Source organism: Emys orbicularis, chromosome 8 (genome assembly GCF_028017835.1).
Source record: "Emys orbicularis isolate rEmyOrb1 chromosome 8, rEmyOrb1.hap1, whole genome shotgun sequence".
NCBI lineage: Eukaryota > Metazoa > Chordata > Testudines > Emydidae > Emys > Emys orbicularis.
In genome coordinates this window covers 110484600-110772957 of record NC_088690.1, presented here as the reverse complement: position 1 = coordinate 110772957, position 288358 = coordinate 110484600, and the positions used below count along the sequence as shown (strand labels likewise).

Sequence of the window (288358 nt, the reverse complement as noted above, 5' to 3'; positions counted from 1 at the left end):
AACCTACTCGTAAATATCTCCAGAGATGGAGATTCCACAACCTCCCTAGGCAATTTATTCCAGTGTTTAACCACCCTGACAGTTGGGAACTTTTTCCTAATGTCCAACCTAGACCTCCCTTGCTGCAGTTTAAGCCCATTGCTTCTTGTTCTATCCTTAGAGGCTAAGGTGAACAAGTTTTCTCCCTCCTCCTTATGACACCCTTTTAGATACCTGAAAACTGCTATCATGTCCCCTCTCGGTCTTCTCTTTTCCAAACTAAACAAACCCAATTCTTTCAGACTTCCTTCATAGGTCATGTTCTCAAGACCTTTAATCATTCTTGTTGCTCTTCTCTGGACCCTTTCCAATTTCTCCACATCTTTCTTGAAATGCGGTGCCCAGAACTGGACACAATACTCCAGCTGAGGCCTAACCAGAGCAGTGTAGAGCGGAAGAATGACTTCTCGTGTCTTGCTCACAACACACCTGTTAATACATCCCAGAATCATGTTTGCTTTTTTTTGCAACAGCATCACACTGTTGACTCATATTTAGCTTGTGGTCCACTATAACCCCTAGATCCCTTTCTGCCATACTCCTTCCTAGACAGTCTCTTCCCATTCTGTATGTGTGAAACTGATTTTTTTCTTCCTAAGTGGAGCACTTTGCATTTGTCTTTGTTAAACTTCATCCTGTTTAACTCAGACCATTTCTCCAATTTGTCCAGATCATTTTGAATTATGACCCTGTCCTCCAAAGCAGTTGCAATCCCTCCCAGTTTGGTATCATCCGCAAACTTAATAAGCGTACTTTCTATGCCAATATCTAAGTCGTTAATGAAGATATTGAACAGAGCCGGTCCCAAAACAGACCCCTGCGGAACCCCACTCGTTATGCCTTTCCAGCAGGATTGGGAACCATTAATAACAACTCTCTGAGTACGGTTATCCAGCCAGTTATGCACCCACCTTATAGTAGCCCCATCTAAATTGTATTTGCCTTGTTTATCGATAAGAAAATCATGCGAGACCGTATCAAATGCCTTACTAAAGTCTAGGTATACCACATCCACAGCTTCTCCCTTATCCACAAGACTCGTTATCCTATCAAAGAAAGCTATCAGATTGGTTTGACGTGATTTGTTCTTTACAAATCCATGCTGGCTGTTCCCTATCACCTTACCACCTTCCAAGTGTTTGCAGATGATTTCCTTAATTACTTGCTCCATTATCTTCCCTGGCACAGAAGTTAAACTAACTGGTCTGTAGTTTCCTGGGTTGTTTTTATTTCCCTTTTTATAGATGGGCACTATATTTGCCCTTTTCCAGTCTTCTGGAATCTCTCCCGTCTCCCATGATTTTCCAAAGATAATAGCTAGAGGCTCAGATACCTCCTCTATTAGCTCCTTGAGTATTCTAGGATGCATTTCATCAGGCCCTGGTGACTTGCAGGCATCTAACTTTTCTAAGTGATTTTTAACTTGTTCTTTCTTTATTTTATCTGCTAAACCTACCCCCTTCCCATTAGCATTCACTATGTTAGGCATTCCTTCAGACTTCTCGGTGAAGACTGAAACAAAGAAGTCATTAAGCATCTCTGCCATTTCCAAGTTTCCTGTTACTGTTTCTCCCTCTTCACTAAGCAGTAACATGCTCGGCTGTTCCACCAAAGAGCTGCTGTAGCTTCTCAGATTACATCCACATCGTAATCACACAATTGAGAATTATGATTTACATGCAAGTGGCAGTAGCATTAAATTCTTCTGCAGCATTTACAAGATTTGTAGCAAATTCACATCTCTGTTCCAGGGAATTAACTAGATTAGCACTAATTAAAGAATATATTTTAGGTTTTAAGAAACACATTTGCAGGGGAAGGTGGGTCCTAGCTTTGTCAATGCTTATTAAGGTTTTGTTAGTTGCTGGAGTCAGCAAATGGAAAATCTCATCTTTCTGCATCGTACCTTGCTGAGAAGAAAATTGTAAACATAAGTAGTGAGAGAGCCTTGAGGGAAAGACATTATACATTCCTTTTTAATATCTATGTCTAAAGGACACTGCGCCCTGTGGTGACCCTCTCCCCTGCTGACTGAGTACATTTGCTGGAGGTCACTTATTTATTCCTGAATTTGTTTACTTTGAAGCCCACCTATCTTCTTGAATCATGCACAAGCACTTTTGGGCCCAGGAACCCGCTTCAATTAGTTCAGAACGCAGCCAGAGTTCAATGCTTTAATCCATTTCAAACTGCTGAAGTGTGGCACTTGGAGCCTGGTGCAGAGAGTCAGGGGTCCAGCACGTGTGAGAACATTATTGTTCTTGCAGCAATTTACACTCGGTAAGAAGCGAACAAGGGATAAACTAACCACAGACTCCAGTGGGAAGCTGTCGGACCCCATCCCAATGTTTCTCTCTTCTTAATACCTTCAAGATAATTAAACCTGACGGAGCTGAGGCATATAGATCTAATTTCTGCTGGGAGGGCTTTTCTGTTCCTCTCAACTTTTTCAGAACTGAGGCTGGATTCTGTCATTCTTACTCTGGTGTAACTTACTCTGTGTGCAGTACGGTGCTATTCAATGTGTGTAAGAGTGGCAGACTGCTGTATTGTTGGGCTCACACCAATCTCTCTCTCATATATATCTGTTTTATCCTATAATTTCTTTCCAGTAGTCAGCCATGTGCTTGGCATTCATAAACATGCTTATTTGTTGAGGAAAAACTGAATTCTCCTGCCCTTTACTTTTGCTTTATGTCGATATTATTGGTTACATGAGAAGGGAGATTATGTTTACACATGGTTCCTAGTGCGCCCTTAATTCTGCGGGGAGGTTCAAGGAAAGACCATATGAAAATATCCATGAATTTATGAATCACAACAGTTCTAGCCTCTCTGCTGTTCTAGTATCGAGCCCCTTCTATCAAAGATTAGTCAGTGATACTATTTAACCACATAGACTCTCAGAAGAGAAACCACAGCTCCACATTCTTTTGTTAAGACACCCACACATCCATCTCTGAATTTCTGAAGCTTTGAAATTCAACGCCGCAAAGATACTATTACTTTTTATGGATTTTCCACACGATCAGGACATTCGTGTTAATTTTTTTGGCAGGAATCTAGGTGGGTGTTTTCCATCCTTCTCTGCAAGTTCCATATTTAAAGTGAAGTACTGCAGCTGTTTTGTAAAGGAGAATCCCCTCTTTTTTTTTTTTAAGTGGTCGCCTTTGTTTTGTGGATTGCTTTTGGGTGTCTATAAGAAAGTGGACATACCTCAAAGATTGGGGTAGAGGTGTGCATGAATAATGACCTGAAGGGTCATCTCAGGACCCATGTATGCAACCACCGAGACTTTCAGTTGGTGTAAATTCCATGATTGGCCCATCCAAGTCAATAGATCTATGATAACTTATATTAGCTGAGGTTCGAGCTCTAAACCTTCAACTGAATTTGTAACAAGTTACTGGTGTGGTTGATCATGAATGTGCTGTGTGTGTCCACAAAGCACATTTAGAAGAATCATACATGGTGGTCTTTGCTACCACTCTGGCTGTTAACAGGGCTTTCTCCCTGCAGATAGCATAGGTGGCTAGAGCTGTGCGGGAATCAGAATTTGTTTAGTGGGGAATTCAAAAATTTCAGAATATTGGAATGAAACCAAATAATTTTAGCATTTAACGTGAAATTTCAACTTTAAACAAATGTTTTGGATCAATTGCAATGTTTCATTTCAATTTTGACTTTTTACACGTTTTTATTTTTTAGAATGTAAAATAAAATTTTGAAACCAAGCTGTTTCAAACTAAAAAAAAATAATGGAATGTTCCATTCCAAAACTATTGATGCTTTCAAATGCTTTGTGTTGTGTCTTTTGGGTGTGTGTGTGTGTGTGTGTGTGTGTGTGTGTGTGTTTTTAAATTGTCAAAATGGACACATTCCAGTGGGGAAGTGTCAATTCGTATGAAACATTTTCTGATGGGAAAAATGTTCCATCTCAAACTTTTCCCCTAGCTCTAATGGTTTCTTACATTAGATCAGCATGCCGTTTCTGTGCAGTAGATGGTATCCTCCTAACCAAGCCTGTGAGACTTGGTCCGTGTTCCTTCTTCCCAGCTCTCTGTCCACTGTGGTCTCCCAAAGGGCATTGTCCCACATGCTTCTAGTGTTGCTATATGCACATCCTCCATACGCTCTGTGCTTTGCTGAGGCACCATGGAGTCGCTGTCCAAATTTCCCAAAGACGCACTGATTCAGAAATAGCTATGTTGCAAAGGACCCAGTTATAACAACTGTGCATTTGTATCTATAGCGTAAACAGGGCCTACATGAACATAAATGTTAATAGAGGCCTGGCCGAGAACAGGTTCCAAGTTCAGATGTTAGGACCAGGAGGGGAATTCCAGGAGTCATTTTCTTATGGAATATGCATGGAGTGGTATAGACGGGTTCTGTGACACTACCCAGATCTAGCTGAAGAGTGCCCACAGACAGGGCCGGCTCCAGGGTTTTGGCCGCCCCAAGTAGCCCCAAAAAAAAAAAAAGCCGCGATCGCGATCTGCGGCAGCACTTCGGCGGGAGGTCCTTCGCTCCGAGCCGGAGTGAGGGACCATCCGCCGAATTGCCGCTGAATAGCTGGACGTGCCGCCCCTCTCCGGAGTGGCCGCCCCAAGCACCTGCTTGCCAGGCTGGTGCCTGGAGCCGGCCCTGCCCACAGAAGCATTGCTCCAAAACATGGAGATAGTTGGAGCACATGGTACAGTAGAACATCAGAGTTACAAACACCTCGGGAATGGAAGTTGTTCGTAACTCTGAAATGTTCATAACTCTGAACAAAACATTATGGTTGTTCTTTCAAAAGTTTACAACTGAACATTGACTTAATACAGCTTTCACACTTTGCTATGCAGAAGAAAAATGCTGCTTTTAACCATCTTAATTTAAATGAAACAAGCACAGAAACAGTTTCCTTACCTTGTCAAATCTTTTTAAAGCTTTCCCTTTATTCTTTAGCAGTTTACGTTTAACACAGTACTGTACTGTATTTGCTTTTCTTTGTCTCTGCTGCTGCCTGATCGCATACTTCCGGTTCCAAATGAAGTGTGTGTTTGACCAGTCAGTTCATAACTGTGAGGTTCTACTGTAGTTTAGAAATGCTCTGCACCATTGAAAAACTGGAACAAAGACATCTGGATAGTATTTGTATGTTTATGTAGCACATGGCCATCTTAGGCCTCATCCAAAGCCCATTGAAGTCAACGGGAGTCTTTCCATTGACTGCAATGGGCTTTGTATCAGGCCCATTATGTATTGTGCGGTTATCCATTGCTTTAGATTTATTAAGGCTGTTATTGTACATTAAATGCCAGTTGATAGTTAATCCTGAGCTATGTTTTAACAATGTAATTTATATACTATTGTATAGCTGTTAAATTGCAATGAATAATGGCTACATTAGTAAATTGGTATTTAACATACAGCAGTAAATGCCTTTATGAAATCTAAATTTAACCCTTGATTGTTCCTCTGAGCTTATGCTACAGAGACTGTGCCATGCGTTTGAGGCAAGAGAAGATGTGGCTGTAGTGGCAGGATCAGAGTTGGGTGTTTTGAGCTTAGTCTCTCTCCAGATGGACAGGGAAGAGCATGGAGCTCAGAGACCTTGTGGGAGGAGGAATGGAGCATCTCATGCTGCTGTCTAGCTGAACCCCCAGCCCAAACCAGGTTCATTTCCCGCCCCAGGCTGAAATCAATTAAATCTGGTGAACCTTCAGGGCAGGCTGCAAACCCCATCTCTTCTCTCTGGCGATTGGGGAGGGGAGAGGGCGGAGGGGGTGTAACCCTTCATGCCGTTGTTTATTGCTGAGCTGTGGTGAGTCGGGGAGTGATCCAGGAGGCTGTTGACTCGTATAACTGTACGTCTGAAACAGGATATCCAAGGTACCCGGCCGGAGCTGTGGCTGGGGGCTCTTATTGGCTGCAATATCTCAAAATAAATAACCACCAAATCAGCGCTGGCAGGATTCAGATGGAACTTGTGTCCTGCCTGTTTTGGGCAGTGAATACAAGGCAAGGGGGCTTTATATAGAAACAAGGAAGCAGGAGCTTGGATCCGATACGGTTCTTTGTGCTCTTGACTCCTTGAGCTCGCAGGCAAGAGGGAGCCCAGGACTTGGCAGGCCCAGGCCCTAAAAGGGGCTCGAGTGAACCCTGGAAGCTAGCATGTCGTCACTGCCATCTTATCGCTTGTGCGTGTTTAGCTCACACAAAGCCACTGAATATCCTAGTGGGTGCTGTAGAAAATGAACCAATATATTTCAAAGGACAGGAATTTTCCTATGACTTGGGTGACAGTAGATATGGTGCTTATGTGCAGCCAGGTTGTGGGCAGAAGAACAGCATGTGTATCAGCTGAGTTGAAATAGCTGACTACCCAGGTGACACAGGGTAGCAGGCCCCTGAAGGGATCAGGCAACAAGCTTACCTATGACAGGCTCCGAGGATGAACCAGCCTGTTAATGGCCTAAGTAGCTGGGCAGCAGTTAATTAAGTAAGGAGCACCTGGGCCTAATACAGGTTTATGAGGGCTCAGTCAGGAAGCAGTAGAGCAGAGGAAACTCTGGAGGAGAGAGACTCCACAGGGGAGCTGGTTAGGAAGCCGCTCCCAGGGGTGTCTCCTGGAGAGCAGGGGCTCACAGAGAAGGGTCCAGAGAAAGAATCCTCCCAGGCAAGGGACCAGAGCGGCCCAGGAGACCAAACTGGGTCAAACTTCCTGGGGGTTACTAGGGACTGGCTCAGCAGAGAACGATGCGCAGTCATGGGAAGAGTGGCATCTGGCTAAATGCCCAGCAGCGGTCTGAGTTCCAGGCAGGGAATTCAGCCTGAGGTTGCTTCATAATGTCCTTTTCTGTTAAATAAATGAGACCCTCTGAAGAGGGCACACTTAAGTCCAAGAAGACCTTTATAGGATTAATTTATACCCTGGGTGAGGGGAAACTGAAGCAGGGGCTTCTCTGCAGGGGACCGTCTCTTCTCATGCAAGCTGTGCCCGAATGCATGCCAGGTCTAGACATCCACACAAGGTACAACATGCAGATATAAAGGCAGATGAAGGGGGTAATGTGCGTTATTGTTTTTGGTCTGGAGATGGCACTGCAGTTCCTTTTCTCTAAACCACACCAAGACTGATCTCACGAGTGGTTTGTCGTGGTCCAAAGGGCAGCAGAAAAGTCTGACCAAATTTAACTAAACAGAAGGGCACAAAAGGGTTTTTGAACAAGCGGTGAGTGGCTTACTGGCAAGTAATGGATGTGGGGTAGATGTGGAGGGGAATCAAAGTCTCAGAGGCCGAGATTGTGAGCCTCGTCTGGAAAAGAACGTGAATCCCGGATTATCTGTACAAATATGCTGTGGGTGCATTTGACATGTGACACTGCTCTAGCATCTGTGACACTGCTCATTGGCACATACTTCCGTATCTGGGGCCAGATCTTGGCGGGTACCTGAGTTGTACAGACCCAAGACAGAGGTGTTTGCAAAGGTGGTTTGAAGCTCCTCCTTATAGTCCACTGATCCTGCTCTCTGCAAGGTCATGCGCCCCTCCCCCCCACCCCCCAATACATTTGAGAAGCCTGAGATTTGCGCCAACTCATGCTGGGCAAGACTGATGAAAAGGCAGCTGATGATGAGCATGGCAGAAGGTCATCCCAGCGCTGCTGCCTTTTCTCCAGCTATGCCCCTGCTCCTCTGCTGTGCTGGCAGCTGGAAGGTGCCTGGCATAAGAGCCCCTGTGCCTGCCAGGAGATCACTTGTACACTGGATGAGCTCCTTGCGATGGCTAAGGCCAGATTGCCCCAGTCTAACGTTAGGCACCCAAGTTGGACGACGTTCACACAAATTGTTAAAAATGTAACTGTATCTAGTTGAAGTTTTTCCTTTATTTAAGCAAAGGTCCCGGAAAAACCCAATTGGTAGCCGAAGGAATGAATGCTATCTTTGGATGGCTAAGCAGGGGAAAATGTGTGTTCTGTGGTGCAGTAGGAGAGGAGAGATCACCGCTCCTGGCCTGCTATTGCACTGCTGAATAACCTACTCTGGGAGTTGGTGCAGCTCTGAGACCGTGAGTGGCCTATTGCAGAAGGCAGGATCTTCCAGAATTCTTTAACCTTCTCATAGTCCTGCCCTGGCTCTCTGACTTTCTTCGTGCAGCCTTGTGCCCAGTTTGCCCTGCACCTTGAGGCCACTACCTAACCCAGTGTGAGCTTCTATGGGTATGGGCTGTCTCTTTCTGGCATGCCTGTACAGCGCCTTGCACAAGGGGGTCCTGATTGCAGCCCGTAGGCACTACTGCAATATAGACAATAAAAGATGTATAGCGAAGGATCTAGAGTAGCCTATATATCCAGGAGCTGGCTTCCTGTTTTTTATTTGGAGAATATCACTGGAGGCAAATAAGACTCTCCTCAGTAGTATCTGTATAACTAGCTGATATAACAGATGGCTGTCAATACAATGGACATGCCTCCTACTCAGTGCACAGAGCACTGTATTCCTGTAACCCGTGTGCAAGGCCAGTTTTCCATTAACAATCCCCCTGCCGCTTACTGTGGTTGCATACAGTACATGGACTGAGCTGATGGATGTTTTAGTTTAGATTGAAGCGCAAGTGATGGAAAGCAGATGGATTGTTCTTACCATCATAAGATGGTAAATCTTCCAATTTTTGTTAATTTTTTGACTATAAAAGAGCTGGATATGAAACAACTATTAATGTATATAAAACGCTTATTTGTCATACCCACACATGAATTGCAAGTATATAAATACTCAGAACAAACAGCTGGGCAGGACATCACATTAGAAAGCATAACATCAAAGTCATGTGCATCACTTACCATAAAACCTAGGAACAAAACCACGGTAACTCAATTATCCAGTAGCAGGATACAAGAAGCTCCCATTGGCTTTGATAGGAGCTACCCATATCATTGGGCTGCAGGTATAAGTAATAAAAATAATAGTGCCTGTATCTTGTATAGCATTTTTCACGAGTAGCTCTCAAAGCACTTTAAAAAAGATCAGATATTATCCTTGTTTCATGATGGGGAAACTGAGGCATAGAGAGAAGTGACTTGCCTAAGGTCACATAGCAGGTCAGTGGCAAAGATCCCAGATCTCCTGAGTGCTAATCTAGTGCTCCATCTACTAGACAACACAGCCTTGGGTGGTGGAAACCTACCCATATTGTATAGAAGGAGAGAAGTAAGCTGTAAAGCTGCCATGACCAACAGTATCCATGGAAACAGTAAGTATCCAGCATCACTGTAGGTAAAAAATAAATGCTTTTTAAACACAGGGCATTGGATTACTTCATCCTGAATGACTTAATGTCACCACCCCCTGTGCTCCATACACGGACTTCTCAGTGACCGCTGTCAGATTTGCTTAAAAAATATACAAGTTAAAAATCTTTGCCCTTTCCTGTTGCTCTACAAAGGGACTGTAAAAATGTTTTAACCAGTTCCCCAGGTATTCCTCTAGTGCCAGGGGGATCACCGGTGGTGAGGAGCTGGTGTAATGGCTCTACACAACACTCCCCTCGAACCCGGATATCAGGTGCAAGGGCTGAAAAAAGGCAGTGTGGCCAGGATGCTAGTGTGAGCTGACAATTCCCCATTGCTGGAATGGCCTGTTGGGGCAGCCTCAGGGCTGCTCTAAGTTGCACCAACCAGTTTCAGTGTGGCCTCAGAGGCACAGGAATGTAAAGGTGGTATGAAGGCATCTGTGCCATCCTCTGCGGTCCTGTGCTGGCGCCACACACACCCCACCACCACCAGCCCAGAGAATGGGGTGGCTGCATTTCCCAAGTGGAGATGCTGAGCTCATTTCTCTTTTTGCCAATACAGCCCCGAAAAACCCATTTCTCTTTATGGTTATGTATAAACAAAACAAAACAAAAACCCCTCCTTTTGGCTGATAACATCAAGTATTGCTGACTTCAAGTTCTATTCGAAATCTCACTGCAGGGCTAGGTTGGTCTGAATTATACCTTCCCTTCAGAAAGGAATGACCTGCACTTCCCTAGCACATGAATAAAGCTGCCTTTGCTAGCACGATGTTTTCAGCGTACTCTTTAGGCAATAAGATCTTCGTGGGGGTCAATACACTCTGTGCAGTAAATTCCGATCTGCCAAAACCTGTTTTCTAGGCCTCTTTCCCCTGGATTTTAGAATTGCTTGCGACAGAGCTTCAAGCTGCTGCTGGAGCAGGTAAAGAATTGCAACAACAGGGGTCATCAGAGTTTGTGAGCAGGGGTTGGGATGCAGTTAAGAGAGATGTACCTGAGCCATGGATTTTGGAGTTGCTTGGATTTGCTGGTCTGGTTTGGCTCATGATGCCTGAGTCATCCGGCCTGGAGATGGGTGAGATATGAATCCGAAGTTCCTTCAGAAGGTGGAGGGTTTGGTATTGGTGTTCCATCTCGATGGTGGTGTCCTGTCTGTGCACACAGTTCGCTGGCAGAGACACAGTTTGTGAGTGCCGTTTAGAAGGCTCCTTTAGAAATGATGGTCCTATCCTCAGGCAGGCCCCCCTTCTTTCTCTAGGGAGTTCCCAGCTTCCCACTCCATCATTTCAGCATCCAAATGGCTCTTCGCCTCCAGGGCTAGTAAGTGGGGCCCAGATCAACCAGAAGGATGGTTCCCCCAAAGAAGGACCCCTTCTGAACACCCAGGAGAGGCTTTTCTTCCCAGTCCTCCATGGAATAGACTATCCATTCTAGCTACTCTTGTCTTCCTCCCTCATGGGGTCCTCAATTAGCTTCCCAGGTGAGGCAGCTGTGAACTTGCTCCCTGACACTGCCCTGTCTGGGTATCCTCTCAGCAAAGGGCCCCTGCGCTGTCTGAATCTCCACCAGGGCAGCCTGTCCTTCCTCTCTCATACTCTTCACAACGTGCCTTCTTCGGTGACCACTATGATTCCCCTGGTGCACCACCTCCACCAGAACACCCTGCCCCTGAGTTTCCCCTAACTTTTGGGGCTCCTCACAGACTTCCACAATCCTGGCAATGTGAGCTCTGTGGCCTCCCTGGCTAGGAGCATTTCTCAGTTTATTGTGCATCTCTGACCAGGGCACCTCAGTGCAGCAGCAGTTGGAGAACTTGCTGGACCCGGCAAATATCTTCATCCAGAGCAGGGCAGCCCGGAGGAAGCCTGGGAATCCTACTGGGGAAATGTGAGGGGAAGAGGCGTGGGGGGAGGTGGGAGTGAGAGGACGGGTTGGGTGAGGCAATGAGATGGAAGGAAGGATAGGCGAACCCTCTCCATGTTCAGAAAAGCCACTGAACTGAATCTCTGCACCTCCTGGAACTTGCCAGCACTGTTGTTTCATTGCTAGTTTTGTCAGTTGTGCAGCAACCCAGAGTAAATCTCCGTGTGCTCAGGCTGCACTCCGCTCTGGAGACTAATGCTCATCCAGGCTTCCTAAGGACTCTTGTCTGCTGGTGTTATTTATTAGAATTGGTTTAGCTGCATAATACAATGAAACCTCATTAAGAATGGGACCAACTCTCCCATCAAGGATAAATTCTGATGAGTGGGTCTTTGCTCTTCTCCCTGAGCAACCATAAGGGGGTCTTGAATGAATTTCATGTAAGCACCAACAAATACTGCTTAAGCAGCTATATGTTCTCCTTTTCCGAATGGCAATTGATCAGGACTTTGCTTTACTTCCTTATGTTTTACAGCAGAAAATTAACAAATGTTTTGCAGATACCATCTATCCAAGGTCTGCTGCTGTTGCAATTCACTCAGACTAGATGGCTATTTTCTTCCATGCCTTTCTGACTCCAGGGAATTTTATCAGTGCCTGCGCATTTTTACAGTCACTGATTGTCATAATATGGTAAGGATGCCAACATACTCCTCTATGATTGCTTCCAAATTGGAGGTGTCATACCAAGAGACAACAAAGGACATGCCGTACGTAGGGGGAAATCTAACCAGGGCAAATGTACATGTGTTGGACACTTATGACTCTTATGTCTTCTTTCCTTGAGCACATCCCCCCCACTAGCACCATGTAAAAACAGTTTACCTGCTCACAAATGTTGAGGTACCAGACAGCTTGGCGGGATTGACAATGGGCTACAGCGACTCTCAGCAGCTGGTTCAAGTGGAGCCTGAGTTGGTAATGAGTAAATGCTTCCACCCTCTTGAGGTTGCTCAACAAACTGGTTTGCTGGTCTCACTCCACTTTGTAAGGAACAGGTGTTTCCATCAAATACTGTATTAGGGTGAAAGATCCTGGCCTTCTTGAAGTCAATGGCAAAACTCCCACTGACTTTAATGGGGCCTGAATATGCCCTTTGCCATCACCACAGGCCCACTCCGCAAGGTGCTGAGTGCCTTCAAAACGGGAGTTGCGAGTGCTCCGCATATTACAGGACAGGGCCCCTATATTTTGGACCCAATCCTGTGTTCCAGAAACTCTCCCATCAAAGCCAGTGGGTAGCTGTGTCATGCAAAGAATGAAATATTGGGTCTTTTATTGCGTTCCTGGCGTGCTATGCAACCCACCGAAGCTGTTTGAGTCTACTGCTGCTTCCAGCTGATGGGCTTGGTCGGTTAGCCCAGTGGTTCTCAACCTTTCTGGGCTCAGGAGCAATTTGTTTATGGCCTGGCACGACCCAGGAAATAGTCTGAGGTGGAGACCCTAGGGTGGTTTCAGTCAGATCCTGTCCCCTGGGGAAGGAGTCCTGCCCGTCAACCACCCCACAGTAGTGGCTCCTGCAGCTCTTGTGGTGTGGGGCTGGCTGTATTTGGCTCTCCGCTCCAGGCATTGCAACCTCCAGGGTTGCAGTGCTGCTCAGGTTTGGCCCCGCCCCACTGACTGGACCAAATTTGTGTGACTTGGCTCATGGAGTTACAGTGCCACTCGCTCAAATGTGGCCTCCCCGGGCTCCCGCTGTCATGACGGCTGGGCCACACCTGAGTGGTGCTGGGACCCCCAGAGGTTGCAGTGTCTGGAGCAGGGAGGCGACCCCAGCCGCCATATGGGACAGGAGCTGCCACGCGACCCTTTGAAATATTCTAGTGACTCAATTTTGGGTCCTAGGAAACCCTGATTTAGCCCAAGCCATACAAGCTCATGCCTTTAGCTCAGTAGGTTCCATGCTTCAAATCCCACCATTGGCCTTGGCCTGAGAGGGGTTTACATTCAGACAGTTGTATTTTGTAACGTTTAGCAGCTTTTCAATAAGCAACATAACTTTATTTTGTGACGTACAAACTGGTGACACCCTGAGCCTCACTGTATATTTCTAGAAGTTATTATGGACCTCAACTGTGGATCTGCATTTGGATCAAATGGATTAAAACCAGACTCTTCCCCCTGCTTTTACTTTAAAAATCTCCATGAAGAAGGCAGGCCCAGAACACTTTAAATGTAATTCTGGTAATACTTTCCACATGCTGTACATTTACTCTTACGTCACTGGTGCTTTTATTCAAGGATCTCTAAGCAATGTACACTCGTAACAGTGGCATTCAAAAGAAATGCCTTTTTCGATGAGCACTGACCAACATAATGATGATGGGGAATTTTAACTGTATTAGTGAAGGTGCAAGTGTATCTAGCACCATGAGGTAGCAAATATGATTCAGATTAGCTGCCAGAAGGCTGGGATTTCATTTAAAATATCTGGTTCGGGAGAACGTAACTCTGCGTAGCAGATGTGGATTATCCAGCTCAGAAGACAGGAGAAACACAAGAGCCGTTATGCTGAATGTGAGCTCCAAATGTGACGCTGTGACCAAAACAGCTGCCTTATGTGATCCTGGGATGCATAAACAGGGGGATCTCGAGTAGGATTAGAGGTTATTTTGCCTCTTTAGTTGGCCCTGGTGCAGCCGCTGCTGGAATCCTGTATTCAGTTCTGGTTCCCACAATTCAGGAAGCATGTTGATAAATTGGGGAGGGTTCAGAGAAGAGCCATGAGAAGGATTAGAAAACATGCCTTAGAGTGAGAGACTCAAGATAAATAGATTAAGCTCCTTAACGAAGAAAAGATTAAGGGGTGACTTGGTTACTGTCTGAAAATATCCAAAATGAAGAACAAATACTTAATAATGGGATGACCTGCTTCCACAGCATCCTGAGACACAGAGCGCCCCTCCAAGGGTGACATTCTCTTATATGTGTTCTCTGTTGCTAGGCAGATTCTACTGCCACAAGATACCACCTTTCCCGCCTTTTCCTGGCTTTTGGCGCCAAACTTGAAAAAGAGTGCCAAAGAGCTGAAGGAGGAGGAGTGCCAAGATGGAGGACAGGTTGTCCTTTTACCAATCCAAAATGGCGACTAGGTAACATAAGAATGGCCGTACTGGGTCAGACCAATTTATCCAGTTCTCTTTTAAACCCTGTTCTAGTCCTAGCCTTCACAACCTCCTCAGGCAAGGAGTTCCACTTGATAAATTGAACCTTTCCTACTCAATAGAGGAGGCAAACAAATGGGGCGGGAAGCGGGGGAGAAGGTAACAAAAATAAAGGTTGTGTGCACTGTTTAACCAACCAGGGAGCCCTGATCACAACTCACACTACCTGTCTAGCCATTATGGCAATTTTCTGTAAGCATTACACCAGAGGTGTGTTTTGAGGAGGCACGTGAAGGAGGAAAAGGTGGCAGCTTTATTGAGATCAAACAGTGCCCAGTCCATGAACCTTCCCCCTAATTTAGAAACATCCTAAGCAGAACACTCTGGTTGCATGCTTTCAGTCACTATTCCCAAATTACCCGTGGTGTGAGGGAGAAATTGGATTTTCCCCAAGGATTCTGCATTCAGAAAAACCTGTCATGGAGTATCCGATACAAACAGAAGTAGTAAAACAGCAACCACAGCATGTTTTAACAATAAATTGAGTACATTTATTCAACAATTGCCATCTTATTAATTCTAAATGAAATGCTTGTTTCAAACACTTCATTTCAAGTGTTATCACGACACTTTCTGGATAACTTGAGTGTGTTATTTTTTCCCCACTGTAAACTTGTAAGTGAACAGCTGGGCTGTGTCTGGAGATTTAGAACATGGGCATTTGCCTAATTATTAAAAAAAAAAAGAGAGAGAGAGAGAGAACGTTGTGGGTTTTTTTTCCAGTAGAGTAACACTTTAAGGAGTTTCACAATTAGAATTGCTAATGTTCACATATCGGAACAGCCAGGATACCATGGCATAGCCATTTGCCTTGGTACAACATGCTGAGGAATTATTAGGAATAAAAACAAATTCACTTTATTAAATTAGAACTGATGCCAGAGGCACTGGGAGTGTTAATAACCATGTAATTATGCAAAATATTTGGATTTTTATCAACATAAAGCACTGCAAATATGCCAAGCATGAAAGCTAAAGGAAAACAGCCATAACCCAACCAAGGTACAGGGGTTAGCAGCATGTTCGCTCCCTTGTTTCCCTCCTGACAATGATGTTTAACACTTCTGTTGATCAGTAAATGTGATTGGTGTTTAGGGATGCCTTATGTCGCACAGTGTGCCCCGTAGAAGAGAATGCAAAATTCAGGAATTAAGTCCCTTAGTTCAGTGGTTCTCAACCAGGGGGATGGGTGCCCCTGGGGGTAAGCAAAGGTCTTCCAGGGCATACATCAAAATATCTAGATGAGTTGTTTAGTTTTAGAACAGTCTACATAAAAAAAAAAAAGTACTAGCAAAGTCAGAACAAACTAAAATTTCATACAATGACTTGTTTATACTGTTCTATATTATATGCTGAAATGCAAGTACAATTTTTATATTCCAACTGATTTATTTTATAATTACATGCTAGAAATGAGACCATAAGCCATTTTTCAGTACTAGTGAGGCTGTGACACTTTTGTATTTGTCTGATTTTGTAAGCAAGTCGTTGTTAAGTGAGGTGAAACTTGGGGGTGCGTGAGACAATCCAGACTACCTTGCCCCTTTCAGGAGTCTGATAAGGTGGAGAGCCACTGCTCCAGTTGCTAAGGAGCATGGCTGAGCTGTTAGAGTGTAAGCCTTGCTGTAGTCAGCGCTATTATCAACTGACTAAGGCTCAGGGCTGCTGTCAATCAGCCACAATCAGTGCCCGCTGTCCCTCCTGGAGGAGTAAGGCACTAGACTAGCTGGGAAGCCCTGGCTAAGTGCACAGAGAAAATCAGATGTGACCTGGACGTCAGTGAGACACTGTGGTGCTAAACACGTTTTCCCCTTTGTCTGACAGTGTCCTACTTCAGAGCTCTCATTGGCGACACTCAACGTTTTTCAGGCTGAAATGTCTGATTTTTGTCATCTCCCAGGTAATGATCAAACCTGAGTAGAGGTGAAGCACGTACAACGTTAAGGCCAGGGGTCAACAGTGATTAACCTTCACCACTCTCCAGCTTGACCCTTTTTTATCTGTGGTACTACCATATAGGATGAGACCGGGGGAAAGGCTAATAAAGAGTAAGAAGTTTGGGACATTTCAGCCCAGCCAAATCGGACAAGGTTGAGCCCAGTGAAGGGGAAGGAACGGTTTGTAATAGAAGTGTGTCTAGTTCTCTTTCCTGTTTCGTGTTGTGTATGTCAGTGGTGACATGAAAAGCTTTGCAAGTAATAGACATTACTGCTCAATTTGTGTATTCTCTATGTGACTTTAGGCAAGGGAATGTTATGGATCCATCTCAGGGGACAATCTAACTTGAGACACCCTCTGAGTCTTTCAAGAATGGGCAGGGATGGGGAGTTGGTAATTTACCACTAGCTTATACCAGCTGCAAATTATTATGGCTCTCAGCCTTGTGCTGCATCATCTACCCTGGCCAGTGAGTGGGGAGCCAAGTCTCCTTGCTATTACCGCCCTTCCCGCTGTCCACCTGCTCGGAGGAAGTAAACCGACAAGTAGCCCTGCCTACCCCTGTGCACCTGCACCTATGGTCTGGGTAGTCTGTAAGGGAGGATTCTCACTCCATTGCACGGAGACACAGCCTGAGTCTCAATCTACCCTGCAGCTAGCCAGCACCTGAAGCAGTAAGAGCAAAAACGGTGACAAAACACCAGGCTTATGTAACATCGACAGACCTTGGGACAGACCCTGGAAACTGGGACATTCCTGGTTCTTGTGGGAGATGTGGTGAGCCTGTCCATTTGCTAAATATCCAGGGTAGCAAACCCCGTTGCTAGTCCTGTTCCCTAGTTTAGCCCAACTGCCAAGGTCTTGTGCTTCTTAGAAGCACATGGCCAGGGATGGACTCTAATACTGACCTCTTCATTCTTTTGCTGATTTCATTCAAGGTGTCCTCCCCTTTAGATGCTGTTGCTTTGTTCACCCGTTAGGGTGAGGTGGCCAAGCTGACTTTCACCAATCAGCAATTCTCTTTCTGTGGTACAGAAGGAAGAGGTGTGTTATGCCAGGCCTGCGGGCCAAGGTTTCCGAAAGCGTGACTAGTGAACCTGAGTGCAAAAACTGGACACCGATGCTTTTTTAATAACATGGCTGGCTTGTCCATTAATTCTGATTGTCATTTCTGTTGCACTGGTTTATGCTGATCTAATTCCATTGACTTAAATGGAGTCACTCCTGATTCTTTATTTCTGTTTTAAGGATTCTCAGTGGAAATCAGACGTTTAGTCTCATTTTATCATGTACATTATTCTTTTGAGAAATTATGGAGATCCTTCATGTCATGTGGTCATTTTAAAAAGGCTTCCTCTGGCACATACGTCTTCTATATGTAAAAATTATTCGGGTAGCAACTCCTTTTAAAGGGACAAACTATCTGCCATCAATAAACTGAGCATTTGTCTTGACGTGTGTGTGTGTGTGTGTGTGTGTGTGTGTGTGTGTGTGTGTGTGTGTGTAAAATGACCAAAGCCCATTGTCCCAGAAAATATGCAATTTCCTTAACAGGCTTGAGAGGTTAATGACATTTCATCAAAACTAACGTGGTTCTGGAAGTCCAAAACTCTCTTCCCTTGCCCCTCCCCCCGATACTTTATATGCAATACAATATGGGCAATAGAGTTTAATGAGACATCTCACTGCTATATAGAAAATATATTATTCTTCCATGTGATCAGTATTCTGAATACTTTTGACAGACTGTTTAGCTTGCCTTTTCTCTATGAATGGCACCCAGAGAAAACTACGACCTTTATGTGAAATCTAACTTTTAAATATCCTAGGGGTCTTGTATGTTATGGGATTGTAAATCCCCTCCTCTTACTGTTCTCAGCAAAGGGTTAGGATTCCCCCATAAACAAAGAGTGGGGTGATATTGACTGATGAGTAAAATAGCACCATCACGGCATCTCACTGATCTGTTCCTTGCGCATCAAATCCTGGTCTGATTGAAATCAATGGGAGCTTTACTACGGACTTCAGCCCTGCTGCATTCCAAATAGTGTCTGCTTAGTCTGTTGAAAAACATTTGTATTATTGTTGGTCCCAAAGAGGCAGGCTAGTTGCTGACGTGTAAAAGCTGTATTCTAGCCTGTCTCCTACTTCACACCAACCAATTACCAGCTAATCCTGATTGCTGCTGGTGGTGATGTTGCACAAAGCTGAAAGGATACAGCTTAATTTCCAGCTACTGCATTAAACTGCGCTGGCTGTGCTGTGGGCAGCAAGACACAGTTTTTCTGTGAAACTGTAAACCAGGCGAACTCAGCAAGGAAGGAGGTAGATGGAGAATAAATACGGAGCACTGAGATGTCATTTTGACAATCACTCAGATTGTTTATAAATTTCTTTCTCAAACCAAACATTCCCACTTTGTAGCACTTCAGTCAAACCATTACAGCTCCAAAGCCCTGCGTGAAGCGTTCGCCATGTGACTGCCATTACAGCTAATAAGCTGAGTTCCAGCCATGTGATGCCTAACTCTGAAAATGTAAAAGTAAAGTAGCACCGGCCTTCACTGCTGCAGATGGAAAATGATTGTGGCCTTCTGCTGTGTTGTCTTCAGCTCACGGCCGTTCCTCTACTGGTTGGTTTCCCCCTTGGATTTGTGAAGTGTTTGGATACATTCATTGAAACAGAAGGCAATTATAGCTGAATCTAAAGAATACCAGTGCTGATGTCTGCCCCTCTGATTGGGATGAAGGCTGAGATTTTCAGAACTACCTGAGGGCGCTGGGTGTCCAATTCCCAAGGCAGCTTTGAAAATCTGACCCTAAACGGCTTAAATGAGGGAGAATTTACAATCAATGTTGATGGTGTGGGCCTCACCCGAGAAGCCTTTGTTTTTGGGAACAGAGCTGGCAAAATACCATTAATCAGATTCACTAGTCAATTGATTTTGCCGTTTTTCATGAAATTTATTGAATTGAAGAATGTGTCTTTCCAGTGCTGGACGTGAGTAGTCCTTTCCCATGTGACTCGCCCTCACTGTGCTGTTGGATTCAGAGTGGTAGCCGTGTTAGTCTGTACCAGCAAAAGCAACGAGGAGTCCTTGTGGCACCTTAGAGACTAACACATTTACTTGGGCATAAGCTTTCGTGGGCTATTCATGCGAGTAGGGATTTGCACAATATGGGCCCTTTGTTAGTTCACTTTTTTGAACCAATTTAAAAATCCATGGTCCTTAATCCAAGGGTTCTCAAACTGGGGGTTGGGACCCCTCAGGGGGTCACGAGGTTATTACATGGGGGGTCGCGAGCTGTCAGCCTCTACCCCAAACCCTGCTTTGCCTCTAGCATTTATAATAGTGTTCAATATATTTTGAAGTGTTTTTAATTTATCAGGGGGGTTGCACTCAGGGACTTGCTATGTGAAAGGGGTCACCAGTACAAAAGTTTGAGAGCCACTGCCTTAATCTCTTTTCAGGAAATCCAAGGGCTTTCCATTGAGCTGCCCTTTGTGCCTTTTGGAGACGCAGCTTCTTCACTATAATCTTGCTTGTAACTCCGCATCCTGTTGATTTTTTTTTTTTTTTTTACACTGACACTGGTGGATAAGGGTCACCTCTCGGAGCAGAGTAAAAGGTTATTTGGATTTACAGTGTGCTCCTCAGAGCCATGTGCAGCTGGGGAGCGCCGGTCAGCAGCAGAGTTTGCCACAGGCAGCGTCTGTGTTCAAGGATCCGAATCTCTCATTTTAAAAAGTGGGTCTGGAGCAGGATTTGAACAGAGCAAGGGTGCAGGTTGAGTAATCGAGACCACCGACCAGGGAAATAACCCACTTCCTTCCCTGATGAACCGAGGGACGCACCCCATCCATGGACTTATTCGCTACACCGATACTGACTTGGACTCTTAATACATTCCATGGGTGTCGTACCTGAGCCCACTTATCCACTGACGCTTTAAAAACTCCCGCACCCCAATCTGGGTCCATGCTGGTTGTGATCCTTGTAACTGATACCTGTAATACCTCGTAACTCAAGCCTGACCCCAGAGGTACAATACCTTCCCTCTTCACTTGTGTATATTTAATTTTAAACATTAACTTTTGGTTGTTTTAAACCTGCTGCCTAATTTCATTTGGCGACCCTAGTTCTTGTGTTATGAGAAGGAGTAAATAACACTGCTTTATTTTTTTCTCCACACCAGTCATGATTTTGTTCTATCATATCCCCTCTTAGTCATCTTTTTTTCCAAGCTGAAAAGTCCCAGTCTTACTAATCTCTCCTCATATGGCAGCCATTCCATACAACGAATCATTTTTCTTACCCTTTTCTGAACCTTTTCCAATTCCAATAGATCTCTTTTGAGATGGAGCAACCACATCTGCACACAGTATTCAAGATATGGGCGTACCATGGATTTATTTAGAGGCAATATGGTATTTTCGATCTTATTATCTATCCCTTTCTTAATGATTCCTAACATTCTGTTCACTCTTTTGACTGCCGCTGCACATTGAGCGGATGTTTTCAGAGAACTATCCACAATGACTACAAGATCTCTTTCTTGAGTGGTAACAGCTAATTTAGACCCCATATATATATATATATATATATATATATATATATATATATATATATATATATTTAGTGTGTGTGTGTGTGTGTATATAATATATAGTTGATATTGTTTTCCAATGTGTATTATTTTGCATTTATCAACACTGACTTTCATCTGCCATTTTGTTGCTCAGTCACCCAGTTTTGAGAGATCCTTTTGTAGCTCTTCGCAGTCTGCCTGAGACTTAACTATCTTGCACAGTTTTGTATCATCTGCAAATTTTGCCACCTCACTGTTTACCCTTTTTTTCCAGATTATTTATGAATATGTTGAATAGGACTGGGCCAAGTACAGACCCCTGGGGGGACACCACTATTTACCTCCCTCCATTCCTAAAACTGACCATTTATTCCTAACCCCCTTTGTTTCCTATCTTTTGTTTTCCTATCCTCCATGAGAGGACCTTCCCTCTTATCCCATGACAGCTTACTTTGCTTAAGAGCTTTCGGTGAGGGACCTTGTCAAAGGCTTTCTGAAAATCTAAATACACTATATCCACTGGATACCCCCTGTCCACATGCTTGTTGACCCCTCAAAGAATTCTAGTAGATTGGTGAGGCATGATTTCCCTTTACAAAAACCATGTTGCCTCTTCCCCCACAAATTATGTTCATCTACGTGTCTGACAATTTTGTTCTTTACTATAGTTTCAACCAGTTTGCCCAGTACTGAAGTCAGGCTTACCGGCCTGTAATTGCCGGGATCACCTCTGGATCCCTTTTTAAAAATTGGTGTCACATTAGCTATCCTCCAGTCATCTCATACAGAAGCTGATTTAAATGATAGGTTACAGACTACAGTTAGTAGTCCTGCAATTTCACATTTGAATTGCTTCAGAACTCTTGGGTGATACCATCTGGTCCTGGTGACTTATTGCTGTTTAGTTTATCAATTTGTTCCAAAACTTCCTCTGACACCTCAATCTGGGACAGTTCCTCAGATTTGTTGCCTAAAAAGAATGGCTCAGGTTTGGGAATCTTCCTCACATCCTCAACCATGAAGACAGATGCAAAGAATTCATTTAGTTTCTCCGCAATGGCCTTATTGTCCTTGACTGCTCCTTCAGCATCTTGATTGTCCAGTGGCCTCACCGGTTGTTTAGCAGGCTTCCTGCTTCTGATGTACTTAAATTTTTTTGTGCTATTACTTTTTGAGTCTTGAGTCTAGCTGTTCTTCAAATTCTTTTTTGGTCTTCCTAATTGTATTTTTACACTTCATTTGCCAGAGTTTATGCTCCTTTCTATTTTCCTCACTAGGATTTAACTTCCACTTTTTGAAGGATGCCTTTTTGCCTCTCACTGCTTCTCTTACTTTGTTGTTTAGCCACAGTGGCTCTTTTTCGGTTCTCTTACTATGTTTTTTAATTTGGGGGACACATTTAAGTGGAGCCTCTGTTATGGTGTCTTTAAAAAGTTTCCACGCACCTTGCAGGGATTTTACTTTTGGTGCTGTACCTTTTAATTTCTGTTTCACTAACCTCATTTTTGTGTAGTTCCCCTTTCTGAAATTAAATGCTCCTGTGTTGGGCCGCTGTGGTATTTTTTCCCGCCACAGGGATGTTAAATTTAATTATATTAGGGTCTCTATTACCAAGTGGTCCAGCTATATTCACCTCTTGGACCTGATTCTGTGCTCCAGTTAGGACTAAATCAGGAATTGCCTCTCCTCTTGTGGGTTCCAGGACCAGCTGCTCCAAGAAGCAGGCATGTAAGGTGTCAATTAATTTTATCTTTGCATCCCGTCTTGAGGTGACATGTACCCAGTCAATATGGGGATAGTTGAGGTCCCCCATTATTACTGAGTTTTTAATTTTAATAGCCTCTCTAATCTCCCTGAGCATTTCACAGTCACTATCACCATCCTGGTCAGGTGGTTGGTAATATAGCCATACAGTTATATTCTTATTATTCAAGCATAGAATTACTATCCATACAGATTCTATGGTACAGTTTGGTTCATTTAAGATTTTTACTTCATTTGATTCTATGCGTTCTTTCACATATGGTGAATAATTATCAATAATTATATGGACGATGATAAATTTATATGTAAAGGGTTGCTTGAGATGACACGTCCCTCATTTTAGTCCCAAATTTGGCTTTATGTAACACATGTATTGGGCAGCTCAATTTCATTATTGAAACTGTCGACTTCAGACATGCTGAAGCAGAATAACAAGGTAGGTAGCGTGGCATAGTGGAAAGGGCACTGGATGGGGAGTTGGCACACCGGGGTTCTATTTTTGGTTCTGCAGTGTGACTGTAGACCTCCCTTTTCTTGTCTATTTCTATTGTAAGCTCTTTCAGACTGAGACTGCCTATTGCTATCCATTTGTACAGCATTGAGCACAATGGGGACACAACCTTGGTGTTTCTAGGCACTACTTTCATATAATATTTTAAAAAAATTAATAATCATAAGTTCATTTGGGATCTGAGTCCATACTGTGTTCTTCATGTGCGTGCCATCAGGTCAAGGGGTTTGTGAGATAACTTTGTCTGAGAAACTTTTTTGGTGGGAAATGGATCCTTGCCTCAACAAATCAAGGTACTGAATGTATGTTGAACTATTACTAGAAATCGGTAAACCATAGATGAGATTTCAAACCTGTTCCCTCAAGTGTCTATGGTTCTGCTCCTGCAATATTCAACTAACGAGTAATGGTAACATTTTTAGAAAAACTTATTCCCTTAGATTTTCTCTGGTATCAAACCAGCTCTCTTTTTGATGCTTTGTAGAGACCACACTGAGGGAGATGAAAAGAGACTCCTTGACTTCAATGGTCACTGAATTGGGCCATAACTCCTTAAACATTTTTCTGCCTGCTTTGAGGACCATGTACTCCATTCCCATGAGGCTGGAAATATCCCAATGACTCTTGTGTTTTGACAGATCTAGAGTACTGATTTGTACATGGCTAAAAATGCCAGAAGAGTCTAGCATTAATGCCTCTTTGTAATTGCATCACATGACAACAGGAGATACAAAATTCCATGCCTTGTGTTCTAGATTTTGAAAAATGACTAGGATTTTGTGTCCTTCAGTTTTGGAGTGCTTAAGTTAAGGGCCATTCAAGGGGTCTGGTTTTTTTTTTTAAGAAGGTGCTGAGCTCTTTGAAAATCGGGACGTTTTAAGGCATCTCAAGTTACGCATCCCAAAATTTGAGGCATCCAAAATCACTAGTTTCTTCTGAAAAATCTTGGCTTATGTTTGAGCAAGTTAAGAAAGGGAGTGGTGTTTACCTCTATCCATAACATTCATTTATCTCCTCAGATTAATTTGTAGAGTAGTAGTTGTTTAAGGTATTGCTAGAGACATTAGTCCCCTCCCCTGCCCCATCTTTCTCATTTTTTGGTTTATGGGTCTGCAAGGTAGAAGTAAAAGTACTGAGTATTGTTTGGAAGAAGGTTCTTAAACCTAACCAATAATTATAATGACGCTAATGGAATAGGAGGGACCAAATGGAAAAAGGATTGAACTGTTGAGTGTGGCATTCTTAATCAGGAACGTCCGATTTTTGTTGATTGTCAAAATAAAGGGACTTTCTAAGGATGGGAATTATCTTCAAAGTTGCCTCAATCTTTCTGATCCTCAGCCATCTTGTCAGCCGTAAAGAAATCTAGTTGTGTTTGTTTATACTGCATGCACCAAGTGGGGAAAAAAATCTGTTTGCAGCTCACGACAACATAGCAACTTGTTAACTCACAATGGCCTCTATGCTCGCAGAACATGCCACAAGAAGTTTGAGCTGATGGATACTCTGTTTAAAACAGCCATGCATAGGAAAATTACAGCCTGTGCCCCTCCCTCACTTTGGGTCAGCACAACAGATGCACAGAAATTCAATTTTGTGATGGATAATGCACATAAGCAGTGCTTGATTTTTACTGAGTATCATAAATGGCTTAAGTGCCAATGCATGATGCAGATGAAAGGCTGCCAAGTCATGATGTCAATATTCTAGTGGGGAGAATAAAAGAAGAGGATAGAGTGACAACTGCGGACAGCAAATTCCTGAAAATAATCCCTCGCAGTGTGGTTTTATACATTGTTAGACAAGAGAGAGTGAACAACTAATTGGAGCATTATTTTCTAGCACAGTGGCTTGCGGTCTGCTCTCGGTTACATGTCTGCAACCCTATCAAACTAATTGGAATTGCACCTTTATGGCAGAAGGAGCTCGGATACCATGGTGATGAGTTACAATATAGGAACCTGGATAGATACACAAAGGACAGGGATTGGCTCAAATAAGTGCATTTTAAACCTTCTAAGGAGATTATCACCTGTAGCTCTTTTCCAGATTAGTCACTCAAACAAATAATCTTTATCTAGCTGTTTTTATTGTTTGACGAATTTCAGTTTTGCTGAAAAATCCTGTTTTCTCTGAAGTCAATGGGAGCTTTGCAATTATCAATTGTGGTCTCATTTATTCTATCTCACTTATTACAAAAACCCTAGACTGTATCCAGTCCATCATTTGAAAACACCATAGCCGCTATATCAACCTGAAGAATATTTTTTTTAATGTAATGCCTTTAAGATGTGTAAGGTAGAAAATGAATTTGAAAATTCAATTAATGGCACCTGGTTGCCAGGATTTGAAGCATGGATAAAAACGCTGTAGGTAAAGCTAACTAGCATGTGTGTATGTGGCTCACTGCTGGGAATGTTTGCTGAAGATCTGTTCCCCAGACACTGTCACTATAAAAAACATACTCGGTCTTCTCCTTCAAAATTACCTTTTATATTTTTCTCCAGCTAACAGCTGAAACTCAAATAGGATTAACAAAACTCTGCTTGTGTTGTGGTGTTCCCCCCCCCCCCCCTTCTTTGTGTATAACAGAGTGCCATTTGGAAGCAGCTATCTGGGAGTTTAAAATGACTGATTAAATTCACTGTTCTCTAATGGGCCACAGTTGCTACAGATTTTTTTTCTGTTAATTCAAATGAACTGCACACACAATCTCCAGCAGGTGAGTTCCTGTGCCTCAGATATAGGTAGTCTGGCATTCTCAAACAAAAACTGAACTGATTTATGCCTCATAAAAAGCGTCCGCAGGTTCGGCCGATCGCAGCTCCCACTGGCTGTGGTTCGCCGCTCCAGGCCAATGGGGGCTGCGGGAAGAGCGGCCAGCACATCCCTCACCCCGCGCCGCTTCCCGCAGTCCCCATTGGCCTGGAGACCGTACCCCCACTGGCCAGTGGGAACTGTAATTGGCCGAACCTCCGGATGCGGCAGGTAAAGAAACCGGCCCGGCCTGCCAGGGGGCTTACCCTGGCGAGCCGCGTGCCAAAGGTTGCCGATCCCTGCCCTACAGCATCTGCCAAAATCTAGGGGAATAGAGTACTGATAGCCTGATCCAACTCCCATTTAAACCAATGGGAACTGGATTGGGCCTTCCTTAAGCAAAAGAAAAGGAATAATTAAGAAGCTCAATGCTTCCTAAAGAAGGATGACACTCTTGGTGCATCTCCCAAGAAATTCATCGGGCTACAGAGAGAAAGGTATTTTCTTAATACATCACATAATTTGGATGTTCAACAGCTGCAGTTGTACCTGCAGTCATGGTAGTTTGTACATCCGGACTGACTGCAGGTACGACAGCAGCAGCTGCAAACCCAAGTTATGTACATGTATTTTTACATATGCAACTGCACAGTGCATATTTGAATATCTGGACCATTGTTGTTAACGTATGGAGTCCCACAAGGATGGATGGTGTTATACAGACATCCAAAAGACACAATCCTGAGGATCTTACAATCTCTTGTCTTGCCGATTAAATATCATATACGTTATGTACTGGCATATACTTACCCACTTGCAAGGATTTGCAGATTTAACTCCCATAGATTAATTTAAAAGCAGTGCCTAGAAAACTGATGCCTGAGAGCATGAATTTGTTTACACTTGCCTGTAGTCTCAGCTGTAGTATTAACATATCATTTGCATTGAAGCAGGAAAGTGCGTTGAATTATAATGATCTTAAGCCACTACTTTAATCTGGAAACCTCCAGAGGACCCAGCACTGAGATGCTTTGATTTCATTTAGCCATATATTCTATCAAAGCTCCTTTCAGTGCAAAGATACGGTGATGTTCGGCAACAAAATGAGACTATTGATACAATAGCGGCATGCATGAATATTTTTTTGAAGTAGAATTGTAGACTTATAAAAGGATTATTAACCCCACAATCCATTTTAAAGGAGCCTGTCAAGCGATGACCGTATATCTCTGGCAGCTAAAAGGTGTTCTGCTAGCACTCCCATAGTTAGAGAAGCTGACATTTTAATGTCGTTAGATCATTCCTCCCATGCACACCTGGTTCCTCTACAGGCTATAAATCACCTATGTCCTCAAGTTGCAGTTACCAGATTGAACAAGGGAGGCTAAGGTTCCAATCAGAAATTGTATTCAGGATCTCAATTCAAAGGGGGCAGTAAATGGTGGGCAGTGCCTTTATCCTTGGAAGGGACTTCAGGATTGATTCGGGGTATATCGATTTTCAGCAAGAACTTACAATTGATGGCATTTCCTTTTGAAAGAAGCCAGAACTAATTGTCTCTGCCCTATCGGGCTCTGTTACTTCCTCTTCTTCCTTGCTTCTTTTTTTGACTCTTTGGAAATTTGAAATGATCAACGTCTGTTGTGGAAGTAAAGAGATTATACTGCATAGGCATGTGGTGAGTAGCAGGGCTGTATCAGGCACCTGCATGAGTCTTGTGAAAGTACAGTTCCTGAAGTGGTGGAGTTGCTTTACTAAACTTTAGAGGGTTGTTTACATTCTTTTTAGCTAGTCCCTTCCCCCTAAGAAAGGATTGTATCTAGAGGCTTGTCCATACGGGGACATCCAGGAAAAATAATCCAAATGAACTAAAGGTGTGAATTTGAAGTGGACTAGGTAAACCGCATTAAATCCCTGCATTGATGATGCTGTTCAGAATTAAAGTGGTGTTCACTTCACTTTGGAAGTAAATTAAACTAAACTGAATTCCAGGGGACTGGACTAGATGATCTCTCGGGGTCCCTTCCAGTCCTATGATTCTATGGCAAGGCCATTTTAATTCTGAATGAGGGTGTTCATACCGGGGTTTGACTAATCCACTTCAAATTCACCCCTTTAGTTAATTTTGGATTAATTTTCCTGGGTGTCCCTGGGTAGATGAGTCCTAAACGAGAGCTGGGTGGAGAAAAATTGGCCCAAACCAATCTTTCCTACAAAATACTTTGGTTTTGAGAAATTTTTTTAACTTAAAACTTTTTTGAAGAGTTTCTAAATTGTCTAAATGTTTCATTTTGACACTTTTCAACAGAAGTTTCCAGTTTTTTCCAGTTTGAAACTTCACATTTCAAAATTTAATCTGTAATAGTTAAAAAGAACATTTCAAAATGAAATATTGCAACTGATCCAAACAAAACAGTTTTTGGCTCATGAAACATTGTGATTTTTGATTTCGTGTCCTGATTTGGGATGGGAAAACTTTTTGCACTCTCAAACTTTCACAGATTGGGAAACCTGTTTCCACCCAGTTATAATCTAGACTCCGTTAGAAGTTTAGGCGCTGATTTAGGGGGCATAGTGGACGAGCAATTCAACATGAGCTCCCTGTGAGATGCTCTAGCCAAAAAGGCTAATATTATCAGTGGAAGTATAAACAAGGGGAGGGATAGCTCAGTGGTTTGAGCATTGGTCTGTTAAACCCAGGGTTGTGAGTTCAATCCTTGAGGGGGTCTGGGACAAAAATCTGTCAGGGACAGTACTTGGTCCTGCTGTGAAGGCAGGGGACTGGACTCAACTCAATGACCTTCCAGTTCTATGAGATAGATATATCTCCATATTTAAAAAAAAATAGGAGCAGGGAGGTGATTTTTGCCTCTTTGCACAGCTTTGAGACAGATACTGGAATACTGTGTGCAGTTCCAGTGTCTGCATTTTTAAAAAGATGTTGTAACATTGGAGAAGGATGCAGAAAGGACCCACAAAATGGTTGGAGGACTGGAGAAAAAGCCTTACAGTGAGACCTTAAAGAGGTGAATCTGTTTAGATTATCAAAAAGCAGATTCAAAGGTGACTTGCCTATGGTGTATACGGTATCTTTTTGGGGGAGAAAATTTATGTGAGTGTTAAAGGACTCTTTACTCCAGTGGACGAACGCAGAACAAAGAATCAATCAATTAGGAGGCTGAAGCCAAACTAATTCGTATTAGAAGGAACACATTTTTAACAGGGAAGGTGATTACCAATTAGCACAAACTGCTGAGGCGGGTAGTACATTTTCCATTCTTCAAGCCAGGACTGAATGCCTTCCTGGAAGGTATGCATGGCCCAAAACAGAGGTTATTGGCCTCAGTACAGAGGCAACTGGGTGAAATTGAATGGCTTGCGGCATACAAGACATCAGACTAGATGATCCAATGATCCCTTCTGGCCTTAAGCTCTCTGAATCTGTGGTCTAGCAACACACTTATGTACCTGCTCATTTGAAAGCATGCGACTAGCCCCATCAGAGGGGACTACTCATTTGCTTGCAGCTAAGTATTTGCCTCAGTGCTTTGCTGGATCGGGGACTTACTACGATCCGTGTCTGCGTACTGCTGAACAAAGAACTATTTGAAACAATATTTTCAAGTCTACAATTTAGAGGAGTCTAAAAGCTTTTTTTACTGAGTGTGGAATATTTGAACTTCTCTGGCAGGCACAGAGAAGAAAATGAGAGAGTCATTAGCAAGGACATAATAATTTTCTGTACATTATAAACTGATAATTAATGGAAACTGAGTGCACGGTCAAGGAAACTGAATAAGCAGACAATTAACCATTCCTTGAGTTTAGCAGGGGCTTTGCCGATCCACGCAGGGAAGGGTAGCCTGGCTGAGTCCGGGAGTCCCCTCGCTGCTGCACTGTAGGCGCTGTGTTCTGTACAGACAGAAAAGAAAGCACTAGTGAGTTGTCACCAGAATGAAATCCATGACGCTCTTTGCCTCTACCATGCAATAGGCTGCTGCAGTGGTACGCCCACATACACTAGGAATCTGCCCGGATGTCCGCTGTATTCACCATGGAGGTATAGCTGGGGAAGCCACGCTGACATGTCTCGCCTGCTGCCAGTTGGAGGAGAGGGGAAGAGTGGTGAACAACTTGGAGCCTGGTATCCCGTCACGTTTCTTTGCCAGCTGAAATGAAGCCTGTTCCCAGATACCTGTTCAAATGCCTCCGGGCATCGGGTGATTTGCCTCTGGAAATTTCCACTACATGCATCCGAAGAAGTGGGCATTCACCCACGAAAGCTCATGCTCCTATACGTCTGTTAGTCTATAAGGTGCCACGGGACTCTTTGCTGCTTTTACAGATCCAGACTAACACGGCTCCCCCTCTGATACTTGCTAAGCAAACACGTGCAGGTGACAGAGGATTGAAAGCACCATGACTCGGGCTGTTCAGCATGTTTGGTATCCTATTAATAAGCTTGTAGCTCACCTCACTTCAATTGTGGCCTCAAAACTAAGGAGAGGTAAACCCGCTTCGAGAAAACCAGAACAATTCTGAGCCACCCCCAAATCTCAGGCCAAATTGACTCTCCTTATTTTTCTTTTAGAGAAGTTTGGGGGAGCTCCTTAATACCTATTTTGGGGCTAAATTCAGTTAAATTGTCGCTGTCCTCAATGGGTTAGAATGGGTGCTACCGAGGGCAGAAATTGGCATTTATTTGCCTCAACTAGATCATTTTGATTGCATCTTTTAATTAATTATTATTAGGGATGATTAATCTTTCTCAGGGCTCCTTGCGAGTTTATCCGTTGTGTCGCAGGGGAGGGGCAATCTGGCTCAAAGGAAAGGGGAATCAATGCTGTAGTGAAATGCCCAAGCAGTGGAAGTGAATGGTGCAGTAGGAAGAGAGCCTGAGCTAAAGAAGTGGGCAAGCTTTGCTGATATAAAGCAAAGTTAGCAAAAGTCGGGCTGTGAGCAAACGTCAGGCTCTGCCCCATTGCAAGTTCACAAGAACAGGGCCAATATTGCAGAAGCACACATTCCTAAGAAGTGCTAGGCACAGAGTGTACACACACACACACACTCTCACTCCTGAAGAATGGTACCAGAACATCCCGATATCAAGGATGGTACAAAAACGTTCCCCAAGGATAACAGGAACACACTGACCCCTCCTGAAAGATAAGGTCAGGATGAGAGTGTAATGAATAGACATATTTTGATCGAACCAACATGTATAAGAAAATGGGTAATAACTAGCCACGTCAGGGGGCAGTGACTAACTCTATCAGAGGAGCAGTACGTAACTTGTTTGTATCAGGGTATAAAGAGGTATCTCTGAGAGCGCATCTTGGTCCAGCCAAGGGGGGAATGGAAAGTCCCGCCATTCACTGAGCTGCATCCATTGTCACGGGCATACATGCCTTAGTATCCTCGCAGAGTCTGCCAGGGGCTATTACCATGCTTTGTCGACAATAAACCTGGCCTGGTGCCTTCGTACTTTAACGGATCCTGTGAGCATTGGGCGGTTCGCTTGAGGTCTGCTGTGCCGGCTGTCTGCACAGAGCTGGGGCAGCACACAGGGAGAACACACACACTAAGCCAAACATCTAACCACAAATGGCAATAGTAAACCTGCATGCTACCAGTGCACCGTGTAGCTTTGTTCTACAGCTGTTTCATTCTGTTGAATTTATTGTTTATGATTCTCAAAGCTGCCTTTTCTGGGTGTTTTGCAGAATTATTCCTGATCAGCCTGCATTTCTGCCCCACGAACGGTGTATTGGTCCAGACTGCGAGGGCAGTTTTACTTTACATAGTGATTTGCACGCCATGCAAGTTCGTTGGCATGGGCTTTTACACCCTCAATTCTGCCAAGTCCTTAGGAGAAGCCCACTATGAATAGTTCCATTGCCTGCATTGCGTGGGTTCCTCGGAGCCTTCAAGGACTTGAAGTTAGGCATGTGCGTAAGTACATTCGCAGGCACCGTATTTAACCTTGAGCGGGCTCTCCCTGCTCTGGCGGGACGCGAGTGTGCTCTCTGGAACAGGAACGGTAAGGACAGTGTCAGCGGCAGCAAGTTTGTGGAATCCACGCTGCGCTTGGCTGCTCATCGGTTCATTACACAATTTTTATGGTTTCCCAGCAGTGAGGCTTCCTAAATGAGCAAATAACACACTCGGCCGGAACGTCTCCAAACCTCTTCGCAAAGTGTGTGTGTGGTGGGGGAGGGGGGAACAGGCGACCTGCTGTTCCACTCTGCTTCATGCAGGCTTGGCTGCACTGATGTGATTTGCCACTATCCGCACTTAGCGCCCGCAGCGCAGTGGAACATTGCGGACTCTTAATACAGCTGGTTAGTAATCTGTGTGAGGTTTGGGCAGTGGGGGTTGTAGTGGCAGCTGCAAAGCTCATGTCCGTGTCCAGAAAAGAGCCAGCAACCTCTCCCCAGGATGTGGTGCTATTTATCTAATGTACAAGTGCCAAATCCCATTATCACAGTAGTGCTGGCCCTCTGTCTGACTCCAGGTTCTCTCCTCTGCAGAGTGGTAGCAGATGGCCGAGGCCATCAGGTCAGTTTCCTGGTGCAGGAGAAATCACCATATGATGTGGAGTCTAGGTAAATTATAATTGTAACTTGCTTTATTTACACCTGTGCACCAGTCCTGAAATGAGATGGTCGACCCGCCTGCAGGGCAATTCCTTCTCCCAGGAATCTAAGCCCGACATCAACGCCTGCTTTGCTGGGAACAGCTCTGCCTCCAAGGCAGAGATCAAACTCTCCTGCTGCTCCCCGAGCTCAATACTCTCCACAAATACTTTGCATACCCTAAACTAACGAACACATCATGTCTCTCTAAAAGTCAAAACTTGCATGCTGAGACAAAGAACTTGAAAGACCATGTTTAACAGCGCCATCTGATGACGCCATAATATTATTTAGCTCTTCTGTAGCACCTTCCTTCTGGGGAACTCATAGACTCCTAGGTTTAAGGCCCGAAAGGACCATCATGATCATCTTCTGCACGTAGCGGGCCACAGAACCTCACCCACCCACTCCGGTGATAGGCCCATAACCACTGGCTGCATTAAGGAAGTCCTCATATCTTGATGTAAAGACTTCGCAAAGCACTTTCAAATAGCTAAGAATACCTGCAGGAGATAGGTAAGGTTTACCAGCTCCATTTTAAAGATAACTAAGGCAGAGAGATGTTAAGTGACTTGCCCAAAGTCCCATACAAAGTTTTTGCCAGAGGTAGGGCTGCTTTACACAGGTTTCTTGATTCACTGGCCTACGCCTTAACCACAAGACCATGCTTCCTATCAGGACTTAAAACTGTTCCTGTAAAACTGAGACTCGCTGGCTGTCCATAATTTCCTGGACTCTTGGTCACTTCCAGAGGGGACAATATTTGCCCTTGATCTTCTATCCTCTCCAGGTTTGACTGCTGGCCTGGCTGCTACCCATCCAGCCCACACTACACTCATCCAGGTTGAAACAGCACCTGTGTGAAAGCTGCTTCCAGCTGCTCTAGCCTCACTCTTTTCCCTATCAGCCCTTTCGCTGTGAGGGAAATCCCGGCGGGGAGGTGTCAAGATCCCAAGCCCCCCTTCCTATTGAGACCGTCCCAGCTTCCTCTCAGAGAGACTGGGACACAATCCAGCCTATTTTCCAAAAGGACTGTCATCCTAGCACTGTTTGTTCAAGCATGGCCACGCTGCAATTAGAGCCAATCACTTTAAACAGCCACATGAAGTCACTGGCAGCGCTGCCGCTGCTGCAGCGAGCGAAGTGCCGGCACCTCCTCCTCGATTTGCAAGCCCTGTTCCAACCAAATCATCAAAGTGCCAACGAGTGGCTTTGAACCCGCTGATCTCTGATGGGAGAAGGGGCTTACCCCAGGCTAGCTCTGGCTTTTATGGATCTTCCTAGGCTAGTCAAGGAGCCAATTTGTTTTCCAGAGTCCAGTATGCCTGGGCGTATTTAAATTGATACGTCTTTTAATGGACCTCATACCAGGGGGAAAAAAGCCTTTAAATTCTCATTCCAGCCAAAACGATGCCAGACCTATTATTGAGAGAGCACGTGGGCTCAGGCACCACTTAATGCGGGATTTTAATTCCTCTGGAGGCTCTGGGTGCAACAAAAATATATGTTCCCAAATCTGCCTGTTGCTGGTTAACTAGAAAACGTGTGCAAGGAAGGCACAGCTGTATCCGTTTCTCAATATGATCCACCCCCCAGCCCATCCGGCATGCTAGTTGCTGGCTCTCAAACCTGTGCTTAGCTGGAAGTATGGCAGCAGCCCACTGAAGTCAGCACGATCACTGGCATTCGGTTTTCAATTCAGTGAACTGCTCGCCTGCTCAGACACAGGCTTAAGGCACTTGCTGAATCAGGGCCGCAGCAGAGTCAATCTTTCATACTTTTTTTTTTTTTCTTGCTTCCCCCTGCTTTTAATTTCTCCACTGACGGAAGAGGGTTAATGGTTAGAACAGAAGATTCTGGACTGTAATCCTGGCTGATACAATTGACCCACTGTGCATCATGAGGGTGACCAGACGTCCTGAAATTAGGGGCTTTGTCTTATATACACAACTATAATCCCTGAGAAAAGTGTCCTGATCTTTCCCACTTGATATCTGCTCGCCCTCTTGTCACTCTGGGGCATCCATTTCACAAATATGGTGTGCTGTTGTCAGCCATCCTGGCAGAAGGGAGTGATTGTAGCAGGAACTTCCTCTGTTAAAAGGTTCTGCAGCTAAACTGTGGTTTCCCAGAGGACTAAGGTGGAACAATCTCCCCTCGACAGCGAGGCCTGGCTCTTGTGGTTACGTGGCACAAATGCCAGCGTGCTGTATGTGCTAAACCACAAACCTGCAGCCCTTGTTATGTGCCATCCCCCTTGGCACAGGATGTTACCCCTTGAGCTAATGGAAGATCCTTCTAGGTGGCTGTGATATGAGGCGAGGGTAAACAGAGTTCTCATTTGGGGAATATGGAGTTTCATTTAGGTTAGTTTACCCGCTTCCAGCCAAGAGAGGGCAAGAAAATCGTAACATCTGCATCCCTCCAGTGGGAGATGACACCAAGTGATCAGTACAGCGCACAGCTTTTTGGTTGGAAAACCCAGGCTGTTCTTGTCAAACGGGTGGCCCCTACAATCACACATACTTCCCTGCATTCTTATATAGTGGCAGCCTCTGTCCTATTGAGGTCAATGGTCATTTTCCCAGTGTCTTCCGTGGCAGCAGATCAGAGCCATGATCATTACTGGCTATAGTGAATTCAAGTTGGATGTTGCCAACCCGACCAAGAACTCCAGGCTTTGGCAGACAAATTCCAAGTGGCTTTGCAATTTCTCAGCCCATCACTCACCTGTCTGCTTCACAGCTCCAATTGTATTTCAAGGCCGCTGCCTGAGAGCAGGTACAACATGCTTCTGATCCTCTCAATAAATCAGTTTTTCTGTAATTCTGAGGTGTCACGGTACATTACATGCCACTGTGTAACCCACGGTAAGACCTCTCACGTGACATTGGGAGAGATGTGCAAAGACAGCAGGATAAAAGTGAACCAAAACTAGGGGGAGAGGAGCACTGAGAGTGGCCTTCTGAAATCCAACCTCCCAAATGGGGAGATTTACATCCCCTTTCTGATTGATACGCATGAGTTATTCCATACCCTCAACTGTCTAGCGCATGTAGTCACTGAGATGTAAGGGCCGAATCACCAGCTGGTATCAATTGGTGTAACTCCACTGAAGTCAATAGTCAGGATCTTCAATGGAGCCATGGTCATTTACACCATCTGAGGATCTGACCCTAACTATTTAGAAAGAAGTTCTTCCTTAGAGAGAAACTGATCCGGTTTCATGCTGTGGTGCCTACCATAATACACCAACTAGCAAGATGGCTCATGTCTATTTGAGGCTAAACATTGTTAAGGCATGTGCTTTGCTTTCTAAACTGTATCCCATGCAGCTTCTCAGAGTGCCTATCGCATTTAATCGTGGGCCAGGTGTGACTTGGCATGGCTCTATCGACATCAATGGACCATTGCCAGTTTACGCTAGGTGAAAATTTTGCCCACTCCATATTTTGGTACAGACTGATTGCATGTTCAGTGCCATAGTCTGACCGTAATGCCAATGTAAGTTTGGATTCCTTCCGTATGCACGAAAATTAGTTTGCCTGAATTCTGTGCTTAGCTTTACAGGAGAGGGGTTTTGATTTTATTGATTTATTTAAAAGTGAAAATTGACAGGTATTAAGTGTTTCCTTCTTTAAGCAAAATCCCCTTGGGAGATTGCAAATGATCTCCTCTTGCAAGGAAAGCTTTGCATTAAGCAGGACTTACTGGCAACAGGCAGCTTCCAGGCAGCCTGGACAATAATGGGACTAAATCTCTGCGATTGCTCAGCGGCCACGCAGAGGGGGAAGTCTGCCTCCCTGCAAAGCAGAACTAACATCAGACCCCGCTCCCCAGAGCTAGCTGAGCTGCAGGGAGGGCGTCTCGCTGGACAGGCTACCAGCGCTGTGAGAAACATTGCCAAAATACCCTGACACGGCATGCAGGGGAAGCTGGGATCCCCAGACTTCAGTCTCTACTGTAGGGGTTCACATTCAAAACCTGGTGATCAGACATAGTTTCCAACCAATGGGCATTTGGCTTATGTGCAATTGGTAGCCGGCTGTGGTCCATTTCCTAGTGTGTGGGTATGGACTGACCTTTCACCCCTATATGTGGTCCCCTCTAGGTCAGGAGTGAGGGGCGATATGTGAAGACGCTGGCACTCCCGTCTCCTTGCGACGTATCTTTCCCTGTGGGTAAAGAGAGGGCTTTGTTTTCCCTTGTCATTTGGTCACTTTTCACCAGTGCTGCTTTCTCGGTAGAAAGCGAAGGAGCAATGTCATTGAATGCAAACTGCACTGCTGAATTATCCACATAATTACATTTAGATCAGATAGAATTGTCTTCTAGAGTCCATTTAACTTCACAGCTGCCTGTCAGCAAAAGCAAATGTCTGCAATACATATGGCTGATATGCCATTTTAGAGTTTAGGCAGATCGAAAAGCGGGGTGGAGGAAATCTGACCCATGGAAATGTTATATGAAGAGGCGCCTAGCAAATTGCATTTTTATTCTGTCTGGATACATGTTCAGCAACATTGGCTAGCACAACTGTTGACATCAAAAGCCCCACAGTGTGTATATAATTTTCAGCTCACTGTCTGTTGCCCAAATGATGGTCCAGTCTGAGTGACTCACTCTTCAGCTAATTAGTTTTTATGCACTGGAAAAAAAAAAGCACTTCTTTAATATGCAATTAGGGTCACTTCATACAGCTCTGTAACATTAACTGCATTTAACAGATCATAAATGTTATTTAATTGCATATAATTCATTATAACCTATTGAATGCCTTTTTTTAAATCTTAAATAGCCTGCCTGTCTTCTTATAATCCTACCAATGCTTATCTTAAAGTCCTCCTTGCAGTCCCTATTCAAAGCAGGGAGGTAAATACTTTTATGAGAGTGGCAGCACAGTGAGTGACTCAGAGCTTATTCCTCTAGTTAACCATGCTCACAACAAGACTTTCCCCTCTGCCCCCAGCTGGGCTGTTTCCCCAGGGATTCGGATTCTCCGAAACAGTGTGAGTGGCAGAGGGCTACTGCCCTCTGCAAAAGCAGCTCATCTTAGAGAGAGCCACACAGAGTGGGAAAGTCAGTTGCACTGAGCTAGATCCCTGCATGCCAACACCTAGGCTAGGTCTACACTACAGCGGGGGTCCGACCTAAGATACGCAACTTCAGCTACGTGAATACCGTAGCTGAAGTTGCGTATTTTAGGTCGGCTTACCTGGCTGTGAGGACGGGGGAAAGTCGACCGCTGCCGCGCTGCCGCCGACTCCGCTGCCGCCTCTTGCCGTGGTGGATTTCCGGAGTCGACGGCAGAGCGATCAGGGATCGATTTTATCGCGTCTTCACTAGACGCGGTAAGTCGATCCCCGATAGACCGATTGCTACCCGCCGGATCGGCGGGTAGTGAAGACAAGCCCTAGAGTAAAAGGCTGTTTCTGATCTTTCAGGAGTGTCGTTTATTTTTAGCCTACTCCTGCCCTTAAGCCCAGATGGTCCTTATTTTTGTTCTGGTCCTAGGCCTGAACTGCAAAGACACAGAGACAGACCCAAACCCAACCTCCAGATCCAAACACACCTGAAAGAATTTGGATCCCAGCTTTGCAGCTCAGGTCGACGTTGGGTCTTTTACAGTAAGTTGGCTTCTCACTGCTGTAAACATTGGAGGGGAAATTCAGAGGTGGGCCTAGCCCAGCTCCTATGGACCTCAATGAGAGCGGCACATTCTGAAACTGGGGCTGAACTGGGGTTAAACTCTCTCTACCTCTGCTCATCTGCATCTTCCCCCAGTGGCCCAGCCAGACATTCAGGTACCCTGCTAGGCCCCGCCCTCTGCTTCACACAAGGGAGGGGCAAGGGCAGCAAACTTGACGCCAGCTCAAGTGACATATGGGTGAGGGGTTCATTCTGTACGTTTGCTTCTGGATTCCATATTGGACTTTTCCTTGGAAGCCACTTTACAGAGACCCCAAAATCTCAATAAGGGAAGTAGTGCACTCAGGTAGGGGGAGCAGGGGGAATGGAAGTCTGGAAAACAGATTTAGTTGTACTTCTCCGTACCCAAGGACTCGAGGGTTAGTAAAGGAGCATTTCTCCAATGAAAGGGGTACTATGACATGAAGGATTTGTAGCAAAATCATTCCAGCTTTGCAAGGTCATGGACGTGGCCAACGTCAGTGGCCATAGCTCACGGCTTTAGCAACAGGAAATGGTGCCAAACCAAATTAAGACACTTATTAGATGTCATAGAGGCCTTTATTTGTACGCGGAAATAGCCAGCCAGTGAGAAGGGCCGTTAATCATTGCTGAAAGCAGGTGGCCATGTCCCAAATATATGCTGCCTTTCTCGCTCCTGAGACTAATGTGCCTCACCCTGTCTTAATGTTATTTTACATTCTCCCATGATACAAGATGCACATGCACATAAATCTGCAGTGTCCTTGGCCTGCACCTGCCAAAAAACATAAAGCTCTCTTGATAGGAGACAGGGAAGCTTTGCCTAACCCGGGAATGTTACTGGCTGAGCCGCACGACTCAGACGGAGAGTGCTGTGGGGTTTGGAGGTTGCCGGAGAAAGCAGGGGGAGCAAAAAGCAACATTTTTCTAAATTGGTTATCCTCACTTTCTCATTCGCTGCCTGCTGTATCCTTCAGCAGCTCTGATCCGCTGTGAAGCATGTTAAATGAGGGGGTGAATTTCCTGTGGGAGATTTCATATAGGGAGCTATCTGGCATCTCAAATAGGGGGAACCTGATCTAGAAGCACTGAAGTCGAAGGGAATTTTTCCACTGACCCTACTGGGCGTAGGCGTAGGGTGGTAGTCAGGAGTAGCCCTGTTCAAAATGTTCATTTCCTTACTGCTTTTGGACACTTCTCAGTGTTCATCTCAATGAAAAGGATCACTTTGTTTTAACAACTGAAGTTTAACAGCAAATAAGCTCAACAGGAGTTGGTTTAAAAAAAAAATGGAAAAACAATTGTGCATAAAATTTTAAAATGTTGAAGCTGTTTCTATTCTCGCAGGGGTTGGAATGGTCCCACTTTTGGGTTTTCAGTTTTTTGTGACCTTTTCAAAAAGAACGGTATGTGGCTGTTTTTAATTGCCCCACTTTCCATTTTTCCCCATTGTTATTTTTTAAAAAAACCTCAATATTTCATAATTTATCTAGGGGCAAAGAAGGAGAAAACTCAGAAATTATTTAAAAAATATATAAAAAATTAAATGTGAAAACTGACCATTTTCTGTGGCAAAATTTTGATTTTGGGAAAAGTCAGGATTTTTTTGAGCAAACAGCCCCCTTTGCATTGAAGAAATGTTGCCGTGCCATAGTCTCTACTAAGTAGTAATTATCGTAAGATATTGGATCATGTTGAGGTTTCAGGCTGAGGTAGCCTGTAGCATCCCATCCCAGCCCATAAAAAACCTATCAGAGAGAGAGATGGGCAGGGGACTCTCTGCAAAAATCCCCTTTCATATTCTCCCCCCCCCCAACCTCTTGTGGTGGGGCAGGGTTTCCCTTCCTCTGGAAAAAGCCTCACCTCCAGAACTGGCCACTTACTTTCCCAGCAGTCGTGGGGAGGGAAGTCTGTGGAAAAGATCATATAGCCCCAGGCTGGAATTTGAAGGAGTTAAAATAGACTTTTCCTTTTACTGGGCTGACAGTTCAGGGGGAAATAATTTAATGGGGGGGGAAACAACTGAGCAAATGAGAGCGCCACTATCCAGGCAAGAGTGTTCGACAGGCCAATCACGGGATTTCGTATGGCAGAATATGTTTATTTGTGGGGGGTGGGGACAAAAATCTGCAAATACACTTGTCTAAAATTTTGGCTGGACTACTTCCTGACTCCTTGGAAGGGGAAGATTATGGGTAAGAGTTTCAGCATTGGTCTACTTCTGCTGCTATGCAAATCAATACTAAAGCTCCCACTGACTTTCATGGCAGCAGAGTTAGGCCACCGCTGAGCCTACCCTGAACTGACGAAGTTGCTGACAAATTTTCCTTGGTTCTCGAGCTGCTGCAGGGCCTGATCGTGTGGCCTTTTTCACCCAGTCTCCTCGGCTACATCTACACTACAGGGGGGGGTCGATTTAAGATACGCAAATTCAGCTACGCGAATAGCGTAGCTGAATTCGACGTATCGCAGCCGACTTACCCCGCTGTGAGGACGGCGGCAAAATCGACCTCCACGGCTTCCCGTCGACGGCTCTTACTCCCACCTTCGCTGGTGGAGTAAGAGCGTCGATTCGGGGATCGATTGTCGCGTCCTGACAGGACGCGATAAATCGATCCCCGAGAGGTCGATTTCTACCCGCCGATTCAGGCGGGTAGTGTAGACCAGGCCCTCTTTACGCCAGTGGAGGTTGGCCTGGTTAAAAGCTGCAGGACTGGGACTTGAATTTCTTTTGCTGGCATGCGCTTTACTGTTGTATGAATCCTATTGTCTGGTGGACAATCAGATATTGATATTCCCTGGTATCATGCTGCCCTCTTTTGTTTAGTATCCAGAATATACTGCAGGAGTTACTCAAAATGTTTGGTTTATTATTAAAAAAAAAAAATGGTTTATTTTCCAAGAGGCATTTTGCTGTCACTGAAGCTGTGATAGACTCTTTCAGCTAGTATGGTATTGTAACAACTGCAGCGAACTATGCTACTGTTAGGGGTGAAATTCACCCCTGTGCCGAGGACCGCTACATGTCCTATTTGCCCCTGGATTAATTTGCTGTGTTGATTTTTTTAGTGGGAGCAGGAGCGGGTCCACTGACTTCAGTTGAAGTTGTGGGTACGCCACATCTAGCAGGATTGGGCCCGAGGCACTCAGCCTATCACATATGGCATTCCTATGAAGTCACTGGGAGCAGAGTCTTGAGTCAAAATGAACCTAGAAATTACTCCTTTGCCAACTTGCTGAAAATTCTAAGCTGAGGGCAAGACTTGTAGCTGCAGCTGCTGAAGTGGAAAAATCAACTCAACCACTGTTAACTAAAGACAGAGCATGAATGGGAGTAGGGAGCGCCACTGATAGACGCCTGCAGAAGCCAATACAATTTGGTTAATAAACTGCGATAGTTTGTGAATTTTGGACATCCGGGGGCTGTGATCATTAGAGCTTGCATTTACTTTTAGTCTGGTAGGAATGCACAATTCTTCAGATGGGTTGATTTCTAGCTATTGGTTTGGATAACGAACACCAATCAATCCTTTCATTTAATGGTGAAATTTAATGAAAACAAATTCACATTTAAAATGCAATCCCAAGCAGGATGATTTCTCTCACAAGTGTTTGCCTGAAATGGAGTCACCCATGAACAATTGATTAATTAGCCATTTAACACGACTGGCTGGATCGTTAAAACTGTTGGATGAGTTCATCATTTCTCTATGATCAGGCTGAGAAGTGACTGGAGAAAGCTCAGGCAATTTCTCACAACATGTAAGATTCCTAGAGCAGGCGAAGTTATTTCTCATAGTCCAAAAAAAAGGGGATGTTCAGTGGGGGGGAGGGAAAGCACATTCGTAAGGATTTCCCCCCCCCCAAATAACGCCTAGTTGGCATGTGGAATATGTTGCCACACGATACAATTAGCAAGACTCAGAAAAGGTTTGGACATTTGTATTGATAACAAGAAGATCCAGACTTTTATAATAGTAAGGATTTAAAGACACCAAGAGTTTTAGAAGGAAGATAAACTCTCCTGCTTCAGGTCATAAACCAAGCCCAGATAAAGGGGGTCAGGAGGAAACGTTTTCTGAAGACAGGTTTTCCTATAACTACCTATTGCAGTTTTTAACTTCCACTGATGCATTTGGTGTTGGCCACTATCAGAGACAAGATATTGGACGTGATGGTCTCATCCTGCTTGGCAAACCCTTGGTACCTATAAAAGTTTAGGCTCACTGGTGACATGTCCCCCAACCACTTTTCCCCCAGCAAAAAAAAGGAACATTTCTTCCCTTCTTAACAATCATTATTTTATTAATATATTTTACAAGTTTGCAGTTGAAATCATTTAAATACAAATCTTTTTTTATACAGAAAGTGTAATAAAGTTAAAATAGTTCCTTGTGTAATTCATAGCATTATTGCAATGCTTACAAAATTTTGCATAGAGTGTGCAAGGATTGATGTTATTTGATAAAAAAAAAGCTTTATATTTTCTCACACAACCACACACATAAATTAAAAAAAGCGCCAAACAAATATGAATTTCTTAATGATAACCGTGGTAAGAGTTTACACTCATTTTGTCATGTTTACACTATCAAGGTCATTGGTGGGTATTGGGATAGAGGTCAGAGAAAGCATTTTACTATCACAGATGAAAAACTGCTATCAACATGCTTTCTGATGACGTAGATGAATGGGGTTTTGACAGTATAAATATCATTGTTTACACTAGCAGAGGCTATGTCCTGCAGTCAATTCTCCCTATGAAAAGCATTTTACTGGGTTAACATAAACAATTTTATGGGCTGTCAAACACTAGAATTTGCATGAGGCAAATTATTAAAATAAAGGGTGGGCAAGGTCAGAAAAAATGACTAAAAATAAAAATTATGCATCTGAACTAGAACACTGGATCCAAGCCCCCACGCCTCAAACTTCTGCAAACTCCAGATATGGATCCATATCTGGATCTGAATGTTGGAGACTGGTTGCTGTTCTTTTTGTGCCTTCTGCGTCCTAGATTTATTCCGTTGTTAGTAAATGAATTAATCCTCCTTTATGTTGAGTAGCATATGACCTCTTGAGTAGCCCCAGAGACGTGAATGGAGTAGATAGTTACCTGGACAACGACCAAAATCAGTGCAACTGCTCATGTGAGTAAGAGCTCGTCACAGTAAATGCTGCAGAACTGGCCCTAAATCGAGTTCTTACCATCGTCAGCACAGCAGAGCCTAAATAGATGCAGAAGATCAAGCTGTATTCTCCCCTGCCTCAGACATTATCTACCCAATCGCCAGCTAAACTCCGATAGTTGGTGATAAGGTGGAAAGCAGAATGAACATGCCTTGATTTTCAGATAGGGGGTTGAAGCAGCAGTTGAGAGGAGAGCTCTTTCATTGGCCCAACACGATAGTGGGGACTCACTGATGGAGAAGGAATATAAGCTACCATTCTGCCACTTTGGTTTAATCTGATTTTTTTTTTTCATTTCCACACGTCGATTAGCAGGCTGTAGTTTAGAGTAGGTGGCAAAAATCTCCTTTTCAACGTCATCAAAGGTGACAGGCTTTCTGGGCCAGATCCTCAGCTGGTATAAATCAGCACAGCTCTGAAGTAATGGTGGAAGATGGCATTAGCTCCAGCTGAGAATCTGACCCTCTGCGTGGGGCAGGACTTAGTAAACTGCTACCAAGCTACAACCTAGTCACCCGACATCATCCTCATTCTTATTTCCATCTCAGACTGCTGGTCCAGCTAGTTCATGATGAGGCAAGTAAAAAAAAAAAAAAAAAAATCCCAAAACTTCACAGGGTTCATGTTCTTAGGTGAGTATTTGAAACATTTCCTTTTTCCTGAGCTTTCTGCACTTTTCTGTTTGTCCGAATAGAAGTTTAATTAGAGCAGAAAGCAGAGTTAGTTTTAAGAACGGGCCCTGTTGGACCTTCTGGCATTAATACAGATGCTTGAGGGGTGTAGGGTGACCAGATGTCCCGATTTTAGAAGGACAGTCCCGATTTTTGGGTCTTTTTCTTATATAGGCTTCTATTACCCCCCACCCTGTCCCGATTTTTCCCACTTGCTATCTGGTCACCATAGAGGGGTGCAAGATGGCTAGCAAGACTAGGGCCTGGTCCACACTACCCCCCCCACTTCGGACTAAGGTACGCAAATTCAGCTACGTTAATAACGTAGCTGAATTCGAAGTACCTTAGTCCGAACTTACCGCGGGTCCAGACGCTGCAGGCAGGCTCCCCCATCGATGCCGCGTACTCCTCTCGCCGAGCTGGAGTACCGGCGTCGACGGCGAGCACTTCCGGGATCGATCTGGGATCGATTTATCGTGTCTAGACAAGACGCGATAAATCGATCCCAGAACAAGCTGGAGTATTGTGTCCAGTTCTGGGCACCGCATTTCAAGAAAGATGTGGAGAAATTGGAAAGGGTCCAGAGAAGAGCAACAAGAATGATTAAAGGTCTTGAGAACATGACCTATGAAGGAAGGCTGAAAGAATTGGGTTTGTTTAGTTTGGAAAAGAGAAGACTGAGAGGGGACATGATAGCAGTTTTCAGGTATCTAAAAGGGTGTCATAAGGAGGAGGGAGAAAACTTGTTCACCTTAGCCTCTGAGGATAGAACAAGAAGCAATGGGCTTAAACTGCAGCAAGGGAGGTCTAGGTTGGACATTAGGAAAAAGTTCCTAACTGTCAGGGTGGTTAAACACTGGAATAAATTGCCTAGGGAGGTTGTGGAATCTCCATCTCTGGAGATATTTAAGAGTAGGTTAGATAAATGTCTATCAGGGATGGTCTAGACAGTATTTGGTCCTGCCGTGCGGGCAGGGGACTGGACTCGATGACCTCTCGAGGTCCCTTCCAGTCCTAGAATCTATGAATCTATGAAACATCAATTGCCTGCCGTCAGACCCGGAGGTAAGTGTAGACGTACCCTAAGGTATAGTATTTCTTGTTGCTATTTATACCATTGAGGCTGTGTATACATAGAATCTGTAACATAGAATCATAGCGTTAAAAGGGACTGCAAGGGTCATCTAGTCTAACCCCCGTTACCAACATCATGAATACTGCCAAAAAGTCAAATTAGAATAATAATAGTGTCCATATCTAGAACTGAAGAGGACCCAGATAAGGATGATTAGCAGGCGTGCCCACTCTCTTTCAAAATAAGATGCTAATTTCCCTACTCTGTAGGCACTACTGTATAAGAAATCTAGTTAAAAAGTTTAGGAGAAAAAATATCTGTAGCTAACAAGATGTGGGCGGCACCAGAATGGCAACATTTGATTTTTCAGCTCCTGTAATCCAATCATACATAAAAATGGGACCACCCATAAATTATTGGTTTTCTTGCTCTCCAATTCAAGCCTGCTTCAAGAGCCTTCAAGGGTTCCATTATGAGAGTTCTTTTAAAGGAATATAGAAATCACATTGCTTTAGAAAGTGATAATGCGTTTAGCAAGCCTCAGCAGGCTTCAAAATGCTTTCTTTCTTATCAGTGGTTAAGCCTTTTGGAGCGGGGGGCAGGGAAATGCAAGAGCACAATGCAATTTTAAATTCCCGTTACAAGCAAAGATGCACGTGAGACATGATTTGCAGTGGGCTTATTCCTATGATGGCTAATGTGTTGGAAAGTTTCACCATTTCTGTTCCAGGAGAACCCGATGAAAGGTCCCAAAGTGCCTTTTAAAAAATCTTTCTGATAAAGGACCTGTTTTCTAAGGCAGAATATCTCTAGCCTAAGTATTTGGGAGCAGAGCACAATGCAAATTTAATATTTTTTTTCACAAATCTCTCCTTCCTATGCCCACGCTCAATGGTGGAAAGACAAAGTGGAACTAACTGTAAGACAAAAACTTATATATAGCTCCTTAGGGGCCCTTTCCTTTTATTTATTTTTATCCTGATTAAAAACTAACAATCTCACCTTTTCAAAAAGAGATGAGATGCTTCAGAGGAAATCCCAATCGCCTCTGAATAGGTAGCATGATGCTATTAACTTACCAGAAGGCCTGTGACAGAAAATCATAGGCATTGGATGACTCTGAGTGGCAACAATAAGATGAGACATTTCCTGAAAGTGACAATGATGCTGACTTTCACACAGGAATTACACCTGTAGCAAAATTAATTGTTCAGGGGCTCACACTTCTAGTTTAAAGTGAGGTGCCTGGGAAGTCTCAGTGGAATTATGATTGAGGATTTTCCCCCTTTCTCTGTAGATATATAGTCCTGGAGCTTTAAATATCCACCTTTCCTGCAAAAAAAGAGTGGCTTTTTTTTTTTTTTTTTAAACAAGACTCAGTAGAATGCAATTTGCAGATTAGGAAATTCTTAGCTTTAGAAAGCTTCAGGGCTGTATATATATTGCCACATGCTTTTCAAACATGACAATGTTTGTTTAAACACCAGCTAGTCCTATTTTTCTAACCCAATCCCAAACCATTGTGTTTAATGTGGATGGAAATTTGTCGTCCTCATTAAACAAGCTCCCCAACATTCTGACACGAATGGGTCCGACAACAGCCTTTAAATGGGATCAGTGGCATTATCTCAGGTTGGTTCAAACAAGGATTGAATATAATCACAATCAGATCCATCCAAAATGTGTTGTTAATTTAAAGGTAATAGTGTAAACAGACAAAAGAGAATCACTTTATCAGTATCACTAAGGAGCTATCTATTAACATGCTTTCCCCCTGCTTACTTCATCGCTGTCTGGGTAGGCCAATCTATGGTATCAATGCCATGCCAATTTCTAACCCTCCCCGTGTCTCAACCATAAGCTCTGTTAGGTCACCTGTGAAAACAATGAGTCCTATGTAGTTGGGTTTCTATAGAAGCATAGAGTGCTGAGAGGAAGGAAGGACTGAGTTGAATCACACATCAATAGCGCTTTTTGCCTGCTTAAATATTCAGTTGTAATTGTTTAGAGATGGGCGGGGGGGAAGGAGGGAGGGAAATTAAGATTTAAGAATGTTCTGTTTTGCAAAATTTTAAAATATTTTGAAATTTCCAGATTTGAAAATTTCCAACCGGCTGGTTGAAAATGCTTCACAAATCTATTACCAGCTTTTTTCCCCATTTGTTTTTCGAATTATAAAATTTCAAACTTTAAAAAAAAGTCAACAAAATTACCAAAAAGTAGTCCAACAGTAATTCTGTGTCACTGTATGTGTGTTAAAGATTGAGCAGTCACGGCGTAGTTACTCTTCTGCATTGCAGGTGCAATTAGGTGTTCATAAGTCCAACTTTCAGATGGCCTTTTGGCAGCAAGTCAATCACTTGAAACAGGGCCATCACTGAAGCGTAAGCTTAGGGTTCTCCTTGATCTACACAGGTAAGTCTCACTAGCGCTGTCAGAGTTCCACACACATCAATGCGAAAATGCACATGAGCAGCTAACAACCTTTAGCTTATTTATCCCTCTCCACCAGAAATGTTGTGATATTAACAACCTTCTTCAATACTGCATTTTTTCTTCTTTCAGTTTTAGACCACTCTTTGCCTTTTGTACACAGCACAGAATATGACACTTACTTTCTTTCGCCTATTAACTGAGTTTGTTTTCCTCTGTTCTAGTCTAGTGCACTGAAGCTATGCAATGAACTCTGGGTTTCCTGCCCAGTTCCAATAAGCACCATTAAGTTAACACAGTGGGTGCGGGGCAGCACTTCTAACAGTCTTTGGTCTGTGACTCACTCCCCTTTATGATATGAAACTTAAAGCCATAACAACAAATATTTAAAAAAAACACACCCCAACCCCCCAATTCAAACAAAAGCCAATTCCACTTAAGAGCCCTGCACATTCAAGGGGTGCAACAATTACAGACCTGTTCATTCAGCTTTTGCATGGCTACGGGGCTCAAACGAACCTGACCTCTTCCCAAGCGCCATAGGAATCTTCCTCTTTAACAATGGAGCAGTCTCGAAGACGGAATGGAGGGTTAGCCTGGTTTAGACATCATTTTGTTATGCTGAATGTTGCAGGTGGTCATTTAAGTTCATAATTTTTATTTTCTGTATCAAGTTTGTATTGAAGTTTAAAAAAAAAAAAAATTGGATTGAAAACACCTGATTGAAGGAAACAAATATAGACCACAGTTGCGCTACTTTAACCTTTCTAAAAATTTCTAGGAGAGTTCTAATATATAGCTTAGTGTAGTCCCTGGCTTTCCCTTTGAATGACAGTTCCTTTAGTGCTAACATCTCATTTGAACTCTCAGTGTAGTAATTATGCTGACTGCTGGATAATACATACTTTAAACAAATGAAATTTGGAGAGTAGATGCAGATATATAATCAGTTTTAGGAACTCTGTTGTTGCTAATGGCAAAGTCTTTTTGTTTTTAAAGACCGTCCTGACATACCTGTTATGGCAGGGAGTTCATACAGTAAATATGGATAAGGTATTGTGTAAAGACAAGCACTAATAATCATTTTCTCTACTACTTAGTAACTGTGGCATTTAAAGCAAATGTAACATGTTACTGAAGCTCTATTAAAGTCAAGAGTTACAATACATAAAAGCATTTATCTTTAGCTTTAGTATTCATGGTTGCCTAAGGTATATTGACAATAACACAGTCCCTTGATTAGCAAGTATTTTGAATGCACATAGCTTCAGTGCAGAATTGTGTACAATTCTGAGTCCGGCCTCAATCCTGCAACAACTGACATAGACGGCAGTGTTCCCATTGACTTCAGTGGCCTAAATCTGAACCCAGAAAGACCCTGGGCTGGATCCCACAGGCACTGAAGTCAATGGTATATATCCCAATAACTTCAATAGAAGCCGGCTCCCTATCCCTCCCAGCCTGTCCTAAGTTGCGAGAGATAAAAGGAACCCTTATTTGAGATAAATACCAGCCCTTCATGGGCAAATGATGACGACTGAACCAAATTGTGGGTCCGATTCATAAAGAAATATATCAGTTTGTTGGCTGGCAATTTTCTTGTAACTTCTGTGGACAGTTTGTGTGTATGAAATTGAAACTAAGCAAGTCTTGAGTAGTGATCTCCTAGGAGATGAGCGGGCTATGGGCAGAAACAATCTTATACAGTGAAAATAATTATTCAAAGAAATATGCAAACTAAACCTATCAAATGACACACAGTGTTGTATGGTCAACAACTGCAGCACTGACTAGATCTCCATTTACTAAAGTACTACCGGTCACAGAGTACTGTTGTCTCCTAACAATAACCAATGGGCACCCTTGGAGTTTAGTGTCATGTAACATTCCTTCCCTTTTTAAGCAAAGGTTTTCATTGTTCTCAAGCAAACAATAATCCCCCAGGGGAGTGGGAAGGGGATCCTTTTCTAGGAGATGAATAGAGGGAAGAAATGAAATAGGTGATTTTGTGTGACCTGTCTTCCCATCAGCACTGAAATGGTAAAATTTAAGTCACTGCACAAGGGTTCTTTTAATCACGTGACTCTCATTAATACAAGAGCTGCTTGGCAACATCGCTATGCTAAAAATGACCCCCCAAAATGTACTGTACCTTGCACGAAGGTGCTTTATATTCCAGACATTCTATCCTCATTGGGCAGGGATGCTTTAGTTCAGTACATCACTTTTGTTGAACTTAAGTGTGTTAACCCTACCTCAATCTTTGCCAAGCAAAGCGATTGCTCCTCAGAAGCTGCAGGAACTTACACACTCTGTTTAGTGAAGACCTTTTCTCTAACTGGGTGAAACTGACTACTGTGCAGGGGGACAGCACAAGGTCTAGGAGACCACGTGAGCCCCAAAGTGAGGATTTAAGTGGAAGTTAAGAGGTGCGTAAGTCTGCACGGGGTGAATTTCACCCGTTAGAGCAAAGAGATTTTTTTTTTTCAACAGCATGTAATTTAACATTTTAAAAGCTAGAAACGCACTCTTTTCTACGTACTCATACAAAGTTGGGCTCTCCTCATTTATCCAAAACGAAGGTACTGTCATGGTGATAGGGACAGGTACTTCGGTCATCAGTTCAAATCCAGCTCAGGCTGGTAAATGATGGAATGGCCTCAAGGCTCTCTCATGGCCTTTGTGAAATGAGGATGATGATCTCAGTTTAGTTTCCGGTAGATAAGCATCTACATCACTAGAACTATCACTGCACATGGCACTGAACCATTCCGCAGGGAGGGCAAAGACTGAATGAAGGTAAAGACTGAGCTCCCCTCCAACACACGGGTGGAAGCTGCTAGGCCAGGTTGAGGAATATTGGCAGTGCAGTACAGGAAACTACACGCTACCCCAGCCCTTCCCATGCCAGTTCTGGTGCTCTACCCAGCACCTTTCACTAGCACTAGAATCAATCATTGGGGGAGAAAAGTGAAATAAGAGCAGATCTTTGCACGATACACTCTTTCTGCAGCACAAACTTCGCGATAACCTTGCTCACCCTGGACAAATAATTTTTTTATGAATCGGCCCTTGCATATCATGAGAATTACTGTCTAATACAAAATGAAATGAGAAAAAAATACTACAGTAAATGTATTCCACTTGGGGCTATGAGTGGGACTTCAGCTATGGTCCGGAGGTAACATACATTGTCTTTTGTTATATTTAATATGGTAAAAGTCTATACTCACTCCAGCAGCCCTCACAGCCTTTATGGATTTCACTTAAGTCTGCTTCATGTTGCACCATCGGCTCCCATGACATCTGTTGACAGCCGCCTCCCTCCCTTCCAACTGTCCCCCCACAAAATAAAGTAGTTTTAATAACAAGATAAATATGATGTGCTTCTCCTTGCTGAGTGCATTGACTTAAGGCATAGGCACAATTTCCCCTCTTTGAACAGAGATGGTATAGTCCTATGTCCCAATACAATTGTTATCCTGGGTGACCCTTTGCATTAATTAACAAATAGTTTGAATTTGACAATTAACCTAACTGCAACACTAAGAAAATTGTAGAACTAATCATTTTCAACCTCCGTCAAGTGTAAAGTTTTATGGGTGTCCTCAAGTGTGCTTTGTTAGCGAGCAAAACAACCAGAAGGACCGACGTGGGATAGGTTTTTTTTCTAACAGCCTGATCCAAGTTCCATACAAGTCAATGGGAGTCTTTCCATTGACTTCAGCTGGCTTTGGATTATGCCCTATATGCGCATTTAAAAAACCCAGAAACCTGGCACTCTCGAGCCCCCAAGAAAATACAAGTGACTCATGTAGAAATTGGCCAAACTGTCTCTAAACATTTTGTTTTTGTGATATTTAATCTTGAAAATTGTTTGGGTGAAATCAATGTATTTTCAATATCACCAGAGGTATGCACAGGTTTGAGTATTTGTATAGGGGTAAAGTTTTCAAAAGCACTTAAATGCCTTAGCAACCCAGGTCTCATTGAAAGTTAATAGGACTTAGGCACTTTTGAAAAATTTACCATATATGTTTTTCACAGGCTTCTTAAATACCTGGGGGAGCCATTGATGGAGTTGAAACCCAGTAACTATGAGATCTCCACACTGCTCATGGTATTCCCATTTTTGGATAATGGAAACAGTGTGACAAGATCAGATCTCACATTTTTCCTTTCCCATAAATGCCTCATGGAGGTAAAAACCCCCACTCATGAAAACCAGATTCAAATACTGAGTTATTTGGGTTCAAGTTCAACATGACCCAGAGCCCAAAGCCTTACTTTTCCATGACCTTATTTGGTCATGATCTTTATAAAACATTTTTTAAAAGTCCTGTTTCATAATCAGCATCTCTGATATTTGCAATTTCCATAAAAAGTGAGTGACCTCAGACTGTCCTCCCTGTTTAAAAAAAAAAAAAAAAAATCCCTGCAGAGAATTTGGATACTTCTCTTTTGTGTGAGTTTCACTGTCTCTCAGACTGTGGGTGGGTGGCTGGGTGGGTGGGAGGGAGGGAGGGGGTTTATTTTAAAAGCAGAATTACCCCAAACTCCTAGAGTGTAGGACTGAATGCTCTAAGGTGAACTAGAACACTTGATGGCTATGTAGACCTGGTATTTTTGTAATTGCAAAATTTTTTCTCTCGCTTTTTTTTTTTTTTTTTTTTTTTTAATTAAAGCTTTTTTTTTTTTTTTCTTAACGGGGGATGTGGCATTCGCACAGTTAGTTTTCCTGTTGATGCAAAGTAACGTAATAAAATGTGAGTTACACAAACAGGGATCACTATTGTAAACCCCAGGAAAACAGAATTAGCCTGAATTTGATTTTTCTCCCAGAGGCAGTGACCCCCACATACGTGTCAAATTCCCTGATCTTTTATACCTCTATCTGCCAAGGAGGACTGAAAGGGGCTCCCTTCAGAGCCCATTAAACATCGCCCCTTCACTGGCAGGGTGCTTCACAGCTGAATGATGCATGCTATTCTCTACCTTCTCTGGGCCTGATCCAGCACCACTTAAGTCAACGGGAGTTTTGCCATTTACTCCACCGAGAACAGGATTGGGGCCTATATTCCCTGCTTCCCAAGGCTAAGTGGTGGGAGACCAGCACTGGGAATCAAACCCAGTTTTCCTGGTGGGCAGTGTAGCGTCTCCCAATTAGGCTGCTCTACTTTAGATTTAAAATAGAGTGTAATTTAGTGACAGGCGTCTTGGAGTTCTCGAGGCCATTTGCTCTGCCTTGCTGGCCATTCTGTTGCCACTGATTTTTAATGGTGCAAAAATGATCAGAGTTGTTGTTCTCCTCTTGCATGATGCCAGGAGTACGTCAGTTCATGTACTGAATCAGACATTGTTCCCATTGCCATGAGGAGACGGTGAGTAATAGAGGGAGGACCATTAGACTATATTAATACAAAAGGGTTCAGGGAGTAGTGAGTCCAATTTAACAGAATGTAATAGGGTCACCCTGGGATTCATTGTACTGAAACATCATTTTACACAGAGGATATATATATATCTTTTTATATATATATATTCATATATATATATATTCACACACGCACACACACAAAAAAGTCTTTGATAGGCTTTCTGGGTTCTAGCAAAAATAGTTGGCAGCTGCTATCTGTGAGACCAGAACAGGGCCTTTGTGCTGCCTGCAATGCGTGCTGCGAACCGTCTCTTAAGAACAGATGCTTGTGTTTATTTGGCAGGTGGAACTAGCTCCTGCCTGAGACAGGAATAACCTCCCATTGGAACACACACACAGCTCGTAGATTTTTTGCCTGGATCCAGTAGAGGAGTGGGATGCTAGAGGCAATCTAGGTAGTCTGATATTTGCAGCATTCAGCGTAATCTGAAGTGAGGTGTGGGGAGAGAGAGACAGAGAGAGAATTAGTAATGGGTTGTAATCTTTAATTGCTAAATTAATAACTTTCATTGCAAAATTGAGATGCGAGCAATAGAATTTTTCATGCAAATGGGTCCAGGGGGGAAGCAGTGGCAGCTGTAATTACACATTTTTAAAAATAAATCTAGCTAACTTTAAAATGAAACATCATTTCAAAATGAGAAGTTGAAATGTTTCATTTAGAAAATGTTGAAACAAAATGTTTCAGCTCTTTCAAAAATATTTTCCTTTTTTGGGGGGCAAAAACTATTTGCCAAGTTCAACCTGATTTTGCAGTTTCAATTTACCCAAAAGTGCATTTTTGGGGGAAAATAAACTATAAATCTGAAAATTTCCACCCAATTCTAGGTTTTTCCCATTTTTTAACCCTCTTTTTTCCTTCTGGTAGTTAACTGATGTAGCTGTCTAACTTTTCCTGACACTATTCCCTCAAAAATCAAAACAGCCGGTTCCAAAAGCTTTGCAGACCTATCCAGGTGAATTAAGCGCCTCTCATTGCAAAATTCATGATCTAAGATTGAATTATGTTAGCCAAGTAAATCTCATTTTAAACTGACAGCCAAACAGAGAATTTAGGAGTATACTGCAATTTTACAGCTGCATAAATCTCCTTGTACAACAGATGCTATTATCCAAGCACTTTAAAAATAATGAATCAGCTGAGCATTCTCCATGGAGGGAAGCGAGTTTGCACACAATGTGTTCAGTCACTGCTATCGTGTCTGGGCCAGCTTCACCATTGTTTTTAAACCATTGTGTGAAAGGGGGTTGCTAAGTGGATGAGGCAGTTATAAATCTGCAGGTTGGTTTTGGTTTAGGGTTCCTTTTCCATTTCCTACCTCTCCATCTTTTGATTCCAGCCTCAGCTCTGTCCTGCATGTGGCTTCCATGTTGCCAGCCTCTGCGTTAATTTCGATTCCCTTTGGAGCCTCCATCACCAAAGAGCGTGTGGGTGACTCGAGTCTGTAATGCAGTCAAGATGGGATTATATCACCAGCTGCACTTTGATGTTCAATCTGAGCGTTTCTTCTCACCCCGCTCGGTTCCCCAATGCCTTGCACCTTAGGTACTCATTGAGGGCCCGATCCAAAGCCCATTGAGGTTAGTGGCAAGACTCCATGTACAAAGTGGGTATAAAACTTTACCATTCTAATCTGGTAGCATTTCCCACCTACTTTGCCCAGATGTAGATGAAGGAACAAGGTGCAAGGCACCGGAAACTCAGCTTCGCAGGCTGATCAGTTTGCTCGCTGTTCTCACAAGTTCAGACATCTGTTAAATAATCAATACCACAACCTGGGCATAATAGCAAAACGTTATAATTCTAATACTTATCACTTACATAACACTTTGCATCCTCAAATCACCATACCAACATGAACAAGCCAATCCTCATGACATCTCTGTGAGGCAGGGAAGTGTTAGGCTTATTTAAGTCATGGGAATACTGCAGTAGGAAGGTCTAAATGACTTGCCCAAGGCTGTGAACAAGGATTAGAAATCAGGGGGGCCTTGAAATGAAAACCCTTGGGGAATGTTCAGCTGTTCGGAGCTAGGAAGAGATTAAGGGCTGTTTGTCCCCACTTGTCAAAACCCCACAGGGATGGGCGGGCCTAGTGCTTTAACCGCTTAATCGATGACCGCTCCTGCAGGTTCTGATCTCCAAAGGGGGTCAGCTGCCTTGCACAGTGGGTACAGGGCATACACTTCAGTCTTGCATGGTGCTCCAGGCTCTCTGGAGAACTGTGGTGGGGGGGCCCCTCTCCTGCTCCTTAGGCTGCATGGCTCACTAAGGCTCTGTCTCCATTGATGCAAAGGTGTATTTTTTACAGCAAGCTAACAAACCGGTGCTAGTTATCTCACTGTAAAATCCCAGTGTTCAGTCAGAGAGCTAGGCGAGGTCGGCACTACCCCTGCCCACCCTAAGCCTGTGGCGGACCTTGCCTAGCTTCTCCCAGTAAAACTAAAGAGCGTTGTCTGAACTGTGTTTATACTGTGATAGCTACCATGGGTTAGTTATCTACAGTACAAATACACCTCTTTTGTCAGTGAAGCCATAGGCTCAGCAGTCTTCTTGCTATTAGTTTCACCTGCCTCCCCAAGCGGGCGTGAAGGCACAGACATTAACGCTGCTGCAGTGCCAGCGAGAAAGCAACCCAAAATGGCTGTCCCCTGGCTCTGATTCACCCCAAAGCCCTGTGGAGCCCCACCCGACAAGCACTGCTGTTAACAAGGAGACGCTGCCATGGGCAGGTCTGCAGAAAGACAGCTGCTCCTTCTTCCCAACAGGCTGGTCTGCTTTTCCACAGGTTCTTTCTACTCTCGTGCTCCCTGCTATGCTGCCCTAAGGCAGTTACTATGGGTCTGTCTATACAGGAACTCCTCACTTAACGGTGTAGTTCTGTTCCTGAAAAATGCGACTTTAAGCAAAACAATGTTAAGTGAATCCAATTTCCCCATAAGAATTAATGTAAATGAGGGGGTTAGGTTCCAGGGAAATTTTTTTCACCAGACAAAAGACCCCCCCCCCCACACACACAGAGTTTTAAACAAACAACTTAATACTGGTACACAGTGATGATGATTGTGAAGCTTGGTTGCGGTGGACAAGTCAGAAGGTGGGATATTTCCCTTACTGCTAAATGATGAACTAGCAATTGGCTGAGCCCTCAAGGGTTAACGCTCTCACTCTACAAGGCAGCAGGAATGGAGGGAGAGATGCGCATTTCCCCTTTAAGTACACTGCCTTGTTAATTAGATCAGCTTGCTGAGACTGCAGCTGCTGCTAGCTCCCTCCATCCTGAGCTCTGGTGTGTCCCCCCTGCTCTATGGAAGATGGGGTGAGCGGGGTGCAGGAGCAGGGGGGAGGGGGACACCCTGACATTAGCCCCCCTCTTCCTTCCCTCCCTCCTGCACAGCAAGCAGGAGTCTTGGGGAGCAGCTCCAAGGCAGCGGGCAGGAGCAGCACATGGCAGTGGGGGGAGGGACACAGCTGAACTGCAGGCAGCTGCTGCACAGGGAACTTAGGGGAGCGGGGAGCTGATGGGGGGCTGCCGGTCCACCCTGGTTCCAAGCCCCCACCAGCTAGCTGCAACGGGCTGCTCTTCCTGCAAGCAGGGGACAAAGCAGGCGGCTGCCAAATGACGTTAGAAGGGAGCATTGCACAACTTTAAATGAGCATGTTCCCTAACTGATCAGCAACGAAACAACGGGGCAACTTTAAGTGAGGAGTTACTGTACTGCAATTCAACACCCGCAACTGGCCCAGGTCAACTGACCCGGGCTCGCAGTGCTGGGGCTCTGGGGCTGTTTAAGTGCAGTGGAGATTTTCAGGCTCAGGCTGGTGCCCGGGCTCTGGGACCCTGGGACGAGGGAGAGTCCCAGAGCACAGGCTCCAACCTGAGTCTGAATGTCTACAGTGCAATTAAAGGGCCCTGCAAGCCTGAGTCAGCTGACGTGGGCCAGCCGTGGGTATTTCATTACAGTATTTCCCTATGTCCTCCTACTCATTAGCAGAGACTGCGACCATCTTATTCCAGCTGCTCCGCGAACTGAGAGACATCCATTTAACTTTTTTTTAAAAATCAGACTTAAGCCAAAGATATCGGAGACCCTTAAATCTGTGTAAACGAATGTGAGTGATGTCATTACAAACTGTGACTCTTTCAGTGAAAAGAAGACTGTGCTTTACGAATACACGTTTGTATTTAGATTCTGGTCTCTGGGTCCAATTCTCCTCTCGCACCCATTTGATATTATTGGGACCATCCTGATATTAGGGGCTTTGTTTTATATATGCAGCTATACCCCCTCCCCTGGAAAAAAAAGCGTTTCGATTTTTCACACTTGCTCTCTGGTCACCCTGCCCTCAGAGGACTTTATGCTGGTGGAAGTGAGAAAAGAATCACCCTACTAATTTTTGGCACTCAGGATTGCAGGAGGTTTATTGAATGATTTATTTTAGATCTCCTGAATGAATCCCTCAGACACCTGTCTTGAAACCAGCAGCAGAAAATCTATGCAAAGCCAAGCAGGGCAGCTGGGGATTTATACACAAGAAGGGGTCTGAGTAATGTTTACAGAATACTTTCATCTGAAGCACCCGTTTAAGACACACACTGCTTTCCTCTGATTTAAAACCTTATGCAGTCTCCCAGAGCAGAACCAATTCGGAGGCTAATAATGATAGGAAATGATTTAGCGATGAGCGGATCATTCAGAATCAACATTTGTTTTCCAGGGCTGCTCTGTGGAGCTTTCTGTAGGATTCCAACCTGCCAGGCTGTGGGTAAGCCTGTACTTACAGCAGTAGAGACACTAGAGTTCTTCGTTGTTTGCTCTTCCTCTTACGTTTTCCATCCTAGTGACTGGCAGTTACGCCCTTTATTTTTTTTTCTTTTGCTTTTGTGCTGAGGGCTCTTGAGGGCCTGATTCTGATCCTACTTACACCAGTGTGAAGTGAGAATGCCGTTACCCTGGTGTAAAAGCAAGATCAGAAGCAGGCCTGGAGATTCTACTGCTTGCCCCAGACACCACTTCACTGGAGCTGCTTCTGCCCTAACGCAGGGGTTCTCAAACTGGGGGTCGCGAACTGTCAGCTCTGTGGGGCTGACATCCCTGAGCCCCCATTAAATTAAATGAATCCCCCCCCCATTTTTAATTTATAAGGGGGGGGGCACAGTCAGAGGCTTGCTGTGTGAAAGGGGTCACAATACAAAAAGTATGAAAACCCCTGCCCTAAAGCATATGAGTTTACAGGGCAAAGACCTCTCCTCAAGGGCTTTCAGTGGGAGTTAGGTGCCTATGGGGCCTTTGAAAATCCCACGAAGCACCTTCTGCATCTTTAGGTGCCTAAATACTTTAAACATTCCGGCCCTTGGTTCCCCACCTGGGATAACAGCGCTTCCCGGCTGCTCAGGGATGTTGTGAGGATAAACACAGTAACAAGTGAGATGCACTCAGATACTGCAGTAATGGGGCCCAGGTAAGTGTCATGGATAGAAGATGGGCGTGGGGATACACCAATCTTTCTGCAAACAGCTGTTACCCTGATCAGCAGTACTGTCGAGGTCTTGTTATGCAGAAACGGAACATACTCTGCCTGCATAGAAATGCACGTCAGCGTGTATATCGGTGAACTCCATCCTTCTCTGTCTCACTCATGCTTAATGGGCAGTGCTAAATGTGCTACTGAAACCCCTTCATTCAAATGTCTCTCTAAGATGTCTCAGCATTAAAAATGAACAGGTGGCGGCAGTTGTGCGTCTCCCAGCAGAGCCTTCTTATGCTGGCGCTGGAAACTCCGTGCAGCCGTCAATCAACGAGAGAGCAAAACTTTAAACGCTATCCCAGGGCTTGCTTTAAAACTCCAGCAGTAACTGGCGGGAGGTCACAGACTTCCCTTAGGGGAGAGTCTGATGATAGAGAATCTCCAGGTTATAGTCAGGAGCAGAGGACTGAAAAGTATAATGTAAGGGCCGGATCAGATGATAAACAGCCACATAAAAAAGAATCTGGCACATCAGAAAAAGACAGGCTAATAAACAGGGACAAGTTTTTAAAGTGCTTGTACACAAATGCCAGAAGTCTAAATAATAAGATGGGTGAACTAGAGTGCCTTGTGATAAAGGAGGATATAGATATAATAGGCATCACAGAAACCTGGTGGACTGAGAGCAATCAATGGGACACAATCATTCCGGGGTACAAAATATATCGGAAGGACAGAACAGGCCGTGCAGGGGGAGGAGTGGCACTATATGTTAAAGAAAGTGTAGATTCAAATGAAGTAAAAATCTTAAGCGAATCCACAGGTTCCATAGAGTCTCTATGGATAGAAATTTCATGCTCTAGTAAAAATATAACATTAGGGATCTATTATCGACCACCTGACCAGGACAGTAATAGTGATGATGAAATGCTAAGGGAAATTAGAGAGGCTATCAAAATTAAGAACCCAATAATAGTGGGGGATTTCAATTATCCCCATATTGACTGGGAACATTTCACTTCAGGACGAAATGCAGAGATAAAATTTCTCGATACTTTAAATGACTGCTTCATGGAGCAGCTGGTACGGGAACCCACAAGGGGAGAGGTGACTCTAGATTTAATCCTGAGTGGAGCGCAGGAGCTGGTCCAAGAGGTAACTATAGCGGGACCGCTTGGAAATAGTGACCATAATACAATAGCATTCAACATGCCTGTGGTGGGAAGAACACCTCAACTGCCCAACACTGTGGCCTTTAATTTCAAAAGGGGGAACTATACAAAAATGAGGGGGTTAGTTAGACAAAAGTTAAAAGGTTCAGTGACTAAAGTGAAATCCCTGCAAGTTGCGTGGGCCCTTTTTAAAGACACCATAATAGAGGCTCAACTTCAATGTATACCCCAAATTAAGAAAAACAGTAAAAGAACTAAAAAAGAGCCACCGTGGCTTAACAACCATGTAAAAGAAGCAGTGAGAGATAAAAAGACTTCCTTTAAAAAGTGGAAGTCAAATCCTAGTGAGGCAAATAGAAAGGAGCACAAACACTGCCAACTTAAGTGCAAGAGTGTAATAAGAAAAGCCAAAGAGGAGTTTGAAGAACGGCTAGCCAAAAACTCCAAAGGTAATAACAAAATGTTTTTTAAGTACATCAGAAGCAGGAAGCCTGCTAAACAACCAGTGGGGCCCCTTGACGATGAAAATACAAAAGGAGCGCTTAAAGATGATAAAGTCATTGCGGAGAAACTAAATGGATTCTTTGCTTCAGTCTTCACGGCTGAGGATGTTAGGGAGATTCCCAAACCTGAGCTGGCTTTTGTAGGTGACAAATCTGAGGAACTGTCACAGATTGAAGTATCACTAGAGGAGGTTTTGGAATTAATTGATAAACTCAACATTAACAAGTCACCGGGACCAGATGGCATTCACCCAAGAGTTCTGAAAGAACTCAAATGTGAAGTTGCGGAACTATTAACTAAGGTTTGTAACCTGTCCTTTAAATCGGCTTCGGTACCCAATGACTGGAAGTTAGCTAATGTAACGCCAATATTTAAAAAGGGCTCTAGGGGTGATCCCGGCAATTACAGACCGGTAAGTCTAACGTCGGTACCGGGCAAATTAGTTGAAACAATAGTAAAGAACAAAATTGTCAGACACATAGAAAAACATAAACTCTTGAGCAATAGTCAACATGGTTTCTGTAAAGGGAAATCGTGTCTTACTAATCTATTAGAGTTCTTTGAAGGGGTCAACAAACATGTGGACAAGGGGGATCCGGTGGACATAGTGTACTTAGATTTCCAGAAAGCCTTTGACAAGGTCCCTCACCAAAGGCTCTTACGTAAATTAAGCTGTCATGGGATAAAAGGGAAGGTCCTTTCATGGATTGAGAACTGGTTAAAGGACAGGGAACAAAGGGTAGGAATTAATGGTAAATTCTCAGAATGGAGAGGGGTAACTAGTGGTGTTCCCCAAGGGTCAGTCCTAGGACCTATCCTATTCAATTTATTCATAAATGATCTGGAGAAAGGGGTAAACAGTGAGGTGGCAAAGTTTGCAGATGATACTAAACTACTCAAGATAGTTAAGACCAAAGCAGATTGCGAAGAACTTCAAAAAGATCTCACAAAACTAAGTGATTGGGCAACAAAATGGCAAATGAAATTTAATGTGGATAAATGTAAAGTAATGCACATTGGAAAAAATAACCCCAACTATACATACAACATGATGGGGGCTAATTTAGCTACAACGAGTCAGGAAAAAGATCTTGGCGTCATCGTGGATAGTTCTCTAAAGATGTCCACGCAGTGTGCAGAGGCGGTCAAAAAAGCAAACAGGATGTTAGGAATCATTAAAAAGGGGATAGAGAATAAGACTGAGAATATATTATTGCCCTTATATAAATCCATGGTTCGCCCACATCTCGAATACTGTGTACAGATGTGGTCTCCTCACCTCAAAAAAGATATTCTAGCACTAGAAAAGGTTCAGAAAAGAGCAACTAAAATGATTAAGGGTTTAGAGAGGGTCCCATATGAGGAAAGATTAAAGAGGCTAGGACTCTTCAGTTTGGAAAAGAGAAGACTAAGGGGGGACATGATAGAGGTGTATAAAATCATGAGTGATGTTGAGAAAGTGGATAAGGAAAAGTTATTTACTTATTCCCATAATACAAGAACTAGGGGTCACCAAAAGAAATTAATAGGCAGCAGGTTTAAAACAAATAAAAGGAAGTTCTTCTTCACGCAGCGCACAGTCAACTTGTGGAACTCCTTACCTGAGGAGGTTGTGAAGGCTAGGACTATAACAATGTTTAAAAGGGGACTGGATAAATTCATGGTGGCTAAGTCCATAAATGGCTATTAGCCAGGATGGGTAAGAATGGTGTCCCTAGCCTCTGTTCGTCAGAGGATGGAGATGGATGGCAGGAGAGAGATCACTTGATCATTGCCTGTTAGGTTCACTCCCTCTGGGGCACCTGGCATTGGCCACTGTCGGTAGACAGATACTGGGCTAGATGGACCTTTGGTCTGACCCAGTACGGCCTTTCTTATGTTCTTATGTTCTTATGAGGTCGGCATATCCGTTTGTTCTGTAGTTCCAATGAAATTCGTTCTTCTGGAGTGGTCATTGCTTACCCAGATTTCTACACTTCATTTCCTTCATCATAAGCAGCCACATTAATCACTTCAGCAGCTTGGATCTTATTTTCGTCCCATATCCCCCGCATCCCCTACTGAATGAAGTGCTGCTTTACTGACTATTATGAGCGATCTTCTGTATTCAGTGAGCAAGAAGAATTTGTTGCTGATGCTAAGGCTGCTTCTGCAGCAGTTGGAGGCTACGCTGCCACGGACCAGCAGTGCTTTTAATGCAGTGGATGCTGTTCCCTAAAAGAATGCTTGATGTAACTACTGCATGGGGAAAATGTACTGGCATGCAGGCAGGTGTTGGATAAATACAGTACCTGTGATTCGCTGACAGTGCAAGGGAAGGGTGATGCTCATCACTCTGAGCCACAGACTCCCCGTTACTGCTGAAATGAGGGAACTCGGATCTGGCATGTTCCAGACAGACACGAAGTTCAATGGTGCAACCCTGCAGCACCTTTCCCCTTCTTATCACACAGAAGCCCCCACCCAGTTGCGCAGAGGGATCTGAGCAGGAAATCACCCAGAAAGATAATGGTGACAGCGAGAGCTTCATTTTACTAGCACTCTCCCTTCCCCATCGGAGGGAGCTTCTGGGGAAAGCCCAGCTCCTGTAGAAACAGGGCTGTCACTGTGAATAGAGGATCCAGGAAGTGTTTGGAGGCAGGGCCGGCTCCAGGCACCAGGCAACCAAGCTGGTGCTTGGGGCGGCACCTGGAGGGGGGCGGCGCGGCGCTCGGGCCGCCGGGCAGAGCGGGGCCACAGCCGGGCTCCCCCCCGCGCCCTCCCCCCCGGCTGCCGGGGCTCGCCGCCCTGCGCTCTGGCCGCCGGGGGGAGAGCCGAGCCCCAGCCAGGGGGAGAGCCGAGCCCCAGCCGGGGCTCGCCGCCCTCTCGCCGCCCTGCCCCCGGCGCTCTGGCCGCCGGGGGGAGAGCCGAGCCCCCGCCGGGGCTCGCCGCCCTGCCCCCGGCGCTCTGGCCGCCGGGGGGGGGGGAGGGGAGAGCCGAGCCCCCGCCAGGGCTCGCCGCCCTCCCCCCCGGCGCCCTGCCCCCGGCCGCCGGGGGGAGAGCGGAGCCCCCGCCGGGGCTCGCCGCCCCCCCGGGCCCCCCCCCCCGCGGGGGGGGGGCGGCCGGAGGCTTTTTTGCCTGGGGCGGCAAAAAAGCCAGAGCCGGCCCTGTTTGGAGGACCTAGCATGCGACTTGAATGAATTTTAGGGAATACATGTGGTTAAGGGGCACCCCTGACCCATTCTTTGAGCCCTCTCCCCAAAAGAAATGAACCAGCAGAAACTCCATGGGTGGGAACGCAGTTTCCTGTTCCCCACATGTGACTTTTCTGCACAAGGAACAATCCCAGCTCTCTGTATGGAAGAAGGATTAATTTACTTTTAATAGGTCATCGGCATATGACACAGTGCTGTAGCAACATGAGTTAATTTAATTTAACTGAGAAAACTGCGGATTGAGACTTGCCCGTGTATTACTGAAGCTGTGGGTCGTTATTTCCAATGGTTCTAATTACTTTTTTACAGTATACTTCTGACCAGCAATAAGACTTCATGCTGGGCATAAAATTAGCCACTGTTAATATTATACTTGCTTATGTCTCATACAATTGATAAATTACGCTAGCAAATAAATGAAGAGCCACATCCATTTGCCAGCAATGAACTAGTATTTTAGGATAAGAGTTTATCTCTTTTGATTTCTTTGTTTCACTAAAATCAATGGGATCACCCATTCATAATGACGTGTACCTGTGATACCGTTACTTATGAGCTGTCTTCCAAAGGACCTATTTTTTCCTCTAAAAGAAAACACAAGATTTTTTCCATTGATTAGATTAAAGATTAGATTAATTAGATTAGATTAGAAGTTAATTAGTTTTTCTTCAATCACCAAGAAACCGCTGGTTAATTTCAGTCTTTTTTTTCTTTTCTAAATTGTATTGTTTTAGTTCTGCTGGGTAATGGCACAGAACAGGAAAAAGCATCCCAACTAAGGAATGGGGGTTAAGAGGTCCTTCTAGGGGGCAAACTATGACTGACTGTGAGGAAGACTTCACAGACTCTTCCTTATGGAGTTTCCACCTAATTCTTGCAGCAAAAATGAGGCTAGATGCAGGGTTTACGCCCCACACTTCTCGCCAGTATGGAAAATGCAGCTGGTTCAGTCGAAAACCTCACAACTTCCCAGAAGCTCAGGGCTGGGCCACTTCATTGGCTTCCGCCTCTGGCTGTCTAGCAGTGCATCTGCACTGGTGATTTGTAAAAACGAAACTAACTAAAACGTAACACCCATTTGGGACGGGGAGAGAGAAGGGAGGAGAGAGAAAAGATTCCAAGCTTAAATGGGGACAGAGACGGGGACGAGTAAGTGATATTGGGACTGGAGAAGGTGGTTTTAAAGCTGACAGAGGGTGTGTATAAGGGAAGAAATGCTAGCAGTTTCTTATCCCTAATCATGATACAGTATTGTGACTTCCAGTGCGTATGATGTACAGTACTCAGCACAACACAAACACAGCAAGCACTTTACAAGCTCACAGCTGACATCATGGCTAATAATAAAAATATTGATCCATGTTACTTTTTGCATGGCGATATAAATCTTGTTTTCAATTACGTTCTAATGAAATGCATCAATGACTGTATGAATAGCGACGTACGATTGTAATCTCATCCAGTAGAGATAAATCTTATATATGCAAGGTTTCTTCAACTACATTAATTGCTGATGTAAACAAAGTTAGATTATTATCTTTGCATTCAACAATATTATTGTAACATATTCTTCGGTTTGGCAGAATTAATCACCATTCAATTTCCAACAGTTATGCTGCAAATCCATTATGCAAGTGACAACACAGATGCAGCTGGATTCTGAAGCAGGTTATTCTGTACTGTTGACTGAAGCTACATGTAATTCTGAGGGTAATCTGTAGAGGAGACTGCAAATGAAAATTCTTTCAGTTGTAATCTGCAAATCCTTGGCTAATTTCTAGGAAAAACCCAGTGAATGTTGCTAGTTTACCTCTCAATACATGCTAAAGGCTACACGGCCTAATTAAACCAGGAATAAGTCTAACTCAGACTGGGAAGGCTGCAAAAACTCGGCTACTTCTGTCCTGGGACAGTGCAGAACCTAAAGGATTTTGTACCAAACTGAGCCAACAGAAAGAGACCAGGAATTGATAAAGTAATATGTATCTGCTTATGTGCTGAAAGTCTCACACGTGTGTAGGTGCTTTGCTGGATTGGGGGGTCTGCTGCACTTCTTAGGTGGTAAAAGGAATGAAACCTCATGTCTCAGACCACACCTGAGTTATGTACCAATACCTACTAATACATGGCCTGTCATGGCTTATTGCTCTGTTCAACATTTTCACTGTAGTCTCTTCACCCCGCCTGTCTAGCCCTCTTTCCTACGCCAGCGTCCTCTAATTTTAGCCTTCCTTCCGTTCCCAACCACTGAACTCTCCGCAGAGTGCGTGTGGAGCAGGGTGCCAGTCTGTGCGTAAGTGCTGTCGCATCTGTCATAAATGTCAACCACTTCCCCCCTGCTTCTGTGCCACTAAGTCTATCTCACTCCATTGTCTTCAATCTCACTCTGAAACCTTCCTTTTCTCTTTCCCTCACCATTGTCTTTCGCCACAGAGATGTCACACACTGCAGATGCAAAGCAAAAGCAAAATGTATTTCATCCCAAGAAAGCATTATACATTTGCTGCTGTTTTTGCTAACTTTAGCTTAATGTTGATGGAGTCAATTTTATGTTGTTTTTTTCTTACCTTGAATTTCAGCCACTGTTTCTAGTGTACTTTCCCCAAGCATAGCTCATATTAAAATAATACTCTCCTGTCCATACCCGGGAAACAACTACTGCAGAGAGTAAATATGTGAGAGAAGTGGTAATTGCCTGGCAGTTAACAGTTATAAACTATTGTAACACAGGTTATAAATCATGATTAGAATAATGCTTAGTTGAAATTGATCTAAGGCCTGGGCGGTTCTAAACTAATCAGAGCCTGGATTCGCATCCTGCTAGCAAGAACACGCCCCATGTGCACTAGTGAGCTAGAGGAGCCCGTTGTTGGCTGTGCTAGGCAGGAGAGTCTCTGCTCTCATTTGAAAAAGAGGAAACCTTTTATTAAACCTAGTTTGGCGACCCACGAGGACCTGCCCTATTTTGAGCGACGCCTCATCCACCCCTCACCATAGGGATGAAGTTCTTTATATATAGTTCATGTTATGACCCCAAACCTAAATACATGTCATGATTTTTATCCTCTAGGCACAGTTTACACATTCGTAATGTTGCAGTAACTTACTCAGAGCCACCATAAAGTGCTACAAGCAGCAGAGTATACAGGAACAGAAGTGTACAGAATTTACTTCCACAGCCCTCCTTGTGATAAACTAATACACTGTGTTAGGGGAATTGCTGAAAAAGATGTAATCATGCAAAGTTGTCCAAAATGCTTTAGGGTTTTTTGAAAATTTAAATAACCTCTAGGGTGGTTTACATGAAGGCATATACTGTACCTAAAAAGACACTAATCAAGATCAGACAGAAGATACCAAATGTAGCTAGGGAGGATATACTTTGAAAAACTACTGAGATCTAGGTTTATTGTAAACTGGAGGACTGGCAGAAGGGTAGAGATTGTCCAAGAAAGAAAGTATGAAATTAATGTTTAACCAAGAGGAGATACGGATGTGAAAATTAAAATCATCCGGATAATTAAAAATCTTGATTGTAAATCAAGGAAGAAAGGAAATTACCATAGAAACTGGGAGATAAGTCTAAAGTGACGTGTGATACATACTGATGTGGGTTGAAAAGATGGTCTGTTCAAATGGATGGGAAGGGATTTCAGAGCCACAGAGTGACTGATTTTTTTTTTAAATGTAAGGATGATGGCAATTCCACTTCCTCTGTGCCCAGTGGAATGTCTGCACATTGGTCTTGTTTAGAAGCCCTACTGCGCCTCATGGACCTGAGCAGAGAGTTTAAAAGATAGATTAGTTCCATCCTGTGGTGTTAATTCTTTCTGTCTTAAAGCTCTAACAGCCACATGTTGCACTGCAGTTTCAACAGAAATATTGGGGAGCCTTTATTTCACAGGACCCAGCTGGAGCAGTGAGAGGAGGCCGACTCTCACGGCCCAAAACCTCAGCTGGTGTAACTCAGTTGACTTTAACTGAGCTATGTCACTTTACACCAGCTAAGGACCAGTTTTGAGAGCATAGGAAGATGATGAAAAATACCATAGCAATTCCCCACGGGACGGAGAGGGAGGGCTTGGAGAGAAAAACGTGCCAGGTTATAAATCGCAGAAGGTACTGCGTGACAGTACATGAACACACAGTAAGAGGAATCCCTGCTCTGGAGAGCCTACGAGCTGGGAATGGAAGTGTGGCCTGCTGGCACGTGCAGATTTGACACATGCTAACTGACATTGACACATGGCAAGTACAATAATAGCTGCCAACTAAACCACAGCCATGTCGTTGATACCGCTGTACAGAAGTTAAGAGCCTGTAAGTGTTCTGATTATAATTCCTTATCGTCAAATGTCTCTAACTTGGACTAAAATTGTAGTCCAGGCCAAAATTTGTCATGGAAGGTCTCAGCCTGCCGGTTATTTTGTGTGTGTGCTAATCAAAAGACTTGATGCTATGACCTGCTCTGCCCCCTCAACTCCCACTGACTTCAGTTTCTGGGTGTTCTTAAAGTAGCAAAACAGTGGCGTCTATATTTTCCCGCATGCTTTCAGAATCACACACTGTACCTGCTGTCTTAGCTTACCGATGACTTATTTTGGTTAAGGGTCACTGAATATTTCCTGTCCAGCTTATCTACTGTACCTTGTTACATTCATTTGTTAATACAAATTAAAATTTTTTTTCACCCTTTCTGGTATGTGAGTGCATTGATTTCACACATTAAGAAAATCAATTTATTAAATGCTACGTTACCACACCAAACCCCAAGCGCAATCTTAGAAAGAAAGGTCGGGCTTGTGTAAGTTGCTAATCAAACTTGGAAAGCTTTTCACTGAAAAGCGTAAATGGGAAGAGACCATGTCAGCCTGAATTCAGGAAGAAGCTGCTGTGGCTGGGTATTATTTTTGTGGGATGTTGTCAAGCTAGGAAGGAAACAAAGGAGGGTACAACACATTCTAGTTCTTAAATGCCCCCTCCCCGCGACACCTCATTCACAACAAGCTGTATCATGGTACAGCAGAAGTGAAAAGAATAGGAGTACTTGTGGCACATTAGAGACTAACAAATTTATTTGAGCATAAGCTTTCGTGGGCTACAGCCCACTTGCATCTGATGAAATGGGCTGTAGCCCACGAAAGCTTATGCTCAAATAAATTTGTTAGTCTCTAAGGTGCCACAAGTACTCCTGTTCTTTTTACAGATACAGACTAACACGGCTGCTACTCTGAAACCAGCAGAAGTGAGTACATCACAATGGGTACTGCAGACCCAATGGGGAGGCAACACATTTCATCCCAGCTATGAGAACTTGTGAGGAGGATAGCACTAAATAGCAGCCTCCAAGTGGGCTTGTCCTTCTAGAACTGGGAGAAATTCACTCCGTGCGAAGGCACCACACACATAGGGTTACCATATTTAAAAAATAAAAAAAGAGGACACTCCACGGGGCCCTGGCCCCGCCCCTTTCCCGGCCCCGCCCCAACTCCGCCCCTTCCCCAAAGTCCCCGCCCTAACTCCCCCTCCTCCCTCCCAGCCACGCGAAAAGGGCTGCCCGAGTGCTACCGGCTTCACGGTTTGCCGGGCAGCCCCCAGACCCTGCGCCCCCGGCCGGCGCTTCCCCAGCGCAGCTGGAGCCCGGGAGGGGAAGCGCCCAGCCGGGGGCGCAGGGTCTGGAGGCTGCCCGGCAAACCGTGAAGCCGGTAGTGCTCGGGCTTCGGGCAGCCCCCATGCCTCCGGATCCTGCGCCCCCGGCCGGGCACTTCCCCGCCCGGGGTCCAGCTGCTGTGCTCCTCCCCTGACTCTTCGGCTCTGTTTAAGAGCCAAGCTGCCCGAGCGCTACCGGCTTCGGGCAGCCCCCTTGCCTCCGGACCCTGCGCCACCGGAGCAGAGCAGCTGGAGCCCGGGAGGGGAAGTGCCCGGCCGGCAGCTCGGGGTCCGGAGGCAAGGGGGCTGCCCGAAGCCGGTAGCGCTCGGGCAGCTCGGCTCTTAAACAGAGCCGAAGAGTCAGGGGAGGAGCAGAGCAGCCGCGGGAGGGGAAGTGCCTGGCCGGTATTTTCCCGGACATGTTCGGCTTTTTGGCAATTCCCCCCGGACGGGGGTTTGATTACCAAAAAGCCAGACATGTCCGGGAAAAACCGGACGTATGGTAACCCTACACACACAGATTACGTGCTACTTAAGTTCCACTTAAGCCCTATTTTGAGGCTGGCTTGGTTGAGCATTTTGTGTAGGGGTGAATTGCACTCGCTATCCCTCGTTACAGGTGAATTGTGGTGACCGAGCCATCCATGGCAAGATAGTCCTGGGTATATCATGCAGAATACCCTGGTTTCAACTTGGAAGCACCTCTACATGATCGCCAAGGATTGGCCTATTACGCTAACTCGGGCCAACCTACTATTGCTTTACTACTTTCTAGTCCCTTTCCATGGTGGAATACATGATGCATCTTCCATGTTTGTCATACAGTTCCTTGTTTGAGCGCGTCAAGTAATCTTGCTGAACAGACTAGAATTTGGTTGTTTATAGAGTTATTTATACGCAAGGTAGAGCTGGTGGGTGACATTTTTCTGGGAAAACCTTCCCCCCCCCCCCAAAGTGTAGAGTTGGGTCAACTGAAACAATCAGCAAATTCGGGTCGATTTGTGGACATGGTTTTGGCTGGGGGGGGGGGGGGGGAATCAAAACGAAATGTTTCGACTTTTTATTTTGGAATTTCCATCAATTTCATTTATAAAACATTTTAAAAATGCTTAAAATCAAAATAAAATCTTTTTGACATTTCGTTTTGCCAAAAAAATTGAAACATTTTTTGTTTCAGATCACTCACAAATGATTCCCCCCCCCCCCCCAATTTTACGGTTTGGTTACCATACAGAAAAATCAGTTATTCACAAAACTCTAACCCAAATAATCCAGTACTTTCGAAGTACTGAATTAAATGCTAGAAGTGTAGTGCTTTGCAAATACAGCAGCCATTATCCACAACCGTCTGCATGCAGACTTCAGCATCAGAACTGTTGCATCAGGAGAGGGAATGTTGACCCAAATAACCAGGTTCTCTTTTTGAAAATAATCATGGATTTTTAGCTGCCATTTGGACAGACACAATGGAGGAGGTATAGGGTGTAGCTAGAGCTGTGTTGGTCCCAGATATTAGAGACATGAGATGGGTGAGGTAATACCTTTTATATTACCTCACCCACCCTGCCTCACAGAGGAGGGTCATTTACATTAATATCTCATGTGGATGATACAGAACAGTGATTTTTTTCAACCTTTTTTCATTTGGGGACCCTGAAAACATTTCAAATGGAAGTGTGGACCCCTTTGGAAATCTAGTCTGCAGACCCAGGGTTGAAAACCAGTTCTATGGTAACAGCAGCCTTTGGCGGGCCCCTTAGATATAGTCTGCGGACCCCCCAGGGTCTGTGGACCATAGGTTGAAAACCACTGATCTAGAATTTCAAAGTACGGTATAATATTTCTGGGACAGTGTTTGTACTTTTCATTTTCTTCTGTTTTGTTACTTTTAAAGAGATGGCAATTAATAAGAAATCACTAACAAGAAGCAAAGAGATACCCAAACCAGAAAGGAGAAAATACTCTTCTGAAAGCTTAGAAATTTTAGGCTGCAAAACCATTCCAGAAAAGGGCTGTGTGCGCCTGTGCATGTACCACATGTTTGGGGGTGATATCCATATTGCAAATTGGAAAACTTGATTTGAAGAGCTTATTTAGCAGGACAAAACGCCTACAGCCTGACGGCTATTTCTGCAAATGCACTTACAGACCTTACAGCACGGGGATACTCCGGTGGTATATATATTGATTGCATAGTCCGTTTATAACGATAGCACTGAATTAAATCTGTATGAACAATCTTACTCATTTTGACCTTAGATTTTTTTGTCCCCCTCTTAATTAACTTCAGTAATGAGCCAAGTACCATCTAATACCATGAGCGACCAGATCTTTTGTTAGAGACCTGTTGTTTATTTCATGCAACTTTACGAAAATGAAGGTTGAATTGTTATTTGCTAAATGTCAATTTTTACACTTCACTGGACCTTTTCTGAAGCTTGTCAAGAATGAATCTGTAGGAGTGAAGTCACTTTTTTACCTCTGATCAGAAGTGTATAGAGGCTATAACAGCTTTTCAGTTACTTTTCATTGTTATGCAGAAGAAAATGCCATTTGCTATCCATACTGCACTTAGGCTTGCCACAATTTTATTTCTATTTTTTCATTATTTTGACAGATAATCTAGATGTCTATTTTAAAGCATTTTTTCAATTTTTCTCTATTTAAATTTTCACAACTGCAGGAAATTATCGGTGGAGGGCAGACAATTATTTAATGACAGCAGATGTTGAGATTCAAAAAGTTCAAGTTTTATAACTCTTAAAACACAAATTGTCACCATCATGTCAAAATAAACAAATTAAATATCTTTAAATCAAATTCTAATAAGTTCTCAAGCAGCATTTTTCTTACTTACTTACTTACTTTCTTACTTCTTATGTACGTTTTGATTATTTATAGATGAGAAATATTTTTTGTCAGTTTGTGTGTGTACAGTGAAATAATCTTTTATCAACATTTACCGATAAAAATCTAATCCTTAAGCCTCACTATACTGCACAAAGGGTCTGTAACTGCATCAGTTCTGTAACTTAAAGGACACATTTTTTCATGGAAGAACATGCCATTTGCTATCCATACTATACTTCACAAAAGGGTTACCTGGGTGTAATTGTGGTTAGAATTTAGCTCAAAATTCATTTTATAAAACAAAAACATGTTAAAGAAAAAGATCTCAATATTCTTATATAATTTTTAAAAATCTATTTTACAGGCCAAGTGAATTAGACCATTAAATTGCCTATCAGTGTCATAGTTGGGTATCTTCCAATTACACATGCAGGTTCTATGACTGCGTATTGAAACAGAGACCCTGATAAAATGTAAAACAATTCAGTGTTGAAAACAGTAGCTATGAGCTAGGGAAATCAAACTTGTTTTTTCTGATCATCAGCCCAGTTAAATATCATGGGTTTGTCAATTCTTCTCAGATTTTAACTTTATTGTATTTCACTCAGGAGTTACTGTGGAAATAAGGAAAGACACAGATTAAAATCGGATGGCAAAATAAGGTAGATAATGCAGCAGAGAAGGAAACAGAGGGATTTTGAGGATCAATGGAGCCAACAGAGCCAACAGAGGGATACAAAAAAACATGTATATAAGGCACCCCGATAGGACTAGCCTGGCTTTATTTTTACATGCGCTCACTCTTGAATAAACTTTGTGTTTTTTTAAAGTATAAGAAAATCTATTCTCCAGCTCCAATCACTTCTGATAATATAGAAAACATTGTGTAATGTTCACCAGTTCCTCTAGCTCCATGTTGTTCCCCCAGGCCTCCCTATTCAAACAAAGCCATTTTTTGCTTTCTAAAGAACTCCATTCAGTGATTTCTCAGCGGGCAGTGAAATGATGCCATTAAAGCAGCTAATGGGCAGGGTGGGGGCACACTGAGGTGACCATGGGCAGTGGGTAGCATAGGCAGGAGGCTGTGCCTCCCCCAACAGCCTGGCGTGACCTGAGCCCGCAGGCCTCCTCCAGCCTGCTTTCCGTGCTTCTGTGGCCCAGAGGCTGGGGCCAGTGCACACAAGGCCTGAGGCTGGGGGTGCTAGGGCTGAGGCCACCGCGCTGCCCACTCAGCACTCCGGGGCTGGGGGCCGGGCTGTGGAGTGCTCTGGCCATGCGGCCTGCCTGGGGCTGAGGGCGCTCCGGCCACACCGCCCACCCGCCAGTGCTGGAGGCACTCTGGCTGCACTGTCCGCCCACCACCTGCCCAGTGTACTCAGGCTGGGGGCACATGGGGGGGCTGGCGGCCATGGGGGAGCGAGGGTGTGGGGGTAGGGGGGGCTGGAAGGGGAGGGGTGGGGTCTCAGGCAGAGGGGGAGGGAAGTCTCCCCCAACGGCTCGTTTACCCGCCGCCCATGGAGGTGACGTAAAAAAAAATGGAACTGGTGTCACTAAGTTCCAACAACTCTCAGTGAGAGAAGCACAAGTGCCAGCATGGGGATTTAGCTGGGTTTCCATTTTATTTGTATTTTAAAAAACAACCAATCACATAAGAAGGATGGTCATGTAGTTAAGGGACTGGCAATCTGAGTTTAATTCCCTGTGTGACTGTGGGCACACTGATTAATCTCTCCCTCTGTAAAATGGGTTGATAATGATAAGGCTTCCTTTCTCCTACGCTTTGTCTTCTTGTCTTGAATGTTGTGGTGTGTCTTTTATATATTTATTCACATCACAGAGCAACTGAATGATTTGGCACCAGTCTCTGTTTGCTGGAGGATTGGGAAGATTGGCCAGGGAAATGGCAGATTACTTTTGTGAAGCTTCCAGCCCGGCTGCCTGCCTCAAGCCCCATCAGTGACTTATTTCCATGAGCAGAGAGATGTGACCAAAAAGAAAAATAATTAAATAGTTCAAAGCCTGCTAGGTGCCAGCTGGACAGGGGAGGGGGTGCTGTTTTAGTCATACTTTCTACAACGCTCATGACCTTACAGTGGGCAATGCTCAACACTTATATCCTTCAGCGACATGGATGCATATTGGGGCAGGAGAATTCAATCTGTAACAACTGTTAGTAATAGCCAGTTTGAGATTTACACCCTGTGTTGAGGGAAGCAGGAAATGCCGTAGCGCTCGGACTCCCAAGAGGCATTCTCACCCACTCAGCCAGAATTCTACATGGGGCTCTGGAGTGGCACACAGTGGGAGCGGGAGCTCTTCCACCTTTTCTATCCCAATGCCCTCATCCTTTTTCTCCTGGTGCTCTTTGGGGTGGCTGCTGCTCACAGCCACAAGAGCCGGGCAAGGACTGCTTTTGTGATGTGCTCCTGTTCTGCCCTCTCCGGGCCAGCCAAAACTGGACCCTAAATACCTGACTAGAGAACACACAACAGACCCACAATGGACCAGATATCATCAAGACAAAATGGCCACGTGCCTCCCTTTCAGGGACGGTGCCGTTCCACACTGCCACCGTTGCAGGGCTGTACTGAGGTGATGCTTTGGAGCCCCGAGTCAGTAACCCACAATGGAACTGACCTGGAGGGAGGCTGCAGGGTGTGTGAGGGAATACCCTCACGTGCAGATGCAAGCCGTACTGACTTCGGGGGGAGAGCAGGACTATGAGCGGCCACACTGCCCATTGTAACTGGGATTGGAATCTAGTCTTTAGAGTCAACCTGAATCCTTCCTTTGGCTGGTGCCCTCCATCCCTCCAAAAAATCAGTGGAGAAATACTGCAAGAGACAACTTAACGAGGGGTATGTTTAGAACCGGTCAGAAAACACACGTTTCCATCCTGTGAAAAATGTTGAGATTTTTGGGGAAAGGAAAATTGTCCCGAATGAGGAAGAACAGGCAATTTTTTTTTTCCATATAGCAAAATTCCAAAATTTATTTTGGGTCAACTGAAATATTTACACCATGTCAGGATCTGGCAGGGGGCCTGGACATTAGGAAAAACCAGAGAGGTTGGCTTACCTCAGTGTTAGTGTAAGTTCGGGTAGCTATTGCCCTAGCTGATAGGCTATGCAGGAACCCAGCATAACCGAATTGGTGTAAGAGCTAGCTAAGGCTTTTTGCAGGTGGTTTCTCTAGGAACAGTGCAGTGCTAGAAGCCAATTAATTCCAGTGCTGCCTTTATTCTCTGAATCACTCTAAAATAGATAATGAACTTCCCCAACATGGATCAATCACAAATATTCCCAGTGTTTCCTTTCATGTTTGGGATTAAGCCTCAATGTTTCCCAAATGCCTAAACAAAACTTTTCAAGTGCTACCAGCATCGCATTATGCATCTAGCTTTGGCTACTGTTTATAAAGTTAAAAAAATACATCTTATGTCAGGGAAGTGTTGGAATCTCTAATCCCAAAGCTGCTGTTTGAAGAGTGATGGCTTCTTTCCAGTCTGCCTATTGGTTATTTGTTTGGGAGGGGGTTTAGTTCTTGACTTTGACATTGAGCCATGCAGACGGGCTTTAGCAAAAGGGAGACAGTGACGTTCTAGCAGCCACTGCACTGTATGGTCTGAGTATTGAATTATGGACCATGAAGGAAACAGTTAAGAGCCTTGATTTCCTGTAAGCAGTGTACCATAGTCTCAAAGTACATTTTTCTCTACTTAGCAGCCTGTCTTGACCAAGCAGTATAGAGGCACTCACACTGATTTCTTCATGTAAAAGTCAGTGGTTCAGGACCCTTGTACGTAGAGTGCTAACTTCACTCATTGCTTTGCTTGCTAAATGCAAGCACCTAGACTGGTGTTTTTCATGATTACAATGTAACAGTAAGTCTGAAAATCTTTCATCTGTGCTAACAGTTCTTTTCCATGACTGGTCATAGAAGGACCCTTGTGTTATTGTATTACATGGATGAGATTGTCTTAGACAATCACAAATTTTACTAAAAAAACCTAAAATTTAAGCTGCAGTCAGAATGTAATGCCGGTCATGAAGACAGCAGAACAGTTTTATGTTGGACTAAAGGCCAGCTTTTCAAAGGTATTTAAGCATCTAAAGCAGGGGTCGGCAACCTTTCAGAAGTGGTGTGCCGAGTCTTCATTTATTCACTCTAATTTAAGGTTTCGCGTGCCAGTAATACCTTTTAACGTTTTTAGAAGGTCTCTTTCTATAAGTCTATAATATATAACTCAACTATTGTTGTATGTAAAGTAAATAAGGTCTTTAAAATGTTTAAGAAGCAGTGTGAGTGCCACTGAAAATCAGCTTGTGTGCCGCCTTTGGCACGCGTGCCATAGGTTGCCTACCCCTGATCTAAAGACACAAATAGGTGCCTAATGGATTTTCAAAAGCACCTAAGTGAGTTACGAGCCTAACTCTCACTGATTCCAATGGGTGTCTAATTTGCTAGGTGCCTAAATATATTTGAAAATCTGGCCCTTACTGGTAATGTGATAGGTAACAGAGCCTTCTCACACCATCAGCTGTTCAGGGTTATCCATACCAGTTTTCATCCACTACCAAATGAACATTTTGGACGGTCTCTCTGGGAGAAATTCACCACTGTACAGAGGCCAGTACAAAGCCTCAAAGCAGGGATTAGGTGGCTCCCAGGAGGTGCCTATTCCTTGTGCTCTGTAAAGGGTTAAATTTCACCATTTATGCAATGTCCCATCCTAATCCATACATTCAGGGATGGATTCTGGATGATTCTACTTTATCTAGGGCAGTAGTTTGCATGGCTCCCCCTTTTAATTAAAGGGAAAGCAGCACTGAACTGTACAATGCCACTGCGAGATGAGAGGACAGTTTGGCAGGCAGCTTTGCAAACAGGCTGATCCTGTTGGGATCCGGGAAGTGGGCAGGCGGAAGCCCGCCCACTGTTAAAGGACCTATCCCAGACTAAGGGGAGGATCCACAAGGTCTGGGATCTCAGTTGATTACGGGGGACAACTAAAGACATAACAGGGACAGGAGTGAGATCACAGGGCTAAACGAAGGGAACCTGATGGGGACACTGAGCAGACAACCCTGGACAGCGCCCACTGCTCCTCAAAGGTGTCAAGGGAGCCAGCGGACACCACCCAAAAGAACTCCGCCCGCATGTGGGAGCAGACGGAGGATCGGAAATAGGCCCCTAAGTCACAGGAAACCCCGTCAGCCAACCTCCTCTCCTGGTCCTGAGCAGCTGTAATTCACTGAGGTCTCTCATAATCCGACCCGTACCGACATAACCAGAAGACAGCATTCCAGCAACCGCTGCACAGAAGTTTGGAGCAATAGCAGAGGCTCTTGTAAGAGGCGTTGTGGCAGCCTGGCATTCTTTGCTCCTGCAAACTGTGAGGGCTTCAAAAATGAAACTTTTTTTTGTTGTGAAAATTTGGCTGCCGTTCTCAGTCAACGCAATGGCCACAGGCCATATTTTATGATGGCAGTCAGGGAACCGGGTTTAGAACCACATTCAGAAACAGCTGAGAGGCCGTGTAGGCCAATCAATAGGACACTGGACTGGGGTTTAGGAAACCTGCATTCTATTTTTGTGTGACTTCAGACACGTCAATTCACCTCTTTCTGTCTAAGTTTCCCCTCCTACCCTTCATCTGTCTTGTCCGTTTAGATTGCAAGGTCTGTGGGGCAAGGGTTGTCTCTCACAATGTGTGTGTAAAGCACCTAGCACAATGGGACCCTGATCTCAACTGGGATCTCTAACGGAACGTAATATAATTCATAACAGCACAATCTGGCCAACTTCACTCTCGTCGGAGAACGGGGGTTAGATGCTGATTTAGATGGGACCATAGTTGAAGTCATTCACTCAACCTAGTTTGAACCATTAGTAAGAAATGAGTCTCTCCGTGCCCATTCCAAATGGAGATAATCCCAATGTCTTGTTTTAACACAGCCTGTTGTCCTAATGAATTTAGTTCTTGTGTAAGATACAAGATTAACGGCACAAGAGAAGGAAGCTCTTTTATCTGCAGACTCGGTAAAGCACAGACATTGGCAATATGAATTTTGAAGTACTGCTCTGTCAATATAATTGGATGCTGGCCCAGAAGGCTCACCTCCTCTGAGAATGGGCAGTCCCTAGTTGGAATTATTATTCTAACCCATTGGATATTGGTGTGTACCCTTTGTTTCTACCCTCCTGTGACCCAGAGATCCCTCGGTGCCAACTGGGGTGCATAGGGATTTTCAGGGATCCTCTGGGGCTGATATCTACATAATAGTTAGCCAAAGCGTGGCACATAAGATCTCTATGGAGAACATGTAGCCCACTGGTGGACATGGTAACTATAAAACGCATGTAAGCATGTTTTTTAAAATGTATGAATCTATACTGAAAACTGTATTATTACGGCATGTAAGTTAAGATAGGTCAGCAGAAGGTGACAAGCAGGTTGCGGTCAGGCATGGGATCGTAGACACTTATCTTGCTGACGATCTTTTGTGTACTGTGTGTCTTACAACATAAGTCTATTTGCATTCGGAGTCACCAGCTAATCAAGATTGCAAAGTCAACTGGAGAACACAATATCTGTGGGAAGGAACACCCACCAGGAGGGTGTGCTGTTTATGGCTAAGATCAAAGAGTTGGTTTAGTATATGAGGAAAATGCAAGGGTACCCTTCACCTACGGGACACACTGCCAGCGTGCTTGTCTTATGAGCAGAGGGTCAGAGCCAGCCTGTCTGTTAAACGGCAGGAGAAAGACTTTAGGTGAGCTAACCTGTATACAACAGGAGCGTGTCCTGCTAGGTAAGACTAGGCTCTGGAAGGCACGTTATGATCTTATTTTACATGTAACCAAATGTTTCCAATATGTCTGCTGACCTGCCATTACTGTTCTTTGTTAAATAAGTGTATACTTTTCGCGAACACATCTAAGGGCTGTGAGGTGAGGGCAGTTGCGACACCTGAGATGAAACCTGTAAGCCGACGTGCACTGTTCCTGTGGGAGCAGCGGATCTCTGAATTCTGTGAGCGTCCAGTGGACTAGGGATTAGACACACCAGGGGAATGCTCGGAGACTGGAGTGTACTTATTGCTTGCATGCAGAAGGACAGCTGAGCCTGTGAGAGGAGTGCTGAGAGAGGAGTGCTTGTTTTGCCTGTGGCTTGTGGAGTCAGGGAGCTGACCCCCTGGCAGGTACAGACAAGGCCTCCTCATGCTACCGGCAGGTGGTAGCGAGGTGCCTCACGATCTTGGGTACCCCTGGGAGATGTCACACCTCTTACCCAGAGACAAAGTCTCCGCTTCTTCCCAAGACAACAGCCTGTCTTCTCCAGTTCCTAGCCACAATACAGTGGTTGCCATGTAAAAGTTAGTATTTGTCAATGGCTACCCATAGCAAGCAGTTTTTCATTATACTTAGTGTAGGAAATAACTGTGGTCATCTTGGCCCATGTCTTAGACTGGTACAATAGATCGGTGTTGACCTGGCCAAACTGTTTCAGTTCAGGGTGTGATCCCTCCCCCCTGCCCAAAATAATTATACCAATACTACCCATAGGCTATTCCTGTAGGGGGAAAGCTACACTGGTCGAAAGCAACGTTACCTTGACATAACTGCACCCACAATAGGAAAGTTGCACTGCTTGAACTATACTGATGTAGTTCAAGTGCTACAACTTTTGTGTGTAGACAGGCCTATTTTAGTGGTGCCCACTGTGCCTGTGTCCCCACATCCTACCCACCTACAATCCCAAAAGGCTTTGCTGTTCCCACTGTGATTGACAGGAGCAAAGCAGGCAAGCAACTGGAAAACAATTGAGTTCACAAGCTCTAAGGACATTAATGGCACTGCAGGCCAGGTGGCATGGAGAATAAACATAGGTGAGCACTCAGAAAAATATATTTACATTTGCTTTCCGCTCCAAGGGGCAGGGTATAGGGGAGGGACTCAAATCTGGAGGGGCAATGGACATGGCAAATAATGCCATGCACTCTTAGGGCTGAGTGGGTATTTTACCAGTCCCAACCTTGACTTCTCCGCTGAGAATGCCAACAAATCACCAGCATAACTGGCGCCCTTCTGTGATAAAACACCCATCTGCTGGAAGTTGGACTACCACCTTCGTTCTACATTGAAAACGTACAATCATGTCTTCCTCATGCTAAATGACAGAAAGTACACAGTCTCTGTGCCCTGCTCATTTTAATGGCTAATGTGACAGATCTGGAACCGCTCTGTAATAATTTATAAATATGGTATACTGTCCTGGCTAATGAAATGTTTTCTGTATGACTACACTGGCTTAACACAACAGGAGACTGGGTGGGAAAATGGGCAGGAAGGGAAAGAATGGTTCAAGATAAGCCATCTCTATGCAAACATTTGAGGGCGGTGATGGGACAATGCCAGGACTATTAACTTTACAGATTTTGTATCCTCGCCAGCCAACATACAAGACTGGTTTGAACCAGGGCAGGAAGAGACCTCTGAACACAGGATGTCAAAAGCATTGGCAGGTTTAAATAGGAACACTTTCTGAAGGAGGCGGGGGGGAGCTGCTGGCAGAGAACCAGAGTGAGGCACATGACACCTCACTGGAGGCATCTGAAGAATTTAGGCCTGCCTAGGTTACCATCAGGGGGTGGTAAGACGGACATGCATATAAACTGTTCGTTGTTTTAAAATACTTTTTCCTCTAAAGGCTTTGTACTTACTGTTAAAATTAAACATTACTTTGGCTTTAAGATGGCTGTCTGATCATCGTACACCTCCGGGCACAAACTCCTGAAGGGAAGAACCACAGGTGACTGGACTTAGTGGGACCTGCCGGTTGATATACAGTGGACGTAGCCCAGGGCCAGGCCTGAGAGTGGGAATCACAGGATTCCACCCCGAGAAAGGGAGAGATACAAGGCCTGACACCCGAGGGCAGGCGCAGAGAGACCCCAAAAGGGGGGGGGAATGGAGGTGCAGCTAGCCCTGTGACTGTGATGGCCCATTCGTGGTGTTCTTATCATGTACTGCGTCGTGGTTATGGGAATAAGGGTCAGTGGCTCTAAAATAACTAATCCCAGTGCAAAAAAAAGCGATGGAGGTTCAGTAAAATTTCCATGCTGATGGGCTGAGTGCATGTTAGAGCAGCTCAGACTATTTATCTCTGAGAAATAGGAATGGCTCAACAGTGCTAATAGCAAAGCTGCCAGCATGTCTCTGAGCGATTTCCCTTGTAGCAGAGGGTGGTGTGCTAGGGGGCCGTCTGTGGACATGATGCTTAGTTGCATTCTATAGCTTCACTGACTATATGGCCATTGATACCCGTAGACCATGGAATGTAACTTTTCCATTGTCCAATCCTATCAATTCCTATAGATCACTCAAAGCTACTATCACCTTGCTATATACTACGCTGTCACCGTCTCCCTGGGGGTATTAAAGTCTGAAATTGAAAAGACGGTATGTCACAGGGGTTGCTCTAATTTCCTCCTCCAGAATGAAACGGTGACCGCGCAGACGATCAGTAATGCTGGAACAGTCACCAGCCTTAAATGCATTGAGTATTTCACTTGACTGTCCCGCTGCTCCAAGTCTCGAATTCACAGACATTAAACGCATCAGACATTGGTATTTCTAACGAAGTTAATGAAGTCCAAGAGAAAAATGCCTGCTGATGGGACACCCACCACCCCAGCACCACAACCCTAATCCTGACTTGGTGCAGAGGGGAGGCCCTAGAGGGAGGGAGAGCGAGCTCACCCTACACTCATCCTGCAGCAGCAGCTTCTGTCCTGTGGGGCTGGGCCCAGCTTCCCACCCTGGGCATTAAGGGGTTGCAGCACCACTCAGGTTTGGCCTGGCTGCCCCTCGTCACGACAGAAGGGCAGCTGGGTCAAACTTGAGATGGGGGCCCTTGAGAAAGTGCACCCACTGCACATTGGTTAACCCAGGCCTGATTTCTGTGACTACAATTGCACTCATGGACCATGGCTAAAACCATCCCTGATCCTAATGCACTAGCAGCTCACCTCCTTTCTCTTTCTTGATCAAAACCATCTCCATCCCTTCACTCAGAAAAACGTCATCATTTCTCTCCTTACTGAGTGACAGTTGCAAGGGCTGGACTTGCTTAAAACACCCTTAAGCAAAGGTACTTGAGTGAAGATTATTCCTTATGGTAACAAATATACCATAGTTTTGCAAACTTCTAGACTGCCCGAAGACTAAAGCCAAGTCCCGTCCAGAGCCTCTTCTAGACTCCCTGGGCTCACTTCAGCATTTGTAAGTATAAAATGCCTGAGCTGGCTGCGATTTTGAAAAGCGACAAGTGATTTTGAGGGCCCACCGTGAGACCCCAAATATTTAGAAAGTGCTGAGCCACCCAGCCTCTTAAAGAGGCCTGATTTTCAGATGTCTTGAATTAGACACCCAAAAACCACTAGCCAAATGAAAATCCTCACTAATAATAAGTAATACTAGATCCAGAGGTGACTAATTTACTGATGTGACTCTAGGTTACACTGCTTTTTGCCTGCTCTGCTTTGCTTGTAATCTGTCTTCATACTTTATCACAGGGCACTTCTTTAAATCTATTATTCCAGTTTATGTCGTTTTCAGGGGAGTTTTGCCTTTTCTGATGGCAAGGAAACATAGCTAGAGTGGAGGACTGTTATAGCAGGTGGCTCTGATGGATAGCCTGCCTGCTAGGAGCTTCAGGACATTTATCTCTGAAAAACAGAACACACAGTAGCAGTGGTTTGGATACATTAATAAATCACTGTCCCAGTTGTTAATTCATGACAGCTACTTGCAATCAAGGGAGGAAAGGGTCAGTTTTAAGGACTGGCCCTGCACACACCTCATAATCAAACTTTCTCAAGTGGGATAAACTTCAGCTATAGCAATTTCTCTCCTGCAAGACTTGATACGTTCTAGCTGGGTGCCATAACTATTCAAAGGGATTGTTCAAAGGGTTATAAACACCCCTCCCGCCCGCATACACACAGTCTATATTAACGGGTTGTATATTTTTAAAGTTAATTTTATGCTCATGAAAGGTTCTAGCCTGACAGTGCTGAAAGCTTAAAAACATCACCTTCTCTATCAAACAGGTAAATGGGCAGAAGAACATGCACACTGGTGTGCATAAGCTCTGCTTAAGAAGGGTGATCTCCGGGTGTGAACTCTCCAGCTCTCTTTAGCTCTTGGTCTAGTTGCTGGGACTGCCAGGTAGGGGCAGGAATCAGTAGTAACTGCAATGGTGATTTTCTGTGCAATGTGGATACCTGCCCACTATGAACTGGCCTGAAACCATCCAGCCATTTCACCGAGACCACTGAACAGCTGTCGGGTGGTAATTACTTTTGGTCACTACCCACTTGGTTTAGATTCAAAGTGGGGAGCTGGAGATGAAAGGTTCTGTATCCCATTACCAACCCCCTGAGCCATCCACTCTATATATGGCACACACATCTAACAGCGTGGGTGGGAGGACTGGTTATGGCTCAGGGAATTGCTAATGTGATACAGAAGCCTTTCGTTTCTAGGTCACGAGTTTTGAATCCAGATCAGGTGGGTAGTGAGCGAAAGTCATTACAGCTGACAGCTGTTCTGTGGCCTCTGTGAAATTAGTTGATGTTTCAGTCCAGTTCTTAGGGCCTCGATTTTGCTATTTATTATCCTAAGTAAAAGATGTGACAAAAAAGGAATTTTTTTAAAATTGAGTTTCCTTTGAAAATGTCAAACACAGAGTTACATTTGCTGTATGCTTGTATACATGCCTGCAAATCAGTAAAAGCTGAAAATTGTAATAGCGTCTACAAGGTTTCTTAGAGAAAGGCCAAACGCTCACAAAATGATATTGTGTTTACTTGACTCTTGGCTCATAGCTGGAGATCAGCCATCCATCCAAGGGAAAGGTTCCTTGACGAGATGACTGAGCGAAAGAATGACATTCTCCGGTATCACATAAATGCTGTAACATATGGCATGAGTTGCAGGGGAAGTTATGTGTACTGTGGTCTTCACTCCTACGTGCAAAACCCCCTTCGCATTGACACCACGGGTCCTCTCATATCACATCAGTTGACAGGGTATATGATGTACTATTGTTGCATGTATCTATTAGAGGCTACTGCATAAAATATGGGAGTGTCTTGGAAATATATTTCAGGCGGGTGGCAGGCAGAGTGACTGAATGTGTGCCAGAGGTTTCTGATGAAATCCAAAGTGTCTTCATTTCAAAGGTGGCATCCCTTCTAATAGGCGTCCTTTATTTCTTGATTTAGTCTTTCTAGTTGTAACTAATCTTTTGACTCTTGTAGATTTAGATTAGTTTTGGACGTCACTTGAATAGGCATCCTATGGTTTTGCAGAAGGTGCTAATGAAGTCATGGTTTGATTCAATTCCCTTATTTAAATCCATCCATCCAGGTTTTTATGCTGGTGCTCATCACTGTAGTATCTGAGCACATATAAAGTCAACACATCTGTGGGCATTTTACAAAAGTTGGCAGGTGCACTGTAGTGTGAAAGACCTGGTACGGGGAGTAGAAAGCCAACAGAGTATCCATTTAGCTGCCATTAGCAGCTCCTTGTTTGGTATTTTCACAAGGAACACTGCTTGCTATGGATTAGGCATGAACAGTCTCTTTTTCTGTTTTGTGAGGAAGCGAGGAGATGGAGACATTTGAGAATCAGTGTTAACGCTGTTGCCCAGAATCCATCTGGTTCCTGTGACAATGGAGGCTGAGCGTTTGTGGAAATGTGCATTGCACACATGGGTCCAAATCATGCCCTGGTATAAGTATGGGAACTGCAGGCCTGAATTCCAGGACCAAATTTGTACCCATGTCTTGTTCTGGATGAATAGTTCCTGCACAAATGTGCAGAGTGTGTTTAACCTGGTTTCTTGCAGTGAAGTCTATACGGATCAACAATAACCCACAAACCTCAGTTTTCCCTTCTGTAAAATGGGGTAACAATAACATACACTGGTCTATTCCACAGGGATCCTGTGAGGATTAATCATGTAGTGTCTGCAACTGCTTTGGGCCTATTAAGTGCTTATAAGTGTAACCCCTCTGGAGGGGGTGCTCTTGAAATACCACATTGGGCTTCTAGGGGACTCACCCCTGGACTACACCAGTAATGGCGGCAGAGGTTCAGGACTCTGCTTCCCAGATTGCCCGTGGTCCATGGCAGAGAGAGAATGGGCTAGCAACACTATTGGGACCAATGATAAGCCAGGACTCAGAGAAAAGGGCCTGACTTTACTTTCTGTTGGCTGTGTTTGGAGTATAGCAGGGAAAGTTTGGAGTATAGCCAGGGAGGAACCTTCTACTCCACATTCCTACCTGAGGGAAGACGTTGAGTCCTTTTGGGATTTCTGGGACATTAAACAATGTCAGCTCAGCAAAGACAAGAAACAAGGAGCCTGAGATGAGGGTCAAGGTCAGGCTCCCGAAAGCGAGCCTAACTTCACATCTGAATCCAGACCAGAGAGCCACAAGGACAATCCGACCATCCTTTACTTTGCAAGAACACCCTTGTTTGTTTATTTTGATATTGTGTTCTACACTGGCCCCCCATTTTAGTGCTGCATCGCCCATCAAAGACTGAACCTAAAGTCGCTACTTGCCTAGGCAGGTGCTGGAAGGGAGTAGGCTGGTACGCATTGGCTGGGAGGGGGAAGAGTTTATGCATTGTTAATTTTCTCTTTCATGACCCTAATCCCTTTTTCCATTGTCCCCTATCCTGAGCTACCCATACCTAACATAGCCCCAGTTACTGTTCTGTTATTCTGGGAACTGTGATAACTATTTTATTTTTGTATGCGTTGATACTCCTCTGTATGAGACTGGGTGTTGAATATTTCTGTGTTCTCTGCACCAGCAGGGGTTTCTTTGGGTGGAGGCACCAGGCGTCTTTATAGGTGAGCCCAGTACCCACACCCCTGAGGAGAAAAAGGAGAAGGCTGCAGACACGCCTCAGAGCTGGGTTTCATAAGTGCTAAGGATTATGATGTTATGACTTCAAATGGGATCTTTCCTTGAGTAAGGATTAAAGACTACAGGATTTGGGCCAATAATAATACTAAGAATGTGCAGATGATTCCACATTACCAATGAAAACGGGGCATGAGAAAGTGCCAATTAATTAATTTGTACTCCTGAGCGCATTCTGAGCCAAAAAATAAAAAATTCTGCGCACAATATTTTAAAATTCTGCAAGTTTTATTTGTCAATAACTAAAATGCAGAGGCTCCAGCATGTGGCAGTGGGGAGCACAGGCCATTGGCCCCACAAAGGTGGGAGATCACCTTGCAACCCCCGACCCCTAGGACACTGACTCAGCGGTGAGGCTGCACCCGACCCTCACACAGCACAAAGCCTGGACCTGCCACAGAAACATCCTGAGACCCTGCCCCTCTGTGCCAGGTACACCAGGTGTGGGGCAGGCAGGCTCCAAGTGTGGAGGGGCTCAGTGTGGGGGGATCCAGGTGTGGGGTGAGAGGATTCTGTGTGGGTCAATCTGGGTGCAGGCAGCTCAGTGGGGGGGAGGAGGGATCTGGATGCACAGAGGTTTGTTGTGGGGGTTCCAGGTGCAGGGGCAATGGGACTCTGCAGGGGCTTCCAGGTGAAGGTGGTTGGATCTCGGTGGGGGAGTCTGGGTGCAGCTAGTTGGGGGTCAGTGGCGTGGGGACTCAGGGGGGGTGCAGGGGGTGGGCTCGTCAGGGTGGGGGTTTGAGTGGGGGGAGCTCAGTGGGGGGTGGTCTGGGTGCAAGGGGGCTCCAGATGCAGGGGTTGAGATTTGGTGGGGTGGGGTACGGGTATGGAGGGCTAGGGGGTTCTAGGTGTATGGGGTGAGGCTTGGTGAGGGTGTCTCGGTATGGGAGGTCCAGATGCATGGGGCTTGGGGGGATGGTGGAGCAGCTCCCCACACAGTGATCCCTCCCTGCAGCTGAGGAGTGATGGGGGCAGGAAGCAGGGGAGGATGCTGAGCTTCCTGCAACTGGGGGAGGTTTCTGAGGGTGGGTCTGACACAGCCCCAGCCACTCCTTGCAGGGGAAGAGGAAGTCCCGTTCTCTCCTGTCTCCAGCCCAGCCAGGAATGGCAGCTGATCCCGGCTCAGGTTAGGAGCCACTGGCTAGGGTGTCCCCAACCCCGTGGTGATTTACCTCTCTGCCGGCTCCCTGAAACAATGTAGGGGGCTGCTAGGGAGTGGTGTGTGACTGCTCTTGCAGCTTCCTTTTGCTTCCCCATCAGAAAGTCATTTTTCTGCGGGGAAACAAAGAAATCTGCAGGGGACATGAATTCTGTGCACATGCAGTGGCGCAGAATTCCCTCCGGAGTAAATTTATTACCTGCTGTATTATACACTTCTGATGCTTCGGGTTTCGTTATGAATAAATACAGACTACATGAAGTAGCCTAGAACACCACTTCCGGGATTAACTTCTACCATGGTGTTCCCAGCACAATTCTTGGTGCCTTATAGGAGCAAGAGTTGGATAACTTGGTACAGGGTGGAGGCTTTAGCAGATAGAAATGCACAGCAACTATGAGGGAACTCAAATTTTTAGCCCCAAAGGGGCAGTCAGAAATGTCATTTTTAATTTGTTAGAAGGGTATAAACCACACAGGATCTTGGTGCCTGTTCATGCAAGTAGATTTTACCCAGGGAAATCTACAATTGGCTTCTGGATCAGGACCTTAGTGTTTCAGAACTTTGTCAGGTGTTCCCAGAGCTGGCGCTAGGCATAAGCAGACTAAGCAACTGCTTAGGGCCTCAATCGACTCAAGGGGGTCCCTATTTGCTTTTTATGGTGTTATGTGTGGGGGGGTCCCACCAAATTATTCCTGCTTAGGGCTCCCCATGGGCTAGCACCACCTCTGGGTGTTCCTTCTAGCAGACATCTAAGGATTCCTCATGTAAAATCTTCAGGTTCTTGAAAAAACTGCCGTCTTTAGGAGTTATCTATACTCTAGATGATATAAACAGATTCTAGTAAGAGATTCTGTGTTCAGAAAGAGACTTTTACAGCAATTTGAATATATTACAAACTATTCCACATCCACTCTCTCTCTCTAATGTCTTGTGAGTTATAACACAAAGAATTTCACTTCAGAAGCCTTATAATCTTTAACCTCTGACATCTTTTGAGAAGATACTCCACTTCATCTATCAAAATGAACAGTTCTAATAACATACCATTAACATCCATTTATATTTATTACTCCTTCATTAAAGCTAGGACACCAAATCCTTAATAATAAAAAAATGACATTTTATGTTATTTCTTTCTCTGTCTCTTAAAATGTTCATGCTTAAGGAACCACGTAGGACATGCCACATTTTTATCCTTGCCAAGCAAAGTCCAGAGCTACAGGCATAAAAATGTCACCTCTTACTTTTTGGCCTTATTATATCAAATGTAAGCAGCTGTTCATTAAGTTCACTGGCAGAGAACATTTCATCTTAACAGCAGTATCCCTTCATTACCCGAGCCCCTTCGCCGTATGGCCGGGGACATGCCTTCCCTGCTTTATGACCCAATTCATTACTCGGCTTGATGACCGAAGACTTTTTTGTTTACTTTCTTAACTTACTCCCTACTTTTGTGACCTGTCAGACTGAACCTTCCCCCCCCCCCACTTCCATTAATTATAAGTGAACTTTTTGGTGGAGGAGAGACTATTCACAAGTTAAAGTCGACTCAGTGGGACAGTAATAGAGGCAGACTCTGAGCCTGAGGTTGGAAACTTTTACTAGACTCCAGCTACCATCTGATATGAATTAAGGGGCAGCAGATAGCTGCTCCCACCTAGCAGAGGATGAACATTCGTTAATCCTCTCAACACCCCTGCAGGTGAGGGAGTGGTAAACTGAGGCACAAATGAGCGCATGTATGTCGACACGGCCATCAGCAATGTGACTGCAGCACCTGCAGACATAGCCGAGCTAGGTTTGATCTAACTAGCTCCAATAGCACCAGCAGTGAAGCTGTGACACCATGGGCAGCACGACCCCATCCAGAGCCCTGCGAGCCCATGCTGCCACGGCTTCATTGCTAGTGGTGTTTGAGCTAGCGAGATCAGAGCTAGTAGGGTTAGATGTGCTGCTGTCACACCTCTGACTGCAGTGCAAAGTCACAATTCTTCCCCTGCTCCCCTCCTGCACTGAGGGAGGAATGGCTTACCTTACCGCTTTCCATGGAGCAGGGTACCCCCCGCCCAGCATCCGCGGGAGGGGCACGTGTGGTGGGCAGGGGCACGCTCAGGGCTCCTCTATTTGCAGACAGCGCAGAGTACCGGGTGAGTAGCCTCTGCGTGCCCCATTGGGGCTAGAGCCGGTCCCCTGCATGGTCAAGTAAGAGCGGTAATGACCAAGCCCCGCGTGACTGCACAACGCCCAGCACACTTGGGCACCAGTCGGATATGGCAATATAAATAAATGCATGCAAAACTCTACAGTCAAAGAACATAATTAAGGTTGCAAAGTCAAACAGAAACATTAGGAAATGCCAGACTTAGGCATTCATTCAGCCCCTTATGCGTACGCACTATGATACTGTCTTTTATTACATGATCACATAGCTGCTTTGCCACAGGGTCCCCTGCCTCACTCAGTGCATGGGATGGATGGTGCCCAGTAGATGAGCAATTATTCAATATGAATAAGACTGGGACTTTTCAGCTTGGAAAAAAGTTGACTAAGGGGGGAATATGATAGAAGTCTATAAAATCATGCCTGGTGTGAAGGAAGAGTTACTTACTACTCCTCATAACACAAGAACTAGGGGGTCACCAAATGAAATTAATAGGCAGCTGGTTTAAAATAAACAAAAGGAAGTATTTCTTCACCCAATGCACAATCAACCTGTGGAACTCCTTGCCAGAGGATATTGTGAAGGCCAAGACTATAACAGGGTTCAAAAAGGAACTAGATAAGTTCATGGAGGATAGGTCCATCAATGGCTATTAGCCAGGAGGGGCAGCGATGCAAAACCATGCTCTGAAGTGTCCCTAGCCTCTGGTTTCCAGAAGCTGGAATGGGCGACAGGGGATGGATCACTTGAGGATTACCTGTTCTATTCATTCCCCCTGGGGCACCTGGCATTGGTCACTGTTGAAAGACAGGATACTGGGCTAGATGGATCATTGGTCTGACTCAGTATGGTTCTTAATTTTGTTTTTGCCTCATTGGTCAATGGATGGCTGTGGGCCCTATTCACTGTAAAACACTGCTCCAAAGACAGAATAATTAATTTCCTCATGGGCTTTTCTATGGAGCTCATCACTATAGTAGCTGAGTGCTTCAGACATTTATTAATCCTCTCTACACCCTTGCAGGTGAGGGAGTGGTAAACTGAGGCACAGATGATCGCACAGGAGCTGATGGTCTCCCTGCTCTCAGTTCTGGTGCAGCGGCTCAGAGTTGCAGTTGCAGGGGAAGCCCTCCTCAACCTCGGGCTGAAACGTGTGCAGTGAAGCTGGAATCTTTGCAGCTTTTAGCTACAAAGATCTACCTAGTCTCTGCTGAGCATGAGTGAACTGTGATTGTTTTCAATGGCTCATAACTTGGCCGAATTTGTGCCGATTTTCACTTGGCTGTCAAAAGGCCACCCCTCTGCCAAAGGTCAAGTCCCTGCTCCAAAGCACAGGTGCGAGAGCTTCTCGAAGGAACCGTCACCAGAATTTTTTAACATGGGCAAAACAATATATTTTACTCTAATCTTGTTGTTAGAAAAATGCCAAATCAGTTTGGTTGAAATTTTCAAAATTAAATACAATTTTTTTTAAAAATCAGACTTTTGGAATGGAAAATTACAATCCAAATGGCGATAGAAAATTATGAGCAATTAAAAACGGGGGCTTAATATGGGATATGCCGGGCAATAATAATCATAATAACCACACGGCGGGAAGTAAAAATTAGTGGAGACAAATGCAAGGTGAAGCATTTTGGAAAGAATACTGTCAGTTGCGCATTCACTTTAATAGGTTCTGAGTTAGTTGTAACACATGAAAAAAGATCTGTGTCACTGCAGATGGTTCCATGTACAGTCATCAGAAAGGCAATTGCAGCTTTCCAACATGCTGAGACTAGTTCTGAGGGCCTATCTTCATAAAATATCCTAAGTGTGGCACAGGCAGTACCCACATAATTCATGTTTATGGTAAAACAGGAGTTCCAATTATCTGCCATGCTGTATTTCCCTTTTTTGCTTGGACTACAGTCTGTTATTTACCTCGACATAAACTATAATTTGTGTTTTATGTAGGTTTTTTCCCTTCTGCTTTCAACTGAGCACGGCTGGCTGAAAAAATAATGACACATTACATTTCAGCGCTCGCTGCCATTTGGCTTCTATGGTGGGAGTGCGGGAAGGGGGGAACACTAGGGTATAGCTCACTTCTGGGCTTGATCCTCCTGGGTGCTGATGTAGAAAGGTTGAGGGGGTGGGGCAAAGCAGAGGCACTTAGCGTTCGCTCAGAGGCGTCAGCATTGCACAGAGAAATGCTCAGTTATGCGGCTAAAAGCTGTACACCTACCATGTATAATGGGCATGGGTGAGGAGGGAGGGAAATGGGCATGGCAGGGCGTGGACAGGGCACAGTTGCTTAAATGCAATGCTACGCATCAAGGTGATGCCCACGGCAGCCCTTTTCATTAACCCAGCAAGACCCTGTTTGGGGGTGGAAGAGCTGCCCTTAAAAGGAAGCGAGATGGACGTGGGAACCAGCCCCAGAACTGCTGCCAATGGCTCCCAGGTAGCAGCATCCTCAGCGCTTCATGACCTACACTGGGTGCAGCATCCTGGACACCCCACTGATGCATAGCCTGCTCCCCTCATTGGATGCTATGCTGCTCAGCCCCCAGTCGATGGCTCAGCACTGCTCTTCCACTACCTACACCTGTACCCGCAGGACAGAGCTCGCCCTCTGGAAGCAAAGCAGCCAAGCCTTGTTCCCTTTAATATTTTTTCAAATATTCCCTGTTTGTGGCTAACTCTGCACCCTCACTGGACCTTAGAAACATTGTGATAATCGAAGAAGTCTGCCCAGGCAAACCAACTCGATGGCCCAGAGTCACAGAGCCTGCCATGCAGAGGTGTAAATTACAACGCTCTGAACTAGCCTGGTGCCCCTGCATCCCGGGCACTCAGTTACTACAACTATATATGAACCTGAATATATTACAGAATAGCCAGGGCACTTCCACCCCCTTCCTCCCTCGGCGTTTCTGCCTAGCGCAGGCAGCTTTGGTTTAGGGCCAGGGTGCCACAAAAGTCCAGCAAGTGGAGCCTGGTGTGTGCATGCACTGAACTGGCAATATCCCTGGTTGCACAGCTGTGCTTCTCCCATCCCAACTAGCACAAAGTAGTGTCTGTGAGCTGCTGGCCCCACCAGCCCAGCCACCTGCTCTTTTAGGGAAAAAAACGTCCAGTCTAGATTTAAGAAGTGCCAGTTATGGAGAAATCCACCATGATCCTTCTGCCACGGGGCTCACACTAGCAGACGCTGGGAGAGACCCAGGAGTGAACCCGGCCCAACCTTTTGTATTTGATGGTCTCTGCCGTTGTCTGACTAGCTTTGACAAGTGGGTCACACATTCAGTAAACTAGTAAATAAGGCACCATATGAGAGAATTTTAGCAAGTAAACTAGCAGTCCGTTCCCATAGACCTGACCCTTTTCATGGGGTAGCTCATACTCTGAATTACTCTAAGCAAGCGAGAGAGACCCCTTTTGCCTTCTGAAGCTGCAGTCCACCCCCGCGAAATTTGCTCCTGTCTCCAGTGAATCTAGCTGCATTTCAGGGCATGTTTTTCAGACTTTCTTGGAGCCACTCATCCACTTTCTGCCTATTACTGGGTTATAATCGAATTTCAGCTTTCATATCTTCTGCATGGCCCTGAAGCCACATGACACTATAAGAAATACGTGGCTATAATAGTCACTTGGCTTCTTCCATCCAAGGAGACATTGTCCTTGTGTCGCTAAAATGAAATGCATTGCCAACGAGGCAGTGTGTGTGTACTTAGATATGTATTTATAACGGCCACTTTGGCTAATGGGAGAAGCAGCTGCTGCCACTTTACATTTGAAGCTAATGAAGTTCAGAGTTTAACTATTGCTTACATTTGTCTGACCAGAGAGAACTTGGTCACTCTTCTCAAGTAGTTGCCACTAAACGGGCCCCTCCGGATACTGATTGCAGGGGCTTCTCAGTTTAGTAACCGGAATGTTAGCAGACTGTTGACTTTCAAGAGGTGGGGTCATGCTGTCACATACTACGTGGCATAGGCCAGCAGCAAAATGCTACATGCGCCCCGAGAGCAGGGGAGGAATTGTGACTTAGAGGCACAATGCCTCCCCAGGTCACTGCTGAGGCAATGCAACCGATGCACCTTGCTCAGGTCTGTACCTAAAGGCACAATCCAGCCCTTAAACAAACCTCTCTAAATGCCAGGAATCCCAAGCACATTCACGTTGGAAACAATAAGATTCAGCTCTGAGGTTTCACTATTTTTTAAGGCTGAAATTTTGCTTTGCTTCCCTGTGATGTGAAAACAAATCCCCACTTCGGGATGGGCCAATGCTACCACATTTGGCTTTGGGTCTGACGGTCCCAAGGAGGAAATGTGTTTGGGTCCAGGGTTTCTGGTTTAGTTCCAGCTCTCAAATATACCTGTGGAGAGTGAAAGGATCCATCTTCCCTACCCATATCTGCTTATACATTTATAATCCGTGCCTATGGGATTTGCTCTGATGTGTGTAAAGAAACCACTCCATATACATTTTGAAATGACAGCTTCCTGGTTAATGTGCTTCGCTTGAGCGTATTGAAACACCATGGTGATAAGGCAGTCACTTCTGACACTGAGCTCATGTGGCGCAGGGCGGAAAAATAAACAAGCCGCTGTTAGTTCAAAGCACTGTCCCAGAGCCTGATGGACATAGTCTGAGCCAGATTTAGAAATGGGTCCTCATTAGCTGTGCTGTCTCTGTGCTGCTAGGTAGACCCACCAAAAGTGCTTTGAAAATTACAGAATGCGACTGCTCTTATATGACCATACGTGTCCCTATCTTAATACAGATGCTGGAAAATTAACATGATGAAAAAGGCCAGGGCTTCCACAGTATCCTGTGGGTTAAATCTGCACTGCAATATATCTGTGAAGAACAGTTCAGGGGCAGCAACCTGTTCTTAAAAGACAAAATCAATTCAAACCATGTGAAAAATGTGTAGTTATTCCTGCTTGATCTGTGAGGAAAACAACAATAATTCATGCTACGTACAATTTAACTGAGGATAAAGACTTTGAACACATATTTATGATCCTTTGGCATGAATATACAAAATATGCCAGTTGAAAATAAAATAAAATAAAATCCCATTATACTTTAACATATACATTTTTCTTCTAGATATCACATAGTTATGAAATGGCTATTGTTTCCTGGCTGCAGTCTACAATGCAAATAAAATCTCTATAAAATAGTTCTCTTTAACGTAATAAGAATGGACTGGGTACAATGCAAAGAAACATGCTCAATTATTAAATATTTTTGCTTTGATAGAGTCTAAAACTAATTATGAATGGGAAAAAAATTAAGAGATGACATTGTGAGCACTGCTGGCTTGATCAGCAACACATCTTTGAGTTGCCGTTTGCAGTTTTGTGCCAGGTTAATTAGAAGTCAGTTTTAAAGTGTTGGTTTTAAGGATCATGGCTGCTGCCCTTAGTCCGGTGAATGTGGAAGTGCTTGCACTGAACTGTGTGTTGAAGTCAATGAGAGTTTTGCCTGATTAAAGATTGCAAGACTGGGCCCTACATTTGCAGACCTTTCCAAACATGTTTTTTTAAACCCCAGAAGCCATGTCAGGTAAGCCCAAGACATTTATTGTACCTGTTTTCCTCCACATTCTGAAACCGGCCATTACAGGATCCTTCCAGATGAGATAAGACACATACTTCTGAGCACCTCTGATGGTTGGGGGAAGAGTGTACCCAATTCATTCCCCACAGAAGTTAGAGAAGCCCCAGGGCTGCTCTATCTTGGGCTGAATGGAACAATCCCTCCCCTCCAATCCAAGATCACTGGACAGCCAGGTAGTCTGGCCAGGCCCATCTTTATCCCACCCCCTACACGGGGGTGTGATCAGGAGCAGTTGTTGTAGAGCCATTTATGCCACTCAACAATTCCTCCATGCAAGTCAAATCCCCAGTGCAAAAGGAAGTGAGCAGGTCTGAGCCTCTGACCCATGGAGTTTCCTCTCAAATATATTAGCGTGAGTGTATATGACACGCTCCTCCAGGGAGTGAAGATTCAGTTCATAAAAACAGGACTGCCATTCTCGCCAGTTCTCATCAACTAAATAGTGACACAAAATGCTTGGTGCTTTCCATTCCTCGGGTTTAATTTCTAGCTGAAAGGTGCACTCAAAGCAAAATTTCCTCTTCCTTACAGGTGCCCTGACATGCAGGGCCGGCTCTGGCTTTTTGGCCGTCCCAAGCAAAAAAAAAAAAAAAAAACCTGCGGCGCAGCCGGAGCGCGGGTGCAGGGGGACCGGCTGCGGGGGAGGGGGAGGGAGCGGGCGGGAGAGAGAGAGAAGGGGGCGGCCAGGGCTACAGCAGGGGCGCTACCACGCGGCCCCTCCCGCTGCACCGCCTCCTGCCGCCTGCCGCGAGGGCTCCACTCCGGTCGGCGGGGAGGGAAGGAAGAGGACTGCCCTGGTTCTCCGCGCCGCCGCCCCCTACAGGGCGGCCGGAGCGGAACAAGAACAAAAAACAAACAAACAAAAAGCGGCCGTGCCACCCTAGGATTGGGCAGAATGCCGCCTCCAACTATCTGCCGCCCCAAGCACCAGCTTGCTCAGCTGGTGTCTGGAGCCGGCCCTGCTGACATGTCTCTCGGAATATTTCAGTCCCAAACAGAATACAAAGAAATCAAAGGATGTGTTGCGATTGTCATCATGGAGCTGAGATGTATGCATGCTATTTTCCACCCCACCCTTCACTTACTGTTTTATTCGAGGAACAGTACTAGCCTTTGTGCAGGCAGCTATAATTTAAACATAAATGCCGCAATGCTAATGATAGTGATTGGGAATCTCACAGTTTATTAAAAATGTCACATCTCATACCGGTACAGGGACTGATTTACACTACATTACCTCTGGGCTAACCTACATAAATACTTCACTACAAATGCTCCATTGCAAAGGGGAACGAGGCGCACATCACAGAACTTGTACTGAAACAAACAAGCTGGCTTGCCTGCCCTCCACTCTAGTCTAATGATTGCTTTGTCACAACAGGGACATGGGCTCTCTTGCCTAGCAGACATGACCAGGAGTGAGGCTTAGTGGTCAGAACAGGTGTTGGAGACGGGAGTCAAGCCATAAATCAGAAACCAGGAGTCAGGCCTGAGGTCAGAGCCTAAGTCAGGAAGCAGGAGTCCAGCCTGGGTCAGGGGTCAAGCCAGGAATCAGAGCCAAAGAACAGAGCTGGAATCCAAAGCTGGGAACGAGAGAGGGGTCTTGTGGTAACAGGCAAGGTACTGCCAAGCTTCCCGGAACTCCCTCCATGTTAAAATAGTGCATCAGGACAAATCAGAGAACACAGGGCTTCTGTGAGGCGTAGTCCCCTAGGGTTTCTCGTGTATGGATCACAGTTCTGCCATGCCTACTGATTAGTAGTGTGGAAGAATCAGTCACCCAGTGTCCTGTTCACCTGGGTTCTAGTCCTCTGGATCCCCTTACGTGCTCTTAGGAGGTTTATGGTTGTGATTAGTCAATCATCTACAGATCCCATTATAGCCTGATGCCACAAAAATGGTCCTAAGACACCACAGATCAGATATTGCCCCTGGAGCGTGAGTCATAAACTGTTCCGCTGCCACGCTTTAATGATCAACCAAATGTAAATGAAAAGAAATGCTTTCTATAAACATTTGCATTGCAGAAGCTGGAGGGCATTTTTATCATTTTCCATAGAACCTTCCAAAAAACACCACCTCAGGGAGTAGACTAAACGAATAGACATATCCAGCATGTTAGAATGGGTGTCACCACATCCTTTTAATCAGTGCATCGTCAATATTCTGGATTATATGAATAACTAATTAGTTTCTCGATTTACTTCCCCAGTTGTTATTGCAAAATCTATCTGAGGAATGTCATCTGCACTTGAGGGAAGGACAAGCATTGTAATTAAGTATTAAACCATTTCACCAGTATGAGTCTGCCATGAAGTGTGAAATGGCTGTAATTCACATTTTCAAGGCCTGCATTTATTAGCATCTATTTTCTACTCAAGGTTAGTGGTGTGCAGCCCCAATAGTTAAAAAAAAAAAAATCAAGCCTACTTCTATAGAGAAGGGGTGTGTGCACACACCCCTTCCCATCTGTACAAATGTGGGGACTGAGAGAAGGAAGAACTGCATTAGATTCTATTGATGCATATGAATAAGTTTTTCTTATATCCCAAAGGATCCACTGCTCAATCTTGTGAATCTAAACAAATGCTCAATCTGAGAGAGAGAGCAGGAATGAAGATTAATATCTCCACAGAAACAGGCTTTTTTGGCTTATTGGCAACGTGTCTTCACTGTAGAATGACTGCACAGACAGAGTTATGAAGTATTTTTTTATGTTGCAGCATCTCTGGGGCAACGTCATAGGTTAAGTATAACTTTACTGTGATTATGCTGCATGACTGGACACGTGAGGACAGTGGCTGGTGCATTACATGACCAATTACCAAACCAGAGACTGATTTCCTTTGCTCACTGCATCATATCTGCCATGTTATTTGACACCAGTTCGATATGGAAAACCCCTAGTTAAACAGAATTGCCTGCCTCTTTAATTTCCTTATTCTCACTCCACACTATATTCAATAGGACGGTTCCATAGCTAAGGCGAAGCAGGCCTGTCCCCTCCCCCTCCCCCCCCACAAGAACATACACACACTATTGTGCTGAGGAAACAAGTGGATCTAAAGGCAACTCAGTTGATGCCAGTCTGACAGGAGCTTCTGAAATGCAAACCCCCATTACACTCACATGGTTGCAGATGTTCGCTGTCCTTTATTCAATATGCTTAACTAGGTTCAAGCTAGTACCAGCACTTCATCATCTAGTTATAACAGCCTGAGGTTTAGACTTTCTCCTTGACAGACGTGTTACTAGTAATTTAAATCAACACAGGGATGGTGATGACAGACAGCAACTCTGCACACCCTACATAGCACATTCAATGGGTTAATACACCTTATGGAACCACCCTTTCTCCCAGTTTGCAGTGTGGAATTTTAGGGCTCAAAGCTTCTCAAATCTCCAGATAAAAACATCATCATGTAGCTCCAAAAGCCGTCTACTTATACATTGTACATACTGCATTGATTAGAGAATCAATCGGCTTTAGCATGTGTTTGTCTCTGATCTAGGAAGGATTACCATTAAAAATTCAGGGCTCCACTTGTGTGACTACAGCTGAAGGGGTGAGCAGTGAAGTAAAATTACAGCAGCAAAAAGCAACAAATCTTTTAAACTTGCGCCCTAATAGAGGAATTAACACAATTCTTGTCGATGAATTGCCAGGTCATTAACCTCTAACCTAAGTTGGTCTCATATAAATTACACCGGTAAGGAATCATGTCATGTCTACTAAGGTTCGGGGTAAACAAAACAAAACAAAGTAATAGAGCAAAGTAGAAAAGTACTGAAACACGAGGGAAGTCCTCTGCAATGGGTCAAAATCTTCGACTATTGATTAAATATCTTTAACTTTAAGATTACAGGGCCCTTAATTTGGTGTGGCTAAAACACAGCCCAGGGGTATCCTGACCCTGTCTGCTTTCCCCCTGCTACTTAGCTTCAAGAAGGGAATGTGGTGTAAGAACCACCAAGTTGGCTCTATGATCCTGGAAGATCACCCTTCCATTGGACTGATAAGGGGTTCCTAGATTTTAAGGGCAGAAGGGCCCATTGGATCATCTCACCTGACTTCCTGTATAACCCAGGCTTTAGCATTTCACCCACTTACCCTTGCTTTGAGCCTGGTTACTTGTGTTTAACTAAAGCATATCTTCCAGAAAATGCAATGCCGGCTTACTCTAGTGATATATCACAAAAGCGGCATAAAACTGTGAGTCACAGGAGAGCTGGCAAGAACCACTTCTGCATTATTTCCAGACTCCAGTCATGTGATCTGAGTCAGCATTACAAAGCGCTAATACCCTAGTTATGTGATGGAAGCCAGTCCCCCAGATACCTGCTGCGATTATGCGTTGCATTTCTGAACCCATGTCTAGAGGCCTATCATCTGAGCAATTTCATCTGCACAGTCCCAATGAGTTTTTATGCTTAGAGGTGCCGGGGCTATCCTACGAGCAATCCATCTAGAATGACTCACTCAAGCTCTTGTAAGGTCGGGTCACTTTATTTTTCTCGTTAGAGCTTATCACATTTTATCTCAGAAACGTACTTGAGACACATTTGCTCCAAACACCTCTTCCCGCAGTGCCTGCTTTCACTATTGATAGATGCTCTTGAAAGTTCTTACAGGAGGATCTGACCTTTTATGTGTAGACTTTGCGAACGAGGCCAGTGCTCTGATTTAAACACGGTGGGGCCAGTTTCTTAGATAAGCTCCATTGACTTCAGTGGCACATCACTGGTTTACACCATGGGAGAATTTGACCCAGTTATGTTTTTCCACTGCTAAAAATAGAGAAGAAAACTCATTCATGGGCTTAATCCTGCCCTGGTCAGTCCTTAGAGGGAGAGTGGCGATGTAGGTGATTGACAGCCAGGACAGGATTCCCTACAGCTACCTGCTGAAAGGAACACAATGCTTTCCCATGCAATGGGAGTAGGTTAAGAGAGAGACAAATACCTCAGCAACTAGATCACTTTCATATTCGAAAGCCTGACTGAAGATGTGCACCTTATACAGTGGACCTGATACAGAGACCATTGACATCTCTGGGCTTTGGACCAGATCCCACGGCACATTGATAGTTGGCTTTGGAGAGCCACCAGGAGTGAGTTTGAGGCAAGGCGCTTCCACTGAGAAACCTCACTGCATGCTGGTCCTGGAAAGCGCAGTCCAACTGCAAGACAGTCAAACTGCAAGAGCATCTCAGGTAATCTAAGCTATCATGAGGTGACTACTAAGAGAGATGTGGTCTCCTAGATAATTGGGCCTAAGAATAGGTTAGCATCCCTTTAAATAGTTTGAAGATCCTGTAGTGGTGCTCCCTGTGTTCTATGGTCTAGAAGCTTCCAGACACCAGAGTGTGTCTAGCATGGCCCGACATGATTGTGTCTATTTAGAAAACATGAGTATCTGGAACCCGGCTGTGCCCATGTGGCTTCTTCCTGTTGTGATTGTTGTGCGAGCGGCAAAAGCCATAACAGCTTTGAAGATTATAACCAACAATACCAAAGAAAATGGCTAGCCAATGCAGAGGTTTGAGGCAAGGTACAACGTGCTCACAAAAGTCTGCCCCACTCTAGCTGGAGCTGGCAGAGAAATATACAGTGATCCTCTGATGGTATAGTTTTAAACATAAGAGTAATGGCACATCTTTCCTCACATCAACTAATATAATGTAACGTCCTAGATTGTTTTTAAACTCAAGGGCCTAAAAGGTAAAATCAATGCCTTTGATGGATCTGGAGGTGATACCTTTCTCACACTAGCCTTATATTAGGCGAATGTGTTGAAAGGCTGGAGGAGTCCCAGTTGTTAACAATGACTTACTGCAATACTGTATATAACTGAGAAAACAGCTCACATTACATGCAGTTTAGACAGCCTTGTTCCCCCTGGGATGATAACTTGTCCCTTGAGCCTGGAGAGTGCTCTGGAATGGGTAAGAAACTTAAGAACTATACACTAAACTATGGTATTGATATAAATGACCAGATAACAGGGAGGATTCCAAAGGAATTCATCATTTGATTGGTCTTGCACTTAACAAACCAGGGGCTTGATTCTCCTCTGCCTTTACGCCAGTTTGGCACCAGTGGCTCTTCAATGACTTCAGTGGCGTAAACGGCTGATTTATAGCAATGTAAGTGACAGGCGACTAAGGCGCTAACATAGGTTATGATGACAGAAGTAAAATTCTCTCATAGGTCCAAATTCTGCTCTCAGTTAAATTGCTGCAATTTCACTATCATGGTCAGGGTTGCCTAGTGTAACTGAGAACTGAATCTGGCCCTTTGTGTTAAATGTATTAACACCTGCAAGGGCCGGACTCATACTTGGTGTCAATCACCCTACCTCCATTGACATCAGCTGAAGATTTAGCCTCATGTGTTTACTGCACACTTCTAAAATATGGCTTGGCATTACACCCTAATGAAGTGCTTCCATTTCCCACCAATTATTTCACCTTTTAGTATCATTTCTTAATCACATTTCCTCTTGGTTTTGACCTGTTAATCTTTATGAATGTGATGGATTTTAGACTGAGATATTATTTGTGTTCCCATTTATTGAAAATACCTATGCTGCCTAGTGGAACACAGATGAAAAGAACCCTTAATTCATTGAGAATGATTATTTTACAAAATGAATATTGCCACATTAGCTGAACAATGTATTTAAATTGTTCTTTGGCACAATAGGTCTCACTTGGACTATTTAGATAGCTTAGTACTTTACGTGGTACAGGAGAATTGTACTAATAATATCATACTGTAAGCGCATTTCATCTGCCATTTGGTATTTTTAGGGGTTCATAATTAACTTTGATTAAAATTACCTCTTCAGACACCAAGGGATTAATTTTCCCTTAACTGTGTTTGCATATTAAAGAAAGAGTAGTCGCCTAGGTTTGGTTGGCTTGTGCTGGATGTTTTTATACTATAGCAATTGTGGATGAAATTCAGCCCTGTGCAGGGGACCACCAGAAGGCTTATGCAACTGTTAAGTCCCATTTAAGTCCTTGTACTGGCCACTGCATGGAGAGGATTTCAAGCTGTATGATTTTTTCAGACTTTGCTCTTAGCACTGAAGTACCTTAAACTCACGTGTCTTTGCCTAGCAGAAAGTTTTCGTGTTACGCAACAAAAATGTGTGTGGCATCAACATGGCTAATTAAACTATGGTATTTTGGTGTGGTTTTGTTCTAAGACAAGACCCACTTTGCTCTTAGTATCATCAATGGCTGATAATTAAATTCCACCCAGTACATGAGGAATTCATACTGCAATGCAAGGATGTGGTGAACAGCACTTTTGAGGGGTGAGGCATAGATAGAGGTTGTAGGTTGCCACAAGACATGTTTTTTGGAGATGATCATGTATGAAGGGTCCCAAAACAAATTTTGTTTCTATTGGGAAGGGTGGTACGTGTATGCTAAGAAATGGCAACAGCAGTACTTAATTCACGACATCATGATTGTGAGACAAACAGTGCCCTACCGAGTCTCTTCCCATTCGGGTTTATCCATTTTCTGTTGTCTCTTTCCCCACTCATTTCTTCTTCCTCATTCCTACGCTCCTAAGGCTTGGTCTACACTACCAATTTATGTCAGTATAACTATGTCACTCAGGGGTGTGGATTATAACATAGTTATACTGACTTCACCCCCGGCATAGACAGCACTGTAGACAGGCATCTCCTGTCGAAATAGCTACGGCCTCTCAGAGAGATGAAGTACCTACGCCAATGGGACAAGCTCTCCTGTCAGCATAGATGGTGTCTTCATGAAGCGGTATAGTGGCGCAGCTCCACCAGTAAGTGTAAGTGTAGACAAGCCCTAAGAGTAAATGAATGGCATGTGCCTCCACTGAGACTTCTGAACTTATGATTTCCAGACAACTTTGAATGACCATTTCAGGATATACACATTTTCAGGCAAAGAGACAAAAACTAAAGGAAAGGGAGGTGATAGCTGTAGCTCTCAAGAAAAGGATCATTAATGGAGCAAATGTCAATCATTTGGGAATAGTTTAAAGAAAACAGCTCCACAGAGAAAGGTGTTTCCTGTAATCACCTGTGACGGGGTGTACCAACCCCGCACTGGGCCAAAGGGGGCAGACCAATCAGGGTGGGCCCAGGAGGCCACGCCCCGATTCCCCTGCTGCTCATGCTCCAGCTGGAAGAGCCGGATAAAAGGAGGCAGCCCAGCTCAGACGGGGCTGGCTGGGGAGGACGTGTACTACTGGCTCCTCCAGAGGGGCCGGTGACGCTCCAAGCGGTAGAGCCTATGGACCTGGACTACGCTGTGGGTGACTCGCCGACTGCGCAGACTGACGGGGACGCCAAGCCACCGCCAGCCGAGGAGATCCCTGGGACGCAATTTGTGGTAGGGGACGTAGTAGAAGCTGATGCCTAAACCCTTAGCGAGGAAGTCCCCAGCTTCATAGGGGTCAGAACCCGATAGAGCGGGAGGGGCCGGGTTCCCCTACCACACCCTGCTAGGTGTGACTGCTGTTTGCTCTGAGTCCCAGCCCAGGGGCTCAGGGACCATAGACTGTTTGTTTGTTCTACTCCGCCCAGGGGCTACAGACTGATTGTTGTTCTGGCCCACCCAGATGGCCAGAACCCCAATTGCTACTGCCAGGAGGAGTGGTGGCCATAGATTATATTTTTGCCCAACCCTGCCCGGGGGCTACAAGCTGACCATTGTTCCGTCCTACCCAGAAAGCCAGAACTCCAACTGTCGTTGTCGGCCCCAGCTCGGAAAGTCAGGGGCTACTGACTGTTTGTTTACTTGGCCCCATTTAGCAGAATATGTAGCATTAACAACAATCATCCCTGCATTAGACAAAGCATTCATGATCTTTGGCATTCTCAACAAAATCAAAACTGATAATGGACCCATCAGGATTTTTGTTGGCTGATGGAGCATAAGCCTTTTTGCAGCATAGGAGAGATTAATCGCAACCCATGCAAATAGATAAAAAAATAGCAATGTATCTCAGAGGTATCTATGTGTACAGTACTACACCAATTCTTATGACCTTATGGATCTCCCGCACATGAAATGACAAATGCCACACCCATGTCTCTGATGTTTCAGGGGGATGCTATGAAACAATTTCTCTCCATCTAAGCCATCCCAGGCCAAAGACATCGGAAGATGAGACTAAAAGATGACCAAGCAGAAGCTAATGTTGATCAACAAAGAACAGCTATATTGTCTGATCTCTGGAAAGGTGACCAACCACTTGTAAAGCAGCCAGTGACTAATAAGTGAAAAACCCTGTATGAACCAAGACTTTTCAGCAACAAGAAGGCGGCAGAAAGTCTGCTGAAAATGATGCTTATGTAATCATCTGGAACATATATCATTCTGAGAGACAGACAGACACTAATAAAGGTAGCTTGGGGGATGGGTAGGGAAAAAGAAGGAAAGAGGGAGTGAGGGAGACTGACATTATGGGGTGTTGTCTATTTTAAGGAGAGAAATCGTTTTGTATTTGAAGCAGAGGAGAAAGAAACACAGATGGTCTGACTCCCCAGTGGTGGCAAGAGCAGGTGGTCTCCTCTCTTTTTGGTAATGACAGTAGCTGTCACATTATTTTGAAGTCTCCTACAGGAAAAGTAGTGAAATGGATATAAAATCAAAAATAGCAAATTGATGTACTAGACAGTGAGTTTTAGTCATTTGGTCTGTGAAGAGTAAACAAAGCACAGGGCACCTGGATGCAAGAAGATAGGCCAACAACAGAATCATAGATTCCAAGGCCAGAAGGAACCATTGTGATCATCTAGTCTGACCTCCTGTAGAACACGGGCCAGAGAACTGCCCCAAAATAATTCCTAGAGCCGAGCTTTTAGAAAAACATCCAGTCTTGATTTGAAAATGGTCAGTGATGGAGAATCCACCAGAACCCTTGGAAAGTTGTTCCAATGGCTAATTACTCTCACCGTTAAATATTTATGCCATATTTCCAGCCATATTTCTAGTTTCATCTTCCTGCCATTGGCTCGTGTTATGCCTTTCTCTGCTAGATTGAAGAGCCTGTTATTAAATATTTGTTCCTCATATAGGTACCTACACACTAATAAAGTCACCCCTCAATCTTCTCTTTGTTAAGCTAAATAGACTGAGCTCCTTGAGCCTATCTCTAGAAGAAAGAGAGCCTGAGACATAAGGCCTTGTATCAGAGGCCTGGTGTGAGGCTTGAGGCCTGAACTAAAGTAGTGGGCAAAGCTTTGCTGATATAAAGCAAAGTCAGGTTGTGAGCAAGAGGCAGGCCCTGCTCACAGAATCTGACAAGAACAGGGCTGATATTGCAGAAACACACATTCTTAAGTTGCGTTAGTCACAAGAATACACATGCAAACGCATTCCAGAAGGGTGGTACCAGAACACCTGGATAGCAACCCATCCCAGAAAGAGACTAGGAACATGCTGACCCATCCTAAAGATAGGGTCAGGATGACAGCATGATGGATAGCGATATTTTGATTGAACCAACAGGTACAAGGCAAAGGGTGACACCCAGATACGTCAGAGGGTGGTACCCAGATATGCCAGGGGCAATACATAACTTGTTTGTATTGGTGTATAAAACGATATCTCAGAGGGAGTGTTTTTGTCTGGCCGTGGGGGGGGGAGGGAACGGAAAGTCCCGCCGTTCACTGATCTGGTCCATTGTAATGGGCATACATGTGCTAGTGGTCCCATAGAGTCTGTGGGATTCTAGGACCGTGCCTTGTTGACAATAAACCTGGCTGGGTGCCTTAGCTAAAAACCGAGTCTGTGGATTTATTGGGCAGTTCAAATGAAGTCTGCTGTCTCCGCTATCTGCGCAGAGCTGGGACAGCAAGCTGAAAGAACACACACACGCAGTCAAACATCTGTCAACAGCAAGCTTTCTAAACTCTTCGTCATTCTTGTGGCTCTCCTCGGAACCCTCTCCAGTTTATCAACATCTGTTTGGAACTGTGGACACCAGACTAGCTAATTGAAAACTGGGTTGTTGTTTTTCTTGAAACTTAAAGGAGAAAAAAAAGTCTGGTCTTTTATCACTGTATAACGTGACAGGGTTTTTTCACAGTCATTTTGCAGTAACAATTAGCATCCCTTTATCCAGTGATCTAGCCAGCTACCTAGCATAGGTGTTTATAACATGTTGATCTCCCAGATGTGCAGAGCAAATCAGGATTAACAACTCATTCAGTCCCTCTTCACAGCAGCCAAGAATCTTTGGATTACTCTAAAGGGGCAGGTTATATAATTTTGAGGAGGTACAGCATTGCTACCAACAATAGGAAGACACTAGAAAGTGCCCCCCAGGCTAAGGTTACTTTCTCGTGGAACCGTATTTTGCCCCCAGAAGAAAACATTTCACATAAGAAGCTTGTGCTGCCTATGCGTCAAGAGAGTCATGTACCTGTGGAGACCGAGTCACCTTTGCTGATAAGGGAGGTGTACATGTTGCTGCCCTGAGCCTGTCTGGAACATTGTGCACAAGTGGTGCCATAGTGTCTCGTCCCTTGGAGGTTACAATAGTGTAGAACAGCTTTAATTTCTGCAAACAGATATGATTTTCAAAAGCCCCTAAGTGATTTAGGAGCCTAAGTGACATTTACAGAGAGCCTAATGAAAGTTAGGCTCTTAAGTACCTACGCCGCTTTTGAAAAATATACCCAAGGTCATGATCCTTTCTATGAAGGCTGTGGCGGGGATGTGCTGTACCAGTGCATCTTCTGTCCAGCTGACCCTTTTCCTGCTAATGCCACCTACATCTTGTCCATGCAGGCTGCCTGCAGAGTCCACTAGAAGGAAGGCAGCATCTGCTTTGCACTCCCACATCATCACTCCCTTTCTGCCCCTGGAGACCCTGCACCTGGATTTACACTGGCTGAAGCTGCCACTCTCTGGGTTGACCCAAAGCTTTTAAGAAAAATAGTAAAATATTGAGAGGGAGGAAGCAGGTTTTACATCAGAGCAGGTGGCAACATGGTGAACGTTCATAATGAACTGAACCAAAACCCAGTTGTATTTTTTATCTAACAAGCGGGCGGCTGGTGTGTTAAACGGAAGAACTAGAGGCATTCCTGAGAGAAAGTAAAAGGTAGTAAGATACCAAAGGGAAGGAAACAAAGACATTCTTTAGCATCCATGGTGATCGAGCTGGGCATAACTACTACTTCCAACATCAGGATGGAGAGAATTAACAATAGACACCAATCCCACATTGGTGCTATGCCACCAAATGAAACCAGGCTGCAGCTGTTCTAACACTGCTTCCTCAGTAACCTTTCCTGAGAAAGGAAGGTTAGAGACCAAAGATTAAGTGACAAGGTTGTCTCTATCTCTAGAGACTTTCTTCCTGAGCAGGGGTTCATTATCAGTTGGCTGACTTTGTACCCTCTTGGTGGAGACATTAACAATACCTAGTCAATAACAGACCTAGAGGTTTTCTCCAGTTATGACAAATGGCGGGGATCTAGCTGACAAGTGGTGGGGCAAAGCTCTCCCAGTGCACCTAAAACCTCAGACTGAAACAGAATGAAATCCAGACTGTGAAGTGGTGTTTGTTGCCTTCTGCATTCTCAGTGTTGGCCAAGTACCCCTTTCCAGCGGCACCCCCATATTCATCAAAAGAACCAAATACTGTTGGAAGAGTTTGTTTGTTCCAAGAACCAGCCCACACACCCAACTCTCTCCCTTCCAGAGGCTGCTCATCCAGACTGAACCTGCACATCAAACTTTGAGGTTTGCCCATTGGTAGAGTATGTAGGAAGGATGGTCCAGTGGGTAGGACACTAGCCTAGAACTTGGGAGACCTTGGTTCATGTCCCTTCTCTGCCACTGACTACCTGTGTGACCTGGGGCAAGTCACTTGGCCTCTTGGTGCCTTAGTTCCTTATCTGTGAAGTGGGGATAATTGCCTTGCTTTTCAGGGGTGTGGTGAGAATAAATACATTTAAGATTGTGAGGTGCTCTGAGATGTACTGAAGAAAAGTGATACATAAGAGCTAGGATTTATCACGATGAAATACATGAAGTCCTGCATTCAAGTGAGGGCAAAGCTGATTCTCTAGAGCAGGGGTTCTCAAACTGCAGGGTCGGGAGCTGTCAACCTCCACCCCAAACCCCGCTTTGCCTCCAGCATTTATAATGGTGTTAAATATATTTAAAAAGTGTTTTTAATTTGAAAGGGGGGTCAGACTCAGAGACTTGCTATGTGAAAGGGGTCACCAGTAAAAAGAGTTTGACAGCCACTGCCTAGAGCAGTGCCATTTATTCCCCATAAATGTTGCTTTCTGTGGGTGGTATTTCTGTGACTGTCAGTGATAGTGGCATGTGTGTACAGCTAGTCGCAGTTACCGGATCAGAGAAGGGGTTCACATCTCTATAAGGGAGAAAATTCGACTAGTGCATCATCCTTTTGCCTGCAGTCACTCTCCCTGATTGAATGTGGCCTCCAGTACCTTTAGTTGCTACAGCCAAGGAAATATTTCTATTTTCCTTTTTAAAGAGTGGCTAAGCAGAGGGTGTTACAGAGGAGAAAGGAAGCTCTCGTGTTTGCTTTTGACTCAGTCATAGAGATTTGCTTTGAAGTGTTATTGCCTTTCTTCTATTCCATGGCATTCGCTCTGTGATGTTAGCGCCTGTAACCTCTGCTCAGTGCATTCCAAAGGGAATTCCTCAACTGCTTGTGCAGGGCTAGAAATGCCGCCACTCAGTATGCAGAATTCCAACAAGGCGCCACTGAGTTATGTTTAAACCATATTCCAAAGTTTACCTTAGTTCCTTGAAGGGGTCTGCCCTGACACTGGGAGTTTCTATAGATTTAGGGAACACTGTGCCTTCTGCTCCTGAAATAACAAAACAGAACACAAGTTGTAGATGTTACAAACTGTAAGCAGGGGAGTGACTCTCAAATCACACTTGGCACAATTTACAGGTTATCTGACCCCCCTGCATGCCCCCGCTCCATCCTCACAAGCAACTGGGTTCAGAATGCTGAGCTGAATTTTCAAAACTGGCTGCCTCGTTTGCACCCAGAACCTGGATGCACTCTGCACAATGCAATCGTTTCTGTTCTGAGGATGGAAAAGATTCAGACAGCCATTTTAGAAAATTTGATCCCTCATTATGCATAAATGTCTCTAGTACAGATGCACACTTCATTAGCTAATACAGATGCATAACATGAAATTATTTATGTTTTCTTGCTGCGATGGACTTAAAGGAGAGAACAAAATCCCAGGTTAATACAGCCACCTCAAAAGGTTCGCAGTGACTTGCATGCTGAATAGGGAGGTGGTGCTGTCCAGTGAATAAACTACAGGACAAGAAGGCAGGAGACCTGGGGTCTAGTTCTGCCACTGATTTTGTTGTGTGACCTTACACAAGTCACTTGATCTCTCTCTGTTTCATATTTCCCATCTGTACAAAGGGGATGATAATGGTTTACTTACCTTTTTCCGATCTCCAGATGCCAAGTACCAACTATGATTCATAGATTTATAAATATTAAGGCCAGAAGGGACCCTTACGATAAATTAACATGACCTCCTGTATAATATAGACCATATAATTCCATCCAGTAATCTCTGCATCAAGTCGATATTTTGTGGTTGAACTATAGTATATCTTTTAGGAAGACAGAGTCTTGATTTAAGTACTTAATGTTGGAGAAATACCTTCACTGTTAAAAATTTGCACTTTATTTCAAGTCTGCATTTATCTAGCTTCAATTTCCATGTTATGTCTTTGTTTGCTAGATTAAAGAGCCCTCTACTATCAGAAATCTTCTCCCTTTGTAGGTACTTATAGAGTGGGATCAAGTCACCTCTTAATCTTCTCTTTGGTAAGCTAAATAGATTGAGTTTACTAAATCTTTCACTGAGGTCAGTTTATCAGACCTCAAATCATTCATGCTCTTTTCTGAGCCCTCTCGTTTCCAACATCCTTCTGAAGTGAAAACACCAGAACTAGACACAGATTTCAGTAATGGTGTCACCAATGCTTTATAGAGATAATACCATCTCCCTTCTTCTACTCAATATTCCCCTGCTTATACATCCAAGAATCACATTGTCCCGTTTACCCCTAGCATCATATTATGTGCAGCTGGTTATCAATCATGATCTTTAAGGCCCTGATTTTTAAAGGTATTTAGGCATTGTGGAATTTTAAAAAGCGATGTACACACTTACGAGCCAAAATCCACAGGTGCCTAAATCCCTTAGGAAAATGAGATTTAGGCTCTTAAATCAGTTAGGTGTTGGAAGGCCGAGCAATGCAATGCCTAAATACCTTTAAAAAATCTGGGCCTAAGTCCTTTTCAGAGTCTCTGTTTTCCAATATACAATCCCCTATCCCGTAAGTGTGACCTACATTCTTTGTTTCTAGATCTATGACCTTGTATTTGACTGTATTAACACACATGTTTAAACGAATTCAGCTTAGCAAGAAATCCAGAGAACTTTGCGTAACTATCCTGTATACCTTATCACTATTCATCACCAGTTTTAATGGCATCTTGCAAACTTTACCAGCAGTGATTTCATATTTTCTTCCAGATGAATGATAAAAGATATTGAATAGCATTGTGCCGTGAACAGATCCCTAGGGGCCATGACTAGAAACCAACCCCTTTCCAATTACTTTGTGAGATCTATCAGTTAGCTGGTTTTTAATTCATTCAATATGTGCTGCATACTTACTTACTATTCCTATGTGCACTTCATAAGCGAGTAGTAGGAAATTCTTTGAACCACAATATGTATATATTTTTTGAGATGAAATAGAAAAGTAAGGTTACTTACCTCATAGTAACTGGAGCTGTTCAAAATATGTGGGCCCTATGGGTATTCACTGTGGGTGTGCACATGCTCTGCATGCCCGGGACTGGAAATTCTTCAATAGCAGTATCCATTGGTCCATGCCTACATGTCCTTGTGCTGTGAACTGAAGGCATAAGGAACCCTGACAGTTTGTGAAGGAGGGGCTCCCATTATCTTATAGCAGAGGAGGATGCAGTTGGAAATCCATTTGAGAGTCTTTTGGAAGATATTGTCTCTCCTTTCACTCTCTTGGTTATAGAGACGAAGAGCCGTGGAGAATTCGTAAAGGGCCTGGACCTATCTAGGTAGAAAGGCAGAGCTCTGTGTACATCTACGGAGTGAAGTTTCCTGCCCTCTCTATTCCTGTTAGATTTGGGGTAAAATACGGGTAGGTGACCCATCTGGTTCAAGTGAAAGTCAGAGGGAATCTTGGGGATAAATTTAGGATGCATTCCCAGGGATACGTTGTGAAAGATATAAGGCAGATCCGTTATAAGTGCCCTTACCCTCCTGTCTGAGCTGATATCTGTGAGCAAGGCTACCTTCACTGATAAGTACAACAGGGAGCAGGAGGCTAAGGGTTCAAATGGCGGGTTCATGAGTTCAGAAAGTACCAGGTTCAGGTCCCAAGTTGGCGTAGGTCTTGATACTGGTGGGAATGTTCTGACAATGCCTTTTAAGAATTTGACTGCCGCAGGATGGTTGAAAATTGAACAGCTCTCTCCCGGAGGATGAAAAGCATTGATAGCTGCTAAATGAACCCGTCGTGAACTGATGGACAGGCCCACTGACTTCAAGAGGAGGAGATAGTCCAGGATAACAATTTCAGACTCCTCCCAGAGGCAAATGATGCTTATGGCGTCACACTTTTTTGAAGTGGGTTTCCTGCTATTGAGAAAGAAAGACTGGCCCTCCTCTGAGCAAGCTCTGTCTGTTGCCCATCCAAAAACCAAGCTGTCAGATGGAGAGATGCCGGGCTGGGATGGTTGGTTCTGCCTCTGATCTGTGACAGAAAGTCTGGAAACATCTGTAGGTGAATTAATGGTCAGGACACCATATGGCAGCTTGCTTTTCTTCCCCTTGTGTTAAGGAGATCTGGTTCTATTGCTCCTCGTTGGCTTATGGAGTTCACCTCCTGTTCGAAAAGTGTCTTGTGAGAGGGATGGGGAGGGGGGGTTTGTAGAAGAGATGGACAGGAATTCGATTGTACAGCCAATTGAGATGTTGACTAGGGCCAATTTGTCTGCAGCTAAGTGCTGCCACATCAGAAGAAAATGGGCCGGGAGGCCACCAAAGGAAGTGGGGGAGACTGGTTGTGTAAGGACAGGTTGACATTTCTCTTTCATCCTGTCAAAATGACTTCGTGATAGATGGCTGGGTCAGGAGAGGGGACGGCGGTGGAATGATGTGTCTGCCACGCTGTAGCCTCTGGTGCTTCCTCGGCGGCTCATACGGCTTCTGGTGGTAGGACACCTGTGGGGCTGGCTGGGATCTTTGCTGTGGCAACTTAGAATATTTTCTGCAAGGTGCCGAGATGGTGCAAGAGTCTTTGAGTGAGTGAAGTGATTCACTGGCTCATTCACTGAAAAGGTTGTTATCCTTGAAGGATCATGTACTGTGGCCTGAACCTCCTGGGGAACCCCGATGTCTGCAGCTAAGAAGCCCACCTCATAACCAAAACAAACTCCAAGTTAATAAAGTCAGATTTTGATGAGTGCCTGGTCGTTCACAATACTGAACAGCTGGTTGGCTGAAGAAAAGCTCTTTCTGTCAAAGAGATCAAGTCTCCTTGTCCAAAGGAGTGGACTGTGGTGGGTGTAATCTGTTCTGCTCCGTGTCTGCTTGGACAACCGGAGAGTTCAGGTTTGCGTATGAGAACAAATATTCCATGCCCTTAGAGGGAACAAAATACTTATTTTCAGCCCTCTTTGGGAAAGTAGCACAGGTGGATGGTGCCAAATGTCCTTAGCAGGATCCGAAATGGCCTCATTGAGAGGGAGACATCAACTGGAGAATGTGCAGGAGTTTGTGTGTAGAATCCTAAACCCCTTCCAGTGGAATCTGGAGGGTTTCAGCAACCTTCCGCATAAGCTCTTGGTACTGTCTGTAATCATCCGGAGTGGGAAAGGGTTGGTGCCTCCCCTTCCTCTGAAGATGAAGACACCATTGGCAGATCTGGAAGTACTGGCTGCTCTGTTTGTGTGACGAACTGGGACTGTTCTTACTGTGGTCTGTGAGTGCTGACAGGGGAGTGTGGCTGGGATAGTCTGCATTGGGGGATGGGAGAATGACTGAAAATACCTGAGCCTGTAACATGAGAACCCAGGAGGGGGCTGGGGCGAGGTGACACCTTTGCCCGGGAAACTGAACAAAGGCTGTGGGAGGGGTCGCTGAAGGCAGAGTCTGGGAAGCTGGCTGGTGAGGTGGCTGGAGGCAGGGAGGGCTCTGACCTCAGGAGGGGGCCTGGGGTGCCCGAGGACCCCAAGATGGACCTAACTGAGGGGTATCCTGTTGTCTGTGCCTGCAAGACCTGTCCCGGACTGTATTCCCGTCGTCTAAATAAACCTTCTGCTTTACTGGCTGGCTGAGAGTCATGGTGAATCGCAGGGAGCCGGGGGTGCAGGGCCCTGAGTCCCCCCACACTCCGTGACAGTTTGCTCTGGTTCCTTCACCTGCCCTGGGGGCAGCTGGAAGTGTTCCACTGGACGTAATCTCTGATGAGATCGGTGCCCCATGGGGTCAAAGTCTGGGGCTTGATAGTTAGAGCCCTGCGAGGATACAAATTTTGTATCCACATCCGATCCACAATCTGCAAGCATAGTCCGCGGATATAAAGTGGATATCCACAGATTTGCCAGGCTCTATTGATAGTAAGAGTCCTAAGAAGTCTAGTATGGCTAGTGAGTGGGACCACAGGGATGGGGGATGGACCTAGGAGGGTACCATTGATTCCTGGATGTCAGGAATGGGTCGCAGTGATGTAGGGGACTCTGGGAGGCTCTGGAAGTCCTATTCAGGATGATGCCTTGTGTATCGAATGTTGGGACCAGACCAGCGGTAGAAGCTCCTGTTCTTCCTCGGAGTAAGAGTCGCCCAACTCAAAGGACAGAGCTGTTGGTACCATTCTTGTCTCATGGCAGCTCGGACTGAGGCGTACTCTGGCAAGAAGCACCCCAATAGTATGAAAGAGTCAACAGCTCTGCTAGTGGTCAGGACTGGTGAGTGACGGGAGGGTGGGTGGGTGGTGATATCTCTCACTAGCTCTGGGTCCGATAGGAGGAGAGACTCCAGATCTGTGTAAATTGCCAAGTTCTTCAGAAGGGCGTACTGAGATCTGGCAGCAGGAGAACTGATAAGAGTCTTTGCTAAGGGAATCGTTGGTGTGGTTTTTGGTACAGTGAGGTACTGTACCACGAGTGCAAAGGGGAAGTGCTCTTTACTGTCCTTACACACCTTTGTGGGTGGTTTCAGAGCACTAGATGCTCCTGGTACCATCGGTGCCAGCCTGTGTCCCCCATGAGCTCCAGGTGCACCAACTTTGGGGCAGGAGGGAAGGGGGGAAGGCACTCTGTTCTTCAAGAACTTGTGAGATTATTTGTCTTCTTATGAGGGTGTTTCTCTCTACTCTCTTCTTACTTCCTCTTAGTTGAGTCCTTGGGCCAGCTGGAGGATTCTGTAAGTGTTGTAGGAGCACTGGCCAGAGGCTCCGGTTGACCTGTTAGTGAGTGGGAGGGCCATGCATAGCTCCACCAGATGTCTGCAGAGTCTGAACTCTGGGGCGTGAGTATTCTGAATGCTGGAGCAATAAAAGGCAGGTGGGAACATTCTCTGCTAACTAGATATAAATCTACTAATTATCTAAAAAGAGTAGTATGATAATAACTATTTGCAATAGTCTCAAGTTAAAGACCGAGCCACCTAGAAGGCTACAGACCCAGGAGTGGTCTGTCCCAGTGGTAGAAAGGATCTGAAGAGGCGGCCAGTCACAGCACCAGGAGACAAGAGGGCATAGGTGGGGACCAACGGACGCTGCTGCTGAAAAAGTGCAGGTGCACTCTCAGTGAATACTATAGGGACCAGCACGCAAAGAAAAACCTCAAGGTTATCATCCCCTGCTTTCTCCCCAGAAAAAAACAACAGGATGCTCCTTGCAGTGAAACCCGCTTATAGTGGAAAAATTCCACTGGCTTCAATAGAGTTACATTTGGTTTACACCAGTGTATTCCACTCACTATATTTAGGAAAAGTGAGAATTAAAACAAGTTTTCTAATATTAACACTACAAAACCAGACTCCTGCTTTTTAAAACACTGTAAACTCAGAGGTGATAAAGAGTCGTCTAAAGTTTGAAGCACTGAGAATTAAAATTGATCTTTATTGCTACAAGCTGTCAAAAGTATCTGTAACTTACGAACCTTGAAGGTTAATATTATCTGATTTGTCCTCGCCAAACTGTTTCCAAATAATGTAAGTTTCAGTTTATCCTACACAATGGTACAAGTTATTAACCTTGCAATGAAACTTAGCAAAAACAGAAGCCTGCACATAACTGAATAATACAATGAAGATTTTTGGGGTGGGGAGAGTGAGTGGGTATATTTGGGGGCTTGACAGTGGTACACATAAATATTCTTAGTTATTTTCCACTTGTATTATTGTGTTTATGCTCACTCTGTGACTGTTGTTTACAGTTATAATTTTCATTAGTTTGGGGTTTTTTTAATAATAAGTAAACTACACTAGTCAAAGTCATGAAGACCTGTCAATGGCCAGTGATGACTTGGGCCTGGCGGCTAAATTGTGGACTTTTATAATGGCCTGGAGTTTACCAGGAATTTGTTATTTAATTTGGGAGGGGGAAGCAGTTTTTGAAAAACAACCAGTGAAGTTTCTAATCCAAGGAGATTTTGGAAAGGCTCAAACTAAGAACATCTATTATACTTGAGCCAGACGTCCTTTCAGAAAATCAGCCATCTCCTTGTCTTCCTTCTCTGATATTCACTGCTGTGATACCTTAAGCCCCACTTTTCCTCAATAGTGATACAGACACTTATACAGTGGGAACTGGAATGAGCAAATCAACCCACGTCACACAGGCCACTGGCCAGGTCTCACACCGTTACAAATTGGGGTTAATTCCTGACCCGAGCGAGTTGGGAATAGATGACTTACAGTAAAGGTGGAAAATCCTGTATCTCATAACCAGTCCTATGAGACATGCACTCTCCCTAGAACTCTGGCAGTGCCTGCTACTCTAGACTGGGCCATAGACAGGCTATGCTGGAAAGTGAGTATCTTGTGAATAGAGATGGCCCAGAACAGTTGGGCAAAATGTGGGTAGTATTCAGAAGTTTATGCCCAGTCACAACCAGTTTGTTTCCCTTTGCTTCTGTTCCTTAACAATCTCAGTTATGGTTACAAATTGAAAAGAAAACAACAACAACAAAAAACCAAAACACTTATTGCACAGACATTTTGTGTCTTCTGTGGCAGAGCTCTGACCTTGTCCTCGTGGGTCCTGCGCTTCTGGGTGGTTTATGCTAGCCTCAGTGGCTCACTGCGACCTTCCACATAGCCCTTCTCTCTCTAGGGCCAGGGTTACAGCGTACTGAGCCCTTTTCATCATAAGCCAGCAAGGAGGTTGGTGAGGGAACTCCCACAGTCTCTGTTGTCCCTAGGGGCTTATTTCAGAACAGTTTAGCCTCCTGTCCTGACAGGGGCCTGTCTTCCCCTCCCAGGAGGGGTTTCTGTAGTGGCAGGTTGGGGGGAACCCGGGCCCGCCCTCTACCCCGGGTTCCGGCCCAGGGACCCTAATGATAGCAACGGTTGGCAGCCGACTTTTCACTGCCAGAGTTGCTACATTTCCCTGGGCCACTTCCCCACAGCTCTCCTGCTTCTCCCTTCTTCACCGTTACCTTAGGGCTCCCTTACCGATGGCTTGAAGGTGTCTTCATTACCCAGCCCTTCAGCCGCACTTCCTCTCCTCTGGCTCCCTGGCTCTCCTCAGCCTGACTTGAGTGATCCCTTTTATAGTATCAAAAGGGCCTTAATTAGAGTCAGGTGTTCACATTACCTTAATGACCTCACCTGACTCTTTGCAGGTTAATTGGAGTCAGGTGTTCTCATTAGCCTGGAGCAGCCCCTACTCTGGTCAGTCAGGGAACAGAAATCTGCTAATCCAGTGGCCAGTATATCTGCCTTCTACTACACCTCTACCCCGATATAACGCTGTCCTCGGGAGCCAAAAAATCTTACCACGTTATAGGTGAAACCGTGTTATATCGAACTTGCTTTGATCCGCCAGAGTGCGCAGCCCCGCCCCCCGGAGCGCTGCTTTACCGCGTTATATCCGGCCGTGTTATATCGGGGGGTGTACTTTGTTATACCCAACTGGCCTGGGTCTATCACACTTCCTATTGTGAGAGTATCATTCTCCATTACTCCCTCCTGCAACGTATCCTAATAACACTGCAACTTTCGATACATTAAACCACAAGGACTCCTCCTTGTTTTTGCTGATACATTTAATCAGACTAGGATTCCTGTAAAACTCTGGCCTGTTAGCGACTTTGGAATTCTGTTGCTAGAATTCAATAACATCAGCTTTGCAAACCTCTCAGTTCTTGTTTTCATTTTGCGTAAATTGAGGAAAGCAGATTTTTGGCAAATGTGACAAATGTACAATCTGAAAAATTTCACATGCATCCATCACCTCTCTCCCCAGTTAGAGGTGTCTGTCTCCCTCCACTTTTACTGAACATAAAGCAAAAGCAAAGTTAAGTGAAATTTACTACTAAATTGTTTTTGTCTCCTGGCTGATGTTATTAAAACAGTTTATATCCACTGTGAAAGATTTATAATATCAAATGCTGTTTCATTTTAAAGTACTGGAAGTATTTTTTTACTTTATAAGACTATTTAACATAGCACATCCTCATTTGTCTACAAACAGCCAGATACAGTTAAGAAGACAAAAATCATATAATTTGTATCCGCACGTACTGTACGTCCCTAGATAATAAATTATTGTATTATTATTATTTCAGAAAGACTTCTATTAAAATGCATGCCTACCAATTCTCTCTTTCGACACTGTGTAATTTACCAGCGATAAATGTTCATAAACAGTTTGAGTGAAAAATCTATAAACCCATTTCAGCTTTATTTTAAATTCCATTTAATATCCCTCAAAAATGATTTCATCAATGTGTTTCCATTAGCTGGTTCTCTGTCCAATAACTTAATTCCACACAATCAATCAGGTGCTTATACAGCATGTGACAGGATCTATCTAAAGTGTTTTGAATGACCGTGAAGATCCACTCGAGAGTTGTTTTTTTCTCTGAACTGGCATAAGTTGGTGGGGTAAAACCTGGCAAAATATTTTGCATGTGTTGAGCTACTGCATTAGCAAGAAGCAAGACTTTTATGTTAAGGGAATGATTGCTGTTCAACTTCAGCTATTTTTTCTTTCATTTGAGACTGTATTCTATGGGGTGATTGACCTTATTCCCACTCTGTATCAAGGGCCGACTTCCTGATACCAGCTCTGTTGGCTACCTTGTGACATCTGCTGCTGCACTCGTTTTCTCTCTACCCTTCACTCCACCACAGGCAAAAAAAGCTGGGCCGAGAGTAATCTCAACAGCACACTTTCAAGAGGCAGCTGCTTGAGTTTAAATCGGGCTTCCAGATTCCATCAATCCCATTCGAGAATTGAGTGCCACTGTCAGTTTCTATTGTTTCTGAATAGCTTCATCTGTTGCAGGTGGAATCAAAGAGCGGGCCCTTTATCCCACCGCTGGAGGTAGGCTGCGGACCCAGAAGTTGCTCTTACACTTCAGAAGCAGAAGTAGCAAACGACCCAACATGCTGAGGCTCTGGCAGTTGACCTGCCCCCATGACATGAATCCTGGCTCCTGCACACAATGGGGCTGCTTCTTTGTTGCTCAGCACCATGCTGTGTGACATCTTATATTGTATCCTCGTAGACTATAAAAGAAGGCTCTATCCCGGATCCTTCATTTCAGAGTTGGCCGTTGGCACCTTTATCAGGTGAGCGTCAATGCTCATGCATTTCTTCCTCCATACAAAAACGGTGAAACCAGATTTTCACCTTTAGTAATTCGCATGTGCAGAGATGGACAATCGAAGATGTTGCACTGGTAGGCAACCGGTGGGTTATTCTGCTGACACTGCTTACTGGCAATCAGCTCATCAGCAGACAGGACAAGATTTTCAAAACGGAATGACTAAAGTTGGACCCCTACATCTACACTTGGGCCTATACACACTAGCACTTACATCGGTGAAACTTATGTTGCTCAGTGGTTTGAAAAAGGCACCCCCCCAAAGTGACATAAGTTACACCGACCTAAGTGCCAGTGTGGACAGCGCTATGTCAGTGGGAGAGCATCTGCTGCTGACATAACTACTGCCTCTCACAGGTGGATTCATCATGCCGATGGGAGAACTCTCTCCCGTCAGCATAGAGCATCTGTAGTAGCAGTGCTGCAGCTGCGCCGCTTCGTTGATTCTAGTGTAGACTAGCCCTTAGACATCTTAAAAAGTAGCCTAGTTTTGAAAAGCCAGTGGGAGCAGCTGGGTGCTCAGCACTTTTGAAGATGAGACCAATTATTTGCAGTGAGGCTAAATACAGAGTTAAGAGCCTAGCTTTAGGCCAGTTTTCATAGAATCCTAGAATATCAGGGTTGGAAGGGACCTCAGGAGGTCATCTAGTCCAACCCCCTGCTCAAAGCAGGACCTAATCCCAACTAAATCATCCCAGCCAGGGCTTTGTCAAGCCTGACCTTAAAAACCTCTAAGGAAGGAGATTCCACCACCTCCCTAGGTAACCCATTCCAGTGCTTCACCACCCTCCTAGTGAAAAAGTTTTTCCTAATATCCAACCTAAACCTCCCCCACTGCAACTTGAGACCATTGCTCCTTGTTCTGTCATCAGGTATCACTCAGAACAGTCTAGATCCATCCTCTTTGGAACCCACTTTCAGATAGTTGAAAGCAGCTATCAAATCCCCCCTCATTCTTTTCTTCTGCAGACTAAACAATCCCAGTTCCCTCAGCCTCTCCTCATAAGTCATGTGCTCCAGCCCCCCTCATCATTTTTGTTGCCCTCCACTGGACTCTTTCCAATTTTTCCACATCCTTCTTGTAGTGTGGGGCCCAAAACTGGACACAGTACTCCAGATGAGGCCTCACCAATGTCGAATAAAGGGGAACGATCACATCCCTCGATCTGAAGGCAATACCCCTACTTATACAGCCCAAAATGCCGTTAGCCTTCTTGGCAACAAGGGCACACTGTTGACTCATATCCAGCTTCTCATCCACTGTAACCCCTAGGTCCTTTTCTGCAGAACTGCTGCCTAGCCATTCGGTCCCTAGTCTGTAACAGTGAATGGGATTCTTCCGTCCTAAGTGCAGGACTCTGCACTTGTCCTTGTTGAACCTCATTAGGTTTCTTTTGGCCCAATCCTCTAATTTGTCTAGGTCCCTCTGTATCCGATCCCTACCCTCTAGCGTATCTACCACTCCTCCCAGTTTAGTGTCATCTGCAAACTTGCTGAGAGTGCAGTCCACGCCATCCTCCAGATCATTAATGAAGATATTGAACAAAACCGGCCCCAGGACCGACTCTTGGGGCACTCCGCTTGAAACCGGCTGCCAACTAGACATGGAGCCATTGATCACTACCCGTTGAGCCCGCCGATCTAGCCAGCTTTCTATCCACCTTACAGTCCATTCATCCAGCCCATACTTCTTTAACTTGCCGGCAGGAATACTGGGGAGAAAATCTTGGCCATGAGAACTCAAAGTTATGACTACAATTCAATTGGTAGGGGCAAACTGCACGTGTACAAAGAGAAACAAGGTCACAGCCCAGATAAAAATAACCAGGGTGCATTTCCAAGTTATTTTCCACCCTTTTCTTTTTCGTGGTCAACATTTCTTTCTTGTTCCATTTGCTCTTCTATTAATAACCCTAAATCCATGGAGCATTTTTAGTATTGTACATCAGTGCTTTACAATAAAATAGGAGTCAAATTGTTCTATGAAGAGATTCTTAATTACTTGAAGCTTGTTTGAACTTCTCTTTAAAAAACTCCCTGTAGTTTCATGTAATCTGAAATTATTTTTTTTCAGATAGTCAGAGGAAAATGTGCACTGTGGTGATTTCCAAAAAGCTTCTGTGGTCACTATTATCGATCAGGGTGCATTCAGCAACTCACTCATTAAAATACCATGTAACTAGGTCCTCCTCTGTGGGTCCCAGCAGGTCAATATGTGAGACTCTTTAGAAAGTTAACGGCAGTGCCAACAGATCTGAGGGGAGTAAATCCAATACAATATAGTTAGTAATGATCTGTGCCTGCTTCTTTTAATTCAGAGCTGCTTTGAAAGCCTTATTCATCCTTAATCTATGTTCTTAAATGGGTTAACACAGTAATAGTGATTGCGCTCTGTGTAATCCCATCAAATCTGAAATCAATAGAAGTTCCATTCTGTGGCTCACCAATATAAAATGGCTAGGTTCAGCCAGGGGAGTGGAAAAAAGTCATAAATCTTCCCTTCTTTCTTTTGCAGACTAGCCATTGTTTTGTCATAACCAATACTGCTTCAACTCTGCTTTGTTCCCTTTGCTTTGTCACCACCTTTTTAAGACTTATGTAAGAAAATTATTAGTACTGTTGACAATTGTGTTTATTTTTAATAAAAACATAAAATGAAATATTTTGAAAGGCCCCAAAATCATTAAACAAGCCAAAATTCAGGATGATTACCTTGGTACCAAACAAGGATTATCTGTATTAATTCTCTTTAAAGGGAAAAATGCCATAAATCTCATGGGCCTGATTATACAGAATTTTTTTACAAATCAGACAAACCAATTTTCTTATATCTGGCACCAATAAAACGGATAGTGCAAATAAAATAATGCAATTTACATATCAGTAAGTTATACCAGACTGCCCTTTCTATGGGAAAGTCTCTCGGGCCCATGGATTTTGTTTGAACATACTGGCTTAAGGTAGCTGTTTTCTTGCTGTTGTCAGCTCCAGCCTTAAGGGTGAAGGACAAAGATGGCCACTGAGGGACAAAAACATTGAATATATTTCTTACTACTTCTGTTCAAACTACTTAGGCCCAGACCCTAAAGTCCTTAGCCATGGCCAGATTGTGCCTCCATGGGAAAACCTATGGGAAGGAGAGAAAGGGGAGATCGCTGTGAGCCATTCCAGCCATTGTATTGGAAGGCAGGATTTGCTTCCTCACCACTTTCCCAGTCACAAAGCCAATGATGCCCTGAGGTCCCCATTGATGTCAGGGTATTAGCAGCAGGAGGCCAGGGGATCTGTGCTCTCAACAGGCCCACGCAGTGCACTGTCTCAGGACTTCTGCAGCCCCTAGGGCACACCGTTAAAGGAGGATCCTCACTGCAGACAGGGGTGCCAATGATATGAAAGCTGGCCTGACTCTATTACCTTTGCGCTGTGAGCTCCACTGGGTACAGGGGAGAGGATGTACCTTCTTCCTGCGGCCCAACCCCTCCTGTGAAGAATCCCTGTAGCATCAAGGAACGCTGTTGCAAAAGTGGCTGAGGGTCCTCTCCATGCATGGATCTCACGGCATGACTGGGCCCTCGGTTTGTATTCAGTGCTTACTCAGGCAAAATTTCTGAGTGTCACTCGGAGTTTGTCTGAGCAAACGTCAAGACTTCAGGATTTGGTCCTTAATCTATCTTTACAGGCGCATGGCACATATGGAGGAGTTAAATTTTAACACATCTAGGTACTGTTTGAGTAAGGCTAGCTGAGTAATGGAACATCCAAGGATCTCAACTTTGTTAACTTTGCAAGTGAGGGAACGGGGAGGCCAGTTACCTAGTTTACCTCTTTAAGAAACACAGTGAGACACTGAAAGGCTTGAAAACATGTGAACATGGACCATTATCATTGTGTGGTGTGTATTTGTTCAGTTTCAACAGTCTTGCTGAATAGTTAGAAGCCTCCTATGAACCATAAGAGGAACAATGGAACTGAAAAGAACAGTTGTAACAAAACTGAGAGAAGACTTCAACTTATCCTGACCTCAGGTTATTTCCAGCTTGGGTAGACTTGGGCTCCTTCGACCACTTCTCTGCAGTTCAACAATAGCAATGTTGTCACTGAGTTCTTTTGAAGCTATTCTTGGTGTTCTTGTCTAAAGTGCCAATGTCAGAGAGAAACTAAGGAGTGTGCCTACATAGTAGGAATATTCAGTGCAAATTTTATCAAGGAGAATGTTCTTCTGTCTTGGAACAGATTATGTTATAAAGGATAAGGGGAACTAAAGGAATGTAATATGCATCTGCAAATGCTTTTAATCTTGATTTCTGTGTTTGGTAAATGTACAGTAAGTTTCTTTATTAATCCCTATGACCTTTAATCAATATTAATCTAATGCCGGTTGAACCTTTTATTTATTTGAACACAGTTAAGGTAACATATTTCAGCCTGGCCAGTAAACCTGTATATGTGTTGTCTGGAATGTAGTACAATGTGAAAGCAAATACAAGAGAAACGTTAGCATTCTCCCCTCGGACAACTCCCTGATAAAATGCACTGAAAAGAGTCTCCTGTGACTTAATATATATACTCAAAGCAGATGAAGAAGTTGAAAAGTATTTCTTCAAGAACAAAAAGACAGCTTAAGCTATTCATCACTGATCATTTGAATTTCCTGCCTAATAAAACTAGATACAGTCTGAGTTTGGAAAACAAAAAACTAGTTTCTTTCAATGTGTCGTCTCTTACTGATTCCAGATTTATTGATTTTTCACACCTGACTTTTGCTTTGATACAAATGTCTTCAAGGATTTATGATGTTGAGAATATTAAAGCATTTATTCAATAATTTTAAATGAATGGACCTGAGCAGAGAGTATACATAATTTTTAGTTGATTGAAACATTGTAGTTAGATCGATGTATATAGAAAGATGTATTTTCCTTATCATTAATAAACTTTACAAACTCTACTTGATTCCTGTGAACCTGTTCCTACCACTTCTTCTTCAGCACTGGCAACCCTAGTGCTCACACATTTAGCTGATTTTCATGTGAAAATGTGGAAAGCTGAAAGCTCTCCCATTCAAGTCAATGGAAACTTTGCCATTGATTTCAATGAGCATAGGATCGAGCCCGCAGAGATTGGCAAAGGGAACATAGGAATAGTCTTTATAATGAACAACACAGTAGATATTATGGGCCAGATCTGCTGCTCATGTAAGTGAACTATAATAATTTACACCACTTGGGGATGTGGCCCATTTTATCTATGAAAGAGCATAGCAATATTCGGTTTGCTAGTTCCTAACTTGTGTCAGCTTATCTATCATAGAATCATAGAATATCAGGGTTGGAAGGGACCTCAGGAGGTCATCTAGTCCAACCCCCTGCTCAAAGCAGGACCAATCCCCACCTAAATCATCCCAGCCAGGGCTTTGTCAAGCCTGACCTTAAAAACCTCTAAGGATGGAGATTCCACCACCTCCCTAGGTAACCCATTCCAGCGCTTCACCACCCTCCTAGTGAAAAAGCTTTTCCTAATATCCAACCTAAACCTCCCCCATTGCAACTTGAGACCATTGCTCCTTGTTCTGTCATCTGCCACCACTGAGAACAGCCTAGCTCCATCCTCTTTGGAACCCCCCTTCAGATAGTTGAAGGCTTCTATCAAATTCCCCCTCATTCTTCTCTTCTGCAGACTAAACAATCCCAGTTCCCTCAGCCTCTCCTCATAAGTCCTGTGCTCCAGCCCCCTAATCATTTTTGTTGCCCTCCGCTGGACTCTTTCCAATTTTTCCACATCCTTCTTGTAGTGTGGGGCCCAAAATTGGACTCAGTACTCCAGATGAGGCCTCACCAATGTTGAATAGAGGGGAATGATCATGTCCCTTGATCTGCTGGCAATGTCTTGGTGTTTGCGTCTACAGAACAAATCTAAATAATGCAAGTGATCAGGGCCGGCTCCAGGCACCAGCTTAACAAGCAGGTGCTTGGGGCAGCCAAGGGAGAGGGGCGGCACCTGCGGCAATTCGGGGGCGGCAGGTCCCTCACTCCCTCTAGGAGCGAAGGACGTGCCGCTGAACTGCCGCCGCCGATCACGGCTTTCCCCCCCCCCCAATTGCCGCCACTGATCGTGATCGCGGCTTTTTTTTTTTTTTTTTTTGCTTGGGGCGGCAGAAATGCTGGAGCCGGCCCTGCAAGTGATTCAAGTAACTAGATTGTTTCTACACAATAGTGGAAGCAGAAAAGAGACACTAAAATATACATAGCATTACCGCCTATGGTGTCCAGGGACATTCACTAAACGTATCACTACAAGAAGTCTTAAGTCACAAAAGCACTTTCTGTCACACCAAGGACCGAGACACTGAGCTGCTGTATTTCAGTGTTACAGTGTGACAGGAGTCAGCCACTGTATCTTTAATACCTATACGATAGGTGGATGTCCACTCGGGAATAACGGCACATCTGCAGAACACAAGCTTGAGAAGGTGTGTTGTGTGAATTTGCATGTGTAGGGAGGGAAGAAGTAGGCTGTGGTAACATTGAAAGAAAAAGGACCTAGAACTACTGTTCCTGTCTGGAAGCTATGCCCTGACACTCCGGCATCTGAAGTTCTGACTGTTCCCTGTTGGATATAACCATTCCATTAGCATAAAGGACATTGACTGCCCTATTTTGGCTGAGACACATTTGTCAGAAAGCTAATAACAGCAAAGGTATTCAGGACAGGAACCACTGTGTCTTTCATACGTTCTCTAAAACACCATCTATGTTTATATCATTATGCTTATTACTGTAATTTGTGCTGCAGATCTGTATGTGAAAATCTTTGGGAAGGGATAGAGGGAAAGATGAAAACCTTCAGCATATCCTATTCTTGGCTTTGCCTTAGTCTAAAATTTTCAGACAGCCATGTCTTTTGTTGCTTTGAGTTTATGCTGACCAATTAAGCAGCTATTTAGCAGGGGAAAGCACCCTGCTTTCAAAGGGTGGCTGAATTGTTGGGTCATGGATCTAGAGCAAAACCCATTGGAGCGGGCATTCAGATTTGTCCCTTAACCACCTCTGGGCATTTAAATTTGTTCCTTAACCACCTCTTCCATCTACATATGGCGTTTCTCCCAGGGGTCTTACATCTGCCTACCATTCTAGTGTGAGACCCAGACTATTCTACCAGTACCATTAATAGGACAATGTGTAATTTTGCCCTAATTGCAAATTAGGGCCAGGTCTGTCATACCCTTACTCACATGACTACCCCATCTGGACCAGATCCAAAGCCCACTGAAGTCAACGGAGAGACTCCATAGATGTCAACTGGGTTTCGATCAGGCTCTGTATGAGTAGTCTCACTGAAGCCATTAGGAGTACTTGCATGAATAGGGAATACGTTTGTGTATAAGTGTTGCAGGATCTGGCTCTTTCTTTGTGCCCTAGCCTCCACATTTGCCATTTTCAAACGCTCTGAAACATCACGTTATTGTGCTTGTTGATGGAGGCTGGATAGTTCCTAAATGGCAGTACGAGGATGTAATTTCAAAAAAGAAATGCCCACTTGTGAGAGTGGAGACTCAGAAGGACGTACAATGCGGGAGAATTCTCTTACTCAAGTCTGCGTTAGCTGTTTTTAAATGCGTGAACAAAATGCCAACGCTCTTGGAATGCTGGCTAACAAAAAAACCAAAACATAACACCCCTCCCCCCCAACAAACAGCTAGAAGGATTTGAAGGTGAGGAAGAAACCTCATTTCCTCCCTCAGCTCCATCGCAATTCATAGCCAAGCAGTGCAAATGGATCACCTTTTCTCATGCCTTTAGTTACTGGCGGACTGGATATTGATTTCTCATTGCATCCCTTTTTGCTTTGTTAACTGTGATTTTTTTGCACCCTAGTGATGCAAAGAAAACGCATTAGAGCTTTGATAAGGCTCCAGTCACACATCTTTGTCTGACGAACAAAGGAAATGAATACTATTTCCAGCTGTAGTGCTGCCAAGGCTAAAATCTGTTATCTACACGTGTCATAATGTTTCATCAGTACCCTAATTTTTCTCTTTGTCCATTCTTCATCGCACGGATGGCAGAATGTGGCTCTCACTCCAAGGTTACATTATTAGTATTACTTAATGTCCTGAAGAACTCAGTCAGAACTGGGCAGAAACTGAGAATGAGTGTTGCAGGCTCACAGCTGCCTCCTAAAGAAGTGGCCTTCCACCATCTACAGCACAGTGCCTTGTTTTAATCGGACACAACCATCTTTTAGAGCTAGCTACTGGAACTGCGGCCAGGATGCTTCACCTCAGGAATACACACGCACAATCCTCTCTATTTCAGCACTGGGACTCAAGATTGCTATTTGTCCACACACACAGCATTTCCGTGGACATAATAATGGTGAGAGCACAAGGTCCATTTCATTTTGACTTGTACCAGACTTGAAGCTTTGCCTCCAAAGGTGGGAAACTAGTGCTACTGCTCAGAGTGCCATGCAGACTCCGGCCAAAAGCCATTGTGAACGCACAATTACCACGGCAACGTTTAAGCAGAGGTCTTGACCTGAACATTTTAGATAGAAACAAACAGCCCTCAGAGAAGTGGATATGATAAAAAATGACTATCACTCATAAGATTCTCCATCTCATTTTCCATCTCCACCTGAAAGGTCCTGAGTTTATCATTTACCGTTGCTATAAAAGTAACTGACAAGCAAATAACTTTGTGGCTAGTATTCATAAAAACTCAGCTGTACTATTATACTCATTCTGCTGTACAAATCTCAGCTAGCCCAGTATGTAAAGGATATGCCAAGAATTTACTAAAAGTGCAACGTTAAAAGAATCAGGAAGCTTACTGGTTCCCTATCAGGCTTGGACAGAACAGTAGCACCTCTTTTGTTCCTCCCAGATCACGGCAACACAAGACCTATTGAAAATGTTTGAGGATGCAAAGCTGTTGAGACAGCTGGGATGGTTTACACAGAGATATTAGTTCATCACATTCATATTAAAACATGTCCTCTTCCTGACCAAACTGAAAAGTGATGAGGGCAATGCAAATTCCTTTTTCATCCTCTCTTGGGTAGTGGCAGTCCAATACTTGTGAGCACAAGGTTGCAAATCCAAAACAGATTAAACCAAAAACAAACCTTTGGTTTCAAGTGATAGTTCTGTGAGGCCATTACGCAGAGAGTTATTTAACCATAGGCATGCCAGGTTATGTTGCTTCCCATTTGTATTGCTTATTAACTAAAACCTTTACGGTGTTAATACATTTCTCCTGTAAATAACGAAGTACAAATGTGCTTTTGGAACAAGTGACTACAGACCTATTAATAAATTAGCAATTACATTTCAGCACCTGGGTTACTAGACACATTAGTGAAATCAAACCAGCAGGAAAAACTGCTCCTAAGAACTATGATCCCAAAACAGAGAATGGTCCAGAAAGCAAATATGGTTAGCAACACCCCCAAATTCTGTGTACTGATACTGCACTTCATGGTCCACATGGAATTTACCATGGGCCCCCCACTTCAGGCCACAGAAGGATGTGAGAACAGTAGAACCATTGCAGTTTTGCTACACAGACATGGCTACGAGAGAGGAGACAATGAAAGGGGACAGCTCAGCTCCAAGGGGGCTCTGACTTTCTGGTGTGTAGGGATGTACTGTGGGCAGACTGAGAGTTGGGTCAAACTCCCCTGCAGAAGAGCTACTGCAGTCATGAGCCTGGGAGGCTGAAGGGGCTGGATTCCATCCCACCATAATCTTTAGCTGGGCTGTGCCATGGGGAGAGGATTTGACCCAGTGTTTAGAAGTAGCAATAGTAACTATTTATATTATGGTAGTCACATTTGGGACTCCATTGACTGGGGGACAATCTCTGCCCTGGAACGCGTATGTTTTATACAATAGGGGCCTTATGCAAAGCCTACTGAAATCAAAGGAAACTTTAGATGCCTTATTAGTGATCTTTGTCATACCACAAGAACCACCAAATATGGCACATGTGAACAGTGACTACGTCCCACTGCACCTCAACCCGACTCCCACACATCTTCCTCTACAATTCAAAACCAGAGACCAAAACGGCCAGTATACTGCATAAGCACGCTCCGTATTTTCTCGTTTTAAGATCATCTCAATTCAGCTGGATTTCCAGCAATAGTCAGTAAAAGAAAAACATCAACAGCATAAATACTAATCACCAGAGTTCGTTGGCAAGCTTTCCTGAAAACAAACTTTGAAATCTAACGTCCAAAAAGATGTCAAGGCCTTTGGGAGAACTGATTCTAGCATGTCATCTGATGTTGTTTTAAAAGGCTAAATTAAGCATCTGACCACATTTTAATTTCTGTAAAAACTCACACTAATTTAAATTGCTTTAGATTTAATTAAAAATGCTTTTGTATAGAGATAATAATGTAACTCTGGTAATTAGTATCAAGTGGCATCTAGAGGGCATATTTAAAAACTAATCTGGAGAATAAATAGAGCTAATTAACACTTAGAATAATGCTTTATGATTATCCTTTGTTTATAAATGCTATAATGTTCAATGTGTTGCAAAACGAAATTGGTAATTAATGTATATCAAAGTTATTTTTCAATGTTCTTTTATTGAAGCATCTCTCAGATACAACATTTTTTAGATTATCATAATTTGTTTTATTTCAGAGGGGAAAGAGGGGGATGTGAGAGAGGGGAACTGGTTACAGCACAACATGTGAATTTAGTTAGGGCTAGCTTGTTTCTCCTTCCACTGTTCAGAGTGTGAGAGTTTATGAGCCCTTGGGAGATACCCAAAGGAGCTATAGATTGTGTCTTTTTGGCGCATGCCAAGCTGTACTCTGTGGGGGAGGATATAGGGAACCCTAAGCTGTCCTCCTCAGTGATTTCTGCCACGTGGCACTCAATGAGGAGTGAAGTTCTACTCAGTGGGAGTAATGGTGGCAGATTTTGCTTCTTATGGCTCGATTGTGAAGCAAAGCCATACCCGTAGTATAGAAGATGATCCAGTGGTTAGGGCACCAGCCTAGTAACCAGGTTAAATTCTCCACTCTGCCACAGACTCCCTGTGTGACCTTCGGCAAGTCACTTCGTCTCGCTGTGCCTCGGTTCCACATTTGTAAATGGGGTAACAGCCCTGCACAACCTCACAGGGGTGTGTGAGGATAAATGCATTAAAGATTGTGAGGTACTCAAATATTATGGTAACGAGGGCCATATACATACCTAAGGCAAAGAGAGACAAGAGCGGTGTATGGCTGGGCCATCCCAGGGAAGGAATAGTGGCTCAAGGAGATACACTTCCTTCATTGCTCCAGAAGGGTAGTAAGATATTTCTGGGCTATAGCAGCAACCAATTACTACTCCCCATCCTGGCACCAGCTAAGCTGTCCTGGCTGATGTGTTGGTGGGCCAGCACCAAGGTTCTGCCCATTCCCTGCTCCTGCCTATCCACCTGTTCTGGGCATAGGGAGCAGCAGGTGGGGAGTACCTCTGAGCCCTTCATACTTGGACACAAGGTCTGGGTAATCTAAGGTGGATGGTTTCTTATTTCCTTTCCACCTCTGTGCAGGCATGCGCTCCAATCCAAAATCTAGCCCTCAGTGGTGTGCAGTTCAGACACACTATCTTGCTGATGGAAAAAGGTGGTTGGTCCGTTGCAAATGTTGCACTGGAAGTATGGGCCAGATTTTCAAATGAGCTCAGCTCCCATTTAGGCAACTAAATGAAGTCGTCAAAGCGCTCAACAGCCAGCAGCTCTCATTGTTCTCAACAGGAGAGGGAACTCTCTCACATAGAGGTTTCAAAAAAACGTTTGGCATTATTTAAAAAAAATGAATAGTACTTTCTTTGGAGTAGTCCTGTTAAGTGTGAGAAATGGAGCCGGGGAGGGGGCATGAATCTGGTCCTGTGTGTTTTGAAGGGTTTAAAATGCCCATAAAATAAAAGTAGCAGCTTTCATTTTGTAATCTGCAAACACAAATTGTAGAAGTTCAAATGCCACCTCAAATACAACATATGCCCTCCTGGTACCTGTTATAAAGTTCTGTATTTCAGATCTTCGATTGGATTTTTAATGCTTTGCTAAGACTGAAGAAGTCTTTAAGAATTCAAAGCAGAAAGCCAGTCTCAAAAGAAAACATCACTCTTGTCATTTTAAGGCATTGGCGCTGTTTTTCAGAGCCAAATTGGAAGAAAGTACAAACGAAGACACTAATTATAAATAATAAGATTATGTGTCCAATAACTGCTGTGCTAACCTCTCCAAAATGACTTTCATGCTGGATTGCAGTCCTACACATCCTGCAGTAACAAGGACACGTACAGCAACAAGAACATGTCAAGATTATTTACATAGAGTAGATAAGTGTCAACAGAGAGACACCAACAGCCCCTGATATCTCAAAGTGATTAGAGGACTTTGCCTCTATGCAAGTTGGACTAGCTTCATGTAAGGACCGGCGACACTTGAACCCAGGCCTGCAGTGGTACCAGGTAACCAACATCCTCATGCTGCCACCCAGCGGCTTCTGTAACCTGGCCACTCCCTGCAACTCGCAATTTGCAGCGGCTCCACACCACAGAAAGTCCCATCTCAAGTGATCTGACTGACTGTTGTCTTAGCGATCCCTGATTGGCTCCTTGATCCTATATAAGACCATGGGGCATAGCAGGATGTGTCCAGGCAACAGTGTGGATTCCCACTTCTCTGCCTCTGAACTCCTTGTACTGACCTCTGCTCCAACTTGGATCCTGACTCCCAATCAACCCCCAGAATCCCAACACTGACCCTCAGCTTGATTCCTGATCCTGTCTCTGACTCTGACTTTTGGCTTGACTCCTGACTCAGAGCCCAGCTCTGACCCCAGCTTCAGTTCCTGGCTCCCAAGCTTCTGCCACTAGTCCTGCCTACCTCTGCCCAGGGTCCTGACAATTTGCCTGGACCCCCCATATAACCCATGGAGAAGGCTGGCTCTGGGGGGGGGGGGAGCTGCCCCTTATCCGGCATGTCCCAAAATATATTAGACACGCTTGAACAAGTTGACAGCCCCCAGGAAGAACTTCCGACATTGCAAACACAACAGGTGCAGCTGTCATCCGAGAACCCCGTCGATGCAGCTCACCTGGATACACAGCAGAAATGCTGCACGTGATGGGTGGTGCAGTGCACCGCTGAGAAGCAGACAGCGTGAGAGCAGACCACCCGTGTGTGGGACGAGAACACTGCGCTCCATGCAAACAGTCCCCCTCCTGGGGCATTTCAATTGAAATCACCAAAAGTTTAGGGGGTTCCTCAACCAGTGTCGCCAGCTGTTCCTGCTCTGCTCCGGTTCCACCCCACTGACCAGGCCAAAGTAGGACTCATAATTAGTCTCCTGATGGCAGAGGTGCTGGATTGGGCTTCACCCTATTAGAACGACAGAGCCCAACACTATCAGACTGGGACACCTTCTTCCATGTCTTTCCCTCTATCTTCAATTACTCCCATCAGGCTTGTTTGGCCAAAGCAGTCCTGTGAAAACCATGGCAAGGGCAGGGAACAGCCACCTCCAATGCCTCCCACTCTAAGTATCTCGTCTCCAACACAGAATGGAACAAAGCAGCCCAGCTCTACCAATTCTGGTGGAGAATTACATGAAGACGTCAATGATGAGCTAGCTCATGTGGAAGCCCCGACCAATCTAGACGCCTTCATCAACCTCACCATACGCATTGACAAAGGTTGCGCGAGCAAAACGAGGAAGGGGGCTGTGCTGCCCCCTCGCTGGCATTCCCCAATGCCTGTCTCCATTCCAGTCCCACACCCCATGCAAATCGACACAGCCCATTGTCACGTGAACTGTAAGGAAAGGGAGCGCCACCAACACCACGGCTTCTGTTTCTACTGTGCAATCTGGCTATGCCCTCACCGTCTCTCCTTCGAGGCTCTCACACTGAAAAAGTCAGGATATCACCAAGCCCGGTCCCAGTAAGGAGGGCTGGCTTGGGCAGGCCCCAGGGTATCCATCCTGCTGGCTGTCCCCTACTTCTCACTGAAGCATGTCCAATGCACAGCGAGCCCAAACTGCAGCTGCAAATCCAGATTTGCCTGCATGTCCCAGGGAAGCCCCAACAAATCCCCACGCAGTGGGTGCTCATGAACTCCAGGGCTGAGGACAATTTTATAGATGTTGATATGGCACAGACATTAGCTATCCCCGTGCAGCAAAAACCAGCCTTGTGGAGACTATAGATGGCTCGCTCCTGTCCTCGGGCCCAGGAACAGTGCCCCTGGAAGTTGTTATCCACAGCAAAGAGAAATCCTATGGCTCGGAGTGTTCTGCTTGGCCCACTTCCCCCCGTGATGCTTGGTGTCTCGTGGCTGGCCACTCATGACCCACACGTCCTTTGGCATGAGTGGAAAGTCAGTTTCCACTCTGAATTCTGTGAGCAGTTTGCTTGTGTGCACCACTGGATGAGTCCTGGCCTCAAAACATAGCACTCTAGCTCAAGTCCAGGTCACCTGCACTCGGGCCCAGGCTGTGGCCCAGCTGAGACCACTGTCAGGGGCTGATTCCTGCTCTTCCCACCACCAAGTACCATGACTACATGGATGCTTTTGAGAAGAACGTGGATGGCCTACCAACACACCTCAACTAAGACAGTCTGTCTGAGCTGAAACCTGGGACCAAGATACTGGTTCTTTTGCAAACTGGACCACCGGTGCCTTGGCCCATCCCTGATCGGGCAGGTGATCAACCTTGGGACCGTTCTGCCCAGATCCTTCAGGGTACACCCCGTGTTCCACTTATCTCTACTGAAGCCAGATGTGGACAACCCCTTTGTGAACTGAATCCAACTGCCTTCCCACACCCCCAGTTCAGGTCCAGGGTCATGGTGAACATGCAGTCCATGAAATACTGGACCCTAAAATAAAACATGGCTCCCTCTGGTATCTCACTGACTGGGAAGGCTACGGTCCCAAGGAGCGATCCTGGGAGCCGGCGTCCCAGGTACATGCACCAAACCGCGTGGCGGCCTTCCATGCAGCCCAGCCAGACAAAACCAGCTTGGTGGGGGCACCCCAAAGAGAAGAGGGTTAAGTAAGGATCCCTGGGACTTGGACCTGGGCCAGCAGGGCTGATAGGTAACCAATCTCCACACACTGCCACCCCCCTGTGACCCACAATCCTCAGAGGTTGCACACTACAGTAAGTTCTGCCTCAAGTGATCCGACTGCCAGTGGTCTTAGTGATCCCTGACTGGCTCCTAGAAGTGTCCAGGCAACAATGTGGATTCCTACTTAGCTGCCATCACTGTCCTGCTTCTCTGCCTTTGAACTCCTGGAATTGTCCTCGTCTCTGACTTAGATGCTGACTTCCATCGATCCCCGGAGCCCCAGCACTAATCCGGATCCCTGGTATTGACTCCCGGCCCAATTCTTGATCCCGCCTCTAGTTCTGTCCCTCGGCTCGACTCCCGACTCAGACTCCGGCTTTGACCCCCCAGCTTGACTCCGACTCCTGCCACTACTCCTGCCTATCTTCATCCAGGATCCTGACCCTCAGGTCCTGACAAGAATATTGGAAGGAATACAAACATACAGTATAACACCTCCTGGTATGGTAAGCAGCTGTGGCAACCACTTTTTGAGACACAGTTAGCTTACAGAAATGAGGGCGAAAAAAATCAAAGCCCAACACAAACGCTGAAAATGTTGCAGCTCAAGGTTACTGAAATACTGTACAGTATAACCTCAATTCTCCTGTCCCCATATCTTTTCTTCTTTCATGTCTCTGCCTAAGCCTGATAAAACCTTGAGAGAGATTTTGCTGCAAACATAAATAAAAATGCACTCTAGCATTAGCAAGCTCCCCACTCCTTAGGTTCCAGTGACTAAAATGAGGCATAAACTCAAACTGATATATCTAAAACTACTGCTGGTTCCTCCAGAGCAATTCAAGTAAATAATAGACAAATATTTTTCGAGCTATGTCATCTGAAAAGGAATATTTGCAACCTGTGGAATACTTTTTATCAGTTAATTATCACTTTGTTTGACCAAGAAAAATGGTCTAAAATATCCTTCTACTCTGAGATCTCCAGGAGAATACTTAGACTGATCATCTCCTGAATTCATAAGAATTGATTTGATCAAATATCTCTGAAAAATGCAGTGGAGGATAGGAGACTTGTGTTCAGAGCCTAGCTTTGTGGTATATATTCTACTGCTCTAAAACTGCACATTTGCTTTAATGGTCAATTTTTAAATTTTCTTATAAAAAAGACACACCATGAAGTCTGGAAAGCCTCATATTACAAAATCCATATAAACATATATCTATTCCATACAGAAAGTGATAGATATAGATAGGTATATTACAGAGATATGTGGGTTGTTTTATTTTTTAAACAAACACTTAAATGCTCTTTTTTCTCAATTAAAAACATCCTCCACCCAATACTCCTTTGCAAGTCTACCATAACCAAACAGCAAGCACCGTACTGGAAGGCAACAGATTTAGGCTCATAGACTGTAAGGCCAGAAGGGACCATCATGATGTTCTAGTCTGAGCTCCTGCACATGGCAGGCCACTGAACCTGCCTAACCTCTGGCTGAGTTACTGAAGTCTGCAAATCATGATTTAAAGACTTCGAGTTACAGAGAATCCACCATTGACACTAGTTTAAACCTGCAAGTGACCCGGGCCTCATGCTGCAGAGGAAGGTGAAAAACCTTCACGCTTCTAAAGGGGTTACGATCTATAACTATGAGAAAAAAATGTTGAAAAATTATTAAAAACACCTCAACAGTCTCTTTTCCACCTAACTGAAATAAACACAAAGGCTGCTCAGACATTCCACCACTCATACTCACAAGCTAATGCCAGCGTAAACTTTGACAGAAGGACCTGGTGCAGGAAACTCTGGAGAGCTAGCTGATCCAGGCTGCAGTGGCATAAAGAGGCAAACCCCTGGTTTATAGGGGAGAGGTTTTTCAGGACAAGCACAGCCCTCAAAATAAATGAAGCTGGTCAAAGAGGAGCAGCAGCAGAGGGATGCACCAATTCTGTGGCTTCCAACAGAGAATCCTGCCAGTAGGACTCCTATAGAGTCTGGTCGGAGTTCAAGTTACCCTGGCCTACCTTGAATTACTGAAGAACTCCAGTGGAGGACAACAGTGGAGAGTCTGGCTGCCTGCCAAGGGGGTGAATCCCTTATTGGGTCTAGTGGATTAAGCCATGCCAGCAAAAAAGCCACACCAAGACACACCAAACTCTCATATGGATATTAAGGAAAAATTAGGTAATATAAGATAAAGGCTCATAGAATATCAAGGAAATTAGTAAGGAGACTAAAAATACGATGTGGGCAGCAGTTCTTCTAAAAATCGTATTGCTTTAGAATGAATGTAGGGTTGGTGAAAGGGACCAGATCAACAGGACTGGAGCCCTCTATTTATTCCCAGGACAGTGACTGTGGCCGTGAAAGCTCCCCCACACTGCCCCATCGTCATCCTTCATCTTGGACCCAAAGGATTGAGCTGTTAGCTCAGCCTCCAAAATCATCCAGTGTTTGGCCTCTCTGCTAAGACTGCCAAAACTAGTTATTTACTTCTCCAGTGAAACTGGATTGCAGCCACCAGTAACTTATTATGAAGGCTAGCCAACAGCCATCAGATGGCAGCAATGGTCAGAATCAGCTTGAGGCACATTGAAAGCAAAGATATAGGTGCAAGGCAGTGAGTCCCATTACCAATCCCATGAGCAGGCCAGTCTCCCAAGGCCTGATCCAACAACCCCCACTGATGTCAACAAGAGTTTTGGTGTTGACTTCAAACCGAGTTCGACCAAACTCTTAGAAAACTTTCAGAGAAGTTTAGATCAGTTTTTAAACAGTTGATTTGTCTAAGAGCTGTTACCTAAAACTCTCAGTCTCTCTGCTCCCACGACCACTTCGTTGTCATCTGCAGAAAACAGCAATTTTCCAGAGAGGGATTTCACCTCGAATTTTTGGCTGTGTGCTTCCACTGCTTGGGGACCTAGAATGGGAGAAAAGATTTAGCCCATGTTTTCTGAAGAAAACCATACGGTACTTTTATGAATGTAATAAATCTGAGTGTTGAGATTATCCCAGTAACTCTGCATGTATGATCTACAATTTGATAGACCACAGAGAGATTTCTCCTCTTGAGAGTGTGACTTGTCCTTAGGAAAGGGTAATAACATGATGTTTAACCCGCCCTATCAAAATTACCATGATTTCTTTCTACGCCTTAATGAACATTTGTTGACATTACAAAACCATCAAGCAACTTGTCACAACTGAGAGTTTCTGCTAAAGAAAGACCCAGGCATGAAATAGCAGAGAATGTTACCGGCCCTGATTTAAGTGCATTGACACAGCTGTACCAGGTATCAAGCTTTTTGCAAGGTGTGAGTGTATGAAAAGGAGGAAAGGAAGCAAGTCCAACATCTGCCCTTTCTTTGCTTGGCTCTCACTTCCATGTAAATCAAATTTACCCTGAATAAACTGATGCTGGTATCTGACACGTTCCAATCCAAAAGGAATATAAAAATCAGGAACAAGTGCTTCATTTTGAACTGTAGACTAATGGCCCGTTCCACTGAAATCAACAGGGGCAGATGAGGTACAGAACTAAGAGTCTGATCCTGAGAAGTGATGAGCATTTTCAAATGAGCATCCTTCAGGATGAGGCCCTAAGTGACTGGCTTTCAAGTGTGTACAAGACAAAATAAAGGGCAGTCACCTTTGACATTTCAGAAAGTTTTATATGCGTAATAGTTCCCCAGTATTTAGCTCTTATCTTAATACTACTGCTGTCTCTTGATATGCTCTGCAATCTAATGCTGAAAAGTCTGTGGTAATGCTTTTCATTCCAAAGCCTGACAAACATTCTCTGCCCTCGTGGCCATTCCATGCTGGTCTGTGGCTCAGCAGTGCAAGGAGCTGACCCTTCTGTCACCTGACCTGGACTCAACTTGTAAAAATCACCACTTCACATTCCTCTCCTACCTATCCCACGCCACGCACAACAAAACCGGATGGATTTGCCACTGCTCATGGCAGATGATCAGCCCCAAATGTTTCTCTCACTGTCTCCCTGACTGGTCTCACTTCGCAGAAGAGAAAAGAAACGACTCTTGAAAGGCCAAGGTTTTTAAATGTAGGCTCTAACATTGTGTGCTCACAATTGCTTCCGCATGCAGTTGTGTGCACTAGCATTTATGCCAGCGCTGCCTGAGTGCACAAACTATTAACTGTGTGCACAATGGTGGGCACAGAAGGTAGAAATTGTTTAATTCTGTGGAAACACTAAAGGATCCTGCAAACCATTCTGAGAAAATCTCACAATTTTTGGCAGCTTTTAGGTTTGAATTTCTCTCTCTACCTACCCACGACTGCAACGCACTCAATACGGGACTACATCTTAAGACCACTTGGAAACTGACACTGGTGCAGAATGCAGCACCTGCTTACTAATCAGTGTCACACTGAGATCTCACATCATCAGCTTTCCATGAGCTGGCAGCCTGGGAGTTCTCTGTGTGGAGTTCCCGATGTTGGTTTTAACCGGTAAAGCCCTATGTGGAAACCGGTTCCCTGAGAAGACAGCCTCGCTCTGCATGCCACTCCACCTCAGCTGAGATCAGCAGAGTTGCTTAAACTGGAAATCCCTCAATTTAAAGAGATGGGAGCAGCTGGCAGGGTGTTCTCTATGAAGGCCTCGCAATTGTGGAATTCTCTTTCCCACTCCTCATTAAAGAATTTGTGTTTGAGACATGTTGTGTGATCCCAGCCTTCTTCTGAGGCATGTAAGGGGGATGTGGGCTGATGGACACACAGGGTGCTACTATATTGGATTACGATTACTGCTGTCATCAGGAGTTGTTTCTAACCTATGGAGCAGGAGATTTTTAGAGTAATTACATTTAGGTTCAGTTATATTATGTGGTATCATATAATTTACCATGACTTTTAAGTGTATGCAAAGATACCCAGAGCATGTGATGGGTGTTGATTGCAGCCTTTATACATCAAAATAAAAGTATTTGGGTATTTATGTTGCACTGATCCCCGTGGTGAAGAAGCATCTGACATTCCAAGCCAAACAGGCAGGCAGCAGTAAGTTTATGATCTTTTCCAAAAGTCAACCTCCAATGCCTTCACTAGAGCTTGCATCTCTACTAGCCAGTTTGCTGTCTTGGGTCTCATTTCAGTGTTGGCATGGTGTGTGCTTTGTGTGTGCGCGCGTGTGTGTTACAGAGCTGCTATAACTTCTACTAATGGCCATCTAGACACTTCCAAGGTCTATCAAAACAGAGTCACTCGAGTGACACAAAGATTCCATGGGAAATAAATGGCAAATGACCAACAAAGTAAACAAGTTCCTTTTGAAGGGCAGAATCTGGGAGCTCAGGATTGAATTTATTTCCCTCCTCAAGGCAATTTTCACATGCGCCTTAAGTCATTGGTTACTGAAGCTGGTTAATTATTTAGCACTGTGACTGGAGGTCAGGTGTTACATAAGCCAGCCAGACAATCCAAACTCATGTAGAAACAACATGTTTTATGGATTATTGGCTCCGCCACACAGCAATACTTCTCCCTGGCCATAGACTGCTCTATTTGTATATTAAGAATTTTACATGCTGCTCTCTCGACACAAATCACCCATGCTCTCAAAGACACACCCATGCTGTGGATTCCTGAAACATTGGTTTCCCCATCAAACATGAAGTGCTAATGCTCGCGAGAATAAGGGGTCTTTAGCAGCAGAAGGGGCTTTGGGTTTGGACAGCAGTCAATTGCAGAGCGTATGTGTGGAGCTGCTGCTAACCAACCGAGTTCTAGAGATATTAGGCCAGTTAAAAGTATCTTGGGACAATCCTGTGCCTGTTACAAATGAAATGTCAGGGTGAATATTTTCTTCCTGACCCTGAAGTCATACAACTATCTGGATTGACTTTCAAATGACAATGATTTTCTGCTTCCTTATTAGATATGTGCAGCCAGCTTCTTCTCCAGCACAGCTCTAACCTTCTTATCTTTTGTTTCTACAAAGCGGAGCTAACTTTTAACTTGTACTTTACTAGAAGCCTTAGCTATCCTCCTCTCTACTGTTTAATGATAATAAATTATCCCACAGCACAGGGTCCTTTACGTCGTCTTAATTCTTTCCTCTGGTGTTTTCTCTTCCTTACCTGTTACAAGACGAGTAAGGACTTTAGTCTTCTCATTGAGAATGTTCACTGTAACATTTCTGGCAGATTGGAAGTACAATGGATTGCCCTATAATAAGAGCACAAGAGAAAGCAAATAAGAAGGGAGCTTAAAGAAGAACACTCTTGAGAAAGCCTGTAGGATGTGTGTGCTCGGCCATGGGTGCTTCTAGTTTCTCCTGATCTTTGAAAAAAGGTCACAAAGTTAGAAGCCTGTTTGAAGTGCAGGTAAGATACTTGTGTCTGTGTGTGTTAGTTTGTGTTCGGATTGCACCCTGCATCAGAACATGCACCAATGCAGTGGCCGCGCAGTGGGTGTTACATATCCCCACCAGGGTCCGGGGACAGGAGAATTCTGATCTGACAGTGTTTCACACCCACAGTGCATTCACTTTGCACAGGCCTAAATGATTAATCCCACTTCCCTCTTTACCATGGATAGTGCACTGAAGTCTAATTATGCTGTAGGAACTGTCATCTTTATTACTGGTGTAATCTGACCAACCTGTTATTTAAAAACATTTGTGCGAGGTGAGTCTGATTTGAACTTCCCAATGTTTTAGGGTGTTTGGATCTGGGGTTCGGGTTGGTCCTCTCCTTAGTTACTGCAGCATATTTGGTAATCAAACCTATAACATCTGCAGAAAACTCCAGATTAAATGAGCAGGTGTCATTTTGTGAGTGTGGTATGTGTGTGTGTGGGAACATGTGTGTTGTGTGAGTGTGTGTGTGTGTGTGGGGGGAAACCGGATTAAAAGAGATTTTTGATAACATTTTAAAACAGCTTTTGTTCTCAATCCGCTTATGAAGCATACCATACATCCCATTACGTAGCCTTTAAATACATCCCACAGTGCTGAGCACTCTGAACCAGATTCAACGCATTGATTTCAATGGCGTTACACAGCTGGATTTCACCCGATTGCTTTAGCTCACAGGCTTTTGGCCATTCTTAAATATTCCATTTTCAAGTCATCGGCGGGGAAATAAATAAATAAATAAATAAGAGCAGCCATTGCAATGTGGGAACCTGCTGGCTCCCTGGCATGGGCCTTTTCAGGTACCCTCCCCACACAAGGAAGCCAGTGGAAATCAGCTAAAAGCACAGGCAGGGCACACACTAGCCAGGGCTCTCCAACAGCTTCTCACTAACAGCAGCCACAAATCACACAGTCTTGATTTCTCAGTGGTTGCTGGTACCAAAGGCCCCAACAGCGTGACCATAGCTAAACTTAATGCACTATTTCCAGAAGAGCGTAAGGGGGAAATTCATCAACTGCCTAAACCACATTAACAGTTAAAATTTGCACAAGAGCAATAACAATAACAACAGTTCTGTGATTCCTTTTATCCAATGTACTTCCTTAGATGCCCAAATCTTTTCCCTCTGAAGACTGTTTCAAAGGCTTCCTTGACTTCAGTGGGAGCAGAACAGGGACCCTGCCTATCACCATATATTTCCTTGTCCCCCAACCTTGCAGTCTGTAGCATATCTGACATTTAGATAGCACCTTTCAGCCATAAGGCTCCCAAAGCATGCTACAATGCACATACAGGATGGAATTTTCAACAGCGCTCGAGCTCTGCTCCCACTGAAGTCAGTGGGAGTTTTAGCACTGACTTTGACAAGAAGAGAGTAAAATCAATTTCAAATAGCTCATGGAAATCCCACCCACAGTGATCACTTAATCAACCACTGAAATGCAGTCACATCTGGGGTGGCAGGCTGCAGCCCCCTGCATTATTGGCAGCCAGCACCCTGCAAAGCAATGGGAGATGAGGGCACTCGGGCCAGCCCCTTTCCTTAAAAATATTGCCATGGGACTTCTATGTGGAGCAGACAGCAACCCGTTATTAAGGTCATATCTGGAAACAGTCACTCGGCATGAAACTCAAACAGAAAAGAATACCATGTGATTTATCTGACTGATCCTAATTAAGACACCCAGGTTAAATTTTGAAAATTCCCAATTCAGCTATAGAATAAAAAAATGCAAAAGTATTAATGAAATAAACTTGAATAATGCATGAACTGGAAGAAATTCTGATTTGATTAATGGATATTCCACAAGCATTAAAAGAGGTTACCTTTGTTGAATGAATTGTGAATTATTCGCTTTGTTCTAACCCAGAGTCTCATTTTCCTTGACCTAGTAGTGGTCATAATTCTATATAAATGATGTAGAAATAGCTACAGATGTAAATGTGATGTCACAAATTCAGTATGGTAGCTTCCCTTCTGCCTCAAGTAGAAAGAAGAAGGGTTGTAAAGGAACAAGCCCTTATTAAAACTCAATGGGCCAGATCCTGACGTTCTTCCTCGGGCATAACTCCCAGTTAAGTTGTTTTCCCAGAGTAAAGGACATCTGGGTTGGTCCATAACTTTGTAAAGGAGCAAACATGGTAAGAAGAATTACAGAAAACAAATGAAGTATAATAATAATCTGGAGACTTGAGCGGATTCCAGTCTTTACTGTCTGACCTTGGACAAAGCATTTAAGTTCACTGTGTCTCATTTCTCTCATCTGTCAGATGAGGACAAATCATTCTCATCCACCTTTGAGATGTGCTTGCAGATCCTTAGATGAAACGTGCAAAGTATGTAAGTACCAAGTATTATATTTTATTTCTAAGACAGCAGGTCTGAAACATGGACCCAATACAAAAGAGAGCATCTGAACGAAAACCAGGGAACGTCTGAAAGTTTAAACAACAGAGCATCTCCATCTAAACTCCCCCAGAAAGGAAAAGAGTAAAAGGGCACTGCCAATTCCTTTTTATTATTTTTTCCCATTTTACCCTGAATTATTTATGTTCCACTACCAAGGGCCTAGAAAGAAATATTGATTCTTTCTCCTGTATTTTTAATGGAACAGAAATAAACTCAGCTGCACTTTATTATTTCCTTGTTTATGCATTAGCATCCTGAGTGACCTCAGCAGGGACCCGACCCAAACAGCTCTTGAAATCGCATTTATTACTATTGCAAATTTAAATTTCACACTGATTGAAGGTTGGATTTTTTAAAAAGACAGATGTATAGAATCCATACGAAATTATAGCCATCGATGACATCGTAACCATTATAACTGCATTATAAACAAGGCAGGTCACATTTCTGACCTATCCCACTTGACTGTTGTTACTGGAGGGATGCAAATAGACTAAGCGTTTTGAAAAGGTTAGCATGCCTTTCAGTCTCCATTAAGGTAGGAAAATAGACCGAAGAACTACATGACAGGCTTGGTTTCAAACTCCATTACTGATTTGCATAATAAGATGCTGTAGAGAACACGACTAGATAAGCTAAGAGGTTATGCCCACCCTCACCAGAGTATATTAGAGAACATAAATGCTGATCCTACTGCAGCTGTGTAGTTCACTGATTCAGATTTCTCTTCATGTGGCTTTCAGAAAACTAAATTTGCTTGATGGAAGAAGCATGCCTTTATTAGTCTATAGGGAAGGAATATTTCAAGCACTTAATGTAATGCCCGCTCACATTTCCATAACTCTCTTTCCATTTGGAAATGAATAAAAGGCTAGAAAAATATTCCCTGCTGCTGGAAATTGTGCACACTTTGCATCCTGTGTCTTTTACTTACACACACAATAACTCAATCATCTCTCACACAAGGCCCTTTAAAAACTTCTTGTCCCCTTTTAGAAATTCAGGTAGGATCCCCCAGCTCTTTCATTAACCAAAGTGAAATCAAATGTTAGTGACTTACTTTCTTCCCATTCTTAAAACAAGTAATTAATCAGGAAATGGGATTTGGGAAAAATTCTTACATTTTTATTACTATTTCTTGTTAACATAGTCCAACATTAATTCCTCCAATGCACTAGAGCACTGGGAAATATAGATTGATACAGTATCATCACCTCAATAAAAATAATTATACATAGTTTGGGCTTCAGAGCTTCAGTCCACACTAGAATAATGCTCTCATACATGGTTCTGTAACCTACTGAACCTAAATTTAGAGTACAGGGGCCAGGTCTGACTATAGTCATAACAATGTAAGTATGAGACACACTGAATCTCTAAAATACAGTATGAAGCAGCTCTGGAAATGTGTATTTCATGTCATAGCCCAGTTCTGTTCTTTCCAGGTGAATACTGATAAAGAGACAAGGGCCTGATCCAAAGAAAACTGAAGTAAATGGAAAGGTTCTCATTGACTTCAATGGGCTCTACATCTCTTTAGTGTGTTGGAAAAAAACAGTGGAAAAAAAGGTCTCTGTATCTCCAAGATGCTTCATCTAGTTTTTTTGGAGCAGTCAAATTAAAGGTAAAATACACCTGGTGTTGCCATTCCCGTAGCATTATGATCTACACGATTTCAATCTATGGCTTTCCACTTTAGCTTCCTGCAAAATGTCTGAGAGATTATGAAATCTCCAGCATTTCCCCCATTTGTTCTTCCTACACACAATCAAACATGTAATGAAAGTTATCAGCCAGGCCCCAGAACAACTCTGTGCCTTGACATTCAGCCCATTTGCCAACATTAGTTCTATCTGTATGCCAAGACCTGGGCGCACTAACTTTTGTCTCCTTCCATCTACTGTCAGCTCACTTGGGTTATTGTGAAGATGTTGCCAAAAGCTGAAAATCTTTCGTTTCTTAATTATCCCGTAGCACTCACTGGATTGTACAATAGCCTTTGATTTAACTTTCTTTGCCCATTAAATCAGCATTCATCTCCCCAGCAGCACTATTTTACATTTTTGTTTCTTTTACGTGATTAATTCAATCAGACGGCTGGAGAATTGAAGGCACGGGCTTGCGCAAACCTCTCTGGGAGCAGGATGCCATCGCTTCCCCTATGCATGTTTTCATGTCTGCTCCTGACGGATTTCAAGTATTCTCCTTGTAAAACATTTAATGAAGGTTCCATGACAGGATGCTTCCATTCCATTTCAGGGGGCAAGTCTAGGATGGGATTTTCAAAGCAGACTACAGAAGCAGGCTACCCACCTACCCATTTTAATGGAAACTAGGTACCTAATTCCTTAGACCCCTTGAAACCCCCAGCTCTAATCCTTTTCTCTAGCAAACATAAAAACTCCATCTCTGACTCCTGCTCTGCATTACCACCCCCCAATGGCGTAGCACTAACACAAATGTTCATGGACATGTACTAGTAGATGCCACAGATACTCAATTTATTAAAATATGGGGACATATGCTACAGGATATAGTATTTGAAAGGTGCAACAAATATGTCAATACAATATCGTTTGTTTCCTAACTAATCAGTGAGCTATCCAGTAGAATATATGAGATTTTGCAAAAGGTATCGACTGATTGTTCAGAAGGCTCAATACATGGCAAAATGAATCATAACACTTTGCCAGGTGCCTTTCGCTGACTCACTTCTGAACAGATGCTAAAAGCTCCTTGATCAAAGATTATACCACCTTGACTGACAGCCTTGATGCACAGCCCATGCAATCCAAACCTATGCTCTCTTTAAGGGAATTAGATATTTTATAGATATTTCCTTGGATTAGTTTTGGGGGATTATAAAAATAAGTAGAAAATCTTATTATATTTTAAGAGGTAATTTAAAAGTAATACATCAACATCAATATTTTTACAGTCAGGAAGGTCAAAAAGGAGTACAGAAGTTCCCCGGAACGGAACACCTTGCGTAAGTCGAATTTTGCGTAAGTTGGGAACGTATCTCCGACAATTACGCAAAAAAAAAAAAAGCTTCTGGAACTTTATCCGTAAGTGCGGATTTCCGTAAGTCGGGTTTGCGTAACCTGGGGAGCGTCTGTAGTTTAAATTGGATCTAGTGGAGCCCACGAATCTGAATACGAAGTGCTGGAATATGTCAACGTGAAGCGGGGAGATAGCTGTGTTACCTCCAGTCTTGCAGAACTCATGAGAAAAGTCCAACACAAAGCCATGAACCATAGTGGCAGCTGGCAGCCTGTGAGCAGTGCCTGTGTCACTACCATACCTCTCGCTGAAGTAGAGAAAGGAAATGACCTGCTATGTAAAATCATATCAGGATTACTGGACGGGAAAAGCTCATTTCAATAGCCCTCCCACTTGCCTGGGGCGATCCACTCCCCCACCTGCAAGGGGAGAGCTCTAGAAGTCAGGAAGACTGGTCCTGCTCTAGATCCAAAGGGGGGGAGGGGATCTATTCACAAACAGACCACCCAGACCATCACCAGAGTGGACTTATTCTGCACCTGTCCCAACCACCCCACTGCCTGCAATCACAGGGTGTCCTACCTGTCCCCATTGCTACTGCTATGAGGAACAGCTGACAGACAGCTAAGCAGCAGTTCTGCAGAAAAATAAATTAATTAATGGAGATATCCTATCTCCTAGAACTGGAAGGGACCTTGAAAGGTCATCGAGTCCAGCCCCCTGCCTTCACTAGCAGGACCAAGTACTGATTTTTGCCCCAGATCCCCAAGTGGCCCCCTCAAGGATTGAACTCACAACCCTGGGTTTAGCAGGCCAATGCTCAAACCACTGAGCTATCCCTCCCCCTGATTACAGTGGATGAGAAGCTGGATATGAGTCAGCAGTGTGCCCTTGTTGCCAAGAAGGCTAACGGCATATTGGGCTGCATTAGTAGGAGCACTGCCAGCAGATCGAGGGAAGTGATTATTCCCCTCTATTCCGCACTGGTGAGGCCACACCTGGAGAACTGTGTCCAGTTTTGGTCCCCCCGCTACAGAAGGGATGTGGACAAACTGGAGAGAGTCCAGCGGAGGGCAACATAAATGATTAGGGGGATGGGGCACATGACTTACGAGGAGAGGCTGAGGGAACTGAGGTTATTTAGTCTGCAGAAGAGAAGAGTGAGGGGGGGGGATTTGATAGCAGCCTTTAACTACCTGAAGGAGGGTTCCAAAGAGGATGGAGCTAGGCTGTTTTCAGTGGTGGCAGATGACAGAACAAGGAGTAATGGTCTCAATTTGCAGTGGGGGAGGTCTAGGTTGGATATTAGGAAACACTATTTCACTAGGAGGGTGGGGAAGCACTGGAATGGGTTACCTAGGGAGGTGGTGGAATCTCCTTCCTTAGAGGTTTTTAAGGTCAGGCTTGACAAAGCCCTGGCTGGAATGATTTAGTTGGTGTTGGTCCTGCTTTGAGCCTCCTGAGGTCTCTTCCAATTCTAATATTCTATGCTTCTATTCTATGACAGGGGAGCAGGGAGCATGATGGATAAAGAGGTACCTAGCTAAGGTTGGGAGGAGTGGAAGGACTGATTGTTTTGGATGCGTGGAGAGTGTGGAATTGATGGATTTTTTGGTGGTAGTCATGGCAGGACAGAATGCAGCACTGCTGGGTGAGCACGCAAGAGAGAATGATAATACCACCTCACTCTTATATGCAGCTTTTCATCCAGACATCTCATAGCACTTTACAGGAGAAGAGTGTTTTACTCAGGAAATACTGCACACATCACTGACTGAGGCAGAAATTTTTTGAAGGAGCCATACGTTGAAATTTTGGCAGCACATCACAGCTCATAATGTTCCTATGAACCAATGGTTGGACCAATGACATGTGTGAGCAGCCACTAAGTCAGTTCTGGGTGGAAGAAACACAGGGTAAGTAATATATGCCATACTCACATGTACGGTATATGCTGCTGTCTCTCTATCTACCAACTTCTCGCCTTGCCTGGGCATGCAAAAGAACAATGCCCTAGATGGCCACTGTTCCAATTCCATGCAAAATGTGATGAGTATTATGCCATTCTGAGTGAGAGGTGATTGTTCACACTTCTGCCTACTCTGAAGTGGCAAATAACCACTGCCTCTAAACGGAGAGGAAAAGCAGTATTCTTAGAAACGCTTTCACCTGCAACAAGAAGGGGAACCTTTTCCAGTGAAATCTCACAAAAATGTCACCTCTGTTCACTGTTCTGAGTGCAACCAAGTCAACCAGTGGGTGCAGTATGGCGCACAGCGTACGTTAGCAGAAGGGTGCACGCTACTTCTTTTTGGATTCCCCATCCCCCTCAGCCATTCTGAGCTACAGTGGAAGGCTGGCTTTGGAACCTGATTGTGGTCAATTTCTCACCTTCCTCCTGCCGTGACTCCAAACAGCACGGGTGGAAGTTTGCCCACAATGTGAACAAATTGATCATGTAGCTAAATCTGCAGCCGTTACACTGAAAATCCATCCCTTAATGTTACTTGAACACATATTTTGTTGTTTAATCACTGAGCCTCTTCTGTGCTTGACTTTGTCCTTCAAACAGTTGAACATGATGTTCATGTAACTAAATGCATTTTCTTAGCAAAATTTCCAACTTGACAATGTCAGCTTTTCAAAGAAGAATGAACATGATCTGTGACCTGAATTGATAATGCCGGCAGACGAAAACAAATGTTATACAATGTCCCAGTACATGCCATATTTATGTCTGAAGAGGGTTGCTTTTAGGAAGGAAGCAATAGGTTTAGCATAGAGGTAATAAAATGTATTCTCTAGCCCTTTCCTACCATAAACAAATCGTTTTCGGAAGAGAAACACATCCATACTGTGGAGCTGGGACCAGTGTGGAGCTGGTATACATTTTGACCTGCAATTGCCACTGTTACGTCTAAGTAAGTATGAGCCTTTTCTATGTGAAGTAGCTGTTATGAGCTGACTCAACATGCAGCATGATAGCTTCATCCTTTTCTTTTCTTCCCCCCCCCCCCCCCCGCCCAACATCAGGTATTTCAATGTTTAAAAAAAAAAATTCCCTCTTCCCCAGACAAGGAAACGGTATACACGAAAGATACAGTAATTTTTACAGGAAGATACGTTTTGAAGTAGAATTATGGTCAGAAAAATTATTATGTAAAAATAACATCATATTAGAAAATAGAACCAATTCCTTTGTGTACAGCTGCTTACTTTATTTTAGTGACAAAAACAAATTATATACTACCTGTTACTCCTATAGCCAGTTTTCTGGTCCATGGCAGCACTTTACCTCTCAATCCATGACTACTTAGTTTCCTTGATAGCTTCTTGCTGGTCAAAGGCTTTGTGAAAGACCAAATACATTATGTCAACCAGTCCTTCTTTATTCGTACCTTGCTGACTTGCTTAAGGAATCCTAGTAGATTAAAGAAGCACAATTTTCCCTTACATACACAAGGCTGATTTGTCCCTATCAGTCTTTGGGGTTTCCCATATGTTCGAGCAGCAATTAGAACCATGGTACCTCAACCTCGATTGGAACCTTTGGACACTACTACAATACAAATCACCATTATCCTAGCACAGTGGTTCCCAAACTTGTTCCGCCGCTTGTGTAGAGAAAGCCCCTGGCGGGCCGGGCCGGGCCGGTTTGTGTACCTGCCGCATCCGCAAGTTCGGCCAATCGTGGCTCCCAGTGGCCGCGGTTTGCTGCTCCAAGCCAATGGGAGCTGCGGCACGGGTCGAGGGACGTACTGGCTGCCGCTTCCAGCAGCTCCCATTGGCCTGGAGCAGCGAACCGCAGCCAGTGGGAGCCGTGATCGGCCGAACCTGCGGACGCGGCAGGTAAACAAACCGGCCCGGCCCGCCGGGGCTTTCCCTGCACAAGCGGCAGAAGAAGTTTGGGAACCACTGTCCTAGCATATCCATGTAGGTGTTGACCCTTAGTTTCAAATGCAGAGCCAGATTCTGCCTTTAGTTATATCTGTGAAACCTCAAAGAGATTACACCAGGAGCATTTGGCTTGTATGATCTTTATTACTGTTGCCGGTGCTAGATCCAGGAAGAACGCAGCTTGACTGTCATATCCTAAGGAGAGTTTGCAGGGTTGGCAGATGGAAAATAAAAAAAATATTTTACTTATAAACTGAACATATTTGTTCTGAAAGTTATTGAAAGGCCCTAAACATGCAACCACCAGATGCCATTTTTACAGTCACTTTTCAGAGCAGAATGGCAATTTAATTTTCCTGGAGTACAGTAGTGTTAATCCTGAAAGCATTTAATTGCAATCTTGAGGTTTAGGACAAATCTTCCTCAGCTTCTTCCTTATTGCTTGGTCCAATAGCTGTATGTTTCCAGCTGTTGGAAACCTGAATTATAATTCAATGTTCTGGGGTGAAATCATCATGGCCATGTGTATGTTGCTAATGGAAGGTGGGACTAGGTCATTGTGTATATATTTTTTGCATTGTTGAGATGACGATGATGATTTGTACCAACGTCCCTACCATTGTGGTAACCAGACTCTCTTTATCAGGGTTAAAAGAGAGCCCAACAGCTTCTCCACAATGGGGATGATGCATTCTGCGTTCCTCACCCCACAGCAACGGAACCGACTGCCCTGAAAGGACTGGAGATGACAAATATTTTATTATGATGATTTAAATCTTAGTAACAAGAATGGGATGATTTTTCTCTGGAAAAATATTACAACTATCTAATACTTCAGCTGCCTTTAACTCACTTCTCTGTTACTGTCTCACTCCTACACGGTATTGTGATCAGACACTGACCGATAACGCAGAAACAAGAACGATTTTTGAAGGCTAGGATTTCAATAGCGTCTAGGAATTAGGTACCTAACTCTCTTAAGCTCCTTTGAAAAATCTCAATGTAAATGTATTTTTCTGAATGCATTGCAGATTTTAAGGTGGAGTTTTTCAGAGAAGCTTCAACATAGCATTTTCATAGAACAAAAAACTCATGGATCTGGCAAATATGTTTACCATAGCCTGCAGAAAAATACAGGATCCACCTCTGAGACAGTACAAAGGTGCCAACCACTCACAGGGTAAAAAGAGTTCCTTGAAACAAGCCCATACTCTTCTGCAAAGAACAACCAACCAGGAAGGAAAGGGAAAAACAAGCATATCCAGAGACAACAGATTTAGCAAATACTTTGTAAATTGGGGTGGGGATGGGGTGGAATTGTAGCTGTGTATTATATATGGACTGAAGAAGGCAGTATATTCTAAGCATACTAATGAGGACATTTCACTTCTATCACCCACAACAAGACCTATACAGAGGAAAGGGGCCAGGGGTGTCATTACCATCCTGTCTTGAGCTAAGTGGATGCAACAGGCTGTTAGCTCCAGAGGAGAGAATTAATGGAAGCGGTGAGCTCTTTGGGCTGAGAGAACAAGAGTGTGCTACTGACACATAGGGGCCAGCGACCAGTTTTTGACCCTTGTGACTAATCTCATAACTTGTGCCAGCGTGGCTGTTGGCAGCCCATGACTAAGGGGGAGTTAGTTTAATGCATTTCGTTGATTTCATGGGTGTCGTCTCCTGAGTTCTTAAATCAACAGCAACTGATTTAATTGCAACGTTTGGGCCAGGCTGTGCCCAACGCTTGAGCAGCTCTGCAAGGAAGGGCATGGGGGCAAAGAACCTCCCTGACCCCCAATCCCTTCAAGCAGGGAACAGTCACAACCACTGCCCATGTGTGAGAATAGCACCGGGTTGAGTGCTAGCCATCCCAAAATGAGCCCTTGGCCCAGCCCCCACTCTGCACTGGTCAGCAGGTCTGGGCGACTGGGGAGGAGAGTGCATAACACAGCAAGCGTGTTCACCCTACGCCCCAGGGAGCATGATGTGGATGATGGCTATGAAGTATAATTAAGGCCATCATTGGCACATGTCTGGCTTTGTGCGGGTACTGTGCTGACTGGATGTCCAGGTAGACGGGATAATCTCATCCCTTTAGACAGGAAGAAAGAGCAACCTGGGTTAACTGGTCCGGAGACATTGAATGTAATAAAAAGGTAGGGAAGGACGGCGGTATCTGCATATAGAAATACCACAGATAGAGGCTGGAGGTCTACACTGGCACACCTACACCTCAGCTGATACTTGCAGTGTCACCCAAATTTTTGATCAGTTATACTAATGACTGAGGAAATGAATGCAATACCTCCTACGCAAAAATGACACGTTCCTTTTAGCCAGAATGACACACGTACAAGGAAATGGAATTTCTATTCTCAGAAATATTTGTACTAAATCCTTCACCTGTAAGTGCTAATAGAGAGAGAGAGAGACGATTCCAGGAATTAGTTAAAACTGAGTTAGGTAATGACATTTGACATGTATTATAGCTTCCTAGATACTACAGATACTGGAATTTTATATCTACTAAAAATCAGCTCTTTCTTTTATTACATTTCTTGAGGGTTTTTTTTAATAATGATAGAAATAAAAGATACATTAAAGCAATTATAATCAATGACTTTTTTTTTCAAACTCAAAGAAGACAGGTCTGTGATATGAGATCTAAATGACTGGGCCGTGCTTTTGGCTGGCAACCAGAGGGGCTTTGTATCCTTAGAAAAGATTTATTTCTGCAGTCTAGGGGCTTCCCTGTTTACAACGGTAGCTATAATATTACTACATCTTGAACACACTGCTTAGAGAAAGAGTCCGCTTCTTCTTCAAGATGCCTGATCAGCTGCTTTGTAGCTGAGATTTGCTGAAAATTAATTATATTGTGTCTGCTGATGTTAAAAACAAAACTTTAAAAAAAAGCCCTGTTACATCTGGCTCAATTTCTTTGCCAAATTCTTAACTTAATTAGTCTGTAATTTGAAGAAAACCACAACTGACAAGCCAAAATGGATAGAAATATAAATAAAAATAGAACGTAACTGCTCATGTTGTAGTTCTGGTTCAGTAACCATGGTGTTGGGGATCTGCATTTTTAACCTTTGAAGACTGCTGCACAGTTCACAAAATTTCCTTTATTGGTAAAAACTAAACTGCGGCACTGGTGGGTTTCCTGGACTGGAATCCAAAGCGGTGGCACTTAAGCATGTTTGAAGCCAGGGTTCCACAAGCAAGCCACTCACAGACAATACATGCTCTGGAGAAAGCAGCTCCCCTGAAACGGAGTCAGGCTGCGATGTGATCTGTAGAATGACCAAGTCATTCCGAATATGCTTCAAACACGTACATCATTCCGAACTCACCTGGGGACATTACAAGGAAACGGTTCAAATATACACGGACGACTAACTAAACCCATGACTGCATCACTGAGGATTTTTTCTTTTTTGACACAAACTGAACGAAACAAACCCAAACAGACCGAAGAGAACGAGGAGTCCTTGTGGCACCTGAGAGACTAACAAATTTATTTGGGCATAAGCTTTCGTGGGCTAAAACCCACTTCAGAACGGTAGTGCTTCCACATTCTCCAGAGAGTGGTAACACTTTTAGGCAACCACCACTGTGTAGCAGAAACCAACCAAGAATTCCCTGAACAGACTGATTAAATTGAATTCTCCCTCAGGAATAACTAACTGCAATGGCTACTCTAGGACATGGTTTTATCCCACTATGTATATGGGGCTTACACTATGAGGACCAGGGATTTGTACTACTCAGATATAACCTATCCACTGCCCGGGGCAATGCTATCTACATTCTGAATCTAATGGTGACAGATCTCCCAATGAAACGAAGGCACTATCAATGTGCATCAGAGAGTGAGACAGAGAGCGAGCGAGCTAAGCTTTTCAAATATTCTAAATCAGCTATTTATATAGCTTCTACAGTGCTCAGAACTTTTACTCAAGGTGTGTGCGCAGACTGGGTGTTCATTTGTTTTCATTTTATGGTCTTTTAGGCACAGTTATTTCCCTTCTTAAACAGCTCTAAAGCTATTAATAAAACATACCCAACTCTCTCTCTCTATAAAATATATTTAAAGACACTATTAAGACTACACGTAACTAGTAACGCTTCACTATCATGATGATTAGTATTAGTTATTGTTTGCATTATGATAGCATCTTGAGGCCCCAGAGAGGGATCAGTATCCCACTTCACTAGGTACTATTCATACGCATAACAAGACTATCCCCGCCCAATCCCTCTCGGATGCCACTGAAATATGACTACTACTGCTACTAATAAGAACAGAAAACATTTCCATATGGTTAGATTCGGCAAGGGAATTCATGAGTGTCTGATTCATCTGCATCAGTATGCTGCTATGCATACAATACTTATAGACACACAGACATATGTGGCTTAGCCGGTAACAGAAATCAAATCAATCACTGATCACAGCGGGCAACTTGCCTAATTATGACTAACACCTCACATTTTTCAACTACGAGAAGTTTTCTGTGAACAAGCAGATGGTGTTGTTATGGGATTGTATCATCCTCAACAGTTGCAGATGTACAGCAGTCATGAAGCATGCTGAAGACGGTCAGCATTCAACCTGCTTCCTAGGAGAGAGATCCAAATTAAATGCGTGTTGCCAAAGGAAAAACATTATTATTTATATTTTGAACTTATATGATCCAACCTGCATGCTTACATCAAATATATCACTAGCTATGCAGGAATGGTATCTATATACCTTTAACGTCCCTAGGATGGAACTATTGTGTGCATAATCAACCCCCAAAAAGACTAAGATGCAGACCCAGCCTGCAGTCTTGTTCCAACTCCCAAATGGTTTAAATCCACACGGAGAATCAATAGGAAGAAGCCCTGCAAAGAAAGCAATTACATCGCACAAGCAACTACATTAAGCCTGGCAAGCAGGGAGACACAGAGGTAAGTATGGCTATCTTCACTTTTATGATTATCTACTGGAATTCTCACCTCTACCTATTGCTTACAAAATGTTAAGGCTCTATTGCTTCTGAACGTCCATTGACATTAAACCCGATGATAATTCCCCTCATAATGCCAACACTCCTTCACATCCCTACACATTCTTAAATTCAGCAGACAACGAGCAGAGTATGGGCCTCTAACTGGAAAACAAGTTTGAAGGGCTCAAAGTACTTCCCTTTTCCATTTTTCCATCACATCCCTGCCCGGAGCTCTCCCAATGACCTAAAACTCCGGTCTTCACTCAACTTCTAGCTTTTATTAGTGGCTCTGAGCATCTGTAATTGTGATATGCTGGTCTAACAGACTTGGTGCTGCGCTGTAATAATTTATAAATACTGTATGTTGACATGTATTATAAATACTGGTTATTGGGATGTTTACTGTATTCATGTTAACTCAATAGCAGGCTATGTGGAGAAGCAGGCAGGAAGGAAAAGAATGGGTCAAGACACGTCACCTCTTGGCAAACATTTAAGAATTAAGGAACAATACCAAAACTACCAGCTTTGATGATTTTGCCTCTGCTCCAGACAACCTACAAAAATGTTTTTGACGAGGAGAGGAAAAGGCCTACAAACACAGGAGAACAAAATAATTCTGGGGGGGTTAAAAGGAACCTTCTCTCAAGAGCCTTTATATAAGATAAACATGCATGTAGACTACTGCTTTAAAACCATTTTTCTCTAAATGCTTTGTGGCTATGGTTACAACAAACACTACTTTGGTTTAAGAAGGCCGTTTTGTCACTCTATTTACCACTGGTCACAGTTCTGGAAAGGAAGCAACGCAGGTGTCCGAACTCAGTCAGACCTGCAGGATAATAATGATTGATACACGGAGGCTGGTAGCCCTGGGCCCCATCTAAGAGTGGAAGACTTGCAAAATTCCACCCCTAACACTAGAGGGCATGCATTCAGAGAGCTCAGAAAGGGGACAGAGATACAGTCCTGTAGCCTCAACAATTGGCTGCAGCACTTTAACCAGTGGATTAATCCAGAGTACTGTGGCGAAATCATGCTGGGAATTCTGACCCAGAAATCCCAAAGTTACCTGCAGAAATATTCTGAGAGCAAATAGTATGATGCATATGCAGAGAAACAAGAAGGTAAGCCAGGGGTCAGCAGCCTTTCAGAAGTGCTGTGCCGAGTCTTCATTTATTCACTCTAATTTAAGGTTTCGCATGCCAGTAATACATTTTAATGTTTTTAGAAGGTCTCTTTCTATAAGTCTATAATATATAACTAAACTATTGTTGTATGTAAAGTAAATAAGGTTTTTAAAATGTTTAAGAAGCTTCATTTAAAATTAAATTACAATGCAGAGCCCCCCGGACCGGTGGCCAGGACCTGGGCAGTGTGAGTGCCACTGAAAATCAGCTCGTGTGCTGCCTTCAGCACGCGTGCCATAGGTTGCCTACCCCTGAGGTAAGCAGTACAGGGGGAACTCTGGGGAGATTAGAAGTTGCATGTAGCTACGGCCATTCAACATACACTCAGTCTTCTTACAGATATCTGAGCTGCTGTGGGGAAGGAAAGGAAACGGAAGCAGGATGTTCCTGAGATTGCATGGCCGAGGAGTGAACACAAAATATTCACCAACAGGCCAACAAGGCATTGGGGTTGGAGTGGTGGGTTTTTTTGGGGGAGGTGGTGGTGGTACATCTGGCTTAGAAGAAGAGCTGCAGCTGTTCCTGGCCATGCACAGCAGAGGAGGAAAGTGCGAGCTGCCAAGGCTGAGAGTGAGATGATGGGCAGGTGATTTGGGAGGAGGGGGCTGGGAAGGGATCACAGAGAGAGGATGGTGGGATTTAGGTGGGTTTTTTTTGGTGTGTGTGTGGGGGGGAGGGAGTGTTGCATATCCCCACCAGCCTCCTCTGCTTCATCCTCCTTATATGTCTACAGTATGCTGCATAACTAAAGGGAAATCTGCAAAGAGAAAAGAGCCTGGTGCTTTCTCAAGTGAGTACTGACATCCAGGCCAGTAAGTTATAAAAACGGCCAAGCTCTTAAGGAAACATGTAGCGATGGTCAGTTAACAGTCAGCAAGTGGGAGCATGTGGGCAAAAGAGAGTTAAGCATCTTAGGTCTGCAGCATGGAACAAGATCAGTACCCTACTGAATTAGAAGAGTAGATGCAACATCCTGGCTTTAAATGAAAGTAAACATGAAATGAAACAGCATTGACAATATAAGTGCCCTTGCACCATATGGGGTCTCACTGGCGTTTACTTCAGTGTAGCAGCAAAGGATGCTTTGCAAAGACGAGAAGTGAAATGGACCAAACTAATGGGAGCCTGTTTAACAATCATCTGTGTAAGCCAGGAAGAAATGATTATGAAATCTTCTGATGAGCTGAGGATTGAATTTTGACCTACGAGAAGGTACAGCTGGAAAACATTAAGACAGAGTCTCTGTCCAAACGTGACTTGCAGAGTAACCATCTGCCTAAAATACCTGAAGGTTAGATTCCTGCTGGCTCTGACACAAAGCTACGACTGATAGTCTGACTGACTGATCACAGGAGCTGCATTCTGAATACATCTACACCAGGAGCGCAATGTTCGTCTCAGGACACCAAGATCTCAAAATAAATCCACGCAAGCTCTGCGCTCAGTGGTCTTCAGAAGAGATCGCAAACAATCTCCCAAGATTAGAATCTATGGCATTTCTGTGCTATCTGAACACCCATACCACCTTGCAGCAACTCCTGGAGACTGCATATAAGAGACAACTCAGAGGGTTGATGAAATGCCATGTTATTATAAGCTAGCAAAGTTTTATGAAGACTGAGGTCATTTCATCTTAGAAACTGCCAAGGATGAAATCAACACAGGTTTCAATTCAGGACATATCAACAACAAAACAGCTCGAACGAGCCCTATATTAAACTAAAGTAATAAGAACTTCACTTTTCTTGCCTTTATTTACAGTATGACGACAGGCCCGTCTCAAACCGCCTACTAAAAAAAAATTGCCTGGACACCAGTGGCTGTCTTAGTGCCAGACGGTGATCCCTGCTTAGCCCTTTTGGAGTTAGCCAGGATGTCTTGGTATTTAAAGCAACTATTTTTTGTAAGTGTATTATTTGGCCACCCACATGTGATTTCACTTAAGTTTACAAGAGAACAATGATTTTACTATAAAGAGAAGCTACCATTATTTGCAGTTCTAGGCCCTGAACAATTAGACACTCATGCTTCTAAAACACCACAAAAAACCCCAAACCTGAAATATTAACTTTCACAAGAACAATAAACGGTCAACAGACCCCTGAATAGACATAATCAAAGGGAAGGAAAACAGAAAAAGAACTGGGAGTCCCAGGTGGAGAGTTATGCCTGTTCCCTCAGACAAATGCCTCTATCTTATTCCCCAATCAATTTGATTGTCAGTAATTTTATTTATTTCTCTCCCTTAAGGTACTGATGTGTTACAAGGCTCCTCTTTACAAAAAACACATCTCAATCTTCAGGTGTACCACCTCAGGCTGTGATCTTGTCACATCTCATCAACTAGAAAGGGCTCAGCCTGCTTAGTATTTGGGTAGGAGACTTTCAAGGAAAAGCCAAGTGCTGCAAAGAAAGATGTGGGCGATTCAGAGAGTGACACTTTTCCCTATGGATCAGTTGCTAACCAGTTTTCCTTTTAGATACAAGGGGGCTCTGTTCTGTTGGTGCTCCTGTCTTTCAGCCGAGGTACAGAACTGAGATCCTAACCGCTTGTGCTTATTAAATATACGATGACACACCCACTGTCATTTAAAACAGGGATATCCAGGGGGTGCTCTATTCTCACCCAGGGAGTAAAAGAACTGCAGGCACAATATCAAAGCTGTAGGTGCCTTAGGAAGAAAAGGAAGAAGGAAGAAAAACAAACAAGCTTTCTGGGATCCTTCGAAATGGAAGGTCATTTTCACTCTCACAGCTTTACTCTACAGACCTGAAGACTCTTGCAAATGGGTTTATCTGTCATGTTAAAAGCCAATTTTAAAAAGTCAGTGTTTGAAATAAATGCATTCGGTCAACCCTGTTGATGGGACAGCATAACAAAGAACATTCTGAGGAAGGTTTCCACAGAGTGACTTTAAGGTCTGCAATAGTATTTAGGCAACATTTAAGGATACAACAGGGAAAGACTGCTTTTGACGGCGAGCATTGGTGTCTCTGGAGAGAGGCCTGTTTTGAAATCTGTGGGAAGAATCTCTTCCGCTGGATTCTCTTTATTATTCAGCGCCTCTCTTTATTACTCTATTTGCGTCGTCTTCTTTTCTGCATCTATTTCCCCTCCCAAATGAACAGGGTTAAAATCTCCCCGATGTATTAAGTGCCAGCAGCCTTTTGTAATTCAGAACCAGGCTTGTTTGCCCTCTGATCTGCTCTGTTACTTTTCTTTTCCTATCCTTTTCGGGTTCTCTGTACTCAACCTTGCAGATTTAGCTCTTAATGCCCTGGGCCTGTTGGTTTGAGTCCCTTTTTTCCTCTCTATTGTTGAATTGTTTCCGCGTAGTCCGGTTATGGAGTTGTCACAACTTGTGGGTCTCTTGTCGCATTATCTCCAATCTGTTGATAATTAAATTATGGTGGTTTATTTTATACAGCAAAGTTCTAGACATACAAAGAAACCCAACGTTTGGAAAGGGGGTTGGTAAGGGAAGCCTGTGCCTAGAGAAGGAGTTCTACCACTGTGGCATGTCCCCTGGCTTCACAAACCCCTCTAGGGCAGTCTGGCCGGCTCCTTTGGATTCTTGCCCCCAATCCCCAGGGGAAAGAAATGCAAATGAATTCAGCCCAAGGCTGCCTTCCTCTATACGCTATGGTCCCCCAAATGATCTATGGTACCTATATGGCATGTAGTATCTGAGTGCCTCACAAAAGCTCTTTATATTTGTCATCACAACACCCTGCAAGGTAGGGAAGTACCGTTATCTCCATTTCACAGATGGGAACTGATATCCTGAGGGATTAAGTGACTTGCCCCGAGGTCACTTGAGGCGTCTGTGGCAGAGCGGGGAATTGATCCCAGGGCTCCACCAAGCACTCTAACCACTGCACCATCCTTCCCCTTCTGATGCTTCCTTTCTGGTCTCTTTGGAGGAGGAGTTCTGGGGACAAGGGTAGAGGTAGTTTGCACATGCCGTGCTACCTTAGGGAGCCCGGGGGAGGGATCTGGTGGCAGACGAAACTCAGGATATTTGGGAATCCGTGGATTCAAATGGTGGCGCCTCCATCTTTTTCATGCAAGGCAAACAGTGTCCCTGCCCTGATGGAAGAATGTGAGTTGAAACATGTAGACTTTTCTCTCCCCTATGTAGGTTATGCCCATGCAGAGGAGAAATGGGGCCCTATCTCACCGCTAAGTATAGTTATTTGTAATCAGTCATGGAAAATCAACTAGCCCTTTAAGCATAAAGGTTACAAGCAAAATCAAATATAACCAGATATAGGATTGTAACTAGTCAAAACAAATTAACAGGCTATATTTTGCCTCAAAAGTTAGCATATGAAGCTCAAGAATGAAACAAACAAAAATGGTTCAGTGAAAACTGTCATTTTCCAAAAGAGCCATTTTTTTGACTTAAACACTTTTTAATGTGTTATTTTTAATCAGTTTTACACTAATGCTGCTTCCCATGTGAGGCAGCGTGGTCCAGCAGATGGAGCACTGATCTGCCATGTGACCCTGGGCAAAGCACCTCACCTATCTGTGCCTCTGTTTCCCCTTCCATTTTTGTCAGTCTTATCTGCCTACTAGACCGTAAGCTCTTTGGGGCAGGAATCTCTCTTACTGTCTGTTCATACAGAGCCCCACACAATGGGGCCTCAATCTCGGTTGTGGCTTCTGGGTGCAGCTTTAACGTAAGTAATAATAATATTGCCTGATCCAACAAAACACTTATACCTGTGCCTAACTATGCATGTGAGTAGTCTCACTGACATCAGTGAAGCTACTCAGATCCTTAAATTATGCACGTGCTTAAGTGTGTAACTGCAGAGAGGCTTAAATCACTGATTCACTTGCAGACCAGAGTCTATGCCCCTCTCCTGTTCCACCTGGACCCACAGTCTTGTCTTTTGGCCACAGTACCATATAACATACAAACAGCGTGCAGATACTGTGTATTTGCATTACAGCACGGTTCCTCTAAAACAAGAATAGAACAATCCTTCCTGAGATGTGTTTCCAGATACAAGGGCAGAAGGGCCAGGTATATTCAGTAAGATTTCTAGAGACTCTGAGATTCAGACCATTTGCTGACACTGAAAATAACTGTATTCCAGCCAGGACTAGGAAGCACAAAGGAACACATAAGGTGCTTTTTCTTTCAAGTACAGCTAGTCAAACTTTTCCAAGTATCTCAAAAGGTTTTGTTCAAAGGAGTGAGAGTTCAGGATGGTTCTTATTTTATCCTAATTGCGCCCCTCATTTCTGAGCTCTGATTTCTATCCCTCAGGGATCAGCAAGACCTGTGTAATTTGTATTGCTGGCAAAGCAGTTGATAATGAGTGCCAGAAAAAGTCTGATTCTCTTTTCCTGTTACAAAGTAAAGTACTGAACTATCTGTGAGTCTGGCCACATCTAGCTGAGTCTGGTAACGACAGTGCAGTTCGATGAATCTGATAACTCTTGTTTTGAAATATGTGCAACTCTGCTATTGAGACAGTTTTGATAAAAATAACTGCTGGGGGAGCAGTCTTTGTCCTCTGAAAGGAGAGCATGAGGTTTTGCTATGACAGCTTTCAAAAATATCATACATAGCCTAAGGAAAATCCATAGAAAATATGATTATATTTCTATCTAATCTCCGTCCCTTTTTCTATTTGTCCAAATTTCCATTTGTCTACGTGTCTAACTTCTATCTATTCACATTCCACTAAGCTCCATCACTCTTTAATGTTAAGTAATACAGTGGCTATTTTTATATTCAAGTATATCCAAAGCAACCAGCGTCCTGTTTGTCAATGTAGATGTCTAGACTGAATAAATCCTTAAACTCAGGGGTTTTGCCCTTGAGAGAAAGAAATGCAGTATAATGCAGCAGCACAGGCTGTCCTCTGAGCAGCTCTGAGTCTGACTCGACTCTTTGTAAGGGTTGCTTCTCTGCGAATCTATGGTTTGGTGAGATGCACCCAAGCTACAAAATTTGGATCTGGTTTTGGATTCAGAATTCAAGACTTCATCTCAAAGTATAAGATTCAAGGGTTTGGTCCCATTCTGTCTCTACCCAACAGCCAATCCAATTTCTCTCTTAACAGTCATTCCACCCAGTGCTACTAACTAAGCAACAGGTAGCCCAAATACTCATCTGTCCTATCTATAGACAACTCATATAGTCGGAGGCTTTGTCTTCACTACCCGCCGATCCGGCGGGTAGCAATCGGTCTATCGGGGATCGACTTACCGCGTCTAGTGAAGACGCGATAAAATCGATCCCTGATCGCTCTGCCGTCGACTCCGGAAATCCACCATGGCAAGAGGCGGCAGCGGAGTCGGCGGCAGCGCGGCAGCGGTCGACTTTCCCCCGTCCTCACAGCCAGGTAAGCCGACCTAAAATACGCAACTTCAGCTACGCTATTCACGTAGCTGAAGTTGCGTATCTTAGGTCGGACCCCCGCTGTAGTGTAGACCTAGCCTAAGAGAAATAAATAGCTTTTGATAGGAGACTGAAGAGAGAAAATAGACAGCTAGGAACGATGTACAAATTTGCTAAGGAAAAGGAATGAAAAGATAGCAGAGAAAAGTGATAGGCATGGCACCATCCCTGTTAATTTACAAAGGGGTTAACACGTGATTGCCAGACGCTAGACACGAATATCTAGCATTAAAATAAATATCAGGCATTAAAATAAAGTCCAATCCAAATCCAAACCAGTCACTGAAATAGGATTCATTCTGTTCAGCAACTTTCTCATTTGACTTAAAAAGAAATATTTTATGTCCTTTTTTTGTAAGCATAAATTAAATCAAGTATGTATTTACTTTTCAGGATCCCTATTGTGTCTCAGGACACACAACTCAAATGGCAACATGAGACTACCTGGTTTTCAACTTAGTTCCAGAGGAAACATAATACCATCACACACTTCTACACAGCTAATGTCCTCTCCCTGGTAGAGGCGCAGTAGCAGACCTGCTGAGAAGTTTATTGGGTCGAGGTTGAGACGCAATGTAAAAATCCGTGAAGTAGTTTGCACCTAGTCCTAACTTAGCATCTGGCCCTTAGGATGTGGTGCAAGTCCTTAATTTTATAACCACAAAGTTCAGCCCAAAGGGGAAATGAAACCAAAACCCAAGGTTGTTATATTTCACTATACTGGAAGAATATGAATCAGCAAAATTGTGGGAGTTGTTTAAGAAGTTTTCCTTCTGTCTCCTCCTCCCTGATGTTTGACTTTTGCGGATGTTAATTAATTCTCTTCAATGGAAAGAGAAGGCACTGACTAAAAGTGTCAAGTATCAGAGGAGTAGCCGTGTTAGTCTGAATCTGTAAAAAGCAACAGAGGGTCCTGTGGCACCTTTAAGACTAACAGAAGTATTGGGAGCATAAGCTTTCGTGGGTAAGAACCTCACTTCTTCAGATGCAAGTAATGGAAATCTCCAGAGGCAGGTATAAATCAGTATGGATTTATACCTGCCTCTGGAGATTTCCATTACTTGCATCTGAAGAAGTGAGGTTCTTACCCACGAAAGCTTATGCTCCCAATACTTCTGTTAGTCTTAAAGGTGCCACAGGACCCTCTGTTGCTTTTGACTAAAAGTGGTTTATTCAACTTATGAATTCAGATACTTCTGCAGTGGTCACAGCAGGTGTTTCCGTGCTGTACAACACACACTATCATTAACACAACAGAAGTACAAACACATTGTTCCGAGTGTTTGTTTAGAGGTGTGCCCACTATGAAAATACAGACAGATGCCAAGGTAGATAGCCCAACTTGGCACACTTGATTGACTTTAATAGGTGCTGATTATGCTGCTCATATTGCATGAAATTAAAAAGCTTACAAATGTTATGAGCCATTACCCTTCCATTTAAGGGAGCTTATGACATGTTAGCAACATTTAATGAAATTCTTTTCAAAATGCTTCAGTGAGACTTTACTTCGAAATGTAACCCGTGGAATTATTTCAGAAAAGGATTTTATGGAAGAGCTTCTTCTCTGTGTCTTTTTGGGGGACTTGCGCAGCAGTAGAAAGATGGACAAAGCCATGTAAGAAGCCTATTTTCCCCTTAGCACATGCATGTAACTGCCAGGGATGGCTGAGTCACTGCAGCAGTGGAATAAATGAAGAAAGGGGAATCTGCCAAACAATGCTTAAGTCCAATGCCACGTTCAGTATTCCTTCAGCCAACATCTACAATTCTCTTAAAAAATCCCATTTTGGAACGTTTTGACCAGCTCTGGTATCCATTTAGGACACCGTTTTCACGGTAGCTGTGAAAGCCATCTTAATCGTCCAGCTCTTCAGCAGGCGTAGGGTATCCCTGTGCCGCTAACTGTGTTCTGGCCCCAGCAAACAGACTGACGTTCCATTTTGCGGACTTCACTACTTGAGAATGGAAATGGGGGGGGGGGGGTCATATACAGCTGACACAGCTGAACCTGCTCCACACATCATGGCAATGAGGAGTCAGCATCAACTGCAATTCACATTGCTGCTGCATTAAATGCTTCCGTCTGTCTTCTGGTTGCTTGCTCTCTACCTCGCTGATAGCTAGTGGGGAAGCAGGACTCTGAAGTGACTGAACAGAAAGGGACAGTTGGAGTGTGGCCTTGAAGCAAATACACACACACACACACAACGATGCTGCGAATGTTTGATAGCCTCAGTCAGGGGAGTGGCTGTGAGAAGGGCTCACTTTGTTAGAATTGGTAATTCGCCATTTTGTTTGTCAAGGTTTCTAAATAATATTCTGGCAACTTCTGCTACCTGACTGCTACTGAGATGGGCAGCAGTCGGTGGGCTGTGTCATTACAGGGGATACTGTACTTCAGACTCTGTTCCATGGCTTTGCGGTTCATCATGAGAGTCCTGACTACCTAAGAGAATGTATTTCTCCTCATAAGCCACAATGGCCACTGAGGCGCTTCTGTTGATGGCCCCTAGCTTTAAAGATCAAGCATCTGACATGAAAGCACTGTCAACAGAGGGCCCTCAGCACTTATGACTGACCCATCAGAGCACAATGCAAGTTCTATTTGTTCTCTTAAGAGTTTGCTTCCCGTGTCCACACTGGAGGAATTGATCGCTTTAGTGCTGGCTGGGTGGTGGGGGAGTTCAGGGATTGGAAGTGGTGAGGGAATTGATGATTTAAGGGGGAGAAATGAACCTTTTTTTTTTTTTTTTGCCTTGCATTGACTTCATTGGATTGTTCATGTGTGTAAATGCTTTGCTGGATCAGGGCCTTAATCATTAGGAAACTAGATCAATATCTTTCTCTTGTCCTGTAAACACTAAGGGCTGGTCTACACTGGGGGGGGATCGATCTAAGATACGCAACTTCAGCTACGAGACTAGCGTAGCTGAAGTTGACGTATCTTAGATTGACTTATCTCCCGTCCTCACGGCGCGGGATCGATGGCCGCGGCTCCCCCGTCGACTCCGCTTCTGCCTCTCGCCCTGGTGGAGTTCTGGAGTCGACGGGGAGCGTGTTCGGGGATCAATATATCGCGTCTAGACGAGACGTGATAAATCGATCCCCGATAGATCGATCTCTACCCGCCGATCCGGCGGGTAGTGTGGACATCCCCTGAGAAAGGAAGATGATAAATTTTCTGCAAACATGTTCCTTTTGTGTGAGCTATCTGAGCCTTAACTGAAAGGCTAAATTCTAACTCCACAACTTGACTGCAGAAAGTTGCAATTATCTTGCCATCTGCACATGCCTCTCATTGTGGGTGGACACTGCTTTTTAATCCAAATTAGTATTTTAGTGCTCATAAATATGTATTTTTGGCTCCGAGGCAGCTATGTCTCATTGTGGGTGTATGTCACTGTTTAGTTCCACGTGTATATTTTACTGTTTATGAATGTGCAATTTTAACTTTGGAGCAGGTCTGACTGCAGAGCAAATAATACTAGTCAATGCCTGGATTATGGAGCTTAAACCACCTCCCCATTCCAAACATGTACATTATGAGACAAGTCATGTGCAAAATAATTATTTATCAGCCTGAAAAGCTTCCTTTATGGTTTGTATCATTGAAATGTTGGCCTAGGGAAGAGTTTTTACTAATGAAAACGGAATCACTAACGGAAATGGAAAATGCATGAAATCACATTGTATGCAGCTGCTATTTAAGATATTGTATTGACAACAACTGATTGAACTCTAGCAAAAAAGATAATCTTTGTCAGTTCCAATCCTACAACTGGATCTGCCACTGTGGACTACCTCACCATGCAGATTCCTATGGCAGGATCAGGATCAGGCACAGGTGTTAATATTGGGTCTCCTCCTGTTCCCGCTGAAGTCGGTGGGAGTTTGGACAGTGTTATGTTCCATGGCCCTGACTCTGCAAGCTCCTCTGAATGGGCGGACTTCCACTGACGTGAACAGGGCTATGCACGGGTAGAGCAAGCCTCCTCCACTAAGCAGCTTGCAGGATTAGGGCCCATAGTATCCTCTGAAAATAAAAATCAAGATGGCAGCACTAACCCTTTTGCTTTCAAAATCTGCAATTAATTTTTTAGAAATAGTTTAAAACGGTTTTAAAGATTGGGTTTTTTTTTTTTTTTTTTTTTTTAAGGAAAGAACTGTGTGTTCCAGGGCAGTGATGAAACTGATAAAATATAATCTGTTAAATACTTCATAATACCGATCAGATTCTGCCACCAGTGCAACATCATTGTGTCTTAGGGTTGCCTGGGTGTCACCAAGGGGAGACAAATGGACACACTTTTTTCTGTGTGAGGGCTCACTCCTGTAATCCGACCTCTTGCCAGGTCCGATGCACCTGCACAGAGTCGCAGCGAAGCCAGTGGGGCTCCGGGAGTGTATGAGGGTTGGCCCATATGGATATGATTGCAGGGTCAGGGCCAATACTTTTATAATGCGTAAGTCCTGACCCTGCAAACACACACTTTGCTCATATGAGTACTCCTGTGGTATTCAATGGTATTACTCGTGTAAGGAAAGTTATGCACGTGCATAAATACTTGCAGGGGCAGGGCTGGCATCTAATTTTCTACATATTAACGAGAAATGTTTACTGCAAAAGACAAAATCATCACTTGTTTTAAATAACAGAAGCTGAATTGTCTTTACCTCTTGAATGAGGATTTGTGAATCCTAAATTTGGGACATGGGAAGATCTTTTCCTGTTTCCTAATGCTAAGATTATCATCTCTCTAGTTGTCACACCATTACTCAGCCAAATCTATGCTTGTATTGTGTAATCTCAGCACACTATTTTATTTCTGTTATTATCAGGGCAGAAAATAAACCACATTGCCTACCAAATTCCCTTAAATATTGCCGATAGACATGGAAGTAGCAACCCTCAAAACAAAACAAATAATTAGCATTAAAGAAGGATAAAGCTTAGCTTAAAGGAAGTTTCAAGGAACCTGCCTGTTAACAGCTCTTCTCAAAAAAGGTATGAAATTTTCACTTTTTAAAATTCTAGTCAAATCAAAACAACAGCAGATTGAGACCACACACACACACAAAAAACCCTGTTATCACTGCTTTCCAGCACATAAAATTAACACTTGTGATCTTATGTGCAACTTTCACTAGAAGTTTATTTGTCTTATTTTAAAAGATAAGCAGATGGTTCACACAATTGTCCACAATAAATTACAACTGTTGGAAAGACAGTTACCTTTTGAGAGCAACAATGAATCTGGGCTGCAGATGGGCTTAGAGATGACCCTTCCAATTTTTAATAATCTCCATAATTTATGTGCAAGTAAAGAAATGAAAAGATACCTAATGTGCCTTCTTGGTGAAGTACAAATCACTTTTATTTACTCAGGCAATACTTCATGGTCCAGTTAACTTCTTAATTAAAGGCAGCAAGATGCTCATGTTGCATGCAAGTGGCATGGAAAATACTGTTTAGTGTACAATATGTTCAGCAGGGAGTTGAAGATGCTCTGCTCACTTCTGGAGAACCTGGGGCATCTATCATTTCCCTTTAAAACAAGGCTAAAGGATGCACCCATCACTGCAGCAAAATTAGTACTAGTTTCTCAAAATTACTACTAGAACAGTCTCAGCGTTCACGAAACTGCCCGTGATGCTCTGATGCCCAGTAATATACTGACAGTATTTCATAAAGGCGATCCTACAAACATGTCTCCCTTTGATCATGATAAATCACATGCATCAGCGCTACGTGTAGACTATGGACTATGCTCGGGTGCAATTTCAGTGGCAGGACCTCAATTGTGGGACACCTTTTCAGAGGCGATCAGATTGAACTCAACCACTCAGCACAAAGGGTGAGGGGCATCAGGTAGCCAGTTACAGCTCCCTTATTCTGAAACCACCACAGCTGCTTCAGCTTCAGGGTAAATTAGAGCAGCCAAAGGGTTCCTGTACACCTTGTGGGATTTTCCTTCTTCCTAGCCAATGGTTTTTCCCCAAGAGGGGGCAATCTGGCCCCACAGTGAAAATTAAACGTATCTTTTAATGGAGAACTTCTGCTATCTTTAGGCCTGAGGCTCTGATTTCTAAGGAAAATGTAGATGCTTTTAATCATGATCTATGATGGAATTAAAGATGCATCTGAGAAGGAAAGGAGTGGCTGACGAATAACAGAATCATAGAATATCAGGGTTGGAAGGGACCTCAGGAGGTCATCTAGTCCATCCCCCTGCTCAAAGCATGAACTGAGGCTACCATCAGTTATCGAGATGCATTCCTAAGACATTTCTACAGGGATTACCCCGTTCTATCCAGAGAGAGAGAGAGAGATTCATAAAGATAGGGAGTACTCTATGATTCACCCATGTGGTCAAATGGAGAACTGGCACAACTTCACTGAGATCATGGGAGTGTAACTACCCTCATCACGAGTCTGGCCCCATGATCTCTACTACATACAGTTAACACTGAATTGATTGTGTAACTATGCTACTAGATGAAATTACACTGAAATATCATTCTCTGTCTTTTGCTGTACTTCATCTACTATAAATAACCATAATTTGCAAGTCTGTTGAGCAATAAATAAAACCATTAGCTAAGCTAGCAGTCTGCACTCTTAGGTTGTTTACTAAAACACATGAAAATATTATACATTAACATAGTCTTGGCATGTTTTATTATTTACCACTATTTAAAGTTCTTGTCACTTACACTGTGCATTTTTAAAACCACATTTTGCACTAGTGAAAATCCTAAGTAACTCAATGGTAATGGAATTATTATTGATTTTCAGAGATGCAACTGATAACTGAGTTTAGCACTTAGCTTTTACTATATCCCTCAAGCTCAGTAATTGGTAATACATTTCATTTTGCAAGAATGCTCTGGTTAGAGCAGAAACAAGCTACTGCCAGTATATGGAAGATTATAGTTCTGGTAATTTAGAAGTACTTGCATCTATTCCAAAAGGATCACCTTATGCAGCAGTCTCACTTGGATATGGTGAATCAAATTCAGAACCCTGGCATAAGAAAGCACAATTTCACTGAAACCAGAGTTGCACCTGCTGACCACCAGGTCTGAATGTGGTCTGACCACTGGAAAGATCTGGATAATTTTTGCGCTGGCTACCCCCCCATGCAACTCCACTGGGAAGTCAGTGGAGCTGTTCATGTGGTAAAGTTCCATACAGATGGTGAGGCTGATCCACCGCTCACTGAAGTCAGTGGAAAGACGCTCATAGATATCACTGGGTTTTTAATCAGGCCCTTTGGATTCACAGCTAAAGTCTTCTCAGAACAACAGCGATATAATGGAAGGAGGGAAAAGTCCTCTATGGAAGTAACATTCCCACAGGATTTGTATTACCTCCCGTTTGGCCTTCATAAAACCACCAATCATAGCATGCAGTCTGGTATTATAGCTTCAACTAGCATGAGAAGATATCTTTTGTCCCTCCACCATACTGATATGTAGATTAAGATGATGAGGACTAAAGAATAAACTTCCCAGTAGCAATAAATGCAGCTTAATATTTGATTTTAAGAAAACAAAGAGCATTTCCAAAATCTAACAAAATAAATGTATTTATATGATGCATTTCTTCATGTACTCCATGCTTAGTGAATGAATTTACACGTATAGGGTTCTAAGGCTCTCCTTTAAATCCCACATGGAAACATTTATAGATATCGATATTTTTTCATTCGCTTCTCTTCCTAAACTAGAATGATTGCACAAATCAATCAACGGCCATTCTAAAGGGGTTACAACCTTCAGTAATTACATCGAATATTGTATTGGATGTTGCAATGATTACTCCAAAAAGTTCCAGTTGCTACAAGACCACTGAAATGTAGAGGTAAAGCGATGTTAATATTTAATTAGCTATCTGCCACTGGCATCAAGTGGGAAGTTGCTATCCAATTCAAATTAACATTTCTGAACAGGAAACAGGATGTATGATGCCTTCCATGAAGTATCAATAGGAAACAGAAGCTGCATATAACCTCTTCAGTCTTTCAAAGCTGCTTATGCCAAACAAAGTTGCATGAGGATGGTCAGAAAGAGCTGACAGTAAATTAAATTTTACCATAAAGATGCTGCTATTTTAATCACACTTGAGTTCCTCTTGATTTAGACTTTTATTAATTTTCCCACCTTTGCTGTTAGTTTTAGCTGCATGTAATTACAAAAATTGCTGAGTCCTCAGCACCTTGCAGAACTGAGCCCACGGTAAGAAAGAGTTTACGGTGATTAATCATGGCTGAATCAGACCCATATGTATTGATCACACATCTATGGTCTCAGGCAGTATTGATAAACTGCAGGGTGGATTTCACAACTATCTGCCATCTCTCTACCCATGAAAAGTGAGGAATTCTGCAATGAGGACTTCTTATTAATACGTGTCCTACATCAAAAGGAGGAGAAAAGCCTATCTGAAATCTTAGATGTCCTGGAAGCATTTTATCTGCTCTTCAAACAACACTGCCTTCTCCTCATGCAAAAATACATGTAACTACACAACAAACACGCTACTGGCTCATTCCCCAGATTAGCCTTGCATAGTGTAGCCAAGCTAATTTATAGATGTGAAGTGGCAGGGTGCCATTGTTACGGATATATTTTCTAGTGTTTAGAGTACAGAAATGTGATCATTCTTTTGCTTTTCTGGATAACTTACTGGTCTGGCCCGGATTTCTTTGGCGTAGAGAGGTTTCAAGAATTCTGAATCTCCTTCTAGCTTCAGACCTTTCTCTGTGATTCTCAGGTTCCCCATTCCATCCTGAAATAAACACACACGCACACACACAAAAAAAACCCTATTAGCTATGATTTCTAAATACCCGAGTGAGGCTGTTAAAAACTGAAACAAAAGTTATTGTTGTTTTTTCCAGTGCAGAAGAACATGTAAAACACTGGGAGGCATTGCATAATGCAATTACTTGTATTATCCTTTTAGCTCCATTTCTGTGAGAAAATTCTATTCCAAGCAATCTGCAATGCCCCCTGGTAAACCATTTACACAGATGAAAGATGCCCTTTTAGGCTAGTCATCTCTGCTCAGAGACAGAGAGATGATAAGGTGACATTCTGTGTTAACATGAAACTGCTCACTGTAATGTGTCCGTATGTTGATATTACCTTTCCACTCATGATGAGTTCACATATAGAACAAAAAGACATTAATTCTTCAGTTATCAGACTTGTAAAAATGAGGTTTAACTTTATAAAAACCAATTTCAAATTGCAGTAGTTGTAGTTATGTGCTTATGTTACTTCTGTCACGGCACTGTAATTAAGTGCACTGTGTAACTTAATCTCTCTCTTTTGTTTTATATATGGTTCAGCAAAGACAATGCAATTCTTTGGCTCTTCCCTGAAATTATAAACAATAATGAGAAAGAAAGCTATTTAAAAAGTTATGGAAAGTACTTTACCAGTGTCAAATTTTGTATGAGTTTTTCTCATACCTTTTATATCACACGACAGGAATACAGATGCATCAAAAAAAAGCAGAATAGGCTTACATTAACAATATTTCACCTTTACCTTTTGAAAGTCATGTCATTTGTTCAGAGAGGTGTTCTAGTTTAGTTTAAGATGTAATTACCTGAAAAAAGTATGTGTGGGTGCGGGAGTTCGAATTGCAAAGATAAGTGTATCAGCTAAGAAAATATACAAACGCTGAATGTCATTTTCAATATTCAGAACAATACTCAACTTAGCAAGTAGCTGCTTTGGTTGCTGAGATAAAGCATATGGGTGAGATTTGCAAAGTTGCCTAAGAGATTTGAATGATTAATTCCTTTTTAAAAGCAATGGAAATTGCTGTCCAAATCTCCTAAGTGGCTTTGAAAATCTTAACTTAGGAGATCTAGAAAGTTTGCAATATCTGACCATTGGTTAGCCCCCAGGGGTTTAAGCCAATTGGGAACTGGCAGTTTCCTGGGGTAGATAAAAGGTGGTCATGGTGGGGAATTTCGGGGGTTGCTCTACTGCTAGAAAGAAGAGTTTCTGGCTGCTGGGAGGTGTTGCCAGGTGAAGACTCTTGCCTGGCATGTATTCTCCCCTGATCCCACCTCTATCTGGTGCTGGTTCTGCCTCCTCCCTGAGATGAGGCACAACAGAGGGATGGTTTCGGTTCCTTCCACCTGGCTGGGACCAGCAGGGTGATATACAGCCCAGAGTGCTACTGACTTGGGAGAGGCAATTTTTTTGCAGGTGGATCTCACCTCTGTTTTTGCAAACCTGGCCCTGGGTCTTGCAAGGGATAATAAGACAAATCAAATTCCTTCCGTAGGGAAAAAAATGCAAATAATTTGAACCTCTATTTCAACATATTCAGATTTGTTATTTGATCTATGGGAGGCCCCTGCCTTTTCCACTAACCATCACAATATCCCACTGATCAGGCATTAAACTACTGAAGTAATGCACATTCCACCCTCTGCCCATTCAGATTTCATCTTCATAGCTATCAGTCCTCATCTTCTCTCCAGCATAGCATTGTAATGCGCTCCCAGGCTCCAGGCCTACTCACATGATAGCTGCACACCGTCCCCAAAGCTCCTTGTGCTTAGAGGTGAAAAATCTTTTTGACAAATGGTGTGAATTATTGGCTGCAGGCCTCCAGCAGATGACTGCAAATAGTCTATTTCCTTTAGAAATTGTTTAGTTGTGTGTTTCCAAGATGTAATGAAATGTCTGACAAACTATAATAGCAAACAAAATATATGTCAAAATTCTGTATGAGTTTTTCTTATGGCTTTTATACAATGAGACAGGTATACAGATGCATCAGAACACAGCAGAAATGGCCCAAGTTAAAAACATTTCATCTTAGCTTGGGAGAGAAAGTCAAATCTTTTATTAAGACAGGCTGTTTAGGCTCATTTAAGCTATAATTACTTGAAGAAAAAAGATGTGTGTGGGGGGATTGTAAATATAAATGTATAATCAAATACCACATTTAAATGCAAAATGCCATTTTGAACATTCAGAACGATTCTCAAGTTTGCAAAGCGCAAGGCAGGTAGGTTTACTTTGCTGAAGCAAAGTTCTGAAGGCTATACAGTCCCCAGGTCCTCAGCTGGTATAAACTGTTCTAGCTCCATTGAAGTCAACAGGCTATGACAATTTACACCAGCAGAGGATCTGTCTCCAGATGTTTAATTTAAGATCTGGTGTGTGTGTGTTCACACATGTACTCCAATGGAAGGGAAGGTTTCTTTTCGTGTCCAGGTGAGTGCTCTCATTGGGAATGAGTTTCCAATCGATCTCACCTCCATCTCATGTTGTTGTTTTTCCCTACGCAAGACAGTAACAGCAAAGGGATGGTGGCATTCCACTGGGCTTTCAGGCGAGGGGCAGAATGGAACAGAGCCTACAGTCGCTCTGCGTAGGGCTGTCATCTACGGCTCAGTGTAAGGGGCGGGGCTGGGAGAGAACAGCCGGGGAAAAGAACGAGGAGGGTGGTGGCATTTGTGCTGTGGGGAGAGAGGCCATGACAGACATTGAAGCAGAGGGTCCTGAGGGTTACAAGTGAGGCTGGCCTCAGGAATTTGAGGATCAGGAAGGGTGAAAGAACTATACTGGTCTTTAAATATATACATTGTCTTGGGTCTCCCTGGAATTCCCCATGGCACCTTTGGGTCTCTTGGGATGGGGTGCTGCTCTCTGAACCCTGCTAATCAACTCCTCCAGGACTGAGTGACTAGAGAACACTTAGACAATCCAAGCAGGCAACATCTACGCTGAGGTGAACAGTGTCCTTCAATTAAGCTGCATAAAACAGAACACTGCTGTCCATTTCCCCCTTCTCCTGCAACTCCCAGACATCTTCCTCTCCAGCAACGGATTGTGTAGTCATCTGACAGCCCAAGAGGGGTGATTGCTACTAAAGAAGAAGGGATAATGCAAAATCCAAACAGATTTGTATGAATTATTAGTGCAAGGTGCAGAAGGAGACATGACTTTAGAGGGATAATATCAAACAGATAGTACAATCACGTAAATGTCCCAGCAATGCTGTTTGGAACAGCATAAACCACGCTTGCCATTTGCAAGGTGTTCCTGTATTTCACTGAGGTGGCAATTAGAGGGTTTCACATAGCTGCTGGATTTTGCAGTGGAATGGGGAAAGAGACTCTCTACCAGGATAAGATTTCTTCAGAACAAAGCCAGGCTCAGGGCTGTGAAAATTAATGCTAGCATATCATTTAGAAATGGAAACTGTACACAACCTTTGAAAAGAGCCATATGCTGAGAACTATATTGATTGTTTGAAGGGAGGGGAATGAGATATGTAATAAAGTGCAAGTTCCTACATTCCTTGTCACAGGTGAAAAATGCTGGCTTATGGATTCTGAGTTGTTGTTGATGCAGAAGGGAGTACATTTATCTTAAGCAGAAGTATAAAGGAAAATGAGTGAAATATGATTAGGTTTGCACTGAAGAATTCAGATTAAATTTCGATAGTGGTATGCTCTGCTATTCTGAGTGAGCAGGAATTATTACGGCTGTCTGCAGAATCTGCTGTGTTCAAGACTGGGAGAATTTGTGGTTTCGCCCCTGAAAATCCCCAACAAAGGAAGGGGGGTGGTTATGAGACCTGGGCTGCAGGAAGGTGTATGGTTGGGTCTTACCAGCCACTTCTTGCTCTGCCTGTGGCAGACTCAGCCAGTCCTCTTCATGGTTTCCCTGTGCTGGGCTGCTGCCCATTGATGTAACCAAGGGCCCTCTTCATTTTCCTGCCGTCCTTTGAGACATTTGCAGCCTGGTTGTCAGACTCACCATAGGTGGGGAACTGGCCCCTCAGTTGGGGTCAGGCGGCCAAAGCGAAACCTTTCGGACCCGATGGATGAAGCAGCTGCAGAGCACGAAGCACAAACTTCTCCTTCTGCAGCCTCTGGCAGGGACACAGAGCAGGAGGAACACAGCCTTGGCTTCCTGCTTGGACCTTTCTCCGCCAGCCTCAGAACCTGTCATCTGAGCAGTCGGGAGAGGGTTGGGGGGAGCCCCCTCTAGCTACAGACAGATGAGGTCCCACTCTGAGAATCTGCGGACCTACCCTTTGTAGTGCTAAAAAAGCTCTACAAAAACGTTCCTGAAATAGGTATTTCAGTGAGGTTACATGCTCTCAGGGGTTTCACAGTGCAGCCTCCTCTGTTTTCATTTGGAAAAGCTGCAGGACATGCAAGCTGGTATCTTCCATGAGCTTTCTAGCTTAGCGCTGTAAGGTCAGCCATCTCCAACGAGACACAATCCTGAACTCCGCTGTCTAGTGCCTGACATGGTTATTCTGCAAGCATTGAGAGTGACACTCACGCTCATGGGATACGTTTTCTTATGTCTCTGTCCTCTTGTCTCCGTTTCTCTCTCCCTGCTATGTTTCTCTCGGCCCTTTTCACCTGAGTTCCCACCATGCGACGCTCATCGCCAATGCCATGCTTTGATACTTTCACTGAGCCCCGATTCAGTATTCTTCCTCTCTGCATCTCCCAATCTCCTTGCTCCCAGCTCCGCCCAACTCAAAACCCCTGCACATCAGATACCATGGGTATGTCTATACTGCAATGTAAACTCTGGGTTAGTAGAACTCAAGTGAGCAGATCCTGGGTTTGTTGACCTATGGCTAGAGCGTCTACACTCATTTGTAACCCCAGGTTAGGAATTGTTGGACCGAGTCCCAGCCTGGGGCTCCAGTGTCTACACTGCTTTATGAGGGCCCCAGTCCAACCATCAATATATCAAACTTCCTCACACCATCCCAAAATGTAGCTGCTCTCGCTCTTTGTTTGTGGTGCAGTGTGGGAAAACCTGACTGTCCACCACACCTGACTGTCAAGAAAGTTGGCCTATGGGATTGTGGGATACTTTTGTGGGATTTTTGCCAGAGCAGGAGTCCAGTAGGGCTGAATCTGCACTGCTAAGCAATAGGGCTTGAACCCTGGGTCCTAGTTTGACTCAGGCTCGGACCTTCCACCCCCAGTGGGGTCCTGGGACACTGGGTCCGAGCCCTGAGTTACTGCGATTTGTGTGTAGGCAGAAGGTGGGTTAGGCTTGAGGCTGAATTTGAACCCTGGGCTTACACTGCAGTGTAGACGTACCCCATGTGTTCTAAGATCTGATCCAAATCCATTGAAGACAATGGAAAGACACCTGTTAACGTCATTGGCCTTTGGACCCAGCCGTTAGTGTTTAACTCTAAAGGTGTTACCATCTGATTCTAACAGTGGCACTCCTGATTAAGGCTGGCTCTTTCTCATGGGGAAGTTATGGGTTACGGCTAAAAATGCAAATGTCATCATATCAGTTTCAAATAAAAAAGGCAAGTCCTGGCAGGCAGTAGCTTAATTAATATAAAGTCAAGTTTATGTTCCATTAGAAAAGAATTAAATAACGGTGACAATCATATAAAGACACCAAAATACATATAAAACATAGTTACATTTTTTGTGTGAAAGACTGGCTAGTGTGACGTGTTTTTAATAAGCATGTTCATCATGGTTTAAAAGACACTTAAAATCCATGCTCTACTACACTGAACATATATAGAACCAAACCTATAAAAATTCATGGACCCTTGCTCAGTAGCAAGCTGGCCGGGATGAACAAGTCCTTGACTTCTCCATTAAAAGTTATGTCTGTAACAAATATATATCCTTATTTGCCCTCCATGAGACAGCCTGCCTTCCTGTCCCTTGGGGGACACAAACAGTGTAACACTGAGTGATAGCGAGTGGACGGGGCAGTCCCGAAACATACATTTCAAGTCCCGGTCTGAATGACTCCGGGAAAGCATTTGTTCTGGATTCCTTGAGGCACCGCTCCGCACCTGCCCAAGGCTCAGGGGCAGCACCAGCCTCTTCCCAGTGGGTGGGTGGGGGCTGACCATGAGGCCCTGCCTGCCCCCTGTTCCTCCTCTTCACCCCAGGCCAGAAGCCAGAGCCAGTAAGAGCTGTCTCCACCTGCCCTGGGCGATACACCCCGGGGGCAGGTACGCGGCCCGGGGCTGCTCTTGAGCACCCTGTCCCGCCCCTCCTAGGGCAGATGGAGGGTCCGGGGCTCCTCACAGGGGTCCGAGCTCCCTGGGCGGCTCTTACCGCTTGCCTGGCTCTGGCTTCTGGCCTGGCCAGGGGGCGGGGACTCAGGGGGAAGAGGCGGAGCAGGAGGCAGGGCCACGGAGGGGGCGGGGCTCCTGCATGTGTCCTGTTTTTGCATTTTGAAAAGGTGGTCACCCTAGATGGGTGCTAGATTGGCTGGCAGGGATGATGATGTATATGTTTTCTTTGAAGATTTTCAGATGTAACCCTGAGGTGCCTGTTCGGTATACTTATTGCAATTGTGTCTTATGTCAAATTTTGTAATGAGCCAGGAGTGCAAGGTCCTGATCAACTAAATTACTGAAGCACAGATCTAGTATAACTGACCTCAAAGGGAATACTCATATGCTTAAAGCTAAACACATGTAGAAGTGCTTTGCTGGATCACAGCTTAAAGGCCCATTAAAGTCAAAAAATGTATTAGCTGCACCTATCAGACTTCAGTTCAAGAAAGCATCTTGATATAGGATAGCACTTAGGTGCTTAAGTGACACTGAAGTCAATGGGACTTAAGTATGTGCTTAAAGTTAAGCACATATTTAAGTGCTGTCCTGTAGAGGGTTGCTTTGCTGAACTGAGGTCTAAGATAGGAGAAACAAATTTATAAGCAATAAATACAGACATAAATGTATACAGCTATCTGGAAAACAACAGGAAAAAGAAACTGCTTGGGCAGTTTCAGTTATAGTTTTGGTTTTTTTGTTTTTCATCATATTTCCTAATGTTTAGTATGAATGACACGATGCTGCTGGCACTGGTACAAGAGTTGCCTAGAACAATGGCTTTGTATTAAAATCTCATTTCACCATGCTGACCCTGGGCAAAAACAAGGTATGAGATCTTGGGTTCCCTAGGGAGGTGGTAGAATCTCCTTCCTTAGAGGTTTTTAAGGTCAGGCTTGACAAAGCCCTGGCTGGGATGATTTAGTTGGGAATTGGTCCTGCTTTGAGCAGGGGGTTGGACTAGATGACCTCCTGAGGTCCCTTCCAACCCTGATATTCTATGATTCTATGATCTTTTCAACACCACCCGCTTTAAATTGTTCAGTTCTTCAGTAGGGTACAGTGAAAACTTTCACATCAATGTTATCATCTAAACCACCTTTCTTTTTATACGATGCCTTCTAATGGACAGGCATAAAAAATTATGTGCTGCTGCTGACTGCTATGTAGTAAAATGGAACTGTGATGGTAAAATCCTGAATTACAAAAATGTCAATTCAATGTTGCTGAATGAGAAAGAGTTTTTATTAGCTTGAAAGGAGCTCAGTTTAACAACCAATTACAAGATGATGGTGTTAGTGTAGGGGAAAGGCTCTATATTGCTGATATCTATCTGAAAGCTAAGTTTCTTGTGGGCCTTGTTTGGAAAGTGAGGGCTGAATTTCTAGTTAAAGTCTTAAGTTTTGGTTTATTTTTTATTTTTTAAGGTTATGCATTTTTTTATACTTTGTTTTTAATTTTATCTTTTGTAGCTGAGGGCTTTAGTCAATGGAACTTCCTATCCACCGGACACTCATCAAAGAGAGATATTTTTCTGCAGTAGACATCTGGAAGCTGCTTTAACCACTCTAACCTGGACAGCTATTTTCACAATAAAGGGGTTATTTTCAAACTGGACTTGGGTGCCCAGCGAACATCGACTTCCAAGGGGCCTTTGTAAAATCTCTCCTCAAGAAAATAAATAAAGACGACATTTTTCTTCTATAGTATCTTCCCTTTGTGGATCTCAAAGCACTTATGAATGAACTAATCCTCACCACCCCCCTGCGAGGCCGGGATTTATTACTATTACTGTTCCTATTCTACAGATGAGGTATAGGGAGGGAAGGTGATTTCCCCTGTTGGTAGAGCCAGAAATAGAACCCAGGTCTTCTGACTAAGCCATAGGACCATCCGTCCTGCCACGAGTGCAGGGGACCGGACTAGATGACCTCTCGTGGTCCCTTCCAGTTCTAGGATTCTATGATTCCTCCCATCGCTTTATATTGACTTTAAATCTTAGAATTTTACTGATTATTCCCCCAACAGGTTTTTCCAAATATAAAATCAAAGCAGTAATTACAACACTGCATTGGATGGAGCACGGGACTGGGACTCAGGAGACCCAGGTTCTACTCCTAGCTCTGCCACTGGAATGCTGGGTAACTTGGGCAAGTCACTTCCTTGCTTTGTGCCTCAGTTTTCCCATCTGTAGAATGGGGATAACGATATATACCGCCTTTGTAAAGTGCTTTGAAATCTATTAATGAAAAGTGCTATAGAAGAACTAGGTATTATTATTACATAGAGCTCTTCATTCAAGGATCCAAAAGGACTTTGCAAATTAATTAATTAAGCCTCCTCTGTGCTTCTGCGGCTGTCCCGGGGTTTCCACACATTGAGGGCACCTTTCCTTTTTGCTTGGTGCTCTACAAGGATTCTAACAGTGGATATCGTCACAGGGAAATGCCCTGAATCATGTCTGCCTTGTCCATTCCCCTCGTCAGCCAGCCCCATCCACTTTTCAGACAGTGTTGACCTCCTACAAGCCCTTCCTGAAAAGGGGGCGGGCTGCCTTTCCCCATTATCTACTCCTCTTGGTCGGCTTTCAGGAGCAAAACTGTCTACAAGGTTTTCCTCTGCATGGGAAAGAGGCTTTAGTTTTTCACGGGAATGAGCTGAAGTTAAGCTGGGTAATGTCTTGTGGGACAGAATTATCTTTGGAGAGCTGTGTTCATGTCAGACTGCTGTAACATCTGATTATCATTGCTTGTATTATCGATCGTTGTGTTCGGCATTGCTTGAGGATATGTACAATTATTATACAGCTCAATAAAACCAAAGTTTACAAATAAGTTAATGCAGAACAGTTTTTCCATTGGAGGATTCCTGTGCTCCCCCTGTATCTTAGATTTGAGCTTTAAAGCCTCCATAATCAATTCAGCTGCTCTACATTGTATCTAATCCTCTTCTTGCTCTACCTGCCTACCCCCATTACTCTCATGTAATTTCAGAATCAAATGTAGTGCAAGTATCTGGCTACCTATCTGCAGTATGATTTTACCATTGGGATCAAGAGGGCCTAAGCAGCATCCAGAGCCCCAGTTCCTGTTAAATTATAGATGTTTAAATTGAAGGGCCTAAAACACAGGCATCTCCAAAATAAGCAGAAGGCTGTGTGATTGCTTCTTCCTCTCTGACTGATCTAGGGGGCACCTTATTTCCAGAGCTAGCCACTTCTGGACTTGTCTTTGGTGACCGAGTGCAGTTTAGAGAGGAGCTAAACCAGCATGAATATCATAGTCACGCGTACATGTGGTCTTTTTCTTTTGAGTACAGCTGAGTTCTGGCCACTGAGCTTTTGTTTTGGCCGGCACACCTACGTCCAATGCCCAGACCAGAGTAGCTTTTTAAGTGCTAATTAAAGAAAACAAGACTCAACGACAAAGTCAAATAAAAAACAACTGACTCCTTTAAATGCTAGAGACGTGTCATGTGGAAAACTACCAGCTGCTTTGTTTTAACTAATACAAAATGCACGTACACAGTGTTCATCGCAGATGAACTGCAGGATGCTTTGCAATAAATTGCCATATACTGAAATTTTTGAAGATAACTGAAGCAATGGCAACCAATTATTTAATTTGGTTTCAAATGTGGAGACAGATTGGACACTGTGATTAGTAACAGTTCCACTCTCTACTTTGCTTTACTGTAACTCAACTTAATCTAACCTAACCTATGGTATTTCTAAGGCTGTTGTATCTTTCTGCCAATCAGGGACAGTCAAACGGCCCATCAATTCCAACCTCCATAAGCAGATAGGGACATATGGTTTGGACCCATATCTTCAAAAGTATTCATCTTTCTTGACTATGTACAATCATACATCAGAATTATGTGTCTATATATATGAGCATGTGCAAATCCTCAACTTGCACACACGTGCACTGGGAATTGCAAATGCAAGTCAAGCGAGCGCAATATAGTGGCTAAATACTCTGTCAGTTCAGATGGCACCTGCCAATGTCATATACAGCACCTCTGAAGTAGTATGATCTTAAAACAAAGGTGGTGCAGTTGAACAGTTCGGTGCATGTTAGAATAAGGGGTGCTGCACATTGTATCAGTTATATTCTGGGTGAATCAGAGGCTCCCAGAAACAACAAATAATAGTCGTTGAGCTTTGAAAAGTCAGGGCACGCACTGTGGTTTTAAATGCCAGGACAGACTGAACACTGTGAGGAAAGAGAGAGATCCCTTCTGTTCACTGCCCTTGGGTTTCCGATTCACATGTATCACAGATAAAAAGGTAGAACTTCTGATTAATGGCGATTAATGTGGTGTAGGATAGGGTGACACCCCGTGGGCGAAAGCAGGGGAAGGGAGGAAGGTTTCCAAAATACTTAACCGGACTGCGAGGAGGTACAAATCCCACGTTTGGGGGAAGAGGGAGATTCAGACAGGACACATCCAGATTGCTAGCACCAAATCAACGGGGTAAAACAATACCATACATCAGTGGCTGCTAGCCAGGACGGGCAGGGATGGTGTCCCTAGCCTCTGTTTGCCAGAAGCTGGGAATGGGCGATGGGATGGGTCACTTGATGATTCCCTGTTCTGTTCATTCCCTCTGGGGCATGTGGCACTGGCCACTGTTGGAAGACAGGATACTGAGCTAGATGGACCTTAAGTCTGACGCAGTATGGCCCTTCTTATGAACCGTAACTACAACACTAACATGCAAATGGGAGAAACTGACTCACAGAAGGCTTTTCTCCATAAGCTGTTGCCAACCTGTGAGAGATCCCTCTGAATAATCTCTGCAGCTGAGGCAATCAGTCACAGGAAGGCTAAGAACCGAATTAATGAGCGAGCACCAGCTGTGTTAGTTATCCACTTACCCACCCAAAAATGACCCATACAGGCTCCTGTTGAAGCTTTATATGCTATGAAGTTATCGGGATAACGCAATGGACTTAAGGTGGCTGTTAGTAAACCAAAGAGTATTGTGTGAAAGGGAAATTGTTTGCTGATACTGCAAGGTAGATAAAAATTGACAATTTTAAAAAAAAAAGTATATTACTCTTATTTAAATCAGGTTTTTAAGATTTAAATTAAACACGGTACATTTTTCTTTGTAAAAGTAAACCGGTTTAAAATTAAATTTGAAATTATGACAGCTTATGTTAAGGCCACTAAACATACTACAATCTGTTAAAATGATTTAAAGAAAGAAAGAATGGAGCATCAATGAGCCCTCCACAAATCTCAATGATGTAAAGGGTGAGGCTTTTAAAATTATATACAGAACCAGGAGGACAACATCTTTAACTTATTAGATCAAGCTTTATGAATATTTCACAGTATCATGTACTGCAGTTAACAAGTACCGATATTGTTTTCTTCCTTTTCCATACGTAAGCACTTTCCATTTCTGTTGTGCGGAAATGCTTTTGCCTTAATTACTTTTGGTTTCAGTTTAGCTGAAGGTTTTTGGACCAATCATGCTTCTTCTCGTTGGGTTTTATGGCAATCCATTGACTATTTCTCATTCAAAGGAGAAAACTGACTGGAAGTTAAAAAGGCAGGAAAAAATGTTTTCCTCTTCCAATCTATGAATAAAAACCAGGTGGGAGAGGATGAGACCTACTAATTCTAGGTATTTATGAGCCTATATCTCATTTTCAAAAGTGGTTTAGACACTTAGGAGCCTAAATCCCACTAGCTGTCAATGGGATTTTGGCTCCTAAGTGCCTAAGTTTTGATAAATTTACTTTCCTTTTTCTTATGTATCTACCAGATTTAAGGTAATTTTATTTAATTACTAAAAATCCATTTTAAAATGCTCTTTTGAACATTTAATTAAATTCCAATTTCTGTCCAAATGCAGCTTGACACAAATCCTGAGTAAAATAATATCGAGGAAACAGGAAATGGGTTAGTCACCATTTTCTAAAACTGTACAAAATTTGATAATTAAAAATAAGAATATATTGAATATATAATTGCTTAAATAAATATGAATAGATATGGCATATCCTTAGCAAAAAGTAGTATCAAATGTAGTGTAACGGCTATATTTGGCTGCAAATTAACATGTTGTAGTAGTTACCAACCATTGGAAATTAACCTTTTTTTAGGAAAATAACTAAAAAGAACAAATGCAAAACAAGATTAAAATCAATTATATAACATTGGTGATTAAACCACTTGGATTTAAATCAATCCACCCCGTGATAATGTATATGCAATTAAAATCATTTACAAAAAGCTCACCAACATTTTTACAGTGGCGAACTCCTGCTGTTTGTAAGACCCTGGCCCCATTTGCTGTAGAAGTTCAAAAGCATGTAGAAAATAAGGCAGCAGACGGTAAGAAGAGAAAGGATGGTCTTGTGGTTTAAGGCAGTGGATTGCAATACAAAACAACTGAGTTCTGCAGCTCCTGGCTTTTCCACAGGCTTCCTAGGTAATGCTGGGTTAGTCACTTAAACCAAAGCTCATTAGCCCCTCAATGATTTGGGTTTACTCAGGCTGCTCTAAACCAGACTCTGATCCCCACCTAGACCAGGCCAATTTCTCCTTCTTCCAAACATCAAGGTGAACTCCCAATGGATTTTGATCAAACCCATGTTTCCTTGGTGCCGATCCCCAGTGTACTGTTTCAGGAGCTGATTGTGTTCTCATTGAATTCAATAGAAAGAATACCACTGATTTGAATGGTCTGTTTAGGGCAGGGGTAGGCAACCTATGGCCCGCATGCCAAAGGCGGCACGCGAGCTGATTTTCAGTGGCACTCACACTGCCCGGGTCTTGGCCACTGGTCCGGGGGGCTCTGCATTTTAATTTAATTTTAAATGAAGCTTCTTAAATATTTTAAAAACCTTATTTACTTTACATACAACAATAGTTTAGTTATATATTATAGACTTATAGAAAGAGACCTTCTAAAAACGTTAAAATGTATGACTGGCACGCGAAACCTTAAATTAGAGTGAATAAATGAAGACTCGGCACACCACTTCTAAAAGGTTGCCGAGCCCTGGTTTAGGGTCTTATCCAACTCCCATTAAAGTCAATGGGAATATTTGCATTGACTTTAGTGGGAGTTAGAATGGAAGGAATTTGAAAAAATTCCTTAAGCAAAGAGAAGAAAAATACCAAATGTACTTTCAAGTTACTTTTCCAATTAACTTACCATTGACAAAAGCAATTAAAAATTTCCCAAATTAACACCAGAATAATTTTGAAATAAATCACTCTCCCAGTGCTTGAAGAAAAATCAGTTCAGAAATACACTGCGTCATACTAGACACTAGAGCTATTCTAGGGCATAACGTGTGTCTTTTAAAAACAGATCCCTACTGAGATCACAGGGCTATGATGTATTGTATAGTAAAACCATTACTTCTATCAAATATGCCACCCAATTTGAGTGTAAGTTTTTACAGTAAAACGGATTAGTTGACATACTGGAAAACTGATTATGAATCCCAACATTGTTACTACAACAGAAAACCTGTGCAGAATTTCTCTCTAGGGTAATAACTTCCTTTCCACTAATACTGTAGCAAATAGTTCAAAATTTGTCATTCATGCATCCCAATTCCCTGCTATGGAACATTTTGCCACCAAAGCATTATAAAATGACCCATTTTCTCTTAAGCGTTTTTCTGCTTTTTTGCTCCAACAGCTGATATTGAGGTTTCATACCCTAAATTCAACATTAATTCCAAACATGTCCCTTAAATTCTCCAACTTTTTACTCTGATTTATTACTGTGCTCATGCTAATTAGAAGGAAGAAATTTCCACCCTACAGAAATTCGCTCTCTCTGAGGGAAAAAAAATTCTATTACTAGCAGGAACGTGCACTGTACTTACTGTGCAGCAGTTTAATAACAAAACTACTAGCACATAAATTTGCCCCAATGCACTAGGTGTCTCAAAGACAAATTTGAGACATTATGTTCTTATAATCAGGAATTACAGCCACTGTCAATCATGGAGTGAAGGAAAGAGTAAACACAATTTTTAAAAAATGTGAATATATTGGGCCAAACTCATTCCTGGCGCGAGTCCTCGGGAGTCGAGAGTTTAACGCCAGCGATAAATTTAGCGCATATTGTTTTAAATCATGAACCTCTTTCTTTCTTTTTGTGGATGCATTTGTGGTTTGATCCAACTGCCTTTGAAATCAATGGGAGCCTTTCCATCAGTTAGATTGGACCGTTAGCATTTCTCATGCCGCGAGGCTCTTTGCACTAACTGAAGAGAGGCACAGTGCTAGTAGATGCGGTGTAAAACTCCCCTGGCTCCCACTCCCCAACACAAGTAGTTTTGCCAAAACATGGCAGTCCTGACATTGTACTTGCCAGCTATTCTAGTCCCTAGACCTCTTGTGAGTAAAGATGAAACAACTGTGACATATGATACATGATAGTTTTCTAACGTGTGCTAGGGCAGTGCCCCCTTCCCATCACCAATCTGGATAGGAGATGTCCCCCAGGATGCTGTGACCTTTTCTAGGGCATGCTGCTAACAAGCTCAAGGAATATGAAATGAAAGGAATACAGTACAATCCTCGTATAGTGGACTTGTCTTCTTCTTCTCTCTCTCTCTCTTTTTTTTTTTTACAGAACAACTTCACTGTAAGCAGAGGGTTGGAACCGTAGTTTGCCCACTGTGGCACACTGAAACAAGCCTGGAACTTTAATTCTACTGGAACATCACCATAAATGGATTTTTACTGTAGACACAAAACATGGGCTGTAAATAGTGAATGTATGTTTGTAATAAGACAAATAACAGTTTTTTTTTGAGGGAAAATCTGCCTACCTACCTGAGCAATTAATGGTCAGTTAGTTCCACAGCAGGGTTAGTGGCATAGTCTGTATGTAATGTCTAGTGCCAGTGATCAATGTAGTGATCCTACTACCATCATCACAGACCACCAGCTAGCCTCGTTTAAGTGAAAAGGAAGGTGCATAAATCCTCCCTGATGGTACATAGCCTCTCCCCCGGGCAAGCCCCTTGCAGTACCTCCTGAGCGGTACCAACCAGTAACTATGTCCTTGTGCGCCCAGGCAAATTCTGCAAGGGATCTCGGAGCAGAATGGGGCCCTAGAAGTGTAGTGAACAGGCCGACTGGTGCGTGGACATGCCCTGACACTCACTAATCCATGCCCCTAGCTGCTGGGTTGACAGTGAAGACCTCAATGGTTTCTATGGCAGACAAGGGCATTACACTCTACAACAGCGTAGCAAGTGGATGCAGGCATAGACTACACCCTAACCCCTGCCAGTCGTCTTGTGAATGCAGGTCACTGGAGCACAGATGAACAGGCGAGACAGCATGGATGGAGCGACATAAGCCATCACACTAACAACAATCCACAAGTGTGTTCTGATGATGGAAGAAAGTCTGACAGTGATGGGAAAATGGCGAAGCAAAAGGCGTAGTGACCCTGGCGGTCATAGTTGCAGACCTGCATATAACAGGCTCACGACACCAGTTAGCTTTGTGAAATGTGCAGACTTTATGTAGCAACCCTACCCCCAGCTGACCTGAGAGAGGCACAGCACTTGTTGCAAGAGAACTGGCCATGTATAAGATTGACACTCCTGCATCCAGTGAAACCAGACTCCCTGACGAAGGGCAACTCACAGAGATTGCTGCAGGGTCCATGTTCTTCTGGTGAGGTCGTCCATCCTCAGAGCCACAACAACTGGGTGTTGGTTTTGCCATTAGCAACTCCATTGCTTCCAAGCTTGAAAGTCTACCCAAAGACACAAGTTATGGTTCTATGGTTGGCACTGAAACATAAGCAATATGTTAACCATCATCAGTGCTTATGCTCCTATCATGACAAATGCCGATGATGAGAATGAAAAGTTCTATAGTGACTTAGACAAACTCTTCGTGTCTACATCGGCGTCAGATAGACTGATTACCATGGCCGACTTTAATGCAGGGGTTGGAAGTAATGTGGTAATCTGGCAGCCTGCCATCAGACAGCCTCGGACTAGGAAAGAGAATAGCAATGGAACTCTCCTACTTAAAGGGTGGATCAAGCAGCAATTAGCAATCACAATTATCTTTTTCCGCCTACTAGACAAAAAGAAAATGTCATGGATGCACCCAAGATCCAAACGATGGTATCTTATCGATGACATCATCAACCAGCGGCGAGATCTACAGGATATACAGATCGCTGTAAGCTATGCACGGGGCAAACTGCTGGATGAACCACCGCATGATCCGCCCTAAACTCTTATTAGTAATTTGGCCAGTGCATTGCAAGTCATCAACTAAACCAATCAGACAGTTCACCGGAAAGTGATGACAAGATGAAGCTACGCAAGCACAGCTCTATATTAGTATTACAGCTGATTTGTCTGATCCTGCTGGCTTGGCTACTGGTGCTAATGTAAACCGTGAGTGGGCACTTTTTGTGACACTGTATATCAAACTGCTCTCACCACCTTGGGTACAGCAAAATGACATCATCAAGATTGGTTTGACAAGAATGAGGCAGGAATTCGATAGCTACTCAATAAAAAACATGAGATGCATCGTCAAATTCTTGTCTCCCGTATTCCTGTAGGCATAGTTATAACATACAGTTAGAACATACAGAAATTTGTGTCATGACATCTAATCGAAGCTTAGACATATTCAGGATCAACGGTGGAATGCCAAGGCAGATGAAATCCAGGGCTACACCGACTGTCATGAGACCAAAGACTTCTATGCTGCTTTGAAAGATGTATATTTTCCTACACATACCACTACAGTGCCTTTGAAAAGTGAGGTCGGCCTAACACTGATCACTGGCAAAGGAAAAGTCCTTCAGAGGTGGCACCAACATTCAACAACACCATCCAACATCACAGATGAGAGACTAATATGAGTAGTGGATCAGCCAACATGTAATGACAACATGGATGTAGCCCCAACCCCTGACGAAGTCAGCACCATAATCAGTGCCATGAACTTCAGGGCTCCCGGATCTGATGGCATTCCTGCAGAAATATTTAAGTATGGAGGTGAGATCCAGCTAAGGTGACTGCACAGACTATTTCTCAATATATGGAGTACTGAAGATGTAATGCAAGACTTCAAAGACACCGCCATTGTCACCATATACAAGAGGAAAGGCAAAAAAATCCAATCATGGTAACTATCATGGTATCTTGTTACTCTCCATCTCCAGAAAGGTTCTGACCAGAGTACTCTCTGATCGTCTGCTACACAACATCACTAACCACCTGCTACCGGAATCACAATGTGGTTTTAGACCAACACAAGGAATGCCAGTCCTGATATTTGTAGCCTGTCAGATGTAGAAGAAATGCAGAGAACAGCAACAGAACCTCTACACTGTCTGTACAGACCTGGGACTAAAGCATTTGACACTGACAGCAGACCTAGGCGCTGACTATTATTGGGTAATCTTGGACAACATTCTGAGGCTATTTCCTGATGGAGTGCTCAAACGAGCCTGCATAGATAGAGTTCTGTCTGACCCATTTCCTATCAGTAATAGTATTAAGCAGGGCTGCGTAACTGGTCCACTCTTGTTCAATCTCTTCTATGCAGCAACGTTCAATGATGCTACAAGAGACATGGATGCAGGTATCCGGATACATTTCCGATCCTGTGGAAAATTATTCAGTTTGAATAGGCTGTGATCGTCAAGATCCTGAGTTTTAAACATGTTAGAATCCAAACTCTCAATTGCTTTGTAGTCTCCATAGGTGCTGGAACGAGGGATGCTGGGGGTGTAGCAGCACCCCCTGGCTTGAAGTGGTTTCCATCATATCCAGGGTTTACAGTTTGGTTCAATGGCTCTCAGCACCCCCACTATAAAAACTGTTCCACCTCAATCATTTCAGGGATTGATTAATTTATTTTATTAATTTAATAGGCCCCACCCTATTCAATAAGCCTTAATGGGTAGAATTAACAGTTTATTTGTGTGTGATCGGTAGGAAGGAACTTGCCTTAAAATCAGATTCCCTGTGTTGAGAAGCAACCTTAGTTCCTTGATTAAGAAGCTGCCTTCTTGGTCAAGGAACCACCACAGAATTTTTATAGCTGTATTTGTCACAAAAAATATACAGTTTTGCTATTTCACTATCAGAGTATACCGAAAAATAATGTAAACTGTCTCCCACAGTTATCTATAGTGTGTGTATGACATTGTTAGCAGGAAGGCTCTGGGGAAAGCATAGAAATGAGGGAGCTGTAACAGACTGTCCCAAAAAGTACATTGATTTCTATTTCTTTATGTACAAATGTCAACAAAGAATTACTGAAACAGGAAAAGTATATTACATATCTTTGGAGTCCACTGTCACTATTTGTGGTAGCAGAGCAACAGGCCAGATCCTTAGCTGGCATAAGATGGTGTAGCTCCACTGATTTGATTTCAATGGAGCTACACCAATTTACATTAGTCAAGGACCTGGCCCTTAGTTCAGTGAGGAGTCTAGTTAGTGGGAGTTAAATGAAATGAGAAGAGACCCTTGAGTACTGCCACATTAGATGTGGAAACGTCTGTGATTCAGTATAAAGACGTATAAAGAGGCTAAGTGATTTCCCCAAGGACATGCAGGAATTCTGTGGCAGAACAGGAACTTGAAACTAGGTCTCTCACGCCCGAAGCTAGTGCTGTAATCACTGCATCATCCTTCCTCTCTTACAGTGCTACAGCGGGGAAACTCTGGGATTCCCGTTTGTGAGGAATAAAGGAAGAAATCAATAACTTTCAAACGTGATAGAGTGGAGAGAGCACTGGACTGGCACTCAGGACACCTGGGTTCTATTCCCAGCCCTGCTACCGGGTGACCTTGGGCAAGTCCCTTCAGTCAGTCATGCCCCAGTTTCCCCACCTGTAAAATGGGGATAATGATACTGACTGCTTTTGCAGAGCGCTTTGAGATCTTGGTTGAACAGCGCTAGACAAGAGTGAGGTATTATTATTATTTGCTTACACCTTGCTTTGCATCTTTAAAATTTGTATCATGCTTATTGTCTGTGCCTTTATTAAAGTGAGCTCTAAAAAGTATTCAGTCAGAGTGATAAATAGGGATAAATTACACAGCAAGGAAATAGGTGCATTAATAGTCATCAAAAGCTGGAGTCCAGACCCATAGTGCAAGATGCTGCCTCCGAACATAATTTCCAGTATTATCATGGTAGTTTGCACTTCCTAGAACTCTGAAGCAAATGTAAGTCATGAGATAAGGAATTTTTCCTACTGTTAATTTTCTGAGAAAAAGGAAGGCAAAGAGTCACATCTTTTCCTATCAGCAAGCCATCTCGACGCTATTTTGAATTTCAGATAATTTATAGCAAGGGTGCTTACTGAGTCATAGCAAGCTGACATACACTCCTGACAGTCAGGAGTACAATATTACATGCATGAAAATCAGGCTGTTATATGAAACATACAAGAACCAAATGCAAAAATGTACAGAAAGATTTAGTTCCTATCGTACAGTAGGCCTGGGCTGTGCATCACTCCTTTTCTTAGTCACTTTTTCAAAGATTCTGGAAAGTGGTAGCCGGAGAGAGACATTTTGTTTTGGTTTTTCTTTTTTTAACCTGAATCTGCCCCTAAAAAAGCACATCTCTGTGCATCACCTCATTACAAAAATCCACTTTATTGGGGGTTTGGGGCATTTTCCCCTTCTTCAGTAAGCATCCCCTACAGCAGGACAGCATCTGGAATTAGCTCATTGATTTACAATACGCAGGTTTATTTATCAGCTGTATGTAACCTCAATCACCAGCACTTTTCACCAGCAGTAAATTCACATGACTTATGAAATCTAAAGACATACTTAGTATTTTCTGGATTCTGTTCCTTGTGATACGCCGTTGGATTTGCCTTCAGGTCATGTGCATTTTCTAATGTACATTACTCTTGGATACTATCTTTCTGTGATACTGCTCTGGGTTACAAGTGTTACATTAATTATACCTATTCTATTCTTAATGACAAAGCAATTCAGAGTTAGGTTTAGCACCATACAGTGCTGTAAATTATAAAGTGTTATTGGCAGAATCCTGTCGCATCTGGTGTGATCTTCGGAACTTCTAAAGAAAATAAGCAAAACTCTGACAAGCACACAGTGTGAATTTCTGAAACCAGTTTGTGTTAACCATGTTGTCCATGAATATGGTATAACTCAGGGGGTCAGAGAACTTCCTTAAATATAACGAACTGAGTAGAACTACTTGTGTGAGATCTTACTGGTTGATGTGAGCATGGATTGTGGAATTGGACCCAATCTACAGAAAGCGAGGAATATTATTGCTATCCATCTAGAAGCAGGTTTTAGTCCTCTTTCCTTTACTCATTATTTCCTTAAATGGTGATCAAATTATTTCAGCTCCAAGAGTAAAAAGTTCTGAAGTCATGTCATTTTAAATCTCACTTTATCTTCGGAGCAAAATGGAAATTCCAAGTACAGACGGTCCTTCTTATTTGTAAGGAACTGTGTGTCACTTAGACCAGTAGCATATCTCTGGGTGAGCAAGTGAGTGAGTGACGGGGCCTGATCAGAAGCTGGCTGAAGTCCGGGGAAAGACCTCCATTGGACTGGTCCCCACGTGAGATGAGTGGGTTGGGGTGTGGGGAGATGGGAGTTCAGGAAAGAAGATGAAAAACAAAAACCAATAGCGTTTGGGAGGGGGATATGAACTGGTGAAAAGTAAGAATGCTGGATGCAGAGAGTTGAGGGGCAATTTTACATCTTGACTGGACCCCAAACATTTTCTGGGACTACCTAACACATGTGAATTTAGATAACTTGGACTGTGAGCTCTTTGGGACTGTCCCTTTGTTATATGCTTGTATGGTGCCTATCATAACAGGGTTGGGGTCTCTAAGGCCTGGTCTACACTGGGGGGGAGGGGGGGTTGATCTAAGTTACGCAACTTCAGCTACGTGAATAACGGGGGTCTTCACTGCGGTGAGTCGACTGCTGTCGCTCCCCCGTCGACTCTGCCTGCGCCTCTCGTGGCGGTGGAGTAAAGGAGTCGACGGGAGAGCGCTCGGGGGTCGATTTATCGCGTCTAGACTAGACGTGATAAATCGACCCCCGCTGGATCGATTGCTGCCCGACGATCTGGCGGGTAGTGTAGACATACCCAAAGTGCCACCACAATTCAATGATTGATAATAATGAATACTTATGAAAAACCTATACAAGTTACACACTGTGTGCGCTCAACCCCTCAAATCTCCTTACTGAGATCCTACACGGTTGCTTGTTTATACATTTCTTTAGTTTTGATCCTCCAGAAGATCAGATAAAGACAATGACTGGGTGGATTTCCCCATCTTTGGTTTTTTGGAAGGGTCATTCTCCTAATCTTATTGTCTAGAGGCAGTTAGGCCAAGATTTTTAATGGTATGACGTTTTGTTGTTCTCAGCCTTGCAAGGCTAAATCCCATTTTCAAAAGTGACGTAGCGCCAGATTTTTAAACATCTTTAGGGTGACTTAGTAACTAGTTTGCATGAACCAAGCAATTCTTACTTCAGCGTATTATGCTATATTAGTTGTGGGTTTCGGTCACCTAAAGTTGCCTGACTGGAATAGCCCTTATGCTTACATTTTTTAAGAGGATGTGTACATAGAGATTTGCACCCATTTTACATATGCATTGTTTCTCTGAATGCCTACCTGTGTTTTCAAAGACCAGCTTTTCAAGGCACAACAGCTGCACAATGCTTTGATTAACTGTAACAATGGCTGCTAAAGGTAATAAATATCTCCTAAAAAGCAATGGGCTCAATATAGAAGGGAACAAAAGGTGATTAAAGTCCAACCAGTCATACTTATATTAAAGTGACCGTAGCTTATAAAGGGGGAATAAATGCTTAATGGATGTTTTAATAGCAGTCAATCGTTATAGAGTGAGGTCGAGAGGCTGATTATTACTGTGGCTTATAAACATTAATAATGCCTTCTACTGATGGGCTTATAATCATCTATAACGTATCGTTATTGTTTATTATTTGTATTAATGTAGCCCAGGGGTTGGCAACCTTTCAGAAGTGGTGTGCCGAGTCTTCATTTATTCACTCTAATTTAAGGTTTTGCGTGCCAGTAATACATTTTAACGTTTTTAGAAGATCTCTTTCTATAAGTCTATAATATATAACTAAATTATTGTTGTATGTAAAGTAAATAAGGTTTTTAAAATGTTTAAGAAACTTCATTTAAAATTAAATTAAAATGCAGAGCCCCCTGGACCCGTGGCCAGGACCCGGGCCGTGTGAGTGCCACTGAAAATCAGCTCGCGTGCCGCCTTCGGCCCGCATGCCATAGGTTGCCTACCCCTGATGTAGCACCTAAGATCCCTAGTCATGGACCAACTGTGCTAGGTGATGGACAAGCCCAGAACAAAAAGATGATCCTGGTCCTAAAGAGCTTACAATAAGAGTAAGACAAGAGACAACAGGCAGATAGAGACGGTCTGACAGGGGGCATGGGGTGTAGAAGGAAGCAATGAGACAATATTAGGCCATATGATAGGCAGTAGTCTCCTCTTATTTACACTTTTAATTATTTGTAAATAGAACCTTAATATAAAAGTGTGACTGTCCAGTCTAATTATACAACTTCAAATACAAAGAAAGAAGCTTAAGGAAATCCTGGGTTTCCTTAATAACATGCTGTGATCCAAAGTATTGAATGGAGTGGTATATAAACTAAAAAGACAGCAGAAAAGAGTGCTCCCTAAAGCAGAGCAAATCGTTACAAACTTCAAGCAGTGTCTGCACTACAGAAGAGCTGAAATTCTCACTGAGATGAGTTATTAAAGCCATGGCGCGTCAGATGTTCTTGAGGTTGAATGGTCATTGCTATTTCTAGTGATCTCAGGTAGGTAAGGAAGGTTGTGATGATAATTGGCAATAATGTCCCTTGGTAAATTCAGCTTCTTCAGAACTTGAGTATTCACAGCAGATCTGAAACGTAGTGTGAGATTGTCAGTAGCTAAAGAAAGATTAGCTGTGTGAGTTAAAACTGGGCTGAGGAACTGGAAATAACCTTTCATGAACAATGGAAGTCAGAAATCAGGACTAAAACCAGTAGGCTGAAGGCTCAGGATAATCTAGTTTAACTCCACAGCATATAGCACATTAAAGTGAAGGAAATCTCAGCTGCTGGATTTACGTAGGCTAATATACACAGGAGATGAAATCCAGTCAAACTGGACAAAATCCTCTGTCTTCTCAGCAAGACTGACGTTTTAGACAAAGCTCCACAGATGCTTTAAGAAATCAGACTTGACCCAATGGAGGGATCAAAGAGCATTAATAGCCTGAAACAGGGGGGCAAAATGATTTCTAAGTTTCAAAAGCAAATGCAAGGAGACGGTGAGACTGGCCAACCTTGTCTGGGAAAGTTTGGGCCCGTCAGGAAGAACAGCCACGATGAGTGTTTTTCTTTCTTATTTCTGACTTTCTTCTGAACTGAAACTCCTTAAAATTCCCATTTGGCAGAAGAAAGTCTTGCTGTACTTTGACAGGAGTGTTAATCCACTCATGTGAAACCGCTCCAAGGACCGTCAAAACTAGGTCTCTGAATGGAAGTTATCTTTCACTGCAGTTCTGAGAATGATCTGCAGTGGAACCTTAGCCACTATACACTAAACCTTCATGTTTATTATTGCATGGCTAGGACTTTTCCTTCCAAAGGAGGAATCACAGAAGGACAATGACAACATAATTGCTAATTAGAGTGCGTGGGTAGGGACCACAAATGCTAGCGAAGGAAGCTTTGCTCCTTAAAAGGACATGCAAAACCCTTACTTATACCTCTGAACAGAACTATCTGTGAGAATAACCATTCTCCTGGACGTACACATTTCCAAGTTTAGCCCTTGTGATAAATGAAGGGGGGGGAGCTCCCTTTTATGGACACCAAGAAGGGCTTGAGGGCACCCCACAGAGAGGAATTCCCAAGTGCTCCTTCCTGGGTCCAAGGGGGCTTTTTTGCATTTGGGTGGTGGCAGCGTTACCAAGCTAAGGTCAGAAAATAGCTGTAACCTTGGGAGTTTAATACAAGCCTGGAGTGGCAAGTATTAATTTTTACAATCCTTGCGGGCCCCCACCTTCTGTACTTGAAGTGCCAGAGTGGGGATTCAGCCTTGACAGCCCTAAATATACTTATTTTCTCCTCAACGTGAATGCACTTGTATTAGGCTCCACTGATTGCATATTCTCTTCTGAAGTCATTTTGACCCTTTGGCTGTTTCTTCCCCTGCAGTTCTCTTATCACCATGGTTTTATTATGGGTTTATTATTATCATTATTATCCTATGAAACTGTACATTTAAAAAAATCGTAAAAAGAACAAACGCTGCCAAACTTCAGCATGTGCTTGGAGCTTCTGGTACATCAATGAAGTTGACAGGAAATCTTGCAACAGTTCCTCTTTCACAGATAATGAGCTGAACCTAAGTTTGCTACACCATTAAAAGTAATTGCTATCCATGCATAGCAGCTACTTTTAAATGATTGATATTTCTGCTGAATCAAAAGCATATTTTCCCAAAGTATTAAAAATACCCGACCAGTCATGTTGTTTGTTTGCTGGAAAAGAAGAGATTTTCCAACGGCTAAAAAAAAAATCTTGTTTAATTATTTTAATTGTTGATCAACCCGAACTGCAATGTTATACAATAAGTTATTTAAAGTCTCTGCTGCTCATCTCTGGCAATACATTTGGAGAAGCCTATTTTCCTACATTATTATCTACTTGTAAAGTTTGCTATTGATTTTCAAAACCGGTTATTCTGAACTTTAAGCTTTCCAAGTTCTGGCTCCTAGCAATGTTTGGGACATTTCAAATGTCCTTGTTATACAAGCTCCAAGTACCATTTTATCTGTCCTGAGAATCAATCAAGGAGGAGTTTTGGCACCAAACTGCCTTGTGTAATCTGAATCAGCCTTTCAGGAGAATTCAACAGAAGACATTTGACAGGCTCATCTCCAGCTTATAAATCTAGACTTCAACTGACAGTTTAGTTATAGCATGCATTACAGACTTTCCCCATCTAGCACGCTGAGACCTGGTAGTAGGGGAGCTCACGCAAGTTCCGACCGAAGTACTGGATTTTCTGAAATATTATTTTAGACGGCTTTCCACATCAGTTCACTGATGTAATATTAAGTTCTTCTTCACTCCTTTGCTTATATTGTTTTAAAAGTCTCTCGGGTCCATAGGTGACACAAGCTTGTCACCTAAAGCCTGGTCCACACCTAAACTTAGGTCAACCTAGCTACATCGCTCAGGGCCATGAAAAAATTTGCAATCTGTGCAACATGGTTAGGTCGACCTACTGCCCACTCTAGACGCAACTAGGTCAACGGAAGAATCCTTCTGTCAACCTAGCTACTTCCTCTCGAGAGGGAGGATTTACTACAGTGATGGAATAACACTTTCTGTGGATGTAGTAAGTGCCTACCCTACAGTGGCGTAGCGGTAGCTGTGTTGCTGTAGGCGCTTGTAGTCTAGACATGGCCTTAGTTAATATCAGTAGTGTCTGTGAATATGCTTGTCATACAAACCAACAGCAAATTAGCGGTCCTAGAGCTTATCTACACTATAGTTTCTAGTTATGCTGTAACTCAAGCTAATTGCTTGTCCACTAACGTGAGTTAACTAACATGACTGAATACTCTAGTGCGGACACTCTACAAAGGTTTGTTCCAGGAAACAAACGTGTTCCTGGTGGTGGTTCACCCTATGCTGAGCCATTAACAAACGTTTTCAGAGCATCTACACAAGAATTAGTCATGTTCATTAACACTAGTTAATTGGTACTCAGTTAGCTTGATTGATAGCACAACCAAGAGCCTGCACTGCACATGCCACTCCCCTTGAGGAGAGGATGAGAGAACATCACATGACAGTTGTCAGTCACGTTGTTTAATGCACTATTGGAAGGCACGCAGTTACTAGCATAGTATAAGAATCTAAATAGAATAGAATAGACCAAAAACTATAGTGTAGGCAGACCCCCAGAGAGTTAGTTTACTTCAACCAGTTAATTAAACCATGCAGTCTACTGCTAGTAACTGTGATTTCCAGATGCAAAATAAGAACTTCACCTATGATTAAGTTTCTTTATATAAGGGATTTTTAAGCATTCTGATTTGATAGGCAATTTGAATTGCAGAGCACCTTTGCAGTTTTTGTTATTACTGTTGCAGAGTTCACCCCAAGACTTTTCCTGCCAGACTGTTTTCATATAACTCATTTTGTGAAATTTGTGTGCCTCTGATTAAGCGAGCCTGAAGCCAGCATTACTGTAGATGCTCTGTAAACTTAAGTCTTCTTTTCTCCTCCTTTCAAAAGGGTAATATTTTATGTTTTCTAATGTTTATCCACAGCCATCCTTATCTAAGGAGCAAAAGAAAAAAAAACCCTTTCCCATTTCATATCTGCTTTGATTTTATGATTCCCACTTGACTAAAAAAGTAGCATGGCCAAAGCCTATCTTTTTTTGCAAAGTACAGCAATTTTGTTAAACAATAGCTAGGAACAATTGTCAAAGATCTGAGACTGTCATCACAGCAAGGAGCTAAAGTATTTTAACAGAAAAGCACACTGAAGAACTGGTAATTCACTGCCTCCCTCTGGAATGTTCAAATCTTATTTAAACCCTTCTGATCTGAGAATAAAAGGGGTCAATAAGTTAACAGTAGAGAAAAAGGCACACAGAGCTATCACAGTAACTCTTTAGAATACAACTGCTCAAAAAAAGAACGAAAATCGATTGCTTTCAATTTACTACAGTTCACAAAAATAACTGCAATAAAAATTAATATGGTGATGTCCTTCACTACAAATTAAGACAAAGCAGCAACAACAGCTTTATATAAAGCTGGTACAAAGACTATTTAACTAATTATTTCTATTTCATGCATAACATGAATATGTTCCTGTGAAACACATGGAACCCTCCTTGGTTACTGATGTTAGATGGGTAACTTAAAAATAATTAAGACCGAAGAATTTTCAGTGTGATTGTATCAAACTAACACTCTTTAAAGCTCCTATCCACATGGATGGGGGGCATAGGTGTGGAATCCTTTAATGCAAATATAGATGCTATTTCCCCAAATACACCTCTACCTCGATATAATGCTGTCCTCGGGAGCCAAAAAATCTTACCGCGTTATAGGTGAAACCACGTTATATCGAACGTGCTTTGATCCACTGGAGTGCGCAGCCCCCCCACGGAGCGCTGCTTTACCGCGTTATATCCGAATTCGTATTATATCAGGTCGTGTTATATCGGGGTAGAGGTGTAACCATTCAGAGGGGCTTTGTTCTGTCCCTCTGCACAGGGGTGAATTTTACCCTACTGTGAACACAGGAAAGACACTGAAAACAGCCATTCACTAATATTCTTATTCCATCCACTCTAAAACAGCTGAGCTCCGTTGCAAACTTGTTAAGGAACCTACTCTAAAAAAGGAAACTGTCTTTCGGGTCTGTCCGGAAGCCTATCCAACTTCTGTCAGAGCAGCCTTCAAAGTTCCCAGAGATAGTACTTGTCCATCAAAAAGGAAAACCATCCTATTTTTGGACTATTCTATGTTGTAAAAAAACATAATCAAGGCAACGTTGGGCAATTTCAGCTATGAGTGCCCATCCGTGTAATAATGACGGCCTGACAGGCCGCAGGAATGTAAGAAATAAGAAGGGACTCAAATGAAGAGGAGGAATCCTCAGCGTGCAGAGCATCAAAAATGGACTGTCGAGCTCAGCTAGCTATATACAAAACAAGAAATGTAGATAAATAAGGGGCCAAATCAGCTTCTGTAAATCGGTGCAGCTCCATTGTCGTCCCTTTCAATGGTGCTAACTTGAACCAGCTGGTGACAGGCCAGAACTCACCCGAGCACAGCACTGCTTGGCCCTGCCCCGTGCCCGACTCACACTGCTGGAGGCTACAATCAGGAATAATAGAGATAACTACTCTGGCTCTTCACCACCTGGGGGAATTCTTAGCTACCCAGTTAGGGCAACTCCAAAATCCCTTCGAGCTGCCAGGGTGATGTAAAGGGGCCATACTGGAGCAAGGGATCTAGCCATTCACCTTTATGTGGTTGGCCCACGCATACCATTTTGCATCTTAGCATTCAATCATCTCAGCACAGCACTCTGCTTACACCAGTGTTTCTCAAACTGGGGCCGCCGCTTGTGTAGGGAAAGCCCCTGGCAGGCCGGGCCGGTTTGTTTACCTGCCCCGTCCGCAGGTCCGGCCGATCGCGGCTCCCACTGGCCGCGGTTCGCTGCTCCAGGCCAATGGGAGCTGCTGGAAGTGGTGTGGGCTGAGGGATGTGCTGGCTGCCGCTTCCAGCAGCTCCCATTGGCCTGCAGCGGCGAACCACGGCCAGTGGGAGCCACGATCGGGCGGACCTGCGGACGGGGCAGGTAAATAAACCAGCCCGGCCCGGCCCACCAGGGGCTTTCCCTACACAAGCGGCGGCCCCAGTTTGAGAAACACTGGCTTACACTGAAATAATTTCCCCCCTCCTCCGCCTCCTCTTCAGGCAAGCAAATGGTCAGGGACGATCTAGATAATACTTAGTCCTGCCATTAGTGCAGAGGACTGGATAGATGACCTTTCCAGATGCCTTCAAGTCCTATGATTTTATGAAATTCCTAGAGAGTCCACATCATAGCTAAGATCAGCTGTAATATTGTTAGCACTGCTCAAATAACCAAAAAGGCAACAACAATTTACAATGAGGTTTATATAGGCCTCCTGCCAGGATCAATTCACAGCCAATCTTAACAGCAAGAGAGATTTTTAAAGGCATAAATAGCTGCAAGGCATCTAACACCCAATGAGTTTCAATGGAGAGTTAGATACTTACCTAACATTTGTGTTTTTGAAAATCTCCATCCATCCATATCTATTATTCCCAGTAGAAGAAAAATCCTTTCCCTGACTGTACAATAGCCACACAGGACAAGTATTTTTCCTCAGTACAAATGAACTGTGGAGTTGTTTGCTATGTTTGCCCAAAGAATGCAGAATCAGATCCTGAACGTAACACACGTAGGTAAGGTTTCAGAGTAGCAGCCGTGTTAATCTGTATCCGTAAAAAGAACAGGAGTACTTGTGGCACCTTAGAGACTAACAAATTTATTTGAACATAAGCCTTTGGCCCACGAAAGCTTATGCTCAAATAAATTTGTTAGTCTCCAAGGTGCCACAAGTACACGTAGGTAAGACTTCAATCTCCCTTTAATTCTCCTTTCCTCAAAACAGCAAACTTTCTGCCTCTCGGACAGTCTGTCAAGATTTTCAAAGGTGGCTAGGGATTTTGGGTATGCCAGTTTTTGGGTGCCCATTTTGAGACTGATTTTCAGAAACAGCTGAGCACCCACACTCAGAAAAATTAGGTCCCTTTAATGTATCCAGGCACCTGACACTGCTAATCCCTTTTAAAAATCTAAATCTTTCAGGATATTGAGCAAGAATCCCCTTGAAATGTTGCTTTAGACCGTTCTCTAGAACTGTTCTGCTCATGAGTTCCAATTATATTGAATTTCTTGACTACTTATGATACAGCTGTATGGGAATTTATTCATAAACATTTTTTTTAACAAGATCATACATTTCCAAGAAAAGTCACGCCTGCCATCCATTCATTTACCCCAAATTAGAAGACTCCATCTTCATCTCTCTCCCCCAAATTTAACATTCGCATTTTAATGGTTTCTTCCTTCGTTGTTAAATCAATATCAATCACCTCCTCCAGTTATCAGAACTCGCATCTTCCTGAAAATTATGTTAAATTTAGATGTTAATGAAAACTATTTACAGTTTAACCACAGAAATGAGGCCTCTATTTCAAACCATAAAAACCGTTAGTTATAATAAGAAACCTTAATTTCTTTCTCAATCTCCCTTCTACCATCTGCCACCCTACAAGATCCAACAAGAAATCATAGACTTAAAAACAAACAAACAATAACAAGGATAATTGGCAACTTCCTTTCATAACCCAGCTAACATTAAAAGAATTAAAATGAGTCCATGAACCATTACAATGAAAATTATGTTATAAAGGCAACTAATCCACATATGATAACACATGCCAATATTCCTCCTCTCCGATCATCTTCCAAATAAAGAATCAGAAACTTACGGAACACTTCTTGTTGGCCTGAACCAATGATACTAGTGTAGCATGTAGTAAGTGAAGGCCCTGATAAAAGCTCAGTATGAGGCCTGAGGCCTGAACTAAAGTAATGGTCAAGACTTTGCTAACATAAAGCAAAGTTAAGCTGTGAGCAAGAGGCAGGCCCTGCTCACAGAAGCTGGCAAGGAAAGGGCTGATGTTGCATAAATATATATCCACTTAGCATAGTTACAGTATAAACATGGTACCAAGACACACTATACCGAAACATTCCACAGATAACATGGAACAGGCCGACCCATCCCAATGACAGGGGCAAAAGGGTAAAATGATGGATAGAGTTGTTTTGATCGAACCAACAGGTACAAGGTGCGAGGCGGCACCTTACTACGTAGGGAGGTTGTACCTTGTTACGTGAAGGGGTTGCACCTCAATACGTCAGGAGTGATGTGTAACTTGTTTGTACCTGTGTATAAAAATGTATCTCTGGGGTGGTGTCTTTGTCCGGCCACGGGGGCAGTGTAAAGTCCCGCCACTGAGCCGGGTCCTTGCCAAGAGGCACTTTCTCGTAGTATGCCCTGAGTTAGGCTCAGAAACCTACAGGGAACTGCAATTGTGTCCGAGATCGCAATAAACCTAGTCAAAGTGACTTTGCACCTTACTGGACTCTGTGGTTTTTGGGGGTTCTCGTCGGGTTTGCTGTGTCAGCTATCTGCGCAGAGCTGGGGCAGCACAGAGAGGGAACAGACGCACGCAGCCGAGTGATATCAACAGGAGAAAGCAGAGCACCACACCGGTAGCATCTCACAACAGAGCATGCTCTCTTCCTAATGTTAAAATCCATGGAAGTTAGGCACCAAAATATCAGGACCTGGGCCTGAGTGCTACAGGTGGTCATTAAGACCAATATTACAGGGTGACCTTTTGGAACAGAGTATATTTTTTTCTCCTATGTAGAGATCTGCACAAGTTGCTACGTGTATTATTTTAATTTTGCTTTCTTCTGAAGCATCAGGTTCTAGCCACTCCCAAGAACTAAATAAGGTAGTTAAGTATCGTCTGGATGGACCAATATGGCGATTCCTATATTCCTAGTAACAGTAAATCAAGGAAGAAAAATGTCTTATGGAAAACTGTAGGAAAGCAAAGCCCTGGCTCAGAACACCAAACAATTTCCAAAAAGAAGTGACACACAGCTACTCAATGAATGCAAACCTGCACAATCAGAAAAAATGTTAGCATTCCTGTTTTGCTGTTGGTACTTCTTCACAATATGCAGAAACATGCACAAAGACCCATCATGATTCCCCATTTGGAAATGGCCTTAACACACATGTGAGAAAGTATTTATGTTTTTGAAAGGGCTTGAAGAAGGATTTTCTTGCTAAGGATGAGGTTTCCTATTCAAAGTGAGGTCAGTATTTGTGAATATTGTGAGAATGTCAGCCCTTAAGTCTGCAAAACAAATCTCTTCAAAACCAATACAGCTTGTGTGAAAAAGAGGTAAAATATTAGAAAAGGGTCCTCTATTGTAATCAATTACTATTATTTATTAATTGTACTGCAGTAGCACTTAGGAGCCCATGATTACCATGAAATTCTTGGAAAACCATCTTACATTTTTTTCATCAGACTTAGATGAAATATTCATCTGTTGCACTATATTTTTTGCTCTGTTACTGGTTGCAAATCCGTTTTTTCTTTTTCCAAATCCACTTCAGAAGAACCATCTTTATATTTCTATTATAACAACACCACTAACAAAACGGTTCCAGTTGTGATTCACACATCAGTCATGTTCTAAGGACATTGCATGAAATCACACAAGCACAACCACATTATAACAGTGCTAAATAAAGTTCCATGAAGTAAGACGCTAATGAACCCAGCTGAAAAATAATGCAGTACAGTGGTACAGAAAACATGTACCAATATGATCAGATGGCTCAAATTCATCCCTGGGAAAGCCTCAGTGACCTCCTCAGACTTACACTAGGGATATATTTGCACTAAATTTTAGGGGTTTTTTTAGGAAATACGGCACACAAATGTGGTTACTTTTTAAATCTGGACAATTTAATCAGAAGCTATATTTTTTTACCTCTTGACTGAGTTAATTTTCTACTTCAGCTCTCTTACACACCTTCTCTAATGAATACGTGTTTCTTTGATTAAATTAACATTTTTGACTACCTAATTAGCCTGATAAACCTATGCAGAACTGATCTAGAAGCGACTTCATCACTGTTTATTGGTGCATGTTTGCTACCCATCACTGTCAAGTCAATCGGCTAATGATTAGAAGAACATTAAGTCTGGCCAATTTGGCTTTCCATGGCAGTCTCCATGCTCTGACTGAGCAGCCAATCCAAGCACTGAATCGACCCTTTAGGACAGTGACAGATGGTTTAATCATGTGGTTTCATTCATTAGCACTCATCAGTCTGGTTGGCCAGGTTTGTGGCACAGAGTACAATTTGAAACAAAAACTAATTAAACGTAACCTTCCTAATTACCGTTTCACATTCATCCTTTGACTGGTACAGTTCATGGGTAATGACAAATTGAAAATATAAATAAAGAACAGTTTCTCCAGACTGATAAGTTAATAAGTACAGTCACAAGAAGCTGCATCACTGCTTGTTTAGGAACAAAAGCATGAGTTGCTTCCTATGCAATTAATGTACAGTGGCTAATGAAATCATACCACAGCTAATGAATATGTACAACTGGGTAGACAGCTGCCACTTATAAAAAAGTTACTAGAACCACCCTGCTCATTCATTTTGCAGAGACAATTGGCAAGGCCCTTTAAGACAACTGAATATTGTGGAAATTATTTACATTATTTGCATGGTTCCATCTGTGAGCTGCCCCGAGCAGTTTACTATCTAGATATCCCTTTAAACCCCTGTAAATTTGCTGGGATTGCCCAAAATATGCAGTGATACAGACTCCCCTCGATTTAACAAAAATGCTATTTGTGTTAGAGACAGTTGCCTGTGCACATGGGGATAAAGAAAGTCCATGTTGTGCTGATAAGCTTTCTAGTGTATGATACAAATCTGGTACAACAGGCACGAACACATTGTCTCAATGAGGTTGTTGAGTGATTATATCCAATGCAACACTCTGGCTGTTTTGGTTTTGTGGTTTGGTTTGCTCTTCAAAAGCCAGATATCTTAACTGCACGCTCAGCAAGTTTGCAGAAGACACTAAACTGGGAGGAGTGGTAGATACGCTGGAGGGTAGGGATAGGATACAGAGGGACCTAGACAAATTAGAGGTTTGGGCCAAAAGAAATCTGATGAGGTTCAACAAGGACAAGTGCAGAGTCCTGCACTTAGGATGGAAGAATCCCATGCACTGCTACAGACTAGGGACCGAATGGCTAGGCAACAGTTCCGCAGAAAATGACCTAGGGGTTACAGTGGACGAGAAGCAGGATATGAGTCAACAGTGTGCCATTGTTACCAAGAAGGCTACCGGCATTTTGGGCTGTATAAGTAGGGGCATTGCCAGCAGATCGAGGGACGTGATCATTCCCCTCTATTCGACATTGGTGAGGCCTCATCTGGAGTACGGTGTCAAGAAGGATGTGGAAAAATTGGAAAGAGTCCAGTGGAGGGCAACCAAAATGATTAGGGGACTGGAGCACATGACTTATGAGGAGAGGCTGACGGAACTGGGATTGTTTAGTCTGCAGAAGAGAAGAATGAGGAGGGATTTGAGAGCTGGTTTCAACTACCTGAAAGGGGGTTCCAAAGAGGATGGATCTAGACTGTTCTCAGTGGTACCAGATGACAGAACAAGGAGTAATGGTCTCAAGTTGCAGTGGAGGAGGTTTAGGTTGGATATTAAGAAAAACTTTTTCACTAGGAGGGTGGTGAAGCACTGGAATGGGTTACCTAGGGAGGTGGTGGAATATCCTTCCTTAGAGGTTTTTAAGGTCAGGCTTGACAAAGCCCTGGCTGGGATGATTTAGTTGGGGATTGGTCCTGCTTTGAGCAGGGGGTTGGACTAGATGACCTCCTGAGGTCCCTTCCAACCCTGATATTTTATGATTCTATCTGATCGCATATTTTGGGTTGGGAAGGAATTTCCCCCTGGGTCAGATTGACAGAGACCCTGAGGTTTTTTCGCCTTCCTCAGCAGCATGGGGAACGGGTCACTTGCAGGTTTAAACTAGTGTAAATGGTGGATTCTCTGTAACTTGCAGTCTTTAAATCATGATTCAAGGACTTCACACACTGCCAGAGGTTATGGCCAGACAGCATAACAATTTTTTCTCTTTTTTTCGTATAACTTTTTTTAAAAATGCCCCCCATGAATGGAAGACCTTTTCCTTGGTGGTATAACTATTGATCCCCAAAAAGCTATTGCAGTAGAACCAGATGCTTAGTAATATATGGTGGTGTTTTCAAAAGTGCATAAGTGAATAAGATGTTCAACCTCTGTTGTCTTTCAGTGGGAGCTGAGCACCTAACTCCCTTGAGTTCTTTTGAAAGTCCCTCCCATGATGGAGATATACAGCACCAAACGTAACGGAAGTACATAGAGTGTTGATAATACCCACAGACATAAGCCCCAGCATGGTGCTCTCTGTTGGGGGACTTCTGTGCTTGCCTTGAGCTTCATGAGCTTGCGGGGGTCTGTCCATATGATGCCCATTTCAAAAGTGGGGATTTTGCATCTTCCCACCAGAAAAATTATAATGTGATGTCCCCTAATGAGCTCAATGGTGCGGTCTTAAATCTCCACTCCCCCTCTTGTCTTTAGAAGAATTTGCACCTGTATTCAGGCCCTCTGTATCATAAGCAAGGAAACTTTCATCACCTGTGCTTATTAATGAACTCTTACAATCTTCTAGATGAATATGGGTATCTCCATTTTATCCCATTCATTTGTTCACATCTTTTCACAGCATTGTCTCCAAAATGTCCCAATGAGACCATTTGGAGCTTGTTTTCATTTTCAGGCTCTGCTGAACTAAGCATTTGATTTAGAGAAAATAAGGAAAGGCACTTATTCATCGACATCTGATTGAACTGAACGGAAACCCCCAGTCTAAATCCTCAATGCCATAAACATCAGCCAGCTAGAACAGAATAATAACCACTTATAAACAATGATACACCAATAGTTCCTGCCTCAAAATATTCAAGTGACACTTCTCATTTCACTATTCCTACAGTGTCCAATAATTCTGGCCATACTGTATTTCACTTTTTGGTGTCACAAATTTATAGCCCACAGCTAATTGTTTTGTCAGTTGCATACGGGCAATATCTGTACAATGATATCTGTGAACAATGATATCTGTACAATATCCCAGTGAGCTACGTAGGGTCTGATCTAATACCCATTAAAGTCAATGGCAGTATTTCCATTGCATTTAATGGGAGATCTACTAGTCTGTTGCTGATGAGGCTTGTGGTAAGCTAACCTGTTGTAAAAAGCCTGTATATAGTTGGAGACTGGTGGTGGGGACTTGATCACAAATAAAGAGCACGGGTGTTGTGCCAGCCTGAAGTGTCCCTGAGGAGGAGAAGGGCTGAACCGGAGGGGCATGGAGTGCGTCCCGTTACAGAGAGATTTGGCTAAGATTTATATCTGAACTCCATGGCTCAGGCCCATCTGTAATGAAAGCCTTTACCTCCATGGATCAACTGTGCATACACAAAAATGTGGACACCTGAACAGCCCCTGGTTTTTCATGACAATTTCAACATCTCAGCTAAGAAATAAGAATCAGGCCAGGTTGATTAGAACAATAGTATCCCCTGCTCTTTATAGCACCTTAGTTATCATTGGATAATTGATGAGATACTCATGCAATAAACTTATACTTGTACCCAAGTTGGGTTGGTCTCTGCACTTGGTCCTGGTTGCACTTTAGGTAATAACTCCAACACAGATGTTCTCATGGGGGTTCCTTGTGCTTTTCATACTATGCTGTGAAATCTCTTGGCCTCATGGACCAGATATGGAGAATTGCTAACTTTTAAAAATGAAGCTACAGGCTTAATCAATGTTTTCCCAACCCATAGCATTCCCAGGATGCTAACCCCACTACACTCTATAGCTGTATCTATTTTCTTTAAGTTTTCAAACTTATAATAGATCTCCCCTAAACAGACTCTCAGGCATTTGTCAACCAGACACCTACGCTTCCTTAAAATCTTGGTTGTAAGTCCTATGGGACATAAGTTTTAATTATATTATTTTTTGGTCTAAAGTGGTCAGAGGTACTTGCACTAAGTATGCTGTAAAAAACTGGAATCTTTCCACTGATGTTATGGGAGCTGGATTGGACCCTAAATGCATATCTGAGTCAAAAGGAGAGGTGATGGCTTTTTAAACATGTAGCAGATTGGGTCTGGCTTGTGTGAGATGGGCTGCACGTACTATATGAATGGTGGTGATTTTACAATGCAGTGTTCTAAAATTATGCTACAATAGACTGCCTGCATTTGCATGGTAATGAAGCATTCTCCCAAAGTTGAAGTCGTCAGCCAATGGTCTCAATGAGATTTTATATAAGCCTCTTAAGACAATATGCTGGTGTTGCACCCGTTAGATCAAAGTATCCATTGGAAGTGGGGAAAATCTTTTATTTAATCCTTACTGGTATTTACACCTAACATTAAAACAGGAAAAGAGGAGAATTTAGCATCAATCAATTTAAGGAAGAAATGATTAGCGAGGTAATATCTTTTATTGTACTAACTTCTGGTTGTGAAAGAGACAACCTGTTTTTCTTTCACTTCATGAAAAAACAAACAGCATTAGAACTTCTGTTTCTTTTAGACAGTCCATTCCCAGGCACCCTCCCGAAGGACTTCTTCCTGTTACAACTACCAGGAAAAATTACTATCATTGGTGCAACTCCAAGCCCCAATTCAGCAAAACACTTAAGCCCACGTTTAAATTTAAGCACATGAGTAAATCCATTCTTACTTAGCAAAGCGCTGGAGTATGTGTTTAAATTGAATTCAGTTGAGCTACTCTGGTAAGTGCTCATCAGCATGACTGTGGGTATCATAATTAGGCCCTGTATATTTGTGGACTCTTGTAAAAAATCCTTTTTAGCTTTCACAATGGAATGAGCAATTAAGCATGCTAGTCGGACATACAATATGCATGAGGAAAGTATTCTAACCCAAACCCAAAACCGCCTACTTTAACAATTATTTAGAAGAAAGCACACTGAAAGAATGAAAATAAATGTAACAATACATAAATAAAAATGAAAGCACACAAAAGGTTGTCAGGGTTTCTTGTTTGTTTGTGTTTTTTTCTTTTGTTCACTCCTTGAGCATTTCAGGATAAATTAAGAGATCAGGAGTAATTAACTGACACATGTTCTTGTCTGTATTTTAACATCGTAAGCTCATTGATTCTGGCAGACCTTTTTCCTCAAGGCTGCCAAAATCTGAAATCAATTTACAAAAGAAACAGTCATCAGTCATTAATTGATTTCTGATTCCATTTTCCCCACTGAATCAAATTAATATCCTTTAGGTGTTCTCATATAATACAACAACTGCCGATCAGATACACTTCTTAGTTTCCTCAGTCTCTTCCACCACCCAGTACAAAAACATTTCAAGGAAAAATTGTCATTCCTTAGTTCACATGTGGTCGAACCAGCCAGACACAACTCCAACCTAAATGAAGCCAGTTAATTTTGCACGCAGACTTTGTCAGGGGATTAAGGGTTTGTGTTTCAAGGACAGATACACACAACAGCATCTGCTGAATTTCCCCATGCTATAACCACAGTGACACATGCAAATCAAATGGTAGTGACTACATATTCAGTTGTGCACTATGTGGGTGACAATCACCCCTGCACAAAGGCCAGCCCAAGACTTATATACATCACTACTTTCTAGGACTTAAGTGGGACTTAAGTAGTACAGAAGCCATGTACTAGCCCTCTGCACAGAAGGAATTTCACCGTCTTTCTCAGCATATGAATGTTGGCTAAATTACCATGATATGGGTGTATTTTCTAATAAAGTTGTGGCCTATATTTTTTTCCAAACAAGTACTGCATCTGTCCTCACTCAAGAATGCTTTTTGTAATTCTGTTAAGTGTACCTTAACTATTATGAAACAGATCCTCAGCTGGAGTATATCAGGGCAGTTTAACTGATTTACATTAGTTAAGGATCTGGTTTTTAATTCCAGATTCTTCACTCACTCTCTTCAGAAAGAAAACAAATACAAATACAAATGCATTTCAGAGGTATCAGGCAAGCTGGTATCATGAACTCAGAAATCACTCTTAACCTTTACAATTAAGATTTGAGTCCAAACGGAGGGCTTGTAAGACACTAGTTTAGTAGCGCAGCTGTGTTGCTGGTGGGGAATAATCCACACCACCAACAGAAAATGCACTGTCACAACACAACAGTTGTCATGATTTCAAAAGGTGAAAAATTTATTCCTGCACTGTGTAGGAATGGAGACCTAACTTCATCCCAAGGAGAACCGGGTGAAATACAGACTTATGACGTTCGACTTAAGTCGAATGGCACTTACGACGCTTCTAGATTGACACCCTGATTTGACTTATGACTATAGGTTTCGAGTTTATTACGCTCGTCCCGCAATGGAGTAGATTGCGGTTCCGAGTTACAACGTTCCGACTTACAACGCAATTGTAAGGAACCAATTGTGTCATAATTCCGAGGACTACCCGTCCTCACTGCAAGCAATTTAATTGGCAAACGTAGCCATTGTTTCTTGTTCACATGTCATGAACCATCACACTTCATGTTTTAGTAATGTAACTGTCATTTGCAAATGCAATTGTTTGATAAATACTTTATGCAAGCATGCTTCAGCCAATGGGTTGATCATGAACTAAACACCTCATCAGAATTCAAACAAGTCCTTGTGCCTATGGCTCTGCAGAATTTCCCCAGGATGTTAATACAGTCCTAAGAATGGTTAGAGTTGTTGCTATAGCTGTAGTTGCAAATGAAGTTTGTAAAATGTCTTCCCCATACTTGAGAGTAGTTAAGCAAAAAACATCAGCTTAGTGCCCTTGTACTGGGAACTGTGCAAACCCCAAATACCAAAATCCCTCAACTACAATTTTCTTGAGATATTTTGCCTTTTTAAAAAAGATCCTAATGATGTTGTATTTCCTTCGTGCTGCTCAGCAAGCCATTTATGCAAATGATATTTCTGATTTTATAAGGGGATGTCATGCATCAACATCTAAATCTTCATCTAAAACAGAGTTAGCAAAGAATATTTTAGTTTAAGCTGGGCTGTTCCTATACTTTGGCTCTGCTCAAAGGTGCAATATATCATGACTGCAGGCCCTTTGGCATTAAAGTAACCTCCCATGTATAACTTGAATTAAAAAGGGATGACATTTATATTGCACTTAAAAATATCTTTAGTATTACCTCAGGCACCACCCTCCCCAATTATTTTAGCTCAGGCTGCATTAATCTTCTTTCATGTGCAGCACAATAAAGACAACAGTTGTTTCTGTATCTAACATTTAAATTCTGAGCATAGAAACTGAATCTGAATGTCACCACACATGGATTATACTTTTGCTTTAACACAGCATGCTCTTTTAAGCAGAACCTTTAGAAGTCTTCACACATAAAAATAAATCTTTTTGTATACTTTGGCTATATTACATTTCACAATGAAATGTGTGAAGCCATTTGCTACGGGAAATAAACAAGAGGAGAAAGGGGAATCATAAAGCTTGCAAAAAATAGTGGTAACATTTCGTCTAGAAACAGAGATGAAACTGGAGTATGAAAGAAAGAGTAAGACGAAAACAGGGAATGATGGAGAGACAAAAGGTTTTGCACCCTACAAATAAACATTATACTGAACTCTGGACCTGCACTTTATCCATGTGTGTCAAGGAATGCCATTATCTTCAGGTATTTTAACTCTGACTCTCTCATCTCCAGGAAACTACATGCTTTAGAAGTCTAATTTTAGAGCTGCCCAGGAAATTAATTTGACCTAAAAATTGTTTTGATGAAAATGATAATTGTTGTTATTATTGTTGCTTTTGTTTATTTTTATTACCTTTGGGGGGGGTTGGCAAAAAACACACCCCGTCCCCACAAAACCCTGCAAACGTTTGTTTCGTTTTCAGCATCTGAAAACTGATTTAAAAAAAAGAAAAGAAAAGAAAAGAAAACGGGTACATTTTTTGGTTTTCATCAAAATGCCATTTTTTGCTATTTTGATGAGAAGCGAATCATTTAAAGTGAAAATCATTTCTTTTGGTGAAAACTTCCACTTAATCAAAAATATGTTGAAAAATATGTTTCAAAGGAAAAATTTCAATCAAATCTACCTGATTTATTCATAAAAACCAGGCATCTGGTTTTTATGAATCACCAGGGCCTGATGAAATGCATCCTAGAATACTCAAGGAGCTAATAGAGGAGGTATCTGAGCCTCTAGCTATTATCTTTGGAAAATCATGGGAGACGGGAGAGATTCCAGAAGACTGGAAAAGGGCAAATATAGTGCCCATCTATAAAAAGGGAAATAAAAACAACCCAGGAAACTACAGACCAGTTAGTTTAACTTCTGTGCCAGGGAAGATAATGGAGCAAGTAATTAAGGAAATCCTCTGCAAACACTTGGAAGGTGGTAAGGTGATAGGGAACAGCCAGCATGGATTTGTAAAGAACAAATCATGTCAAACCAATCTGATAGCTTTCTTTGATAGGATAACGAGTCTTGTGGATAAGGGAGAAGCGGTGGATGTGGTATACCCAGACTTTAGTAAGGCATTTGATACGGTCTCGCATGATATTCTTATCGATAAACTAGGCAAATACAATTTAGATGGGGCTACTATAAGGTGGGTGCATAACTGGCTGGATAACCGTACTCAGAGAGTTGTTATTAATGGTTCCCAATCCTGCTGGAAAGGCATAACGAGTGGGGTTCCGCAGGGGTCTGTTTTGGGACCGGCTCTGTTCAATATCTTCATTAACGACTTAGATATTGGCATAGAAAGTACGCTTATTAAGTTTGCGGATGATACCAAACTGGGAGGAATTGCAACTGCTTTGGAGGACAGGGTCATAATTCAAAATGATCTGGACAAATTGGAGAAATGGTCTGAGTTAAACAGGATGAAGTTTAACAAAGACAAATGCAAAGTGCTCCACTTAGGAAGAAAAAATCTGTTTCACACATACAGAATGGGAAGAGACTGTCTAGGAAGGAGTACGGCAGAAAGGGATCTAGGGGTTATAGTGGACCACAAGCTAAATATGAGTCAACAGTGTGATGCTGTTGCAAAAAAAGCAAACATGATTCTGGGATGTATTAACAGGTGTGTTGTGAGCAAGACACGAGAAGTCATTCTTCCGCTCTACTCTGCTCTGGTTAGGCCTCAGCTGGAGTATTGTGTCCAGTTCTGGGCACCGCATTTCAAGAAAGATGTGGAGAAATTGGAAAGGGTCCAGAGAAGAGCAACAAGAATGATTAAAGGTCTTGAGAACATGACCTATGAAGGAAGGCTGAAAGAACTGGGTTTGTTTAGTTTGGAAAAGAGAAGACTGAGAGGGGACATGATAGCAGTTTTCAGGTATCTAAAAGGGTGTCATAAGGAGGAGGGAGAAAACTTGTTCACCTTAGCCTCTGAGGATAGAACAAGAAGCAATGGGCTTAAACTGCAGCAAGGGAGGTCTAGGTTGGACATTAGGAAAAAGTTCCTAACTGTCAGGGTGGTTAAACACTGGAATAAATTGCCTAGGGAGGTTGTGGAATCTCCATCTCTGGAGATATTTACGAGTAGGTTAGATAAATGTCTATCAGGGATGGTCTAGACAGTATTTGGTCCTGCCATGCGGGCAGGGGACTGGACTCGATGACCTCTCGAGGTCCCTTCCAGTCCTAGAATCTATGAATCTTTTTTAAAAAATCCACAAACTTGTCTCAAAATAGTTTTTAGATAGATTAGGATTCCAGAAGCTACTGTACATAAATTACCCCCTAATATAACCATTGCCAAAAAATACAGCAAATCCAAATTAAACTGAGAAAAGTAAACATGGTAAGTGTGGCCCAGATCATAGCCCTGTCAGAGAAAAACCTACTGGAAAGCCAAAGTCTGGCACAAATACTCAGTGGTTCAGAAAGTACAGAGCTTCCGCTCCATCATGCAGTTGGCAGAGTAGGGACCAGCCTTTGCCGCTGGTCAGAGAGGCAGGGTTTCCATGAGGATTCCTGCAGATCTTGCATGAATTTTGGAGATCTGGGTATCTGTACAGTATAAGCAGTACTGTCAGGACCTCACAACCTTCCCACCTGGCCCCACCACCTCTTCTCAGGGAAATCTGAGGTTCTGGAGCAGCTATTCATATACGTTTCAGTATCAATTTAGGAAAATCCTTGTTGACTTTCAGGGAAAAGTGACTGTGCCCTGGCTCCACCCCCACCCCCCGCCCCTCAGCAACACTCCTATAGAATCTGCAGAAGCCCCACCACATAGTGTTTGCAAAAAGGCCTTCTTCCAAGGTCCAAACAAATACTGCTATCTATCTATCCTATCGATCTCATACTATTCCCATCTCCATAATATCCGATGGTCTCAATCCCCTTTCTTTCAACAAATAATTGCCAAAAGAAACCTATTTTCCACTCCTTTCTTCCCTTCTATGGGGAATATTAGTGGGGGTGACCTGGCACTACATCGTTGCCTTAACTGGAAGAGAGGGTCTGGCACCAGGAGAAAGCTGATCTATTAATTCTTACCAAACTTTCCACTTGGATACTGGCTAAACCAGTACATGGATAAAAGCGAACCTGTTGGTAGAGCAGTAAATGCCATATTCTGGTTAAACTCCAGCTACTGTGCAAGACAGCAAATGAATACCTCGGTTACAGGAATGCTCTGTGTCTGTATATGTGTAAATATTTAGTTAATAGGTAAGATGCCAGTAGCTGGCACTGATGAATATATAGTATAGTAGTTCCTGGGTTTTGTAGGACCAAAAACACCTTGTGAACTGCAAACAATTTCCTTTGTGCAGCTCTTTGCATGGAGCTCTTAACACTTGCCTAAGTTACGAGGTCATTCTGTAGTGATCTGACATCAGACCAGCTTTTTAGTTGCATGCAGCTACCATTCTCATACTGTACTGAACTCCACCACTCCAAGTAAAATTGATTTCCTAATGGAAGCTGTACAGTAAGAACTTGATTAGTAATCTGCAGTCTTCGTTTGGGCTAGGTGGCACTCATGAAAGTCTATCTTCTGCAGAACAATCTCTAAAATATGTCTAGAAATTGATTTCTCCAACTGTATCTATCTTTGTTCCTCCTGTAAAATAATCAATTACGCTAAACAGAATTATTTATACAGAATACTAAAGGAGTTTTAGTTCAAGAAATATGCTTTATCAACTGGATTAAGATCTAATAGGCTTTTCTCCCTAATAGTATAGTAATCTCTGATAGTCTATCAAACCTCTTATGTAAATTACCTTGCTCTTGACATCATAACTCAGATAAAATAAATATATTTCGTTTACAGGCTTTTTAATATATTTTAAATCTGTGGCATTACATCCAAATCTGAATTTATGGACTGATCTTACTTTTACTGCTTTTCCACAGCAAATCAAAACCAGACAGAGTATGTTTTGTGTTGTGTATATATTTATGTCTTTGCCCTGCAAAAATTAATAAATAATTTTTCGACCAAAGGGGGGGAAATGAAAATTCTTTTAAGTCCCTGTGATGGGGGGGATATTATTAGGGTAGGGAATGGATCAGGAAACCCGGACATTCTGGGCTAGACCTATGGGGTGGGAGGCAAGGGCTAATGGGCAGGGACTAGATGCCCATTAGCCAGCCTCTCAGGAAAGCATCTTGGAGTCCAAAACGAACGTAAAAGGAAGTCAGATGTTGTCTGTTTATGGTGGGCGGATAAGTCAACAGATAAAGAGATGAAACTCAAACTATCAATTTATAGAGCCCTGCAAATCCACGGATATTCTCATCCGTGGATAAGGATGCAGATATCCGTGGACCATATTTGAGGATTGGATGTGGATACAAATTTTGTATCTGCACAGGGCTTTATCTATTTAAGTCTTTCTGAAGGAGGGTCACAGAACTACTGTATCTCTCCTGGAGTAAAAAGAGAGAAGATTATTTTTAGGGCTCTACAAATAACTGATTTCAGTTTGATGACCTAACCTGGAGGGGGAATCATTTTAGGTTGACCTGAATTGAAAATTTTCTGAATTTTCAGCTAAACCAAAAAGTCCAAAACATTGTTTCATATCAAACAAAACATTTTGTTTCATTTTTGAGATTTTTTTTCCACCTGTAAATAAAATAAAACTCAAAACAAAAAGTTTTTGATGTCGAAAAATACAAATGTTTTGTTTTGAAACTGTTGAAATGAAGCATTTTGATTTTTTTTCCAGAAATTGTGTGTACATGTATGATGTGTGAGAAAGATGGAGAGGTGTTTTTTCAGCCAGAACCATTAGGCAAATGTAACACAAATGTGCACAATGTTTTGGTTGACCAGAATCTGCATTTTTGGGCAAAAAAAAAAAGTTTCATCTGAAAATGCTTGTCCTGATCTACTATTTACCTCCTTTTTTCAGGAATGCATCAGAAGTTGTGAGTCCCTTCTCCATATTCGCTTAATTACACAGAAATCTTTTTTCCTCCGACAGAAGGAAGAGTGCCAGATTTATCCTATTAAGTATCATGTCAGTGTCATGGCACTGGACCATCTCTAATTAATACTGAGTAAGTGATAGTTGTACTACACTACAGCTTTGTTAAACAGAAAACATACCAACAAAAACAAGAGTCCTAAAGATTTAAAACAAAATCCAAATTATTTAAGAGAATTTTTGCTCAAAGAAAACAGAGTTTATTATTCCATGTAAGGGTTGATAACTACTTTTTTTGCCTGAGAAATAGGGTTGGGGGAGGCAAAAATGAAGCTTAGCTTGATGATGATTCACTGTGGATATAAGGTGCCACAAGTACTCCTGTTCTTACTGTGGATATCAGTTCTCTACATCTTGGGACTAGAATATCCTTTTATCTGTCTTATTCCTCAGGACAGATTAAATGACAAGTAGAGTGTAGACTTGCAGTTTACTTGCAGATAGGTAACATTTTGTTCACTGAACAGCACTCATCACCTTATCTAGAGCCTCCCAGAATTGTTTTGAAAGTTTTAGGCAGCATACCAAGTCAATTATTTCCCTTCAACTCCTACAGTATCATCCAAATCCAGCGGATTTTACTCATGCAAAGTAAGTCAATGGGCTTCAGTGCCAAGAGCCAGTGTATTTTAGTCAACAGGCCTATTTATGTGAATGAGGCCCTAAGTATTTCACAGTTTCCAAGGATACCTGCTCAGCTCATTCTTCACTGGACCGTACATGTATTTTGCTATTCTAAACAAATATTTTATTGTTGTTTACTACTGATTTACTTGAGAGACTTATACAGCAGAACACAATTCTCACCACACTATATGGATTTGGTAAAAATATGTTGCTTTGAAACTGAAGCAAAGGGTAAACTGCAGCAAATGTTGGGCTAGATTTTAGTCACAGCTGTGCACAGGCGGTGACATGGACCTGTACAACCCCAGGAGGATGCATCAGAGAGACTATCTCTGCGAAAGACAGTCCCTCAAGGTACTGCTCTTTGCACACAAGTATGAGCAATCTGCTCCATCTGTTAGCATATCCATTCCAGGAGAGGGAAGAAGTTTCGATTTTTGGCAGTACGTGCTGAGGATGGCAGGACAGTTTTAAGCCATAGGAGAACCTATATTCCTTGAACACTATTTCAACAGTTTAAGTTAGATCTTTATGAGCTCAGTGGCAACATGAGGAAAAGGTTTCTGTACGAGTCAGACTCTGTTTTTCCTTTTCCTAACAACACTGAGGATTTCTATTTTATCAATGTCACAGGTCCCAGTTGAGTGTCCCCTCTTGGACACTCATCAGGCTGCTGTGAGGGGATCGGGTTTCCTGGACCTGTGTGGTTTAAGCCTCCGGGGTCTGCACAGAGTCCAGTCACTGCCCCTGGGTACACTCTTGGAATGCAGATCCTCCATTGAAAACAACCTCCTGAGCGTTTACACCATACAGACCACTGCCCAGTCCCTATTGCCAGCACTGAGCCCTTCAGACTCCCCCTGTTGCTTACCCACACCCTCTCCCAGAACTCCAGCTGTACGGGCGTTCTGGCTACAGTTTCACTGTCTTAGGGGCACATGGTAAGGTGCTGCACATACAGATTTTGCACGAGATCCTAAACCACCAGCTGCTCTTTCTTTGATAGCATGAGAAATACACAGATCCATACAGAAATAATCAGCTCTACATAGATTTCCCTGTCTCAGTTTCTGCCCCATGCCAGAGCATTCTTTGGGTTAGGATCAGGGTCGTCTGGGGCCATCCAGTATTCTGTTGCAGGGCAATGCTTGGGTTCTGAAACATGGACCCTTATCCCCAAGCTCACCTCCTTTGACCTTGGCCAGTCCTCCCCCTTCCCATCCCTCCTGCCCAAACTTCCTCTGTAGTTCCTCTCTCTCTTCCTCCGGTAAAGTCCTTTTACAACCTCCTGCTTGGTCCTAATTGGGAAGTTTCTACTCTTTCCACTTCCCCCCTCTCTACAGACAAGAGGAGAATGTATCTTCTCCTAGCCTGAGCAAACCCATTGCCCCAATGTGCTTCGTCCTCAATAGACAGTTGTTGAGTTCTAATGACCCACCATTGTCCCTGGTCTGGCAGAGATGTAACCCAGCCCCCGTATGGAGTCCACATTTCCATAGGGCATTCAGTGATGCAGCAACTTTCATAGTAACAACTTCATAATAATGTCACAACATCAACCCGAATTCACAAGTCATACATAGGTTCCCCAAATCATCTCAGTAAGTTAAAAATAAAGGCTCTAGGATGGGTGTACTCTGCATCACATTGACTAGTCTGGTGATGGACTCTTTCTATATCAGTATGATTAACAATTGTGGGAAGAATGTTTTAAGAGTACCATATATCAGACCAGGGCCCTCTGCCTCTTATGGAATAGTGGCCCATCTTAGCGAATCTCATTTCGCTTCTAGTTTAGTGAAGTCTTAGCAAGACAGATAGAGTCATTGCAAAGAAAAGGACTCAACAGGCTGAGCTTTACTTCTGTTCTCAAGAGTATCTCCACCGTTTTACACCATACAAACATCTTTGGAGACTGACTCTAAACTGTCAAAAGTTGTACCAAATTTATCTCATAGCATGGATTCAGGTGACAGGAGACTTTCAGAAATGCCAGCATTCTTACTTCTGGCTGAAAGGACACTTACTTCTTTGGGGATTCTGCCCTACACTGCTTCCAGTCTTCCTACTTCCTGGGAAGGTTTTGCATTGCTGCTTTTGTATTTCAAGTCATCTTGCCTTGGTTTGGAGGTATTGGTAATTGGGAACAGTATTGAATTTGGTAGCATTGTGTTAGGTTGATACATTTTGAAGAAAGCAAACTGAGGATTAACTGAATAAATTTATCTCAAATAATTCTCTTGGTGAGCTAGGCTGCCATGTTGGTGTAGGTTCTTTGTGAGCCCTTCTGTTAGGGATTGCCGAAATACAATTCTGTACAAACAGCTGAGTAGCAGGGGACCAAAAAGAGAACTGACAACAACTAATGTGGTGCTTGGATCGTGACTTTGGTTAGTTTCAAGAAGAGTTTTTAGACTTCTCGATTAGAAGCAGTCACATTACACATTAACTTGATAAAAACTACAGTGTTTTATGGAGAGTAACAGAAAACAAATACTGAGGTCACAGACCACTCAAGTGAGATTGTGAACAGATGTTTTCAACGACCGTTTGCATTTTGAACTGAAATTAAAGGGCACAACTCAAGAGTCTCTATTGCTTTAAAATTTCTGCCAATAACTTGAGACTGCTAACCAAGGACCTGGATGATTTTGCAAACTTGTCTTTTTGCGGAGTTAAGGTTTAAATAATTGAACTAAACAGAAAAGAGAGAAGAACAAAATATCCAACAACAACATTCATGAATTTTACAAACATGACCTTCAGACCTTAGCAGCAACGAAGTCTGACACCAGGCAAAAGTCTGGCAAAGCAGATGGGCTTTAATATTCTCTTCCAGGAGGAAACTCTAAATCTAAATTTAATGTGATCAGATTTAGACTGATTTGCTGACTAAGGGCCAAGTGCCCAGCTAGTGTAAATCAGCGTGGCAGCACTGACTTCTGTGGAGTTCTCCATTCCAATTTACATCAGCTGAGAATTTTGCTCTAACTCTACTATTATTATTAGCTACTATTAGGGTCACAACTAGAGGCCCCAACTGAGATCTGGGCCCTGTTGTATTCGATGCTGTACAAACACGTAATGGCAAGCAGTCCCTGCTCAACACAAAGATTTAAAGGGGAGACAGAGGCACAGAAAGATGAAGTGATTTGCTCACAGTCACCCAGCAGGTCAGTGGCACAGCCGGGAATATAATGCAGGCCTCCTAAGCACTAGACCAACATTCTATCAGCTGGACCATGATACCTCTCCACTAGTCAAAAAACAATTGTGGGCCCATTTCATCCCATTGAATAGAGTGGAGATGCACCAGGGATGACTTTAGTGCTCCATCTTACCAAGGAGAGGCAGCTTCCCTGACTTCTTGAATTAGGAAACAACCCCCCGTCCCCAATTTTTGGCATAACATTTTTTCCCCTTGTTCGTTGGATTTCTGCAGGTCCAGGTTTTGAGCCCTTACTGCTGGGTTCTTCAGCACCCCAGAGACTGTTTTTTGCTCCTTCCTGGCTTGGTGCTGCTCACTTGTCAGTCTTCCATATCTGACACATATATGTGCTGCTTTTTGAACTGTCCAGATATGGAAAACCACTGCCCAGGAAAAAACAAAGAATAAAATAATCTCACTCTGGATGCACGAATAACAGTAACATAGCAAAGGCACACCTTGCTAAATTTTGTAATAGTATCTTAACCATCAACCTTTTCAGAAAACAAACCCTGAAGACAGATTGTCCTTGGTCCTAGTGGGAGTGCATAGCAAAAAGAAAACACAGAGGACCTTTTGTCCTAATTCTCCAACATGCTAATGCACTTGGATAGAGAAGCAATCGGAGACCTCTTCCTCATGGTACCTGGATTCCCTGATGACCTAACTTGTTGCTCAGATTCATTCCTCTCATTTATTCAGCTACATTACACTGGAGATGGGCCCGAGTCATAAAGTATGCCCAGCCACCACAACTGAATGTGAACTTACCAAAAGCTTGACGGTGTTCGGTTTACCAAAACCAAGTGAGTTCTCTTAGAGGGGTAGGGATGAATTGCAATGTTTGGAGCTGGACCTGAACTTCCCCAGTGTTTGAGGGATGGGGAGGCTGGAGCTGGTGCAGACCTGTTTCTTTTATCCTGTGGAGCAGGTGGACTTCTACTCTAAAAGCATCAATCCAGCAAAGTGGTTAAGCATATGCACAGCTCCACTGAAGGAAATGGGAATACTCACTTGGCCAAAGTAAAGCACGCATTTCAGTGACTTGGTGGATCCAGGCCCTAAAACGCATCTTGTTGGTCTTTCCTGGCTCTAAACATTTCAATTCAATTCAGTTTTCTAAGGCACATGGCTTGGTTTTAAGAACAGCATGTTGCGTAGTTAATGGTTCTCTGACAGTAACACAACAGAGTCACCTTGCTAAGTTTTGTAACAGTGTCTTATGGAGTGCTACTGAGCAGAGCTGCCATTCCTCATTTTTGGCAAGACGTGTTATACTGTTTGTTTAAACAAAAGATCAAAGGAATTTGTTAAGAAAGGCCACCTCAAACTTCTAAATGTATTAAAAAAACAGCTCTGTGATAGAAGCCAATAACATTTATTTTTCATTACTGAATATTATGCCACATCTTATTCTGCTCCTGTCAATAAGTGGGCCGACCAAGGATCCTGAACCCTTTGCTGGATTTGTGTTGCTCTCTAGGAGAATGACTGAGAACTCTGTATGGACTGATCAAGCAACCCATTAATATTTCCCAGCTGGGCTCAGGTTGACTGGCAGTAATTACTCTATAGATTACTTTTTCATTTGTGGTGCAGCTGGTCATCCATTACTTTCTCCACAGCTTTGAAGGTCCAATAATTCCAATTATTGTTATCAACAGGAGACAGGTAAGCTGGCTCTGTAAAAATCTGCACTGACGTGGGCACTGGGTTTCGGTAACCAGAAGCCACTTTCATTACAAAACCATCCTCTGGAGTTAAGATGCTTGGATAGAACGACAAACTCCCTTATCACCTAATCTAGAACAGAGTATTTGTACGAATGTGAAATGCTGTCTCATCCCAAAAACGAGAAACAACCAGTGTGGTTTCTGTACATGTTGATCTACAATCCAGGCTATACATGCTCTGCGGAACGTTATTTTAAAAAGTCTAGAACAATAAAAGGAAGTTAACACTGCATTTATAGACTTTGCAGCCGCTTTTAACTCAGCGCCTTGGTCAGCACTGTAGATGCTGCAACAGGGTATAGGGTGCCTGAGGAACTAGCGTGCCTGAGGAACCAGCGTGCCTAGTGGAGGAACTGTACTGCGGTACGTTTAGCTGTGTGAGGGCCAACAGTTGTATTACAGACTGGATTTCCGTAGAACCAGGAGTATACCAGGCATGCATTGTCTCACCCGTGTTATTTAATGTTCTAATAGTCTATCTGAAGACAATGCTGATTGAAGCCAAAGTAGTGGCTGTGAAATTTAAAGATTCATTTTTACAGGATCTCAAGAATGAGGATGATATTGCATTTTAAAGTTGAAACACTGTATATATTATTGTCCTCTGCTTAAGTACTTTGATTAACAAGCTCTTTCTTCCTCCCAACTTGGTCTAGGCACTAACATGGACATAGGTGGACTACCTAGCAGTGTTTGTACGTGCATATCCATTCACCAGAACCGAGACTGGCATGTTCATGAAAATAAGGTAACAAGATGACCCAGAACATGCAGAAGTTATGATTCATCCACTGAGTCTGAATGTTAAAAGAAATGATGACGATGCACTGCAACATATTTTATGCAATGTGTGCATCATTTAAATGCAAAGATGATGCGACCCAAAGCTCTCATTTTGGCATTCTCTCTGCAAATAATGCCATGCTTCCCTTGGGGAAACTGGACACTCACAGAGGAAAGGAACATGTCAAGAACTGAGGGGGAAAAAACAGCAACTACAAGACAAACAAGTCCAATGAACCAAGTTGTACACATTGGGCCCTGAGTCTTAGTTACACTGGGAACTTACGCTGAGAATTACACCTGTCTGGCAGTGGAATGGGGCCATGAATCAGGCCTATTCTGTGTTGGAAAACCTAGTTATGTACATTCCGGCTGAAGACAGGCAATTTTACCTTGCCTGTGTGGCATTCATGCAGAACAGCTTAGGCATCCCTGACCCTCATGGGTAGCTCAGTGGTTTGAGCATTGGCCTGCTAAACCCAGGGTTGTGAGTTCAATCCTTGAGGGGGGGATCTGGGGCAAAATCAGTACTTGGTCCTGCTAGTGAAGGCAGGGAGCTGGACTCGATAACCTTTCAGGGTCCCTTCCAGTTCTAGGAGATAGGTATATCTCCATCTATTACTAAACTTCCATATGGACAAACTAGTCTCCAAAAATTTCTCAGGCTTTCATGTCTTCCGGCTCCAATTCTTCAGCACGTGGGTGTTTCGAACAATGCAAAGAAACCTCTGCTCATCTATTCACATGGGTCCTGCTGTATCTCTTTTGCAGTATTGCTGAATGGTGCTTCAGGCCAGGATTTTGTTCAGAACCTTTTATAAAAAAAGGAAATCTGAAAGTCTGTTTCCGAGACCAGTTCCACCCAACTGACAGTTCTGGTGTGCACTGCTCTGCTTCAGCAGCAGCTCCATTTATTTTATCCTTTTGACAGGAGTGAGATTGCTTATTTTCATCTCCGTGGGAGGGCACCTTCTGGATCATCTCATGCCATTGTCTAAGAGCGCACCTGGGCAACAGCTTTTCGTGCATTAGAAGTGACAAGATTTGTAACATTAACAGGGCGAAGCTGTGCAGCTGTTTTACCACCACTTCCTTATTAATCTAATCAAGTGCTTTTTGCCCAAGCACTACCCACAGGTGAAGGCTGCTCTTTGTGACTGAACAGTAACAAGTTGCAAAATATGCATTGCTCATTATGGCTCCTGCTGTTCTTTTATACGGTAGTTACTAAAAAGGAACCCAGGTTCTTATTAGAAATACAGATTCAATGAAGCTTCAGACAAATGATGTCCACAGGCTGATACACAGAAACATATTTTAGATAGTCTTCTCCATGGAATAGAGTCTAGTTGTTGTCACAATCCTGCCTTGCTGAAGAGCCTCAGTACAGGAGGATGTATATGTTGGTATCAAGGCCTGCCCTGCAGTATTCCTTAACACGTCTAGGGGGAGATTTTTAAAGGCACAAGGCAGTTAGACATCCAGGCAATGGTTGCTGGACACCTAACTTACCCTTTAAAAAGCAACAGAGGGTCCTGTGGCACCTTTAAGACTATCAGAAGTATTGGAGCATAAGCTTTCGTGGGTGAATGCCCACTTCATCAGACGCAAGACCCTTGCGTCTGATGAAGTGGGCATTCACCCACGAAAGCTTATGCTCCAATACTTCTGTTAGTCTTAAAGGTGCCACAGGACCCTCTGTTGCTTTTTACAGATTCAGACTAACACGGCTCCCCCTCTGATACTTAACTTACCCTTTGTGTCTCTGAAAAAGTCTCTTGAGCATAACTAAATATAATTTTAATTTCTCAGAATTTCCGATGATGGGTGGTGAAGAAAGAAACAGATTTATTTTCAGTGACAACTGTAGCAGGCAGGACCAGGCCAATCAATGGCAACTGATATTTGTTTGGTTTTTTTGCCCTGTTAATTCAAAACTGTCTTGTTATTTTCAGATGAGGTCACACAGCTCTCGCCTTTCACACAGTCCGACAGGCTTGGTCTGTATAGGCACACTTCTAGAGCCAAACCTTATTAAACCTAAAACATTAAGTGGCCATGTTCCAAATTCAGCTTGCTACAAGAAAGGTAGGAATACTTTAGTGTGTGTAGATAATGAAAAGCGATCCAGTTTCTGCTATTTAACTCCTTTTCTGATATCAGTTCAGGAAACATTAAAATTAAAATCAATTATTGATCAAAAAGAATAGCTCCAACAAAAGTTGCTTCTTATGGAAAAGAGGAATATATAAATCATAGGTGGGAATAATTTCTAAGGCATGTTAAGACAAAACGGTAAACACGAAGGTATAATAAACCACTAAATACTATGGATACATGGACACAGGTCACAAAACAAAACCTATAGGTATGTTATAGCCCAAAATCTCTATTGTGGTTTAGAACTGCTCAGACAAGGACAAGGGGGTTCTCCCGGATTCTCATAGCGTATATGTGCTGTTCTTGGCATAGAAGAGAAAAGCCTAGGAGCTGTTATGATGTATGCTACTTGGGAAGGGTCTCTAAAGCCAAAACTCCTGGGCCTGGTCTACACTACGATTTTAATTCGGATTTAGCTGCTTTAATTCGAATTAACGCTTGACCCGTCCACACAACGAAGCCCTTTAATTCGAATTAAAGAGCCCTTTAATTCGATTTCTGTACTCCTCCTCGACGAGAGGAGTAGCGTCAAAATCGGTATTGTTAATCCGAATTAAGGTTAGTGTGGCCGCAATTCGATGTTATTGGCAATTCAATGTTATTGGCTACCCACAATGCAACGCTCTGGAAATCGATGCTACTACGGTAGCTTGGACGCACACCACCGAATTAATGGTGCCTAGTGGGGCCGAATACATTCGAATTTATAAAATCGGTTTCCTAAATTCGAATTATATAAATTCGGATTAATCCCGTAGTGTAGACATACTGGTGTGAAGACTATTTCATGGGTGCAGGTACCACAAGAGCATTAATCTGAAACTGGACCCTTCCTCCTGGAGTATCCCCCGACAAGGTTCTAATAGGTCCAGATTATCTGCTGAAATCCTGAGGCTGCCGTTCAGAAAACGGTAGCCTGGCCAAGAAGCCGGAGTTTCCATGGGGGACACATTACAAGCACAACACACGAAGGGGCTGATGGTGAAGAAGCTATGTAGCCCCCTTCTTGACCCAGAGAAAGACGGAACTTAAATCAGTGTGATTGTTTGGGAGAGGTAAAACTGCTGACTTATTGCAGCTCACTGAGGTTGAAGCTTCTAGCACTGAAATCCACATTCTGCTTTCCACTGATTTCAATAGACTTTGGATCAGGCCCATAATTCATCCAAGATTGGGCCCTGCTGTACCTGAAAAGTCAGGGAAATCAAATATTTAACACATTAGCAGTGAACAAACCCAGCTAAGAAGAATATGCAATTAAAGACCTGCTGACTAATCAGACACCAAAGGGGAAGCAACACAGTAGGGAATATAAGCATTCTGAAGAAGCCGGACGTCCGCAATACGCGAATCCAGGAATGCACATTAATGTCATGCCAAACAAACCTGGGACAATGTATGTGTAAAATACCCCCTGAGAACTTCTATTTCCGGGACATCAGCCTATACTGTCAGAAAAGGAGAGAAAGTTGTGTGAAAGCAGAGAAAGAACTGACAGGAAGGGGATTGCAATGCATGACAGTTTGTTAGCAAGAGTCAGGCTAACTGTAACCCTAATAACGCGAGATTTGTAGAAGCGAGGATTGTGTAAGGCGAGTGGGAAAGAACTGTGTGAAAAGTTGTTGCGACCTTGTGTAGATAATGTGTAGATAATATGGAATGTAGACTAAGAGTCTACATTAATGAGCAAAACAAGATATCAAAATGACCTATGTATAAACAAAATGCAGCTGTTGCTCATTATTGTCTGTAACAAAAGGTATAAATGCTTGCTGTCATTGTTGACCTGTTGAGAGACCTGTTTAGCTCTCTCCCTCTACGCAATTACTTAAGATACAACAGAAAGGGTGGGAGAGGGAGCACTTATGTCAGATGTCTGGTTGTCCCAGCTACAGAGAACCTGCAAATAAAGCATGATGTAGCTCTCTGGTATACTGAGGAAAAGGAATGTTCATTTCCTGCAGCCTTCTGCGCAAGTTTTCCTGCCTCTGGATGTATGCATCAGACAAGCATTTCAGTTACCTTATTTCATTATGGGACTGACCCTAACATTTCCCACTCTAGCCAAACTCTTCAATGCCTGGAGGGTAGGGCTGAAGGAGTGGTTTCTCTCTTTGCACTGCATGTTAGCCGTCATTAGCTGAAGAGAGATGTGTGCTTGGTCACAGATATTGGGTTTTATGGGCATAACAATGATCTTGCCTGAGCAAAGGATAGTGTTTGTAATTGCTCAGCTGCCATGGTGATGAACGTGATATGATTAAATCAGATTGCTAAATGAACACTCATACGGATTAAGTGTGGGATTTCCAAAGAAGTCTACTCTCGCTAACACTTATCTGCTCCTTTGACAATCCCAACCTAACCTTGCAGGGTGCGGATTTGGGATACACTAAACCAGTGGCTTCATGACTTTATAGTAGCTGGTTACTTTCTGGTAAGACAGAGAAAAAGAGAACAAAGCAAAACTCCCTAACTTTGCATCATGTTCTGATACCATGCAACTGTGCCACTGTCTGAGACTGAAATTTCCTGAATTGCATTTCATAAAATGCAAGAATGCATCACAGTAGAAGACTTAAATACACCTCTACCCCGATATAACGCTGTCCTTGGGAGCCAAAAAATCTTACCGCGTTATAGGTGAAACCGCGTTATATCGAACTTGCTTTGATCCGCCGGAGCACGCATCCCCGCCCCCCCGGAGAGCTGCTTTACCGCGTTATATCCGAATTTGTGTTATATCGGGTCGTGTTATATCAGGGTAGAGGTGTATTAACATCCAAATCCAAGCTCAGATTGTTAATTTCGCATTATACAATTGTACCAATTTATTATGAGTCATTATTGTCTATCTTCCTCCAAAGAATTTGTAAGCACTGAAATTTGAGAAATATTCTATTCTTTATCAAAATGATAAAAGGTAAGCAATATCAAAAGAACCTACTAACACACGGATTGATCCAAAGCCAGTTGGAGTCAACGGGTGTTTTCCATTAATTTCAGTGGCCTTTGGATCAGGCCCATATTTTGTAATTAACAGGGAGAAAAAATGCAATGAAGAATCTGGGTCACATTTCAAATTGGCCTCTTATCTACCTCTAAATTTGAGCTATGTACCAAAATTAGTTGTCCAAAATTTGGATTTGCATGTGCAAAGCATGTAGCTGGGTAAATAAATACTCATCTGCAATGCTGCATGTGCATGGAAAAGTGCACTTTAAAAAATGCATGTAATTTAAGACATACAAAGAGGAAGGCTGACTTTGAAAACGTGGGTCCCCTGTGTTATAATATTAGTGGCTAGTTCCTATGGCAAACTCTACTGCATGAATCCTCTGCAATATGGAATTTGTGGATGGGGAAAAAGACAAAAAACATTGGTTTCCAACAAACTCCTCTGAACTGGAGGCAAAGTTACTCTCGGTCCTTATGAAACTGTCCATAGATCCTTAGACTTTTAAGACCAGAAGGGACCATTGTGATAATCTAGTCTGACTTCCTGCATAACATAGGCCATAGGACTTCCCTGAATTAATGCCTGTTTCAAGTCCAATAGCTACAGAGATGGGTAAGTATCATCCCCTTTCGGTTTTTAAAGCAGTGAGAAAACGGAGGTAGAGAGAGAGAACAAGTTCACACACAAGTCAATGGTATAGCAGAGAACAGGCCTCAGATCTGCTGACTCTCAGTTCCAAGCTTCACCCACTACATCACAGCTGACCCTCTAACCACAGGCTGTTTTACTGCCAAAATAAAATTCTATTATCTCAGCTTCCAATTACATCTGCTTATGGGTTAATTCTACTTTTATATTTGCGCAGTTACGGCTCCAATAACACCATCGTTTTTTTTAGTTGTATATCCAAATACTACTATAAAATGGCTTTAACTTAACTGCATTTGGCTTATCCAACACCCCACTGGGCTCCATTCCTGCAAACACTTATGCAAGTGTTTAAAATCAAGCACATGCAGACATCTTTGCAGGACTGGGGCCTAACACTGTAACATGCCATCTCTTGGGTGAAGAAGTCCCCATGTCACCTTATGTATACTAAACAGGTCTATTTTTCCAAACTGCATAACAAATGCTTTGTGTAACTTTTCTGTAAATCACGCCGCTTCATAAACTACAACATCAGGCTAATTCTCTCCTCCCTCAGCTCCCTCACTTTACTGCATCTCCTGGCTCTTAAATTTTGCCAGGGGTACAGTCGGCACATCTCCATAAAATTTAGTCTCCTGCAGAGACAATGTACTAGTTTTACCAGCTCAACAGCACAAGGTCACTCGAGAGTTAGTATTCCTCAGTTCGGGCACTCATTTTTAAGTCTGGCTAACCTTTAAGAAAAATGCCCTTTAAGTGCATATCACTTTAGACATAAAATACTTAATCATTAATGATTTAAAGCGGAAAGGAATTTAACTGAGATAGACATCTTGTAACAGGCCTTTTGACTAGGGCCATCAGGAACATTTTCGTTCAATTCAGACATAATTTTTCATCCTGAGTGGAATTCACCTGAAAAGTAGGCAGTTGCTTCTGCTCTTTTCTCCAATTTTTTTAAATCTCCATTCAGACTTTCAGATTTCCTAAATAGCTTGAGGTTATGAATGCCAGATAGCTTCCAGTTAGACATTTACTGCTACCTTAACTAGCTAAAACCCATCAGAACCCTCCTAAAGATAAATACAGGGCAGAGAGCAAAAGCAATAATTTTATATTCCAATCCCTGGTAGGTAAAGCCTGCTGAAATCAGGTTAAATTAGCACAGGCGTCTTCCCTTTCCATTTTTAACTCTACAATTAATTAGCATAACTGGGGCCAGATCCTCAGCTGTTGCACAGCTCCACTGACTTCACGAGCTAAGAATCTGAACCAGAATCTCTGGAGTGGCATCTCCAAGTAATCTTAGATCATTACAGCATGTGAAGAGAGAGTCTTATTTATGTACATGATAAAAAGTTACACATGCAGCTATATAATGAGTCCTTTTGGCACCTATGAATGATTTTGCTGGTCTGGCATCAACTTATGCTGAAACTACTGTTAAACATACTGTTTGATTTAAACAAAAAACAGCTGTGTAACTTCCATTCTATAAAGACACCCACAATGCTCTTGATCCTGAAATCACTCATACACCTTTTAAACTTTAAGCTAAAGCTAGTCAAAAAACAGAATTTCCATCCTGAGGGAAATTTCAAAATTTGTTTTTGTCCTGAATTGGTACCACAAAACAAAACAAAAAATCAAATTGTCTCAATATTTAGTGGAACAGAAATTCTGAAATATTTTGATTCAGAAACAGCTACATTATCTTGTTGAAATAGTTTATTTCAATAATGAGAAAGTCAAAATAAAATTCTCCATTTCAATTTCAAATTGTTTCAAAATTTTTGTCAAAATCGACAAGCTCTTGTAAGTGTTTCCATTTTGACTAAACAACATTTTCTCATGGAAAACTTCCGTCAAAATTTTTTTGACCAGCTTTATTTTAATCCTTTGAATAAGTCCTATTGAGCAAGTTAAGTTTGTGCATAAGTGTCTGCAGGACTAGGGCCAGTGTTTGCCAAATAAACACCTCTGTGGGAAAGTTCTATAGAAATGAATAGAGAATGATATCCTTTCTAATGGCCTTCTTGTAAAATCATGGAAAAGTATACCCCTGCCATAGAACTGGGTAGGATGTTTTTTAAAAAAAGTCTACATAAGGCATATATTTATTAAATTCTGTGGATTTTTTAGTGTTACTTCTACAGAGCCTTATTGGTTTTATTCCTATTTATGTTTATAAGACTTTTCCATATGGCAAAACAGGAAGGGAATATCGTTTCTGAATGATACATTCCCAGTGTTCTGATGGGATGCTGCAAACACTGAAGAGTATATTGAAAAAAACAAAAAACCTTATAAACATACTTGACACAATGTCTTTTTTTATACAGCATATGGATCAGCACTGCACTTCCAGATGACTACAGTCCAATTAGGTTGATGGATGCCAATGGGGAAAAATGTATTTAGGTAGCAAAAAGTTAATTTATTTGATTATAACAAGACAGTGTTTCAGCACCTCACTTGCTATGTCTGTGTTTTTTGTAATGAGGGGAAACTCAATAAAGAAGGGATCTTATTAAAAATATAAAAATTGGAAGACCTGTTATCTTACACTCAAACACAGATGAATTATGAAGGCAAAGGGAATACAGGAATGTGCTGATTCTAGAGACAATTATAAGTCCCTTAAACCTTTACTTTGCTGAGTCACTGCAAAGAGATGGAGACATCTATGAATGGATTGCTTATAATTCTTGATCAGATCCAGAATAAAAAAGGGAGGTGCAAGAAAACCCTGATTCGGCCATTAGGACACAGGGATGACGACTACTTGTCATTCACTAGAGGGCGGTTTGTGAGCCCTCTCGGATCTACATGGGGTGTATGCAGGTAGCATCAGGGCACTGAAATCTGGTGCAAGACAAAGGCTGCACTCCTGACTGTTTACATTTTAGTGGATTATTTTAGAAATTGGCACAGGAGGCTGGCAGCTTCCGTAAGTTGATTAGTGAGTATTACCGAGACATTTCACACCGCTTCTAAGGAGTCAGAATGAGTCACAGCGGGAGATCTGCTTTCTACTCTCTATATAGTAACACAAGAAGTGAAATCGAACTGGCAGGTTTTAGTGGGATTCTCCATGGTGAAACAGATTTTTCACATGCCTGATTACAGACTCTTGTTAAAACAATAGAAAGATCTAAAGATTAAGCCAGAGCACCCTGCAGGTTTTGCCACAGTATAAATTTCTATATATCTTGCCAACAATTTAAATGCAAAGGCTTTGGATACATTTTAAAGATCTAACCGTGATGCATTTCATCATCTATACAAATTTGTTTTCAATAAGGTTTTTAGTCAGATTATCCTGTATACATACAGCAATGATAATTGTAAAACCGAGCAGTGAATTAGCTTTTAACTTCATGTCTCTTATTAAAAGGAGTCCTTTTAAAAAAGGAGAGGAAATGATATAGGTAAAAAAAGAAAAAGATTACAACAATAATTTACTTCCATTTACCAGAATTCATGTTATTGCTCCATCAACGGCACATTCCCATGACATATGTTCTCCAAAACTGTGCGCTGGGAACCCTCTCCTATAAGCTTTTTGTGCATATACCTGTGGTTGATTTCGACAGGTGTCCCGTGCACAGAGGACTTCATGATGAACCCTGGTATGTGCTATATGCTGCAGAGATTCCCACAACACATCTGTATTTGTTTTAGACTGGCAAAGTTAATAGGTGCTTAACATGTTGCCACATTATTTATTGCTGACCCAAAGCAGCAATAACTTCTGTTCCTTATGGTAAAACAGCAGAGGTTTTTCTTTTCAATGGCATATATGCTGTATACCTTTCAAGGCATAAAACCCTTTCCTCTGGAATCTGCCTCAGCTTCTGGAAGCTGTTCATTATCTCACTGGATCAGCTTGATTCTCATCTTGCTTAAACTGATGTAAATCAGGAGCAACTCCACTGATTTACATCAGCTGAGACAAGAACTAAGTCATGCGTCAGAGGAATGGTTATTAAATACCCATTTAACACACTATACAGGCAAAAAGAGAAATAAGAGACCTGCGTGCTTCACATACTGACCTTATGCACACTGCACGCATTTTTCCAAAAACGGAACCTCTCCATCTCACCATGGGCGTAGTTTGGGGATAGCGGGGGGGAGGTGTGGGGGGATTGCCCCCCCAAACTGCAAGCCTTGGGCAGGCATGGAACTTTTCCTCACACACACGCGGTGCTACTGGCCTGACTGGAGCTAACCCCCTCTCCCCACCAAATATGTAAGTCAAACTATGTCTATGCTTTTCACTCCTCCTTTACTCCCAGGGGCAAGTAACTTACTGCAGCCCTTTTTAGTGGGTACAAATACATTCTGCCCGGTTGCACAATCAGCTATGTTGGATGGCAGGGAAGAAATCCTAGGTTCTAACCCCTCCCCACCTACCTGCTTGGGGGAAAACAGTACGGTACTGGGTGCACGGCTCCTTTTCTCTTCCCACTGCTCCAGCCGCAATGTGGGAAGAGTTAATGCAGCAGCATAGGTGGTAGTGGGATTCTTACTCTTTATTATCGGTGCAGTGATAGGTAGGACCACAATCTGGCCCTAACTGTTTAAGACTTAAACAACGAGGAGTCCGGTGGCACCTTAAAGACTAAGGGTATGTCTACACTACGGGATTAATCTGAATTTATATAATTCGAATTTAGGAAACCGATTTTATAAATTCGAATGTATTCGGCCACACTAGGCACCATTAATTCGGTGGTGTGCATCCAAGCTACCGTAGTAGCATCGATTTCCAGAGCGTTGCATTGTGGGTAGCCAATAACATTGAATTGCCAATAACATCGAATTGCGGCCACACTAACCTTAATTCGGATTAACAATACCGATTTTGACGCTACTCCTCTCGTCGAGAAGGAGTACAGAAATCGAATTAAAGAGCTCTTTAATTCGAATTAAATGGCTTCGTTGTGTGGACGGGTCAAGCGTTAATTCGAATTAAAGCAGCTAAATCCGAATTAAAGTCATAGTGTAGACCAGGCCTAACAGATTTATTTGGGCACGAGCTTTCGTGGGTGAAAAACCCACTTCTTCAGATGCATGGTGTGAAAATTACAGATGCAAGCATAAATATACTGGTACATGAAGAGAAGGGAACTAACCCTTCTGTTGTTTAAGACTTACATACTGCTCTTGTTTAAATAAAGGAAATGGCAAACCAGCATGTCTTTTCCTCAGAGTTTCCTACTGGAATAGAGAACTTAACAATAAATGCAACCCTTCTGTAAATAAGAGATGAATTATCTATCACTGCCTTCAATTTCGGTTGACCTCTAACATCTATATTTTCCTCGGTCAATGCACAATACTGAGCGACCTTTAGGTCACTTACTAACTAAGACAAATATCTGTGGTCAATGCTTGTTGATGATTGCCTTCACACAGACATTTAATTCCCATCCTTTCTGTATCCCAGCCACTAGCTGCTCAAGCTAAGTTTTTGCTTTTTTTGCAAGAAGTTGAGTTATTCTGCACAATTTACTGTGTCATTTTCCCATTTGGTGAAAACTGGACATAAAAGAAACCCTTAATTCAGCAAATATATAAAGCACAAATTCCCTCTTTAGCCCATGGAAGAAATTCAGAATTCTTTTAGGCGTCCTAAAACAAATTGCTTTAATATTCGGTTTTGAAAGACTATTTGTTGCCAGACACCAAACCTTCCTGCTCAGTCATCTGAACCAGGATTAGCAAAACTGACAACTATGCAGGACTAAAAGTATTTTTAAAAGGCCTCTTAAGAAAAGCAGCCATTTTACCCTGAAGCGTGCCTGCTTCTTAAGCAAGAACACTGAAAGGTCACATCCCTTTTCAACTGCTAACCCATAACAGCAGGATCAAGAGATCCCTAGGATTTTCTATGTATGCAATTGGCAAGCAATGAAACTCCATGTCTGAGCCAACTGCGACACACTAAGCTGATTCTGAAAGGAGAACTCATTCCTGCTAAATATTTCATGTATTTCATTATACATTTAACAAAATTGTATCCCTCAGGCTAAAATAAGACAGGCACAGGAAGCATGTTCCTGTTGAATTATATTACATTGTATGTTAATGAACCCTGCAAGAATACAGTCATGCAGAAAGCTTTTCAATATTCATATATATCTGACAGAGAATAAACAATGGGAAAAGGTCATTTATACTGCTTTAATTTATGGATTTTATTCATTTTTATTTGTATAGTACCTGTCTTTAGCTGTATAGTACAGGAAAGGATTCTAATATGGTCAAAAGCCTTGTTTACAACTGCTGTGCCTCCAATGGAAGCAGCCAATGGCCATATGAAAGCGACAGTAGATGTAATTAGGTGAAAGTTGTAATTCAAGTAAGACACACCTGGGACTAAGACGGTGGTTTTGTGTGTGATGTACTGTGATGACGTCTTTACCTTATATAGTGACTTTCAAAGTGAAATCAAACCCTCTCCAAGCAAGAGGCATCGCTCCTTTCATAATGCCAAGTGGATGGTATATAATCTCGGAGACAAATGAAACTAAAGTTTAAAATCCAGGCGCTCCCCTCTATTACATGCCACAGATGGGAACGGCACACAGTGACTTAGCATATGGTATGCTTGGCGACATGGCACTCTCGCTGTGGAAGGAACGCTGTGAGATGTAGCAGCACAGGACATTAGGAAGTATCAAAAAAGGGGGAATAGTAACGAGTAGGGTGGCAGGGGGCTGGTCGCCCACATCCATGTGAGCCTTGCTGACACTGACTCCCAAATTCAGGACATGATATGGGAAGGGAACTGCCAGCTGTTAGCATTAACTCGGAACACTATTCTGTGCTTATCTACTAGAAGGATGGGTGTCCTAATCACATGCCCACCGGTGGAGACTTCGTGGTAGCAGGGCGAGATAGCGGCGTGCTGTACAAAAGCACGAAGAGCGTCTATATTAGGTGTGTCCTCAGTAGGGTTTCCATGGCTCTATCTATCTAACCCAATGTAGGGATGTATATGGCTCCCTCACCAAAGTATCTGAGCATCTTTCCCAAACTTAGTGCATCCTATGAAGTTTTTTTTTTTTTCAGGACGCTTGGGATTGGGATGAAAGTTGGTTACTGGATCAGGTTCTGATGAAAGAAGAAAGAAATGTATGGCCATGTTCTCCAGGGCCATGGAAAGAAGCAACGGGCCCAGTCCGGCACGCTCCCCCACTGCAGCAGCTTCTCTACATCCACTCTGTTGGGTTACGGATCCATTGGATTTGCAGTTGAGATTGACAAGGGTGGGGAACAGCTGCTCTGTGCAGCACGCTTCCTTCACCACCCATTGCATCCTGGAATCATAAAGGAAGCTAATGCTGCTCCTAGCATCTCCACATGCAGGCCTGGGGGTGTTGTAACAAATGGGCCTACATATGTACCTCACTCATTTATAAAAAGTGTTATAATAACCTATAGCAATAAATATTGATGGGAAAAGGTGCAGAGGGGAGTCAGAAAGACTGAATTAGTCCAAACAAAGAGGCCTACTGATGTAATTCAAAGACTTGTTTAGATCATGTCTGGTAAACAAGAGAAGTGCAGGACTGAAAACTTGGCATGTCAGAAGTTAGGCTTAATTGGTGGACAAAATAATGAGGGTGTGACGAACATGGCAATATCCTGGATCAACCATATTGAATTAAATTAAATCTTATTGAATTAAGTTTAAGTACTTTAGGAGTTCATTGTATTAAAAACGTTTATACATTATTGTGGGATTGTATGGAATTTCTTTAGAAGGAGGAAGACACGATTAATGCTATCTCTGGGCAGCGTTATAAACGTCAGAGATCTGTTTGGGGCAATCCATGTGAAGTGGATTTCCAAGCAGGTCTTTCCAAGTTACACCCTGGGGAGAAAAACCCATTGTCTAATGATTACCTGCTCCTGGAAACTCCAGCTCAAGGACCCTGAACTGTATAAAGGATGACCTACACTCTTCATGTGTGTTCTTGTTCTGGGCCAAAGCACGTTGTGAGCCTGAAACCACAGGAAAACCTCTGTGTGAGGGTTTGACAGACTGCTCATCTGCCTGAGATCAAGCTAGAGTTACAGTGATGTCTGGTAAGCTTATTAGCATTCATGTAAGTTCTTTTATTCTTTTCAATACGTAGTCTCTGTAATGCTTTTATCTTAAGCATAAAATGTTCTTGCTTAGAAAGAGCTCTGTGGTAACTTATAATTATGGCAGCTACACTGTGTACTGTCTCCGAAGAGAAGGCAAAAGAAGCCTGCTTAGGCATCCTGTCTTTTGCTGGGAATATCACCGTAGAGTCAGGGAACTGTGCTGCCTGGAAATAGATCTGCTCTAGGAATTATGCTGGGGAGGTTCTCTGGCCGGTGCTATACAAGAAGTCAGACTAGATGTTCACAATGGTTCCTTCTGGAATCTAAATACCCCAGTCAGAAGGGAGAGAGACACATGTCTGCCCCCAAGAGAGGAGCCCTTGCTGGACCACAGAGGGGGAATACAGGTACAGCTGCCCTGAACTGTGACAGAGGGGACAGGCTATTCTGCCCATCACACCCCTCTGGGGTCCTCAAAAAAAGACTTTGGGGGAAAATATGGTCTGACGAATGCCAGCGCTGGCTGACTAAAAGACATGGGAAGGAGAGCACTTCACCATCATGGCTGTCACCCCCACTGTCCCCTGGAACCCCAGACCTTCTTTGTCCTAATTCTAAGCGATGTCCTGACCATACCAGGCCAAAGAGGGACCCCAATGATATTGCCACCTCCACCTCTACAAGCTAAGTCCCAGTCACCACTTGAGATGTGCGAATCTCTCTCTCTTGCTCACTCCTTTTTCTTCCCCACTTTATTTCTTCTCTTTCCTATCCCTCTGCTTTTGCCTTCTGCCGAACAGAAGTCTGGCTTAGCCAGCCCAGGCTGCTGTAACCCTGTGACCAGAAAGACCGCTAAAAGCAATGTGCAAAACAGCCTGACCCTGGTACAAATTTGCCAGGTCTTGTGTGGCTGATGAGGCCGTGTGCTGGGCTTGTGCTTTTCCAGCTGTAAAGTTGCAAGTCAGAGTCAACACCAGAGACAGAAGTATTTTCTCTGCTCTCTCTCTCCCACTTTTGTGCATGTTCATTTTGTTTTGTCTTAAAGGAAGCAGGGTCAGATGTTAACAACAACAGATCCAGCCCATCTCAACTAACCTCTTTTCTTTTCCTCAAAAGAACAGCTTATTACCATCTTTAATACCAACTAAGAGACTGTCAAACAAGGATTTTTTTTTCTTCTAAAGGTTCTCTCCAGCTAAAGGGAACAAGGGATGCTGTTAAAATGAAAGCCCAACTTAATACTTTACTTTTCAAACGCTTTAAGTGTTTTTCATTATTTTCTGTATCTTTAATAAAAGGTTTAAAGGATTTTTAATTATGTGTTTGCCCTGGGACTAAGCAGGCAGAGCTCTCTAGATAACAAACCCCAAACCTTGTTTAAAATTGTTTCATGTTGCAGAGTTCCAGAGTCATGTTAACAACGTTGACTCTTTGGACCCTTATATTCTATCAAAATTAATACAGTATTCCTAAGCCGGTGTCAATTAGCATCAGTGGAGTTAGACTGATTTTCCCAGCAAAGGTTTTCATCCATTTTGTTGTTTTTACAGAATTAAGCTGCGGCTGTTTCTGCAATTACTCCTAGGAGAGAAAATCAGCTGGCAAAGAGTCAGCAACAACTGCACAAAACTGTGTACATTTATAAAGGAAATGAAGCCCTTAACAGAGCTGCGGAAACAGCTACATTTGCAACACTGTGCAACAGGAGGTCCCTGAATGGGCTACTTTGTAAATGGAATAACCATTTGGGCAATTAAAGAAGATTAAATATGCACATTTCAGAAACACACCGCTGCCCTGGCTTTTGACTAATTAAACTTTAAATTAACTGGTTAAAGCTATGCTAAAGAATCTTTTATCAAAATCCCCTGGTCATTTCTAATAAAAGAGTTTTCAGGGATCCATCTGAAGGAGTAAACAGGTTTTTGGGGAACTGCAAAGACTTCATTTAGAAGGAATTACTGGAGACGTAGAGGCTTATATTTTGAGGTTAAGCTGCCCTTCATTTTCTCAGGAGCAGCCTTTAATTAAATGCCAATAATCACAAATTTCATACAGGAGATTGCTGTAATTTCACAAGTAGTTACTATCTCATTTAAAAAGGAAACGAAGAGGGCAGCACTGTTGCGTGGATGAGAACATGGTGGGAATCCAAAAGGAAAAGGCTCAAATACCTGCTAGCGTGGGCATACTTGAATCTGTTCCTCTTTTATAAATCTGTCCGTGCTCACCTCATTTTGCTGTTAACCAGCCAGGTTGTCCCTTCATGCCACTACAATGGAGTGTGATCTCGCAGCTCTGAAAAAAGAAACTCTAGCGGGGGTAGGAACGTATCTGTCTCCAGAAGCAGACAGACCAGATTATTTTTAATTAATATTTTGGTGCCCAAGTTTCAAGCCAGGTACATATTTCAACAGAGATGAGCTTTTATTGTGCTATTTGAGTCAAAGTCTACTTGTGATATTAACATCTCTTTCCTGGCCTCCCACTCCTTTTATTTAGACAACTGAAATCTAATAACAGCTAGTCTGCAACAGTAAGGCACATAAATTGGTGCTTTGAGACAGATGGCCTGGTTCTTCACTGCCTGCCTCCTTGCATCTCATGTAATAATTTAGACATACAGAATGGTAGTGTTTTCCATCCCCCTTGGCCAGCTGTTTATGACTATACAGCATGCAAGGAATAGGGTGCAAATGTCTAAGACCTGAATCTTCACTCTTTTATACAAGTGTAATTAAATGGAGTTACTCCCCATTTACACCATTCTGAGATCTGAATCTGATCCCAGTTCTCCTTCTCTCTCATCTTTCTTTGTGAACTCCAAAGACAAGACAATGTTAAGCGGACTTCCTTAAATTCCATGCCACTCACTTAATACTGAGTTCACTGTACCCAGATGGAACGGGGCAGCAGAGCTGGAAGGAAAACAGTTTTCCTGTCCCACAAGAATTTGAGATTTCAAAAAAATTTCCCATTCCCACATCAGGACAGAAAGTCAAAATCTCAAAAACTCTTGTAAAAAATAAAAAGCAGGTCAACTGAAATGCTTCATTTTGATCATTTCTAAATGTTTTGTTTTCAACTTTTAAAAAAAGTTTACTTTAATTAATTTAAATTTCAAAACAAAAATTTGTTTCAACCCAAATGGAGGCCTATTACACCCAAACCCACTTCACGCTCAACTCTTCCAGTCAACAGGCACTGCAGTCCTGTTGCAAATGGACAATTTTTGCCTTTTTTCAGTAGAGTTCTTTACAAGACGGCTCTGTACTTCTGGGCATAAACCATGGACACTGAGAGGGGGATGCTAATTGACCCAACCGGCATGTTAGCCTTTAGGAAAACCACATAGAAAAGGTACTCCAGAACAACTAAATACTGCTTATAGCAATGCCTGTTAGGTGATTCATCCTAAAAATGAACAGGATATCGAAGGGTCATCAGAAAGGGACATCACCGGGGGAAGGAGACCAAAGCCCTGAGGTAAGTGGGGAAATGGGATACCGGGAGGAAGCACGAGCAGGAGAGGGCAAGAGGGGAGGACTCCTGTCTCATACTGAGAAAGCAGGACGATCAGCGAGTTATCTTAAGTGCCTACACCCAAATGCAAGAAGCCTGGGAAACAAGCAGAGAGAACTGGAAGTCCTGGCACAGTCAAGGAACTATGATGTGATTGGAATAACAGAGACTTGGTGGGATAACTCACATGACTGGAGTACTGTTATGGATGGATATAACCTGTTCAGGAAGGACAGGCAGGGCAGAAAAGGTGGGGGAGTTGCATTGTATGTAAGAGAGGAGTATGACTGTTCAGAGCTCCGGTATGAAACTGCAGAAAAACCTGAGAGTCTCTGATTAAGTTTAGAAGTGTGAGCAACAAGGGTGATGTCGTGGTGGGAGTCTGCTATAGACCACCAGACCAGGGGGATGAGGTGGACGAGGCTTTCTTCAGGCAACTAACAGAAGTTACTAGATCACAGGCCCTGGTTCTCATGGGAGACTTTAATCACCCTGATATCTGCTGGGAGAGCAATACAGCGGTCCACAGACAATCCAGGAAGTTTTTGGAAAGTGTAGGGGACAATTTCCTGGTGCAAGTGCTGGAGGAACCAACTAGGGGCAGAGCTCTTCTAGACCTGCTGCTCACAAACCGGGAAGAATTAGTAGGGGAAGCAAAAGTGGATGGGAACCTGGGCGGCAGTGACCATGAGATGGTCGAGTTCAGGATCCTGACACAAGGAAGAAAGGAGAGCAGCAGAATACGGACCCTGGACTTCAGAAAAGCAGACTTTGACTCCCTCAGGGAACTGATAGGCAGGATCCCCTGGGAGAATAACATGAGGGGGAAAGGAGTCCAGGAGAGCTGGCTGTATTTTAAAGAATCCTTATTGAGGTTGCAGGAAAAAAACATCCCGATGTGTAGAAAGAATAGTAAATATGGCAGGCGACCAGCTTGGCTTAACAGTGAAATCCTTGCTGATCTTAAACGCAAAAAAGAAGCTTACAAGAAGTGGAAGATTGGACAAATGACCAGGGAGGAGTATAAAAATATTGCTCAGGCATGCAGGAGTGAAATCAGGAAGGCCAAATCACACTTGGAGTTGCAGCTAGCAAGAGAAGTTAAGAGTAACAAGAAGGGTTTCTTCAGGTATGTTAGCAACAAGAAGGAAAGTGTGGGCCCCTTACTGAATGAGGGAGGCAAGCTAGTGACAGAGGATGTGGAAAAAGCTAATGTACTCAATGCTTTTTTTGCCTCTGTCTTCACAAACAAGGTCAGCTCCCAGACTGCTGCACTGGGCAGCATAGCATGGGGAGGAGGTGACCAGCCCCCTGTGGAGAAAGAAGTGGTTCGGGACTATTTAGAAAAACTGGACGAGCACAAGTCCATGGGGCCGGATGCACTGCATCCGAGGGTACTAAAGGAGTTAGTGGATGTGATTGCAGAGCCATTGGCCATTATCTTTGAAAACTCATAGCGATCGGGGGAGGTCCCGGATGACTGGAAAAAGGCTAATGTAGTGCCCATCTTTAAAAAAGGGAAGAAGGAGGATCCGTGGAACTACAGGCCAGTCAGCCTCACCTCAGTCCCCGGAAAAATCATGGAGCAGGTCCTCAAGGAATCAATTCTGAAGCACTTAGAGGAGAGGAAAGTGATCAGGAACAGTCAGCATGGATTCACCAAGGGCAAGTCATGCCTGACTAACGTAATTGCCTTCTATGAGGAGATAACTGGGTCTGTGGATGAGGGGAAAGCAGTGGATGTGTTATTCCTTGACTTTAGCAAAGCTTTTGATACGGTCTCCCACAGTATTCTTGCCAGCAAGTTAAAGAAGTATGGGCTGGATGAATGGACTATAAGGTGGATAGAAAGCTGGTTAGATCGTCAGGCTCAACGGGTAGTGATCAACGGCTCCATGTCTAGTTGGCAGCCGGTTTCAAGCGGAGTGCCCCAAGGGTCGGTCCTGGGGCCGGTTTTGTTCAATATCTTCATTAATGATCTGGAGGATGGCGTGGACTGCACTCTCAGCAAGTTTGCAGATGACACTAAACTGGGAGGAGTGGTAGATATGCTGGAGGGTAGGGATAGGATACAGAGGGACCTAGACAAATTAGAGGATTGAGCCAAAAGAAACCTGATGAGATTCAACAAGGACAAGTGCAGAGTCCTGCACTTAGGACGGAAGAATCCCATTCACTGTTACAGACTAGGGACCGAATGGATAGGAAGCAGTTCTGCAGAAAAGGACCTAGGGGTTAAAGTGGATGAGAAGCTGGATATGAGTCAACAGTGTGCCCTTATTTCCAAGAAGGCTAACGGCATTTTGGGCTGTATAAGTAGGGGCACTGCCAGCAGATCGAGGGACGTGATCATTCCCCTCTATTCGACATTGGTGAGGCCTCACCTGGAGTACTGTGTCCAGTTTTGGGCCCCACACTACAAAAAGGATGTGGAAAAATTGGAAAGAGTCCAGCGGAGGGCAACAAAAATGATTAGGGGGCTGGAGCACATGACTTATGAGGAGAGGCTGAGGGAACTGGGATTGTTTAGTCTGCAGAAGAGAAGAATGAGGGGAGATTTGATAGCTGCTTTCAACTACCTGAAAGGGGGTTCCAAAGAGGATGGATCTAGACTGTTCTCAGTGATACCTGATGACAGAACAAGGAGTAATGGTCTCAAGTTGCAGTGGGGGAGGTTTAGGTTGGATATGAGAAAAAACTTTTTTACTAGGAGCGTGGTGAAGCACTGGAATGGGTTACCTAGGGAGGTGATGGAATCTCCTTCCTTAGAGGTTTTTAAGATCAGGCTTGACAAAGCCCTGGCTGGGATGATTTAGTTGGGATTAGGTCCTGCTTTGAGCAGGGGATTGGACTAGATGACCTCCTGAGGTCCCTTCCAACCCTGATATTCTATGATTCTATGAAGCACCAGATAGACCAGAAGTATCAAAACAACAGAGATTATCAAAACTAACTATCCAGATGATCAATTCTGTGAAGCAGTTCTTTTACACATTTCTAAATTAAGTCATTTCTTATACCAGAAGGCAAGAATATGAGGAAAATCAGATTATACATTATTCATGGAACAAGCCCATTGCCAGCATTTTACCAATGCTATACACCTTTATAAGTATACCTATAAAGAAATAAGAGGCTTACATTAGCATTCTTCTAAGTGCCAACAAAAGACAATCTTCTGACTGGAATGTCTGAAGTAGAGATAGATCTGTATCTAAGAGTACTCTTAGATACAGATCTATCTCTACTTCAGACATTCCAGTCAGAAGATTGTCTTTTGTTGGCACTTAGAAGAATGCTAATGTAAGCCTCTTATTTCTTATGATGAAAGAGAAGTCCAGAACAAGACCCCAGAAGTTTGGCAAAGGGGGATTTGGAACTGAAAGTTCATGACTCATCCCTCTCTATAAAAATGGGCTGAACCAAGACGCCCGAAACCTTGGAGGAAATGAAATTTTGCATTCTTGGCCCATTTGTAGCAATGGTATTGATTCAAAATGGCAAACTCTGGTCTTTCAGAACTGGCATAATGATTCCACACATTTTTCATTCCCCCCCTCTCTCATGCTCCCTTTCTTTATGTCTCTCTTCCCCTACCCTTCTAATTACTTAGATTACTGTCACACCTAGGAGCCCTAGTGACGGACCAGGACCCCATTGTGATGGGCACAGTACACACATAGAAAGCAAGATGGTTCCTTCCCTCCTTCCTTGTCCTTTGGCCTTGTGTTCTAATGCTACTACAGCATGTATCTCCTCCCCTTCTGACCACGCTCCACTCGGCTCCTCGCCCCACTGAAGCGCAGCAGGGAGTGGATCTTCCTTACGTAGACTGGAGTACTCATCAGCCGGCACTCTCCGCCTGTAACTTGAGGGCAGAGCACAGAAGAGGGCACCAATTAGAGGGAGTGGTACGGGGCCTGCATGTCAGCAACAGGAACGATGCTCCCACAGCGCAAGAATTACTGTAAGGCAAGGATGAACAGGGCCCGAGAAATGGTCAATGTGCAGGATCCTGGCACTGTTCTGAAGGGGTGAGAAGTAGGTCCAATGCTCATGCCAGTTTAATCCTTGGCCCTTTGTGACACAGTGCGGAGGGCTAGAACTTGGTCACTAGTAGTACTAACTAGGTTCCCCTGGAGAGAGGTGTACCAGATTACCAGGCCAGACTGGGGCCAGTGAGTCAATGAGCTCATTAACAGGGAAACTGTGTAAAAGGGCACAGGAAGGCATGCTCGTCGGGGGCGGGGAGAAGGAGAGAAACAGAAGGCTCACAAAGGGAGTTCTCTGAGTAGGAACCTGAGGTGGTGCTAGCCCACTGGGGCGCTAAACAGGAATATTTTTGTCCCCCCAACACATAATAAAAAGCAAATAGGGGGCCCCTTGAGCTGCTCGGGGCCGCCGGCTCCGGTAGGAACACCTTAACCGCCCCTACACACGTATTTTGGAGAAGGGGTTAGAAAACTGAGCTACAGCGTAAAGGTGTGGGGACGCTGCTATGTATTGAGGGATTAAAACACTAAATCAGCAAGATGGTGGTGTTTACAAACAAGGAGGTCTCAGATCAGTCTGTGTTCCTGAAGGAGGTGGGGGCGTGACATGGCATACCACCCCATCTCCCTGGTCACTCAATAACAGACCTAAAAGTGGCAATTCTTTAACAAAAACACTTCAAAAACAGACTCCAACGTGAAGCTGCAGAATGGGAATTAATTTGCAAACTGGACACCATCACATTAGGCCTGAATAAAGACTGGGAGTGGTTGGGTCATTACAAAACCTAAACCTAATTTTTCCCATACTAATTTCCCCCTACTGTTACTCACACCTTCTTGTCAACTGTCTGTAATGGGCCATTCTCATTACCACTACAAAAGTTATTTGTCCTCCCTTGGTATCCTTCTGTTAATTGAATTGTCTCGTTAGACTGACCTCACACTTGGTAAGGCAACTCCCATCTTTTCATGTATTTATACCTGCTCCTGTATTTTCCACTCCATGAATCCGATGAAGTGGGTTCTGGCCCATGAAAGCTTATGCCCAAATAAATTTGTTAGTCTCTGAGGTGCCACAAGGACTCCTCGTTGTTTTCACCCCATCAGTGCTCCTCTGGTGAAAGTGATGTGGACACATCTCACTAGGAACTGTCCCTAGCTCATCAGACCCCTTCATCTACTGAAGGCCGTAGGATAGTTATCGGAGAACAAAACTTTTGGTCACTCCTGACCCGGCTGGAAATGAACTTTCGAGTCAGAGTCCAAATGCTCCATATCACATTACAAATCTCCTGCTCCTCACCTTCCTTCCCACTCTATTTTTGTCTCTGTTCTTGGAGAAACTAAACAAAGCAGTAATGTATTTTTAATGTGCTGATGTATTTCCTTGCTGTGTAGATGTGCAGGAACCTGGCTGTTCTAACTCGATAGCTGGGCCTAGACACCAGATCTGCCAGAAGACGTTAAGTCTGTAGGCATGCACTGAACTGCAAGCACATGTTGAAAGCACCACGTGTTGCAGGTTTGTGATACATTGCATTCTCTCATATGAAAATATACTGAGTGGGAGCGGTATATCTGCCCTTGTAATCTGCTTTAAAGCACAGAAAAAAGTTCCACATATTTGATTACTGGATCTCCTTTGTATTAGCTCCCATGCCCTGTACATCTCAGCACTGGCGTAATCTGCTCTATCATTAAACTGACCGTTTTCGTTCAATAGGTTGATCAGTGCAGCTCCCATCACAAAATCTCCCTTTATGTAGACCACCCTCCCCTTGAGTAATGGCAAAGGAGTTTGGACTGTGTGGGAATTCCAGTGAATGAGAAATTTTTCTTTCAGTCTGAAACTTAAATTTAATTCGGGGAGTTAATTTTGGGATTAATAAAACTCAACTTTCTGAAGTCTGTGGGCCTGAGTCTCTCTGGCCTTATGCTTTGCCTTATTTATATCAGTGCTACCAAATCAAACAGGTAAGATTGTAATTGAGTGGATGGAAGGAGCAAAGTCCTTGTGCGTTGTGCTGGAAATGTATAAACACAGAGCTGGCTAGAGAGGTCCCTAATCTTGTTCTCTGAGGCCTGGTCTACACACAAAACTGCACCACTTTAACTAAAAGGAGTGATTTTAAACCAATTTAGTAACGTGGGAGCAAGTCTGTGTGTGGACAATCCTTAATGGTTTTAGGAGTGTCTTAAATCACTCTAGTTTAAGCCTGTAATTGATTTAAGCTGAAATGATTTAAGAAGCTCTGTACTGATTTAAGACCATCCACTCACAAAGTAGTACCTACGTAATTAAATCGGCGGCCTACCCGTATAAAGTCCAGAGAAGCTCTAGAGCAGGGGTTGGCAACCTTTCAGAAGTGGTGTGCCGAGTCTTCATTTATTCACTCTCATTTAAGGTTTCGCGTGCCAGTCATACATTTTAACGTTTTCAGAAGGTCTCTTTCTATAAGTCTATAATATAGAACTAAACTATTGTTGTATGTAAAGTAAATAAGGTTTTAAAAATGTTTAAGAAGCTTCATTTAAAATTAAATTAAAATGCAGAGCCCCCCAGACCGGTGGCCAGGACCCGGGCAATGTGAGTGCCACTGAAAATCAGCTTGCGTGCCGCCTTTGGCACACGTGCCATAGGTTGCCTACCCCTGCTCTAGACAGAATGAGAAAGAGGCACTGACAGACAGCATAGAGGAGTATGGACTGAAGGGGAATTGGCTTTTGATGTAGTCGTTAGTGAGGGTAAAATAAAGAAATCCTGTTAAATTAACAAACACAAATAACAATCAATCAAAACCCTCATCCCTTGTACGTTTAAAGATAAAACCAAATTCAGCCTAGTAGCAAGGTTCAAGGAGCTATTCAAATCAATGAGGTACTCTTCAGGGGAGAGCAATTTAGCCCACAAAAGCAATAAAAAGAGCATAAACTATGGCAGGTGAAGTGTAAGAAGGAAATTAGGAGCCCTAACAGGAGATTTGAAGAGCAAATAGCCAAAGGCAGGAAAACAAACAAGAAGTAATTATCTAAGTATATTGGAAATAAGAAGGCTGCGAGTGAATCAATAGGTCCACTGGACCATCAGGGATAAAGGGAACAATTGAGGAGGATAAGGACACTGATGACAAACTAAATGATTTCTTTGCAGTAATTGTCACAAGAGAGGAAATTTGGGAGATGTGAATCCCAGAAGACAGGCTTTTTTGGTAATAAAGATGAGGCAATGTCAGAGATTGAGAGGGCCAAATGAAACAGATTAATTGAAGAGCAGCAGGTCACCACGACTGGATGGTATACACCTCAGGGGATGGCAGAAACTTCATAATGAAAAGGTTGAGCTACTAACAAAAATGTGAATTAAAATCACCTACTACACCAGATACCAAATGACTGGAGGCTAACAAGTATTGTATTTACCCTTAAAAAGACTCTAGGGGTGAGCCTCTTTTTCATACAAGGTACAACAAGGAGATTTGATCTCTGATAACAGGGAAAAAAATCATTTCTCATTCTACTAGGGCGTAAATGAAAACTTGGTGTTCAGAATTCCGAGGAAAAATCCATGGGGTGAAATCCTGACAAAACACTCATTGACTTCAATGGGGTCCAGCTTTCAGCCATGGACTCTATTGTTGTATAGCACTAGAGCAGGGGCTCGCAAACATCAGTGCACCGCAACCCCCTTCTGACAACAAAGTTACTACATGACCCAGGGAGGAGGGTGGAGACTGAGCCCCACTGCCCTGGGTGGGGGAAGAGGGAGCCACAGCCCGGGCGCTGCCAGCCTGTAGTGGAGCTTGGGTTTCAGCTTCATTCCTGGGTCCCAGCAAGTCTAATGCTGGCCCTGGCGACCCCGTTAAAATGGGGTCCCGACCCACAGTTTGAGAACCACTGCACTAGAGAATCATACATTGCATTGTAGTAGTGGTTGGAGCCTTATGAGATTAGGGCCTTTACATCGAGAGAAGCAGTTCTGTAGAACTTGGAGAGAGGTGAACTTGAAACAAGGTGAAATATACAAAGTGCCTGAGTCAAGTAGAAAATCTCAAAAAATGTATTACTCATCTTATAAAAAGAACAAAATGAATTAAGAGGGGGGAAATGTACAATTTTTGTGAGAGAGGGAGAAATGTGGCCCCTGCAGCAATAAAGCTGATGCAACTTTAAATCTAATTCCAAACCTAACCACTTTTAGCTGATTGATTACAGTCGCTGTAAAATATAGAGGAGAACTTTAAGCCGAAAGGCTGAGTATTTTTGCTTCTAATGCTGGCAGAGCAAAATATCTTCTTACCTCTAGGAAGACCCCAGAGAAACCAGTGACAAGGGAGCCCAGCCTGTATGATCACATTTTATTCAGAAGAAATTTTTAATGGAAAAAATAATTAAAACAAACCCTATTACTTTAAACCATTAGTAAGAGAAGCCCGCCTATTAGCTGAGATGAGTTTTCCTAACTCTAATCCATCTTCACTGCTGTGTTATTACTCTACTATTTTCATGTAATTAAAATGTGGCAGGTACTTTACACACCAGGGGGACTAATTGTATTAAAATAACTCTTTATAACCAACTTTACAAAGCTCATTTTTTCTTATGGTCTTTTAATAAAGAAATCAGGATAGTATCACTACTCAACCTTTATACCGCATACAGCAGCAACATTTAGCCTCTTTATGTTGTTAACAATTCACTTGCAATATTTAAATATACATTTTCAGCTTTAAATGAGACAATTTATTTAAACAAAAAACATAACAGTTGCATTGGTCTGTTCCTCTGCAATGTTTAACTTTAAGAGATACCAGACGCTGGAATTAAAGACCCCAAATCCTATGAAGGAGAATGGGGAGTTTCTGGGCTATGATTAGGGTAAATCTCTGACTGACAGGGGTTAGCAAGAATCTTTTGTATGGGCAGATTACTTCAATTTCCTACAGTAGGATTCTAGTCGCTGTTGGAGATAGGTTATGGGACTAGATGGACCACTGGTCTGATGCAGTCTGGCAGTTCCTATGTTCCATTTCCCAGAAGGTGAAGAACACAGGATGCAACATGGCAGGTATGGATTTGCAGAAATCAGGTCAGCCTGGACTTACAGAAATCTCCACACAACACTCGAACTCCCTCTCTGCTCTTTGCATGTGACAAAGTCACACCCTCCTGTGCCGGGGGAAATGGAGGCAGGGTGTGGATGGAGCGTTAACGTGGCCGGGGAACCTAATCTCCCTATATTTTGGGTTCTCCTACCCATGTGAATGAGAGATGCTAGCACACGTACGTTTGGAAGGAGACACTGGCTTTAACCTGTGGCACTGATTTGAAGGACCAGCGGAAGTTGGAAGTTACAAAATAGTTTCCTTGTAAATGATTGTATAGGATCTGCGCTTTGCAGGAATTGTCATCTTGCAAGATGACTTAGGAACAAATTCGTGTATTATGATAGTGTCTAGAGGCCTCAATCAGGGATCAGGGCCACTAGACACTGTACACAAATATGACAAGAGCTTACAATCTACAAATAGGATGAAATAACTGACTGCAGCTATAACAAATAGGAGAACAGGGGGAAAATAAGCAAGCAGTGAGCCAATCCTGATTAGCTTTATGAGCAGAAGTGCAGTTTGGCATTTAATGAAGCTTATTGGCCATTATTCTCTTATCAAGTCTATTTAGCTGCCTTGCTGTTATCCAAGAATCTCCACAGATGGGCCCCATGGGAAATGTTTTAAACTGTTACATTATTTGCAATAAAAGGCATCTGATTCTAGCCTTGTGGAAGGTGGCCAATGGTTTGTCATTCCTCATTCTATGAGCCTACCTGGCCTCATGTTATTTGAAATTAGGAACCTGTTTTCTTGTGTGCTTAAATAAGTACATCTTTTATTGTTATATTTGAAAATGTATTCAACAGAACACTATTTAAAGATGGTCTAAATTCATTACAGTAATTGTCAAAACACAGGTCCTTAGCATCTAACTACCAAGAATATATGTACATAGGTATGTGTGTATTCATTAAAAGGTAGTTAACAGCAAGGTCCATTGTTAAAGAACTACCTTATTAGACATTATGAAAAGCGGAACTCAAATAGGAAGACAATTAGGAACTCGGGCTACAATCCTGCAATTGGAGCTCCAAGAATGAATCTTTGCAGATCCCACTGACATCACGCGGCTCTGCACAGGCATAAGAATACGCGCCCACTGGACACCATGGGTCTGATTATCCTCTGCTTTGCGTCTGGTGCAGCCATTCATTGCTGTGCAAACTGGGTGTCAAATCCTACGCACAGGCGTGAATGACTTCCCCAGATGCAAGGCAATGGAGAACAGGCCCCGTGCGAACATGGAATTGCTGCTTAAATCAGTCTGCAAAAAGAGAAGCGCAGATACTTCGTTTCTGTTTTAAACCTTCAAACATTTAACCTTACAAAATACCAAATTACATGAGTTAGGCATTCTTCATTCAATAGCACCAGTGTTCAAATGTCCCGCAGCTAAGACTCTGATTTGATAAAGGGCTGCGCTGGGAAGAATGCCTTTGCAAGCCATGAATGGTGGGAAAGGAGTAGGGTGGGATTAAAGAGGTGCAAAAGGTATTTCACTTGATTTGGAGCAAATGGAGAAGATTGTTATCTCCATAGGCGCCGACTCCGTGGGTGCTCCGGGGCTGGAGCATCCACGGGGAAAAATTGGTGGGTGCTCGGCAGCCAAGCTCCCCGCCCCAGCTCACCTCCGCCTCCTCCCCTGAGCGCACCGCATCTCCGCTTCTCCTCCCAGTGCTTGCAGCCGTGAAACAGCTGTTTCGCGGCATAACAAGCTGTGGGAGGGCGGGGGGAGGAGCGGGAACACGGCGCGCTCAGGGGAAGAGGCAGGGCCGGGGCAGGGATTTGGGGAAGGAGTCCAATAAGGGCAGGGAGGGGGGCGGAGACCTTGGGGAACTGGGACGGGGCAGGGGCGGGAGGGGGTGGGGCTGGGAGGGGCCGAGGACCCACCGGGGCCGGGAGAGGTTGGCGCCTATGGTTATCTCCATAAGAACAGCTCTGCTTTGGGAAGGGTTTTCTCCCACCCCCCCATGCTGCCCTTTCCTCCTCCTTTCCCCAGTCTCCATTATCAGCATTCATTACACTCGGGAGGTTTCCCCAGCAGAAGGCTTGCTGTGCTTACGAACATGCAATGAGCACACCTACTGGATATAATGCGCACTCATTGTATTGCAAGGACTTCCCTGTGGAGCTCAACTCACTGGAGTTCTATGGGGAGAGCTGGGGGGTGGGAAGAGGACAGGGGGCCAAGTGTGACCTCCATGAGGAGGGCTCTTAGGGGAATGTCCCACTCCTTCTGCGTCCTTGGCCTGAAGTTCTTGCAGATTTTGCACTTTTCTTTCGTGTGCGACTCCCCCAAACACTTTAGGCAACTGCTGTGAGGTTCGCTAACTGACATCGGCTTACCACAAGTGTAGCACGGTTTGAAGCCCGGGGACCGGGGCATGCCCCACCCTAGGGCAAAGTCCCTGCTGGGACTCCAACAAACTAACTTAACTTCTTACACTTAATTACTAACTAACTATCTATCAACTATATACAAGAGAATCACCAATAGGCAATAGAACCACTATCACACTTGCAAAGCAAGAGGATGGCACTCTGACCAAACATCACGGGTGGTAAGAAGGAACTGAGAGGGCATAGGGCCAGCGGCACCTTATACACCGGCGCATGAACACGGGACTCCAGAGCAGGGCTGGCTCTGGCTTTTTTGCCGCCCCAGGCAAAAAAGCCTCCCGCCGCCCCCCCCCGCCCCCGGCGGGGAGTGCGGCAGGGGAGGGCGCCAAGCCCGGCCGCGGGCCCGCTCTCCCCAACCGGCCGGAGCGCCGGGGGGAGGGCGGCGAGCCCGCGGTTCCGCTGGCGGCCGGAGCGCCGGGGGGAGGGCGGAGAGCCCGGCCGGGGCTCCGCTCTCCCCGGCGGCCAGAGCGCCGGGGAGAGGGCGGAGAGCCCGGCCGGGGCTCCGCTCTCCCCGGCGGCCAGAGCGCCGGGGGGAGGGCGGCGAGCCCGCCGCAGGTCCGCTCTCCCCGGCGGCGAGCCCGCCGCGGCTCCGCTCTCCCCGGCGGCCAGAGCGCCGAGAGGAGGGCGGAGAGCCCGGCCAGAGCGCCGGGGGGAGGGCGGCGAGCCCACTGCGGCTCCGCTCTCCCCGGCGGCCGCGCCGCGCCGCCCCCCTCCAGGTGCCGCCCCAAGCACATGCTTGGTGGGCTGGTGCCTGGAGCCGGCCCTGCTCCAGAGGGCACCAGAGCCAGCCTGACGGATACCGCTAAGGCAAAAAATTCAGACAACGGCGTACCTGGGCACGCACACACCTAGAATGGAATTGACACGAGCAAGCACTCGAAGAAGAACTTTCTCCTAGTTCTGGAAGGGCTGGCAGCCTGCCAAAGGGAGGTCCCTCCTTGCTGCAGGTAGCTCAGACCTGTCAGGCGCCGTGGCTAACCTCCTGCCAGAATTATTTTGCCTCCCTAGAATGGCCCTCACCTCCTCGTACCAGAGCAGGGGGAAATTAAGGCTTTTGCCTATCTGCAGCCATTAGCTGGAGAATTTTACTCCATTCATTATTAAAAAATTAAAATTGACCCTAAATTTCTTTAATGCAGGGGTCCTTAAAGGGGTTTTCTGAAAAGGAGGACTTCCCATCAGGGGCAACTCAGATGCAGCTCTGCCCTCAGACACACACAGTTTGTAATGCTCTGCAAGGCAGTGGCTGCAGGAGCCTTGATCCACAATGTCTGTTTGTTCCTTGTCTGTTTTCAGCGCTGTCTCCTTGGCTTCACCCGGCTCTCTCTGTTCCAGCATAAGGACACAACACCAGGCAGAGCCAGAACTTCCCTCAGCAACCCCTCCACGTGAATCTGCCAGGTCCCTACCAAGCCAGTGGGGACAGCCATGCCAGCTGCTTTAATGCCTCATCGCCATCAGGTGCAGCTATCCTCTCCTATAGGTGCTTCTCACCAGCTCCAGTCTGGAGCAAGAGCTGTTCACCATGGAAGTCTGCCCCGGCTTGGGGACACCAACACCTATCAAACGAGCTTGCAGGCAGAAGGATTACGTTCTCCCTCAGGGAAACTCTGAGAATTCCTCTGCAGTGTTAAAAGCTTCTGCCACAGCAAAGTCTTTCTCAGGGGCCAGCCTTGCTCAGATCGATATCCTCGTTCACTGCCTACCAGCCAACGGCCAAAAAACCTCTTCTTCCTTTGCTGCAGATGACAAATCTCCCCCTTCGACAAAGAGTTTTGTCTTTACAACAGAAGCACACAGTCCTTTTGGGGATTCCAGACATGTCATTATCATTCTGCATTCAACGGAGAGAACTGGAACAGGTACACCAGAGGAGAAAGATCCAGGCAGGACGTCAAACCTCCTCCATCTCTAAAACACACTTCCTGACTTGTAGCAACCTTCATGGAATTTGGAGGGAAGATCATGGCTTGCAGGAGGGAAATGTCTGGAAAAGACACCAGGCATTCTGTGCTTCATGCATATGACAAGGGAGGTGGGGGGGTTAAACGGCAGTTTGAGCAGTTGCATACATAATTGATTTAATAGTGAGCCAGTTTAATTGAATAAAAATGGAATCCTCTCATGTTATTACCCAGCCCTCGGCACATGAAACATGACTCACTGGCCCCACCCATTCAGAGATCAGGAGAAAAAGAGCGTGGGGGGCAAGGGGGAAACACTCTGAAAATGTGTGTGTTTCTGGACCAGACCAATCTCGGACAGTTGGGTAACAGAACTGATTCTACATGGATACCTACCAGTACTGAACTCTTTCCTCGGGGACTGATTCATTCACTCTGGGTCACACACACCTATAAGGGACTGCAATGCTTGGGAACAAAAGTAAAAATTGAAAGTATTGTGCCCACTGAAACACAGAATTCCCCTGGGTTTTGAGGCTCTGTGTCTGTGACACAGTTTGGATATTGGTGTACATGTATATGTGTATATGTGCATTTCATTTCACGGCGTGATTCAAACTTATCGCCTTAGACCTGAGCATAGGTTTTACAAATCCCTACAAAACAGATCCCCTTTCAGGCTTCAGGATTTATAGCCTGTATTATTATCACCACAAACTGTTCACTGCCTACTAAACTTACACGTTATGAAAATGAATTAATTAAATACCTATTGGAATCTATTTTACCCTGGGACTGGTACAAAACCAGTGTCACAGAGTGGCCGTCCCTTTAAGGGGAGTTGGGCCTAGCCGTACCTGTGACCAATTAGCGGATGCTGTAAGGACAGGGATCAGGTGATTGCTTGAAGATCACCTCTTCTTCATATAAGACAGCAAGTAGCTCAGTTGAGCTGAACAGCTGCAGGCAAGCTCCTGCAAGAGTCCCTGGGTCAGGAGGAAGAACCCAATTTACATATCACTCAAGCAGAGTACAGTCGAGAAGGAAGTAGAGGCTCACCTGGACTCACAGGAATATAATCCTGTAGGGTATAAATAGGCCCCTTGGCCAGGGAAAAAGGATACGATTGATGTGTTGAACTTATGTTATTTTGCAGAAATAAAGCTGTCTCTCTGAAGAAAACGGGACTTAAATCTAGTGGCGGGCGAGTGTTCTTTGGTGCATAAGCTGGAGAGTTAGAACACTGGCTTACAACCAGGTATTAATAGCTGGGATAAGAGCAGTTTTCCAACACTGCAGCAATATTCATGTCCCAGCAGCTATTTTCTAAAATGTATTACCATAAGAAGACACAAGTTTTACTTAATAAGGGCACTAATCCCATCAAAGTAAATAACTGGTTTGGTAAAGCTTTAATCATTCCTAATTTTGGCTCAGCCCTTAGTTAACTATGGGTAATAGCTAATTTCTTCTAGATTACTGCTTTAAAAGGTTTTCCTCCCAAAGCACACATGCAGTACAAATGCATTGCCATTTACTGTACACCTTGAAAGTACAACTGTTAGAGCGTAATTAATTATAATGACATAGTAGTTAGTCTGTTGGATACAATAAATTTACTCAACCTCTCACTGACTGTCAAAGAGATAACGTAGGTTAGGTCTGATCAGAGCTTGGACAGAATCAAGTGAAGAAAGGGGAAAAACAAAGATGAGATGCTTCAAAAGTGCTACTCACATCAGGACCCACAGATCTAAGAAACTGACCAGGTGGAATCTGATCTTACAGCTCTCTCATGAGAGAGCTCTGTGGTTACATTTTCAAAGTTAGCGCCATCTAAAGACCCTGATGCTCCTAAGCAATTTCCACCTGACCAGCTTGACAAAGTTCTCCCTTCCTCAAGAAGTAATCCTATTGTTATTACTCTGCTCAGCTGATTTATCAACTGGAGTACGGTGAGTGGCTTTATAACAGAACTTCCTGATATGTGGATTTAGTGTGTCATGGTGCGATGTTTCACTGTATGCTGACTTTTAGTCTATCTCCATATGTACTATAGGTGAAACTCACTCCCGTGCAGAGGGCCAACTAAAGGTCTATGCACAATTTAATTCCTCACAAAAGAGTATAAATAGAATCAGCTCCAGAGGCTGAAATTCATCCCTGTGTAGTCTATCTCCATTAAGTTTGATAGGAGTTTATCCATTGAACTTTGGTGGGAGTTGGATTGAGCCCTGTATCTGGGTCCCAGTCAGCAGGTAACTCCTGCTTAAAGTATTAACAGGAGAACCAGATGGAAACTCCTGCATCTAGAGGACAGACTACGCTCTACTAATTTTCATCTAAAGAAGATACGCAATGTGGCCAGCTCTTATGATTTTATCAGAAGTTACACACTTTTTTGGGTGTTTTTCATAAAGCCTCAGTTTCTGGAGACATGTAATTACATTAGAATCACATCTTTCATTTTAAAAAAAAGCTTCTAGCCCTCATGAAGAAAAGCTGGAAAATGTGAAGTAAAAAGGCTCAAAAACAGAGACAAATAATAAGTAAAAAAACATCCCAAATTGATCATGTTTTCAAATATGACTTTTCAGCCAATTTCATTATTTGGGGGACTTAACACATAATTTTTGAATGCCTAGGCTTGATAAAACTGCATACAGCCTTGAGAATCCTTCTCCAGGAGATGAAGTAGATTACTGAAGACCTTCACACTTGGCCCATAATGTTTGGGAACCCAAACACCATGAAACTGTATCTTAAATGATGCCTGAAGGAAATTCCATTGTCCTCCCCCAGGATTCACCCCCCGTTTTGAAAACCCCTACTTACAATTGTGAAATTCATAACCTTGAGAATCCAGATGGTCATGGCAAGGTTCACCAGGATTAAAATCATTAGGAGTAGCACAAAGAAATAGAGGCATCTCTTCCTCCAGCCGTAAATCCCCACTTTGTATACCTGTGGGCCTTCCGAGCTCTGCATGGCGCTCCTGTGTGCGTACTGTTCCTGAGGCATCTGAAACAAGCACAGAAAAATAAGCATGACCGTTACGCTGCAGGACGAATCAGATGGTGAGAAATGTCTTGTGAGAATGACTTGTCTTGGGACATGGATCTATGCTGATTAGAGCATTTTTAAATTCAGAAATTACCAGCTGGACAGTGCCTCTCCCTGTGGCTTGTTTCTGTTTTGTTCCTCTCACGGCTCATTTTATATACATCATAATACAGTTTTTATAGCCGCGCACGCACTGTGTAAGGGCTTCCCAGAGAGACCACTCTCCAGTGACTCTCTTAGCAGCTCCGTTTTTTGCAAGGCAGGCACTCCGAGCCCTCTCAAAATCCGGAGAGTAAAATTTTTGCATGCGCTTGGCAAAAGAAGTTGAGTTCAGCAGTTTGGTTTGAAGATGCAATATTACTTCTCAGAGGCTTTCATTAAACAAAATCACCTCAAATAGAATTATTCTTGGTGGCCAAGAAAAAGGAGAAGGGGGGCAGGCGTTTGGCTTCTTTATTTCTCCCTCCTCATCCCTACCCCCTGCCCTAGGGAAACTTAAAATGTGAAGTTCTCCAGCTGCGCATCCCGAATCAAATTACTGCTGAAAGATTTACACCGAACGGAGGTTTCTGTTATTGCTGGCTCTGCCACTTACACTTGCTTTGCTGAACAGGGAGGCACTGCGTGTTTGTGGCAGTGCACTGGGAAAGCCATGCAAGGGTCTTGGAGGTAAAAGAGGAGAGAGAGGAAAGGAAGTAGGTGTAGTTACTAAGGTGTCTCCAAACACCAGCTCTGTGGTGTTCCTGCAAAACGCACAGATTTTTTGATTCCACCAACAAGAGCCTGGTTGCGCAACCCTTAGTTTCTTACTCATGCAAACTCTCCCCTGGATTTCAATGGGACTTCTAGCATGAGTAAAGGCTCCCATTTGTAAGGGGTGCACAATTTTGGTCACAGGATTAGATTGTAGCATATATGCCATAGTCCTGAGCAGGGAGCCATGCAGAGCTACACCCCTTCAGCTGGAGCACCAAGGAGTTTATGTTTGCCTGAGGCATGATCTCTTTTGATGCTCTCCTGGGCACAGAGGGGGTGGGCATGTTGCATTAGTCATTGCCCACTCCAACATGCTGGCTTCCCGTGCCTCTTTGCACCTTCTTTCTGGCATCTTGCTCCCAAGAGAAGAAGGAGCAACTTCTGCACTTCCAAATCACAGGGGTTGTAGGAGGCCCCAGCACAGCCCTTCGGGTGTAAGAGAAAGCTTGTGAGTGTGTGCGCGCACACTCCTTGTACACCCCTTCTCCCCTGTGCACCCAATATAACGGTTGTCACAATCTGGCCCTTAACGTCCTAACCACGGCGTGAGCACTACCTGCTGAACTAAACTACTGCTGTACAAAAGGTTCCTGACTCGTTTTGCAACAGTTTCATAGGATTTCCCCAGGGAACTGCTTCTTACGTTTGCAGGCCTGAAGGCACAAGCAGAAGATCACAGAATCATGGAAATGCCGGAATGGAAGGGACCTCAACAAGTCCATTCCCCTGCACTGAGGCAGGACTAAGAATTATCTAAACCATCCCTGGATAACTGAAAATTCCTAACGCCAAGTAGTTTGCTGAATGTTTTGCAATTAGCCTGCTAGAGACAGATGAAGAGGTTACTGGGAGCTCTCTGGAGCTACAGACTCAAGGCCACTGCCTCCTGGCTCGCTACATCTTCCATCAGTCTTTGTTTTACATGAATTACAAAAGTTGCGACAGAGGATGAAGTGACATACGTCCTCCTCCATACAAGATGGTGAGAACAAAAACCTAATGGGAATGAGAAGTCATTTGGTAGCAACATCTTTATTACCACTATTAGGGTATTTGCTGGCTTTTAGGAGGAGTTTTGCTCAGAGCTTTTGTATTCCCGGGGCCAGACTGTGCTATTAAGGCATAGTCCTCGGGAGGTACTGATGCAGAGCCCACCGCGAGTTCCTCCTTCGTGTAACTCCATTTGCTTCAGGGCTGAAGTTCATGTTGCATCTTTGGCAACGGAACAACTCATTGCTCTAATGTTGGAGCTATTTGGCCATTTTGTGTTATCCACCACGGCACAGGACACAGGTGATGGCAATTCTGGGAGGCAGTCTGAAAGGGTCTAGTTTAGGAATCACTACCACTCTCTGGCCTTTGTGCCAACTTTTGGTACAATGTGCGTGCTGGGATGGGAAACAGGACGGCTAAATAGGAGCTTTTCATTCACAGATTGAGAGGTCAGCAGGCTTTTCCTCCTCCTTCACTACACCTCACACCTGGCTCTGAGTCACTATACTCACCCATGTTGTGCCCCTTCAACTCAGACCAATGGCAGGTTCAGCCCCTGGCTCTGGTAAGGTGGCTTAGTGTCTGTACCGCCAACTCAAGCATTCAAAATTCATGAATCAGGCCCCCCAAAATGGGAGATTGGTTTAAAAATCACAAGATTTTGAAAATAATAAATGTTGGCAGGGGGTGGGGGAGGTGTTTATTTGCCTTCTAGTTTTTAAGCCGAGAGTACACTTGGGTCACATTTTCAAACTTTTCTCCACAACCTGGAGGGCTAGACATTTGCTTAAAAAAAAAAAAACACACCGAAGAGAGCTGATTCTCAAGTAATAACATGACTCCAGGAGGTGGGGCTTTATGTAGGACACCAACTATCACGAGACGCAACCAGGCAACACAGTACAATCTCCTCTGCCTACCTTTGAGCCCTGCTCAGTGGCAAGATTGAGTTTATTGTCTTTCAGACATGAGGGACTGTATTTCCTTGCAAAACTAAGCCTAGAATCATGAGAGGCGCAGAAATGTCAGTCAGTAAAAACAGCGATTCCCATGCAGTGATATCTAAGAGCAATCCATAAGCTGGACTCTATGTCTCCAGAAGGTAGATAAACCCAGAGACAAAGGGCCTGGGATTTCCCTTGCAAAAATACACTTAAATATAGTGCGAAGAGCCACCTCCTGCACCCCAAACCCCTCATCCCCAGCCCCACATCAGAGCCCTCACCCCCCCCACACACCCCAACCTCCTGCCCCAGCCTGGAGCCCCCTCCCGCACCCTGAACCCCTCATTTCTGGCCCCACCCTGGAACCCGCACTCCCAGCCCAGAGCCCGTACCTCCTCCCACACCCCAACCTGTGCCTCAGCCCGGAGCCCCCTCCCATACTCCAAACCCCTCGGCTCCACCCCCGAGCCTGGAGACCCCTCCTGCACCCCAAACCCCTCATCCCTGGCCCCACCCCAGAGCCCACACCCCTAACCGGAGCCCTCACTCCCTCCTGCGCTCCCACTCCCTGAGCCAGTCCAGTGAAAATGAGCGAGTGAGGGAGGGTGGGGAGAGCGAGCGACAGAGGGAGGGGGGATGGAGTGAGCGGGGCCTCAGCGGAGGGACAGGGCAGGGGGGCAGGGCAAAGGTGTTTGGTTTTGTGCAAATAGAAAGTTGGCAACCTTAAACAGGGTATCCTGGAAAGCACACACTAAATGCAACCTCTCCCTTGGAAAGACTGAACTGTCTCTCTAATCTATTGAATCATGCTGCAGGCTCAGCCAGTCAATGAACCAAATACTAGTACCATATGACTTCAACACGTGACTTCAATCCTGCTCCAAACTCTGAGTACATTGCAAAAAAGTTTCCTCTCTCTCTCTCCCGCCCTCCCGATTCAGAGAGTGGGGAAAATGTCATGTCCAACTTTGGTAAACGTGCAGACACCAAAAGATTTCTATGGGAACAGCACATAGCCACAGAAACGGGCTGATTTTGAGTATTTCTGTGGTTCACGTCAAACATTTTGTGCAGCTCTCTTCTGAACAGTGATGTATCATATACAGTACTGCAGCATATATGGGGCCACCCTACATTTATAACAAGAACATAACATAGGATTCATAGAGAAGGAACGTACTGCACTGACAACAAAAGAAAATGCTCAGACTGTCCATTATCTAAAGGAAAAGAAATACTGATGGACTTACAGTGCTGAGGGATATTAAACAAATGAGTAGAATGAAAAGCTTTGCAAGGCAACTGAAAAAGAAGTAAGAAGCATCTGCTATCAATATTCTACTCTATGTGGGAGATAAAAATATGCTAGTTATAGTTTACATCTTGGCAATTTCTCCCAACTTAAACATGAAGCAGCAAGCTAAGCACCACAAGAGAGAGTATTATCTGGAAAGCGTGTTTTGTTTTGCAAGGATTCTTCCTTTATAAATACATAATACTGATTTGTAAAGGAAAATTCGGAGGAGGGGTTATTTGTTGAGCTTTTAGGTTTTTGTTTCGAGAAAGGATAGACATGCCTAGTGTTTGACTGTACGTTAACGTGTGAAAAATTTATATTCTAAGAGAAGTGGTAAAAACAGAGAAGTAACATACCCACTGAATATGTCAGCATTAAAGTGTCCCATCTTTCCACACGCTGGGTTTCAAGACACTTGCGTGGAGTATCAGACAATCACTGCCACACTTACAACCCTGCTCAAAATCCAGAACTGCAGAGGTTGCCCTTTACAACTTTTCGGCTTTGCCTCAGGCAGCCATACCCCCAATATTAGCTGTATACCCTAGAGCAGTGTTTCCCAAACTTGGGACGCCACTTGTGTAGGGAAAGCCCCTGGCGGGCCGGGCCGGTTTGTTTACCTGCCGTGTCCGCAAGTCTGGCCGATCGCGGCTCCCATTGGCCACGGTTCGCTGCTCCTGGCCAATGAGAGCTGCTGGAAGTGGCGCGGGCCGAGGGACGTACTCCTAGTGGGAGGATACACACAGGAACAGGGAATAGACATACCTTTAAAGGCCACTGGGAGAGTGCCACAAAGATTTCTCCCTGCAACTTTTTGCAGCAAGGCCTTGGTATCTGCAGAGGCCTTTGTAACAGTTGTTATGGGCTGAGGATTGCCGAAAGCAGACTCGGCCGAAAGGGATCACAAATAAAAAAATAAATAGAAACCACTTTCTATAAATCACACCATGTCTCATTAGTTACAGTCTCACACGCGCCTTCTCGCTTTTATCAAGCCCTGCTTGCGTGGAAATAGCAGATTGTTGATTTCCTGTTTCATGCAGCTGGAGCTAGTCTTGCTCAGGCTGCAGTATCTGCATTATCAATTTATTGAACAGAAGTTGTTTTATCTTTACAGGGCAGGAGTTTAAAAAAAATAATCTAATAAGCACACATTTCCGTTGGAAACACCAGTGTCATCAGATTTCCTGCAGATTTACAGGCGGGCAAAGCTGTGTTGGCTAAATCAGGGCTCAGAACAGAGTGAGTCCCAAGAGGAGGAATCAATGCCATTCCTGTGCCTCGGGGGGGTTTCTTTTATCAGTGCCTAGATGATTAATGTTTTGCACCAAAATGATTTCAAACTGAAAGGAAATACACTGGGGGCAGGGGAGTTCTGCCTCCATTGGGAGGCCTGCATCTTTTGTCACTGCAATGTCATCAGCGTTCTTGGAAATGACCCGCTCCGATACTGACCCACTCATCTGTTTGGCGCTGCAAAGAGCTGCATGTTGAAGTGAAGAACGGAGGCAGACGCAGCTTCTCTTCTTACCCAATGCAGGCAGACCCAGCTGAAGCTTTAATCTACTATACTGACATCATTCTACAGCGTGTGTGTGTGTGTGTGTGTGTGTGTGTGTGTGTGTGTGTGTGTGTGTGTGTGAGTGTGTGTGTGTGTGTGTGTGTGTGTGCGCGCAAAAACCTGTACATATCTCTCTCCACAGTGCAAGGCAATACCATTTTGGGTTTACTCTCCAGGGGGCGTGCACTTCAGTGCTGGGCAATTCCGAGCTGAGCTCTCCCATGCAGAGCTGATCTCAGCATTTGTGTGAATATAGCTGCAGCTGGGTGTGTACCTACCTGTGTGTGGTGCTGGAAGGGGGCTTGAAAGCCTGTCACAGCAGCACAGAGTAAGGGGAACCCAGGCTGGTGGGACAGGCGGGCTCAGTGGTATCTCAGTTGCAAGTGGAACCCCGGGGAGAACTCATCGCAAGAAGTCCGTGCTAAAAAGGTGCTGACCGTCTTAGCCCCTTAAGCAGTGCCCCAGAAGTGCACTTCCACACTCATTTGCAAGAGGGGCTCCTGATCTGGAACTCCATGGGATTTGAGAGAGGCAGCGTTTGTCCCTGCAGTTTCCCTGTGACGATCAAAGTGGGCAAAACAGCCATTTGAGCTTACAGGTAGTTGTTTGTTCGCACAAAACAAATGCATATGAATCAGAGGCTGGAGCTACAAAAGTGGCTCAATACTTTTGCAGAATATTTATTTATTTGCCTGAGTTTGCATGAGCTAGTGGACTGATCAAGGAACTTTTAAATTCTAATCCCCAGCTGTTCTACTGATTCACAGAACGGGCTTGGGCATAGGGACATGGGAACCGCCATCCCAAAGACCATTATCAGAGGAAGGTGGAAAAATCCCCATAATAGATAATTATTGCATAAATGCCTATAGGGGAAGTTCCTTTCTGATCCCAGACAACTAATGGCGGGTTTATATCCTGAAGCATGAGGATTTATACCTCTTTTATAGCTCAACCTGTCTTATGTAACTATGGATGTTCTCATTATCTATACAAACGTCTAATCACTTTTCTTCACTTCTCGATTCCTTTTCCCATTTACATGGAGTTAGAGTTGCCCACAATGCTTTGCCGCTCTTTCCCGCCCATGACCCTGGTTTATAGGTCTTGGAGTTCCAGTCCTTTTCTCTTCAAACTTCTCTTGCCAGAGTCTTTCCATCATATCCTCAGTCTTCTACGTCCTTTCTTCTGATCCTGTTCCTCCCATGCTTTCTTTGCTGGCCATTCTTCTCCCATTCTTATCAAACGTCCAACTCACCTTAAATATGTGCTCCCCAGCCTATCACTGAGAGTCCAGAGTTCATCTTCCTGCTAATTTCTCCCATGCCTACTCTGTTTAACCTCCACTTGACTGCCAATCACCTCAGTATATTATTTGCTACTACCTGTATCTTCTTTTCTTCCATCTCTGTATGATCCACCATTTCCAAACCATACAGCAGGCAGGGACAAACACCCACAGCACCCATATAAACATCTAATCCTTTTTTTAAAATCTTGCTTCGATATCTTGTGGCAGTGAGTTCCACAGGTCAGTCATGCATTGTATAAAAACTGGGCCTCCACTCCTTCCCCTTTATGCCACTGCTGCATTCAAACACAGTGACTCATCCAGGCATGTGTGTCTTATGGTCAGAGGAAGTTTATTGTCTGACCTAAGAAAGTCTTAAGCAACTTGCAAAGGGAGCAAACTATGGCATCAAACCACATTCCTTACCTGTGTGAAAACATGTGGTTACATTCCTAAACACAACTACTTCCTTCTTGTTTTCCCCAGGTGATACCTGCAATAGTGCAAACTGTACACAAGTGCAGGTTTAGTTAATTTCCTACGGCTGCAAGTGCTGTACCATGATCAGTGGAAATGGAGTCAGAGGGCCCGTGTTTGCTGGAGTGACTGTTATTGAGGGACACTAGCAGACTAGGAAATGTGGGGAGTGACTCTGGAAGCAACTCAGCCACACGGAAGGAGCCACGCACACGGTTTAATAAAGTTCCACTTGTTCAACCTAACCTACATTCAGCTTCACTCTTTGTGAATGAAACAGGTGCCCCAAGAAAAGCAGTGAGCACAGGAGTCCAGTCCAAATCATTTCCTTTCCTCATATGTTGGTGCACGACAACTATACATGGGAAGAGAGAGACAGGCATAGGGGACATAGAGAGAAGGGAGGGAGAACAGGGAGAGAAAAGTAGGAGACAGGATGAGAAGAAATAAGAGGACAAATAAAGGGGTAGGAGGGAGTGCTAGAGAAAGGATGAGACCAAAAGAGAGAAGAAGGATGAGTCACAACAGAGCAGTTTCAAAGCTGTTCTCTTTTCCCCACAAACCTTTAATGGATTTTCACACAGACAAAAAAATACAGTTCCAAACACTCTGGATCAAATGCCTCTCAGGTGTAATTCCAGCAAAGCTGCTCAAAGAAGTTAAATGGATGAATTTGGTACATTCGCCACAACAGAACTATGCACTGGCAAAAGGTATGGTCCATCAGAGCACTCGGACCTCCAACATTATTATGAGTGCAATAAAGACCTCTTTGGTACTTTACATTAAGACACCAGGCCATAATGTAGCTGTTTTCACTTGTCCCCAAAGGTTCTTTTCGGAGGGAGAAGGCTTTAAAGCCAAATTCTGTCCTAAATACATGCATGTAACACTGTCTAGACTTTTATATAGTGCTCATCACCATGGTATTCAAAGCAATGTGAATTTCCTATGCACAGCTGAGAACAGAATTTGGTTCAGACAATACAGTTTTGAGCTACCAAGAAACCATGTTTTCTCTATCAATGGTATCCCTCTAGCCATGAAACACTCTCCCTCTCACCTGCTCCCCTCCCCTCAGCTCATTAACCCATTAGTCTCATTAGCCAAAACCCATTCCAATTAACATACATTATTTATACCTGGGACAAACCACAGCACAAGCCTCCTCCACAATCTAGAAAGCAGCAATAAATTCCAGCCTCCAGCTTGCCTAACAAAGCCTGAACAACGAGAAGCAGATACAAGAGTGAAATATATACCAAGATATTTTTCTCCTATGTCTGTTTTCTACAACACTGTCTAGTCCATTCTCTGCTCATCAGACATCTGCTTTTACACATACCCGTGAGGTGCATGGAGTGGTTTGGGGGAAACAAATGATTCTTATGGAAACCTTTTTTTTCTGTTTCAGTAACCCCTATCGGTGAGTTTCACTGTGAACAAAGGACATTATGCTCTTTAAAATACACTTGCCAGAATCAGGATGGGTAAGAGTATCACTAATCTGTTCTCTGTCTCCACAGTCAGAAAACTTAATCTCTGATCTACTTTGTGCACTAACCTCTCTTCCTCCACAATCCTCTGAAATAAAACTGGTCAGGAATCTTTTGTCACATTTTGTGTGTGTGTGTGTGTGTGTGTGTGAAATTATACCAATTTGTCAAAACCGAAACTTTTCATGGGAGGTCAGTTTCAATGAATTTGTCGATTCAGAAAAAACACATTTTAAAATGTTTGAAATTGTCAAAACAGAACATTTTGAAATTTTCAGAATGAAGAATACTGTCTGTTCAAAAATACTTTTTGGTTCAAAAACTAAGCTTATTAGAATTTTTAAAAAGTTTAAAAAAAATTAAAATGATCAAAATCAAAACAACAGGTTTCAAACTTATCAAAAGAAACTTTTCGAATGACCCAAACCGTGTTTTTGTGTGTGGGGGGAGGGGCGGTGGAGGAGGGAATTTTTCAAAAATTCCAAGATTTCGACTCTTTGTCCCGATTCGGAACAGGAATATTTTTTGATACCTCAAAAATTTTCAAATCCCCCCAAGCTCTATTTTGAAAACTCTTGATGTAAATGGACTCAACACAGATTCATCTCTTGCTAGTCTCTGGAATCCAGCTCCTCCTCCCTTCCAGCCATCTTATTCTAAAATCTTGAGTGTTAATGTAATTTCCATAGTAACTACAGGTGACCCCATCCTTCAAAGATGTGCTCTCCTTGCTCAGTGAACTGCACAAGCCTTTGTTTTAAACCAATGTCTCACCGCTAATGGACCAAATGAAAATCTGAACAAGGCCACATGAATCTTTGCTCTCTAGCTGCTACTCCAGAATCCATGTTGGACACAGCTGTTGCTAATGCAGCTACAGGTTGCTGCATTTCCTTCTATCTTGGCATGTCACCTTCTCCAGCAAATGCAATATTTTATCCTCAGATGCTGCAGGAGTTTCACTTTAAAAAAATATGTTTCCTGGTGACAGGAAATCTTGAAAATGTGACCAAGTCATAACTGACGCACCGATATCGACCTGAGTCTGCAGACAGCCTCCAGCAAAGAAAGAAGCAGCGGCCACTACAGCCAGTGAGGAAGCTGCCACACCTCCCCCATAAATCTGTCCCTCCCCTCCACCCCGTTCTGAAGCTAGGGAGTGCATGGGTGTGTTGGTTACCTCTCTGTGCGACTGGCTCTCTCCTGGTGTGATGCACCCCCCAGGGTTCTGCCCCAAAGCTGCCCAAAATTCATTCAAGGAACAAATCTACTATCTACTTTACACCATTGCGTCTACCCACGGGTTCCTGACTATTCAGCCTTGCTCTGGCTTAGCCAACAAAGCAGTCCTTCATTGGCGACACAGAGCAAGGCTCCAGCCAATCCCACACTGGGCTTGATCAGCTTTGGTTATCAACCTCATTTTGTCACTGAGAATGTCGTGGGTCACCAAAGGGAGAGGCCACTCGGCTACTGTATGTTGGGTCCTGCCATCCAACAGGAAAAGCAGGCTCTGGGCCTATTTTCCTGAACTGCAGTTGACTCAGCCCCACGTTTGCCCCGCCCTTTTTGGTAATGCAGCGCTATCTTACCTTTTCTTTTTAACCCTACCCACATAGCCTGGCTCAAAAGCATCCTCAGCACATCAAACGTCAGCTTGGTGAGAGTCTGAGGCGAGGCAGGCTGAAGCTAGAAAAAAGCCTGCCTTCTGACATTTTCATCGGCCCTGGCAAACACGCCGTACCCTAACTTCCAGACACTAACACTGCATAGAAGGAGATGCTATCACGGCAGAGGAAAGCCTCCAGCTTTAATGCTGCAACGGAGAGGATGAGGGAGTAAAGCACAAATCTGGCAGTCTGCTAAACAGGGAAATTATTTGTCATTAATGTGTCTTAGTTATTCTTGGAAAGAAGCTTAATCCTAAGAAAATGTGCAGCTAGAGCGGAAATACAAGTTAAATTAAAGTCTTTAGTTCTAATCTCCCTAGACTGGGTTTTGTGTTGTCTAATGTGCTTTATTTGGCTGGTGCTCTAACAAATACAGAAGCAAATGTTGGAAAAGAGAAAAACATTGCTGAAAAATCATAAAGTGATGATTGGAACAGGATTACCTCCTGTTCTAACAATCTCAATATATTATTTGGTGAATCCATAACAGGAACATTTAGCAATAGCCAATCCCTACACCCCCCAAGCCCATCAAAAATGCTATTTTACATATGCATTTATTACCATTGCAGACAATGTGCTGTGTATAATATCCACTGACTGCATTTGGACTACAGTACTTTTTGTCTTGTCTTTTTGTTACACACACACACACATGCTGATGCCCTTAAAATACTCTTTGGCTGCACTCAGACTTGCGTTAGAAAAACAAAAAGTTGGGAATCATTTGGTCAGTGCGTCTGCAAACATCTGCACACTTAGAGGCAAGAGTTGAATTGGCTGCAGGATTAGCGTGAAAGAAAAGTTAGAAAGAAACTGACACCCAACCCAAAACTAGTGGGATTCTTTAGCAAACATGCCACAACCGCATATTCCCAAATTCTTCCTCTCTAAACAATTTGCTGAAAGGAAACAGCCTCTCCTGCGCCAGAACAAAAGAACAGCAAAACAAACCAATTGTACAGAGAAAGAACAATAGCCCTCTTACCTCTCTTTCAGTCGCCAGATGCAAAATATACAATCGTGGCGTGTGCTGGGGGTACGCAAGAAGATGCCGTGTTGCTTTCAGACCAGCACGAGGCCTAGCCTGTGCCTGTGATCAGAAGCTGCCCCTGTCAGATTTTCCACCAGCAGAATTGTAGCCAAGCCCCTGCCCATGCCTGAAGAATTTCCTGAACAGCATTCCCGTTCTTTTTCTAACTGCTTTGAAACTACACTCTGTCTGTACTTCAATAAGGCTTTGTCAGGCCAAGTTACAGCTACTGGTCTGGCTCCAGATATCAATTGAAAACACATGTGTTTTGCATTCAAGAACCCTTCCCCCGACACACCCCTGCACTGAGCCTGGGATGGGGGGTTCTGCATGTCTTGTGTTTGCAACTATAAAGCAAGCCATTTTGGCAACAAATATGAATGTTAGTCATTTTCTTCACCAACTTTTCTTGAGAGTGGTAGGTTTTGCAGCTAATATCTCTACTGTTTCTTAACATTTCCCAGTATCAACGGCCTTGGGCTGACCTGGGTTAGCAGGCAGCTTTTCCAGCCCTAATAAAAGCAAAGTAAGATAGGGATTCAAATTTCAATTCACCACCACATTCCCCTTACCTTTGCCTCTGCCTCTAGTGAAATTTCAATTGCAAGAAAAGAAAGGATATTTTTATCCCCTCTAGACTCAGCTCAGCACATCAGAGCTGTACCCTAATCTTGACATACACTCCTGTAGCTGCTTATACCAAAAATAATACAATTATTTTTCAAGCACTTTCATTCCTCCCTGCTCTCGAGCCGTGCTAACCCCTGAAAAATATTTAAAGCACTTTGAATCTCTTCTTCCAGGAAATTAACATTACTGTGGTCTTGGCTTAAACAAAAAGACATGATGTTGTACCTTTAATCAGAATGGGTCCCAGTTCTTAGTATCTGTAATAATTTCCAGATGACACCATAGGTCACCATAATGAACACGGTTGTCTGTTGCTTTAGATGCCCTGTAATTGACATGTGCCTGTGAAGGAGGCTGGAGTAGATGTGGAAACATACATGGATGTCCCCCTCTTTCACCATAGTTAAGTCCCACCAAAGATGAAAAACAGCAGCAGAGTTGTCAAGGTAACAATACAGAAAAGAGACAGTTTAAAGAGAGAGAGTAATATTTTTTCCCTTCACGTTCTCTTTCAAAACCATGTACACCAGTTTCATCAGTTTATTCTTTTCTCTGAGTTACTGAGGCGCGTAGTCCGGCTGGAGTGTTTATATGAGACTTAAACACAGTCAAGAGTCAAAAGTATACAAACCTTGTAAGTAAGAGGTTTGTATATGATCTGATCCTATGCCCATTGCAGCCAATGGAAAGTCCACTGACTTTAGTGGGCTTTGGATCAAGTCCACAATAAGGACTTGTTCATCATTCAGGAAGGAGACCTGCCATTCACATCCTGTGAGCAGGATCTTGCAAAACCTCCCTGGGAGTTACCTGCAGGATCACATCTGTCCGCAGTGCTTTAAAAGACCGCTGATGTTACAATAACCGGGCCTGCTCCCAGTGTCTTTAGTGGAAGTGGGACTGGGCCCATAGTGTCACTTTCTGCAAGATGGCATCATTTGGCTCCAACATTCCCATTAAGTAACTTCTCCAAACAAAGCAGTTTAAACCAGATATTGTATTTTCAAATGCACTGTGCAGTCTACATACATAGAACAGATTCTGCAACGCTCAGCACCTTAATCCCACTGATTTCAACGGCACCATGCCTCTTAGCATGAGTAAAACCAGCAGGTTCTGGCCCAAAGTGAAAAAAATCATTCAGTCTGCATGATCTTGCACAACACTAAGCTGAGCAAAAGGGATACAGCTGTCCTAAGTGTTACCGATGGCGATAGCATTTAATTCTTATTTGCACAGCTTGTAAGGATTCAACTCCTGACAGAGTATGAATCACAGTCTCTTCAATCCAAAATAGGAAGCACTATCATTCCAGCTAAAGGAGAGTCTCCTATAACTGTCTGCAATGGTCGCAATGATAGCCTCTTTCAGGGCCTCCGGCCAATAACAAACCACCACCACCGCTGTAAAACCCCAGGTATCTGTTAGCATAAACAAACTAAAATAGAATAAAATGAACTGCAGATTCAGATAATGTAGATATTTTGTTATACTGGAATATCAGACACTTGAAAAAGCGATTGCCAGACTAAACCACTCCTTTGCCTTCTATCCTATCTCACCTGGGCCCCCAGTAAACAACATACTTAAACAGGGTGACTAACTTTCAGTAGGACTTCTTATGTGCTTAAATTTAAGCATGCGCTTAAGTGCTTTGCTGGATCCGGGCCTCAGTGAGTAGCAAGGCTCTAGCACAGAGGTCTCGAACTCCCAGCCCGTGAGCCTCCCCAATGTGGCCCGCGGGGCTCCAGCAGTTTTGGGGCCCGGTCTTTTCCTTGGCCCCGCCTGCCACCCCCGGGCACTCGCCGCCTTCCCCCCCTCCCCCCGGGGCCCTGGCAGCACAGCAGAGTTGAGCGGTGTCTGCCTGCTCCCTCCAGTGGCTGCTGGCCCCTCCCTGCGGCCCAGGGGTGGGGTGGGGCGGGGCAGTGCCTCCGCGCGCTGCCCCCGCCCCGATCGCCCCTGCGTCCAATGGGATGCTTCGGGGGCGGTGCCTGGGGGCACAAGCGCGTGGAGTCCCCCTGGCCCGCCCCGCTTTGGAGCCCCAGGTAAGCGCCGCACCCCCGACCCCCTCCCAGAGCCTGCGCCTCCTCCCCACATACCCCCTTCCCGCCCCCAAACTCCCTTCCAGAGCCTGCGCCCCCTCCCCACACCCTCTCCTGCTCCCAAACTCCCTTCCAGAGCCTGCGCCCCCTCCCCACACCCACTCCTGCCCCCAAACTCCCTCTCAGAGCCTGCGCCCCGTCCCCACACGCCCCCAGCCTCCCTCCCAGAGCCTGCGCCCCGTCCCCACACACCCCCTCCCACCCCCAAACTCCCTCTCAGAGCCTGCGCCCTGTCCCCACACACCCCCTCCCACCCCCAAACTCCCTCCCAGAGCCTGCGCCCCGTCCCCACACGCCCCCAGCCCCCAAACTCCCTCCCAGAGCCTGCGCCCCCTCCCCACACCCCCTCCCCCACCCAAAGTCCCTCCCAGACCCCAACCTCTCACCCCTTCTGCACCCAAACTCCCTCCCAGAGCCTGCACCCCAATCCCCTACCCCAGACCTCCTCCCCCACCCAAATTCCATCCCAGAGCCTTAGGCAGGTGAGGGGCAGAGTTTTTTTGGGGGGCAGATTCTGGGCGGCATGAGTGACATTGGCCCGCTGGGAAGATTTGAGAACTGGCACTGAAATATACCCTGTGGTCTGTTTGTTTGGGGGACCGTGTGCTGACCCTGTGTGTGCTAAGCCTAGCAGCCTGCTAAGCAAGCCTGAGAGCTTCTTAAGGAGGCTTTGATCCCTAAGCCCCTTAGCACCATCAACCCTTAACTGGAGGGCGGGGAGCGACTCAGGAAGACCAGAGCTTTAAAAGGTCCACTCCTAAGCGACCAGAGGAGCTAGTGAACAGGAACAGCTAACAGGGGAGTTTTGCGAGGGAGAGTGTGTGGGGGGGAAGATACACTAAACATTCTTTAAACTTAAAGCCATAAACACCCCCTGATTAAAAACAAAACATCAACAAAGGAACGAGCTGCAGAAGTAAAAGGAGAATGCAGGCAGAAGTCCAGCAACAGAGTGGGGGCTACCCAGTTTATTGCACCCAATGCAGCATGTCTGATTACCTGCCCTGTGGGCGGGTGCCGTATGTGTGCATCCGGTGCAAGGAGCCCCTGGCACTCGGAGACCGTGTATGGGCTTTGGAGACCAGAGTGGCTGAGCTGGAGGCGCTAAGGGAGACAGAGAGGTACACAGATGAGACTTTCCGGGACACAGTGGAATGGTCCCACCCCCGGTCTGACAGCCTCTGGGCTGTTGAGGAGGATGAAAGTCTCAGGGAAGGAGAACATCCAACTGGAGCAGAGGGAAACAATCCCACAGTTGGGACCCTCCTCCCAGATGATGTCGTAGTATCCTCTCGCACTGATGATACCTCTCCAGGGGTGCGAACTCCAGTTATTAGGAAGAGCCAGGTATTAGTAATGGGCGATTCGATCATTAGAAACATAGATAGCTAGGTTTGCGATGAGCGGTAGAACCGCATGGTGACTTGCCTGCCTGGTGTGAAGGTTGTGGATCTTTCAAGACATCTAGATAGACTTATGTGTAGTGCTGGGGAGGAGCAGGAGGTCATGGTACATGTAGGTACCAATGACATAGGGAAGGATAGGAGAGAGGTTCTGGAGGCCAAATTTAGGCTGCTAGGTAAGAGATTGAAGACCAGGACCTCCATGGTAGTATTCTCTGAAATGCTTCCAGTCCCACGCACAGGGCCAGTTAGACAGGGAGAACTGCGGGGTCTCAATGTATGGATGAGATGATGGTGTAGGGAGGAGGGGTTTAGATTTATTAGGAACTGGGGAAACTTTTGGGAAAGGGGGAGCCTATACAGGAAGGATGGGCTCCACCTAAACCAAAATGGAACCAGATTGCTGGTACTTAAAATTAAAAAGGTCGTAGAGCAGTTTTTAAACTAAGGGCTGAGGGAAAGCCCACAGGTGCGGAGGAGCACGTGGTTCGGACAGAGGCATCCCTTTGGGGAGGATCTATTAATGGAGATTCTCTATGTCCTAGTAAAGAGGAGAGGACGGAAGATGATAAAATATAGGTAGGATCTGATGAGAAACAATCAAATGAAAAAAGTCCCATTCAATTACATCATGTAATGGCAGACAGCTAACAAGTGACAAGTTTTTAAAGTGCTTATTTACAAATGCTAGAAGTCTAAATGATAAGATGGATGAACTAGAGTGCCTCATATTAAATGAGGATATCGATATAATAGTAAATAAGGAAGCATTATTTACTCCTTCTCATAAAACAAGAACTAGGGGTCACCAAATGAAATTAATAGGCAGCAGGTTTAAAACAAACAAAAGGAAGTATTTTTTCACACAATGCACAGTCAACCTGTGGAACTCCTTGCCAGAGGATATTGTAAAGGCCAAGACTATAACAGGATTCCAAAAAGAACTAGATAAGTTCATGGAGGATAGGTCTATCAATGGCTATTAGCCAGGATGGGCAGGGATGGTGTCCCTAGCCTCTGTTTGCCAAAAGCTGGGAATGGGTGACAGGGGATGGATCACTTGATGATTACCTGTTCTGTTCATTCCCTCTGAAGCACCTGGCATTGGCCACTGTCGGAAGACAGGATGCTGGGCTAGGTTGACCTTTGGTCTGACCCAGTATGGCCATTTTTATGTTCTTCTAGAGACACATGTCGCGCTCCCTCCTGATCAGGGTATCTCCACGCTGCACAGTTCCTTGACTATACTGTGATTTTCCCAGCAAAAGACAGGCTGCCTAAGCAGGCTTCTCTTTCCTTCTCTTCAGAGACTAACAACAGAATGATAGCCAGTGGTTATAAGTTACCACATAACACTTCCTATGCCAGTATATTTATTCTTAGGGTATAAGCACTACAGAGAAAACATATTAAAAACAATAAAAGAACCTATACGCATGCTACTAAGCTTACTGGAAATTCCCCCCAAGCTGTCTTCAGCATGGGCTCTGGCAGGCGAGTCCCTCATACACCCAAAGAGGTTTCTTTTGTCGTCACAAGCTCATAACAGTCTCAGTTGAGATCTAGCACACACATTAAAAGTTTAGTCCACTCTTTATACAGTTCCAGGATCTTTGATCTTAAGTTTCCAGGAGTACATAATTAGCAGACAATGAGTCTCTCCACAAAGCATAATTTCCAAAGGCCTTCCAAGTACTTCCCAAGAAACCCACTTCCCACATATTGTCCCAGTTTTTGCAACTTCCTAACATTTACATTAATCAAATCCCTAGAAAAGTTACAGCTAATCCTACAATAACACAAAAGCAATTGCATTTTTAATACAGTGGACACCAAAGGTGTTAAACCTAATTCAATAATTCCATAAAGTTTATCTTAATTTTCTAAGGTTAGTCCAGGATACGGTCAGTCTGTCACACCATAATTCCTAATTATAGCATATTTTCTGCATTAATGGCATGATGCAAGTATAGACATGGAGGGTTGACAGCATTAATATTGCCTCTTTTTTTTTTTGCAATGGTATAATTAGTAGGCCAAGTGTATAAATAGTGACATTAAAGCTGTGAGGCATCACACAAACCTCATTGGTACTTAAGGGCATCTGAATGTGAATTGCGTTACCGTCTAACTATTTTGTCATCAAGAAACACATAAAAAGATCCTTGGAGCTCAGCCATTTTGCCGGAGTTGTTTTCATCCCTTCTCATTTGTACACATTATGTTTAAATGTTTTCAAGCCTCAGTACTGCGGCTTAAAGGCACTTAGGTTTATAATCATTGAGCCGTCCTTTGTGTTGCCTCCAATGCTACCTAAGCTCTATGAACTGTGAAGCATAAACTTGAGATTATATTGACATAATTATCTACATACCTACCATTATTTCTCAGTGCTGACAGGGCTTGGAGGACTCAAAGAACATTGGAGATATTTGCAATATCAGAAATAAATAAATAATATAAAAGCTCCAGTATCCTAGAAATCAGAGATCAAAATGTGTCAGGATTTCCATTTTGTATGGCAAAGCTTTGCCGCCAGGCAATTCACAGAAGCTCTGGCTGCTGCACTAAAGTTATCCATGTAAGGTCCACAATCCTGTGCGCTACTGACAGGGGGCAAGATTATGCCACCCTTATTCATATTGGGTAGCACCTTGCTCCACAAGTGGCACCTTTGGCTTCAATGGGACCATTTGTGTATTAAGATGTTCCTCAGTGTAAGGCCAAAATTAGGCACAAAATTGGCTGGAACCAGAACACAAGAGGTTTAGAATACTCGTAAAAGAGGAAAGGAAATTGGAAACTGTTACTTAAAGTTTGTTGCACTTAAGCTTGACCTGTAGTCAGGCTCACAGTGTTATCCAGTGGTAGCTGAAACCACGTTCTTCAATACTTGCCATTGATATATAAATACACAATTAATTCAGCTTAATGGATAATACCTATTTGCATACCACCACCACTACCCTGCCCCCTACACACACAGCTCTCGTGCTCTGACAATTTCAAGGAGTGAGATTTCCAATGTCTCATTGAGACATTCCAAAAGCTTTCATCTAAAAACCACAACAAAACAGGAAGCAAGCACCTGCCAGGTGAGCTACAGTGTGTATGCACCTGAGGTGGAGGAAGAAATCAGCACACCGTTTTTAAATTCTGAATTAGATAATTCAGCAATCTCTAGTGTTTTCCCATCCTCTGACTATTCGTAAGTATTAACCCATTAACTATTTCAAAATATGAGAATGAGGAGAAAAGGTAATTTCTCACACATTTTGATCTCCGTTTTAATGTGTTCATAAGCAGTTGCAGGCTTGGGCCTTAGTTACAGATGTGTGACAATTATTCATACTTGATATATGAATTCATGTAGGATAAAAGTCTAGGATTGATGGGAGCCTGGTCTCTTTAAATTCAGAGGTAATGTAGATACTGAGCTCTCCGATAAGTTAACTCTTTTGGTCAGGGATAGCAAACAAAAGAAAGGTCATATTGGCTCTGTGAAAGGACTTCTCCCAGCAGTGCTGAGGGGGGGATGTAATCAGAAAAAAATACAGGGTCCCCATCTTGTTTAACCAATGGCAATTATTACAATAGCCTGCCTTCATTAGTATTCTTTATTATTTGTATTACCATAGCACTTAGGAGCCCTACTCATGGTCTGGGACTCTGCTGCGCTAGATGCTGTACAAACAGAACAAAAGAGATCATAGAATCATAGAATATCAGTGTTGGAAGGGACCTCAGGAGGTCATCTAGTCCAACCCCCTGCTCAAAGCAGGACCAATTCCCAACTAAATCATCCCAGACAGGGCTTTGTCAAGCTGGGCCTTAAAAACCTTTAAGGATGGAGATTTCACCACCTCCCTAGGTAACCCATTCCAGTGCTTCCCCACCCTCCTAGTGAAATAGTGTTTTCTAATATCCAACCTAGACCTCCCCCACTGCAACTTGAGACCATTGAGATAGCAGTCCTTGCCCCAAAGAGCTTCCAATCTAAGTACAAGACAAGAGACAACAGATGGTTACACACAGACCAGACAGGGGAATATGAGACAATATTGGTCAGCATGACCAATGGGCAGTAGTCTGTAAAATATCCAGTGGATATTTCATAGGAGATAGGGAGAACCTCATCGGAGAAATGTGTGATGGGGGTCAGGGGATGAAGAAGGAGGGAAAGGATGCGATTTTATAACAAGTAAAGTGACTCCTGTGAGATCCAAGGGATCACAGGCTATAATTAAGTGAGGGTACAAGTCACCAGGGAACCAAAACCGGGGATTTGACTCTGCCTGGCTGGGTGGCTGAAAGGGTCAGAAGGGAGAAAAGGAGAAAGCACTCTCTAGAAATCTGAGGTATTGTTTATTCCCTGTAACTGAACCCCAGGGGAGGATACACAGGGGCTCGGGAGGTGCGGAGCTTTCTGGCCCTGTGATAGCCAGCAAAGCATTCAAGTATGTGCTTCACTTTAATGGGCAGCCCCACTGAATCTGGATATGCATGCACCTCACATAAGATCCCTGTAATGGAATGCTAAACTGTATTATACTATTCAGCCTCTAGGTGGTGGTGTGTGTAACATACCTTAGTGTTAAAGCACCTTGGGGTATGTCTACACTGAGATAAAAAAACCCTGGCATTGAGTCTCAGAGCCCTGGTCAGCTGGCTTGGGCAATGGGGCCAACACCTTCAGTGTAGATGTTTGGGCTCGGGGTGGAGCCCGGGCTCGGAGACCCTCCCTGCCTTGTGGTGTCTCTGTTACCAGACCCTATCTGTTAAAGAAGCCTCACCTGCGAGTAGCAGCCCTGCAACCTGCCGTATATAAGGCATATGTGACAATCCCAGCCTTACCTATCCCCCCCGACTTCAAAGCATTCTGGATCTGGATCTGATTTTTGCAATTTGTCCCCAACTGTAGTTAACACACAGCAGCAGGCTGACAGCTAAAGCGAGACAGGGTAAAAACGGGGCCACAGAATTAGACATCTTAAAAGCAGTGCTGATAGTAATGCTGAGTTAATCCAGTAGTCTGAGTGGCTTCTATAATACTGTGAAAATAACAGACACTCCAGCAGAGCCATTCCGAGAGGAACAAAAACTGAAATCTTAAAAGAGGACTGGGGGGCAGATTTTGCCCTCGGTTACACCTCGGTAAACCCAGAGTAACTCCAATGACCTCAACTTTGTTACTGGAGCCAATGGATTTCCCCCAGATGTAGACAGAAGCTGGCCCGGTATGCGGAGAGGTGAGGCTCTGAACGGCATGGTTTGCCCTAAGGGCTGGGGACAATACAGTGAAAGTGGATCCAAAAGGTATAAATCCTCCCATCTCTGATCTGTGAGGAAGCACCACACCCTGCTGACACAAAACAAACATCACATTCCCAGGTGTTAGGCAGCCAGAGATTTAGCGCGTTGGCGCTCAGCCTTCGGAGAATTATCAGGTCATTGCCATTACTGCACACTTGCTGCCAAATGCCTGGATCTGACAGAGGACCCTTCTGCACTCCGGCTCCCACTATCAGACAGGCCCCCGAGGTGGATTAGAAGCCACGAGAGGAGGCGGTGGGTATGGCGAGGTATGTCTACATTGCAATGAAAAGCCACGGCTGGCCCATATCAGCTGACTTGGGCTCGCGGGGCTATAACATTGCAGTGTAAATGTCTGGGTTTGGGCTGGAGCCTGGGTTATGGGACCCCACATGGGGGAGGGTCCCAGAGCCCAGGCTCCAGCCTGAGCCCAAATGTCTATACTACAATGTGATAGCTCTGCTGCGTGAGCCAGCTGACATGGGCCAGTCACGCTTGTTTTATTGCAATGTAGACATACCCACAGAGTGTTCATTTCCTGCACGGAGAAGGGCTGGAGGCAGGGGAGATTTCTGAGTCAGCTTCCCAGGTGTAACCTGCCAATAAAGTGGACAATGTTCAGTGTTATACATGCTGACCCAAAGTACTTGTGATAGGTGATTCTTCGGGTCCAGGACCTGTGAATTCCCTGAACTCATTTATAGATCCTAGTTTCACTAATCAGAAAACCTCTGCATCATGTCTCACCAAGGCTATTTCCCCAGCAGCAACAGTGCTGCCTGCCCCTTCAGCCAAACACCGATTGTCATGCAATACACTCCGCCCCCACCAACCCACACCTGCTAATTAGTCTGATGATTTCTATCATTTGCAGGTTCTTCATGGAAATAATTTAAGGCATACAGACCAGGAGAGCTTGTTATTAGGTATTATGGAAAGTGTTCCTTTTCATTTCTCCGGCAACACTAATGTAATTACCCTGAATCATTCTCAGACTAGGTAGGCTGTAATTTTCAAGGCAATATTACCATTAGAGAGTCCTGTTCCGTGAGATGGCATGGGACTTTCTTACATTCTAGAGGATATTCATCAATAGTATGAAATGTCTTCATTTACGTTTTTAAACAGAAGGCATGTCCCCATTCACAGACACACAACCTTACCCACCCCTCCCCCTATTCTTAGCAGGGCTGTCATGAGAAATGCAAAAAAAGAGACCTTCAAGATTAATATTATACAGATGTAAGAGCAAATATTCTGTTGGCAAGGACAATAATTATTCTTCTATTAAAGTCTTAATGTTTCCCATACTTGTTACCCTTATCTGAGCAGCCCTGGCCTTTATTCATTCAGAAATCAGGTTAAATGCACGCAGCTGCTCTACAAGCTTCATTCTGATATACTGCCCTGATGAAGAAAAATCTCCACCTTGGCCTGGAATAATTATCTTCCAGAGGTGAAAGGTTCGGTTTCCATACTGGTTCCATCATGCTCCTCTTTCTGAGTACAGGCATGTCGTGCTACCTAAATGTAATGCAGGTACAGTCGCTGGTCAAACTAGCAGTCTGTGTATAGCACAATCATTTCCCTTCCACTCCTCATTATTTTTATTCTGGTGGGAAAGAAAGCTCCGCTTGTTTTTTTTTATTATATCATGGGATATGAGACCATCCGCTGCAAGAGAATTTGGTTCTACAGAGCACCCTTCGTAAGCAGCATCTCTGTATTTTTACAAAGCAATTAGTGAGATATTGGTAGAACAGTAACTAGACAATCCGTTAGCCCACAGACTGCCTCGGACGCTGCCATCTAGTTTAATGAGCTGGGGTACATCATCCTGGATGCCACGACTTGCAGATAATACCATGGAATCTTTCACTGCCTGCTTGACAGCTTGATGAGCAGAACTGACCGCGGTGCAGTGTGTCTAGTGGAAAGGGGAGCGCTCTGCTGAATGAGCATCGGCATCCCCCAAACCCTCTTCCCGCTGCAGTGTCAGCCACTGGCCGTGAGGTCAGTACCCCGCCAGGTGTGGGGTTTGTAATCCAGACCCTGCGGCAAGGAGACGACAGTGCGACTCATTGAGTTACACGCACCCTTTGGCCAAATGGTGCAGATTCTTCCTCTCTGCCGCCACCCCGCAACTCGTCAGTAAGAGGAGATTAGACACTTGCAGTGGTACATAGCACATCTCATGGCTCTATACAGGTATAGAGGAAAGGGGGGATGCTGTTGTGCCTCTCAAGATAATATATCAAGTCTCAGTACAAAGAGACTGAGAAGAAAGGCTTAAAAGGGTGCTTGACAGGATCATCAAACTAGACCAATGTCCCCTGGGGACCAGTGGAGAACAAAGGCAATGCTCCAAGAAGCCTTTCAATGACTGGCTGAGAGGAAATCTTGCCTGGTCTCGATGACTCCAGAACTCTCAAGAGGGGCGAGGGATATACTTTCAGGGTGTTTACCTTGAAGTTCATGGAGACACCATTGGGCAAAAATTCCAGAATCTCACCAATCCTTACAGATCTGCATCAGCTCTGTTGATCCCTGAATCTGTGTTTAAAATCCAACCAAATGGAGGAGTGTTTTCCACTGGCACAATGTCCCATAGCATGGAAATCACTTGAATGGAGAATCCTTTTCTCTTCCACTGTAACTGTTGCTTCTCAAATTCCAGGCAGATAAATTTTGCCTTCCAGGTTCTGGATGACCTACTGGACCCCGAGTTAGGGGATTTTTTCTGTGTGGCAGAACCTTAGCAGTTCTGTCAATTAGGACAAGAGTCAGATTGGCAGTCTTTTGGGTTTGCTAGGAATAGAAAGTCTTCTGAACAGAGACCCTTGAGACGGGCAAAGAAGATGCGTGTCTTGTGAATGATCTGGGGGTTCAAAGGGAGTCTGTCTTCAGTTATCCAAATCTTTCTGTTAAGAGGGATGATGCTATTGGATTGAGGCTCCACTCTGCTGCCACTGAGTTTGCCCTTGATGTGGAGGGCGTGCAGGGATGGAAGCTCTCTCCCCCTACCAAGCTGGGGAGGGGATTGAGCTTTCCTGGAGTGGAGAATCAACCAGGACCCTCCCTGCCTAAGGAGATCTACCACAGCAACCAGACTCTTTGTCCTAATTCAAAGACAGTATCTTTCTTGTTTAAAAATTATAAATAAAGCTGCCACAGCTCTTCCAGCCCACCGCACCAGACTGCTGCAGACTTTAGGTCCAGTGTGACACACGTTACACGGGGTCTTGCAGATGTAGTGTTATGGCAATGAGCTCTGGACCCTTCCCAGGCAGAGGTGGAGGGGAAAAAACTGTCTATCTCATCAGCGGGAGGGGCTTAGGGCCAGATTTTTAAAAGGTATTCTGGCACCTGACTCCCATTGAAATCAATGGGAGTTAGGCACCTAAATATCTTTAAAAATTTGACTCTTAGTCTTCACTCCAGTGATGGACAGGTCTGGTACTGCCCCCAAATCTCTGGTTAGCTAAAGACCCCTGGTAAGGATCAATGGATCTGAATATGAAGAAGAATATATGGTTTCAAGCCAATATTTGAAGTGGGATGTGTGTATTCCCTTCTCTTCCTCTAAAGATTTAAGATTCAATTCACTATTCAGTCCTTGCAATTTTTTTTTTCTTCTAAGCTTCTTTCTCGTAGGAGAGCCTATAATTATAATCATGGATTGTCTAAGAGCACAGTGGTTCACACTCCAGCAACCTTCTCCTATACAAAACTGCAGAAATCTTTATTATGACTCTGGAAGAACAGATGCACTTTAATTCCTTAACAAACTACTGAGGATAAATGAAAAGTTCATCTTTACGGCCGGGCTTTATTCCTACTGTACCCAAATGCACAATACAGGTGGAAACCTCTCCAGGTTTGGCTGCTTTGGAATTTTCATCGCTGCCAACCAAAGTATCCTGATGTGAACAGCGGTGACGCATGTCATGCCCCATCCTTAATGCTAAAAATAACCCCCATGCGCTCCAGATACTCTCCAATGGGAGAAATAGGTGAGGAGAAGGCAAGCAGGGCTGAGGGATAGTTGGGGGTTGGACTAGATGACCTCCTGAGGTCCCTTCCAACCCTGATATTCTATGAAGCATTAACTCCTCCACCCAAGCACTCTTGTTGGGCAGAGTAGCAGGCGCAACGGCAAGTAAGCCGTTCCTTTTAAAGAGCTAACAGTAATTTATCTGCAGGATAACAGGGAGCAATGTCTCCTAGGGCTTCCCTTGGGCTGGTGCCACTGACATACCAACCCTTGGAGCAGCGCTGTACCTAAAATCACAATCTAGCCCATAGAAATATTGCATTTTTACCCTGGTAATTAAAAGTCCTGCATGACATCCTCTAATCATTCAGAAATGCCTGTCCATCTCAGGTCACATTGCTTAAATGGTACGGTGGCTTGGGAGTAAACTTCCCGCACGCTCTAAGGAAATAAGATGCAGTTATATTCCAAAGTGTTAAACTAAATCCCTTTCCCACTAAACCACTTGCCAAATACAAAGTTAATCTAATGAATGGCTTAATGGTTTTGCATCATTCTGCCTTACGGAAGAGATGCATAGATGAAATCAATGCGGGACATTTATTCACTATTGCTTATGAAACATTTTTTAAAGGATACTGAAATTTAAGTAGCAGGTAACCTACTGTGCCGTCACGATGCCATGTAACGTCTGCAGCAGCACCTACTGCTTGAGAAGGCCAGAGGTTGAGAGTTTCTCAACAGAGTAGTAAATGAATATCTGAACTACTGGCCTGAAATAGCACTGGCCTGTTCTCACATCAGCCTCACTGAACATTCTCACTTAACTATCACTCTGGCTATTCATCATCACAGAAATAAAAAAAACAAAACAGCGCTACATTGACTGTAGAACTCCCCGTCCGCACAACCACAGAGAGGTTAAATCCATTCACTGTAACAAAACAGCAAAGAGTTCCGCTGCCTTCACAGAAATCACACAGGCTTTTAGGCCTTCAAAGGAAAGGAAGTGGCGGGTGCAGGGAACACGACATTGAGTATTTTCTGGAACACTGCCAGAGTTTTGCCAGTTTTTCATCTGATACAAACTATCTCCCAGTCTCGTGCCCCTGTTCACTTACCTGTTTTTATTATTTTACTGCAGAAACTCCACTGCAAATCTTTCAAAAATTAACAGGCCTGTCCAGAAAGCGTAAGAACCAGCCTTGCTAGTCAGAATTTTAATGCCCTATATTACCACAAGTGTGCTATTTTTATAACGGTTAGCAGCCCACAATCACCAGCATCCCAGTAACTGTGTAAGATATGACAGGGGCTGGCACATTTACATTCAAAGTTATAGTGCCTGAAGACTCCAAAAACAAATCAATAGAAACACACACATACATTAGATGTGCCTTTGTGCACTCAGGATTTATTTAATATGTCATGACGTGTCCCAGAAACAGCAGGAGTAACCTACATGCTTCAAAGCAATAATTACTTTGAATAGGCAATTAACAAGAAACTTGTGCTGTGTCTCTTTATTAATAGCATCAGAGCATTCATAGCATACGTCACCCTCGTGGGCCTGTCATCAATGGATTCCTAAGCACTTTGCAAAGAGGTACCATCGCTGGGCCTGATTCTGATCTCACACCAATTCCAGAGTGGTGAAACTCACCCTAAAGCTCTCTGACGCTTAACATGTTTGGCATGTGTACACTCCTGATATGCAATTAACCTCATATAGCTGTCAAATTTACCACCTAGCTATCAAGTACTTTTAAATGTGGGGGGCGGGAAATCTTCCATAAACAGATACATTCCTCTTCAGGGATATTTAGAATCATATGTCCTTGCCCACAAAACAACTTTGGAATAATTTTGATTTGAAATCTGTTCATTCTTACAATTATTATTACATAATAGTAGAGACTACAGGCTCCAACCAAGATCAAAGGCCCAGTGTGCTAGGCACTGTACAAACACACACAGTAAGCCATCACTGCACAGGTAACTTGGGTCTGAGAACCTGGGTTAGCCTCGCCCAAGTGTGAGTGAACACCAAAGCCTCCCCCGTGTTACTGTATCCTCACTGTTTCTGCACTCACCTGTGTGTGGGGGGGGGGAAGGGGGGGCATATCCCATAGTTCCTTGCGCTGAGATGCTCCAGGATTCTTCTCCAGTCAATTGTGTACTTTGTGAGAGAATCTGTCTGTCCTTCTGGGTGGGGTGGGGTGGGGTGGGCGGGGTGGGGCAGGGCAGGGGATAGGGGAAAGACATGGGAGGATTATCAGTACTCAAGTGATTTTAGCTGCATGCTCACTGCAAAATGGGCAAGTTCAAGTCGGAGTGAAAGCAGCGCTGGTCAGCTAGCCCAGGCTTAAAGCACCTCTAACCCCATGTCAGAGGATGGTGTGTGTGGATGGCTTTAAAACTCCCTGTAAGAGCCCAGGTTAACTGTGCAGTGAAGAAATGGCCGAAGTGAAAGAGAATCCCTGTCCCTTTTTACAGTCTAAATAGACAAGACAGAGAAAGGGTGGGAGGGGCAAGAGATGTGAAGTGACTTGCCCAAAGTCACAACAGCAGAAGCAGGATTAAAATCCAGGTCTCTAGACTCCGAGTCCAGCTCTATCCACCAGGCAATGCTGCTGCCAAAATTACCCATAAATCCCCAGTCTATTTGTTTAGGGTATTTTGCTAAACTAAATCACAAGGCCAAATCCTCAGCTGGTGTGACTCTGCATAGCTGCCTTGATTTCAGTGGGGCTATCGCCATTTAGCCCAGCTGAGAACCTGACACTTGAACTTCATTCGTACATTGACATCTATTGGTTCTATTTCATACCCTATAGATAAAAGCTAAATATCAACTGCCTCAGTGATCCGTTTTTAAGAACCATCCTGTTTGAATTTATTAACACTCGAAAAAATAACTGCATAAATCCTCCCATCTTCCTACATGCAAATTTGCATGATTAGCTGAAAAAAAAAATCCACACCTGTACCTTTTAACAGCAAATAGTGTTTATGATCAAACAAAAAAGATCATTAAGTAAATTTAACTAATTTCAAAATAAACTAATTAGAAGGCAAGGATGGTCTCTTTATGGAACATAAAAAGGGTCTACTCTTTCCAAAAGACTATCAAGCTGTATAATTATGCCCAGGCTTTGCATGCCCACATATTTACCTGAAGCTTTATCAAGTCAGCCAACACATCCATAGTATTTTTGACATAAGACTGTAATTTCATAATAATTAAATGATAAAAGATGCTCTATGATTGTTGCTGAGTTCTCATCCGTGACAACGATGCAGAGGATGAAGATTAAGTCAATAGGACTGCTTATGTGTGTAAAGTTACACATAAGCTTAAGTCTGTGCAGGATCAGTGCCAAAATGTGTAGAAAAATGTAACAGCCATGATGCCTTCAGTAATGCTCCATATGCAGCATTGGACACTGGAACCTGTGTTCCTCAGAGAGGGAATTTCAATCCAATGAGACTTCATCCAGGTGACTAGTTAAGTTTTAGAATAGGTTATCAGTAAGTACTTGTTAGGAAACTCCCCAAAGTAATCATGCACACCAAATATCTTAGCAAAGAATCTAGACATGAATGCATTGGCAAAATACTTTTCTTCCTCCTGAGCTGATGCTTCAGAAGGACAGACATGAAATAAATTTTGCTAGCACTCTGTCTGCTTCTTCAATGCAAAGATTCAAATGATGAAGCTGTTCTGAATAGTCACTAGTAAAGAAACTGCAGCAGTGCAAGAAGTTGCTATTGATTCAAAGTGAGAGAAATCACGCTGGGTTTGAGTTAGCTGGCAAAGTGCTGTGAGAAGAATTTCCATGATGTCAAAAATCCTTTGCTATCACTGATCTTGGCATTACTTCCTCTTGACTTGATAAGAAAAATGAGCTCTGATCACGTTCCTCTGATGCCTTTTGTTGCTTCTTAGATGAATATTCTGCAAGTGCATATAAAATGTTTGACAGCAGCAATTTATTTTCTGTCTATTTCAAAAAAGGACTGCAGGTAGTAAGGGTTTGGTAGTGGGAGCTGGAAGCAAAGCCTCCCTTACAGCAATGAGTTTTCATTTTTTCCCCTTTACCTTTTGCTACCAACAAGCCACAACAGGATGCACATTAAGAAGCTATTGGTTCTCTGACTCACATCCTCTGCTGCTACACCCCCCCATACCACCCTCTCACTGGGCCAGATTCTCAGCTTCACCTGGTTTGCACTGGACACCGCTGTGGAAGGGTTCCCCAAGCCAAATGGTCTAGACTACACTAGCAGGCTGTGGCCCGAAGGCATAATACAACCACCAGGGAATCACTGGAGTGAAGTGTGTTACATCCACAAACCCCTTCTCCTGGCCACACCCCCGACACATCCTTTGGACCAGGGCTGGCCAAACTTACTGGCCCTCCGAGCCACATATGACACTCTTCAGAAGTCCGAGAGCCGGGCCACACCTGCTGGGATCGTGGGTTGGGGCTTCATCCCTGCTCCTGCTGAAGCCCCGAGCCCTGGCAGGTGTGCCCCGCAGGGCTGAAGCCCCAAGAACCCCCTCCCAGCTGGGCAGAAGCCCCTACCACACCACCCCACTGCAAGGGAGAGGTCCTGAGTCCTCCCATCCCCCGAGTCTGATAGATAGAGAATGGGGGAACTTAGGGGGCTCAGTGAGCCGCACTTTAACGATAAAAGAGCCACATGTGGCTCGTGAGCAAGTTTGGCCACCCCTGCTTTAGACCAGCCCTGACATCCAGGGATTTCTTCATGCCAGAGTCACCCCTGAGAAGCCAGGATTTGTTACACTCATTTTGCACACCCACTGGAGAGCAAACCATGCGAGTTACACTACTTTACCTCGTATACCCATTCTCTATCTTCCACCGACTGTGGAACTTAAACCACCGTTACCACACACCGCCACTGAATTTGTCACAGCCAATTCCATAAGAGTTGCACTCAGTATCAACGCTGTATTTTGCCCGGTGTCCCAAGCAACACTGTAATGTGGATTATTATTAATTATTTGTATTTCAGTAGCATCTAGAGCAGGGGTCTGCAACCTTCGGCATGCAGGGATGTGCTGGCCGCCGCTTCCCGTAGCTCCCATTGGCCGGGAACGGTGAACCGTGGTCACTGGGAGCTGTGGGAGGCTGTGCCTGCGGACAGTCAACATAAACAAAATGTCTCGTGGCCCGCCAGCGGATTACCCTGATGGGCCGCATGCCAAAGGTTGCCGACCCCTGATCTTGAGGACTCAGCTAAGATTGGGGTCCCATTGTTCTGGGTGCTGTAAAAATACAGAGTAAGAGACAATCCCCTGCCTTGAAGAGATAAACAGATGAGACAGACACAGGTGATAGGTCTACACTTACGGAGGGTACAGACACCACACACCCAGCTAGCATGGGTATAAACAGCACTGAACCCCTAGGATATATACCCCCCTACACAGCTCTCTACACAACAAAGCAGTGCCTTCCACATCTAAAGAACTATTTTTAGCAGTGTACCGTCCCGCTGCCAGAGCCTTTCCCCACTGCTGCGCCTTTCACTGTCCTAGGGAGCTACACACCGCAGCGAGTGTAGACACAGCCTGCCTTTCTCTGCAGGGTGTAGCTGCATATACCCTCCATGCTGCTGCAAGCGTAGACAAGGTCAAAGAGTAGGAGAAAGGCAATCTTACTAACCCCATTCCACAGATCGGGGACTGGAGGCACAAACAGATTAGGGGCTGGATTTGTTAAAGGTATTTAGGTGCATAAAGATGCACATAGATGTCTAGCTGCATTTTCAAAAGCACTTAGGTGCCTAACTCCCATTGACTTCCATGGAAATTAGGTGCTGAGGGACTTCCATGAGGGGCCTATCTACACTTTTAGACACCCAAATACCTTTAAAAATCGGGCCTCTAAGTGATTTGCCCACAGTTACCCAGAGAGTCTGTGTCAAAGCTGGGAACTGAGCCCAAATCTCCAGAGACCCAGTTCAGCGCTTTAACCACAAGAGCACCCTTCCTGGGTAATGTCTGCAGACGCCTCAGTATGGTGCTGCCCGTCCTTAGTATTGCCCTTAAGGCAGAATTTGCAGCACTTGTGCAGTGGGTGGGGTGAGAGTTGGCACATTTTCCCACACTCAGTGCACTCTGGAATAGCGGAGGCAGTTCTACAAGGCCACAGCCACTACGAACGTTGATTTCAAGGGGAGACAGGGTAAGAATTCGACCAGAGAGAACTTGGCGCAGGGTCTGGGTGCATCCCATGAAGTTTTCAATGGGTTGCCTATAAACTGAAGTCAAAAGGTTGCTTTGAAGCCCCACACAGACATGAGAGCAAATTCATCTCCACTGTAACTTCACTCAGGTAGGTGAGGGTACTGGAGGGATGAATGCAGCCTTTTCCCATATTGTGTATATTTTGCTGAGGGTTTTATTTTGGTATTTGACAAGATCATTTCTATTCTTAAAGTGGCTGCTCTTTGGGAGCAGGGAGTTTGTGTCTGCCTTCCAACCTTCCTTATAGCCACAGATTTTTAAAGCCAGAAAGAACCACTGTGAACATCCACCTTGGCCTCCTGCACAACACAGAGCAAAGAACCTCACCTCATGCTCCATTCTTTTCAGGTGTACAACCAACTTAATAGGTGTATGGCTGGAGTTTCCCCCATCTATTCAACTGCTGTATTCATGATGTTTAGTTCGCTTGTTTCTTTCATGCCCAATTATTGTTTTAAGGAGGCTGTTGGTCACTATCACTGGTCAAAGGTATGAAACCAGATGCCCAAAACTCAGTCAGACCTGCAGGGTGATAATCGTCCACTATACACGGGGTACTGCAGCCAGGTCCTGGGCTAAGAGTGGAGAATTGCAGAATTCTACCCTGAGATAGATAAAGGCACAAGGCCTGACACCTGAAGGGGTTGGGATAATCAGAGAAAAGGGACAGAGGAAAAGCTAGCCCG

The 288358-nt window shown here is 43.8% G+C and overlaps 1 protein-coding gene across 1 annotated transcript; it reads right to left on the bottom strand.

Moving 5' to 3' along the window:
* Nucleotides 1-53334: 53334 nt before the first annotated feature.
* Nucleotides 53335-256390, bottom strand: SGCD (sarcoglycan delta). Its single transcript, XM_065409666.1, has 7 exons — nucleotides 256205-256390; nucleotides 170895-170996; nucleotides 140002-140089; nucleotides 136698-136817; nucleotides 108667-108739; nucleotides 54402-54525; nucleotides 53335-53508 (listed from the first exon to the last, which is right to left on the bottom strand). The coding sequence occupies exons 1-7, from the start codon at nucleotides 256388-256390 to the stop codon at nucleotides 53335-53337; spliced, it is 867 nt and encodes a 288-aa protein (XP_065265738.1).
* Between the last annotated feature and the right edge of the window lie 31968 nt (nucleotides 256391-288358).

What these genes read in the sequence shown, in the direction of transcription:
- SGCD (XM_065409666.1), bottom strand. Translation starts at nt 256,390, where the DNA reads ATGCCTCAGGAACAGTACGCACACAGGAGCGCCATGCAGAGCTCGGAA. An exon ending in AGGTTATGAATTTCACAATT is followed by an intron (nt 170,997 to 256,204) that starts GTAAGTAGGGGT and finishes TGTTTATTTCAG; the next exon opens with GATGGAATGGGGAACCTGAG. An exon ending in AGAGAGACTGAGAGTTTTAG is followed by an intron (nt 108,740 to 136,697) that starts GTAACAGCTCTT and finishes TTGTTATTTCAG; the next exon opens with GAGCAGAAGGCACAGTGTTC.